Genomic DNA, 288,358 nt, shown 5'->3' with positions numbered 1-288,358 from the left:
TTCTAGAAGGTTCCATAAAGTATCTAGATAATTCCATGAAGATAGTACAAGGTATTGTGAATATAATGTTCCACAAAGTTTCTCAAAAATTTCAAGAAATTTCTAGAAAATTCTACGGAATTTATATAAGTTTTTATAAATTTACTAGAACGTTCTATGAAGATTCTAAAAGTTTTCATTAAGTTTCAAGATGGTTCTATGTCCTTTCTAGAAAATGACAAACCAATTTCATATAAAAGCATTCTAATAAAATGTCGACTTTTAAGAGTGTTGACTTCATAAATTCCGGTCAAATAAATTATTATCGACAAAAGATTGAACTTTTGACTAATTTTCAATCATAACACATTTTGACATTTGCAATATGAATATTCTTTACTTATTTCTGGTCAAGTAAGAAATACCAACCTAAAAGGCGCGCGCTTGCGCGCGCAGTCTACGTCTAGTATATATATATATCTCCTTCCTTTGATCGCCTTCACGAGCACAAGAACTCTTGCAACGACCATGAAATTTTAACGTTGCGTTGTACATATAAATTTTGTTAAAATTTCATGATTTGTTCCTGAGTGAATATATAGCCTTTACATTATAAATTCTTGTAACGTATTGGTAACATAGAAACCCTGTATGTATTTATCATATGCATAGTATAGGCCTTATACACACAAAAAACATTCAAAATTTGAAAACGACGCACATTCGGTTAGGTAGAACACCTTTCATTATTCGCAATTTATGTTTTACAACATATTGTATTAAATCTCTAATCATAACACAGGCGAAGTCCCCCTTTTTTTAATTTCTCATAATTTTATTTTGAATACCGATTGCCAACGCATGCGCAATAATGCGTATGAAAATCTAATATTAATATTATTAATATTATTACAGTTTTAAGCGAATGGAAATTACATGTATATTGTGTAAAATAAAAATTTATGTAAAAAAAATAATTATACATATAAAGCAATAGTTCATAATAAATCATCAACTTTGCGAGTTGATTATATAGAAAATCTATATATATATTCTTCCTCTCTCCTTTTTTTATATATATAGTTTGTGTTTTAACTAAAATAATGGACAAGTGATAAAATTTTATTTTGTCAGAATAACGTTATTGTTCCAATTTTACATTAATCTTAAGAGTTCGCGCTTTGTTCTTCTTACTTATTACTTATTCTAACTTGTAATCCTGGCTTAGTTTTAAGATTACCATGATACGGGCTTGGATTCATGATTAATACATACGTCACAGTGGTAGTGCTTTCTGACTCTGACACCGCAGTTCAGTTTGTTTCTGTGCGTTAAGTGCTTCGTTCCGCTCCGCGTTTCTTACAATTCTGATTCTTCGAGGTGAGTACAGAATTAATAGTAATGTATAATATTAATAATAGTAATAGAAGAGAATGATGAACGCAACGGAATCTTGAGGAACAAGAGAATATTTAAACTTTTAAAGAGAATGAAAGACGAAAAACAAAAAGAGGCAGAAGCGGTACAGGAGGAGATTAATAAAAATTCGTTTATTGAAACTTTGCGAAGAGCAAGGAAGCCCTCTGTCCTTGAATGGATTCAGCAAAATAAATTGGAATATGCGTTGAATGAATTAACGCATTTGAGGGAAAGCCCTCCCTCCACATCAAAGGGGTAAGAAATAAAAACATATACATACACATACTTATATTTATTTTTGAAGATTTCATTTAAGGGGTTTCCTAAATTTTTTTGCCCTAAAATAGAAGGTTTTTAAAAGATCGTGTACTCATAAGTTTTAAAATATAATTGATCAAAAGTTTTTACATGTTACTATATACGTCAAGAACTATTTAAAAAAAAATTGCGATCTTAAAAAATATTATTATGCTCCTTCTACAGAGGTCGCTATGTACACTGGTCAAAATCAAAGCCCTTTACGGTAACCACTGTAGCTCATCGCAGAATCATCTAAAATAAAAAAATCAAACGTGATTTTAAAGTTTAAGACCTAATACAGGTCCTAAACCTCGAGATATTAAAAAAAATAAAAAAATGGCAAGCTTTGGAACCCAAAAAACTGAAAAAATACCATTTTTTGACAATCAATCACTCACAGAAACATGATTATTGAATATTTTAAATATATTAGAGGTTTAGGACCTGCAAAAACTTCCACTGAATCGAATGCAACTTGAATTTTTGCAATCGGTCAAACGGTTTTTGAGTTCTACTGGTTACCATTTTTAAATATAGTGTTTTGAGAAAAAAGCGTTTAAAGTTTTGATATCAAAAGGTTATAATTAGTCAAGCAGAAGTAACTAAATCAGCTTGAAAATTCTTACTCAGGGGTTTTTGGGGTCGCTGATTACGAATATGATGTCAGATTTTAAAAATTCAAAATGGCGGATCCAATATGGCGGACATGAAAGTTAAAAATCAATTGCATTTACTCGAAACTTGGTACTCGGGGGTTTTTGGGGTCGCTGATTACGAATATGATGTCAGAATATTGGATCCATCATTTTGAAATTTGAAAAATGGACACCGGATTCGTAATCAGCGACCCCATAAACCCCCGAGTAGGACATTTCGAGCCAATCTAAACACTTTTTAAAAAACTTGTCAGCCATATTGGATCCGCCATTTTGAATTTTTAAAATCTGACATTAAATTCGTAATCAGAGACCCCAATAACCCCCCGAGTAACGAATTTCAAGCAAATCCATTTGCTCGGTTTATCGTGGACACGAAAGGGTTAATTATACGATCTGTAGACGCATATATATATATATATATATATATATATATATGTATTTTGTTAAATAACTTAAGATTATGAGCGAATTACGATCTAATGATTTAACCACACATTCTTAACATACTTTCCTATCAAAAAATGAAGAAAAAAAAATTTGATTTTTTTGACCAAAAAAATTTAGGAAACCCCTTAAATTATTGAAAATAATTAATTTATGGAAAGTTTAGTTTTTTTTTTTTTTATAAAAAATCGTATAATCCGAGGCTTGTTATTCAGCTGTTTCTCAAACTAATATATGTATGTAATTTAGGTTTTATTTTATAAGCAAAAATTAATAATCTAATAATGCAATTAAAGTCTAAATGAGAAACAAAATTAAAATCAAAATTTAACTTTACTCAATATAGTTAGTCAACAATTAATAATAATTTTGTTAGACTGTGAGTCGGAAAAGAGGAAAAACTCCTCCCTTTTCCTTTCTATGTATGTATGTGTGCGTAACATTCTGAGTTCATTCACGCGATGTTGCCTTTCTTGAGCACCGTAAAGAGTCAAATTTCTAAGCTGGACGGAGGTTAGATAAGCATCCTTCGAAGAATTTTTTCTTAATGCGCTCTGTTGCCAAATCAGCATCGTGATTTTATGTTGAACTTAATATTTATATACTTAAAATAGCATATCCTTGAAATAGCCTATATATATATATATATATTTTTTTTATTTAGCATGTTTAAACACTTATTTCTATACATAAGCGCGAAGTTAGTAACCGACAGTCATAAACAAAGAAAAGGGGATTAGCTTTAATTTCAGTATTTTAAACGTGTTTTAAATCCAGAGACTTTTTTGTTCAATAGTGATTTCTTTTTTTTTTATATGTGAACCCGTGGAGAAGTTTCTCTAGGCTTCCTTATCGAAAACTAAAATTTGGTAAGTTTCTGATAGGGAAAAACGCAGAACCCCGGCTAGGCCCCGACGCCTCCGGTGACGTCACCACCCTTCCCAAAAATTAGTTTTAATGTTTAATAGTGAGAAAAATAACAAGTACCCCACGACTAACTTCCATTCAACTTTCAAATTTTTTTTTTTTTGATTAATCATAATTTCAGGTTATATTACTATATAATTAAACTGTAAAAGAAAATTTGTAGTTTATATAATTCGTTAGAAAATATAATGAATTTAAATTATTAAGAATGTGAAAATAATTTTAAATAAGTAGCAATCAATTCGAAGATATTAAAATTAAAAACGTCTTATTTAATGGTAAAATCTCTTTGAACTTTCAGAAATTATTTTGTATGATGTTTTTGTAAAAAAAAAATTATTTTATTAAACGTTAATATATTACCAAATAGGGTATAAATGCTCCAGTCATTGACACTTTCTCAGAAATAAAGTAAGATTTTAATACGTCGGCGAAGTTCCTGTTTGACATTTGCGCTTTTGTTTTTCGAAACTGTTAATTTTCGTATTTTGTCATAATAGTGTTGTGTTATAAATCGAAAGATCAAAATGGAAAAGAGACTCGAAGATTTACTAAATGATTTAAATCTGGGTGGATATATTGAATGGAGGTATAAATACAGAAAATATAACCTCTCGATGAATCTTCATTTTTTTACTAATTTTCTTAAATATTTGCGTCGAACTTGTTTGATATTTGCAACTGGCTATAGCATTTTTTATTATTATTGTAATTAAATCTAATGTATTGATGCTCAGCAAAAAGCAAGAAATTTTTTTTTCAAACATGTTTAATTAAAAACCAATATTTCATTCTTTATTCCAGGAATCTATTATAATTTACCTTTTTTGAATGTAAATAATTAAACCTTATTAAATATTTATTATATTATTCAAATTTAAAAAAATTATTGGTTCTCTTGACATTAATAACACTAGGAAATTTTTTTTTTTTTTTTGAGGTTTTGATATCAACATTTAATTCAATGTGTCAAAACTGTACTTTATTATCAATACATAAGCATTATTGTCTAATAATTTATTCAAAACCTGTGTATTACGGTTATTTTCAACTTGTCAGAATATTAGAATATTATTCTTCCTTTAAGAGGATTTTTTCGATAGGAAAATCCTTTTAAATTAAGATTATTACTTTTGACACCAAAATTAAGAGGAAAATATGCATTACATTTAGAGGAATCCTTTAGAATGAAGATTACTTTTTCAAGGTGCAATTTTTTCTACTATTTATAATAAACAATACAACCTCAAATCACCATCCAATAAAATGATAGTAAGCTGAAAGTAATCGAAAGACGGTCGCAGGGCTCCCGCAGGATTCCCATCATTGGGTACTATGAATCATTCTTATAAAAATCAAGCGTCACAAGAAACCCCCTGGCCCAACCAGAAATCCGCACCCCTCCACACCAGAATCATACAAGTAATAGGGAAATATTACAAGGCCCTTACGATTTCCCTATTTAAGTTTCTCCTCGGGAAATTGATTAATTGTATTACAATCAATCAATGATCGATCTTCCCTTTTAATAAAATAATGATATCAATCATATTTCTTCCGTAGTGTTTAGCCATCTAAAATTTTGTATTAACTATGTAATTTTATGAGCATCCCACGTGAAACCGAATGGCCCACCGCCGAACCCCCACACCACGTCTGATCTGACACGGTGTTCTAGAAGCCAAGATAGGTTTCACAAAAATGCGAATAAAAACGGTTTGTGTAGCGTGCTTTGTACATATTTATAGGTTAAAAATCCATTTTAAATAAAGTCCTACCTGTTCCCGTTTTGGAGAAATCCATTAAAAACGTTTTTTTCACAAAATATTGTAGGGTATTATTTTAATCCTAAAATGGAGTGAAATAAGATACAACTCTTTTACCCGCCGTGGATAATAATAATCCATCGAAAGATTAAAATTTAAGTTAGGATGAAAAATAATTGAAATATTTATATATAAATTTTGGTATTATTTTAATCTGCAACGTTTTTTAATACCTTTTAGTTTACTGTGTTTTTTGATAAGGAATAAAATTCTTATAAGAAAGAAAGACAAATTGTAGGAAAATTATATTTATATATTTATATTCTCACATAATATTTTTTAAAATTTTTATATATAATCTTTTTATGTTTTTCTTCTTCTTTCTTCTTGAACTTATAGGTTTCAAACCTTCGTTTTAGGTCTGCAAAAAATATATACTTTGTAATATTAAACAATTATTAATACAATTATTCTGTAGAAATACAATTCGCATTTAAGCAAACAAACTGTCAACACATTATTTATCAGTGAGATTGACATGCCCAGAAAATAAAAATCTATTCAATATTTTTGAATCGGTCGGAGGCTGAGTTGAATCCGCATTTTTAAAAGGAAATCTCATATTGACTCCGATTCAAATCATTTACATTTTTCAAACTTGTCATCATCATTACCTGTTAGTTGAGACACAGTGATATGTATCTTTTCAATTTTAAAAGCATTAAGCAAATCTTACTCTCCAGTGTATAATTTATTTACAAAGCTCGTTTATTAAAAATTATTAAATTTTGTGCGGAATATGACAACAAAAACCTGAAATTTTTCGATCCGATTCAAAATTATCAAAATGTTACATTCCGATTGAAAACATTAATAACACAGGTCCACAAAATAAATTCGATGAAAGGTTACTTTCACTAAACCTGGTGTATTATATGTTTTTAGGGTCACTGATCACGAATCTGAAGTCCGTTCTGCTCCATCACGTCAGGATTTTTCCTAACCTCAAAAAACATGTTGGATTTTACGTTGCAGACAACATTTTGTAAATATTGACGTATTTACCTCAATCTTGGTGTATAGGGGTTTTTTGGGTCGCTGATTACGAATTTGAAGGCAGATTTTCAAAATACAAAATGGCGGATCCAATATGGCGGCCGGATTTTTAAAAAAATTGCATTTTTACAAAACTTGGTATCTAGGGGTTTTTTAGGTCGCTGATTACGATTTTGAAGTCTGATTTTCAAAGTCAATAAATATAACACACGGTGAGAAAAAAAGGCTACGATAACCGGAGACCCAAAAGTAGTAACTGCCTAAGTGACTCAAGTAATAGCATTAAAGTCAACACAACTGAGGTCCCAAGTAGTTGTTGCCTGGCAAACACAAGATCTATTAAAAGCCTGGTTAAAACTCAGATGATAAGATAGGAAATGCTTAAATTAAGCTAGGAAATTCAAACATTTCATACCTTATCATCTGAGTTTTAACCAGGCTTTTAATAGATCTTGCGTTTGACAGGCAAAAACTACTTGGCATCCAAGTTGTATTGACTTTAATGCTATTACTTGAGTCACTCAGGCAGTTCCCAGTAAAAAAGGATTTTTTGAGATAGCAGTTCGGACAATTGAGCAAGCCGTTTACTCAATTGTCTAAAATGCATTCGGACAATTGGAGTGTTTGTTCAATTGTCCAATGCATTATGCCCAATCATCCGTAATATTTCTCGTGTCTAAAAAGCTGCTAAAATAATATGAAAACTATTGAAACATTGAAAAACGGTAGAAAATGTATAATTCTTGATATATACAGAAAAAGAAAGTATAAAAATACCTCGATCGAGGAAAAGGAAAGAGTTTTCCGAAAAATCACTTTTTAACTGACAGTATACTGCTGTACTTGACATTTTATGGGTAAAGAAGAGAAGATTATGATAATGAGTGACACTTCATTATCGACTCTCAATATTTGTCGAATGGTAAAATATAATGATATTTCTATTCATTCTTAAATTATATATATATATATATATATATATATTTTATTTCTAACAATTTTTAAAATTGTATCTATTTGACGTATAATTACAATATATATTATAATACATAATATAAATAATATTAATATAATATTATTAATTAATAATAATATATAACTATTATATTAAGTTAACAAATTTCGAAAAACGACACCGACCCCGCCCGTGACCTCGACACCGTCCTTGAAAAATCTATTTTCCATTATTTTCAAATAAATCAAAATACTTTGCATATATGCTTTTAGAAAATCTTACAAACTATTTTTATGTAACATCTTTTTTCAATTTTAACCCGAAAAAGGGTAATTTTTCAATTTTAACCCAAAAAAGGGTTATTTTGCAATTTTTTAAGAATTTTTTGATTTTTTCAATTTTTTATTATTATTTTTTATTATTTATTGTTGTTTTTTCAATTTTTAGTTAGTAACCTATAATATTGTGTCTAATTTTAAGTGTCATTAAAATCAAATGTTTTTAACTTAATAATTTTATCATTTCTTAATTTAAAACGAAACATCTTCTATTATATTAAGTTAACAAATTTCGAAAAACAACACCGACCCCGTGGCCTCGACACCGTCCTTGAAAAATCTATTTTCAATTATTTTCAAATTGTTAGGGTTAGAATTTGATGGGAAAATGTTTTAGGTTTTTATTGGAAATCAATCATAAACACAAAAAAATAGCTTTTCTTATTACAAATTCCGGTAGGCCAACAACATGCCCTTCGGACAAATTTAATTATAAAGGTAGTGGATTCCTCCTACTACCATTCTATTATTCAGAATGTCGTTTGAGATTCGTATTCTTATTGTACTCTTAATTTGATTAATCAGAAAAAAAGGAAATATGAGAATGGTTCAAATATAGAAATCACAATTTAAACTTCAAAGAAAAACATGTATTTTATAAAATAGAATCAAATGTTTTTAGTACATGTATCAAAATAATGTATTGAATAGTGTGAATGTCTGTGTAGTGTAAATATAATGCATTAGAACTCACCAAAATCAAATCAATAATATTTAAATCAATAGTCCTCAATAATCAATCAATATTCCAGTATTCAAGAATCCTCAATTCAATAATCAATAGTCCTCAATAATCAATCAATATTCCAATATTCAAGAATCCTCAATTCAATAATCAATAACTCAACAAATCGATATTCCACAAATGACAAATCAATATTCAATATTTCAATCTTTAATAATCCTCAATTCAATAATCAATAGTCCTCAATAATAAATCAATATTCCATTATTCAATAAATGACAAATCAGTATCCAAAAGATCAACAAAATAATAAACCAATATTCAATAATCACAAAATCAATACTTCAATGCTTCAATAAATCAATCCAACTAAAAGAATTTCTCCACTTAGAGAATTCTTTTACAATACACTTTTTGATCAACCCCAAACTCCGGGTTGTAACACCGTCTCCACTTGAGACCTCAAACTCTCCAAACCTCTACCTTAACTCAACTGCCCGTAATTTACAATTACAATTGGTTTTATTAATTGATGAAAGAGTGGGAAAAATATAATGAAATTGTCTGTCGCTAAGTCGCTTCTTGCAACCTTGCAATTTTGGGGTAGTGGCGTGATCCACCTTCGATGAGCCACTCCTTGTATTGAGCAATTATGTTGCTCAATTGTATATTGATTTGTGAAATGATGGAACTTTATTTACGAAACTTTGTTAAAATGAACTCTTTTATTCTATATTGAGGTTCTTTACCTTTTATTTCTTAATATTCTCGATATTTATTTAACAATGCTAAAATGAGAACAGCTACTTGTTTCTTAATTTATTTATAAATTAATTTGAAAAATTGTGTTTGTGTTGTATGTTTGTGTTTTATATTATTTATAATTCCATCTGTAATTTATTATAAGTAGAAAAAGAATTTAAATCACTATGTGATTTAAATCTTACAATAATTAATTGAATTTAGGTATCTTTTATTTAAAATTGAAAATTTTAAAAAGTTACGAAATTCGTTCGTAACACAAATAAATCAAAATACTTTGCATATATGCTTTTAGAAAATCTTACAAACTATTTTTATGTAACATCTTTTTTCAATTTTAACCCGAAAAAGGGTTATTTTGCAATTTTATCCCGAAAAACGGTTATTTTGCAATTTTTTAAGAATTTTTTGATTTTTCAGTTTTTTATTATTATTTTTTATTATTTATTGTTGTTTTTTAAATTTTTAGTTAGTAACCTATAATATTGTGCCTAATTTTAAGTCTCATTAAAATCAAATGTTTTTAACTTAATAATTTTAACATTTCTTAATTTAAAACGAAACATCTTCTATTATATTAAGTTAACAAATTTCGAAAAACAACACCGACCCCGTGACCTCGACACTGTCCTTGAAAAATCTATTTTCAATTATTTTCAAATAAATCAAAATACTTTGCATATATGTTTTAGAAAATCTTACAAACTATTTTTATGTAACATCTTTTTTCAATTTTAACCCGAAAAAGGGTTATTTTTCAATTTTAACCCGAAAAAGGGTTATTTTGCAATTTTATCCCGAAAAAGGGTTATTTTGCAATTTTTTAAGAATTTTTTGATTTTTTCAATTTTTTATTATTATTTTTTATTATTTATTGTTGTTTTTTCAATTTTTAGTTAGTAACCTATAATATTGTGTCTAATTTTAGGTGTCATTAAAATCAAATGTTTTTAACTTAATAATTTTAACATTTCTTAATTTAAAACGAAACATCTTCTATTATATTAAGTTAACAAATTTCTAAAAACGACACCGACCCCGTGACCTCGACACCGTCCTTGAAAAATCTATTTTCAATTATTTTCAAATAAATCAAAATACTTTGCATATATGCTTTTAGAAAATCCTACAAACTATTTTTATGTAACTTCTTTTTTCAATTTTAAGATAAATTTTATACAATATTAATAAGATATTATTTTAAAACATAAATTATAAATATAATATACATAAACTATACATTTTCTACCGTTTTTTCAATGTTTCAATAGTTTTCATATTATTTTTGCAGCTTTTTAGACACGAGAAATATTGCGGATGATTGGGCATAATGCATTGGACAATTGAACAAACACTCCAATTGTCTGAATGCATTTTAGACAATTGAGCAAACGGCTTGCTCAATTGTCCAAACTGCTATCTCAAAAAATCCTTTTTTACTGGGTCACTACTTGGGTGTCCGGTTATCGTAGCTTTTTTTTCTCTCCGTGCATGAGTTCAAGATATGCTTTAGTTTGCAATTACCTACATTCAGCCGTACCCAGGAACAATGACGTGGACGTAGCAGACTTCTGTTCCCTTCGGGGTGCTTGTTTATGGTGAGTCTCCTTGCCTCTCACTATTCTTAAAAGGAGATTGACTGGGGTCGTAAGTGGAGAATTAGCTAATAAAAATGTCCAAATTTTTTAAGTCTACTACGTCCACGTTGTTGTTCCTGTGTACGGCTGAATGTAGGTAATTGCAAACTAAAGCATATCTTGAACTCATGTTATATCTATTGATTTTGAAAATCAGACTTTAAAATCGTAATCAGCGACCTAATAAACCCCTAGATACCAAGTTTTGTAAAAATGCAATTTTTTAAAAACCGGCCGCCATATTGGATCCGCCATTTTGTATTTTGAAAATCTGGCTTCAAATTCGTAATCAGTGACCCCAAAAACCCCTAGATACCAAGATTGAGGTAAATCCGTCATTATTTACAAAATGTTGTCTGTAACGTAAAATCCAACATGTTTTTTGAGGTGAGGAAAAAATCCTGACGTGATGGAGCAAAACGGACTTCAGATTCGTGATCAGCGACCCCAAAAACATATAATACACCAGGTTTGGTCAAAGTAACCTTTCATCGAATTTATTTTGTGGACCTGTGTAATGAATCCACATTCTTAAAATATCTGATTCACTAAAAGGTGCATTTAATAAGCTTTTATTCCTGGGTGGCAACCATCTAATTAAATTTAATAGAATTTTCAAGGATTTAAAATTGAGAATTTTGAAAGTTTTGTAATTAAAATTTTTAGAAGATTTCACTAAAATTTATTAGAAAATGCGGACAAAATACAATAATTTAAAAAAGAATTTTAAATGAAAAATGGTTTCAGATAGTTGAATTTTCAAGGAATATTATTAAAATAGTTTAAATAATTGAAATTTTAAATAATAATTTAATTTAAGTTCATTTTTGATTGAAAATTAGGATAATTAATTTTGAATAGAAATTTTAGAAAATAATTGAGTTTTATTTTATTTTAAATTGAAATTTCGGGTAATAATTGAATTTTAGTTTATTTTTAATTGAGAAAACAAAATTTTTTTTTTTTTAATTCAATTTTATTGTGATATATATATTTTTTTAATTATAGACAATTGTTAAATTTCATAAAATTTTAATTGAAAAAGTAATTTTGATATAATTGAATTTGTGATGTATTTCAAAATTATTAAAATAATTAATTTAGTGAAGAATCATTTTAGTTCAATTTTTTTTATATAATTGAATTGAAGAAGACCTGAAAAAGATCTTCATTTTATACAAAAAAAATGTATTTTAAGGTATCACATCGGCACTAATCGGAGTCAAAAGTTTGTAGCTCGCATTACTACTTCCCGCACTATACTTTTGCCCTCAACTCCCTATACTCTCAGCCCATACTGTACCTACTTCTACAAATACACTCGTACACGTATACCCCACACTAGCAGCGATTGGAAGGAGTAGGAGGTTTGACAACGTCGCTATAAGTCTCGCTTTGACTACTGTGGACTACTGTCTCTCTCTAACTAATGTTACCATCCTGCGATGTTGCCACATCAAAGTGGCGGGTGTGCTATATATTGCAAATGACGTCATGAAATAGAATTTTTAATTTATAATTACAAATAAACGGCACGGTAAATTATAAATTTCTTTGTATATTTTAGTTCCAAATTTATTCGTGAATTCAACATTAGTTTTTGAAAAAAATTTATAGAAAACTTCTGATGATATTTATGAAAATGTACTTCTCCCCCATACATTAGTCCCGTCTCCCATGCAAAATAAGCAACTTTGATTGCTAATATCTGTGGTTTCGTACGGCGAAAATTCTTCATATTTTGCAAATTTGTCAAGAATGATAATAAGAACATATGGTAAAATTTTCAAGAAAATCTATAGAAAACGGTTTTACCGATGTGATACCTTAAATAAAAAAAAATATATCCTCTTTTACTTGTTCATAATATAACTTTAGTATTATAAAATAATTTATTTCTATACTTAATATAAAATTTTTTTTTTTAATAATTTTCTTTTTATAATATTCTAAACCAATCCTATGAAAATTTCCTTCTAATTAGATTATGTGCATAGAAGAGGGAAAATAAATTGTTTTGTATTTTATGATTATGCTGTTTTTTTTTAGATTTATGATCAATTTTGGGGAATGGAGGCCTGTTCCTCCCCGGACCGTAGTTGGCGAATTTTGGCCTTATTTCCGGAGTTTGGCTTTCGGGGTCGAAAGAGCTAGCTCCATGACCTCCTGGTTTCAGAAGTATTTTTGGGACGAGAGCGAGAGGAATTACCTTGCCCGTGGATTTTGGGCTCCAGTAAGTATCTGATAAATTATGACTAAAAAAAAAAATAAAATTCTGAAAATTTATTTATTTTTTTAGCAATCCTTTCGCAATCCAGTATACGTCGGGGACTATTTGTCGGCACTGAAATTGGTTGAGGGAGGAATTTCGGAGGGTCTGGCTCCGTTAGTTTGGTAAGACAAATGTTTTTTTTTTATTTTTTTATATATCATTTTTTTTAGTCTTTTAAGGGACCTGCCCGAGATCCCTCCGAAAGTAGGGTTTCAACCCTTAAAAGAAGGATTCAAACTAACTTTTCTCCAATGCCACGACTGGATGGCGCCAGGACAGCCACGGACAAGAGGCTGGTGGAAAGTGGTGAGACGATTCTCTTTCTCTTTTCTCGCCCACAATTTATACTTATAACTGCAGTATTTTTAGAAATATGTCCTTACAAAATAAAAATTACATCTATAATAGAATAATAAAAAAAATTGATTTCATAAAACATAATTGTAACTTGATTGCGAATATTTCAAAACTAATTGTTTAAATTGTTTGAAATTATTAAAAACTGTTTAAATTCTCTTTTTCTTTTTTTTAGAGGTTAAATGTTAACAACAAATTTGCCTGGGCGGATGTTCCGGAGCTAACAGTAGCTCAAAATGGCAACGGCGAGGACAACGCCCAGCAAGACGTGGAGGAAGAGTGGTAGGGAAAGTTTGGCTCTTTCCAATTTATTAAATCCATTCTTTCTTCAAAAGAAACTTTCCTTCTCTCTTTTTTTTATGTGTGTAGAAAAAAAAATAAACTGTATTAACCATGTCAAATTGCAATTAATTGTGATTGATTTATTTATGATATCGGAACAATTCGCAGTTTCAGAGTCAGAAAGCCCTCAGTGCGTCACTTTTTTTAATTGTGTATGCCTTGCTCGATTACTTTAATTTCAATCTTTCCGTGATTTTGTCGTTGAAACAATTGACTGATTCCAGATGGTACGCACTTCACTGGATTGTCATCGTTCCTTGGTTGTAGTCGGCGAGGTTCCAACTGTGTTGGAACCTCGCCTGTGTTCTTCTTTTTACCTTCCTTCGCTTTCATTTTTCTTTGGCCTCCGAATGTGGAAAATGGGGTGGATTGTGCATTTGGGGTCCTTAACGGTCCTGGGGTGAATAGTTGAGATTGTTTCAAGTACATTTGATCCCTTTCGGAGTTTTCAAACATTTCAGGGTCATCTCTGAAACGAACAACACTTCTTCTTGTAGAAATAGGAGATTGTTTTGCTGTTTCTGTCGTAACGATGGTAGGATCAGGTTGACCTTTTTTTAATTGTTCCCCAGTACGACTGCGGTTAAAACTTTCTAAGAATTGTTTTACTCTTTCAGGAAGTTCATCATCAATTTCGGTCGCTGGTTCGAGGCTTTTTAGATACTCCAGATGTTCTTGATCCTCCTCTCCATCCGAAACATATTGCCTTCGAGGATCATGATTCAATCCTTCATAATCCCAAAGTAGGGTATCGTTGGTTTGATCAGTGGGTTTGATGTTGACGAGAGTTTCGTCAAATTTTTTAATTGAATCATTCACTTCTTGAATCAATTTAGTAGTTTCATCCTGTTCTTGGTTAAGGTCCTTTCGCAATTTCTTGCTAACGGGGTTTTCATCTTCATATGGGTCATGATGTTGCTGTTCATTAGGATCCTCATCACTGCTTTCAGGACGACGCTGACCTTCAATGATAATCTGTTCTGGCGGTGGTTCCTCAGGTAATTCGGGTTCGGAAGATGACGAGTCTGGTCCTGGTTCCATTAGGGTTCCTTCACGAGCCAATTGGTCAACTTCCTTATTTCCAGCAATACCATTATGACCGGAGACATGCTCCCAAACGACATCAAGGGGTCCTAGAGCGCTCGTATACCTTTTGATTTTTTACAGACTTATTTTCTGTGGTCTTCCAATCGTTTTGCTGCCATTTTGGTACCCATTCCTTTATACTTTGCACTAAGTATCGGGAATCAGTTTTTATCCTTAGTTTTTGAATGCCTGCCTTTCTTGCTTGACGGGCCGCGACAGCAGCTGCTTCAATTTCCGAAGCATTATTGGCTTGTCGACCATTGTATCTCCGAGAAATATTAAGGCTGCTCGCACAAGAAAAGACGGAGCAGTGTGCAGGATGTGTTTCAAATGAGATAGAAAAGGACAGGAATATCGTTCTTTCCTTTTCTAACTCATTTGAAACACATCCTGTACACTGCTCCGTCTTTTCTTGTGCGAGCGCCCTTAGGGAGTGATTCGGTCCGAACCAGACTCCAATCCTGGCCCTGGGACTTAAACCTCCGTTTTCGCAACATGCTCCATCCACATAAACATCAGTGTATGGATCAGGATTTTCATAGGTCCAAGAAACCGGTTTTTTAGTTGAGTCATCATTTGGTTTTTGGATAGGATTCTTTATTGACGTAAGACTAGGTGGAAAAAGAGGAAAGGTGCTGTGCTCCTTCTGAAACAAGGGTGGATCGGACTCTTCCTTCGTCGCTGCAAATGACGTTGGGCAATACCACTCTCATCAGCATCGGTAAGAGTCAGTCCTGGGGGTGGCGTATAAGCCTCACTATCGTTTGGATCCTTAGCAATTGTTGATCCCTTGGGTCTCCCTCGGGGTCTAGGGGTATGAGTCCTTTTATGAAGTCCCGCTGAAGTAGAGGGTTGTGGCGTATCCTTGGAGTTAATTTTGGGGCACTCAGGGTTCACTTGCGCATTATCTTCACTGCGTTTAGCGGAGGAGCGCGTTGTAATCATAAAAGTACGACATAGTATGGACTGTTTACCTGCTACATTCTCGTCCGAATTGGGAACGAATTCTTTCTTTTCCAATTGAGCTCCCGAATCGGACAAGGATGAATCGGACCAGTTAGATTCGGAATCAGTTCCCTGTTTCCTTTTATTTTCATCGAAAGAATTGTTTGATAACGCTTCAACAATCCTATTTATTTTTCCTGGTTTGTATTCAAACCTATATTGATAATTCTGGAGTCGAATTCTCCATCTTTGAATCCGAGGCCCTGGATCATCAATATAAGTCATCCAATGAATCGGTTCAAAATCACAGGCTAAAATAAATTCACGACCGTATAAGTATGGTTTAAAATGTTCTGTAGCATATAATATCCCGATACACTCTTTTTCGGGCTTGGGATATTTTCGTTCGTTTTCGTTTAACACTTTAGAATAATATGCAACCGGCATATCAATTCCATCTCTTTCTTGGGTCAGCATTGCACCAATGGCATTTTCCGAAGCGTCACACGTTAATTTGAATATCGCACTAAAGTCTGGATATTTGAGAATTGGGTCGCGATAGAGATATTTTCTCAAGCGAGAAAAACTTTGCTTTTGAGGTTTTTCCCATTTCCATGGGGCATCCTTTTTTAAAAGTTCAGTCAAGGGCTTAGCCCATTTCGCATAATTTCTTATAAAACGCCTGTAGTAACCTGAAAGTCCTAAAAAGCTTTTGATGTCTCTAGGGGTGGTTGGTTTTGGAAAGTTTTTAATTGCAATGATTTTGTTAGGGTTGGGTTTCACTCCGTTTTCACTAATAATGTGACCTAAATATGCCACCTCTGTTTTTAGGAATTCACATTTGTCTGGTTGGAGTTTTAGGTTCGCGTCTCGTAACCGGTTAAAAAGACGCCTGGCCCGTTTATCGTGCTCTTCCAAAGTATCTGAATATATTATAATATCATCCAAATAAACGAAAGCTTCAGTGTCAAGCATTGTATTTAGAACGCCGTTAAGAAGTCTTTGGAATGTGGGAGGAGCGTTTTTAATACCCATAGGCATTCTGCAATACTCAAAATGTCCGTTGCGCGATGAGAATGCAGTCTTATGTGTATCGTCTGGGTGTGTTTCAACTTGGTGAAAACCACTCGCGAGGTCGAAAACCGTGAAATATCGGGCGGTCCCTAGTCTGTCAAAAATTGAAATAATATTTGGCAGGGGAAAAGAGTCGCCCTGGATTGCCTCATTAAGGGCACGATAATCCACAACCACCCTCCACTTTTTCTTGCCTGAGGCGTCCAATTTTTTTGGTACAATTAAAAGAGGTGCATTGTAGGGTGTATTAGAATGGGCAATGATACCACTGTCAAACTGTTTTTTTAGTTGGGTGTCAATCTGCTCTAGGGCTTCGTTAGGGGACCGGTATTATTTTCTGCGAATGACTTTGTCGTTAATGGTTGGGATTCGATGTTGAATAAGTGGGGTGCACGTAAGCATCTCTCCATTTAGATGGAAGACATCGGCATAATCTTCCGCCCATTTAGACACGACTTTCCTCTCTTCTGGGGTTAAATGAGATAAATGAAGCGCATTTTTTACTCTTATAACCCTTTCAGAATATGCTTGGTTCGGGTCAACATTTAGATCCTCAGTCTCAGAATCTGTAAGTTCCTCTCCGGGGAATTTACAAAAATCGAACGGGATTAATTCCTGAGGATTAATCCTTATGTCAATGTCATTTTCAGTGGTGTTAATAGCCATAGCATGGCCTCGCCCAAATATAACCCTTCGGGGGTTTCGAGTCGGGGAAGGTATCCCTCTTTCAAATTTAAATTGGTAACGTCAATCGAGACAGGAGTTCTAGTTCTAGACTTTATCCGAAAGGTTCTGGCAAAAGGCTTGATTTCCGGCTTCAATGCTTCTTTAGCCTTCAGTGACTCCTTGTCCACAAATGGAATAGGGGTCACTGGATTGGATACAGTTACGAGAGCATTGTGCCTGAAAGAAATCTGCGCCTGCTCCTGTCGCAAATAAGGTCTTCCTAAGATTCCATGAGTAGAAATAGGAAAACTGTTTCTTACTACATGGAATTCGACGGGAATATTCCATATAGTAAGCTCGATCATTCCCAGTGTTTTAACAACATGGTGAGTTATTCCCGTAATTTCAACATACTTACTTCTATCAATTGTGAGTTCGGGTTTTAACTCACAGGTTTTTATAAGGTTAGTATCCGATCCTGGATCTACAAGAAACTTGATCCTTTCGTTTCGGAATTCGGGAGCCTTTAAATTTACTACTGGGGAGTCTTCGGCCTCGATTCCTGCTCTAAGGACCCTACTGTATTCTCTGCAAATTGAACGCTTTTTTGACGCTGCGGAGTCGGACTCGCAGCCGCGTCCAAGCGACGAGTCGACGGAAAGTTTAAATTTCCATGTTGGACATTTGAACTTCTTTGTGGTCCAGGGGATAATGATCGAGGAGGGGTTGCGGCCGAATTGTAGCCTTGATTTTGTCTTTGATAAATTATTGGCTGTTGGAATGTTGGTACCTGCTGCGTAGGAGGTGATGGGTATGCCACAGATTACATAGGGGGTGGAAAGGATGTCGGGGCCTGAAGCTGTGGCATCATGGATCTATAAAATGTAGCGAGTTGTTCCGGAGTAAACCATAGCGTATCATCGGTTTTCTCTCTATTTGACCTATTCGGAGTAGTATCCCTATCGCTACTTGATCTATTCCTTTCTACAAGGATTTCTTTACTTACTTGCCTTGAATATGGGCTGCATTATTATATCGCTTTCTGATGTTCGGCGATTACGTTCGTCTTGGCCTATTTCCCTGAACTTTTTATTATATTTTGTTTCGAGGGCATATTTTGCTCCACTAAGTAATCCTTGCAAGCGATCATAATAATTACCCACTGTTTCCGACTGTTTTAAGCGAAGAGTTATGATACTTTCGAAGTACCACTGATATTTCTTAGTTGGGGCAAAACGTTTCTTCAAATGTTCAATTAATTCTGAAACGCGGTTAAAACATTTGTCCCTACAGCTCTCGCGAGCTGCGCCCTTCAGTTTACTAAAAACAGCCTTAACAAACGCGGGTTCGGTAGCTTCCGTAATAAAAACTGCACCATTTTGTACATCCTGAATGAATTCTTTTAACGGAGGATTTCTTCCGTCAAAAATAGGGATGTGATAGGTGCTCTGTTGAAGGGTCAAGCACTCGAGTACCGAGGTCATGGCTGCACTAGTATCATGATTAATTGCCTGTTGTTGTAGGGAAATGTTGGGATTGTAACCGCCCTTTGGATAAAAGGCGGCATCATTCGGGTTTTGATCATCATTCTCGTGGTCAGACATTCTGCACGTATATTACTTGGTTTTCACAAACGAAAAAAATTATAATAAATAAATATATATATATTTAGCTGTTTGAATGAAATTAACGACAATTGTTGCTTATATAATTGTGACTTGGCAGATTTTGGGTACGAATATTGTCGCCACAGCGGGAAATTCCTGCGCTTGCTTCAGTGAAAAAGAATTTTTTCTTTAACATATGATCTTTTCGTAACTGATGCAAAATCTATTGTTTTGTTTTGTAAAGCAGTTTACAGTTGGTTTTAAAAAGGGAGATTCCGGTTCTGTAGTAAATTCGCTAAAGTTCATCGGTATTCTGCTAGCTGATATAGTTTTCTTGTTAAGGTTTCCGTAACTGATGCAAAATCTATTGTTTTGTTTTTTAAACCAGTTTACAGTTGGTGTTAAAAAAGGAGATTCCGGTTCTGTAGTTATTTCATAAATTTTTATTATTGATCGCATCGCTACTCAAGTTTCAAATTTTGCATTTTAAGCTCTAACTCTAGGATGGATAAATTCAGTTCAGTAGCCCTTTCGGTTTCTTCGCCAATTAGCCGGAAGTAAAAATCTAATTTTGTTCCTAATGCCCTTAAACGGGATTCAAGGAAAAGGTTGCACCTTCTTAAAATAATGCCTTCGTATATAAGACATGCTAAATATCTACGTAATTCTAATAAGAATTCTTTTGAGTTATTAAAAGAAATCTCCTTCCACTAAGGAGCCATTGACATTCATTTTCTTTAGTGATAGTTTTTTAAATTCGGCAACAAGGTCATCTATACTAGTTTGATGGTTATTAATTCTTTTTTCGAATTCCTGAATTTTCTCCGCGAAATACGCATTCGAGTCCGCAAGAGTGGCTAACCAGAGGGACAAAAACTTTGCTCTTTTCTCCAATCTTTCAGTTTGGCATCGCAAAGCTGAATGATGAAAGCCTAGTTGGTTATAAAATTCCTCTACGTTTTCCACCCTCTCGGTAATCTCCTCCCATTGATCTTGAGAAAAACGCGTGGGAATTTTAGTAAATCGGGGAAACATTGATCTTACCGAATTAAAGAATATGACGCAAAAAAAATTGTTTTTCTTTTTCTATTTTGTAATCTTGAGACTGTTCTTAGGGGGTACAGATACGATTTGAGCAGCCGAAATAAACGTAAGGGTAATACTTTTCAACTCCTGTTGAGTCAATGGTTCGAGGTCTGAGATTGGAATTTTATATTTTTTTTTACTGTAACTAACAATATAATACAAATCCAACATAACGAACAACTTGTTGTTAATCGCGATTTCCAATACTATATGGTCGGGGTTGTCTCTGGTTTCTAATTCTTCTCAAATTTCTTCGTCTGATAGCCTCTTCGATAGGAATCACTCCTGGAGGTGGAGGAATCACTTCAGTAAAAATTGGGGGCTGAAACCCAGAGATGGGAACAATATCAGGAATTGGTTTTCGATAGCACATTCAGGGAAACTATTTTTAGTCAATAATCATAACGTCACTGTCATAGTTAATCTTAGTGTCTGAGTCACTGTGGGGTTCTGAACAAAATATATAAAAAATTTTTTTTTTTTTTTATTTTCAGAATTACTGATGTTAACCATTAAAGTCCCAAATCAATTGCGCTTTTTACTCTAAAAATACCTGGGGTTACCAAGCAACTCTCTGAGTGAAAGGGATGCACGACGTGGAAACACAATTCGGTGTTTTCGAACTGTAAGTAAACAACGCCCAAAATCTTGGCGTAATTGTTGTTAATGCAATTTCCAGTAGGGTGACCAAGAATAGGACAGTTATGTTTCAATTCAGTCTTGCAAATGTAGTTATTTTTGACATTATAGTTAACGGGGATGATTGTCACTTCGTGTTGCAAATTTTCTGAGGATATTGTAATCGTTACATCAGAGTCGTCGTCAATTGGAATCGTCATGTTTACAATTTTGTCATCTTAATGGAACGTAAAAAAAAAGAAATTAACTAGTGCATCAAGTGCTTCGAAAACTTAAAAAAAGGAAGATCAACAGTTTCTATGCTTCTAACGAGGAGAACCGATTCTGATGTTCGCGTTACAATATCTACTGAATTCACTTGATTACACCTTGCGAGTAGTCTTGTTAACTTTCCTTGAATCGGGGAGTAATTTGGTTCAGGCAAAACGTCCTGGTTTAATACTGAGGTAGTTTTTATTATAGGTGTGGTCTTGCAATCAAAATTTATCGCTTTAGTGTCAGTGTGATCTGTAATTGGACATTGTTGTTCCTTGACGAGTGTAACATTACTTTTGGTTACAGGGTTATTCTGTTTTTTAGATCGTTGATTTCTACCCTTCCTTCGTGTTCTATGTCCCCTCTTGTGAAAATTATTCGACATAATATGTTAACATTATGGCAACAATTTCACATTCGAGACCTTATGGGTGGAATTCTAATGATTAGAAAGTGAGAATCGAGTTTTTGAGATGGGTTTTCAGGGAATGACTACTCTTCACCACAATATTAAACTAATCTCAGATCATAAAAATCATAGAATGTCCTTATACCAGAGTTTATAAATTAGGCCTCCCTTTTTTTTAGAAAGAGATAGAGAGGTGGAAGATGAAATTGTGTATAGGAAGAGCAGAAAACTCTTTTCAAACTGGTACTAAAACGAGGATCGAATGTCGTGGTGAATTTTCGGAGAAATGGCTACCAATGAGCGAATCACGGAGCGCTGTCTACCAGTACTCTCCACCACGAATCCAAGTGAATATTATTTTATTAAAATTCACAAAGCGCTTTCAGTACCAGAGTAAAAAAAATAAAATAAGAAAGAAAAAAAAATAACTTTTATTTTCCTTTTAAAAGAAAGCGGATGCGTATGTATGACAGAAAACCATCTCATGCCAGTAGCAAGTAAGAGTCGAATCTCGCAGTGAATTTTCTGAGAAATGGCTACCAATGAGCGAATCACGGAGCGCTGTCTATCAGTACTCTTCACCAGGATATCGGAATGAATTTTATTTTAATTAAAATTCATAACACGTTCTCACTACCAGAATTAAAGATCAGTTTTCCAATTAAGAGATTGGGTGGGTGTTAATTGTATTTGATATGTGAAGTCAAAATTCAGTTGCAAAAATTTGAAGCACTAAAATGAGTGATAGCGATAGGGTGGCTAGCTGTCACGCAGGACAGATCCCACCGCTGCGACGGCACCATAGCGCGTCATGCACACTTTTTCAAAACTCCAATATTTTCAAAACTTTATAATGAATCGAATTGCAATTTTGCAAAAAACTTACTTACTTATAGATAAACAAATGTCTCACGGGAAGTACTTTCAATTTTTAATTTCCCCGCAGACTTTTTGTTCGCGAAAGTAAGAAAACGATAATACCGACAAGTCTTCATTTACAATAACAAATTGATAAACAATTGATGATTTTTAACATTGTTATTACCCAAATACGTTTGTCTTACAAATTACAAGAAGATTCATTAATGCCGTTAAGGGTAACATTGTCATTTTCAAATCTATATAACTATGACAAAAGTTAATGGATTTTAATTTATCTATAATGAATTTTAATGCATTTTTCACGTACTTTTCAAAAATGTATACAAAATTAAAAAAAAATTGTTGACCCCTTTTTTTCAAAATCAACCCTTATTTTCGATTTTCACCCCTTCGGGAATTTTTTTTTTTTTTTTTTTCATTGGAAAGCTGAGGTTTTTTCCCATGTGCTATGTAAATACGAAAGTGGGACAACAATAATTTTGTGAGAAACATAATATTAAATTAGGCGGTGCCTACCTAAATCCTCAAAGATGATCTCCAGGTATACCCCTTATCGGCACCGCCTAATTTAATATTCTGTTTCTCACAAAATTATTGTTGTCCCATTTTCGTATTTACATAGCTCATGGGAAAAAACCTCAGCTTTCCAATGAAAATAAAAAAAAAAAATACCTGAAGGGGTGAAAATCGAAAAATAAGGGTTGATTTTGAAAAAAGGGGTCAAAAAATTTTTTTTTTATATTTCGTATACATTTTTGAAAAGTACGTGAAAAATGCATTAAAATTCATTATAGATAAATTAAAATCCATAAACTTTTGTCATAGTTATACGGATTTGAAAATGACAATGTTACCCTTAACGTCAAAACTTCAACCCCCTCTACTTTCTACAAATACTTTTTTAATGAGTTTATATTTTAGGGATTTATTACTATCATATAGGAGAACAATTTACCAAAGTATAAAGCCAATCCCAGAACATTGACTTTTTGGGCTGGGGCGATTGAAAAAGAATCTCTCATATATATGATTAATTTGAAAATATGAAATCATATAGGATTTCATGTAGATTCTGAAATATCCATCTAAGATTTCACATGGAATTAAATAAAGGAAACAATATAGGATTTCATATAGAAATTTTCAGTTTGCAGACGGCAGTTTATAAAAATTAAACATTATTTAATTATTAAAAAAAGAAAAAAATGTGTGCTTTGTAATACATTTTCCCAGTTAGTGTCTCAGCCTATATAGTATTCCACAGTGTTCTTTAACGGCCAACAATTTAACAAAAATGTCAAAGAAAACTGCTAGTGCCATCTTTTTCTGTGTGTTTCATACTTTAACCCTTTCGTTCCCATGGGACATATATGTCCCACCTACAAAAACCTCAATAACTCAGAAAAAAATTAATATTTCTAAGTCTGCTTTGAGGCATTTTCTTCAGGAGGAATAGTGCTTTCAAAATTTCTAGACCAGATGATGTCTAAAAATTTATATTGTTTAAAAAAATATATAAATAATTATTAAAAATGACCAATTTTTAAAATCGTTCAGATTCGCCTGAAATCTGTTATTCGGGGGTTTTCGGGGTCGCTGATTACGAATCCAATGTTATTTTTTCAAAATTCAAAATGGCGGATCCAATATGGCGGACGACTTTTGGAAAATCTAATGCAATTCGCTTGAAACTCGTTACTCGTGGGTTTTTGGGGTCGCTAATTACGAATCCGGTGTTAGTTTTCAAAAATTTAAAATGGCGGATCCAATATGGCGGACGATTTTTGGAAAATCTAATGCAATTCGCTTGCAACTCGTTAGTCGAAGGTTTTTGGGTTCGCTGATTACGAATCCGGTGTAAGTTTTCAAAAATTCAAAATGGCGGATATAATATGGCGGACGCCTTTTGGAAAATCTAATGCAATTCGCCTGAAACTCGTTACTCGGGGGTTTTTGGAGTCGCTGATTACGAATCCGGTGTTAGTTATCAAAAATTCAAAATGTCCGATCCAATATGGCGGACAAATTTTTGAAATTGTTAGATTCGCCTGAAATTTGTTACCCGGAGGTTTTCGGGTCGCTGATTACGAATCTGAAGGCAGATTTTTAAAATTTTTATAATTCAAAATGGCGGATTCAACATGGCATAAAAAATTTAAAAAATTGAGCCAATTCGTTACAATCTTGCTTCTCAAGGTTTTTTGGGATTACTAATTATGAATCTGGAGTCAGATTTTTGAAATTTCTGAAAATTCACAGATGGATCCAATATGGTGGACGAATTTAAAAAAAAACCCAAAAACCCTCGAGAAGCGAGTTTGAAACGAATTTGGTCAATTTTTTAAATTTTATCCGCTATTTTGATTTATAAAAATTTTAAAAATCTGCCTTCAGATTCGTAATCAGCGACCCCGAAAACCTCCGAGTAACAAATTTCAGGCGAATCTAACAATTTCAAAAATTTGTCCGACATATTGGATCCGCCATTTTGAATTTTTGAAAACTAACACCGGATTCGTAATCAGCGACCCCAAAAACCCCCAAGTAACGAGTTACAAGCGAATTGCATTGGATTTTCCAAAAGTCGTCCGCGATGTTGGATCCGCCATTTTGAATTTTTGAAAACTAACACCGGATTCGTCATCAGCGACCCCAAAAACCCCCGAGTAGCCATTTTCGAGCGGATTTAATCACTTTTAAAAAAATTGTCCGCCATGTTGTATCCGACATTTTGAATTTGAAAAATTTGAAAAATCTGACCTCAAATTCGTCATCAGCGACCCGAAAAACTGTAAGAACAATTTCACTTATCTTTTTTGAAGTTCTGAGATTATCTTGGGAACGAAAGGGTTAAAAATCATTTTTGACCGAAATCCTACCTGTCCGCGTTTTTAAGATAATTAAAAAACAGTTTTAACAGTTTTAACACTTTTTAAATGAATTTAATGATTCATTTTTTAATTTTGTAATGAAACTTGATATACTAATGTATTTTGGTGCGCTGATTACGAAAATGATAGTAAAAATTGGAGCAAATTTGATTATCATAGTGAAACCCATAAAAAATACCATGAAAACTAATGTGACATAAAATGTGTTTTTTTATGCCTACAGCTTTTGTCTAAAACATTTTTCGAAATTTTGCGTTTTTTCTTTTAAAATTAGTTTACTATTTGTAGAATATAATCTTACATTAGTAATCTATAATTTTATGTATGAATGTCTTTAGTCCTTCTTATGAAAAGAGTTGTAGATATGCAAATGAGATGAGAAAAGTAAAAACCTTACCTGTTTTTCTATAAAGAGAGCGAGAAGAAAAAGCGTTTTCGAAGCAAGAAGGATAAACTTATTTTAACAGTTACATATTTTTTGAATCAAATTAAAATATATTAAAATAGAACAATTCATGATTTTAAACTAAAAGTCTAATGTTTTCTATAGAAACATTTTAAGTAGTTATGATGAAAGTAGAATTTATTTTATCAAAGAAACATTATTTGATTTCAAATAAGTGTACTCATTAATTAAATAAAAAAGTTGTTTTAAAAAATAGTGTTTTTAATTTGTATAAAAGTATATTTGAAACAATACAAATTACTTTCGATTCAATAGCACATGCTGTTGTTATAATAAACGGCATATTCACATACTTTCAAATACAGATGCTATAAAATTGACAGTATACTTAGGCTGCAGTCCCATGGCAGCGTTTTGCGTTGCGTTTTGTCACTAGACCATGAGTGTAAAAGAGATGCAGATATATGTTTGCTATGTTTACACTCAGGGTCTAGTGACAAAACGCAACGCAAAACGCTGCCATGGGACTGCAGCCTTAGTTGAACCATAGAACCATTTATTGAATTATGTGGAATTATACATTTCTGTATTAAAATGCATTCTGTAACCAGAAATCACATTTCTACGATTCATTTTAATATAAATTAGATTTTTTAAAAATTTATTTTCGTTAGATTATTAATTTTTAATTAATAAATAATATTTAAGAATTCAGTTAATTTCAATAATAACCTTTTTCGAGCCTTTACTTTTTCAATAATGTCTTACAATATTATTTTGACGATTTTTTTTAAGTATTTTGTTCATTTAAAAAACTATAATTCAAAAATTTAGATGAAAAACTTTTTAAATTAGTCTGCCATTTGCTTCAGCCCATAAGATCGCTTGAACACAAGAAAATTTAGCCTACACCGTAGAAGGAAATTTTTTTTTCCTTTTACAAATGTACTGTGTTAGGTTTTCGAAATATGTGACACAAGTGTTATAAAATCCGACTCTATGTTAAGAATTCGAAATGTGTGTGATGTGTGAAAATGTATAAAAAAGAGTAAATTTGAAGATATGTTCTTGATATGAATATCAGGAAACTTGAATTATTTGATAAATAATTTTTTCAAAAAAATTAATTATTATTAGCACAATACTATTGACTTAAGAGCATTTGAACCTTCGTGACGTCACAAATCATGACGCATGACACGCAAACTTCTCAGGTATGTGAAAAGCACAATTTTGAATATTTTTTAAAAAAACCTTTTGGAAAATGTTCAGAATAACATAGACTCTGTCTGTTATGTGCGGAAAATTCGAAATTTTGCGTTTAAAACGTTTTTTAAACAATGTTAAGGTCACAAATCATGGCGCATGACACGCAAACTTCTCAGGTATGTGAAAAACACAATTTTGAATATTTTTTAAAAAAACCTTTTGGAAAATGTTCAGAGAAACATAGACTATGTCTGTTATGTGCGAAAAATTCCAAATTTTGCGTATAAAACGTTTTTTAAACAATGTTTAAGTTGGTTGTCACAAGTAAGGAAAAATACACGAATTGCTTATATGTAGGCATTGTTTAAAAAACGTTTTAAACTCAAAATTTTGAATTTTTCGCACATAACAGACATAGTCTCTGTTTCTCTGAACATTTTCCAAAAGGTTTTTTTAAAAAATATTCAAAATTGTGTTTTTCACATACCTGAGAAGTTTGCGTGTCATGCGCCATGATTTGTGACCTTAACATTGTTTAAAAAACGTTTTAAACGCAAAATTTTGAATTTTCCGCACATAACAGACAGAATCTATGTTATTCTGAACATTTTCCAAAAGGTTTTTTTAAAAAATATTCAAAATTGTGCTTTTCACATACCTGAGAAGTTTGCGTGTCATGCGCCATGATTTGTGACGTCACGAAGGTTCAAATGCTCTTAAAGTAAAATTGGAATTAACTATAATAATGTTCGCATTCATTCAGTCAGTCATTCATTCCGTCCGCACCCGTGCTGTGTTTTCGGTGACAGAGAGAAGAACAAGTTATGGAGAGAGAAAGATATATAGGTGATTCTACAAACGAAGGACGAAAATGAAGAAAATATGTACACAACATTTTTTTCTCATTTAAGGTCTGAAAAGTACTTTAACTTCAAGTTAATGACACTAAAAAAGATATCTGAAAGTGTCCAGACAAAATATTAAAAATTACAAAAGTTATGGTTGTTTATATACAATTTATCCAAGAAATTAAGATCGTGTATAGAAAATTCACAATAACACAAAAAATAATGAATGGATTGTTACATCCCGAGCGAAAGGCGAGGTTGAATTTAATTTTAATTAATAAAATCAATTTTAAAATTTTGGAGGAATGGTAGGCTGATTAAGTCAAGTTGGTAAAGCTTGACCATTTATTTTTATGTGAGAACGTTTGTTCCTATCGATCCTACGGGGGTCGTCTTTTAATTTATTTTACTATTAAATAATTGCCTTGACACTTATCGTTGTTAATTTAAATATGAATTTAGGTATATGAGAATCTCAATGAAGAATTTTATTGATATAAATGTTGTATAATTTATTAATATAAATGAATCAAATCAAAATGTTACAATAATGTTTTATGTTAAAAGATGTTGTTACAAGAATTGTGAATTTTAAAATATAGTACTTACAATTACCTCTGTTTAGAGGGCAGAAACAAATATAAATTGACAAGTTGGCACTTGTCCTTGACGCTGTGAGTTTTTACAACTCCTGAAAAGGAACGGTTGAGACTTCCTCACAGTTTTTTAGTTCGTAAACTCCGAAATGCACACACGTCACGTTTGCAAAATCGTTAAATTGAGAATACACTAATACGACGATTAACAATAAAATTTAATAAATGACAAGCTTACAAATCTGGCGATGATGATTACTTGCTCTAATACCGAACAACGAGTAAACATATACTGTTCGAGATGCAAGAGTTACAGTCGTAATAATTTTAAAGTAACCGAAGGGTCAAACTCACGATGGTAATTTCACGTTATGAAACGAACTATGAAATGATTCCGGAGCAAATGACAAATGACAATGCATTTGCATGGGTTTTTATACTAGAAAATCATCCTCAGTGGGAGTAAATAAGTTCAAAGATCACCCCATCTCCAAGCTTGACTCTTAGATCTTTCATAGAATTAAGACAATTCTCAGAACTTAGATGGACACCTGCATCCTGTATCGCATATCGCAAGTATCGCTATTACATCGTCTACAAGCATCTTCCAATAGTACTACGCTCGAAAACTGTGCTTGCGCCTTTCTAAACGCATACATGAGTCATAAGTCCACTCGTTGCTAGAGAGTATTGTGCGTAGTAGTGTCAAATGGCATAGGTATAATTTCTAGGAATTGCCTACCAACAGGCTTTCGATATTCAAGTCAAAGGTTAGCCTATGCTATTTGATACAAGTGAGAACATTGCATAGAATTTTATACTTTATGCAGCTGCAAAAACAATTCCTAAGAATTAGCCAAAGAATTGCACGGAAATCATATTAGGAAAGTTTTTATATTGAGCATTATTCATACTTTTGAATAATAGCGTTTTGTAATCTTAAAATATTGAAAATATGAGGTTTGTTATTTTGATAATAATAGGTAATTGAATTTTATATAATATTGCAAAAAGAAATAATTAATTTTGAAGAATTAGGGCGAAAACTAGTATAGATAGTTTTCGCTCTTGTTCAACAACCACACGCGAATCCTCAGCATATCCCTTCTGTAGCGGAAGGTCACCTTCGGTGATGCATCTACGCGCCATATCTATACTCACATACCCATGCCTGTACGCACTATATCTATATACATTGTTTGCTCGCGTCGAATCATAGCATGCAGGCAGAGATATGCATATATATAGACATAGACACATGTAATGATATATATGAGTCAATGCTTCAATATAATATTAGAAATAATTATAATTTTAGATTATCAATTTTGAAAGATTGAGAGTAAAGCTTTGTTTACTATTATTTTTACTACTTATTATATGCCTATATAAATGAAATATATTTTAATATATTTTTAAAAATTTTGTTACTGGGATGTAACAGGATTTATACAAAATTTATTACTTGCGGGTTTTCTGGGTCGCTGATTACGAATCCGAGGTCAGTTTTTCAAAATTCAAAATGGCGGATCCAATATGGCGGAATTTTTTTTTTAAAATCGTTTGGATTTGCTTGAAACTCTCTACTCGAGGGTTTTTGGGATCGCTGAAAATGAATCCGGAGTCAGTTTTTCAAAATTCAATATGGCGGATGCAACATGGCGGACATATATTTAAAATGTGGTGGATCATGGGATTCTTGTCGCAAAGCTAAGGGACCTGGGATTTCCTGATAATCTGTTGAAATTTATTAGAAGTTACTTAAATAACAGATATCAATATGTGCGTCTTAATGATGCCTTTTCTAATCCTTTCTTATCAACTTCTGGTGTTCCTCAGGGATCTAACTTGGGACCGCTTTTGTTTATTTTATATGTCAATAACATGAAATCTATTTTTAAAAACAGTTATTTTCTTTTGTACGCAGATGATTTAAAATTATATAAAGTAATAAAAACAGATAATGATTATGCTGATTTACAATCAGATTTGAACAATCTTAAAACATGGTGTTCTGAAAATAACATGTCTCTTAATATTAAAAAGTGCTCGGTGATATCTTTCTCAAGGAAAAAAAGTACACTTATTTACCTGTACTCATTTGGTGAAGATGTAATACCGAGGGTGACTCAAGTTTGTGACCTGGGTGTTACTATTGACAGTACACTATCATTTAATTCTCATATTTCTGATGTTATTAGCAGAGCGCTTAGGTCGCTTGGCTTTGTGACAAGAAATGCATCCTTGTTTCGAAATGAGCGTACTCTTAAAATCTTGTTTTTTGCTTTCGTCATGAGTATATTGCAGTATGCGTCAGTTATTTGGGTGCCATACTATGCATATTTGTTAATAAGATTGGAGCGTGTTCAGAATCGGTTTCTTCGGTTTGCGGCAAGACAATTGGGTATACCTTTCAATTTTTTTGAACATAATTATGATGAACTACGAAATCGTTTGAATTTGCCCAAAATTGTCACTAGATTTTTATATTCAGATTTAATTTTTTTGTACAAGTTGTTAAACAATTTCACGAATTGCTTAGTACTTTTATCATTGATTAAATTCATTGTACCTACGAAATCATCTAGATATCTTTCACTTTTTTATGTGCAGTATCACAGAACGAATTATGCGAAAAATTCTCTGATTGCAAGAATAAGCAGAGAGGCTAATACTAGTTCTGGTACGCTTGATTTTTTTGATGCCTCACTGACAAGGTTTATCTCTAGTCTGAGACAATTGTTATACAGCCAGGCCTAGCGTTAAGTATATTACCTTAATTGGTCATTTGTAACTAGGCTTTGTATGCCATTATTATTAAGTACTTCTGTACGAAAGGGTTTATTTGTAACCCGTTTATGTTTAAATAAATAAATAAATAAATAAATAAAATCACTGAAAACTACTTACTTCAGACGAATATATTAAATTTTTTCAAAAATTGTCGGCCATATTGGATTCGCCATTTTGAATATTGAAAAACAGACCTCTGATTCGTAATCAGCGACCCCGAAAACCCCCAAGTACTTATTTTCAGACAAATATATTAAGTTTTTTCAAAAGTCGTCCGCCATTTTGAATTTTGAAAAACTGACGTCCGATTCGTAATCAGCGACCCTGAAAACCCCCAAGTAAAGAATTTTACAAGGATCAATAAAAGGTATCGGTTTAAGGGGAGGCACTACCCCCAATTTTGACTTACTTTAATTTCCTTTTATGAAACGAGTAAATATGCAAATTAGGTAAAGGGAGACAGTTTATTGATATTTGTTTTGAAAAGAAGAAGAAAACAATACTCTTACCTGAAGGAAGACAATGTTCATTTGGGACATGAGACATTCAGGACAATATCATTTTAGGACCTTGACAGATCCAGACATAGACAATTAGGGACATTAGAAATTTGGGACAATGACAATTTGGGACATTGGGAGTTCGGGACATTGGCACTTTGGGACATTAACATTTTTGGACATTATCAATTAAGCACACAAAAAGTATTTTTCTTTTATTTGCTTAAATTTCAAAATAACGATTTTCTAAAACAATTAAATGTTTTATACGTTTATGTCAACTACTCTACATTACCCCCACAGCACCGAAAATTTCCTGAAAATTTCCTAAAGATTTATTTGCAAACTTCGGAAACTTTAATTGCAAAGTTTAGAGAAAATTGTATAAAGATTTAAATGTCCAAAATGAATAAATGTTTGGCGTAAAACTTGACGGAAGATTTAAATTAAATTTTCCAGAAATTTTCGACGCGAAAATTGAGTGAAGATTTAAATTAAAGTTTCGTGAAATGTTTGGCGTAAAAGTTGACTAAAAATTTAAATTAAATATTTATTAAAAATTTATACCGAAAGTTGAGTGAAAATGTAATTTAAATATTCAGTCAATTTTTGTGATGAACATTTCCTAAAAATTTAAATTAAATTTTCAGAAAAGGTTGGACGAAAATATTTGTAAAAAATACAAAAATAATATTTAAGAAGTATTAATATTAATATTAATAATAATAATAATAATACATAGATAGATAGATAGATAGATAGATAAATAGATAAATAGGTAGATAGATCTTTATTATTATTATTATTATCATTATCAATAAAAAAAATTTACTATCTGGGATTAAAAATAAAATAAATAATATACAAACATTGTTGCTCTGCTTTGATTCACATTGAATCAAGCACTGCATGCTTGTTGAGCAAGAACTTTTGAAAACAAATTATGGGGTGCTGGGGATTGAACCTACATTCGCCGCGCGCTAGCTAAAGACCCTAACCACTATACTACAGATATCTGGCTGAAAAAAAAAATCTTCCACACACTCTACAACTTTATATTATCAACTTTTGAGTCAATAAGTAGGATCACTTGTCTATCAGTAAGTTGTAGAGTGTGTGGAAGATTTTTTTTTTCAGACAGATATCTGTTTTTTTTCTGTAGTGTAGTGGTTAGGGTCTTTAGCTAGCGCGCGGCGAATGTAGGTTCAATCCCCAGCACCTCATAATTTGTTTTCAAAAGTTCTTGCTCAACAAGCATGCAGTGCTTGATTCAATGTGAATCAAAGCAGAGCAACAATGTTTGTATATTATTTATTTTATTTTTAATCCCAGATAGTAAATTTTTTTATTGATAATAATAATAATAATAAAGATCTATCTATCTATCTATCTATTATTATTATTAATATTAATAATAATTTTAATACTTCTTAAATATTATTTTTGTATTTTTTACAAATATTTTCGTACAACCTTTTCTGAAAATTTAATTTAAATTTTTAGGAAATGTTCGTCACAAAAATTGACTGAATATTTAAATTACATTTTCACTCAACTTTCGGTATAAATTTTTAATAAATATTTAATTTAAATCTTCCGTCAAGTTTTACGCCAAACATTTATTCATTTTGGACATTTAAATCTTTATACAATTTTCTCTAAACTTTGCAATTAAAGTTTCCGAAGTTTGCAAATAAGTCTTTAGGAAATTTTCAGGAAATTTTCGGTGCTGTAGGGGTATTTATTAACAATAGTAAGTTGTTAATTTTTTCATTACTCAGGAACTAAAATTAAATAAGCAGCCAACTTCTGCACGTTTTCTACCTACTTAATTGTCAAATAACAATTCTTTAAATTGACAAACAAAAAGCTGTCGTCTTGCAAGAAGAAAAATGTTAATAAATTTAAATAAAGAAAAATTTATTAACAAATAAATTTTTTGTCCGATTCTACACAATTTTCTTACAAATCGAATATCGGATAGAATTGCAGTCGACTTTAAGAGTCATGAAAATTATAAATTACATTCTTTTTAAACAAGAAATGAAGTGGAAAACAGCTTCATAAATACAATGGGAATTAAGAACTTTTATTACAATAACAAATAGAATAATAAAAGTGTTATGAAAGACAAAAATAGTCCGTTTTTCATTTAATAAGTCATATTTTCATTTTTATTACAAGTCATTGTATATACAATGACGTCATTGTTACACTTAGACGTTTCGGAATCTCACACGTATTCCATTCTCAATAATCTGTAAATTAATATATAATTATCATCTCACTGACATTTTTAACTGTTACATCGTTTCTATACTTTCCAACTTATACTTATACTTACATGGACATTTAACTAAAAAACTTAAAATGAAAAAACTTTGCCACATTAGGCGCTCATGCGCCTAACATCAAGAAACATAACATCAAGAAACTTAAATTAATTTGGAAGGATTCCCAAAAATTAACCTCAAATTTTGTTATCATCTTCGCCATGACGTTCTTTGCGGACATCAGGAAGAATTTCGGATTTTCCACGGTCAAACTTATGAAATCTTGGATATTTTGCAGGAAGAAAATGGAAATAGCCAGAAACAAGTTAAGATTCTTATTAAGGTGCAGATTGAATCGCATGTTACCTGGTCATCTAATTAATGAACTTAATCATAACCAATTCTTCATTAATTCGGAGTTTAATGGTAGAATAATTGAGATTGTGTTTAAACTTAAAATTAGAATTTTGAATTTAGAAATTAAAGATACTATAAAGCAAATAAATAATCTCAGAAATTTAGTTAATTTGAATGAATATAAATTGTTCGATTGTTTAGACGGTATTACATCAAATAAGTTTTTTAATCATCAATATAAATTTTTCGATTGTTTCATTAAAAATATTATCAACAAATCAGTCAGTAAATTCAATTGGTTGAAACAAAAATATTATGATTTCGATAAAAAACACAAAATTGATCCAAAATGGGTAATAAACACGTCGGAGACTGAGATACCAAATGATGTCATGTATTTTCTAAGTCTAGGACAAAAATTTAACACGCTTGATTATAACAGCGACTATGTTATAGAAAAAACTTTATCCAATATGGAAAGTAGTATTTATAAGATGGACCAAACTAAAAGAGATGAACTTAGGTCAGATGTTATCTTCGAGTTACAAAAATTTGTGAATAATGACAAGAGAAACAAACACGAAAATAATAAGTTTATAGAGTATAAAAATAAAACAAAACAATTTTTATCAATAAATAAAGAGTTGATTGTAACGAAAGCGGACAAAGGGAATGCGACGGTAATTTTAACTAAAGATTCGTATTATGAAAAGTGTCAAAGTCTTTTAAATGATGCTTCAACATATAAGCTGTTGAATAAAGATCCAACGTCATCCATTGAAAGTAAATTGGAAGATTTGATTAAAAGAATTAAAAAGAAAAATATCTTATCTGATAACACAGTTAAATGTTTAAAGTCAGACACGGGTGTGGCTCCTAAATTCTACATATTACCGAAAATTCATAAAACGAATATGCCTGGTCGACCGATCACATCTTTTATCAACTCACCTTTATATAATGTCTCAAAGTTTGTGAGTATACCTTTAGGTAAAGTTATAGGTAAAACTGAATCATATATAAAAGATTCTTGGCACCTTGTTAAATTTCTTAAGAATATCAGCATTCCTGATGATCATGTGTTTGTTTCGCTTGATATTAAAGCTATGTATACGAATATTCCTTCCTCCATGGTGATCGATTCTATTAATAACAGATGGCAAAAAATTAAATTGTTCACTAAATTGGATCAGAATGATTTTATTTCTTTAGTTAAATTTTGTCTTAATAATTCATACTGTTGTTGTAATAATAAATTTTATTCTCAAATACATGGGACACCCATGGGATCCCCATTGTCACCATCCATTGCAAATTTGGTAATGGAGGACTTTGAGGATGAAGTATTGAAAAATTTAAGTTTTAAACCGGTATTCTATAAACGGTATGTGGATGACTGTTTAGCTTTGATTCCGAAAAGTAGAGTAGAATATTTTCTGAACAAATTTAATAAATATAATGAACGAATTCAGTTTACATTGGAGGTGGGAGTGATAACAATTAACTTTTTGGATGTGACAATTATAAATGAAAATCAAAAAATTATAACGAACTGGTATAGAAAGCCTACATGGTCCGGAAGATACATGAATTTTCTCTCAAACTCTCACATAAATTACAAAATAAGTATCATTAATACGTTGGTAGACAGGGGTATCAAATTGTCTGAAAAGCGGTTTCATAATGATAATCTAACTCTCATTATGAACACACTTAAAGATAATAATTATCCAGAGGAATTTATAACACGACACATTAAACGTAGGATTTTTAAATTAAACAATAGTGAACGAAATAATCAAGGTAATAATGTTGAACCGTTTGATAATGGTAATATTATAGTTTTTCCATATACGCATGACACTTATAATAAATTTAGTAGAATATGCAATATTTATAATTTAAAAGCTATTTTTCAGTCAAATAATAATAATCATGATATCTTCCGTAACATGAAGGATTCAACTCCTATACTTCAGAGATCTGGTTTAATCTATAAAATTCGATGTAAAGACTGTAACGTAGTCTACCTTGGTCAGACAAAGAGAAAGTTAAAAAGAAGAATATATGAACACAAATATTCATGTTCAAAAGATACGAACGTTTCAGCTCTTGTCCATCATTCTCATAGCAATGATCACGTTTTTGATTTTGAAAATGTAAAAATAGTAAGTTCCGAGCATAACTGGTTAAAACGTAATTTTCTTGAAATGTATCATATTGTTAAAAACAAAAACTCGATAAACTTTAGAAGGGATACGGAGAAATTAAATAATAATTATAAAAACTTTATTCTTAATGTTAGCAGATGTAAATAATGTAAACAGATAATTTGAACAAATCTTGAAAAAAATTTATATTTTTAACACGTAACGCCATCTACTAAGAAGATTACGTAAATGCCCTCTGTGATCGGACAAGTTAGTCATAACCTGTCATTGAGTTGTTCTCACTCCGAAAACAATATTGTCTACAATTGTTTACGATTGTTGATACTGTCGATTTAATTCTTAATCAATTATGCTTAACATCGCGTATAATCGGTGTGTACGTGGAACAAAAATATATGAACATCATGTCAATGGTAGAAAGATTGACAAGAAAATACATGATGCAAGTAAATGCATGAGCGCCTAATGTGGCAAAGTTTTTTCATTTTAAGTTTTTTAGTTAAATGTCCATGTAAGTATAAGTATAAGTTGGAAAGTATAGAAACGATGTAACAGTTAAAAATGTCAGTGAGATGATAATTATATATTAATTTACAGATTATTGAGAATGGAATACGTGTGAGATTCCGAAACGTCTAAGTGTAACAATGACGTCATTGTATATACAATGACTTGTAATAAAAATGAAAATATGACTTATTAAATGAAAAACGGACTATTTTTGTCTTTCATAACACTTTTATTAGTATAAAAAACATAAGTCGAAACGAAAAATAACATCAAGAAACTTAAAATAACAAATAGACTTTAGTAGCTTTCATTAGAATGACAAATAGACCTTTGGCAGCATTCAAGTCGGACACATTCCTAAAACGATTACCGGATAGAAATTTATTTGACTTAGAAGCCTAGGAAATTGTTGAAACTATTTTAGACGTTAAAATTGACTTAAAATTATTTGAGTAATAATTTGCAAATGATTAAGAATTAGTTTATTTAGTTATAAATTGATTACTGGTTTAATTAGTGAGATTTATCTCAAAAGCAATTTAAAGTAAAACATAAGTCGACCTACAAACTTCTAAAAATGTTTAAGTAAATTTGTTGATCTAGAAATCTACTAAAATAATATCTACAACAATTTACAAATTAATAATTTTTAATAATTAACAAATAGATGTAGGTCGCATTTGAGTCATAATTTTTTCCAAAGCGATTATCAGATAGAAAATCGGTCGTCTTGCGAGCCACTGCAATTGTCAATTGCTTCTAACCCTGAAATTTAATAAAACAAGTATGAATACAAATTTGAGAATAAATAATTTAATTGATTAAGAAGATTATTTTTGTACATTGAGTTTTTTCCAAAGCAATTATCAAACAAAAAAGCTGTCGACTTACACGCAAAGAAAATGGCGGTACATTTCTTCTGAGTCAAAATTGACTAAAAAAGCTTTCAGTAACAATTTTCAAAGAAATAAGAATTTATTACTTAATAAGTTTCTTTTTTTTCTAATTAAAGTTAGATTTATTTTAAAGCGATTACATATTACATAAAAATTAGGCGACCTGAGGCCTCTACAATTGTTAAGTAAATTGTTCATGAACCGAAAATTTACTAAAGAAAAAATCTTAAGAAGAATTTGCAAATTAATAATTTTTATCAATTGAAGAGTAGATGTTTGGTGGCAGTCGAGTCAAACTTCTTCTTAAACGGATTACCGAACGAAAAATCAAATACATTAAAGCCTAAAAATTTGATTATTATTTATTATTATTATTATTATTACTTATTATTCCTTATTAGTTAGTTACCACTATATGGCTTTAGGTTCGTGTTGTATTGCCGACTTTTCAAATTACACTTCATTGAAATTAATGACAGGGTCTGTGTGACCCAGTATGTGCTCCGAGGGTTAAATAAATTCTTTTTGGTTCTTCTTAAGTTATCATTTTCTGTGCATATTTTGTTTATTATAGTATTTCTTTTTTTAAATTCCAAAAAATAGATTAAATAAATTAAAATAATATTTTCAAAAAAAAATTTTTATCTTTGAAGCCCGATTAAATTAGTTAAGGTCAAATTAAATCAAAAGAAATCACATTAAAACAAATTAAATGAATATGAAATAAAATAAATTCAGTAAAACGAAATTAAATTGAATGAAATAAAAATAAATTGAATGAAATCAAATGAGATAACAAAGTAAAGCTAAATAAAATAAAATCAAAATGAATCAAATCAAATTAAATCAAGTAATTTAAAATAAGAAATGAAATAAAAATAATTTTAATAATATCAAGTAAGATGAAAATAAAAGAAATTTAAATAAAATTAAGGATAGGTATTAAAATAAAAAGCAATAAATTAAAATTAATTTTAAAAAAATGAAATAAAACCAAGTAAAATAAAATTTACATGATCAGAAATAAAACGAAAGAAATCAAAATAAAATAAATGTAATAATAAATGAATAAATATCATTTACGTTTACTATTTCCGGCAATAAATATGGACCTATGATGTATTCTCCAATCATTCCGGCCCAAATATTTAATTTAAATCTTTTTTGCATCCTTCCCTCTCGATAAACGTACGTATTTTCCTCGCTGTACTGATGCATATTGTGAACGTTAAATATTCCTTCTCTTGTGAAGAGAGACTCATCAGTCCACAAGATGAGAGGCACAACTTCTTTGTTTCCTATAATCCATCTGGAAAACTTTCTTCTCGGCGAATAATCGGTATTCTAACTTTGTTGCACCTTTGTAAAATGAAAAGGGTGCAAATCATTCTTTCTTGTAATCCGATTAACAATTGTCTTCGGTACGTTAATCTCGCGCGAAATTTGTTGACAGCTTGTGTTTGGGTTTCGGTGAACTCTGGCTAGAACTCTATATTCCCGAATGAAATTTCGCCGCTCATTATGATCATGCCCCTCTAATGGACGATGTTTAACCGATCCCGTTTCGCGAAAGCGTTGATCTAATCGTAAAAAAGTATTGAAAGAGGGTAATCTTCGGCCTTCTGCCGCATATCTCTCAGCGTATCTTTGTGCCGCTAATCGTGCGTTTCTCCCGTTTTCGCAAAAAATGACGTACATCTCAATGTACTCATCTACGGTGTAGATCATATTTACTCACTGTAATAATTAATAGCACTTTTAAAATGCAAAAACTTCAATTAATTTCTACAGTTCACTTCACGATGTTACCTCCACTGCGATTCACAAGACTGTTTTTAACTTTTCTTCCACTTTTCTTTAAATGACTTAGTTCAGTAAACTTAGTGTTTATGTTTACATTTTGATGCATTGAATTTACGACGTATCACGATGTGTTGTGCTCTACTGCTCTAAATAATCAGATAATTTTGACTTAGTTCAGAAATTCAAATTTTTGAAGTTTATATCGAATGCTTTACTTTATTTATTAATAATTAAATTTTGCTAATAATTTTTTCTTCCTTCGAGACAAATACCAAATAAGTCTCCAAAGTATAGTCGTTTTCTACCCTACAACATTCTTTGAAAATTTTGACTTTTTGTAAAAAATTAATTTTTTGCGGTTTATCTCGACTGCTTTTCATTTATTAATTAACAATTTAATTGTTAATAATTTATTTTTTACTCGGAGGCAAATACTAACAATAAGTAAATCCAGGAGTTAATTTTTAATTTGATAACAAATTGAAGTTTTTGTAATTTATGTCAACTCCTTTACATTATTTATTAACAAATACACTGTTAATATTTTGACAATGTTAATTCTTAAACAAACTATGAATTAAAAAAAATTCAATCGGTGTAGAAAAATATGATAATGCGGGTTATTTGTCTCCAAGGAAGAAAAAAATTATTAACAATGAAATTGTTAATTAATAATGAACCTCATTTGACACAAATTTCAAGAAATTGATTTTGTTCTGAAATTAAAAATTATCTCAGAATCAAGAAGGTTAAAAGACGACCATTCTTCGGACAATTACTTAGTATTTGTCTCGAAGAAAGAAAAATTAACTAACAATTTAATTATTAATTAATAAATTAAAGCATTTGATATAAAGTTCAAAAACTTAAATTTCCGTCTTGAAATTCTGTAGTCAAAATTGTCTAAAAATTTAGGGCAGTGGAGCACAACATATCGTGATACGTCGTGAATTCGATACTTCAAAATGTCAACATCAACACTCAGTTCAATGAACTACGTCCATCAAAGAAAAGTAAACTGTAGAAACTTATTGAAGTTTTAAAAATTTTCAAGTGCACTTGATTATCAAATTAGATATATCATGATCTGCGATAATGCGGCAGAAGGCCGAAGATTACCCTTTATCAATACTTTTTTGCGATTGGACCAAAGGTTAAATTAGACCTTTAGGAGTGGGTTAATTTTCGCCCATTAGAGCGAAATCGAAAAACTATTTAAATGAAATATTTGATCCCAGATGATTGGAGAATACTGATCCATATGCCGCAAACAGTAAACGTAAGTCTTCATTTATTATTATTAAATTTCTTTAATTTGATTTCATTTTAATTTATTTAATTTTACTTAAATTAATGTAATTTTTATTTTACTTCATGTTATGTGATATTATTTGACAAACCAACAAACCAAATTTGGTAATTAGTCTTTAATTTTTGCATTAGGCATTTTACCTTGTGACGTCAAAGGCTGATGACCTCGAAGCCTAGAGGGACAACAAACGAAAAAAGCAATAAAGAACTGTCAAACAAGTGATTTTGAGGTTAAGTTTTTGAAGTTTTCAACGTTACCAACTGTAGATGGACTATAGTAAAATTATTTGTTGTCCCTCCAGGCTTCCAGCTGATCGGGCAGCCGCATATTTGAAAGTGAAATGCATGGAGAATAGACTACAGGAGACCAAAGTGCCGTACATGTACTTCAGTAAAAGCGAACCTTTTTGCATCGGAAGCACACGGTCTAATGAGCGGACTTCTCGCTTGGAGCGCACGCATCGGTCGTGAAAATAATGTGAAAATGTGTCTGGCAATATACTTAAGGGTGTAATTTTATGGATAAGATTTCTCGTGTTTTTCACGTGCATTCCATATAAGATGTTTATTTGACTTGAACAATTTCATAATTTTACTTTCTGTTTATTATTTAATTTATAAGTTTTCAATTGTTATCATATTCCAAATATTCAAGGGCTTATTTTTTTTATCGTAACATAATAACTGTTGTTATGATTTTAATGTATTTATTCAATTACAATTTATAAAACTTGACAATTTATTATTGACAACACGTGGCAAAACTTTTTTTTAGGTTAACCCATGAGAATAATTCTCCATGAGGTGAACCATCAGATTTTCACGACCGTTTGAAACACACTCTAGCGGGATGTTCACGAAACGTAAACTTCCGACGAAAAAATGCTTGCCTCCAGATACATTACTTTGGTCTGCTGTAGTCTATTCTCCATGGTGAAATGCATAATTCTCAGAAATGTTCCATTATCAGAAGACTGTTAATTTGATTTCATTACCTGCATTGTTATGAAAATAGACTTCTGTCTATTTTATTTTTTAATAATAAATTATCAATAAATAATATTAATGGGGGTGTCCAGAAAGACTTGAGAAAAAAATGCCCTTATTTTTCATTTTCCTTTTCTGAATTATTCAATTTTAAAATTTGTTTAGAAAATAAATTTCTTATTGATTGGAAAGTTTTAAAAATTTCAGAATTGTTTTTTAACTATAAAAAAACAATTGATAAAATTTGATTGTGAAATATTTCAAAATTTTGCCGCAGGCAGCCGGGAGACTTCTTAAAAATGAATTACACTTCTTTCTCTGAGGCTGAGCAAAAACCTCTTACTCTTCTTCCGAAGAACGAACGGGAAGCAGAATGAGTTGCTCAAAAGAATTCTCGCAGCATTTGCGTTCTTCACCCCAGAGATGGTACGAAACGCAATGCTACTATTTACACTATCGCAACACCATCAGCCTGCCCAATATTTCGTTGACCATCGTGGACGATAATTTTAGTACAGAAGTTTAAAAGTTTAATAAGTGTCAATTTCGTTTTTTTTATAAAGCAGCGACCAAAAATCTATTTTCTTAATTAAATTATTTGTTTATTGCGAATTGTTACTAAGATGTTGTATTAAGTTTTTAGTTTAGGAAAATTCTAAAACTCTTTTATGCTTCCAAAAGTAGGCAGCTTGTCCGTTGGATAATGGATATGGAAAAATACTCAAATATAAAAATATTTTTCTTCATTTCTTTATGGAATTATGAATCAGAGATTTATGGACAATAAATAATTTTCTTTCTGTTTTAGTTAATTTCAATTCTAAAAGAAATATCATTAAAAATTTTTTATGACAGCAATTCGACAAAATTTCTTTCTGATAATAATTTTTGTATGAAGAAGTTTAAATTTAATGTGAACAATAATGTTTTTGATAATTAATTACAGTTATTAATTCTAAAATTTTCATTCGGAATTATTCTAGTAAATTTCTGGATACTTAACAATTCTATTGTTTTACAAGTCGACTTCTATTTAATCCGATAATTGTTTTGGAAAAACTCCAAAATGATTACATCTAATAATTAATTTGTTAATTTAAAAAAATAATTTATTCGCAAGTTGTTTCCAAAATGTTTTTCATAAAACTTGGGTTCATAAACAATTTAATTTACAACTTCAGTAGCTCGAAAAAGGTGCTGGTTTTTTGTTTGATAATCGCTTTGAATAAAAGTTTGACTCGAATGCCGCCATAAATAATTAAAAATTATTATTTCTTTGGGAAATATTACAAAATTGTTTTTAAATGAATTTGCAGTTTAGGAAAATTAAAAACTTTTTCCCCCTGGAAGCCGAAAACTTTTTTGTCCGAAAGTAGCAATGGAAAAAAATTTGAATTTAATATGAACTGCCAACGTTCTGAATTATCAATGTCCCTAATCGTAATCTTCCCAAATTGCTGAAGTCTCTAATTTTCATTGTCCCGAAATGGCAATGTCCTGAGCTGACACAGCCTTGAGTCGTGAACGTCCCAAATCGTCAATGTCTCGAATCGCCAACGTCCCGAATGGTGAATGTCCTAAAGTACCAATATCCCGAATTGCTAATGTCCCGATTTGTTAATGTCCCAAAGTGTCAATATTCCGAATTGACAATGTCCCAAAGTGCCAATGTCCCGAATTTATAATTTTTCTAAAGTGCCAATGTCCTAAATTGTCAATGTCCCGAAATGCCATTGTCATAAATTGTCATGGCCCGAATTGTAAACGTCCCTAATTGTAATTGTCCCGTAGTGACATTGTCCCTAATTGAACATGTTACGAATTGTTATTGTGCCGAACTCCCAATGTCCCAAATTTCTAATGTCCCTAATTGCCTATGTCTGCATCTGTCAAGGTCCTAAAATGATATTGTCCTGAATCTCTAATGTCCCAAATCGTCAATGTCTCAAATCTCCAACATCCCGTATGGTAAATGTCCCAAAGTACCAATATCCCGAATATTCAATGTCCCGAATTGCTAGTGTCCCGATTTGTTAATGTCCCAAAGCGTCAATATTCCGAATTGATAATGTCCAAAAATGTTAATGTCCCAAAGTGCCAATGTCCCGAACTTCTAATTTCCCGAACTCTCAATGTCCCAAATTGTCATTGTCCCAAATTCCTAATGTCCCTAATTGTCTATGTCTGGATCTGTCAAGGTCCTAAAATGATATTGTCCTGAATGTCTAATGTCCCAAATGAACATTGTCCCGAATTAGCATTGTTTCAAACGATAGCGTGGTATAAATTTTTTCCATGATTACTTTCGGGACAACGAGAATTTGGGACATTGTCATGTCGGGACAATGGCAATTGCGACAGTTTCATACGTCTCTATTGTTCGGTGAGAATAAAGTGCAACGCTCTGTTCAACTGCGAGGCACCAGTATTGCCACGCCCACTGGGTGGCGCACAGCAGTCTGGCGCGTCTGATTGAGCGGTTTTGCTTATTGAATAACTCAAAAACTACAAAAAATTTTTAAAAACTGTTCAGGACTTTTTTTCTTAATATTTTATTTTCTATCTATTTCTGAAATATGTTCGCGCTCGACCGGGACACCCTGTATATAGATATATAGGAAGAGAAACGAAGGTCTGCTTGACTACCTGATCTATTGTTCGAAGGGTTTCTTTCAAACAGTGGGCAGTCTATTGTACGCGCATATATATATATTCATATGCCTGAGTATACATGTGTATGTACTTTGTGTATATGTGTGAGTATACATGTGTATCTACTTTGTGTATATGTGGAGTATACATGTGTATGTACTTTGAGTATATGTGTGAGTATACATGTGTATCTACTTTGTGTATATGTGTAAGTAAATGTGAAATTGTTAATAATAATATATAACATAAGCATAAGTAATAGTTGGTTTTAATTAAAAATAAAAAAATTTGCCTGAATGGTGTCGGTCGGTCGGTCGGTCGGACTTTGTTTTAATATAATAAAGGATTACCATTGTGACTTAATTTTATTTATGAGAATGAAAATGAAATTTAAATTGTGTTTTTTACAGGTCCCTAGAGATCTCCACAGGCAATTAGAGAACCACGCGCGTTATTTGAAGAAAAATTCATTGACATTCCAACCAACTCTAACATTCGTTGGGCCAACAAATTCTGCCATTTCTGCGTGCTACGTTCAAATCAATAATGTCAGGTATTAATTTCGCAGCTCAATTAAAGCGCAAGATACATGTCTCAAAGCATTTTTTGTCTTAGATATATCGTATCCGATAAAATGTCAATCAGTGTACCCTATTGAAAATTCCTGTGAAGGAACACACATAGGATCCTATTTCGAGTTCCATCGTAAGTTCTTTCGTATGTTCATATGTGGTTTACCACACAGGATATTTTACAAAAGGATCCTGTAAGGAACTTGTGTGTGAACTATCATGGTTTCCCACATGTTGAAAATAATTAGAACAGGGAATCACACGATTTTTTCTGTGTAAGATCATGTCCAAATTCTTTTATAGACAACTTTTGATGTAAGATCCTACGTAGGATCCGAGAGATGATCTTGAGTGTGTTTCTTCACGGGATCCTTTTTACGAAATGTTGTATAAAAGTGTACGTACATTTTTGTTGATGAATAATGAGTGTTCTTACGTGGTATCCTTTAAAGTCTCTTTTACAAGTTCGTACGTACCTTGCTCTTGGTAAGTAGTGTGTGTTCCTACATGATATCCTTAGAAGTTTCCATCACTAGTTCGTACTTACAGTACTCTTTATTAGTGTGTTATTATGTTGTATCCTTTGAAGTTTCTTTGACAAGTTTCTATGTACCTTGCTCTTAGTAAGTAACAACCTACGTAGAAACTTTTAAAGTTTCCTTAACGAGTTCGTTCCTACATCGTTACTAGTATATATTCCTACGTGTGAACTTGTAAAAGAAACTTTAAAGGATACTATGTAGGAACACTCATTATTTATCAACAAAAAGGTACGTACAAATTTGTAAATAATCTTATTAAGGTTACCATGCAGGAACTTATTTAGGAACATTTTAAGGGTACCGTGAAGGAACACTTTTATACAACATTAAGTAAAAAGGATCCCGTGAAGAAACACACGCAGGATCATCTCTCGGATCCTACGTAGGATATTGCATTAAAAGTTGTTTATACAAGAACTTGTACATGATCTTACACAGAAAAAATTGTAAGATCCCCTGTTGTAATCATTTTCAACATGGTCAACGTAAAATGTGTGGTAAACCACATATGAACATACGAGAGAACTTACGAAGGACCTCGAAATAGGATCCTATGTGTGTTCCTTCACAGGATTTTCTCGAGTCACAAGTGATAAGTTCCCTAAACCGTCTCAGCTCGAAACAGAAAAAATTCAAAACAATAATGTATCGTTGCAATGAGTGCGGAGCAGATATTCCGACTGCTCAAGGTCTCCCGGCTAAAAAAACTTGTACAAAAAGAGGTACAAGTTCATTCTTGTACATTTTCTTGTACATGTTTAAGTTATGTTCTTAAACAAGTTCAGCATCCGGAAATGAGACATGTTCTTGTACCAGGACTTGTACAAGATCCTAGACAATAAAATGTACATGTTCTTGTACATATTTTATTGTGCAGGTTTCATGTACATTTTCCTGAACCAGATGTAGAACATGTTCTTGTACATGTTCATTTATGTTTTTTAAATTAAAAATTAATAACTTTAAAGGATGAGCAGTAGTTTTCTTAAGCCTTTACAGCTGCGCAATAATGTTTAGCACACGGAGAGAAATTTCTCCCTAATTACGTATGAAAACTACTTACTCATTTAGTAAAACAACTATTGCGACTTTAATAGCATAAAATTTATACCAATGCCACTCTTGGACATACTAAAATAGTTTTGCTTGTTCCCGAGAGATAAAGTGTCGTTTATTCTTCTATATTCGTATAAGTGTTATGTGAATATAGTTGGACATAAGGACATTAATATATCCGCACTCTTGGACATACTAAAATAGTTTTGGTTGTTCCCGAGAGATAAAGTGTCGATTATTCTTCTATATTCGTATAAATGTTATGTGAATATAGTTGGACATAAGGACATTAATATATCCGCACTCTTGGACATACTAAAATAGTTTTGGTTGTTCCGGAGAGATAAAGTCGTTTATTCTTCTATATTCGTATAATTGTTATGTGAATGTTGTTCTTCATCCTGTCATGCGAATTTCGTTCAAGGCACATACTAATATAGCGTCAAACGTCGAGCGATTATTTGACAACTAATTGGAATAATCGCTCGACGTTGACGCTATATTGGTATGTGCCTTGAACGAATCTCGCACGGCAGAGCGGGGAACTATGTTCACTTGTCATTCGTGCAATATAGACAGAAAATTGCTACTAACAACGTTAATACCAGTGATCTTTTAACGCATGGCAATTTTTGGAACTATTATAGTATAACTTTAAGCGTTTTCGTTAAGAAAACGGACATACGAAAATCATTAGTATAGTATTGGTACTTTTAAAGTGAAAAATTTCTCTCCGTGCATGCATAAGTGAAGAGTCTTAATAATTATAACTTATTAAAATTTCAAATTTATTTCAAAAACATTTTTAAACAAATTTTCTTGTACAAGAACACAAACGTGTTCATGTAAACGTACTTGTAATAATTTATTTTCTAGAAATACATAATAATAATAACAATAATAACAATAATAATATAACAACAAAAATAATTTATATAATATATTCAGATTTTTTTCAAAAATGAGGAGGACCCATAAGCCCTACATTTGGGCCATTTTGGATATTGATTTAAATGTATTTTTTTACAAAGAAGAAATATATTTTGATTATTTAATGTGAAACGGGAATTTTGAAAATCCGACTTCAGGTTCGTAATCAGTGACCCTAAAAAACCTCCGAGTAACAAGTTTCAAGTAAATCCAACAATTTTTTACAAAACTTGTCCGCCAAAAACCCTTCGTTTCAAAGGGTTAATATGACTAAAATTCCCCCGTTTCACCTTAAATCATTAAAAATATACTTCTTCTTTGTAAAAAAATACATTTCAATCATTTAAATAAATATCCTAAATGGCCTGAATATAGGGCTTATGGGCCCTCCTCCTTTATCTTGAAATTAAAGAGTTTCGTTGAAATTAATAATGTGTGTGCTTTATCAATAAGAAAACTGCTTGAGGTAGTTTCAGAAACTTATTTCTAAGTTTCACGTACTGTGAAAATGTCTTTGTTAGCTCTAAAAGGCAGTTGGAAGAGAATGTTTAAGAATGTTTCCAGCAGAATCCTCAGCAACAAGAATTAGAGCTGTTATCATGTTGTGTGAAGAAGGCGGTACTAAAGCTTCCAATGGAGGATGAGGTCCATGAAACTGCCTAGATGACACCACCATTCCACCAGAAAATTCTCGCAGTTCTATAACTCTGATTCCATGATGGGAAAAAACCAGGTTTCTGAAACAGATCATTAACATCTTCACTCTTTACTTATGCTAAATTATCCACATTTTTGTGCTCCTTTACGGAATTCTCACAGTCCTACAGTTATTCTATAATTGCACGTGTCATTGCTGCTTAGACACACTGAATTTTAATTATAATTTTTGATCAAATAGAGATTTTGAAAGAACTCAAATCTGATGGACAAAATCCCTCGAATTTCATATTAACAATGCATTGTGAAATAAATAATAGTATTAGCCACTATTTTAATAATCGGCCATTAACTACTTTTATTATGTTTGTTACATACTATCTTCTTTAAAAGTATTATCAATTATTTAGTGCAATTTTATTATAAATGAACTGACCTGTTTGCGTCAAATTTAATATCATTATGATCTCGATGAAAGATCTTTCCATTGTAATTATTGAACCATTGATGATAGGCCAACAAAGTAGCACAAGAATTTCCCCAAAAAGTTCTATCAGGCTGAGAACCAAGAGGATCAAAATTATTTTGAAGAACAGTCTTAAAAAAAGACCTATTTAGTTCAGGACTTGCTGGAGCAGATTGCCTTCCTGGAATCGAACTCGGGAAGTTGCTTTGAGAAGATGGAGAAATTGAAGGCCTTGAACAATTTTCTGAATGTAAACGTCCTCTTTCTGAACTAGCAAGTAAGCTGGCTTGATCCTTAATTGTCACTGTGACACTAAGTTGTCGGCTAAGAGAGACAGTTGTGTGCTGAGGATCTCGTCTTGTAGAATTACGATTAGTTTTGTTCATTGCTGCTCCTACGAAGAATTGATCGATGTTGTCGAACCCTCGACCCATAATTCCTTCTCGAGTGTGTCCGAGGTCAAAAGTGTGACCCAATTCGTGAAGAACAGATCCCAAAGTTGTCGCCAGACATCCTCCATATGTACCTCTATAGTTACTATCATCCATTAGATGTTCCGCATCAATTATTCTTGAATCCAGAAACCTAGGTAACACCTGAAATTAAGAAATCGCAGTATTTTAAACATTTAATATAGGTATATAAATAATTCTAACATTAGAGTTTACCATAGATTCATCAAAAGTTAAAATATGGGTCATTATTCCTGAACTACACCTCACAAAAAAATACTTGATTATAGGTTTTTTAAACTTTTGCTGCTCATACGTAAATAATCAGATTATTGTGTTAACAGAAAAAAAGGATTGACGTAAAGGGCCATACGTTAATTACGTAAAGTTTTTAAAAGCCAGTTTTAAACGCTCCCTCCCCTATGTAACAATTCGTAACACTACAGTAAATCCCCCTCCCCCCGGCATTCTACGTAATTATTGTATTAAATTTGTACCTATTATCTTATTAAAATAATAATGGTTTCTTATATACATACACGCGATGTTTATTAGAGAGGTCCAAAAAATTTTTTTTTAATTTTTCCAAGTCTTGCCCTTTTAAATTCTTTCACATGGTAAAAAAATTTTCATAATTTTTTCAGATTTTTTAAACAATTTTTAGTACGGAAATCCGTAATTTTCTGAAGAACATATATTTAATCGGATGTTTGGAATTAATAGCATTTCAGCATTGCGTTAAATAATGTTTCAAGAACTGCTTTTTCAGATACTGCAATAAAAATTGAAATAGCTTTAAGGAAAAAAAGATATAGCTACTTTCAGACAAGAAAATGATATTTTTTAAACATTGATCGTATATGATTTTTTTGTAGTTTTACAGTATCAGGATATGTACGAACGCTTTCAATATCGCTTCGATACGTAAAAATACCTCGAAATAACTACTCGGGGCTTTTCGATTTCGCTGATTGTAAAACTGGTCCAACATTTTTAAAATAAAAATGGCGGATCTAACATGGCGTAACTTGTATCATGTGAGTAATAATTAAATTCACTTTATTAAATTTTGATGTAATGGCTTACATCATAAAAAACTGCCAAGGACATCCAAAACCTCCGATTAGTTATTTCTGGGTATTTTTACGTACTGAAATATGCTGTGGTTTTTGTAATCAAATCAATTATTAAACAAAAAATTCAACATCTTTTATTATATTCTCTGATCAACACTATAACATCATTACAATTTTTAAGTATTTTTTTATACTTTTAGTTTGACACGTTAGGTCTGATATTTTCAATTTTTAAAATCGGTGAGCATATTTGCAATCAGCGACATCGAAACGCACCAAGTAATTATTTTTGAAAATTTTTACTTATTTTTTTATACTTTTGGTTAGCCATGTTATATCCGCATTTTTTAATTTGGTTACTGTGTTGTGAGCTTTACCGTAAACGATCTCAAAAATGATGAAATTGATAATATAATTATTAAAATCAATAAGTTTTATGCATTTTAAGATGATTATTGTTGAATAATTATAAAATTTTTATGTTTTTATTAATTTCAATATATTGCAGTTAATTGTCAACATTTGTTGATAAAATCAGTAAAGCCGCACTTTTTAGCAGGTAGGTGGCAGCACTCTTATTTTCTTTTCTTTAAATTTTTTCTATATTTTTTTTATCAAAAGCAAAATTATTTGTTCAACGGAAATATTAGTAAAAAAAATGTATTATTTTATTTAAAAAAATTAATATTTTAATAAAAAAAATATTATTGTTAAACAAAAATTTGAAAAAAATTAATTTTAAACGTAAATAATTGTAAAAAAAATGTATTATTTCATCAAAAAAATTGATTTATTAATCAAAAAAATTGGTGAAAATTTATTTTTTTTATTTAAAATATTGGTGACAAACATTTATTTTTATCAAAAGAAAATATTTTATTTATAATAAAATATTAATAATATATTCTGCGTATAAGAAATTTACATTTCGTTGTAGGAAGTTTCCGCTATATTTATAATGTGTATTTAATATTACAATTTTTTACTCATTTAAAACAAAGGATCTCAACAATAGGCAAATAATAACAAATAATAACAACAGGCACAATAATAAAAAAACATATATTTTTGATAATTGAATCGTCGTGTGCAATACATAGTTCGGTCATTCTGTCTTTATTTTGAGGATTTAATTTGATCTTATTAAAATAAAAGTCTCGGTATCCCTTAAATCTTGGGCAATCAAACAAAATATGTTCCAGAGTTTCCCTCTCATTCATATTGCATAGAGAACAGATCAAATTCTGGTCACAGCTATAAAGTTTTCCCTTATATGTAAATCTGACAAAATGTCTTGATGTTAGTCTTAATTGTGCGAATATCTTTGTTGAGAAGAACTTGCGGTGCCTAAGTAAATAAAAAGACGTTTTATCTTCTAGTGTTCTACTTATCCGGTGTACTTTTGATTCAGATCTATTATATCTAAGCACGTCAGTAAACCTTAAATATCGTTCATATCTTTCTAACGCTAGATCGAAGCTCTCCGACCACACTTCAGACGAGAGGGTTGCTCATAAATTTCTCATGTTGATATTATCAAGAAATACATTCAATTGAACAGCCCAATTATACTCGGTAGCAGGCTCGGGATTTCTCATTAGTTTAATTTGTCTTGTGAGGCAGATTCTTGGCAAGCGGGATTCATTCATTTTCAATATTTTAATTACATAAAGATATGCAAATTTAAAAATTTTTAATTCTCAACAGACTGGGCCCAACTCGAGTTTTAGCGCTGCGTTAAAAGTACATTTTGGAAGAGACAATAACTGTTTAAGTGAGCTGTATGTGTAGCTTCTATTTTGTCAATATATCTTAAACCCCATATATGCACTGTATATAAAAAGGTTGTTGTAGAAATACTATCATAAAGTTTACAATGTGCTGGCCAAAAATCTGCCTTACCGACACTCACAACCCTCTTTACAACACCAAGAGCTTGATTAGCCTTTAAAATCGCATTCTCTGTTGCCAATCTGCCTATAGCAGAACTACAAAATTCTACACCTAAATAATTATATTTTTTAACAATTCTGAGTGGATTTCTATTGATTTTAATTTTTTTAATTTTAATTCATTTAAATTACAGTATTTCTCAATTTCTTTTATTATTTTACCCAATCCAGACGCCGTATTTGACAAAGCAACCGCATCGTCAGCATACAGTTGTAAGGGTAAGTCAACCTGACCATTCAAATTCAATCCCTCACAACCCGCGTCCCTGAGATTTTTTTCGAAATCTAAGCTAAACAGAATAAACAGCAAGGGACTAAGAATCTCGCCCTGCAATACTCCTTCCGTCACTTCAATTGGAACCGAGGTTTCCCCTCCAACCCTAACTTTAAAAGATGCATTATCATATATGGCTTTAATAATTCTTATTAGATTGGCACTCACCACCGTACTGAATAATTTTTGCCATAATATGTTATGAGAAACTGAATCAAAAGCTCGGCGAAAGTCTATAAATAACGCAAATGCCGACGCATTCTTTATCCGTAATCAAAAGTGAAGAGCTGATTGCAGAGCGTAAACACAGTCAGTCCAACTTCTTTTTGCTCTAAAGCCATTTTGTGTCTCCAGGAGGAGTGAATTTTTCTCAGCCCAGTCCGTGAGTCTTGTAGCAATTATTTGAGTGAATATTTTCGTAATATTATTGCAAAGCGCTATTCCGCTATAATTATGAGGATCTGACCTTTCTCCCTTTTTATGAATTAATGTAATTATTGAATGAGACCAAGATTTAGGAACTTCCCCTGTTACAAGGACATTATTAAAAAACTACTAGACAAACAACAACCAAGACTCTGGTAAATTTTTATAAAATTCTGTGCTAATATTATCCATCCCTGGAGCTTTACCCTCCTTACTTCTTTTAAGCGCAGCTTTCAATTCCACAAATGAGATATCTCCATCCAGCTCAGGGTCGCCCACAACAAAAAACATAACATCAGTATTCACTCTTTCTGAATAAACAGTGGCATAAAACTTTTCCGTTTCCTAAATTGATATTTGGTTCGCAATATACTCCCCCGTCCCTCGGCATGTTTTTACAGCTGCCCAAAAATTCTTCGCATTTTTTACAATTAAAAATTTTCCTTTAATACTTTGTTCGTATTCAATTCTTTTTTTTAGCCAACAATAATTTATATTTTTTTTTAATTGTACATAAAGAAATTCCGCCTATTGTATCATATCCTGAATTCTTCCACTCCACAGCCACTCTATTAACTTCAGTCCTTAACTCATACAATTCCTTATTATGTTATATATATATATATTATATTATATATTCGTCTCTTTTACCTGAATCCCACTTAAATCGATCAACATACTTATTTGTGGAGATGGCAGCAGCAATGTCATACCGAGGATCTATTTGCTACCTACCTGCTAAAAAGCGCGGCTCTATTGATTTTATCGACAAATGTTGACAATCAACTGCAATATATTGAGATTAATAAAAACATAAAAATTTTATAATTGTTCAACAATAATCTTCTTAAAATGCATAAAACTTATTGATTTTAATAATTATATTATCAATTTCATCATTTTCATAAATAGATAAAATATCAATTTCGATCTCGTGATCCACGAATGCTCCGCCAATTTCGTGGAGCATTCGCATCATACAATCCGCCAGGGATCCTTTTTTTCCTTAAAGCTGTTTAAATTTTTATTGCAGAATCTGAAAGAGCAGCTATTAAATTTTTTTACTTTCCGTACTTTGTGCGACAATATGAACCTCTAAAAATTGTTTGAAAAATCTGAAAAAATTATGAAAATTTTTTTACCTTGTAAAAGAAATTAAAAAGGTAAGACCTTTGGAAAAATTAAAAAAAAAATTTTTGGACCACCTTAATATTTATTTACTTTTGCTTCCTCGTGGAGGATGATTTGTAGGTCTTATTTATTTATAAAATTTTTAAACATAGTCGAAACAAATTTTTTTCTAGATAGAAATATGTTATATGAGATCCTGATCAATTATCCGGATGTATGTGTCTGTGGATCCCTTGTTTGTAAACACGATAACTCGAAAAGGTTTCACCGAATTTGGATAAAAATTACTAGGTATATTTATCATATTAATATCTTAAAATAGACACAAAGATTTTAAAAAGTACCTTAAACAAATATTTATCGTCTTTTTTTCAAAAATTTGTTTTTAATCAAAAAATTTATAACTGTAAAAGTTAAGGGGAGAAACTGGTGTAAATGCACGTTTTTTCAAGATTTTCTTACAAAAAAGTAGTAAAGTTTATTGAATTGAAATAAAGCATACCTTAAAGTGTACAATGTAAGCTATGTAAAATAATTTTTTAAATTAAAAATATTGCAAAATAGGATATTTAACAATCTAAAAAAAAATTGTTTAAAAAAAGCTGCTTGTCGTGCAATAACCATTTACTTTAAAAATATTTCTGATAAGTTGCATGAATATCAGTTAAAAATTGTCTGAGCTGCATTGCTCGGCACGCGAAAAACACGTTTTGAGAAAAACGAGTTTAAAGTTTTCGTTACAAAAAAGTAATTTTTTAACTATTGTCATGAAGACGAATGTATGTATTCAAAAATAACTATTGCACTAAAATCAAGATTTACTATCACTTGCTTATGGTGCTTGCTAATATAATTGAATACCCGGATCAAATAACTCGACCGACGCTCGGACAAACGCTCTATTACCAGTCAAGTAGCAGTGACAGCCTGTGGACGGCTCACTGCTACCCGACTACCATTAGAGCGTGCGTCCGAGCGTAAGTCGAGTTATTTGATCCGGGTATTCAATTAATAAAATTTTATTGACAAAAACCGAAAGAGTAGAGGGATCTTGTTTCCATAGTTAACTACATTTGGTAGCATCTGAAGTGCTAAACTTATGTATACTATAGACATTCATACATCTAATTATAGATTAGTAATGTAGGATCATATTCTACAGATAGTAAACTAATTTTTAAAGCAAAAAAAAAAATTGTAAAAATTTTTTTTACCCTAGTTTCTCCCCTTAATTAAAACAACTTTTTATTTTGTTTATTAAATTATTTCTATAATATACACATAAAAATACGTGAAGATGAATAAATTTAAATCCTTATAGATAAATTTTTTTCATTATTGGGAGAAAATTCATGATTTTTTCTAAAATTATCAGTTTTTTATTGACAACATCAGGACCATCAACTCCAATCGTCATCGCTATATGTTTTTTGTAATCTACACTAGGGTGGACCAAAAAATTATTTGTTTGATTTTTCCAAGTCTTACCCGCTTAATTTCTTTTACATGGTAAACAAAAGGTTTCCTAATTTTTTCAGATTTTTTAAACAAATTTCTAGAGGAAATTTTCAAATTTCTAGATATATTGTCGCATAAGTACGGAAATCCATTATTTTCTGAAGAAAATATATTTAGTCCGATGTTTGGTGTTAAAAGCATTTTAGCATTACAAAAAATAATGTTTCAAGAGCTGCTCTTTCAGATTCTGCAATACAAATTGAAATATCTTTAAAGAAAAAGAAATATAGCTACTTTCTGAAAAAAGGAAATTTTTTTAAACATTGTCCGTCGTAAATGATTTTTTTGTGGTTTTACAGTAACAGAATTTGTATGAACGCTATTAATATCGCTTCCGCAAGGCCTGAGCTATAGAAAGTGAGTAGTGTTGCAAGGCGGGTTCTGGCTCACTTAACGACCGTGGCCGACCGGCCAATTCAAACCCGCTTAACGGGAAATTTGAATTTTCAAAAATATACTTTAAAGTTTCTTGGTGTTTTTCTTTACCGGCCGAGTTAGTTTTAGCTGCCTCCAACAGATCGCGCCACTTTCGATTACAGACCAATTCAAACCCGCTTAGCGGGAAATAATATTAAAAATTTTATGTTCAAGTGACTTGGTGTTCTACACTACCGACCGAGTTAGTTTGGGCTGTCACCTCTAGAAGGCGCCACTTTCGAATACCGATAAATTGAAAATCACTTGTCGGGAAATTTGAATTTTTTAAAAATTAATTTAAAATCAATTGGCTACCAGCATCACTGCTTTCTGTTTACAGGTCTAGCACAGTACTTCCACAGCATTTAAGCTTTTAATTTCAGCTTTCTTTTATTCTAGGTTCTCTCTTTTATTTCGGATTTTGTTTAACCTTTATTATTTTTATTTCAGCTGTACAAATATTTTAGTTGTAGTTTGAAATTTTTTCAGGTGGTGGGTATTTTGGTTTTAGTTTTATGTTTTTTTCTTTTCAAGTGGTGGTTTTTTTATTTTATTTTAGGTATTTTTTTAGATTTATCTTTCAAGATGCCCAAATGTAAGGTGGTGAGAAAATCTCGGCAACCGCATTCGAATGGCAAAATAAGTGTCAAGGGTATAAAAATATTTTTAGAAATTTTTTGCGAAGATCAGATGTACATACTTCCCAAAGATCTAGATGTTTGAATTTAGATCAAAAATTGGAATACTTGCGTTGCAATTTTGATGCTCTAATGAAACGTGGTGCGGGTGTGCAAGTGACTAATGCTAGAATTCCAGGAGAAGCACTCTAACTGGAAACTTGATTTAATTCATAGGTTAGAGGTTGACATTAAAAAATTTATTCCTTTGCGCGCAAGTTCCTACATTAACTTACCATCTTCTATTAATAAAAAGCATGCTTGTGTTAATATTTAAAATAGTGATATCCAATGCTTTAAATGGGCAATTTTATCTGCTTTACATCATGTCGAAAAGAACGCGGAACGAGTTTCAAAGTATAAACCATATGAAGGTGAACTTATTCTCACAGAAATTGAGTTTCCTGTTGCATTCAAAGATATTTCAAAATTTGAGTCTCAAAACATTAAAATTTCAGTTAATTTCTGTGGTTTGTCGAAAAAGAAAGAAAATTTCAGTGTCTATCCTCTACATCTTACATCACAAAAGAGAGTAGATCATATTAATCGTTTATGCATTGAAGATCATTACAGTAATGAAAGTCTTAGCGCAGAAGAGGAAGATGATCTACCAATCATATCTTTTAACTACCACTATGTCTGAATAAAAGATCTATCCATATTGATTGAAGCGCAGCTGTCAAAGAAGAAAAATAAAAAGTTTCCCTATTGAAAAAAAACACGTATAATTATACGTATAATAATACGTATAATTATACGTATAATTGTACGTATAATAATACGTATAATTATACATATAATTGTACGTATAATTATACGTATTATTATACGTATAATTATACGTATTATTATACGTACAATTATACGTATAATAAGACATACGAATTTGAAACAAGAATTATACGTATAATTATACGTATAATAATACGTATAATTAATTATACTTATAATAATACGTATAATAATACGTATAATTATACGTATTATTATACGTATAATTATAATTCTATTAAAAATAGAATAATAGAATAGAATAGATTAATTAGTAGCAAAATTGCGCTGAAAATTTTTAGAAATTTTAAAATGCAAATTAAATTTCACGAAAAAAATATCGTCGAATGTCAATTCAAGCAGTCACCCATCCAAGTACTAACCGCGTCCAACGTTGCTTAACTTCCGTGATCTGATGAGAACTTGTTCCTTCGCCTTGGTGTTTCCGCTGTCTTGTCTTGATTAATAACTTTGTCGTATAAGTATTGTATCGCACCTAACCTCACTTTTAGTGATACTTATACGACAAAGTTATTAATCAAGACAAGACAGCGGAAACACCAAGGCGAAGGAACAAGTTCTCATCAGATCACGGAAGTTAAGCAACGTTGGACGCGGTTAGTACTTGGATGGGTGACTGCTTGAATTGACATTCGACGATATTTTTTTTCGTGAAATTTAATTTGCATTTTAAAATTTCTAAAAATTTTCAGCGCAATTTTGCTACTAATTAATCTATTCTATTCTATTATTCTATTTTTAATAGAATTATAATTATACGTATAATAATACGTATAATTATACGTATTATTATACGTATTATTATAAGTATAATTAATTATACGTATTATTATACGTATAATTATACGTATAATTCTTGTTTCAAATTCGTATGTCTTATTATACGTATAATTGTACGTATAATAATACGTATAATTATACGTATAATAATACGTATAATTATACGTACAATTATACGTATAATTATACGTATTATTATACGTACAATTATACGTATAATTATACGTATTATTATACGTATAATTATACGTGTTTTTTTTCAATAGGGTTATTTGTGATCGTTGTCTTAATTATTTTAGAGACAAATTGCAGCTTACAGACCACGAGGAAAAGTGCAGAAAATTAAATGATACAAGGATAAGATTACTGCAACCAGGTAAAAATACTGTTAAAATTGCAATGTTAGGTATGGGTACAAAAGGTCCAAACCAAAAGGTTCAAAACTATGAAGATCAAAAAAGACAAAAGTCCAAACAAAAAAAAAGAATAATTACATTCAGTTGTCATTACTTTGATATGAAGTTGTTTCAGGAATAACCTACATTTCATAAAATTGTTAGTTTTTAGTTTTCTCCTTTGTAAACGTCAAATATTCAAAATTTTTAGTTAATATTTATATAAAATGGCTAGTGCGAGTCAAGATTTAGAAGCTGAAGTCATACTGGTAGGGAAAGTTCGATTTCTACACGTCGATGGATTTATATATACGAAGCATTCGAATGGTGTTATAGGGAAAATTTATTGGTGATGCAGAAGGAAACTTGAGTGCAGAGTGAGAGCAACTACAATTAATGCCGGACATAAATTGGAGCTTTTGTCTGTTGGAGATGCCAATTCGCATGATCACGCGCCCGATCCAGAAGAAGTAGAAGCTCTCAGACAGAGAGCAAATTTAAAAAGGGCTGCCGTTGAACATCCTGAATGTCCCCCTGCGAGAATCTTAAGAGTATTCCAAGATTTATCACCTTCTGTCTTAGCGAAACTTCCCGATCGAGTGAATGCAGCAAAGCAAATTTCAGCGGGAGCGATTGAAAGAAATGCCGTCTAACCCTCAATGTGCGCAAGAGCTGAAAGAGTTACCCGATAAGTATAAAATAACTAAGTTTGGCGAGAATTTTTTGTTATATGATTCGTATGAAGACGAACAATATAATTTAACTTGTGGGAGAATTATTGTATTTGCGACTCGAGAAAATTTAAGAAACCTTTTTAAAAGTGCAACATGGTTTGTAGATGGAACTTTCAAGGTCGTTCCATCTATATTTTTTCAACTGTTTGCAATCATGGGTACAGTAAAACAAATTTCTCGAGGTGTTGAACGTGATATAGCCCTTCCTTTTGTATACGCTCTGTGGAAAGCAAACAAGAAGATGCATACTCGAAAGTATTCCAAATCATAAAGTCTAAAGCACAAGATTTCGGACTTCAAATTCGGCAGCCGCAAACAATAATGTCCGACTTTGAACTCGGGATCATAAATGCAGCACAAACTAATATTGTCAATGTTATCCATTTATGCTTATTTCACCTGTGCCAAAGTGTTTATCGTAGAATTCAATCTGAGGGGTTACAGGAAATGTACAATAATAAAAATGATCCAAGTAATCGAGAAGCAACACGCAGCATGTGCGCTCTAGCATTCGTACCACCGGAAGGTGTGCCTGCTGTTTTTCATTTGTTTTTGGATGATGTGCCAGAGGAGTTTGTACCAGTAGCAGAATACTTCGAGGTTAAAAATTAAATTTGAAATTAATAAAATATTTAAATTTAATATACTATTAAATTTTACTATTCCACACATGATTTTCCTTAGGTTACGTATATTCGTGGAAAAGCTGCGAGAGGAAGAAGAAAAGCAGTGTCAGTTCGATATGCCCCTATTCTGTGGAATCAGCATCAAGCTGTCATTCAAAGAATTGCCAGAACTAATAATGCTTCAGAGGGCTGGCATAATCGGTTTCAAGTTGTTGTTGGTCGATACCATCCCAGCCTCTATGCTTTTTTAAATGAATTGCAGCAAGAACAAGGCGATACAGAATGCATGATTAACCAGCTAAATCTGGGACAAAAAATACGAACACTACCTACATCTAATTTTCAAAGTATTGAGGAAAACGTTTTTAGTATTGTGGCACAATATCAACAATATTTCGACGACATTGAGAACTAGAATATATAAAAGCACTTGGGCATCATTTACATTTATAAACAATTTACACCTTTATCAAACATGCATTTCAATAAAATTATATACTTTGGGTAATTTGTACTTTTGGACTTTTTGTACTATTGGGCTTTTGAATCTTTAAAGTTTTGGGCCTTCCGTCTTAGACCTTTTGGTTTGGATCTTTTGTACCCCAATCGCTATGTTAATTACCATAAAGGAGTTTTCCCTATGAGTACATTGACTCAACGGAAAAACTCGACGAAACTCAATTACCGCCAAAAGAAAAATTTTATAGCACTTTGAATAATATTTCAGATAATGATTATGTACATGCGCAAGATGTGTGAACTGAATTTAACTGTCAAAGTGTTGGTGATTATGTGTATTTGTACATGCAAACCGATGTATTATTGTATTGTATCGTTTTCTATCTCCAACTTTAAATTTTTGTCTTCTCAGCGGAATTCTTCTTAGTTTACGGATTCGTTGTAGTAGTTCTCATGTATCTTCTACGGTGACATCTTTAGGTTTCATACCAATCGTACAATGTTTTTTATTATTTTACTTTGATATAAGAATTGGTAAAAGATTAAGGGGAGATTACAGTGATTTTTTTGTTAAAAAATCGAAATGATTTTTTTTCATTTTTGGTTAGTATAACTATTTAAGATCACAGAAAAATTAGTCTAAAGTATTTCCAAGGTCTAGAACTGATATAAATTGAGTAGAAAACATGCAACAACTTACCGAGCACGCGAACGCACGCACGCGTTTATACCGGTAGCGTAGCAGTAAATAGCCCAGAGGCACTCACTGCTACTTGACTGGTATTAGATTAATTGAAAATGATCTTTTAGAAGCGAAAGAAGGATCTATGTATAGAGTTGGTATCGACGATTAAGTAAGAATTACTTTTTTGTTTAATTTCTACTTAAAAAACTTTAACCCCCTTTTTTTACGAAACTGCATATTTTCAACTTTGTCACACTCTCATTTTGAAAGTATTCAACCTACTAACTTTAAATTTGGACAGTATGTTCCTTGCATGTGTAGTTTTCGTGTAAACTAGGATTTTTAAAATCCATTAATATTTTTGAAAGTTTTAAACATTTTAAGTTGCAAAATTGTTGTCAAAAAATGAAAAAAGTCTGCCAATCTTTTTTTTCAATAAATATTTCTCATTCTAGTTTAGGCGATAGCGAAAATAGTACAGATTAAAAAAAATTTTGGTTCTCTTATTTTAGATTAATTTTTCCAGAGAAAAAGTGTAAGAAATTTTTAAAATGTACCACTTTCGGCAGCAATTTTTTATTATATTGTTTAAGAAAAAGGAAAAACAAAAATTGTTTTCGATTATCTAAAATGTATATTTTATCATAAAAAAATTGTAACTAATAAATTTTTTGTAACTACAAAAAAAATCTTTGAAAAAACCTTAAAATCACCGTATTCTTCCTTTAATTGATTTGAAATTCGTTGTAAGTTGAATTCAATTGATGCTTTTAAATTACTGTAAGTCGAATAGAGTGTAATATTGAATTGTTGCATGAAACTCTGAAATTCAGAGTTATAAAATTCTTTGCCTCTATTATAGTAGGGGAGCCCAATGTGTTTTTTGGGATTTACTCGAGCGCGGCAGATGAACACAGGGGGAGATACCTTGCATATTGTTAAGTACCTCTTCCAAGTATTAACTCTTTTTATCAAGACGTGCGACTAGGAGAGCTCATCAGATTAGTAAAAAAAAATCGATCGTCGGAAATATTGAAGCGCGTCAGATTAAGGGAAGGTGGGTTAATTACTAGCTAAAAAATGTACATTTAAAAAATCTGACGATTTGAGCGTAACGTAAGGGAGTGGGAGGGTTATAAATTTGAAAAAAAAAACGTTGACTTGACATTCTCGAGCGCGGTTAAATTTTTTTTTAATTTGAAGGAAATAACATAAGAATCACGAATAAAATATAATCTGACGATTTCCAGAAGCCGAAGTAATGAAAATCGTCTATGGAGATTAAAGCGCGCATCTCGAGTACAACACGCATTCCCCACTCCGTGCCTCATCTTCCGTTTCATTTTTTTCCTATTTCTGACTCTCTCGCACCATCTCGATTTCTGACACTGCTCTCCGGCGCCAAGACACTTTTACAGCTGATCACAAAACAGCTGTCAGATTAACAATATTCCTCAAAATAATCGTCAGATTTTCGGCTATCATGACTGCAGCATCAAGCTGCACCATCAGTATAAAAATCTGACACGCTCGAGTATTTCAAGATGGCGATTTTTTTGCATTTTCAACAATTCGCTACGAGCATGCGTCACTTCCGAAACGTCAGTTTTTTGAATGGGAGCATTTTTAAGGTTCATTTAACATCTTCCGTAAATATCTGACGCGCTCGAAGAAAAATTTTTTTTTTTACTTTGTATCCATCCGGAGAGCCAACACCACCACGCAAACCGTCAGATGAACATACCTCTGGTATCAGAGTCACGTTGGAGTATCTAAACTACTAATATCTGACACGCTCGAGTATTTCCATGTAATTGTTTTTTTTACATTTTTAAAAATTTAAAGACGCTTCCCCCACCACTAAAAAGGAAAACTTTATAGAACCTTTTATTTTCCTTATTATCTAAACTACAAAATATCTTCGTCCCCACGACGCTCGAGTAAATCCCCATTTAGCATCATGGGCTCCCCTACTATTAGTATGCAAATTTTTTGGAATACGACCTTGTTTTAATATTAATTTCATGGCTAAAGAAATAACTTTTCCATTTTTACTTTTTACAGGTACAGCCCAGGCATCTTTGAAAAATATGTTTATTACTGTATCATGTATTTGAAACCTTTATTGGAATAGGAGTAAGGTAATTTTTTTACCAAATCTGCTTGCCGGGTTTCATCTATGCCACGCATTTGAACTTTTCGACGAGTATAATTCCGTCTTGCTTGTTTATGCCAGTTCAGTTACAACCGTTAACTTTTTATCATTCATCATTTGGAGTAATAGCAGTTTCCTTGATAATAATATCCTTTTGTGATTCAATTTGATTTAGTTTTTCGTTAACTCTATCTAGAACAACTTGTATCAAAATATTCAAATCATCAATGGCTGATCTTAATGAAGATGTAATTTGGAGGACAGTTTTTATCTCTTTTCGGATAATTTGTTGTACAAGTCTAAAATTCACTACATCATGCAGTTCTTCAGCGTCTTAAACGTTGCAAAGTCTTGTTTTGAATATTATAGTCGCCACTTGATGTAACATTAAATCCAATACCAGGAGGACCAGGTAGTTCACGACTTGCGACAGGTCGTGTTAAAGAATATACGAACACATCAATGCTCATTGTAATACTAAGCAATTTTTCTTTATGTTCTCTCTTATATATAATTCAAGCTTCACGAAGTTCTTCCATAATTGATATAATCTCATTATTATGACTTGGATTACCAGCTTGATGTGATGCTATGAGTAGTCGTAAACGGTCAACAATTTCATTTGGATCATCGTAATAGAAGTAGTCTGGATTAAATTGTCTTTTTGCAATCATAAATTGTGGTAATATATTTTTATGATTCTTTAAAGAACCATCATTACTTTTCTTTCGTGTACTTTTCATAAGTTTTGCAATAATATCAGTGTACTTGGAAGTCCTACTTATGTTGACATATTCACTTGGACTATAATTTTTTTATGTGCAATTGTAGCAATGAGAATTTCTTTATAGTTTGAAAAATCATGTGAACTTATTAAAGCTTCTTTTGGTTTCTGTTTAAATAATAGTTCAAGTACCCCAGCAGTTTTTAAATAATTTTTCTTTACAACAAACTTAATATTTGAAGCTTCAAATTTAATAGGTCTATCTCCAATAATAAAAGAACCGTTAGAAAGTTTACGTACTCCATAAACCATATCTAAAAACAGTTTTCTATTTTTATCTAACATAAAAATAAATTTATTTGTAATTTTTTCATAATCTTCTTTTCTTCTTTTTCAAAGTTATTGCTCTTATCAAGTAAAGCTGAATTCAGTAGAGTTTTATCAAATTTTTCATCATCTTTAACAGTAGTTGAAAAAGATAAATCATTATCATCTTTCTTGAATTTTTCAATTTTAAGATTTTTGAAAAGGAGTTTCAGTTACATTTACTAATTTTTGAAGAGGTGCAACTATTGGTTGCAGAGTTTCTTTTAAAAATGTCTCTGAAGCTTGTTTATGCATTTTAAGTAATCGATGTTTTCCTCTAAAAGCATCACTTGCTTTTTCTATTTGACGGAGTGTTTCTTACTCCATTCAATACATGTTTTCGTCTCAATAACATAGACTATACTAATCTAAAATTAAATAAAGTCCTTATATTTATATTGTAATAAAGCAATCATATCCCTTCCTATATCTTCCCTCATTAAAACTCTTATCTTTATTAATAACGACAAATCCATATTTATCAGATTTCCAACATTCTGAACATAAATGACGAAATTGTGTATAAGATATGTCTGCATTTACTTGATCTTCGTAGACATGTTTTAAATTTTTCTCATCTTGTCTGAAAAGCACCAGTAAATTTACATTATCTCGGACTAGATGTTTTGGAAACGAGCATACGTTTGACACAAGTAGAAACTGTCAACATTTACATTTCTACCCATACAAAAGAAAGCTCTAACATTGTCTTGCTTATCACAAGCAATATCATGAAAGATGAATATTGAGTTTGGTTTAGCATCTTTCGGTGATACTACTTCTTCAAGAGAAGAGCGTTTGTTTTACCACAATTTGAGGGATTATAAAAGACAGCTTGGATGCTGTCTGAAAACACACCAAAGTGATAAAAAACATCTTTGTCGGGGTAGAGAAGTAATTAACCGTATTATAAAAAGTTTACCTTTTGAATTACAATTACCTGGATACCAATTCTGTGGACCTGGTACAAAGTTGACAAAAAGATTAGCACGTGGTGATAAAGATGTTAACCCATTAGACGCTACATGTAAAGAACATGATATAGCATATTCGCAAAATCGAGAAAACAATAAAGCAAGAAATGTTTCAGACCAAGAGGTAGCTGAAAAGGCGTGGCAACGTGTTACAGTTAAGGATTCAAGTATCAGTGAAAAGGCAGCAGCTTTAGCGTTATCTGAAACGATGAAAGCTAAATCAACCTTAGGTATGGGAATGAAAAATTATTCAATTAAGAAGAAAAGAAAAACCATGTGCAAGAAAAATCAACTAGCATTACGAAGAGTTGTTGATGCTGCTAGAAAAAGTATGTTGCCAAGTCATAATTCTGGAGAATCAATTCAAGCTGTTTTGACTGGTGCAAAAGATGCAATAAAAAATGCTAGGTGTCAATTATGTAATTTGATTTGATTCTGACGTCAAAGTTAAATTTAATTCGAGAAATTCATTTGCTGATTTGATTTTGACGTCGAAATAAATTTTAATTTGACGTCAAAATCGAATCCAAACATGAATTTTTCGAATTAAATTTGACTTTGACGTCAATATAAATTTGAATTTGACGTCAGAATGAATTTGACTGACATCAGAATCACATCAAATTACATAATCGACACCCTGGTGGTAGATTAAAAATTTTATCACTGCGAATTCTACCTGTACCTTCTAAAGTTGGTGGTATTTTAACACTAATTCCAATTTTTGCTGGAATTGTTAGTGCTTTGGGAGCTCTTGCTGGTGGAGCTTCAGGTATAGTGAAAGCTGTAAACAAGGCAAAAGCAGCTAAAGAAAAGCTTGCTAAAGCTCAACGACATAAAGTAATGGAAGCAATATCGCTGCAAAATGGATTACATCTCAAACCCTACCGACAAATACTTGGTCTACATATTAAACCCTACATTCAGGGGAAAGAATTAAAAAAGACGAAGAGACAAACATCAAGGAAGAAAAAAAACTTGCATTGAATGTACTTCACCGTTCTCTAACTGATTTTGATCTGTTGAAATATGCTAAAACTATGAAAATATCTCATTTTCGTGGAGATTTTATGCGAAATGAACTACTTTTTAAAGGTCCTTATCGATATGAGTCAGGAATTATTAACTTAGATAATAAAGAAGACCGAGGAACACATTAGGTAGCATATAAAAAATGTAATAATGAAATAATGTATTTTGACAGGTTTGGCAACCTTCCTTCACCAACAGATCTAATCACATACTTAATTGATGGTAGCTTAATGAAATATAATCATGAAATATATCAAAATTATGATACTTATGTGTGTTGCCATTTATGTTTAAAATTTTTATGTAAACAACTTAATGTTAAGAGTAGCAAGTAGAGTATAAGAACATGTAACTTTTGTAATCTAGTAGTATATAAACGGACAGTATCATAAGTGATTGGTATACTTTAACACTAACCGGAAACACTTTAGTTCTTGAAGCTTAATATTTTCCACCAATTGAACTTAATCTAAATAAAAATTATGTACTAGGTCTTGTTGAATTACTGACTTTTAATTCTATTCCCAATATTGATGAAGGTAACAATAAATTTTACATTGGTAATCATATATTTGATATTCCAACTGGAAGATATGAAATGACAGATATTGAAAAATGTATTAAAAATTCAATAAAACTTGGAACTGTTATTAGTATAAAACCTAATAACAATACATTACGCAGTTTAGTTGAATCAAATTTACCAATTGATTTTAAACATAAATATTCAATTGGTAAATTATTGGGATTTACACCCTAAAAATTATTACCTAATCAAACACACATCTCTGATTTACCTGTAGCCATTCTCAAGGTAAATTCAGTCAGAGTTGTGTGTAGCATTATATCTGAAGCGTATATAAATGATCGAAAGGCCAACACCATCCATGAAGTCGTCCATAGCGTTCCATCAGGACGGTGATTTGTTTAATTTTCGAGAAGAAACTATAACTATCTGATTGCACAGAAAGTCAATGTAATGGGAATTGTATATAATAAAAAAGTTGGCGAAAACTATAAAAGTCAGCCAACATGCCAAAGACAAATCAGTTAAAATTTGTCTCACAAGGAGTTAACACCTCAGAATCGCCAGTTCCTGAAAAAACTAGGTCTTAAAGTTATACCTTAAGGAAAATTATAATTAATTATAATTATAATTATAATTATAAGAAAATTATTATGAACGCTAAACATGAACTTATTTTAACAAGAGCACGTAATGACACTAATGCTATATTTCAAACAGGACAAGGAGCAGATAAAGAGTTTAAAATAAACAAAAAACATACCTGTCATTTTGATCATTGTAACATTGCAAATGTTAAACTCTTTTTAAATTCTCAAATCTATCCTTATGGAAATTTAAATCTAATCTTTGATCCAAATCAGTATGCTCTGCTTTTTGAAATGCATGCTAATTTTCAAACTTCTTACTATGGAAAAGACTCAGAACCTATTTTAACAAGGGCTATTTTTAAACGACTATTTTCTCTAATTGTTATTGATTATTCAAAACGAAATGAGTTTCTTAAACAGACACCATAAGATGTACGTCTAGAATTTGAATCAGGAAATAATATGCCGGCTGAGACCACAGCATATTGCCTCATTATTCATGACTGCTTTGTACAATATAAATCAATCAGCGGCGTCGTCAAGAAGTGGCTACAGAGGAGTCGGGGTATGATTGGGTTTAAATGCAGTAGTTTTCAGCCAAAAATTCATTTCTGTTTCATCATGGAGTTCATTGTAGACGTCCAAGGTTTCAATGACCCTACAACGATTTTATTTTCAAAGAGTTGACAATACTTCCTCTTCAACCAGATGCTCAACTACTTGTCTACCTATTTGAATCACCTAGTACGTGGAATTCATTGCCAGGACGCTATAAAAGTGAAAATCGCTGGTTAACATACAATTACCATGAAATTGATTGGACAGCTGGAGACGTCTCTTACGATGAACTTCGTCCCTTTCTACAAGACGTACTTCGAGGTGCTAGTGTCATCTATGTTAAAGGTTTAGAAAAGAAGACATGCACTGAAAAAAAAAATTATTTGATTCAAATACTTCAAATTATTTTAAAAATATTTAATTGGTTCAAATACTTTTTATTTGGAAAAAATGAAAAAAATTTGGTTCAATTAAATAATTAATTGTATTGAATAAATGAATTTATTTAATAAAAATAATGAGTTACTTGAAACTATTCATTCATTTATTTCACTTAAATATTTCGTTTATTTGATACAAATAAAAAGTATTTGACGCAATAAATTTATGTAATTGATTCAAATAAACTGAATTATTTAATACAAATAACACTGGGTTACAAAGAAATGGTCAAGTCGTGTTTATTTAAAATTTTCTGTGTTTATTGAAAGTTTAGGTGTCACTGAACAAGAATATACCCAAAAAAAAATTTTTCATTCGGTCAGTTCCGTAAAAAACGAGATTAAAGTGTCAAAAAATCGCTTTTTTAGCACTTTTTAAAGCGTTGTAAAACGAAAACGCAAAAAGATAAAAACCTTCACGAGGGCTTGAATGAAAGCTTAAACCTTCAACTTTGAGTCCCAAAACTGAAAAGTGCATGATAATTGCGCAGAAAATTTATTTAACATGAAATAACTATCTCAAATAGTCAAAATAGTTGGGATAGAGAGCACTTGTTAAAAATCGATTTTCATTACCGAATTAGTGACATCCGACATCCAAGTTTATGAAAATGCTTCAGCAGGTTTTCAACAAGATCCGCATAATTTTTACTTTTTTTATTTCCGAGAAAATTCTCCACTACCAGTCTAAAAGCTTGACAAGCATTTTTCTCTTTTGCTGTCATTACTTCTTCCAGCTTCGTCGACTTTAACATTTGTCGAACTTGAGGTCCTGTAAATACACCTGCTTTTATTTTAGCATCTGATAGCTTGGGAAACATTGCTCTTATCGCAAGGAATGCTTTTGATGTGCTACTTAGAGCCTTGACGTATTGCTTGATTAGACCCAATTTTATATGTAAAGGTGGCAATAAAATTTTCAGAACTTCTATAAGTGGATCATGAATGACATTGTAGCGTCCAGGAGTCAGGTGTGGTCTTGCTGGCCAGTCTCGTTTGATGAAATGTTGTGAATCAGCCCTACTATCCCAAAGACACAGGAAGCAAGAATCTTTGTGTAACCCCCTTGTAATCCAAGTAAAAATCCCAACATTTTAAAATCACCGCACACATCCCACTGGTATTTTTCGTAATTTATTTTCTTCAGCAAAAGTTTGACGTTCTGATAGTATTCTTTTAAGTGGACTGAGTGTGCCACAGGAATTGAAGGATACTTATTTCCATTATGCAGTAACACTGCTTTGATACTTTGTGAAGAACTATCGATAAATAACCTCCAGTCATCAGTCACATGTGAAATTCCAATTATTTCAAAAAGCCCGTCAACATTAGAACAAAAGCATAACTTTTCATGCCTTTCAAAAAATTCTGCAAAATCTTCATGTCTTTGCCTGTAGGTAGTAATTTTGCAATCATTTTCCAAAAGATTCCACTCTTTAAGTCTGGAAGCCAAAAGTTCTGCATTTGATTTAGTCAAGTTCAAATCTCGAATCAAATCATCCAGTTCTTTTTGATTTGGAAAATGTGGTTGCTTACTTGACTCATCTTTATCATCCATGTTATCATCAAAAAAGCAATCGTCATCATCATTTCCTAATAATACTGAATAGCATGCTTCAGTGACACTGTAGAAAAAAGTTTAATAATTTTAGTTATTTCAGGAATCACTTTTTAGTTATTTGCAATCTCTTAGATTAAATTCAGAAGCTATATAGCTGTTTTCACGTGGAAAAATAAAATATGCTTGGTCCGGGATAAAAGTAGGGATTTTTAAATAGATATATATTTGCGTCTGCGCAGAACTTGTAAACTAAGATCAACCAATCATAAATCTCCTTTTTATTTTTTTATTCCTCCTCGTGAAAACAGCTTTTCGTCCTAGAATGCAAAAAAAACCTTTCCCTCAGAATTGTGTAAATTAGGAACCGAATTAAATTATTATGTATTTTACATTTTAATGTAAGTTACGAAGTTACCTATTTTTACATTGCTCATCTTTTTCTACGAGCATTTCAGTTTGAGGACGATTAGGAACAGGAAGTATATCGCTATGTGGTATAGGAGAGGTTACTGAAGAAATATTTGGATAAACTACATCACTGTGACGATCATTTTTTTTGCATAAAAATTTGAAATGTCGACTAAACAGAAGTAGCAATCATCCTCATGATTGGTCGGCTCTCTCCACATTGTGGGAATTGCAAAAGGCATTGCTCTTCTAGAACCTCGCAGCCATCCTTCTAAAGTTGATCGACAACTACCACAACAAACATGAGGAGCCCAAGGTTTATCTTGAGAACTTATGGAAAATCCAAAATAAGCTTTATATGCTTCTAAAAACTTGGTTCCAACAACTATTTGATGCTTCTTCTGCTGCTTTTTAATCAAATGACCACAAACATAACAAAATAAATCTGGAGATAGTTTGCAGGGCATTTCTACTGACTTATATTATCATAAAAAGTATCTTTTCACTCGCAATATATCAATTATAATAACAATTTCTTAGGCTTCAAATGACTTTTTACGAAGACTAAATAACGTTAACAGTATGTTAAAAGACAGTCATTTGTCAGCGCAAACTTCAAAGAATTAATTGTAGATGTGTAAAATTTTATAAGTGTTATGAAATTAATGAAACATAACGCAGTAAATAAAACAAGTTGTAAATTCAGATATTCATTACATGAATATTTTACTTCCTCTTTACGATGTAAGATCAATTTATTGATTAATTCTTAATGCAATGAATAAGATTTTATTATACAGTAACATAATTTTGAATAAATAAACAAATTTTAGTAAAAAAGTGAATTTTTCAGTTTTAATTGTGATTAATATTATTAAATTTCAATAAAATGTATACTTTATATACACCAATCGATTCGTCTTGATGTAAAGAATAAGATTTTTTAGTCGATTTTATACAATGATTAAGATTTAACTGTGCAGTTACAAAATTTTGAATAAAGAATTGAATTTTTAATAAAAATGCAAATTTTTCGGATTTAATTGTAATTAATTTTCTCACTTATAATATAATTTATAATTTGTATAGACCAATCGATTCGTCTTAGTGCAAAAAATAAGATTTTATCATATATTCGCTTTAATATATATAAAAAAATTTTTTTTTGAATAAAATGAATTTTTTGATAAAAGTCAAAAAAAAAATTTTTTTCAACTTTTTCATAAATCCTCTCGACAATTTTGAGATATTAATATGATATACATACCCAGCAATTTTTAGGCAAATTCGTTAATACCTCTTCGAGTTATCGTGTTCACAAAAAAGTGATCCACACACACACACATACATCCGGACAATTCATCAGGTACTCATATTTGACATTTATAAATAGAAATAAATTTGTTTGAAGCATTTTTAAAAATTTCAAAAATTAAAGGACTACAAAGCTTCCTCCACGAGGAAGCAAAAACACTAAATTTATTAATAACAAAATTTTTGAAACGCTAAATGCGACTACAATTGTATCAAAAATAAATTAAAAGGGATGATAAGAAAGATTCTTAACTAAAAACATATTAGGGTCAGCCGGGGTAAATCCGAACGGGGGGTAAATCCGAACGCTAATTATTTCAGCTTAATTAAAATTTATAAAAATAAGTTTGATATGAGAATTTTTACCTCAGATCCTCTTCAAGAGATTCTAAGTATTATCCCATTTTTCGTTTGTTAATTAGCAACAGCATAAACAAAAATAACGAGTATTGCAAAAAAGATTGAAAATCAAAGATGACACTCTTTCAGTATTTTGTCTCGTATTTGAAGAAAAAGAAGCTAAAAATTTATTTTATTATTTATAATTGTTTGTTATGAATACTAGAACAGAAACTATTTTTGATTTTTGCCTTCTGTAAAATTTTATTAATAATATCAGACCGTTCGTATTTACCTAGGAAAATTGGAAAACCGGGGTAAATCCGAACGGTATTTTCAATAATTTTTTTTTACATCAGAGCCACACAAAATTGTTTTTATTTCATTACACTATTATTTTAACATTATAAAAGTACATAGAAAAAAGTTTTTCTTTCTATACGTATCCTCGTTAGTAATTAATAAGCAGAAACTTAATCTCTGTTCTCTCGAAGGAGTGTTTCAATTTTTTTGCCAAATGGTTTGTTGAAAAAAGTTTTTCAGGATCTTAATAAAATTTGGTATTCTACGGTTTTTGGGGTCGCTAATTACCAATTTGAAGTCAGTTTTTCAAAATTCAAAATGGCGGACGAGAATTAAAAAATTCATTGGATTCTCTCGAAAATTGTTACTCGGGGTTTTCAGGGTCGCTGATTACGAATTTGGAGTTAGCAAATTTGATCATTTTTAAAAATAAGTTTTAGGAAAGTCCGCCATTTTGAATTTAAAAAATTTAACTTTTATTTTTAGGGTTCCGTACTCGGTTCGGAACCCTATTAATACCGGTTTTTTTGAAATCGTGTACCCCCCCCTAGCGGCCACACAAATTTATCTGGAGGGCTGAAAATTGGTACACATATGTATTTTTGCGTGTAGATTACAGGAAAAATATAGCGAACTTGATTGGAATTGATTAACATAGCGTTGTCAAGGAAAAACCATGAATTTTTACGAAAAATGCCTAAAAATGACTATGTACCCCCCCCCCTAGCGGCCACATCTTTTGACATAAAGAGCTCAAATTTGGTACACTTACGTATTTTTACGTGAAAATTACAGGAAAAATATAGCGAACTTGATTCTGATCAATTTACATAGCGTTGTCAAGGAAAAATCAAAAATTTCGAAAAAAATGATTTATTCTCCCTAGCGCACACAATATTCTACCCAGACAGTTCATATTTAGTATACAAATGTATTTTTATGGGAAAAATACAGGGGAAAAAAAGCGGTCACGATTAGAGTTGATGATTAACTTTTCATCAAGTTTTTCAAGAAAAAATGACAATTTTAGGAAAAAAATGTATTTTTCCACCAAAAACGAACAAAATTTTATTTAAAGGAAATTAAATTTACATATTTTAACGTAATTTTACGTGTAGATTACAAAAAAAATATAGCGTGCATGATTGGAGTTGATTATCATAGCGTTGTCAAGGAAAAACCATGAATTTTTACGAAAAATACCTAAAAATGACTATGTACCCCCCCCTAGCAGCCACATCTTTTGACATAAAGAGCTCAAATTTGGTACACTTACTTATTTTTACGTGAAAATTACAGGAAAAATATAGCGAACTTGATTCCGATCAATTTACATAGCGTTGTCAAGGAAAAATAAAAAATTTCGAAAAATATGATTTATTCTCCCTAGCGCACACAATATTCAACCCAAATTGTTCACATTTGCTGTAAAACTGTATTTTTGCGTGAAAAATACAGGGAAAAAATGTAAGCGCGATTGGAGTTGATGATCAATTTTTATCAAATTTTTGAAAAAAAATGATAAATTTAATAAAAAAATGTATTTTTCCGCAAAAAACGAAAAAAATCGGACAAGTGCGAGTTCCACTCGCACTGAAATCGAGGGTTCCGTACTCGAAGCGAACTTATTTGGTATAAAAACAAATGTTTAAAAAATATGTGTTGTGTATTAAATAATATATGTGATACAAAAATGAACAATTTTTAAAAAAAAATTTAAGAAAATTGTTCCTCTTTTGGTATAAAAACAAAAAAAAATTTTTAATTTGTTTTGTATTTCAAATAATATAAGTGATACAAAAAGGAACAATTTTGTAAAATTTAAGAAAATTGTTCCTCTTCGTATCACTTATATTATTTGAAATACAAAACAAATTTAAATTTTTTTTTTTGTTTTTATACCAAAGGAGGAACAATTTTCTTAATTTTTTTTTTTAAATTGTTCATTTTTGTATCACATATATTATTTAATACACAACACATATTTTTTAAACATTTGTTTTTATACCAAATAAGTTCGCTTCGAGTACGGAACCCTCGATTTCAGTGCGAGTGTAACTCGCACTTGTCCGATTTTTTATTGTATTTACATTCAATCACTCCAAAATTCTTTCTGTACCAAGTTTTGCAAAAATCCGTTATGATTTGATAAAGTTATTGAAGGTTTTAATTGTGTAATGCATTTTAATTTTTAACCTGTTTGATTTTTGTATTTATATATGATGCATTATTACATAATAGGTTTATTATCGTATTTTTTTGAGTTTTTATATAAGTTTAACAATTGCAATACTTTAAATTTATTTTCCCTAAGATTTTTCTGAAATACAGTGGCGTTCGTATTTACCCCGGTATTTTAGGAAAGTTGCAAAGTATCGAGGTAAATACGAACGCTAAGTTTCCTGCGATTGTAATTTATCAAAAAGTTTTGCTACCCCAAAAAATTGTTTTATGGAAGTAAAGTAACAACTTCATGCACCAGATTATCGGAAGTATTTTTTTTTAAAGAAAAAACTTATGTTATTGTTGAAACTTACTAAAAGCGTTCGGATTTACCCCGATTGACCCTAACAAATTATTTTATTATTAAGTTTTGACTCACATATGACAAAAAAAGTTAAGTTATTTTCACAACATTATTATTTACAAAAATAATGCTCTTTTTTATATTTTCAGGACCCCCAAAAAACATTTAAAAACCAAGTTTTATGAAAATTAAATAAAAATTTGTATCCGACATTTTTTATTCTTTAAAATAAACTTCAAATTCGTAATCAGCGTCACCAAAAAACCCCGAGGAAAAAACTGCGAAAGAATTCACTCCATTTTTGAAATTTTTGAACGCCATTTTTAATCCGCCATTTTGAATTTTTTAAATCCAACTTTCGAAACGTCAATAGAAACGTTAAAAACTTCCAAGTAACAAGTTCCAAATAAATTCGGTTATGAAAATCGATTTTTAACAAGTGCTCTCTATCCCAGCTATTTTGACTATTTGAGATATTCATTTCACGTTATATAAATTTTCTGCGCAATTATCATTCACTTTTCAGTTTTGGGACTCAAAGTTGAAGGTTTAAGCTTTCATTCAAGCCCTCGTGAAGATTTTTATTTTGTTGTGTTTTCATTTTACAACGCTTCAAAAAGTGCTAAAAAGGCGATTTTTTGACACTTTAATCTCGTTTTCTACGGAACTGACCGAATGGAAAAATTTTTTTTGGGTATATTCTTGATCAGTGACACATAAACTTTCAATAAACACAAAAAATTTTAAATAAACACGACTTGACCATTTTTTTGTAACCCAGTGTAATTCGTTATTTAATGCTAATACACTATTTTATCAAGACAAATAAAAAAATATTTCAATTAATTAAATATTTATTTGAAACGGTAATAATGATTTACTTCAAACAATTAATTTATTTATTTCACTTAAATATTTTATTTGTTTGATTAATATAAAAAGTATTTGATACAATAAATTTATTATATTGATTCTCATCACCTAAATTATTTGATACTATTCATTTATTTATATACTATATATTATGCAGTATTGAATGGAATAATTTTCATAATTGATTGAAATAATTATATATTAGGTTTGAATATTCAATTTATTTGATTTGAATACTTAGTATTTGATTCAAATAACTATTTATTTGATGTGATAAAATAAAATACTTAGGTTTAGTAAATGTGTATTTGGTTCAAATACATATTTATTGGATAATAGACAAGTAAATGATGTATTTGGATCCAATACTTTTTATTTAATTCAAATAAATTTTTTTTTCAGTGTAGCTACAAAAATATTTAGTAAATGTACAAAATTTAGAAGATTTTGTATGTGCATTGTTGAAAAAAATTTAAACTGATGTGTTAACATGTACGTAACATATTCTTTATGATGATAATTGTGCTATAAAAATTGTAAAAATTCTTCGCGATTGGTTCTTGGATCCTCTAAACAAATATATATGTGCTATTGTTAAAGAAAGTGATAATGAAGTTGATTCTACGTTTACTAATTTAAAATCTTTTTATGATAATTGTGAATATATTTAATAAGTTTTTTTTTTAAATAAATAATATCTTTGAATTTAAATAAATTTAAATAAATCTCGATTGTAAATAGGTGATGAAATCAGCATTCACTTTTACAATGATTCTCGGTCCATATTTGGTTTGCACCTAAAAAAGACAAAACCTAAAAGAGAAAAGAGCTGGAAGAGAGAAATTCACCTGAAACGCTTGGACCTGAAAGAAAGAATGACTGTGGTGGCTGGCGTGCTGTATTCTATACCAGCGATCCCCACTACGACGCCCCCCACTACTCAAGCGACGCGCGCAACCGGGCAGACCTTCCTCTGCGCGCTCCGCTGAAGACATGGGAGGAGTCCCAGGCTGAGCTCACACCGATGAGGTGAGAGACGGAACTTTGCACATGAACCCGGCTCGGGCTGCGGGATAGACGCAGCCAGCAAAGGGGATCCCTTTCGATGTACTAACTTTAATTTTTAAAAAATTCAAATTTCCCGCCAAGTGATTTTGAATTCTAATCTAATTCCGAAAAGTGCACGAGTGACCCATGCTTACAGTGAACGGTGACGAATTGTGTAAGGTGAATAATACTATTTTTTGTTAAATTCTAGTTTTTTTTAAATTTTGACTTTTTTCATCCAATAATTTTTTTTTAGTTCTGATGTTTTTTTTATATAATTTTTATTTATTTATTATTATTTTTTATGAAATGACGTTTTTTAAGAAAATTTTTTTAACATTAATAAAGATTTATAAATAATACAATGTCAATTTATTCTTTTATTTATAAAGATTGTCAGTATTTTTTCCCTTAAACTACCACTCTTAAGCTTTACTCTCCGGTTGAAATTTTTTAAAAAGTTGATATTAAAAGTTATAATAGACATTGTGATTTAGAGAAAATCAGTATTATTGAACAATAACAATTATTTTTGAAATTAATTGATATAATGGTAAAACAGATTCAATTTATCAAAAATTAATCTTCTCCTTTGATTTGATTTATGTTATTCTTTACTGTATAAACTTATACTGAACTTTAACCATTATAGCGCCTACCTAGATTTAGTTAATATTTTATATTTTGTATTGTTACTTACGTAACTATTAGAATTTAGGAGTACTTTTGTACGAAAGGGCATGTCCCGTTAATAAATGAAATTGAAATAATTTTTTGAAAAAAAATTTTTTTTCGTGTTTTTGTTTGTTTAAACAAAACAATTATTTAAACAAATAAACATTTTAGCAATATAATGATTTGTCCCTATGATAGGTGGTCACTTTTTCTAAAAAATATTTTCTAATCCTTTTTTTCTAAAAAAAGCGTTTTCTAATGAAGTCCGTTTTCTAAAAAAAAATTTTCTGACAAAGTTTGATTTCTAAAAAAAAATTTTCTAACAAGTTCTGTTTTCTAAAATTTATTTTAACTTTTTACTTTCTGTTTAAAATGTAAATATAATAATTTATTAAAAATGTATATTGTGACCAATAGATCGTAGATATGTTATTATGTCATTGTCAACGTGGTCATCATGCGTCGATACAATAGTGTGGAGTCTTTCGTTTAGCCTCTCTTGCTTGGAAGAAAAACTTTTTCTAATTTTCTGACCCAATTCCAACTGCCTTAGCATACTTTCGGTATCTGCCTGCTCTTTTTGTAGTTCTCTTAGAAACGCGTACATACTTGGATGCTTTTGACCAATGATAACTTGCAATCGATTGTGCCAACCCTCGGATATGTTGTTGGTTCGAGCTGTATTGTCCAAAACCGCATTATATTGACACCATAATTGTGGATGATATCGGGCAGGAACTGCTCTTCTTCTTCCTCTTGTTTGTCTACCACGAACATACGTTACTCGAAATAATCAGCAATTGGTAAGAGGTCTTCTAGTAATTCGTCAATCAAAGTGTCGAAATGATTTCCAATTTCATGAGGAGGTACAAAAGCCAACGCTGTTAGCATGTGACACCCAATTTTGATGTTTCTGTCCTCTTCATTCATGTAAGCCCGTTGGAGGCCTTTGGCTTGCACATGCCTATAAACGCTTTGGCATAAATGAAAGAAGCAGCAACAAACTCGATCCTCACCAACTGCCATTTTTGCTGCATTTATTAATCCCACTTCGAAGTCAGTCATAACTAGGGACGGCAGATTGATTTTAATATTCAACTCTCTTGCTTTTTTTAATATAACTTCGAAAATTTTTTCATACACAATTTGTTGTTTATTTTCTAGTAATGCATAAACCAACGGTAATGCTATGGTCATATCTCACTGTTTCATAGAACCTAAAATAGCAAACAGTTGGAAGAATATTGTTGGTGCTGATTTAAAAGTTCCATCGACATTGCGCGGGGGGTGCTTCCGGTTGTTCCGATGCTAACCTCTTCAAATTATTCTCTACTTTCAAAGCATTTGGTTTTTCCAAATTAGGAGCATGTTCATGTATAGATTTTTCCGGTCCTTTATGAACTATTATTTTGCTGCCAGAGCTTGTTGTTATAGCGCGAGCACTGCATTTTCCTAAGTTTCTACACTTCCAATACGATCTACCCTTAGCTTCTCGTTGAAAATAATATATAAAACCATTAATGTGTAAGAAATTTCCTTTTCTGCTAGCAATACGCTCCACAACCATTTTTTTTAAATTTAAATTTGCGAACTTGAAATTTAGATTAAAAACGTTGATCTATAACCCCCAAATTTTTTACTTAAAACAAAAACAACTTATCGCACTTCTCCGAAGTTGCTTCCGAAAAACAAAACATGATTTGACTTTCAACTTGAACAATTTTATTAACATTTCAAAATAAAATTTTTTAGAAATTCACCATCATTAGAAAAAAATTTTTTAGAAATTAGACTTTATTAGAAAAAAATTTTTTTAGAAATTAGACTTTATTAGAAAAATTTTTTTTAGAAATTAGACTTTATTAGAAAAATAAGTTTTAGAAAAAAAAAATTAGAAAACTTGTTTTAGAAAAACTGTACAGTCAACGTAGGTCTAAAACCACCTTACAGTCTACGGGTTAAGCAAAAATACCAAGAATAATTTTTGTCTTAGAATTACTTGTACTTTCATTAAACATTTTTTTAAATTTGTTTAAACAAATGCAACAAATTTTTTTTAATTTGGCCCCTCTAACTTCTACAATTTTGGACCTAGTGAGATAAAAATTGGTACAAATAGGTAGGATTACGTGCAGATTAGAAAAAATATAGCCAACCCGATTGATTGTCTCGAATACAACTTATGAAAGAAATTATTTTTTTTAATTCCAAAAATTGACCCTTATCAGCCTTAACTTCTTCAATTTTGGAACTAGGGAAACACATTATACAGGTTTATTTTTACGTGTAGATTACAGTTTGACTGACAATGAGTAATGGCATGAGCCGAACATTCATGGTATCCCAAAAAAATGTGTCCGTTTTTTTAGAATGTGTTATGAAAATGAAAGATTGGAAAATAATAGGTTGGGAAATGTAAAATATTTGAAAATAATCTACACGTAAATATAAATAAATAATATATATATATATATATATATATATATATATATATATAATAATAATCTTTATAAAGATTTTTTCGAAAATCATTAGTTTTTCTATTACAACCTTATGATTTTTAACTTCAATCATGCTCCCTATAACTTTCCTATAACTTTCCTATAACTTTCACGTAAAAATACATATGTTCACCAAATTTTAGCACTTAATGTCAAAAACTGTGGCCGCTAGAGAAGTGGACATTTTTAGGCATTTTGCGAAAAAAAAATTGTGGCTTTTTCTTGACCATAATCTCCAAATAGGTTTGCTGTAATTTTTCTATAATTTACACGTAAAAATAAATGTTTTCTAAATTTTAGCTCTCTATATCAACAATTATGACCACTAGGAAGGGGACAGGATTGCCTAGACGGACAAGGCGCAACCATAAGCGTTCAGTCACGGTTCACTTTGTGAACGTAACCCTAAAATAATATTTTGTTAACATCCAAGAATGCAGTTAAAATAAAAAAGGGGAAATTTTTGTTGAAATTTCATAAAAAAACACTTTAAACAGAATGACAAGAGAAAGAAATATTGTTTAGAAAATCTAGATATAGCATTTATGGCTGTGAAAAATGGTGTTGAGAGCGAGCACAGTGAGAGCTGCAAACGCCAACATCAACAATTGACTGCCTTTGAACAACTGTTACTTACGATATTTTTTAACAGGTGTGTAAATATAAAATCGGAATTTGCACATAGATGGCAGTAGCTATAAATTTAATTACCAACAAATCGCGTTAGTGGGTCCATTTCATTGTTTTAACATGTGACAAAGATTTCCAAACCCTAACAATAAAAGTTTTACATAACAGTACAGTTTTTAATTGTGTTGAACATGTAAAATTCTGTTCCTGAAAAGTACCATATGCGTACAGCTTTGACGATTTTGTCGATTTTGACATTAGTGACGAAAAACGTGGAAGACCACCGAAAACGTTTGAAGATCGCAAATTGCAAGCATTGTTGGATGAGAATGACGCCCAAACGCAACAAGAACTGGCAGACCAATTTAATGTGACACTAGAAGCCGTCTTTATACGTTTGAAAGCCTTAGGAAAGATTCAGAAGTTGGGAAAATGGGTTTCACACGAATTAAATGAAAGACAGCAAGAAAACCGAAAAACCATTTGCGAAACACTACTTAATAGGTACAAAAGAAAGTCATTTCTGCATCGAGTTGTGACAGGCGATAAAAAGTGAATATGTTTCGAGAATCCTAAGCGTAAAAAGTCCTGGGTAAATCCAGGTGAACCATCGATATCAACTGCACGGCCAAATCGTTTTGGACGAAAGACAATGCTCTGTGTTTGGTGGGATCAGAAGGGCGTGATATATCACGAGTTGTTAAAACCAGGCGAAAGTGTTAATGTTGAGCAGTACCGAAAACAAATGATAAGCTTGAATCAAGCTTTACGTGAAAAACGACCAGAATACCACAATAGGCAGCATAAAGTAATTTTACTGCATGACAATGCACCAGCACACAAATCAAAAAAGGTGAAGGAAAAAATTGAGGAGTTTAATTGGGAAATTCTTTCCCATGCGGCTTACTCACCAGACTTGGCTCCGTCTGATTATCATTTATTTTCATCGATGGGACACGCACTTGCAAAGCAACGCTTCACTTCGTACGAAAGTGTAGGAAAATGGCTTGATGATTGGTTTGCCTCAAAAGAGGAACAGTATTTTTGGCGTGGCATCCATAACTTGCCAGATAGATTGGAAACATGTATAGCTAGCAAGAGACAATACTTCACATAAGATATTTTATGTTATAATCGAGTAATAAACTTGTATTTTCTATTAAAAAATTCCGGTTTTATTTTTACACACCTGGTATTCAAAAGGCACAAACGTCGTGCTGTTAGGTTACCATTTTCAGACGGACAATAAATGATTGGCTATACATCCGGACGTCAGGTATCTAAAAGTGCTATGTTTGTGCCTGAGAGTTAAAAAAATTATTTCTTAACAAATATTTACCTGCGCCATACAAGTGGGCCACGTATGGAGACAAGCAGAACCAAATAGTGCTAGTCCGCCTCCTCCAAGAGCTGCGTGTCCTTGAGTTCTAGCAAGAGTATCTTTGTGTGTCCTTGGATTTGGAGCACCTTGATATCTCGTACATGAGAGAAAGACTAAGTACTTTCGATCTTTTGAAGCTAAAGGACCAGTCATCAGTTCTCGTCCAATAACTTCCCAAAGTTCTCTCTGAGACATTTGTCGAGCTTTATCAACGTGTAATGTACTTTGCATCACTAAACACTCTGGACCATCGAGGTCTCTTTCTAATTGAAATGTTTTTCTTTCGTAGCCAGCTTCTTTTAACTTTTCAGCTGTTAAGCATTGAAGAAGACGCGATCCAAAACCAATTCTTGTTGCAGCACTTTCTGGGGAACGGTCTTCTTCTCTGGGTCCCTAAAAGAACAAATTAAAAGTCTAACTAGTTTTAAAAACCTATTTTGTAAAAAAAGATAGTTTATTTTAATTAGTTTTTAAATATGTAATTTTTAAAATAGTTAGAATATATGCCAAAATTTGTAATAAAACTGCTCAAATTTAAATCGCAAATCACAAACAAAGAAAATGTTTTTTCACTAAACAAAAAAATGTGTCTCTTTATTTATACTAAAAAACAGTTTAAGGTTAGACTTGTTCAATTATTTAAAATCAGGGACCTCACGAAATCAAAATAAAATTCAAAAATACTTTTATTTTGATTCTGATCAGGATATCGGAATCAGAAGTAAAGTTTAGTTTAGTTTAGTTTTAGTAAAGTTTAGTTTCGTCCACTTTTATTTGTTGTACACTTATTTTCGATGTTTCTGAATCCTTGAAAATCCATGTCCTTAAAGAACATATAGAAGAGAGTTTAGAAACAATAGAAAACGGCAATGGCTTAGGCTATTGGTCTGAACATGCAGGAGAAGCGATTCATCACCATTTCATGGAAATTTGGGAACGATTCAAAATGAACAACATTGGAGATAAAAGATACGCGACACAACTTCATAAGGCAGTTGTAGAATTGTCCTCGTTAAATTTGTAAGACATTGATGGACCATTACAAAATTTGTAAAAATGGCATGTGAAAAATGGTATGTGTGAAAAAATGAACTTTTGTTGAATTTGTAAAATTAAATGTTTGTGAAAAGATATTAAATTTAAAAAAACATTTTTAAATAATTGATTTTTCATTTGTAAACAAAGTTTTCTATCATGTTTTCTGTTTTCATGCTAATACTAATTTTCCACTCGAAATTCATAATACAGTAAAAAAATATTTCCTCTTAATTGTTTTTTCTTTTTTATAACTGACAGGTAAGTAGAACCTTGTACAGCGTTTATAAACTAGAAAAGTTTGCAAGTAATAGATATTTGCTAACATTTTTTGCGTTCAAACGTAAAAAATCAGGTTTTTCAAGATTTTGCTTTGGGATAATTACATAAATTCGTTTTATTTGAATATAGGACCTGGGGCAATTTCGCAGTTTGAAAATTTGGAAAATATAAGCCCAATCCTACAAGTTTTCGTTGTCCGAAGTTGGATCCATTTTTGTATAACTTTACGGCGCTTGAGGAGGGATGTGGCCCCCCAATGACGTGAAAAAATTTCTTTACGGTCATTTTCTCCCGACTGAATATTGGTCAGATGATAGTTTACATCATAACTTAAAAAAATAAAAAAGTCAGCTTGGTCAGTGAACGGTGCGCTTCAAGAGCCGCGCATAGCAGTCATAGTTTACTTATAGAAGTTAGTTGACAAAATTCCCCTCTGAAAAATAGCAGATAATGATGTCTATATAATAAAGTATATAATACATCATGTGTAATAATATAATCAATCAACAAACATTACAGGAATTATTTTATGATAAACATAACGCCTCCAAAGTTGTTTGAAATCCACCTCCTTGTATGCGCAGGAGGTTGTAATTTGATTTTTCTATTTTAAAACAATCATTCTTAATTCTTTATTATATATTGTTACCTCTCAAAATAGAGAAATAACTAACGATATAATATTTTATTTATGGACGCCTGGTGATTTAGTGAATTCCTGTTTTTATTTACAGAGCAGAAGGATCTGAGCTAAGGGTACATGGGTGAGGAAGGAGTATACGGTACCATAATATCAGCGCCTACCCTATACCAGGGCTGTTCTATGACGCGGTGTCCCATTTCATTGATTGGTTTCATTGGTTCGGTTTTGCACGTCTGGCAAGTCGGACAGAGTTTGACGACGTCGCGGTAGTAACCTGGCCAATAATATCTTAGTGAAACCCGGTGGAAGGTACGTTCCACACCTCGATGTCCTGCCTGAGGCTCGTCATGAGCCTCGGTTAAGACTTTAGGGTGGAGATCCCGAGGAAGAACTAGTTTCCATGAGGTTAGTTCCTCTACTGTGAAATCTAATAGTTTTTTTAGGGATGTGGTGGTATAGAAGATCATCTTCTACCTTCCAGTTAGGGAAGGCTTGGGGATTGCGTAAAACATCTTCCTTTCTTTTAAAATACCACTCATCCAATGTATCGACAATCGTGGCGACGGGATCCAAGTTTTCGGTGTCTTGGTCCAAACGAGAGAGAAAATCGGGGACGACATTAAGCGTGCCTTTACGGTATTGGACATCGATGTTGTATTTCGAGAGCCCAACTTGCCAATCGGCTGGTCGGTTCTTTGAGTGATTTCAATCATTTCAGGCTGTGGTGATCAGTCACAACTATGAAATGGTCGCCTTCCAGGTATGCTCTGAACCTTTCGATTGCCCATTTTACGGAAAGGCATTCACGTTCTGTTGCCGAATAGTTACGCCCGGCTTCAGTTAGTGTGTAACTCGCATACGCAATTATGCGTTCCCTCCCCTACTGGATTTGTGCCAAGACCGCAACTAAGCCCGTTCCACAGGCGTCGGTTTGTAGGGTGAATGGCTGCGAGAAGTCTGGACACGCTACTACCGATGCAGTTGTCAAAGCTTCTTTGATAGCCTTGAAAGCTATGTCTTGGCTTTCTTCCCAACGCCATTTTTCAGCGCACCTAAGAAGTAGTGTTAGGGTTTCCGCGAGAGTTGATAGTTTTGGAATGAAGCCCCTGTACCACAAGGCGAAGCCTAAGAACCTACGAAGTTGACGAATGTTTTCAAGAGCGGGGTATTCTAAAACTGGGGCCAGTTTGGCTGGATCCTGATCTGATGGGGTAAAACGGATCTCGAATTCGGATTCTGCGACCCAAAAAACATAAAGTAGGCATAGTCAGACCACCAGATCAAAACTTTTATTTTGTGTGGGGGGGGGGTGTGTTATTGCGAGGGAGCGCCTAACAAATTTGACTCTGCTTGGTGGGTGACCGTTCACATCTATAACATGTTCTACTAGGTGAGTTCGACCATGTTTTTGGGGTTTTGAGGCATAGAGTTTCAAAAATTCCTCTACAGCGTCGATTTGCTCACTAGTGAGTTCTTTAAGAGCAGAACAGCCTTCACTATTGGACCTATCGGGGGTAGAAAGGAGTTCTGTTATTGGAGCGATAAATTCAATGTCCGGTATTATTTTGACTGTATTTGTACTCCCCTCTAACAGTAATTTAAAAATATGACTGGCATTGATGCCGAGGATACATTCGTAATTAAAGTCTTTGACGATAATAAAAGGAACCTTTTTTGTGACTGAACTTATCTCGCAGGGTAAACTGACTTGGCCTAAAGTTTTCTCTGATGCGCCGTTTGGGAAAACTATAGCTTTTATTTTACAGCTTTCTAAGTTTGAATCTAGGTTATGCATTAGTTTCGCGCTAGTATCGCTGAGAAGTGAAAGAGAAGATCCTGTATCTATTAAAGCATTAAATTTCTTGTTTCCAATTTTAATTTTGACAAAAAGACGTTCGTTGAAGTTATCTATTTTTAGGGCCAAGCAATCTTGGCTTGATTCTGGCTGAGATTCGAAATTGGGTTCTCTCCTCCCTTTCACAGTACTCTGCAAATTTAAAATCAATGTTTTTCGTTTGGGCGGATGTCGAAGGGTGTAGATCGTCTGAAGGAGGTAAGAGTTCAGTGATGTCCTTGCTCACTGAGCTCTTTTTTCGTTTCCCGTCTTTTTTCTGGATTTGCAAAGTGGTGTTGGACATTCTGGTGTTTTTACACCGAGTTAAGTAATCTTTTATTTTCTCTTTTGAACCTTGTGTCCTAGTTCGTATTTGGTCACGTATTCTATAATCAAAATTGTCCTCGCCGAATCTTGAGCGAAAAGCCAATTTAAATTCTGACCATGAGTACCATAGGTGGCCTAGATCTCGACAATTTCTATACCAAATCAAAGCAACGTCGGTCAGTAGAAGGGGTAGGGCGTTAATTATATCGCTTTCTGAAAGTGGCGAGAAGACTTTACATTCGTCTATTTTAGTTAAAAAATTTTCTGCGCTCACGTTATTCGTACCGTCAAATTTAATGTCCCATTGTTTCACTATGTTTAAAAATGAAACGACACCCTGTATATTGCTTTCGTCTTGGATTTTCCAACTCAACAAACTTTCTATTTTTATTGACCTTTTGTTCATGGTCTGTAAAATTTTGAGGGCCATTTGGGCTGTTTACCTGCTGGGAATGATGGGTCGGTGCCTTGGCTCGTTTATTATTTCCTATTACATAAAATTTCCCTCTACCAGCACAAAATCCCTTGAATTTCCTCCCTCCTTTTTTTCTCCCCTTCTTCGCTAAGTTTATCTAGCCAGAGAGTTATTACTTAACAAGCCATCGGTGCAAAAGGACGACTTTTGAAGGGGACATCAGGGTTTATTCTTCTTTTGGTCTGGACCTTAAACGGGAAATCCTGTACACAGCGTCGTTGAACGTGTCGAAAGTTCCAACAAATTGTCAACCAAATCTGACCATGGGATCTTGTTCTTGATGGTCCTAGATTTGATAATCAATTTGAATTAAAATCGTATCTGCCAGTGTATGTATGAGGAACATCGATGTGGAGCCGTCTAGTGCTCATGTCGCTTGGTTTAGAGGCCAGTTTATAAAGTTGATGTGACTGTACGTTATGATTCACAAAAGAATTAGAAGTCGCTGATAAAAGCGATTGGCTAACGCTGGTTGTCACGGTTGACGTATTGGTTGTACCCGTTGCTGCACTTGTGGTAGTAGGGGTATAACAGCAATCGTGATGAGCGCTAGAATGTTGTCGAGAGGTCAATGAGAGATTATTTAACTTGATGATGTCATTGATCGGATCGTTGTCGCGAACATCTTCGGGATGATAGGAATCGTTAAAGTCCCAAGGGATGTTCTGTTCTCCCTCGCGACTGTGCAAAAATCTGATGATTCCATCGCGGAGGATTGGTAAATCACCGGTAGGATTTACGTAAAATTCGAGGGCTAAGTGACAAATATCCGTTTCGGACAGCGTAAATATCCAAGTTATTCTGTCCTTGATGTTCAACATTTTGATAATTTATTTTTTAATTGGAAAGTTTTAACAAAACAAATGTAAAATTCAATTAATGAATTTAAAAAAAAATCCGATTTGCTAGTGTTAAATTTATTTTTTTTAACGAAAAATTCCAATTTAATTAGTGCATTTTAGAAAAAAAACTAATTTGTAAAAATTTTATAAATTTCATGAGTGGATTTGCGAAAAAAAACCAATTGGTTTCTATTGATAAAAACATTAACAAAAAAAATTTCATTCAATTAATGGATTTGACCAAAAAAAATTTTGTTTTTTTTTAATTACTGGATTTGACAAAAAAAATCCAATTTGTTTTCATAAAAAAAATTCCAATATGAAATTTAGTTAGTGGATTTGAAAAGAAAAATCCAATTTCAAGAATTAAATTCACGAATTAAATACGTCGTTCATTTGACAGCTGAGTTACTAAATGAAACTATAGTGTAAGTAAAACATGGGAATTCTGACACTCCTTGTAATCCGACAACGTCCTAGCTAGAAGTATTTGTTGACACTTAAATCAAAGGTTCTGTTTTGGTTCAGTCAGAAAATTTTCGTGTACATTTCTGTTGTGATTACTTTAATTTTTAGAAAACATGTCGTAATTAAACGGTAAAAGAAAGCATCGTACACTTTCACTAAAAAATAAACATGAAATTTTAGTTCGTCTAGATCGGGGTGAATCTGCTGTAAAATTAGCGAACGAATTAATTGTTGGTAGGGCAACAATATATGATATTAAAAATTCTTCGGATAAAATAAATAAGTTCGTATCAAGCGCGTTCAGTGGCCCTGGTAAACGAAAAACTCTAAAATGCAGAGAATCCTGCTGTTGAAGAAGCGCTATATTTGTGGTTTCTTCAAGAAAGAGGACGGCATACACCTATATCTGGTGAAATGTTGTCCGCGAAAGCATAATTTTTTTACTCAGAAATCACGGATAAAAATGATTTTTGTGCAAGTAAAGGTTGGCTTCATCGTTTCAAAAGTCAGTACGGAATTCGGCTAATGTGAAAAACTTTCAAACGATAACAGTAGTGTTGAACCTTTTCAGAAAAGGTTTTTGGAAAAAGTAAAAGATTTGTGTCCTTCACAAGTGTATTATGCCGATGAGTCAGAGTTGTTATGGCGTATGTTGCCGAACAAAACTTTTGTATCACGACAAGAAACTTCAGTTTCTGGACGAAAAGTTAACAAAGAAAGCGTAACATTTTTACCTTGCTCAAACGCCTCTGGACTTCATCGTTTGAAGGTGGTCGTTATAGGAAAGTCACAAAAACCAAGGGCTTTCAAGAATGTAGATGTTCCAGTCAATTGGTGAATTTTTATAAATTTCGACCGCCATATTGGATCCCCGAGATACCAGGTTTCATAAAAAATTACACTACCGTCCGAAATTGTGCGAACTCTGCTTTTTCAACAACTATAAAACTTTGCAAATCTTCAAAAATATTAAAACTAAAATTTTGTCCTCTTTATTTTATTAAAGTTAATAAAATTCTGAAAGAAATGACACCTTGACAAAGAGAATATGTTAATTTTTCAATTAGATATCTAAGAAAAACCCAATTTTCAATGTTTTTACTATTTTTTTATTTCTTTGTCAAAAATTAATATTTTTAAACGTTCTTAGGCTCATTGAAATCGTATTTTGTTATGCAATTCAAATTATATAAAACAATTCATGTACACATTCTTCCCTAGCGTATGCAAACCGTGAAAGTTGGCTCATAAAATGTCAAAAAATTTAAATTTAATTCTACAATAAAATATAATGTTTAAAAATCAAGTAAATATATCATTCTAAACTTCTCTGATTTATGTAAGTAAATTTAAGATTTATACATTTTACTGATCATTTTTTTTCATATAAATATTAATCACAATTTTTTGACATTTTATGAGCCAACTTTCACGGTTTGCATACGCTAGGGAAGAATGTGTACATGAATTGTTTTATATAATTTGAATTGCATAACAAAATACGATTTTAATGAGCCTAAGAACGTTTAAAAATATTAATTTTTGACAAAGAAATAAAAAAAATAGTAAAAACATTGAAAATTGGGTTTTTCTTAGATATCTAATTGAAAAATTAACATATTCTCTTTGTCAAGGTGTCATTTCTTTCAAAATTTTATTAACTTTAATAAAATAAAGAGGAAAAAATTTTAGTTTTAATATTTTTGAAGATTTAAACAGTTTTATAGTTGTTGAAAAAGCAGAGTTCGCACAATTTCGGACGGTAGTGTATTAATTTGTACAAGATTTCCTATCACCTTTCATTTAAGGGCTGTTTTTACCCCTAAAAGCAAAAAGTGACCTGATCTAGCAAAACGGCAAGACACGGGTATCTTTTTTTTGGTCCTAGTTTCTGAAAATCATTGATTTTTTCATGTGTGAAAAAAAGTTGAATTTTGTCGGACGGTGTTATATGAATTTTGGGGAAAACCCGAAAATCGTAGTTGTGAAGGGAAATGCTTTTGTTGACTGAACGAGAGGGAGATCCCTCTTCTTAGATAATAGACAGGTGGTCTCTGCTTTATGGGGAATACAGAGCGCTGGTACCTATGCTGCGCTGAGTATTGATTTTTTTCTGACCTACGACAAGTGGTTGAAGAATGTCCTTTTACATTACAATTTTGACATACTACTATATCTGCACTAGCAAATGTAATTTTTGCATTATTTGGCCTACAAGAATTTTATTTTCTAAGCTCTACAACCGCATTTCATTTTCGTTCTAGCTCTAATGCTTTATTTGTTGTTTCTTTTAAAGTTATGCAATCTGGAATTCGAATTTCTAATTCTGGACGTAGTCCTCGACGAAAACAGGATATTATATCTACTTCTAAAGTTTCTAACATCGTTTTGGATAATTTACCGTCGTTACACGATAATCTGTATGAGTCAAAAATTTCATCCGATAATTCTTTTACTTAGAATTTTGGTTTGTGTTTATTAATGTAAGTAAAAATAAATAATAAAGGAATTTCTAATTTTGTTGGTTCAAGGATATTTTTCTCTCTCATGTATATTTTTAAAAGAAAAAAATAAATTTTTAATTTCTCTTTCTTGATCACAGCAGATGATGCATTAAAAAAATTTATTTTGGTAATGCATCGATTTTAATATTATTAGTTTAAACTCTCTTCTTGTTTACAACGAACGATAAACCAAAAATTATATTTTTAGTACACAGATTTTAAATTTATATTCTCTTTCCTGTTCACAACGGCCGATGCATCAAAAATTGTATTGCGTCTGTTACTTCTCAAAATAGAGAAATAACTAACGAAATAATATTTTATTTTATTTATGGCCGCTCGGTGATTCAGTGAATTCCTGTTTCATTTACAGAGCAGAAGGCTCTGTGCTAAGGGTACATGGAAAAAAGTGAATGGTGATTTTTAATGACAAAGTTACAAATTTATTTAGATAAACATTCAAAGTTATAAAAATTGATCTTTGAGAAAGAGTATCCTGGAGCAACCATTCTTGTAATAAGGGAAGTCAGCATTCCACTGCAACAAGGAATGTAAAGGTTACTACAAAATTTTTATAAGGAGCTAGGAAGGATTTAAATAAACAGTATTACGACTTACCTTGAAAATTTAGATGTAAGATGTATGAAAAAATACCACTGCTGTGTCCTAATTATGATAGGAACGTCTGGTACCAGATATAGTTTAAGAGCTTACAGGAAGGTTGACGGGCCTTGGTGATGACCACCGGTCAGGAGTTCAGTTGACCGTAATGAAACCCAAATAATTAAATTCTTCCGAAAAAGAAAGAAAAGATGATTTCCAAATATTATGGGAAGTCATCCCTATTGAAAAACCCCATATAGGATCCGACAGAATTTCCCAGGAAAAAAAAACTATATAAAATCTTTGAATGTTATAGGAATTTTTATAGGATCCCATATAAATTCGTTTAGGAAAGTGAAACAGGATTTAATGTAGGAAATGACATAGGAGTTATCGTATATAAACTTCTATGTGAAAAATCATGTGAATTCCAATGTGATTTCCTATAAATTTTCTCTCACATTATCTTATGTCAATTCCCCATGTCAATTCTCATTTACATTCCTTATAAATTTCCTATGAAATTTCCTGTATAAAAACATACAAAAATTCATAATAACCTTAATTAAAAAAATTTTATGTAAAATTCCATATTGTATCCTAGGTGTAATCTTATTTTATTTAAATATATAGATAAAAAATTCCTTAGAAAAATACCATGTCGAATCTCATATGAAAACCTGTGTCAACATATGATTATGATTATGAGTTAGAGTCTCAGCTTTTATAGTATTCAATACTGATCTCAACCATTATCATTATCTGTCGGCGTAAATGTGAAACTATATTGAGATTACCCATATAATTTCCTATGTATATGTAGGAAATTATATGGAAAATTATATAGGAAACTAGCAACTTTGTCGTCCGCAAGCGGCCGACTACGTTGCTAGTGTGCATTAACCATATCTATGAGAAATTTTAATATAGATGTAGATCATATTGCCTTATAATTTCCTATATAATTTTCCATGCAATTTTCTATATAATTTCCTATATATATACATAGGAAGTTATATGGGAATTTATATAGCAAATTATATGGGAAATTATATGGGTAATCTCAATATAGATGTAGATCATTAAAATTCCACATTTACGCTGCCAGATGGTGATAATATTTTTTCTCTCACAGATGAGATCAGACTTGAATACTATAAAAGCTGAGACTCTAACTCAGAAGGTGTATTGCAAATCACAAATTTTTTTCTTTGCAGATGAATTGCAGTAATATTATTTGATTTTTAATTAAATAATTTTTTAATTTTTAAAAACTGCCGGAAACGTATAATTATATTTTTAAATAGTAAGCAAAATTTGTCATGTAAGGCTTGTAAGCTTGGATTCAAGAAAAAGACTATTATTAATGTACCAAAGAATAACGGAATTTTTTTACCATTTTAATCGTGTTGAAACCGAAATAATAAGAGAATGTTTTAGATTCAAATAAATTTTCAATAATTATTTCATATTAATTTAAATTTCTATAGTAATAAATATAGAAAAGTGTTATTTTATTCTGAATATACTGTTTAACCTTTTCATTAAATAATTTAAATGTTTCAATAAATAAATTTATTATTGATTCATATCGCATTCTCTAAATTTTAAAATACAAACTTGCTATATATATCTGTCGCATTTTATTGGTAAATAATATTTGATATTAATCTTAGTAACTAAAGCAAAAATTGCCTTTTTTAAAAGAAACAATTGCTTCGCGTGTATTACTTTTGTACTTTGCCTAAGAAAAAAGCATATTCTTCTTATTTTTTTTCAGTGTACTGTGACGTGACAATATGAATGGAGCATAAAATAATATATATAATAAAACATCATATTTTATTTAATTTATTAATTCAAAATAAATTTAGCGTATATATGTTTAGATAGAATATATTCTTTTAAAGGTAATTTGTCCTGAAATAAATTTTATAAGCATATAATATATATTTTCATTTGCAAGATCTGAAATACGTTAAAATTTATGAATGTCGAAATCACTAAAAACATAATTTTTTTACATGTTCAGATGGTCAGCTGACGCATAATCCACCATGCTACACCCAGCTGACGTTTTTATTTCTTTGAGTTACAATGTAAACTATCATCTGACCAATTTTTAGTTAGAAGGAAATGACTAAAAAAAATTGTTTATGTCATTGGGGTTTCCTCAATCCACCGCCAATAGGGCAGCTGACAATCACGGGGCTTCATGACACAATTGCCCCAATTATTTCACAAACTATCGGTTGGGAGGAAATTGGTCCCGAAAATCTTTCGCCGGCTCCCGGACTATTATATGCCTTTTCAGTTTATCGCTGATCGAGCGTACTCAAATTATTCCAAAATTAATTTTTGCAACTTAAAAATGGATAACAAATGACTTTGAGGTCATGTTGTAAGAAAGGTGATTTTTAAAGGATTATAGTTAAAACATTAACACGGTAGTCCTCGAATAATTTCAAACCTCGACTTTCTTTTCGGGGATGATAAGGAACTGTTTCACGATCATTTTGCAAGAAAAATTAAAATCGAAGAGCACTTTTTTTTCTTCCTAATAAGAACATGTAAAACAGTTTTGTACTAAACATCAAAAAGGGGCACTTTTTTTAATTGCGATTTTTCGATTAAAAAATTTTTTTTTGAAATCGTTTTTTACTCTCTATTTACTTAATGTATTATTAAAATTGTTTTCTTAGGAGCATATATTACAGAAACGAAAGAAAACTATAAAAATTTCTTTTGAAAAACATTATATTTATTAATTAAAAATTATTTAAATAGATAAACGAAACATTTTTAACAAGCTTAATCGTTTTAAATGTCTTGCGAGTTATATTCACACACTGCACGTAGTAATTTTTTAATAAAATCAGGATTTTTTCGCGAAACTTTGTATTTATTCCATGTCATCGAAAAGTCATAATGAACAGCTTCCATTGCTTGTTCACTAAAAAAACCTATCCCTTTTTGATGTTTAGTACAAAACTGTTTTACATGGAAAAATACTGCATGTACTTTTAGTGTAATTGAAATTGTTTAAAGTTAGATAATTATCTTTAAATTTGTCAATATATAGAGTAAATTTTGTATCTAAATTTACTGTGAAACAGGATTTGACTATCATATTAAAACTTTCAAAAGCATCAACATATTAGTCTAGGCTCCTTATTAAATTGTGTGCCAAAAATCATACTAGACTTCTGATAACGGATTCATGAAGTGTGGGAAAAGGTAGATAATATGGATTGGGGTAAAAAATTGCCAAAAAAAAGTTCCAATCCAAAACTTCCATAAAAAATTTTCCAAAGTTCAAAATTCCAAAGTATATTTTTCCAAAGTACAAAAGTTCAAAAATATAAAAATTCCAAAACAGAAAAGTTCCAAAAAAAGATATTAAAAGAATCTCGTTAAAAATGCAGATGGTAGCTGATGGCTTTTAAGTATCCTAGAATGTCGTTATCGTCAACATATTTTTGGTAAGTGTGAACAATATTAAATATCCTATCTTCCTGAATTTGCCTTCGTTTATCACGTGATTTTTTAATTTTTTGGCCAATTGAAAGTTGCCTCAGCATCGTATCCGTGTCCGATTGTTCCTTTTGCAGCTCAGTGAAAAATGCATACAAGCTCGGATGACCACGCCCAGTAACCACTCTGAAGTGATTATGACAACCTTCAGATGCATTATTTGTTCGTGAAATATTATGAAGAACAGCTTTGTAACTGCTCCAAATTTTTGGCGGGTAGCGTACACTTACAGCTCGTCTTCTTCCTCGAACTAGTTGACCGCGAACTTATGTAATCTTTAAAGTACAATTGTATATAAGTTTGAATAAGTTAAGTTTATTTTTTATTAAAATATATTTTAAAAAATATACCTCAAAATAATCAGCTACAGAGTAAAAGTCTTCCGGAATGTGATCAATTAGAACATCGAAGTATTCAGGTACTGTATCTGACGGAACAAACGCTAAGGCACACATCATCTGTGTAGCCTCTTTTATGCTTCGATCATTCTCATTATTGTATTTTTTTTGTAGTCCCTCATTCTATACTCGTTTAAATACGCTTTGACACAAGTGAAATAAGCAACAGCGCACGATGTCTCCAAAAGTAGCTTTTGCAGCATTATTAATGACCAATTCAAAATCAGACATTAAAATTTGTGGCAGAATGAAGTGAATTTTAAATTTTTCAATCAATTCTTGGGTAACTTGAAAAACTTTTAGATACGCTTCCTGTTCTTTACTTTCGAGAAGAGCGTATGCGAAGGGAAGAACCACAGTTTCTTGAACCCCTTTCTTTACTCGAATTACGGATCCCATAATAACAAATAATTGATAAAAAATTACCGGAGAAGTTTTAAAAGTGCCATCTACGTACCATATTTAAGATTTGGCAAGAGTCTTCAAATTGTCTTTACTACCAAAGGTAAGAATTCGGCCACAACCTAAATTATAATCTTTATCTTGAAAGGAATCATATTGTAAAAATGTGTCTCCTCCCTTGGTTTTCGTATATTTGTCTGGAATTTCTCCTAGATCTTCTATATCTTGAGGGTTAGATGGCATGTCTTTTAAGCGTTCGCGTTGTATGGATTTCTTCATATTTTGTCGATCAGGAAGTTCTGCCAAAACTGCTGATGGCATATCATGTAAGCGATTACGTACGACTTGAACCTGCGGCACTTCCGGATGTTCTGCAGCGTCGTTTTTTATATCGGCGATAACATTTAACGCAGAAACTTTTTCGCGATTCGGAGCATGATCAGGGTGATCTTCAGGCTTGCAGTCTTTGCGTACCGTTATCGTGTTTCCGCAAATGATTGTTACTGCTCGTAGCAAGTTAAAAAATATTAATTTGTTTAGTTGCAAATGAATTTGAACCATTAAAATCGTCACTTGTTTAATTGTTAATTAACTCTGAAAATAATAGATAAATAATTGTAATACTTTGTGAAAGTATGCCACTTATGACCCTTAATAATCATACAAAATTTGGCCCCAAAAAAATAAGTAGTTTTTTGCAAAATTCCATTTATTTATTAAAAATATGGTTTTTTGCAACGGAATTTGTTCATTACTGGCAGAATGAAAATCAATTTTTTTGGTCTGATTTTATTCAGGAAGAGACAATCTATCATTTATGCATTGCGGTTAATTATTTATTTACTAAAAAGCGCTCTAAGGGAGAGGGGTATTTTATGCTTATAAAAAAATTCCAAATAACAATTACAAATTAAAGTTTGACAATTTGACGTAAAAGACATTTGATTAGTAAATTTTTTTGCAAATTTAAAAAAAAGAAAGTACAAGATCTTGTACAGGGATTTTCAGTAGGGTTAGGATCGCTGAATTTGAATAAGTATTATAAATCATTTAAAAAATTTTGTTCGACATTTATAAATTTCTTAAATCTAATGTCAAATTCAGATTCTGCGATCCAAAATACTATAGAGTACTTATGGAAATTGAAATGAAATTTGATTTAGTACGTTTTTCTAAGGTGCTTGTATACAGAGTTTATGATCGAAATACTAAAAGTTAATTTTTTTAAAAACGGCCCGATGGATTATTATAATTTTTGTTAGAAAATACTCAGGGAGATCTTTGGTGTTGGAATCCACAGAAAAATCCCATTTTGCAAGACTTTTTTTTAAAAGTTGTTCAAGCCCACCGTGGTACTATAAATATAATATACTAAAATAATAAAGTATAAAATATAAAAAATATTAAAGTACTAATATAAGCTTTACAAAAAAAATTTTTTTTTTTAAATATAACAAAATGGCAGCGTTACATGCGTTTAAAGGTGCATCACAGTTGCGTCACAAATCTCAACTAAAATTAAAAATCAAAATTTTTACTGTTAAAATACGCAAGTACGCTTTGCTTGACGAAGATAAAACTAACCTTTTTTTTATTAAATTTTGGACCATTTTAAAAAAAATCACTTTTTTACAAACAATGTTCAAAAACAATTGTTAAAAAATTATTTTAAAAAAAGAAGGTCGTCATGAAATAGCCAGTAAGATAAAGAAAAAAAAAGAAAAACATGTTTCAAGAAAAACGTGTATAAAGTTTTCAATGCATAAAAGTAGTGTTTTAACGTCCTTGAAGACGTTATGTATTCGAAAATAACAATTGCATGAAAACCAAGATTTACTATCACTTGCTTATGGTGCTTGCTAATGACAATTAATAAAATTATATTGACAAGAAACCGTAAGAATAGAGGGATCTCGTGCTCGTAGTTAACTGCATTTAGTTGCATCTGTAGTGCTAAACTTATGTTTACTATCGACATTCATACATCTAATTATATAGTAATATAGGATCATATTTTAAAGATAGGAAACTAATTTTTAAAGCAAAAAAAAATATTTTTTACACGAGTTTCTCCCCTTAAATTGAATTGAGTTCTGATATTTTGAAAATCTTTTACGGAAAATAAGGTTTCCTTTGGCTTTTTTGGATTGTTGATCATAACTTTGATGGGATTTCCTCCTTTTGGCTGCAATAACTTTGTTGAGTTAGAATCACCTTTTTCTTTAAGAACATTTTTTTATAAAGCTAGATGTTAATTTTTCTTTTGTTTTCAATTCAAAAGAATTTGTAATACTCTGTACATTTTCTACAATTTTTGATGCTTTACAAACATGTATCTTACCTTTCTGAATAACAGAAAAATAATTAGAACAGCCCAGTCGAAAATCCTACGCTATGTTAAGCTGAACAAAAAGTTGTTTTGAAGTATTGAGATAACCATTAGAGAATTGTGAGACAGTAGATAACTAGCTATAGAAAACTTTCAGGAAGCCTGTTATGGCCGATTTTTCGCTTTTACGGAAAGCTTGAAAATAACAAATTTTGTACGTTTTAAACAAAGCATTCAAGTAGCTTTGACAGAGTTATCAAAGAGTTGCAGGATTTTGCATATATAAAAAGAAAGCGTTCAGGTGGCGAAAATTAAATGAAGCGTCATGGATGTTTCAGGAAACAGCGGATAAATGACAATGATCAAAAATTAAATTTAACCTTTCTTTCCATCTTTATTTATCTCGTAAAAATATTGTTGTCAACCAAAATTTGTAAATAAAAATACGCTGTTAAATTCATTTTCATAAATTATGAAATTCTAAAAGAATAAAGAATATATTATTTATAAAAAATATTAATAAATATCAAGTATAAAAATAATAATGTTTTTTTTAAATATTAAATATTTTGTCTTTTTTTTAAGAAATTGTATTCATTATTCAATATAAAAAGTTTTCACCGTGTTCGTATTCCTAACCCCAAATTTTGCTCAAGTTATATATAATTTTTTTCGTATATAATTTAAGTGTTTAAAAATAAACGTTTTCTTTGAAAAATAATTTTTATATAATATATAAAGAATAATTATTAATTGTATAAAACGGATTTACAAATTACTATATAGAATTTTTATGATTTTTCGATATAGTTTAATTTAATGAAATTATTCTAGTTTTCAGAAAGTGTAAAAAAGGTAATTAAATTACATATTAATTTGCAACTTGTGAAAAGCAAATAGAATTGCTTTCTTACACATTAAACCAGGCATTAGGAAAGCATTCACCAAGCAAACTGGTAGACCTTTTGCTAGAAGCTGTCCACAGATATTCAACAAGCTGTAGAAAAAGCTTCCCGTTAAGAAGTCAGAAAGCAAATATCACAGAATTTTAGGTCTAATGTATAAATAGTTGCCATGAAGCTTTTGAAACCTTCATAACAGTTACCTGAAGGCCATGTGAACCCTTCCCAGATAACAAAATGCCTGCATAATAGCAGGCCGTGTGCCGGACCTCAGTCCGATTGATCGGACTAACGTGCCGGCACATAAGCAGCGCAATGTACGCGCCATTGCTGGCGATATCGCCCGCCCGCGGTCCGATCCATTAAAGTACAGAAAATGTTTTTTACTAAAATGAAAATTGAAACTGCGTCTATGTAGATACGTTTAATGATTATTTAAACAATTTCAGTAAAAAAATTACACGTGCTAATTAACATTTTGAAAATGTGTTCTGGTAATTTTTTTTATCAGATAATCAACCATCTCATTGATTAAATAGCTAAAAAAAGAGTGTTCAAAAATATTTCGTTAGTAAAAAATGAGCTGTTTTCGGAATTTAATCACGGATATGCATATATTTAATTCAGTATGATTATTTACAATACTTATCTTAAAGTTAAATTATCTCACGCACACAAGGGGAATCGAAACCGCGACCGAACGCAAACTAAACCTAATGCCTAACCAACTGATCTATCAACGCACTTCCTTTTATTTACAAGAATTCTGTCCTAAAAATGAACTATAAAATACTTTTATTTAAAATTATTGTTTTTCAAAATTTCATTTATTCAAATATTCATCTTAGAATTAATTATTTTTATTATAAATAGATCAAACATTTTGAATATTATTATATAGATTGTAATAATTTTCAAGATATTCTATGATTATTTTTTGTGTTATTAAGAATATTCGTATAATCGCATGATTGTTAAATGCAATATATATTATATTCATTAAAATAATAAATTTTTCACTAATGATTAATTATATTTACGAATTCATCAAACTTAAGTAGCAAACAAGTTAAAAAAGAAATTCTAAAATTATTCTTGTAAATTATATCGATGGCCCCTAAATGAAAACACGTTTTTCGCGAGTGCAGATAGAAAACACACTATTAAATAAAACAAATAGAAAAAATCTTATTCAAAATGACAGTTGTTTGAAGGCTATGTTACAATTTTAATTAATGGTTATTTTTAAAGTATGAATGATACATTAAAATTTAAATTAATTTAAACGTTTATATTGTGTCAAACTAACGTTGTATCCTTAAATTACTTTATTTAGACATTTGATATTGGCTTAAAATAAAAACATAGCAAAAGTTAAGAAAATTAGGATACAAAATTTTCAGATGAGTTTTCTATTTTTTTTCGTAAATAAGGGTGTTTTTTGTTTGCTCTCGCGAATAACGTGTTTTCATTTAGGAGCCATCGATATAAATTCTCAATGTAACATTAATGAATGATTAATCTATCTTTATTTTATTAATTCATTAATTTATTTCTTTGTTAAAGTAAGACAAAATAAATATTTCGAAGTCAAACTTATTACCTTTATTAAAAGTTTTCATAGTTTTTTTAAATTTATTCCATCCAATTTTCAATTTATTATTCAATTAATTCAATTCGTTTCATGAATTTTTATTTGTTTAATATTTAGTACAATTTTTAAAAAACTTTTCAGTTAATCGTTTAATTTTTTTAAGGATTTTCTTTTTTTCCCACACATCACATTATATTTCATAAACATTTCATGAATATTTCATTGAAAGATTTGAAATATTTCAATGCAAGGTTCATGAAATGTTGATGAAAACAGGAAAATGTCCGCCTATAAGAAATATTGCCGTGAAATTTTGCTGAAATATTACACATTAAGACTCCTGCAATATTACAAATGAAGACTCTGCAATATTCAGAAAATCCCAGTCGAAAATCCTACGCTATGTTAAGCTGAACAAAAAGTTGTTTTGAAGTATTGAGATAACCATTAGAGAATTGTGAGACAGTAGATAACTAGCTATAGAAAACTTTCAGGAAGCCTGTTATGGCCGATTTTTCGCTTCCACGGAAAGCTTGAAAATAACAAATTTTGTACGTTTTAAACAAAGCATTCAAGTAGCTTTGAGAGAGTTATCAAAGAGTTGCAGGATTTTGCATATATAAAAAGAAAGCGTTCAGGTGGCGAAAATGAAATGAAGCGTCATGGATGTTTCAGGAAACAGCGGAAAAATGACAATGATCAAAAATTAAATTTAACCTTTCTTTCCATCTTTATTTGTCTCGTAAAAATATTATGTATTAGATTATTATATTTAAATATTGAAGAATTAAAGAAAAATTATTTACGTCAGACTCGGTATTTAAACAGTAAATATTTTAAATAAATAAATATTTTAATAAATAATTAAAATATTTTGTAAATTTTTAACTTTTAGTACATTGTTGTCAACCAAAATTTGTAACTAAAAATACGCTGTTAAATTCATTTTCATAAATTATGAAATTCTAAAAGAATAAAGAATATATTATTTATAAAAAATATTCATAAATATCAAGTATAAAAATAATAATCTTTTTTTTTAAATGTTAAATATTTTGTCTTTTTTTTAAGAAATTGTATTCATTATTCAATATAAAAGGTTTTTACCATGTTCGTATTCCTAACCCCAAATTTTGCTCAAGTTATATATAATTTTTTTCGTATATTTAAAAATAAACGTTTTCTTTGAAAAATAATTTTTATATAATATATAAAGAATAATTATTAATTGTATAAAACGGATTTACAAATTACTATAGAATTTTTATGATTTTTCGATTTAGTTTAATTTAATGAAATTATTCTAGTTTTCAGGAAGTGTAAAAAAGGTAATTAAATTACATATTAATTTGCAACTTGTGAAAAGCAAATAGAATTGCTTTCTTTCACATTAAACCAGGCATTAGGAAAGCATTCACCAAGCAAACTGGTAGACCTTTTGCGAGAAGCTGTCCACAGATATTCAACAAGCTGTAGAAAAAGCTTCCCGTTAAGAAGTCAGAACGCAAATATCACAGAGTTTTAGGTCTAATGTATAAATAGTTGCCATGAAGCTTTTGAAACCTTCATAACAGTTACCTGAAGGCCATGTGAACCCTTCAGGGAAACTTACGATTTTCGACTGGGATATTTCAAAGAAAGTTAGAAACTTTTTTAAAATACGAAATCAATCGTTATTTTCTAACATGTTCAACACCTTAGGATCCTTAGCATCATTTAAGTTGGAATTTTTCTATAATATTTTAATGAAATATTTCAGCAAAATTATACGGTAATATTACTTATAGGCGGACATTTCCCTAATTTCAGCAATATTTCAAGGACTTTACATTGGAATATTTCAAAATTTCAATGAAATATTTCAGAAATATTTAGAAAATATCATGTGCTGTGTGTGTTTATACGTTATTTTCTCATTTTGTTGTTAAGTTCCTTTATAATTTTTTATCATTCTTTGCTCATTTAATAAATTTTATGGTTTTTCATAATTTTTTCATTTCTTAGAAATGTTGTCCCTTCTCTAAACTGAATAACTTTTTCCTTATATTTTTTTTTAATAGATTCTAGTCAGTTTTTTTTGCATTTTTTCCTGTATTTTTACAAATTTCCCAATCGTTCCTATATTTCAATAGTTTTTCGTTCTGTTATAACATTTTCTTTAATTTTTTAAAAATATTTCTGCAAATCATTTCAATTTTTTTTAATTTTCAGATTCTTTTTATATTCGTTTATAAATTCTTCTATTTTCTTACAACATTGTATTTTATACAATTTTTAACATTTCATAATTTTTTTAAAATTTAAAGCTGTTTAGTTTTTGTTTTGGGAATTTTTAAATATTTTAAGCTTTTTTCGTTCTTTAAAGCTTTTTTCTTACATTTTTTAAACTCCTTCATTTTATGAATAATCTCCTTAACTTTCTTATATTTTAAGAATTTTCTTCTCTTAACATTTCTATAGTGTGTTTTACAAAACTTAAGTTATTAGGATTTTTATACTTATTAAACTGCTTAATTTATTAAAAATTTGTTGGCTTATATTTTTCTCATCTTTTTGATAATTTACTTTACTTTTTAAATTTTTTATTCATGATTTTTTAGATATTTTAAAAAGTATTCTACATTTTTAAAAATTTGTGAATTATTTTTTAATAAATCTTGTTATTTTCTCTTATCCCTAGATTTATTCTTTTATTTATATTTTTATATATTTTGAACCATAAAAAAAATTATTGCAAACTTGTTTTGCTTATCACTCCAAAAAAATAAAATATCAATAAAAATTAATTTATTTATAAATTATTTAATTTTATTAGTGAAAGTAATACTTTTTTTAATTATAATGAAGATTCAAAAACAGAAATTTAAACAAGCCTATTGGCAGATATATCCTGGACAAAAGATCCGGATAATATGTCAGGAATATTGCGAGCACGATGCTGGCACAGTCGGTCTTGTCATAAAGTAGGTGGCACAAAAGGTGCGTTACAGCAGGGACACGGTCTGCCGCTCGTTGTGCCTGTAACGTGCCAGACACGTTTGTTATCTGGGTTCAGGGAAACTTACGATTTTCGACTGGGAGAGTTTCGTAATTTCATATTTTATCGATTTAACTATCAGATCTGCCTATCAGATTTTGTATCAGATTTGCGTTCAGTCCCAAACACATTTTTTGGTATAACTTTTTCCATTCCATTTAATCTTGTTAACTCACAGAAGTAACAATCACAGCTAACAGATTCATTTAATCTTGTTTCATTTTTTTATCGAAATTGTGAAAAGTTTATTTGCAAAATTCAATTCTTATAAATATCAGAATACAGATTTAATTTGCACGAAGGACACACTACTCTTGGAATACACTCATTTTGTTCATCATAACTTTCAAATAATTTAATAATTTTTAGCCTTGAAGCTGATTGTATATTAATTATTGTCTTATTTTTTCTACAATACAACAAACAAATAATATAACGGTTTTCTTCATATGTGCGAGCATGATTCTTAATAATTTTTGGTTTGCTGTGCAGCATGATGCTCAAGTCAGTAACACTTGGTAAACTAATAAAGTAAATTAATATTTTCAAATATGTTATTTGACATTTTTTAGGTTTGGTTTATTAACGATGTACTGAATAATACGTCATCGTAATGTCATGTTAAAGTATAAACAATTTGAATTTAGATTTAAATTGCACTAAAAATTACAAGGTTAATAATTCACATACATTTTCTATAGCAAAAAACAATAAAAAATACTTTTTAAATGAAAGGTACATAATTTTCTTAATTCTGTATAATATATGTTCCTAAGACAACAATTTTAATAACATATTGAACAAATAGAGAGTAAAAAACAATTTAAAAAAAAAATTTTAATCGAAAAAATCGCAATTAAAAAAAAGTGTTCACTTTTCGATTTTAATTTTTCTTGCAAAATGATCATGAAACAGTCCCTTATCATCCCTAAAAAGAAAATCAGAGGTAGAAGAAAGTTGAGGTTAAAATTATTCGAGGATCACCGTGTTAAGCTTTAAATTAAGCCCAAGTGGAAGGTTCTACGACCTTTTGATTCAGTGTTAGAAGTACTTAGATTTCGCCAAAAACGCGATTTCTAGACACTTTAAACCCATTTTGTCAGAACAAGAATCAATTTCAGCATCTGAGTTTTCTTCTACATTTTCACTGCCTAAGAATATTGAGTGGATGATAAAAAAAATAAATTTTTTTCTATAGTCTATACTCTATATATAGAATATGGGGGAGATGTATGCAGGTTGAGACAGTTAGATATTATTTGACTAGTTAGTTACGGTTCGACGGAAGGGTGAATAGTAAAAATTGTCGGAAACGTCTGATTTTTTTTGTAAATGGTAGTTTGAGGTGCCAGGAAGTCAGTATAATAGTTTTAAAACTCGAAAACAAATGCTCTACCCGTTAAAACAGCATAAAATCAGTAAAAGTGAAGAAATCGAGTTTTTTATGAAAAAAAATACATGGTACCCAGATAACAAACGTGTCTCGCACGCCACACAGTGGGAAAAAAATGACCCTCTGTGGACAAAAATCTACCGACAACACAAATCTTAATCGATTTTAATATTTTTTTTTTTAAATACTCGGAGAGGTTTTTCCTGTAACGCACAACTGCGATAAATTTGATTTATTTCAAACTAACCTTAAAAATGATACCTATATATAAAATTACGTTATTAGGATGGTTTAAGAAATAAAAAAATGATTAATTTTGATATAGCAGAGAGTATTGTGAACCCTTTTTGATCACTGAATGCGAATTTGACATTAAAATTGCAAAATTTTAAAATTCAAAATGGCGGGTGCAATATGGCAGGCAATGTTTTATAAAAGTCACCAAATTCACTCGAAAGTTGTTATTCAGGGGTTTTTAAGGTCGCTGGTTACGAATCTGAAGTCTGATTTCAAAAATTCAAAATTGCGGATCCAATATGGCGGATTAAAAAATTAAAAACTCATTGAATTTGCATGAAAGTTGTTACTTGGAGGTTTTTAGGGTCGCTGATTACGAATCTGAAGTCAAATTTAAAAAATTCAAAATGGCGGATCCAATATGGCGATCAAATTTTTAAAAAGTTATTAATTTTTAGGGTTTCGTTGCCCATGGCCGAAAGCCTTATAGTTTCACTTTGGCGTCCGTCTGTCCGTAGTATATTTTGGGGCACCACAGCTCCCAAAATAAAATTTTAGGGCACAGATCGCAAATTAAAATTTTGGGGCCCCACAGATCCCAAATTCAAATTTTGTGGCCCCACAGATCCCAAATTAAACTTTTAGGGCACCACAGATCCCAAATTCGAATTTTGAGCAAACATAGCTTCCAAATTCGAATTTTGGGGCACCACAGATCCCAAATTCAAATTTTGGAGCCCCACAGATCCCAAATCTCCATTTACTGAATGGACATTACATGAATGGACATTACATGTCCCATTAGTTAACATGCCCCTACAATTGACATGTCCCAGTTGTTGACCTGTCTCAGTAATTGACATGTCCCAATAGTTGACATGTCCCAGTAGTTGACATGTCTCTATAGTTGACAAAATTCAAAATTTGGGGCACCATAGCTCCCAAATTCAAATTTTGGGACCCCACAGATCCCAAATCTCCATTTACTGAATGGACATTTTCCCGAATGGGCATTACATGAATGGACATTACATGTCCCATTAGTTAACATGCCCCTACAATTGACATATCCCAGTAGTTGACCTATCTCAGTAATTGACATGTCCCAATAGTTGACATGTCCATATAGTTGACATGTCCCTATAGTTGACATGTCCCAGTAGTTGATATGTCCCTATAGTTGACATGTCTCTATAGTTGACATGTCCAAGAGTTGACATGTCTTAATAGTGGACATTATCGAATGGACATTTTACCTAATGTTTTAGGTAAATTTATAAAATAAACTTTATTATTTATTTTTAAATTATTTATTTTTGATTTTTTTGAATTAAAATTTAAAACGCCACGAAACCCTAGATGTAGGCGCAATTGCGCTTAGTTCTTTTCCTATTTTTTATTTTATATCCGCTATTTTGAATTTTGACAATTTAACATCAGATTCGTCATCAGCGACCCCGAAAACCCCCGAGTAACAAGTTTTAAGCAAATCTAGTGAATTTCAAATTTTTTTTGGTCGCCATATTGGATCCACCATTTTGAATTTTGGAAATGTGACATCGGATTCGTAATCAGCGACCCAAAAAACCCCCGTGTAACAACTTTTAAGCAAATCCAATTAGTTTTTGATTTTCTTATCCGCCATATTGGATCCGCCATTTTGAATTTTTGAAATTTGACTTCAGATTCGTAACCAGCGACCTTAAAAACCCCTGAATAACAACTTTCGAGTGAATTTGGTGACTTTTATAAAACATTGCCTGCCATATTGCACCCGCCATTTTGAATTTTAAAATTTTGCAATTTTAATGTCAAATTCGCATTCAGTGATCAAAAAGGGTTCACAATACTCTCTGCTATATCAAAATTAATCATTTTTTTATTTCTTAAACCATCCTAATAACGTAATTTTATATATAGGTATCATTTTTAAGGTTAGTTTGAAATAAATCAAATTTATCGCAGTTGTGCGTTACAGGAAAAACGTCTCCGAGTATTTAGAAAAAATAAATATTAAAATCGGTTAAGATTTGTTTTGTCGGTAGATTTTTGTCCACAGAGGGTCATTTTTTTCCCACTGTGCGCCAGCCCGGCACGTTATATGCGCCAGACCGCGTGTCTGCTGGAACGCAGCGATTTTACCAGCTAACATTTCGGAGCTCAAGAAAGCTTGAAATGTGCCAGAGTTTACACTTCCACATAATCTAAACCGAATGCCTGCTCTGGTCTGACAATCGTCTAGATTTTATTGATTTTAATTTTCCAAATAAAATAAAAAACATTTAATCTTTTTCAATTCTTCAACCCGAATTCGGAACCAATTCTCATTAATTCTTTTCAATTCGTGAAGTTAAGAATCAACCTTTAATTCATCGAATTTCTTGCACGTAAATAGACTGCAGCACTAATTAATTCTTTTAAATTCGTACGTTGAAAATCTTAATCAAATGTCTTTGAATCTTTTACAACGAATTTAAAAATTCTTCACGACACTTATATTCTAATAAATACGTTATAACTAACTAAATTATTTAATTTTTGTACTAAAAGAATAGTATCAAATATATGTATACAACAAATAAAGTTTAGGTATTTTAGAATAATCCTTAGTTATAAATATATTTTTTTTAATTAAAAAAACAATTATTTAAAAATTTAAAGAACGGTGCTGAAAAATGACCAAAATTTGCCCATGCGGGAATTATGAAAAACGAGTAGTTTCCCATAGTTTAAACCCTGCTGAATCCGAAAATGATAATTAGAATCTTGCAAACCTGAGGGAAAGGGATGAAAAACTACCCCTAAATAAGCAATTCCAATAATTCACGACAATTAAAATGCAGTCAAGTAACATCTAAAAAATAAACCAAAATCGCTTAAAACTTGTTACTCGGGGGTTTTCTGGGTCGCTGATTACGAATATGATGTTAGTTTTTGAAAATTCAAAATGGCGGATCCAGTATGGCGGACGACTTTTTTAAAAAATCTTGAGAATCGCCTGAAACTTGTTACTCGGGGGTTTTCGAGATCGCTGATTACGAAAATGATGTTAGTTTTTGAAAATTCAAAATGGCGGATCCAATATGGCGGATAAAAATTTTAAAAATCCACACAATTTGCTTAAAACTTGTTACTTGGGGGTTTTCGGGGTCGCTGATTACGAATATGATGTTAGTTTTTGAAAATTCAAAATGGCGGATACAATATGGCGGACGAAAATTTTAAAAATCCATAAAATTTGCTTAATACTTGTTACTCGGGGGTTTTCGGGGTCGCTGATTACGAATATGATGTTAGTTTTTGAAAATTCAAATTGGCGGATCCAGTATGGCAGACGACTTTTTTAAAAAATCATGAGAATCGCCTGAAACTTGTTACTCGGGGGTTTTCGGGGTCGATGATTACGAATATGATGTTACTTTTTCAAAAATTGGAAATGGCGGTTCCGATACGGTTGGACAGTTTTCTATGAACCGTCGTATTCGCTTGAAACCACTAATATTTACTATTTGAATTGTTCTAGACATCACTTACTGTTTATTTATACGTATACCCAAGAATCACGTAATATAACCTCAATATCAAGGTAATATTACACGTGAGATTCGTAATATAACGCTGTAATATTACAGTGATCTTAAAATGTCCGCCTCAAGGTAATATTACCGGTAATGTTACTGTAATATTACGCGCTAATATTAAGGTAATATTACAGTAATATTGCAGTAATATTATACCGTAATATTAAGGTAAGAGAATATTACAGTAATATTATGGGAATATTTCTTTACGAAAAAAATCTACCCATCCAGGGAATCGAACCCCGAACTCAAAGCACACGAGTCCAGAGTTTTACCAACAAGCCAAATTGACTTATAATATATTTACGTTTTTTATGCTTTATGAATAACTCAAATTAGTCTCACAGGTGTCTGGAAAGTAAAAAAGTTTGCCTACGATGCCAAGAAAAATCATTGTTACCTGGTGGTTCCTTAGCACCCCCTGAAACGAGAAAACTTAACCCAAAAATCATAGCTGTTCATTTAGAGAAGTTTCACCTCTTTCAAGGGGTGATTTTAAAATATTTCCAAAAAAATTGTTTTTTAAGGGTCAGAAATAAGTTTTAAATTATGTTAATAATTTTTATTTATGTCAATGTGTTTGTAGGACCTCATTTTCTAGATACAAGCCATTAATATTTTTTTTATTAAAAAACCTAGAATTCGTAACTTTTATTTTATATAGGTGACGATTTTTAATAATTTAATTAACAGTGAATTTTAATTTTTTGGAAAGTTAAAAATGTGTATTTTCAATACAAAAAATATTGAAATGTCCTTTTTTGTTATTTTCGAGATATTAATTAATGAATTATTTAATGTTAATAAAAAATGCAATATTTTATAAACAAATAATGTTATCGTAATTTAGCGTTACCAATTGAAAGCTAACGTAATTCCGCATCCAACGAGACTAATATGAACTATTTTGAATTAGAGGGATTTTTATCAACAATTGCAATGTTGTTATGCGATTATTTATTAACAATCCACTAACCCAAAATTCTTCATATAGGGCTCGTTGGATGCGGAATTACGGTAGCTTTCAATTGGTAACGTCAGAATTACGATGACTTTATTTGTATATAAAATATTTTATCTTTTGTTAACGTTAAATAATTAATATCTCGAAAATAACAAACAAGGATATCTCAATATTTTTTGTAGTAAAAATACACATTTTTAACTTTTCAAAAAAATCAAAATTCACTGATTAAATTTTTCAAAAAATCCAACTCCTTCCGTCTCCTACAGGCAGTTTTTGAGAAAACCTAACAACACTTCGTGGTGGAATTTCGTCCTATAGATATAAATTCATTAACACGATTTATTTATTTACTAATTAAATCATCCAAAATCGTCACCTACATAAAAGAAAAGTTACGAATTCGAGTTCTTTTCTATTAAAAAATTTTTTAATCACTTGTACCTAGAAAATGAGATCTTTCAAACACACCCACATAAATAAAAATCATTAACATAATTTAAAACTTATCTCTGACCCTTAGAAAACAAATTTTTTGAAAAAATTTCGAAACTTCTCTAAATAAACAGCTACGATTTTCGGGTTAAGTTTTCTCGTTTCAGGAGGGGCTAAGGAACCACTAGGTAACAATGATTTTTCTTGGCATCGTAGGCAAACTTTTTTTTCTTTCCAAACACCTGTGGTCTGTAATATTATTGTAATATTACCGTTAATATTACTGTAATATTACCGTTAATATTACAGTAATATTCCCAGTAATATTACCTTGAGGCGGACATTTTAAGATCACTGTAAGATTACTGTAATATTACAGCGTTATATTACGAATCTTACGTGTAATATTACCTTGATATTGAGGTTATATTACGTGCTTCTTGGGTATACGTATAAATAAACAGTAAGTGATGTCTAGAACAATTCAAATAGTAAATATTAGTGGTTTCAAGCGAATACGACGGTTCATAGAAAACTGTCCAACCGTATCGGAACCGCCATTTCCAATTTTTGAAAAAGTAACATCATATTCGTAATCAGCGACCCCGAAAACCCCCGAGTAACAAGTTTCAGGCGATTCTCAAGATTTTTTAAAAAAGTCGTCTGCCATACTGGATCCGCCAATTTGAATTTTCAAAAACTAACATCATATTCGTAATCAGCGACCCCGAAAACCCCCGAGTAACAAATTTTAAGCGATTTTGGTTTATTTTTTAGATGTTACTTGACTGCATTTTAATTGTCGTGAATTATTGGAATTGCTTATTTAGGGGTAGTTTTTCATCCCTTTCCCTCAGGTTTGCAAGATTCTAATTATCATTTTCGGATTCAGCAGGGTTTAAACTATGGGAAACTACTCGTTTTTCATAATTCCCGCATGGGCAAATTTTGGTCATTTTTCAACACCGTTCTTTAAATTATTTATGTTTAGTTTAATACGTATTTATCTTATATATTAAGGTGTTTCGTGAATAAAAATCATTTTTTGACAGAAGTATAATTTTATTAAAAATGTAAATTTTTTTATCTTAATATAGTTAAAATTCTTTCACAAAATAAAGTAAGACACATTCGTAAAACTATACTTTTTGAATTTCTCTTTTATTAATAATGCCTGACACTATAGGTCTGTTAATTTTTAGCTGCTACTATAGAAAATTATTTTTGTACTTGAATATATTTCTAAAAAATTATAATTCGAATGTGATCCAATATGGATCTACAATTATTTTATGACATAATTATTGATATTTTGGAAACTGAAGTGGGTTATGTGAGAAATACATCGATGACTTACTCTTATCCCCATTGGTACACCAAGGAGATTATTTATCAAATTAAATTGAAAAATAAGTTCAGGAAAAAGTATAAGATTTCTGGTAATGCGTATTATCTTGAGGCTTACAAATATTACAGGATAAATATTAAAAGCCTAATTCACAAACAACATAAATTATATCTTAAAAAAATTGAATGTGATGTTATCAGCAATCCAAACTTTATATGGGCTCATGTAAACAGATCTAAGAAAACATTTAGAATTCCGGCTATTGTTTATTATAATGATCTAGAGATAACTAACCCGCAGTAAATTATTGATGCATTTACCACGTTGTTTATGAATGTTTATTATTGGTGATATTCCGTTGTCATATTTTTCGTCTACCCTTTCACTAAATCAACATGGTTTTGTACCTTGTCGTTCGACAACTACAAACTTATTAATTTTTTAAAATAAAATAGAGACTTTCCTTTAATATAATCAACAAGTTGATGTTGTTTTTACAGACATTTCTAAACCGTTTGACAGTGTTAGTCACGAAAACATCCTTAATGATTTAAAAGATCTTGGTGTACCAGATAAGATAGTTAAACTTATGTACTCATACCTAAGTGATAGAGTTATGATAGCCAATTATAATGAATAATCATCCTTTGAATTTGTACCAACCTCTGGAGTCCCACAAGGGTCCAACCTTGGACCTATGTTATTTGTCATTTATATAAACAAACTAGAATTAATATTGAGAAATGAAATTTTGTTTTACGATGACGATGCTAAATTGTTTAAACCTGTTAATTGTATTAAGGATTGTGAGGACCTACAGAGAGATTCTGATGGTTTCTGTGATTAGTATAATAATGACTCTCTTGACGTTAATTTCAATAAATGTAAGGTGATGACTTTTACTAGAAGAAAGGAGAAAATTGTCTTTCAATATAAAATTAGTAACATTTCTCTTGACAGAGGTTATGTAATTAATGATTTGGGAGTACATTTTACATCTAATCTTAATGTAGATCCGGATTTTAGCCTTTTTTATCATTTAAGATGCTTTAATACCTCCTTTACTAGATATTTATGACACATTTAAATAATTATTTACTAAATTGTATTAGCTTTGCGTATAGAATTTTCTAATGTAGTAGAAATTTTCTATAAGCAAAGTCCACCAAATTTCGGGCTCAATTACTTTAGCTAGCCATAAATATATCTAACATATAGTTAGGTAACAAAATTACCTTTTTTTAATTTTTCATAGTGGAGGACGGTTTAAATTTGTCAAAAAATGGCAGAAAAGTTTATTTTTATTGGTTTAAATTTCACTGGTGATTATGGTAAAATTTCTAACCCACATAGCACGACTGCTTGCTGTGAGGTTACTGTAAGGATATCTGTAGGGTTTGGATGGTTACCATGTAAGCCTACAGGAAACTTGAGGTCATCTTAAAACTTCCGCCATTACAATAAGCTTACACAGTAAAGCTAAGGTAAGCTTACACAGTAGGGTGGTGGTAAGTTTACATGATAAGGTTGTGGTAAGCTTACACGGTAAGGTTGTTGTAAGCTTCCCGTAAGGTTACTGTAAACGTAGAGTAATATGAAAATATATTAAAAATAATTGTATTATAAATTTTTTTTTATTTTTTTTTATTTGGTAAAGTACTTCATGAACCCTAATAGGGTTTGTTAAATAAAATTTACTGCGCAGCCTATTGTGCCTTAGAAAACTACTGCGCATAAAATCACATTCAAATTATAAAAATCTACTCATTAGAAAAATTTGGACGTTAAAGGGTTATTACACATGGAATGTCAAAATCACGTTGTTGAAGAAATCTTAATTACTTTGCAATGAATTAAAAAGCCCATTTATTTGAAAAATTACGTATAGTAAAAACATTACATTAAATAAATATACCTGAAAATAGCCATCGTGAGAAGAACAAATTACATAAACTGGAGTAACTCTCAATCTAGTTGTCCTCGATTCATGAATTAATGTAAATTTTGTTTTTATTACTCCAGCTTCCAACTCTAATTCGTTAACTCCTCTTGTTAGTTCTACAAGAACACGAAATTCTCCATTTCTAATTGGCCATTCTGTGTTCGTACTTTTACGTCCTCGAATCATAATAGAAGAGCATGAAACAGGCACATAGCCTCTAATTAAAACAAGGCTGTAGAAAACAGTTTCACCTTCGACAAAATTTTTGACCATGATTTCTTGATTATCGTTTTTTCTTAAGCATCGACCGTAGTAATTATGGTGTCGATAGTTATCCATTAATAAAGAGTCTGCTAAGACCTGTAGATAAAAAAATTAATAGTTTATTACTTTTAAAATATTGTGTAAATATTAATAGGACTTTCAATTAGATAAATAGTTCCATAGTCTTTTGACCAGAAATTAATAATAATAGGGAAAATGCGCTGGATGTGGGCACTTATACGTAATTTTGAACAGCAAGTAGATGTTGCTGATCTGAGTGCGGTCAAATGTGTATGTTGACAGTACACTGTTTTTGTATTAATACCGAAGCGAAACACAAATTTTCTTAGAAGCAGTGAGCATAATGACAATATCTTGAAAAAAATGAAGACTAATGTGATTTTCTACTTTTTTCCAAGTATGTTAAAAGTGAGTGAAATTTCTTTTGTGCAGTGTTTACATTATACTTTATGATTTAATTTCGAATTTGACCAAAATATCAGTACTCCATAAATTGTTGGATTCTCCATGGGTGCCAACAAACCGGGTACAATTTCTTTTCATTAAAAATGGTGACTTCATTAAATTTTTAATAAAATCTTCCTAGTTGAAGGAATTAATTTAGTTCCATTTTGGACAATTACATAAGGACTCTATACTCTGTTTCAGGAGAGATCGATATTTTTGAGGATGAATTTGTGCCCTTTACGCGCAGAAAACTAAAAAGGAGGCGTGTATTATTTTTTGATTTAGCAAATAAGCTTTCTCTTTAAATTTTTTTAAAATTTAATTGATTTTAGTCATAGGAAAAGCAACACATGTTACAATCGTTTTCATATAATTAGCTAAATTATTTTTAAAAAAATCTAGGAAGCGCCTTTTTCATTTAAAAGTACATCCTTTTACAACAAGATGAACAGAAAAATATCGATCTCTCCTGGAACAGAGTATAGATTGCCACTGATATGCACATGTCTCATAATATGCTATTAAATTTACTCTATTTAGCTTGTACAAGATATTGTACAAAAAATATACATAGGTCGACTTTCTTTGAAACCATATTTATTTTAAGAATGTTCATTTATACTTTATTAATATCTTTGAATCAATTTCTTAAGAAAAATTTAAATTAAAGAACTTAACTTTAATTGCATTACGTGATTAACACACTTAAATACGAAAAGAAAAATCAATTATAATAAAAATGTTTTAATAAAATAAAATTCAAGTGTCGCATGTTAAATTTTGCTTCGCCAAAAAAAATTGTAAAAACGGTTAGGACCAAAGTTTCTCGTAAAAATTTATTTTAAAAAATTCAAAATGGCGGTCCAATTTTTAAAAAAATTTAACATTCTCTTGAAAATAGTTACTCGGGGGTTTTTGGGGTCGCTGATGACAAATCTGATGATATTTTTTCAAAATTCAATATGGCGGAACCAATATGGTGAACATATTTTTTCAAATTTGACGTATTTGCTTGAAACCCGTTATTCAGGGGTTTTCAAGGTCGCTGATTACTAATCTAATATTAGTAAATTGTATTGATTTTTAATTTTTCTGTCCGCCATATTTGATCCGGCATTTAAAATTCTGAAAAATTAACATCAGATTTCAAATCAGGGACCCCGGAAACCCCCGTGTTTAGAATTATATTTAGTTTAACTTTAAGTGATCTTTAATTACATGAATGAAAATTTGGTTGCCTAAATTTATGGACTTTGTTGGTCCCAATTTCGTATTGAATCAGTCTATCGCTCACTGCGAATGTTGTCGCATACCATCTGAAAGAGATCATTTTTTTTAGTGTAAAACATTATTTATTTAATTTTTTGAAATATTTGTTAATTTTTAATTAACAATTAAACTCTGGATTTTATTGTCGTATAGTTTTGAAGTGCTATAAAATTCTATTCAAATCGATAATTGTCGTCATCAAAATGTGTTGATGTTTTTTCTTCGCTTAACATCAACACAGGTGTCCAAATATATGTGGATTCTTCGGTATATCATACTGTGCCTGTGTGTTATTACTTCTCGACTCGCACACCAGTATTCTCTGTGTACACCGCTAAAGGATGACAATTTGACGCTTATACTACTGTGGAGCCGCTTGACTACTGCTAATTGCTTTCACTCTCACTAATAGCCTGTCTGCACACACATCCATACAAGCAATACCACATCCGAGTGATAGACTGAAAATGATCTTCTACTACATCAAGGAGTACATTGAATTAATTTGAACACTCTACGCTTCAGTATCTACGATCATTACACCGGTTGAGATTCTTTTTACTATTATGTGAGTTCGTTCCATACCTTCGACTTGTCAGTTTTGTTTATTTTTTGACATATATGTAATGCGTATCATGGATTCTAAATTTAAATTTTTCAAATTTAATATTTCGAATTTTATATATTACATTTATTTGCGTGAAAGAATGAAGAACTTAATTTTCTAAATTTAAAATGAACATGAATTTATTTAAATTTTAAATTAGTTCGCGAATTAAGGTTTATGGAGACTCTTTTCAGATAATTTATTTTCTTTAAATTTTTTATGAAATTTTGCATTATCGGTTTGGAATATTATTGTAAGAGAGTGCGCCATATGCCTTTTATAATTTAATGATAAACTTATTAAAATATCCTTTATATTTTCAGTATATTATTAATATTGTGTTGCTGCTTCTTTTTTGAAATTAAATAAGTTTTACCAAATTTTTTTTCTAAGTTAGACCTTATTTACTGATAAAATGGCACCTCCTTCTGTAAATAGTCTTATTGCATCTCAAGTTAAAATTGTCGAATATTTTCAGAATGACTATCTGTCGGTAACTGAAGAACAGTATCTAACACAAAAGGGTATTTTTGTCAATAAATTAAAATCCTATCTGCCAGCTTCAACTCCTGGTACTTCGAATAATGAAGGTCCCAATTAGAATTCAGGAACCCCATTTGAAACTCAGATTTGGCACCACCTTTCTCGTATTGACATTCCTAAATTTTCAGGTGACTATCAAGTGTGGGCTAATTTTAGAGATTTGTTTAGATCCATGAGAATCCTTCTCTCATGGATACATTGAACGTATTCATTACCTCAAAAACGCTTTAATAGGTGACGAAGCATTGCTTTTACAGAATATTATTCCTACCGCTGATAATTTCGCCCGCGCTTGGGAAAGTCTAACAGAACAGTATCAAAACTTACGAATTTTTGTAAATGTTCAAATAGCTACCCTTTGTAAATTAAAATCTATGACAAAGAAATCGGTAAGTGAATTAAAGGCTCTTTTTAAACGGTACCAATGTCGCAATTGGCAACTTTAAGATCCTAAATCCTGCAGTTGATCAATGGGAGGACTGGTTGGTTTATATCACATCAAACTCTTATTTATGACCCGAACAAAGTAAAAGCTAGAACAACCGCCTCTACATCTCAAGGTAATATGGATACGTCTTCACATCCGGAATCAGAACCTTCTAAAAGCTTGGTTACTGGACACATTATTGACACTTCGGTAACCAAACATACTCCTATGCTCCTAGGCACTGCTATGGTTCGAATCTCATCAAAGGTTGAAGTTTCTACCCTAGCTAGATCCATGCGCAGAATGCAACTTCATCTCAGAATCTCTTACTCAACGTTTAAAGCTACCTAGAAAATCTTCCAATTTAAGCATTTCAGGGATAGGAGCAACTCCGTCTGGAAATTCGAAAGGTTCTGTAGTTTTTGTAGTTTCGCCTTGACAGTTTAGTTCGTCCTTTAAACTTCAAGTTACTGCGCTAGTACTAACGCGGTTGACAGAATATCTTCCACCCACCTATCCTCTTTCAGATAGTTGGCATCAACTCAGTGATTTTAAATTGGATGATCCGAACTTGAATTTATGACAACCTATTGAGTTATTGCTTGGATGTAAAGCTTACGCCATTATGTTACGTCCAGGACTTAAAACTGGCTCTCACACTCCGATTATTGCTCAACAGACAGAATCCGTCTACTGAAACTACAATCCCGACCCACACTGCCGTTAGCCTGCCTTGTATAGTTCAAAACAAGCTGCCTCAGCTACTTTAACAATTCTGGGAACAAGAGGGAGTTGCGCAATCATCCAAGCCTTTCTCAACAGACGAAAAACAAGACTTTAAGCTTTACGTACCCTGAATGGCATGGAGCGTAGGTTTGAAAAGTATCTTTCGCTATTTAAGGATTACAATAAGTTTTTAGTTGCGTATTTTGATCTTAAGCATATAGAGCGAGTCCCTAACATTTCCGATGACAAAACGTGCCACTACTTTCCACATCATGGCGAAGTTTAAGAGAGCAGCACAAATTGCGTGTAGTGTTTAATGGTTCTCAACGTTCTTCCACAGGAGTTTCATTGAATGAACTCCTACATACAGGACAAAAACTCCAAACCGATATGTCAGAAATACTTCTTCGTTGGCGTATCTTTCGAATTGTTTTCTCGGCGGACATTGAAAAAATGTTTCGCCAAATTCTAATACACCTCGATGACAGGGATTTTCAAAGGATTCTATGGAGAACATCCCCTATGGACATTCCCCACACGTTCAAACTCTTAACAGTCACTTACGGGTTGGCAAGTTCACTGTACTTGGCCATTCGCGTTCTCAAACAGATCGTTAGAGACAAAGCTGTCCGCCTCCCGAAAGCAGCCGCATCGCTATTAGAAAAAATTTACGTCGACGATCACTTTAACGGTTCTGACGACATGGATACTGCACTCCCACTGTGCAAAGTTACAGAACAGTTGTGTAACTGTTCTATAACAAAAAAGAACAAGTTATAGAACTGGTGAGGAACAGTTTAGTAATAATGTCGTCCCCATGGAGGCACAAAACAGTAACAGGATCTGTAACAATTCTAGAATGTTCTAGATCATTGTTCTAGAACGAATATGTAACAAAATAAATTTTTTAAAATTTTAATTCTATAACAATTCTGTAACCGATCTGTAACAAGATTCTAGAGTTATAGAACTTTTTTTGTTTCAGTTTAATAAAAGTAAAATTGAGATTTGTAATTTGTAGTTTATTTCATTACAATTTCCCTGACTTAAAAAAAGTAACCGTGCCCAAATAGCACAGTATGTCACATAAATATCATTGAAATAATTTTTGGAACATTCCTGTGATATATTATGGAGATCAAAATGTCCACTTCATGATGATATCTCAGTGATATTAGGAGTATTCTCCCAGTGATATTAAGGGAATATTTCACGGAAATGATTTTTATAGTTTTCTATTTTTAACAGTCTTGAGCCACTCTAGTAGTATTACAATTATAAAGCATCTGTTTGTTATATATTTATTTCAGAACAAATAGAGAACATATCTAAAATACAGTAATAGATCTATTATGTTACATTTTTGTAACACTGTTCTAGAACAAATGTTACAACTTCTTTATAGATCAGAGGCAGAACAGGTCTAGAACACAGTTCCAGAAGTGTTCTATAACAAAATCGTAACACTTGTTCTAGGACAGTTACCTAACGTGCACACTGGTCTTGAACTGCAAAAGGAGTACATTGATCTCCTCATGGCGGGCGGACTTCCGCCCCGAAAATGGACCTCCCAATGATTTATTCCTATTGGAACATCTCCCTCCGGAATGGGTAGAAACTTCACAAACACTAAGCTGGAAATCTGGTGAAGAGTATGTTCTGTTAGGATTATATTGGTGACCAGAATCTGATACCTTTGTCTTTTTGTTCTGATTTACCTGAAACGAATACTAAACGCAAAGTACTTTTAAGTATCTTAAGACAAGTATGATCCTTTAGGTTGGTTGGCACCCTTGACAATAGTTTACAAGATATTCATGAGAACCCTGTGGGAAAAAAATATCGATTGGGATTCGACTTTACCTAATGATCTTCTTAAAAAATGGATTGAAATGTACAACTCTCTAAAACAAATACATATCATTGAAATTCCAATGCGGCTTATAATTTCAAGAGATGTGACGTTCTTTGAAATCCATGGTTTTTCAGACGCTTCCATGTCTGCTTACTCAGCTGTCGTTTATGCTAAAGTGTGTTCCTGTACTCGTGATATGACAAGACTTGAGCTTTGTGGAGCTCAACTCTTAGTCCGCTTGACAAATCATGTTTATAAGGCTCTTCGTTTGAGTGACCTACCAATTCACTTATGGTGTGATAGCACAAATGTGTTGTATGGGATTCGAGCATAACCTTCTACGTGGAAAATCTTTGTAGCTAATAGAGTGAGCTACATTAAAACTGACTTACCAACAGCTACCTGGCATCATATTGAAGGTGTTGAGAATCCAGCTGATTGTGCGACCCGCGGTCTATCCCCAGAACTACTAAAACAACATGATCTTTGGCGGTTCGGACCCCCACGTCGTACTGTTTCGAAAGAACCCTGGAGTAAAGATCAGCATAATCTAGAACCAACCGAACTATTAGAGCAGAAAATTGTCATGCATCAAGCGCCAACTCCAGATAAAAAAGGTGGAAGTTTGGGACCTATTCTCTCCCTACGCATCCTCATTCTTAAATCTACTTCGTGTTACTGCTTTGGGTTGACCCTGGCTTCTACTCCTTCCAAGATATCGAAATGCAATCTTCGCGAACGAAGAACGACTTCCGGAAATCCTCACACCGATAGAAATCAATAATGCACGACTCTTCTGGATTAGTACGGTTCAGAAAACGGCATATCATTCTGAAGTAGCAAATTTGTCAAGTCTAGAGCGCACTCTTCCGAAGAAAAGTTCATTATTCTCTCTAAATCCATTTCTCGATGAGAATAACAAGTTGCGTGTTGGAGGAAGACTCAAGCATTCCGTTCTTGATCCTGCTAAAAAATACCCTTTAATTGTACCTCGAAAATCACCTATCACAGACCTAATTATTGAACATTGGCATGGACGAATATTCCATGGAGGCACTCAGTTAACCTTAGTTAAAGCAGCGGTCAAGTCTGTTAAACACCATGTTAGTTGAGAAATTAGTCAGTATTCGTTTTCGTCTTAAGAGATAATTAACGATGTGTTAAACTTAGAACAAAATTAAACTTTAAATTAATAGTGTATTGTGTGAGTGATCTGAAAAGTGAAGTTTGTAAAATTTATTATTAATAAATTTTTTTATTGAGTAAACAATTTCTGTGATTTTTTATGATGATTTACCGAGGCTCATAAGGTTTCGTGAGCTTATCTCCAATAATTAAAATTCATTTACTTTTTCAATTCAAGTGTAAAAAGTAGCGATCCTAAAAAAATATCCTGATCCCAAACAAATTGGCGATCTTGCCAGAATATCTCAGTGCACATCGTGACAGAAAATTAAAGGATTCATCATCCAATGTAAATCATCGCGTCGTCTCGACATTTTGAACCTAAAAGTTCAAAATTTCAGCCATTTTGGAAACCAGGCAAGTAACGTAGCCCTTCGTGACGTCATCTCGATTACTCACACACCATTCATCAAAATCTAGACGAAGACAGACTATTCTCATGTCAAAAAGTTCTTAGACGAATTATTGAAAACATCATCCATACGTTTTCACGCATCAGCTGTTCAAGCTAAAACTTAATCACAACAGTAACCATGGCTTCATCAGATGAAGTTAAACCCACAAACACCTTGGAGAGCCTACTCAAGGATCAAAACGTCGATAAGGAATCACTCAATAGATGTATGAATCACATCGAGACACTAAATCCAGATTCTCGTTTAGGACCTATTTTGAAAAATCGTGCCAAGCATTTATTCATGTGTTGGTCAAGCTTTATTGCAAGACATTATCAAATTCACCAAGTAGCAACCAATGAGGAAGTAAAAATTCGTTCGTACTTCACAAAAAAATCTTTGAATATACTGAGGCAAGATATCTTGCCATCAGTGATCTTCTTTCTGTGTGGATGTCAGCCGTGAGCCCAAGGCCACCAGCGCAACCAGCTGTTCCAGGAGCATCAACGAAACACTCCAACGTCAAGTTACCACCAATAAGTATACCTAAGTTTTTTGATAAGTTCACCGATTATGTTACATTTCGCGACAGTTTTAAATCTCTTATCATATCGAAGCGAACATTAAGCGATTTAGAAAAATTACATTATTTAAAAATTTCAACGGAAGGCAATGCTCACGAATTAATTTGTAACGTACCATTAGTGGCAACTAATTTTCAAATTGCATGGGATTTGCTTCGAACTCGATATTCAAATACCAGAGCTTCTGTAAACGCGCATTTAAATGATATTTTTTCAATTGAACCAATTAAAAAGGAATCCGCATCAAGTTTGTTAAATATGCGTAATGTTTTAAAGCGAAATTTAGCCGCGCTTACTAATTTAAATCGTCGAGTTAATGATTACGCGGATGTTTTGATAAATAGATTAGTTGAAAGACTTGACAATAATACTCAACGTGATTGGCAATTACACTTAGCACAAACCACAAATTGTCCAACTTATGATGATTTTGACAATTTTATGTTAACTCGAATTCGCGCATTAGAAGCACTTCATCCCGGTGAGTCTATTGTCAAGCCGAATCAAACTCAAAACAAACAAGCTAACAATCAATCGAAAGGAAATTCTACACGAAATAATAAATCAATTGTAGCAAATTCGTATGTTGTTTCCGATAAAAAATTACAATCTTCAATTTGTAATGATAACAACAAAATATACAAATACCCTTCATTGCAAAATATGTCGAGTTTAGATCGGTACAATAAAATTAAATCTCTTCACTTATGTATTAATTGTTTAGCAACAGGTCACAAAATTCAAGAATGTGTTAGTAAACATACCTGCCATGAATGCAAAATGAAACATTACACTATGCTGCATCGCGATCATTTAAAGCAAACAAAAATTGAATCAGAACAAGATAAAAATTTACCGTCAACTTCCGCTCAAGCAGAGACAAAAAACGTTCAATCTCTTTTTTAACAACCGGAATTCTTAAAGAAAAACGAGTTATGCTAGCTACAGTCAGATTATGCGTTATGTCAAATTCAAATAGAAAATTAGTAGTGCGAGCTCTGCTTGATCAAGGATCGACTTGGTCTTTTATTTCAAATAAAGCAGCCAGTTTGTTGAATGTAAAAAAAATCGAGTATCAGCGACGCTGTCAGGTTTAAGCGGTACCTCTGCCGGCACAGCTACATCAGTAGTAGTCAACTACATCAGTAGTCGAACTTAACCTTTGCTCTATTTACCGCGAAACTCTTATGTTTACAACTCAAGCATTAGTCATACCATGAATTACAACGTACGCTCCTGAGAGAAATATTTCGCTTGAGAAGTGGCTTCACTTAAAAAATATTCAATTTTCAGACGATTTAACTAGTGATGAGGAAATACACATGCTCATTGGATATTACTAAAATGTATTGGCAGATTCTTATTGATCCGATTCAAAGAAACTATCAACGCATATTATGGAGATCTTCTCCTGTTTTTCCAATTTCTGAATACCAATTAGCCACTGTTACTTATGGTAGAAGATCCGCCCATATCTCGTATTAAGTGTAATGAGGCAAATTGTATCTGATGAAGAGTCGGATTTTCAACTCGCATCCTTCGTTCTTTTGTTTGACACTTTTATTGACGATTTTTTATTTGGAGTTTACGTCAAAGAAACTGCGAAACTAACGCGGGAAGAAGTATCATTATTAAAAAGGGCTCAATTGGAGGCACGAAAATGGGCAAGTAATGATTCATCTTTAATTTCAGATGTTGATCCATCAAACTACGATCTTGCTTGGGGGTCTTCAGACTCACAAAAGCTGTCTATGAAAGTTCTCGGAATTGCCTGGAGAGTTGATACAGATATTTTCCATTTTACCGTAAACATTGAAGTCCCAAAAACATTAACTCATCGTCAAACTTTATCGCTATTAGCTCAATTTTTCGATCCCGTCAAGTGGTCATCGTGGGTAAAATTCTTATGAAAAGAACATGGATAAGCCAAACAAATTGGGATAAACCATTGCCCACTCCACTTCAAAATGAATGGTTAAATTATTTTTTATCTTTAAATGAACTTTCAAAAATTTAAATTCCTCGCTGGAATCATCACGACTCTAACAGTTCAAGTTCTGAACTTCATGGATTTGTTGATGCATCAGATCTTGTTTATGGTGCAGTCATTTATTTAAGGACAGTAATAGAAACAGGAGAAATTTTCGTTTCAATAATCACAAGCAAAACAAAAGTATGTCCTATAAAAAAGCTTTCAATTCCAAGGTTAGAGTTGCAAGCAGCAGTTCTTCTCGCTCGACTCTTCACTTCTTTAAAAGGGGCTAGAGCCTTTACTGAAATTCCTGTCCAGTGCTGGACAGATTCAAAGGTCGTTTTGGCCTGGTTGAGGAAGCAGGCATCTGCGTGGAAGCTGTTTGTTGCTAATAGAGTATCAGAAGTGCAGACACTTCTGCCCTCACAGAAATGGAAACATGTTCCAACAGACAGTAATCCCGCCGCCCGCCGCCTACCTTATGCTGGAATAGACCTAGCTGGTTAATAAATCAACCTCATCAATGGCCAAGTCAAATCTCGCCCTCTGAAGAGAAATCATCCGTTGAAGCAAAATGAGTTGTTCATCTCATAACTGACTCAAAAAATCACCCTTTGTATAACCTAACAATAAAGTTCTCATCTTGGGAAAAAACTGTTGTAGTAGTAGCATACATCATAAAATTTGTTCATCTCTTTATGAAAACTATGAATGAAAAAAATTCTTCTTTGAAATAAGATTCGTGATTTAATTAAAAATTGCCAGTCTCAAGTCGAGAGTGAATCAGTTAAAAAACTAATTGCAGGGGATTTGTCACAAGGAAAAGTTGTTTTGTACAAATTAATACAAACTCAATTTTTTTCTCCTGTGATTAGATCCCTAAATAAAAAAAATGCGTTTCTGCTAAAATCAAATGGCATTCTCTGAATCCGTTTCTTGATGAAAGGCGTAATTCGTGTCGGTGGTCGATTAAAAAATTCAAGTCTATCTTTCGAATCCAAACATCCAGTTATTTTGAAAAAACATCCATTAGTTACATCTTTGATAATATACATCCATAATAAATGTTTACACGGCCAGATGAAACTTACCCTAAGTACCCTTCGACAACAAGTGTGGATAATAATAAATAATAATAAATCAACTTTAGCAAATTTACCCCGATCACGTGTAATAAAACCAGAGAGAGTATTGGGTTGGATTACGCTGGACCACTCCAGGTACGTTTGACCAGTGGTCGAGGTCACAAATCACTACCTTGTTATATTGCTCTTTTTATCTGTCTATCCTATACGTTTAGAACTTGTATAAGATTATTCGTCAGATTCCTTTATAGCAGCTTACAAACGATTCTGCGCAAGACGCAGCATCCCCACCTATCCCTATTCGGATCGAGAAACAAACTTTCAAGGAGCATCTCGAATTTTGAATGAAGATTTTGCACGGATTGAGATTGGATCAGAAATTCAAACTCTATTAGCTAAGGACAATGTAACGTGGCGACGACGATATTATTCGAGATGTTAAAGTAAAAACTGTTAAATATCTGAATATATTCGACCTATTACAGAATTAGTTTTGTTACCAATTAATCAAAATGATAATAAAATTGATAATTGATTCGAAAGAAATGTTGATTCAATTGTGAAAACCTCTGCAAATTTATATAAATTAAAAACATTTCTCTCCTTTTTGTTGATAAATGTCATTATATATTAGTTGCTAAGTATGCAAGAATGCATGTTAATAGTATGATTTCACACCTATTTAAATAGTTATTTCAAGGCGGGCGGTTTGTATAAGAAAAGGATTGATTTCCATTTGTGGATCGTGTCATTTCCCGAAATTTATCGAATAAAACCGAGGTAAAATTGTTCAATGTCATGCGCTAATTTAGTTGAGAAATTAACCAGTACTCATTTTCGTCTTGACAGATAATTAACAATATGTTAAAACTTAGAACAAAATTAAACTTTGGATTAATTACTGTGTGAATGATGTGAAAAGTGAAGTTTGTAAAATTTATTACTAATAAATTTTTTTATTGAGTAAACATTTTTTGTGATTTTTTATGATGATGTGCCGAGGCTCATGAGGTTTCGTGAGCTTATCTGGAATAATTTAAATTATTTTATTTTTCAATTCAAGTGTAAAAATGGCCATCCTAAAAAAATATCCCGATCCCAAACAAGAAGATTTTAACTACCGATCCTTATCCCTCTCTTTTGGAGGATAATATCAATAGATCGATTCGATGGATCCTAGTACAAAAAATGAACCAAGATTTTTGGCACCTTTGGTCGCAGAAATATTTGCATTCTCTGCAAACCTTGCGAAAATGGCAACGGCCGGAACCATCAGTCGGGATTGGTGATCTAGCTGTCCTAAAAAATGAGGTTTTGCCTCCCTCAAAGGGGCCACTATGTAGAGTTATTGACATCCATTCGCCCGATGATGGATTGGTACGTGTTGTCACGGGTAGATCAGCAGCCTCGACTTGTAAACGACCTATTACGAAATTATGTTTGCTACCATCTCAGGATAATACTTATTGGCCACTTGTTGAGTGAAGTGGGTCTAACTTAGTATATTAATGTTACCAAAAGTAAGTTATTTACATTCAAATCATTATTTTTTCTTCTCTTTCGCATATAGACGCAATGTCGAACTGCTCAATTTTAGAGTAACTTTATTAGAGAATATTTAAGTTTGTTAATCTTCGTAAATTTCGTTTTACCTTTTTTTCATAAAACGAGGCGGGCGGAATGTTTAGAATTATATTTAGTTTACCTTTAATTGATCTTTAATTACATGAATGAAAATTCGGTTGCCTAGATTTAGGGAATTTGTTCATCTTAATTTCGAATTGAATCAGTCTATCGCTCACTGCGAATGCCGTCGCATGACGTTTCGATAATTCGCAAATTCGTCATTTTGAATAAATTGCGGTTTACAAATGATGTAAAAATTTTCTATTTTGAACATTTATTAATAAACATTATTTATGTATTGAACATTTATTAAGTAACGATTTTCAAGCGAATCCGAACGATTATTTAGAAATTCGTCCGCTATATTGGATCCGCCATTTTGAATTTTTCAAATCTGACGTCTGATTTGTAATCAGCGACCCCAAAAAACCTAAGAATACCCAGTAATTTTCTATTATATTAAGTTAACAAATTTCCGAAAGCGACACCGTGACCTCGACACCGTCCTTAGAAAATCTATTTTCATTTATTTTCAAAAAAATCAAAATAATTTTCCATATGCTTTTAGAAAATCTTAGATACTTTTTTTATAAGTCTAAAACAATTAGGGACTTAGAAAAAAATCGTTGATTTTTTTAGTTACTCCCTTTGATTTATTAATTTTTTATTATTATTTCTTTAACTTATCATAAGTTTATAATATGTTGTTTTTTTATGGTTGAATAAAAACAAAAATTTAATTCTATATTTTTTATTTATTTTTAATACCTAATTCTCATTTACAATTATGTACAGTTATAATATGTTTTAACTTATTCATCGCATCCATTCTGCAATTATTGTAAGTTTTTTTATTTCTTATTAATTTTTAAATTAAAATTTTATAATTTAGTTTTCTATGAGTGATGTTATTAATAAATTATTATTTTTTTTTTTTATTTTTTTTATATGACGCAGCCGTTACTATTCAGCGCAGCCAGTTTACAATTTTTGTTATTGCTAGATCATATTTTTTATATTTTCTTCTTTTAATTATGCTTTTTACTCCTCTTATAGGCGATATGATCAGTATAATATTAATTATATATATTTTTCTTATGACGCAGGCGTTACTATTCAGCGCAGCCAGTCTACAATTTTTGTTATTGCTAGATCATATTTTATATATTTTCTTCTTTTAAATGTGTTTTTTTCTCCTCTTATAGGCGATATAATCAGTATAATATTAATTATATATTTTTTTCTTATAGCGCAGCCGTTACTATTCAGCGCAGACAGTTTACAATTTTTGTTATTGCTTGATCATATTTTATATACTTTTGTTAATGAGGGAGTATATTTTACATATTTTCTTCTTTTAAATGTTTTTTTTTCTCCTTGTATATGCGATATGATCAGTCTAATATTAATTATATATTTTTTTATGGCGCTGCCGTTACTGTTCAGCGCAGCCATTTCCAATCCAATGATATAATTTATTTATAAAGTAGAGTTATTAGATTTCCTCGTAGTCAAATTTTTTAATAACATGTATTAAATATTATTGTAATTTTTTTCGCTATGTGTAATACTTGAATTTTTATTTAATAATACTTTAAGTTTAGATTATTAAGTTACTCTTCATAAAGCAACATATAATTGTCCGTGACTAAAAACATGTGATGGAAGGTATATGCCTACTTTTTGGAAAGATTGGCCTTGAGATTTGTTTATTGTTAAAGCACATCCAAGCCTTATTGAAAATTGCTTTCTTAACATTTGAAATGGTATTTCTTCGTTAGACGGTGACAATGTAATTCGTGGCAAAATTACAATCTCATTTTTATAATTTCCCGTTAGTATTTGTCATGAATAGAAAAGCTACCCATTTTTATAACTTTTAGTCTTATTCCATTACAATGACCTCTTTCTAAATTAGTATTCCTTAAAAGTATCACAATTGCACCAATCTTTAATATTAATTTGCGAGGAGAAAGTTCATTTAGGTAAGATCACTCAGCGGCGTCATATTTGAAAAAACAAAAATGGTACATGAGACATTTTTTTGCAATTTTTAGCCGCCAAAAATAATTTTTTTGATCAACACCCTTCCAAGATACCAGAACGCCGCAAGCTTACTGGAAACTCAGTGGTCAACTCTGATAAATTCATTTAATTCAAAATTACAATTGGACCATATTTTTTTGCTTTCAAATGACACCCCAGTTGATTTTATAAAATTAAAAATGGCTGATCTAATATGGCGGAATTTTCTTTAAGTCTATCAAATTCATTAAAAATTGTTACTCTGGGGTTTTTGGGGTCGCTGAATACGAATCTGCTGTCACTTTTCAAAAATTTTAAAAAGCGGAACCAAAATAGAAAATAAATTTTTCAGAACGTCTAGATTTGATAACAAAAAATTACTCGGGGAATTATAGGTTCGCTAATTACGAGTTTGTTTGGGTAATAATAAGCGACGCTCCAAATTCCTGACGAACAAATTTCAAGCAAAATCTGTTAAACAGGAAAAAGCCGCCATCTTTCTAAACTACTTCGAAATTACTTTGAAATTTTTGCTTATTTCGGTTTTAAATTTTATATTATTTTCTTACAAACTTAGAAAATTGTTTGATTATTTGGTTCTCTGATTTTTAATTTAAAACTATTTTTTAACAACTTACAAAAATTTTAGATTTTTTTGCTCTTTGTTTTTTAATTTTAAAGTATTTTCTTAACAACTTAGAAACATTTTGGATTTTTTTGCTCTTCTGTTTTTAACTTTAAAGTATTTTTTTTATTTCAAAATGTTTCTAAGTTATTAAGAAAATACTTTAAAATTAAAAACTGAAGAGCAAAAAAATCTAAAATGGCTAAAAATTGCAAAAAAGAGCAAAAAAAATGTCCCATGTACCATTTTTGATTTTTCGAATATGGCGCCGCTGAGTGATCTCACCTCACTTCTTATTGTTTATGCCGAGATTGGAAGGAGTAGTATCATCAAAGGTAAATAACCCTCCTTAAATAAATTACTACATAATAATAATTATCAAAATTGTATCTACACTGAAAAACTTTTCGGCGCGCTGCAAACCAACGTAGATGGCAGCTGCGTTCCCGCTTCTCGGTTCGACATCTTGCTCTCGAGAGCACACTGCGCGCCCACGAAAGCAGACAGCAAGCTCGGTTTCGCTGCCTGTCAGCGATCTTGAATTGATAGACCACATCCCGCCACATAGGGCATTGCAGTGTACTGGTGTTATTCCTGGTTGTTGATAATTAATATCTTTATTAATACATTTAAATTTTTAAGAGTAAAAGTTAATCATTCATTAAATATTTTTTATTAATTGCAATTAAAGTTTTAAAAGTAAATTTTTTTCTGAAAAGGCTTGTTAAAATTTTGAACTGCTAAAAATTTAGTTCAAAAATGATAATTAAATAATTTTTACAACATTTTTTTTCTTAATAATATATTGTTTAAAGCAAAAAATTTGTTTCTTTTTGTAAATATGCTTTAAATTTTTGCTCATAAACTTTTTTTCATTTATCATTCGTTTTATGATGTTTTTATTTTTTAAACAACTTTTATAAACAAATACACTCTACGGCTATTTGTAGTCAGAGATTAATCGTATTTTTCACGATTAATGTTATATCAAAGCCGCTTAATATTTCAAAAAAATTTTTTGCAATTAGCTTCATCATTTTTATAAAAAAATTTCATAAACAATTACATTTTATTAAAAGTTACCCGCATCAACTATGATTTATTTAACAATAGCAAAGTAATAATTAACATTAACATTAATTAAACATTGAAAAAGGAGAAAAAAGAATTTCTGAATTTGGTTTATAATTGTGGTATTGAAATCAATTTGAACCAACTTTTGTCATTTCGTGCAACCATGGTTCGCATCAATCTCAAAATGTGGGCAGGACAGCTTCTTGTCTCTGTGGGCTAGCTGCCAGCTCTCGAATGCTGACAACGAGCCCGAGAACCGGTGCTCAGTGTTACTTCAGGCAAGAGAAAGTAGCGCGACGACCACTGAGGTGGCAGTGCACCGAAAAGTCTTTCGGTGTAGTAAAAAAATTCTATAAGACTAAAAGGAACCCCGAATTTCTCGAATGTGTCGACAACACCACGATTATGTATATCAACCAGCTAACCAAGTACAAAGAACTCATATTGCGTCTCTGACTTAAAATGCAGTTTGTTGGTAAAATAAAAGACTCTTAAGATTTCATATGGAAAACTTTGGTTGCAACACCTTGTTTCGCAACTCTAACCAAAGCTTATCCTACTTCATGAAGTGAAGTTAATGACCTCAAATAAGTTCTGTAAAACAGCAGAGATTGACAAGTGTTTTGAGAAATACATTTCATCATTGGATATTTTAAATCATCAAAATTTCCCCTCCAAGGACCTCGATTTTGTGTATAAAAATCAATTCATTCTCTGACAATTTGCTTCTTTGCGACAGATAAGTCCCTGTATACGAGTTATCGCAATGTCGATCGTCCGCGTGATTCGACCGTACCTAAAGGCTGTCACAGGCAGCTGTTCTCGGGCAGACGTAAAATTACCGAAACCATTTTCAAGGACTAAATGTTAAATAAAAACCCTTTGTGTGTATTTTCGTTTCTATTGGCGATTCAAACAGCTACACTAGCGCCACAGTTGAACTAACTTAGGCGTGACTCGCTCTGAAGCACTCCATGTGTTTTAAATTATTTTTTTTTATTTAACGCTTAAAAATTATTTTACAAACGCAATAAAAATATCAGAATAATTAAATAATTTGAAATAAACTGTCACAAGAGAGACTGCTTTAGAGCGAGTCACGCCTAAGTTAGTTCAACTGTGGCGCTAGTGTAGCTGTTTGAATCGCCAATAGCGTCTTGATCTCACTGACGTTCGGAAGCTGAGAACCACTGAGGTCGTAAGTTGTCCGCCATATTGGATCCGCTGTTTTAAATTTTGAAAATCTAATATCATATTCGTAATCAGCGACCCCAAAAACCCCCCGAGTATGCAATTTCAAGCAAATTGAATCGATTTTTTAGAGTAGACAAATATTATATAAAAATATATATATATAAAATGCTTCAAAATGTTCCCAAAACTTTAAACGCGTTTTTCTCGAAACAAGATTTTTCAAATTGGTGGGCATCGTAGCGTCTAAATTATTTTGATCAATCAACATCGGGTTTGCGGCTAATTAAAGGTAACTAAATTCTACTGGGGTTATACCCAGTTTTACCCTACCGAAAGAGTGGTACTGGAATGGTACTGAATTGGACTTGGCTTGAGTTCCACTTCAGTACCACTACCTGATAACCCATAAGAAAACATTTTTAAAGTACTTTAACAATAGTTTTAAAGGTATATAAGATCAACAAACTGTCTCTCACGATATACGTGTAAAACAGCAAAAAAAAACATAATAGTTTGTAGAAAATTTCTGTTAAGTTTGGAAATTATATTGCAATCCCTCCTTGAACAATAGATCCCTAGGTCCTTTGTTGAAGGATTAAAAATTTAACCCGAGTTTTATTGCTTAAAAAATTTGTAATTTTAATAACTCAACTTTAAAAAATATATATTCAGATTCGTTAATATTTCCAGATTATGAATATCTAAAATTTATCATAAAATAATTACATTTAAAAAAGTTATAATTTATCTCGTATACCTTAAGTTTGATAAAAAAATGGACATCATTTTTGAATTTAGCTGACAAAGGAAATATCATATGCATAATAATGTATGAAAATAATATAAATCCATGAAAAACAAATATAATATTGAAATAAATATAAAGTTTTAGTTTAAACATATTGAAAAAGCTAGTCGCTTTTTACTTTTATGAGGGTATTAACGGTAACTCGACCCTTTTCGCAGGTAAATTTCCCAGTTCCATTTCAGTACCAAAATGCACCAAATTAGTACTGAGTTGATACTGAGATCTCAGTTCCAATTTCCCAGTACCAATCCAGTACCACCCTTCCGGTAGGGTATACAATTGTTAACAATAAAAAATTTTTACAAGAGGTCAAACATGAAAAAATAAAGCAAAAAACGCAGTGTTTTAAAAAAGTGGACGCCATTTTGTCATTTGTTTAACTTTTTAACTATTTTATAGGTAATCTTTTCTTTAGGGTGTCATCTTTCAAAAAGTTTTGAGTTTTTGTTTTAGACTTAAAATTGCGCATTGCAGAATGCCCACCGTTTTCCTTATTTAAAAAAACATTGTTTACATTGTTTTTCTTATCAAAAAAAGGAACCAAGTATTTCCTGGTTTCTGGGTCAATTTTGGCTAATTTCTACAGAGAAATTAAGCTGACTTAACAAAGATGAAAAACCAGGAATTCTCAAAATGTCTGTTAGGTGTCAAGGTCACTTTTGGTTACCCTATTGAAAAAAAACACGTATAATTATACGTATAATAATATGTATAATAATATGTATAATAATACGTATAATTATATGTATTATTATATGTATTATTATACGTATAATTATACGTATTATTATACGTATAATTATACGTATAATAAGACATACGAATTTGAAACAAGAATTATACGTATAATTATACGTATAATAATACGTATAATTAATTATACGTATAATAATACGTATAATTATACGTATTATTATACGTATTATTATACGTATAATTATAATTCTATTAAAAATAGAATAATAGAATAGAATAATAATAGAATAATTAGTAGCAAAATTGCGCTGAAAATTTTTAGAAATTTTAAAATGCAAATTAAATTTCACGAAAAAAAATATCGTCGAATGTCAATTCAAGCAGTCACCCATCCAAGTACTAACCGCGTCCAACGTTGCTTAACTTCCGTGATCTGATGAGAACTTGTTCTTTCGCCTTGGTGTTTCCGCTGTCTTGTCTTGATTAATAACTTTGTCGTATAAGTATTGTATCGCACCTCACTTTTAGTGATACTTATACGACAAAGTTATTAATCAAGACAAGACAGCGGAAACACCAAGGCGAAGGAACAAGTTCTCATCAGATCACGGAAGTTAAGCAACGTTGGACGCGGTTAGTACTTGGATGGGTGACTGCTTGAATTGACATTAGACGATATTTTTTTTCGTGAAATTTAATTTGCATTTTAAAATTTCTAAAAATTTTCAGCGCAATTTTGCTACTAATTATTCTATTATTATTCTATTCTATTATTCTATTTTTAATAGAATTATAATTATACGTATAATAATACGTATAATAATACGTATAATTATACGTATTATTATACGTATAATTAATTATACGTATTATTATACGTATAATTATACGTATAATTCTTGTTTCAAATTCGTATGTCTTATTATACGTATAATTATACGTATAATTATGCGTATAATTATACGTATAATAATACGTATAATTACACGTATAATAATACGTATTATTATACGTACAATTATACGTGTTTTTTTTCAATAGGGTAATTTCGACAGGAATTTTGACAACTAACAATTATTGAAAACCCGGAGTTCTCACCATGACTGACCAGTGTCTAGGTCAATTTTGGTCAATTTCTACGACGAAATTAACCCAAGTTAACAAAGATAGAAAACCAGAGGGTCGATAATGTAATTTGATTTCCAGGTTTTCTAATTTTTATTTCTATTTCCACTTCTACTTTTTTGTATTCATTGACACTTTCACTTCCACTATTTCTAATTTTCATTCCCACTTCCATTTCGATTTCTATTCTTTCTGATTTCCATTCACACAACCATGTCGACTTTTTTAAATTATATTGGATGGAAATTAAAAAAATGGAAATGGAAGTAGAAGTGAAAATAAGAATAAGGTGTAATGAAAATAAAAAAAGTTTAAGTGGAAGTGGGAATGAGTATTAGAATATGTGGAAGTGAAAGTGGCAATGAATATAAAAAAATGAAAGTGGAAATGGGAATGAAAATTAGAAAACCTGGAAGCGAGAATGGAAATCTAATTACATACACAACCGTCAGAAATTGTACGACCTCTACTTTTTCGTCGACTATAAAGTGATTTAAATCTACAAAAATATTAAAACTAAAATTTTTTCCTTTTTATTTTATAAAAGCAAATATATAAATTTTTCAATTAGATATCTAAGAAAAATCCAATTTTATTTTTTTTTACTATTTTTTTCTCTGGTAAAAATTAATATTATTAATTTATACTTAAAGACTTTTTTGAAATTTAATCATTTTTAGTACACCTGTAATTACACATGTACTTTATAATTTGAAACTAAATTACATGTGTAAAAACTTATAAAGTATTTGAGAAACATTAAAGTATAAAATACACGTGTAAAAGTTAAAAAAATATTTTAGAAATGTCAAAGTATAAATTACACGTGAAATTTTCTGAAAAATATCTTTCAAATTAAAGTACAAATTTGTTTTGAATTTTGTGCATTAAGAAGGGTTCTGTGTAATAAGAACAAAAAATATTTAACTCATTTCATACTAAGGGTTTAAACAAAACATCATAATGTCGTTATTACTAAATTTGGCGATTTTATAACTCTGATTTGCTAGATAAACAATTCTGAATGTTAACGTTGTTAAAATGATTTGTTAACCTGAAAATGCTAAATTTGTCCTCTAACAGTCACAGTTTGTACATATACTGCCATTATCGCAGTTCACACCAGTTGACGGTAGTTTAGTATGTTTAAGGTATATTTAGTATGTCAGTCGCGAGAATATTAATTATTTTTCTTAAATATAAAAAGTAAATTATTTTTCAATATGGATCTTCAAAAATAAATTTTAGTGAGAAATTTTGCGTTTAAAACGACATTTTCAGGTGTAAAAATTTATAAAATATTCGAGAAACATCAAAGTATAAAGTACATGTGTAAAAATTTATACAATATTTTAGAAATGTCAAAGTATAAATTACACGTACCAAAAATCATGAAATTTTAAAAAAGTTTTAAAGTATAAATTACACGTGTAAAATTTATAAAGTATTCCAGAAACATCAAAGTATAAAATACACGTGTAAAAGTTGAAAAAATATTTGAGAAATGTCAAAGTATAAAATACACGTGTCACTTTTACATGTGTAAAAGTTTATAAAATATTCGAGAAACATCAAAGTATAAATTACACGTGTAATTACATGTGGCCAAATCTACACGTTTAAATACACGTGTAATTTTTTCTATGGCTGTCAGTATGGCAACCTTATTTTTCTCCGTGTATAGGTGCACCTACCGCCTGCTAGCTTCAGGTACAGTACTTTTCACATACGCAATAATTTCAAAAGGTTTGCCTACACTCTATGTTGTTCTTGAGCCATGGCTTATTGAACTACCGGAATGTGGAAACGGAATGTCATTAAAAGGAGGTTATATTATTTCAAAAAGTTTAATTTTTAATTGACGAATTTATGACGATGTTAATTATTAATGTGAATGTATTTCTGTATAAAGTAAATTAAGTGCCTTTAGTATAAAAAAATTAAAAAATTTAAAATTGAATTTCAAACCCTGAAACTGAAGAGTTTATAACAACAGACGTTTTTGAATTTTCAGCCTCATGATTTTCGTTAAACTTTATTTAAAACATTATATTTGAATTATAATCAAAGTAAATAATAATTAAAAATATTTAACGAGGTAAGTAAAAAACATTTAAAGATTTATACATTACCGTCGGAAATTGTCGGTACGACTAACGTACGAGGAGTGGACATTCGGCGCTGACTTTAAAGCAGGATTCTGCTTCTGAATGTATATCAAGAAATTTTTTTTCTATTTTTTGTATTTATAACACCGAAAAGATTTCAAGCAAAAATTATGCAATTTTCGTACTATCGTACTAATGTTTTTGAGTTCCGGCATAATCTAGAATAATGTATGGAAAAATTTGACAATTTTACTACATAATCTTTAAGATTATTATTATTATTATCTTTAATTTGCATTTTTGAAACTTGAAAAATGTTTTGTGGTTCCGGAAATATGTTAAAAAAGGTCCGAGCATGTTTTTCTACAAATCAGCCGTCGATCATCATTTTTTGCCGCCTCGCTGCTGGCTTGTAGAAAAACATTCTCGAACATTTTTTAACATATTTCAGGAACTACAAAACATTTTATAAGTTTTGAAAATTAAAATCAATTTATTTAATGCAAGAGTTGAAATGTTTTTAAATTTCTAGTGTGCATATCAAACTTTATTAAAAATTAAATTTTTCTACTTATTCAGTTTTATTTTCATGTTTTTCAGAATTAAATTTAAAAAAAAAATGCAATGACCTGCCCCAGAATAATTAAGAAATACTAAAAATATCAGGAGATATTGGATCGCGTTTCGAGACTCTATTTCTTCATACAAGAAACAAGTTGGCTAAGAGTTGCACATGGAAAGTATCAATCTTATGTCAAAGCAAGCATCGGATTAAACGACTTTTTTTTAATTTTTCGAAATTATGACTTTTTCGACTTATTTTAATAAAATGCGACTTTTCGACTTTTTTACAAAATTTTTTGAACAAAATACGACTTTTTTAGTATACAATGCAGATTTTCTTAAAATCTTCTTTATTTCAATTATATAACTAGTTTTTAATTAAAATTTTTCTCTCAATTTATTATTTTTAATAATTTTATGACATTCTTCACAAATTCAATTTTTCTTAAGATATTTTTTAATTAAAAATTTTACGAAATTCAACAATTGTTTACAATTTAAAAAATATCAAATAAAACCACCAAAAATTTCAATTTAAATCCTTTTAAAATTTAATTTTTTTAAATTTTACAATCTAAAACTTTCTGAAATTTAATAATTTTAATAATAACTCTTCCAAAATTCAATTATTTTCAATGATTTTTATAATATTCTTCGAAAATTCAATTTTTTGAAAATATTTTTCAATAAGATAATTTTAAAGTTCAATTTTTGTCTTTAATTTTTAATAAATTCTTTAGCAAAAGAAATCATCTAAAAAATTCTAATTCAAAATCATTTGAATTCAATTAATTTGAAAAACTTTAATTCAAAACTTTCTAAAATTTAATATTCAACAATAATTGCTATATTTTCTAAGTTACTATATAAAAATAAAATTGTAAAATATTTTTATCGTATTTATTATAAATGTAGTTTTAATACAATAATTATTATAATTGTAAAAATGATTTTAAAGGAAACAACAAAAATTTTAGTATGATAAATTAATAACTGGTAGAATAACCTTGGCTGTATATAACACTTCGTAAACGTCGAGGCATGGAGTAAATACAGTTAGCTACAATCTGTGTCCTTTGTCTTAAATCATTCCAAGACTGGTGGACATGGTTGTTTAATACTTGTCTTATGTGATCTTCACCTGCTCGCTATCTTTGCAACATATAACCCCATACATTTTCTATTTCATTTAAATCTGGGGATTTTACTGTATGTGGCATTAAAGTAATCTCCGGATGGCATTCATACCACTGGTTTGTTATATGCGCAGTGTGGACTGAACTATTGTCCTGGATTACTTTATACTCTTCTTCATCGGTAAGTAAGCGACAAACATTCGGATGAAAATGGTTTTTAAGTAGGTAGACGTAATCATTCGCATTCATTCGTCCATTCACTTGTATTACTTCACTAACGCCAACTGCAGTAATGAAACCCCAAAACATGCAGCTAATTCGACCACTGTGATGTATTGGAGCTACAAAGTAAGGATCTAATCTTCCACCTCTTGGCCTTTTGACAAATAAACGGCCATCTTCTGACGAAGAGAATGATTTTTCGTCCATACAAATGACGTTCATACAAAATTCTTCCGGTTCAAGAAAATACTGCAAAGTGTATCCAATCCTCTCCTCCCGTTGCTTAAAGGGGATGTTTTCCTTCCTGGTCTGCAAGATCGGATTCCGAATTCCAATAGGCGTCTTCTAATTGTTATCGGTGATATATTTGGGAGTACCTCGTTTCGAATTGCCTCAAAAGAAGCGAACGGATTTTCATTGACCACAAAATTTCTAATGGATTCGTCCTCCTCAGCCGTCGATACTCTGTGTCTTCGATTTCCTAATCGATGATCTGATAAGGCAACACATCCACCTAGTTGAAATGCTCTCACCCAATGTTTCACTGTTTTAATTGAGCATTCAGCTTCGAGAGCGTCACAATTTTGCATCGCATTGGCACTGAAAAAAATTTGAAAATTTGACTTTTGAAATATTTTATCTATTCATTTAGTCTTTCTAAGGTAAATTAACAGATTTTTACATTTAATTATTGATTGGCTTGTAAATTTATTTTTTAAAAACATAATTTTGTAATCTGTACAATTCTTTTCCCATTCAAAAATTTTGTTTTTTTTATTCTTTGAATAAAATTTGTTTTTATGAACAATTTAAAAAAAAAACGATAAATTAATAATTTACGCAAGAAGTATTCTGCAATATTTAGTCAATATTTGGTAATATTTATTACAATGTTAAATAATAAATTACCCTGGCGGATTAGGTAAACCGAGATGTAACCGAATTGGGTTACGATTCAATTACGTTTCGGTTACTTGTGAAAAATTGTCGTTAATCGATGAAATATGTTGTAAATAACTATTAGGAATGGTTAATAGACATTTAGAGGTCTTATTTATACAATAATAACAATAAATTAAGATATAATTACTCAATAATAAGTGTTTTAAGTGTACAATGCATACAGTTGTTGAGTTACCATATATGCATATTACCATCAGCGAAAGCTGTGATACGCGCTTTAAACAGTAGATGGCGTTGAAAATTACTTTGTGAATGAATTTCTAAAATTAAACTTGAGAGTGTCAAATGTGTAAGTGAATATAAGTTTTAAAAAAATTGATCGATTAATTAAAACAACTTTTTTCATTAAATATAAAAAAAATTTCTCAATAAAAATTTTTTTTTCCTCAATGACATGAGAAAAATTAATTGTGACACAAAGAAATCTGTTTTTCTCTAAAAAAAATTGGTTTCTTAATAATAATTTTTTTTTCACAATAAAATGAAAAGATTAATTTTTACACAAACAAATTATTTTCTAAATAAAAAATTTTTATTTTTTCAATGAAATGAGAAAAAGTAATTGTGACACAAACGAAATTTTTTTCCTCAATAAAATAAGAAATATTAATTTAAAAAAAAAATTTTTTCTGAATAAAAAAATTTCTTTTTTCAATGAAAGGAGAAAGATTAATTTTGACAGAAAAAAAAGTTTTTTTCATTAAAAAAATTTTTGTTCCTAATAAAATTTTTTTTTATTTGTACAAATGAAAAAAGTTGTTTTAATAAATAGATCTATTTTTTTAAAACTTATATTCACTTACACATTTGACACTCAAGGGTTTAATTTTAGAAATTCATTCACAAATATGGGAACAACTATGTTGTTACCCATAAGCGTAGCTTGGAAGCCACTAGTCCTTTCGTCCCGGTCCCCACTACTGGACTCATCAGTAAGGCTACGTAGTGGGAAACCTGCCTTATACGACCATGGGGAAGTGAGAGTTGGATCGTGTATATATGCTACACGCCAAGCAACAAAGTAATCTTCAACGCCAACTAGTGTTTAACGCGCGTATCACAGCTGCCGCTGATGGTAATATACATATGAGGCAAAATTCCTGAAATGTGTAACGAACAAGATCGTTTTTAATTATTTTGGTTTACAATTGTTATTGTCGGTGGTTTTATTATTATTCTCATATAATAATATTATTCAAATCAAATAAGATTGCGCGCGTAAAAACGTAGGTGGCGCTCGATTTTCTAGCAGCCGACAAAAGCACGTTTCTGATTTTGCCGGAGGAAATAATTAGATGAGAGCGAACTATAACGCTATACGCAACTCGCGCGATTATTACGCGTACTTTGTATTTCATATTAATAACATTGTTATAAAGTAATAAATTAAGTGTGTTTTGATAAAATCAGCGCTTATTTCTTTATTAATCACCAGAATAATATTTTATCAAAACTTTGGAAATTGTGGAAACATTGGAATAAACTCGACGCTGGTGAGTCTTTTTGTTTATCCCTTCTGCTTGTTGTTCATTCATTGTTGGACCTCGCTTATGCACGTAACCAGTGTCATCAACGCAATCAAGGCAATGCAGGTAAGAGTGGAAATCTCGTTCCCATGTGCACCCAGTACGAGGCGTACCCACGCATAAATCATCTTTCGATTTTTTTTAAAGTTTAATAATAAAACCTCGCGACTAGGGTTTGTCACATTATGGCGCCCAACGTTATATTTTCTTATGATCGAATTGAATTCTAATTCTAAATTAGAATATTAGTTTGATCTTAAATAAATAAAATTTTTTTTTCTTTTCGCGCCTTCTTTGAAAAATAATAATTTTTTTTTCTCATTAGAAACGCGAGTTTTTAAAGTGTATCACGTGTACAAATAATACACCAGCAAAGCACTTTTCGAACGAGATTTTCATTCACCTCAAATTGCTTTTCCAAAAAAAAAATAATAAGCTCGCTCTCTCTCACAAATTTACTGCTTTTTTTTGTAATATATGCTTTAAATATTACAAAGATATATAACGATATTCAATTATAATAAAATATTCTTTTAATACAATTTAACACCGCTTTTACGCATAAATAGCTTGCTTTTGTACATTTTCGCTATTGACTTTTTGCGCATGCAAATACGCTTTTTGCACGAATTATTTTAAAATTAAAATAATAACAACCATAGAAAAAAAATATATATGTATAAAAATGATCAAAAATCAATTTTTCTCATTACTGTTGCCACATTCGTTTTACCACGAGGAAACACGTAATCTCCAACACGGCTCGCGCAAATTGTAAACACAGCTGTGTTTACAACACAATTCTTGTCCCTTACCAGCTTTAAACTGAAATAAAGCAAAGTATAACAAAAAAAATAATATCAAAACTTTTGCCTTTCTTTCCACAACGAAGAAAATAAAATTTAATTCCATTTATTAATTTTAAATAATTTTCTTCCAGCTCGTTTTTGACAATTACTCATCGGTTGTCGTCTTGACAAAAAAAATAAAGGCATTACGGGTTTTTAAATGATTAGGCGCTTGATTAATTAATTAAACCAAAATAATTAATTAATTGAACCAAAATAATTAATTAATTAAACAAAAATAATTAATTAATTAAACCTAAATAATTGATTAATTAAACCAAAATAATTAATTAATTCAAACTAATTGATTATCATTTGAACGATTAATTAATTAAAAATTTGTTCTCTTCAAAAAATTTTTTTTTTTTTTTTTTTTTTTTTTCTTCTCATTATCTTCTAATTTTATTAAAATAAAAATTCGCTTTTATTAGTAAAACCATTTAATTCAAAATGGGTAAAGGTAATAGGGACAAAAACCAAAACAAAAACTTAGAGGGACAAGAAACCAACACAAGCCCAGAAATTCTGGACCAACAAAACGCTTTCCTAGCGCGTAATACGTTGGTACATTCTCCCCCTAACATTCAACAACAAAGAGCGTCGGCAAGCGCTCAAGCGCAAAACGATCCCCTAGAGAATCAAGCCTCTTCTTAGAACGCGCCTCCTAAGACGCCAGACCATGAGAACACGCTAACCGCTTCCGACCCTGAAAATAGTGACAATAGTGACAGCGCAGAAAAAATTTTAGAACGACATACCACGTCCGGAACTAAAATAAAAATTAAAATACCATCGCGACATACGCGAAAAACAAAAAAAACCCCAATCACTAAGTCACAAGCTAATAAAGCTCTTTATCATTTTCAATCTGAAATGAACAAATTTAAAAATGACATACAAACAATGTTCTCTGAACATCTCGTAGAATCGCGCCGTCAGACACGTGAATTATTTTCAGAATCGCGCCGCGAATTTATTTCATTTAAAAAACAAAATTCCAAAGAATTAGAATCGATTCAAAGAAATAATCAAGAAATGATAAATGCCCTTCGCAGTGAAACGAATAAAGCAATAGAGGCGCTTGCGCACAAAGTCTCGGAACAGCAAACGAGACAAGCACAATCGACTTGGCACGATTCTCGGTGGGCCTTCGACACCGTAGGGGAACATATACCGCCCCCCACTTGTCATCCCCCCACCCTAACCACAACCACAGTCACTACGTCGACTTTGGGTAACCCAGTCACCAGTAACATAGGAATAGAACCTAATTATCTTTTTCCTCCACTGAACTACAATACCCCTTCCGCGCCAGGACCCCCACCATCAAAAGTACTTTTTAATTCAAACCCCACGTACTTAGGGCATAATTCGACTTTTTCAAATTTCCAAAACCATAATTCAACGGTCCAACAACCGCCCCCTATCGCGCCACCCCTTCCGGCTCCCAGAAATCAAATCAATAACGTCACAAATTTGCACAAGATCGTAAAATCTTGGGAATTAAAATTTCCAGGCAAATTAGACGCGCATGATTTTATTGATGAATTCGAGCGTAAATTGAATGCGAGCGCCATCAACCCCGACGATGCTCTAGCAACAATGTCCCAGGTATTGTCGGATACTGCCTACACATGGTTCACATCATTCCGCACTACCTGGCACACATGGGCTGAATTTGCGGCCAAATTTCGAAAATCATTTGGCGATTCTAACGATGATCAAAAGATCACTAACAAAATTCAGCACGCTATACAATCCGAAAATGAATCGGGAATCGAGTTTATCGTCCGGATGGCAGCGCTTTACAATAAACTCCAAACAAAAATACCGGAAACAAGTCAACTTGACAAAATATATTCGGCTCTTCTTTCCGAACTACTTGTCCACTTTGACCGCGATAGCTTCACGGATTATGACGGTTTAATAGAAAAAGTGCGAAAATACGAGGAAAAAGTCGCGACAATGCAATCAACTAACAAAATTCGCGATCTTCAAAAGAAAAACCGTAATACGCGCGGGAAAAATCAGCTCAACGCGATCGAAAATTCATCGCTTCAAGCTGATGAAAACTCGGAAACCGCGCCACAAGCGGATCAAAAAAATGAAAATCCTCCGAAACAACCGAAAAATGACAAAAAGCAGGCAAAAGCAAATCCACAAATAAATTTAAATAAAGCAGAAATTTATAATCACCAAATAAATAAATTACAACAAAAATTAACGGATATGAATTTACCAGTCGGTCAATCCAAATCTAACACCGAAAAGAGGAGTAAGAAATCAACATCCTCTTCTCGGTCTAAAAATTCGCGCCGCCGATCTTCTTCGGAGTCTTCCAGCTCCTCTCGCTCTACTCGATCGCAGAAGGGGGGGGAGAGACGCAGATCGTCTACGCGCAAAAACCGGGATAGCGATACTAAGCCACATAAAAATGATAGCAAGGACGGTAATCGTGGCGGAAAGCAATACAACAACCGCGGTAGAAATTGTGGAAATGGTTGGAATAATCGTGGTCGTGGTTATCATCACAACTATAATTATCACCAGCAAAATCCCAATTTCGCACAACATTGTCAACCAGACTGCCAGTGCAATGCCCACGCGCCGCCAACTTTTCCAGACGCGCATGCGCCTTCGCACCCACAAACGCAGCACTGGCCCAACTACAACCGTGAGTTTCCCCCTTGCGGACACAATGTATCCAACTCATACCCGGCAAAAAACGAGAAGGATGCCAGGAGAGATTAAATCTCCCTGGCAAACCTCCAGAAAATAAAATACCGATAAATAATTTTTCAAACATCAACAATACCAAACTAGTCGATATTCATGCCATTCCGAGTTGCAGTCACTCCGCAAATGAGTCAACGTGCATTCCCCAAAATGCATTAGCGCATAATCAAGCGCATGCCAGTGGGAATTACACTAGTGACTCAGAAAGTGAGTATGACGAAGCACTCTATTCCGAATCTGAGACGGAGTACACAGACTCTAGCGAGGAGCTTCCCTCCACCGACTCGCGATCGGTAGGACAAAGCATATCCTCGCTCCTGTCAACGCCCTCGAGGAAACCAGCCATTGGCTTATTGGCACTAGCTGGGAAACTCAAGCGCATAGTACGCAAAGGGCCCGCATCGCCCTTACCGTCGCAAGAAAAGAATTCCATTATTACTTCGGTTAAAATAGGAAATAGAGAATATGCAGGCCTTATAGACACTGGTAGTGACAGGACTTTCATGTCTGGCGAATTATTCGATGAAATCAAACAATTCGCGATTGACAATCCTGTCTATGATGCGATAACACGCGCCGGCGTACAACTCGCGCAACGCGATCATGTGGCCGCGCCTCGTTACACCATCAAATTTGACTTTGGGATCAACGACTGTCATGGCGATTTCTGGTTCACAGTCCTAGACGGACTAACCACGCCCATAATTTTAGGCATGGACTTTATAACCAGTTGGAAAGTCATTATAGACGCCAACAAAGGTTATTGGTCCATGGAAGGATCAAGTATCCAACGCCCTTTGAGTCGCGCCTATAATGCGCATCACTCCCTAAACTGTACACAGTTAATTGACCTTTCACCTGAGCAAAGAAAAATTCTTGACGAATTCATTGATAGGAAACTATCAGGCTTTGCAACTGGTACCGGTGTCACAAATTTGACTACCCATGTCATTGAGCTGATAGATCCAACTCCATTTAAACTAAAACCCTATCGGCGAAGCGCAGAAGCAAGTAAAATTATTAACGATCAGGTCGATAAATATTTGGAGAAAGAGTTCATAGTAAAAAGCAATGGCCGTTTCGCGAGCCCAGTAGTTTTAACTTACCGCAAGGATGGTAGGCCGCGAGTATGCATGGATTATAGAAAGCTAAATAAAAACACAAAAAAATCAGCGTATCCATTACCGCGCATGGATACTATTCTCGACGCCTTATCAGAAGCTCATGTTATCAGTACAATAGACTTGACAGATGCGTACCACCACATCCCGATAGACCCGAAGTCGCGCGAATATACCGCCTTCGTTATACCCGGGCGTGGCCAATTCGAGTGGGTCCGGATGCCATTTGGCCTTACAAATGCGCCGGCCACCTTCCAAGCCTTGACTGATGGATTAAAAGATAAATTTATCGAACATGTTCGTAAGAACAATTTACCTGAGTGCTATATCGATCAAGTACATGCGTATTTCGATGATTGGATTGTCATTTCCAAGACCTTTGAGGAGCACATCCTGCTTTTAGATATCATCTTCAATATCTTACAGGAAGCTGGTTTATCGATAAATCGAGATAAATCTCATTTCGCTAAACCATCCGTTGAATATCTCGGTTTTATCCTTGATAAAGATGGACTCAAGCCCAATCCCAAGCGCATTGAACCGATCCTTGAACGTTCAAGTCCTCGTAATCGCAAAGAGTTGCGCCAGTTCAATGGTTCAGTGAACTGGTACCATCGACATTTGCGTAATATTGCGCGAGTACAAGGGCCGCTTAACAAATTAGCGAGCCCTAAAGTGCCTTGGTCTTGAACAGGTGAACATGAAACTGCATTTCAGGATGTTAAAAAATTATTGAAAGATGCCTTAACCTTAAACGCGCCGCGACCTAAATTGCCATTCTTTTTATACACGGATGCGAGCGATACTGGAATCGGCGCTGTCTTGACGCAAAAAGATGGAGATAAGGAATATCTCATTACGTGCTTAAGCAGACCTTTGCGAGGTGCCGAGTTAAATTACACTACCACCGAAAAGGAATGCTTAGCCGTAATCTTTGCAGTCAAGAAACTTCGGTGCTTTCTCGAAGCTACCGAGTTCACAGTCATGACTGATCACTCCAGCTTGATATGGCTGCAAGGCATAAAAGACCCGCGTGGCAGACTTGCGCGATGGGCATTAGAGTTGTCAGCAAACCAAGTGAAAATTGAACACCGTAAAGGTACAACGAACGAGGCCGCTGACACTCTATCGCGCCTCTACGAGAGTGTCTCGGAAGACACGCCCCTATCACAGCTAAGTCACACCCGTAGCCAATCCTGGTACGACGAGTTAGTAAATCGAGTACAGCGGGCTCCCACGCGTTACGAAAGATATAAGCTCGATGATAATTCCGAACTTTACTATTACAAACCAAATCAACTGAAAGAAACCATAGGCGACAATAACGCGTGGAAAAAGGTTTTGAAAGAAAATGAAATTCTACCAACAATTACGAAATATCACGATTCCTCCCAATCAGCGCATCAGGGAATTCAAAAGACGTACTTGTCAATTTTTAATCACTATTATTGGCCCGGAATGCGCGAAGATATTAAGCGGTACATTAACGAGTGTGAGATTTGTCTCAGGTGCAAACCTGACAATTCCCCTCCACAAGGTTTAATGTTTCCGCGCAAATTCATCGAACCCTGGGATACGGTATCGCTAGATATTATAGGACCATTACCGCGTTCCAAATCAGGAAAATGTTACGTCTTAGTATGCGAGGACACTTATACGCACTATATCGAATGCTTTACATTATCGAAAGCCGACGGTCCAAAAATTGTCAAATCATTGAACACCTTGATTAATAAATGGGGAACTCCCAGAGCGTTTATCACGGATAACGGAACAGAGTTCGTAAACCGTACCATTTCAAAATTTATAATGGAAATCGGCTCGGAACAACGAACAACTCCGGTATATCACCCACAGTCCAATCCTGTAGAGCGCGTTAATCGAAACTTAAAAATGATGATAGCCAGTCTCCTTGGAGAAGACCAGCGCGACTGGGACACGTTACTCGAAGAAATACAATTCGCGTATAATACCACTGTCCATTCTTCGTTAGGCGTAACCCCGGCCTTTTTAAACTTTGCTCGTGAACCAAGACGTACCGGTAAACAACCTCATGACATCGATGTCATAGCGATGACCGATGGGACCGCTGAAAATTGGCTGGAGCGTATAAAGCGTATCGATACTCTTCGCGCTAAAGTCGAAAACTTAATGATTAAGGCTGTTAAGAGACAGAGTAAAACTTATAATAAAAACCGTAAAAATGTTATCCCTTTCGAGATTGGAGATTATGTGTTTTACCCCAATAACACTTTATCAAATGCCGCGCGTGGTTATAGTTCCAAACTAGCGCCACGTTACAAAGGACCGGCTACAATTACCGAAAAGGTATCTCCTATGGTTGTTATTATTAGTGATACGCATGGAAAGAAGCTTGGTAAATATCACGTAAATGATTTAAAAATGGCTAGGAAAAATCTCAGATAGCGAAATATCCTGTAAAATCGTTTTAGGTTAGATATCATCATGAGCAGTTCCGAAGGCAGTACTTCAACACCCAACGAGGGTTTACCAAGCGCAACACTGACGTATCTTACGTCCAGCATAGATGACCTCTTCGACGCCAACATCGATATCAATGCTGGAATCAAACCATCCGGTTTGACTATCCTCGCCAAGGCCGATGTGGAGAGCCTCATCAAGTCGCGTAACGCCATGCCTGCTCAGTTGAGGGAAGAACGCGTGACCACGCATTCACTACGCATGGGCTCCACCCAATCCCTATCTTCGTCAACAGAACCAAGTTTTAGACAGGTAGAGAAATTGTACGATTCATTGCTGACGGTCACCAATGAAAAGTCGTCGTTGACAGACCAATTGGCCAAAACCAAAGAAGAATTGCGTCACTGCAAACAACAAGTGGACAAATTACAAACGAAAGGAGAAAAGCTCCAAGACAAATATGAAGCGCTACAAGAGGATTACGATTACGCGGCCTACGATGCAAAGCTGGCCAAACGATACAAAGATCTATTCCGAGAAACTTTGTCAGATGTTTATCGCGCAGTAGCAGAATTACGTGAACCGCAACTACGCCCAAGGGCTGAACAAGGATGCCTGAACTGCGGGACTCCAGGCCATAGTTACAGGTCGTGCACGAAGCCCTATTCTGGTAACTTCTGCCAAAAGTGCGCACATCCCGATTTTTCGACAAGCGAATGTCCTTGGCCTCATTTCGTAAATGGACCACCTGGGATACCAGAGCACCTCAGATGCAAGAGATGCTGGGGACCACTCAACGCTCCAGATCCGAACTGCATTGAGTGCCGTAGAAGAATGATGGCCGACAATCTACAAGTGCGCCATACCCTTGCCTTGCGCCTTGAGCAGCAATCTTCGTCATCCACTGCCAAAAAAGCAATAGGCCCACCTGGAAGTAGCAGGACACGATCAATTCCTCCACAAACCCCCAAGTGGTTGGAGGATTACAACGCGCAACTGAATCAAACGCATCTGAGTTCGAGACAAACTATTGTTACCCGGCTGACTACGCTCTCCACAAAGCCCTTAATGAGGACAAGGAGGAACCGATTAACGATGGTGACGAAAATCCGGCCGTCCACAATCAGGAATCGACCCATACCCCGCAAGAATAGTGCGTCTCAATGTCCAAACAACTAAAAGTTGTTAATTGCGCCGTTGCGCATTGATCTGTGTGTTTTCTTTTTTTCTAAATAAATAAATAATTTCTTTCCTCTCGCGCCGTTGCGCGTTATATATAATACATTGTTTTCTTTTTTTGGTTACTATAAATGCGCCGTCGCGTATTAACATTATTATATTTTTAGTTATTTCATTGCGCCGTTGTGCGCCAATAGTATTATATTTTTGTTTGTGTTTCACATACGCGGTAATACGCCATCAAAGACTGAGGTTATCGCATTATTCCAAATGTTAAGAATAAACCTCGTAATATATTATAGTACATTAAATAACACGTTTGTAATTGGTCTATCGACGCAGCGCAACTACCTCATCTAAATGAGACTGATTAATGTAGTTAATAAACGAAGAATGATAATTAAATTCTTAACTGTTATTCGTTCATTCATAATTACCATATCATAGAGAGCATATGCGAGATCCAATAATTTTTACATATTATATTCTTTTAAAACTAAATGAGATAAAAAGTTCCTTTTCAATATTGAATTTCACTTAGAATAAATGATGCCAAAGAGGCAAGCTAATAGCAAGCAGATTCACTCCTTTGAGAGGGATAATCAACTAGACGTAAGAAAGTAAAATGAAGGAATGTTTATTATTGAAAAACAACCGATAACAACAATTTAGAAGGGGGGAATTGTAACGAACAAGATCGTTTTTAATTATTTTGGTTTACAATTGTTATTGTCGGTGGTTTTATTATTATTCTCATATAATAATATTATTCAAATCAAATAAGATTGCGCGCGTAAAAACGTAGGTGGCGCTCGATTTTCTAGCAGCCGACAAAAGCACGTTTCTGATTTTGCCGGAGGAAATAATTAGATGAGAGCGAACTATAACGCTATACGCAACTCGCGCGATTATTACGCGTACTTTGTATTTCATATTAATAACATTGTTATAAAGTAATAAATTAAGTGTGTTTTGATAAAATCAGCGCTTATTTCTTTATTAATCACCAGAATAATATTTTATCAAAACTTTGGAAATTGTGGAAACATTGGAATAAACTCGACACTGGTGAGTCTTTTTGTTTATCCCTTCTGCTTGTTGTTCATTCATTGTTGGACCTCGCTTATGCACGTAACCAGTGTCATCAACGCAATCAAGGCAATGCAGGTAAGAGTGGAAATCTCGTTCCCATGTGCACCCAGTACGAGGCGTACCCACGCATAAATCATCTTTCGATTTTTTTTAAAGTTTAATAATAAAACCTCGCGACTAGGGTTTGTCACAAATGTCCGAACAAAAAATTAAAAGTTCTTGAATTTAATCCATACTTTTCTAAAATGTTGTTATTGTTGGTGAAAGTCTAAAAATGAATTATTATTGAATTTAATAAAATAGTTTTTGAATTACAACGTTTTTAATTTTTGACTTTTGAAAAAAAAAAATTTTTTTAATGTACAATATTTATAAGTAGAATGCATAAAAGTTAACATATATATAATGATTTTTAAAGCTTTTTTGACGGGCTACACGCTGTTAATAAATTTTTTTTTTAAATAACATTTGACCTTGAAATACAAGGTCAAAATGTTAATTTACGTTTATCTCAAAATCGGATTTTTTAAAATTATTTTTAACTATCTCAATGGAAAGCTTGACTAATTTCCATACAAAACATGTAATTTTCAGAGTGGGATCTTTTAAAGTTTTTGAGATATTAATTAATTAATTAATTAATGTTTATAACAAATGAAATATTTTACAAACGAATAAAGTTACCGTAATTCTTAAGTTAGCAATTAAAACTTAACGTAATTCCGCATCCAACGAGCCCTATATGAAGTATTTTGGATAAGTAGATTGTTAATAAACAATTAGTTTACATTGCAATTGTTTATTAACAATCTACTTATCCAAAATACTTCATATAGGGCTTGTTGGATGCGGAATTACCTTAACTTATAATTGGTAAGTTCAGAATTACCATAACTTTATTTGTTTGTAAAATATTTTATTTTTTACTAACAACAAGCATCCAAAAGCCCTATATGAAGTATTTTTGTTCAATTTTAGTTAAATAACAATAAAAAATGAAATATCTTACAAACAAATAAAGTTATCGTAAATCTAAACTAACAAATTGAAAGTTAAGCTAATTCCGCATCCAACGAGCCCTATATGAAGTATTTTGGATAAGTAGATTGTTAATAAACAATTGCAATGTTAACTAATTGTTTATTAACAATCTACTTATCCAAAATACTTCATATAGGGCTCGTTGGATGCAGAATTTTAAAAAATCCGATTTTGAGATAAACGTAAATTAACATTTTGACCTTAAATTTCAAGGTCAAATGTTATTTAAAAAAAAAAATTTATTTACAGCGTGTAGCTCGTCAAAAAAGCTTTAAAAATCATTATATATATGTTAACTTTTATGCATTCTACTTATAAATATTGTACATTGAAAAAAATTTTTTTTTTCAAAAGTCAAAAATTAAAAACGTAATTCAAAAACTATTTTATTAAATTCATTAATAATTGATTTTTAGACTTTCACCAACAATAACAACATTTTAGAAAAGTATGGATTAAATTCGAGAACTTTTAATTTTTTGTTCGGACATTTCAGGAATTTTGCCTCATATATGGTAACTCAACAACTGTATGCACTGTACACTTAAAACACTTATTATGAAGTAATTATATTTTAATTTATTCTTATTATTGCATAAATAAGCACTCTAAATGTCTATTAACCATTCCTAATAGTTATTTACAACATATTTAGTCGCTAACGACAATATTTTACAAGGAACCGAATCGTAACCCAATTCGGTTACAACTCGGTTTACCCAATCCGCCAGGGTACACAATCAACAGAATTAAATTGATTTTTGAAATTAAAATAATTTAGTATTGAATAAGCAAACATTTTTATAATAATTAATAGATATGGTAAATTTCACGTGAAATTTACCTATGACATTTTAAATTTAGATAAATTTAGTTTTCTTCGTTCTTTGTAAACTTTTTATTCTGAAAAAAATACAAAAAAAATTTTTTTAAACAAATTATTTAAACAAAAAGGATCATCAGACCCACTCTAAAACTGTTTGAAAAATATTCTTAGTATTTTCAGGTATACAAAAATTTAAAAAATCGGGCCCGAAGTTAAAAAAAATTAAAATGTTTATAAAAAATCGTTATTTTTAATATAAAAATTTTGAAAGTTAATAAAAATCTACAACTTTTTTTTCTCTTGTCAAAAATTCCCAATTTCAATACTTTTAGATTCATCGAAATTAGGTCTACATTGGTTTACACAAAATGTCATATGTAAATTTCAGGTGGAATCGCACATATATGTATAAGATTTCAAAAATTTCAGAAAAAAAACTTATGCTCAAATCAGTTTTCACACTGTTTGGTAATACGTATGTGCATATTTTTGATTTATTAGTAACTGCAGAAAATAAAAAAATTATATTTACCAGATAAATTTGCAAACCGGTGTCGTTCTTCCATTTTGAAAGATAATTAATTTAATTGCTTAATAAACAATTTAATCTTTCTTGATCACTTTAACAATTATTATAATGTGCAAATTCTAAACATGATAAAGAAAAAACTGTTTACATTGTTTCCTTGGTAACGGAAAAATTAATAATTTCTGCTGTAATTTCAAAACTAAAAAATTCTACGGTTATAGATTTTAAATATATTTCTATAAAATTGCATAGCTCCATATAAAATTTTTTCATAGATTTTCAGATTCTTACGACAAAAAAAATTAAGTACTCTAATTTTTCTAAAAGGTAAACAGAAGTGATGAAAATTATCCCACTTACAATGAAAATAAAATGGAAAAATGTTAAAACTTTCAACCTATTTTGTTTGAAAGAATAAAGTGTTTTCAATTGTTTTAGGATATAGATTTCCAAATAGATAAATGTTTGTCAGTAAAGCTGCTAAAATTTCTTGGATTATTTGATAAAAATAACAAATTCTATAAAAAAAATGCAGGAGGCAAGATTACAAAGTTTTAGTGCCTAAGACACCTAGAAATGTAGCAAATAAATAAATAAGGTCTTAAAAATTCTTAATAGATATATTTTATAACATAATTTAACATATATATATATATTATATATAATTTTCGTAGAGACAGAAATGACTAACTACTTTTAATAGATATTAATTTATTAATTATTAATTTATTATTAATTTTTTTAAAATAATTTGACGAAATAACTGATGAGGATGCTTCATTTTTATTCAATTTCATAAAATAATATGTTCCGGGAACTGAAACAATGGTAATTACACAGGCACACAAAAAAAGTTGTCTGTTTCTTGAACTAGACATACCATTTTTATAGTATATTAGTCTATAATATGAAGTCAGAATTACTCCATCACCCTCTGATTTTTTTAAATCGGAAAAAACACACCCTTAATCGTCAAATGCAAACTTAGGAGATAAAAAAATTAAATAACAGATTTTTTATTAAACAGAACCTTACACCAACGTATTTTTGCACCACTAACACAAAAATAAAATCAGAACTGATCCAGCACCCTCAAATTTTTTTAAAACGAAAAAACCCACACTTAATCATACAAATTCAAACTTCAAAGAAATATTATGAATATAATCATTGTTTCAATTTGCTAAGTGAACCATTGGAATAGTTAAACCATGTACAATGTTTTAACTATTCCAATGGTAAAGACTTGACAAAAAAATGGGATAGAATGAGTATTGTGTATAAGTTCAATTGTAATAATTGCCCTGCTACTTATATAGGTGAGTCTAAACGGACTTTAAAAAAAGAATTAATGAACATAAAAATAATAAAAATTCCGATTCTGTTGTAAACAAACATCAAGCTGATTATAATCCTTCTTTCAATTTCGAGGATGGAAAAATTATAGATTACGAATTTTCTTATAGAAAAAGATTGATTTCAGAAATGATCCATATTAAAAGCAACGAATTTACTATTAATAAGAAAGAAGATGTACAATTCCTTAGCAATACTTATTTTCCTTTACTTAGCAAATTGAAACAATGATTATATTCCTAATATTTCTATGAAGGTTCATTGACCCATTATTCTGTATATAATGTGAAAATTGTCACCGTTAGACTCAGTTTGACTAATCACTCACAATAATCATGTTCGTGATTTATAATTTAAACATTTACAATTTTTTTTTTAATATTTTACTCCTTTGATGAAATGTTGGTGCAATTTCTTTTAAATAGGTAGATATTATTTTTTAAAAAGAAAAATGAATTTTTTTTGAATTTTTTGGTTTATTCCGTATGTATTGAATTTGTTTAGATTATAATAAAGTGACCTGAGGATGGTGGCGAACTGTGCCTCCGAAACGTTGTCATTACATATGTGAATGTGTTTCATTCACCTGTCTTCCAAAAATTGATTTAAAATAATACAATATATATACATATGGAAGAATTAAATATATAATTTTTATTAAAAATCTGTTATTTATTTTTTTATCCCCTAAGTTTGAATTTGTCCGGTTAAAGGTCGTTTTTCAATTTAAAAAAAAATCAGAGGGTGTTGGAGCAATTCTGACTTCATATTCGTTTTCAGCGTGCCAAAATACTATAGGAATAGTATGTCTAGTTCAAGAAACAGACAACTTTTTTTGTGTGCGTGTGTTATGAAATTGGTATTGATTTATTGCACAAAACATTTTTTTACAAAGTAAAATAAATTTGTGGACCACAAAATTACATGATAATCCGAGGGGCTGTTCACTCTCGAATACCCGATTTGTAAGGTAGAGAATATATTAGGTATCTTCCGAATATTCATCAATTAACATAAGAAAATGTAAATTTCTTGATTCTGACTATATTGTATTTTAATTAGAGATTACCGACGATTATTGAAAAGGACGTTCGAATTTGTCGAATACTATGCGAATCCAAACGAATCTCGTCGATTCCAGTAAAATTCTAAATCATGCAGTAAGAATTGTTGCGAGTCACGAATGGTTACGGAGACATACGAGCGAATTCGGCGGCGAATTATACAATTAATCTATTTTTCTTGCAATCTTACTCTTGCAAGTAATTACTTCAAATAAAATGAAAGCACTATTTCCCTTAATTTCAAAATAGGAATTACAAAAATGACTAGCAATCCTTAAAAATCTTTAATGAATTCTCAAATATTGTTCAATTGGATTTTCAGTGAACAGCCCCTCCTGATAATCAAAAATATTTAAATTTTTATAAAAGAAATGAATTTTTTAATACAAAAGAGATTTAGATCGAAATTACTTGAGAGGTTACTTAAAATGAAAAAATGGTTTTGTTCATTAAATGCAGTGTAGAATTTTTATTTTTTATCCGATTGTGCTCTACTTGGGCTCAAAATTTTCATAATTAAATAGACTATTGATAAAAAATTTAAAACATTAACTTTTTTTGTTTGGATTAGAAAAAATTAGCAGAAGTTAGACAAGTTTCTTAAAATCATCAAATTTGCATGAAATTTAAATTTTGATCAACTATAATCAGATAACAAACGAGTCTGGCACGTTACAGGCACAACGAGCGGCGGACCGTGTCCCTGCTGTAACGCACCTTTTGTGCCACCTACTTTATGACAAGACCGACTGTGCCAGCATCGTGCTCGTAATATTCCTGACATATTATCCGGATCTTTTGTCCAGGATATATCTGCCAATAGGCTTGTTTAAATTTCTGTTTTTGAATCTTCATTATAAATAAAAAAAGTATTACTTTCACTAATAAAATTAAATAATTTATAAATAAATTAATTTTTATTGATATTTTATTTTTTTGGAGTGATAAGCAAAACAAGTTTGCAATAATTTTTTTTATGGTTCAAAATATATAAAAATATAAATAAAAGAATAAATCTAGGGATAAGAGAAAATAACAAGATTTATTAAAAAATAATTCACAAATTTTTAAAAATGTAGAATACTTTTTAAAATATCTAAAAAATCATGAATAAAAAATTTAAAAAGTAAAGTAAATTATCAAAAAGATGAGAAAAATATAAGCCAACAAATTTTTAATAAATTAAGCAGTTTAATAAGTATAAAAATCCTAATAACTTAAGTTTTGTAAAACACACTATAGAAATGTTAAGAAAAGAAAATTCTTAAAATATAAGAAAGTTAAGGAGATTATTCATAAAATGGAGGAGTTTAAAAAATGTAAGAACAAAGCTTTAAAGAACAAAAAAAGCTTAAAATATTTAAAAATTCCCAAAACAAAAACTAAACAGCTTTAAATTTTAAAAAAATTATGAAATGTTAAAAATTGTATAAAATAAAATGTTGTAAGAAAATAGAAGAATTTATAAACGAATATAAAAAGAATCTGAAAATTAAAAAAAATTGAAATGATTTACAGAAATATTTTTAAAAAATTAAAGAAAATGTTATAACAGAACGAAAAACTATTGAAATATAGGAACGATTGGGAAATTTGTAAAAATACAGGAAAAAATGCAAAAAAAACTGACTAGAATCTATTAAAAAAAAATATAAGGAAAAAGTTATTCAGTTTAGAGAAGGGACAACATTTCTAAGAAATGAAAAAATTATGAAAAACTATAAAATTTATTAAATGAGCAAAGAATGATAAAAAATTATAAAGGAACTTAACAACAAAATGAGAAAATAACGTATAAACACACACAGCACATGATATTTTCTAAATATTTCTGAAATATTTCATTGAAATTTTAAAATATTCCAATGTAAAGTCCTTGAAATATTGCTGAAATTAGGGAAATGTCCGCCTATAAGTAATATTACCGTATAATTTTGCTGAAATATTTCATTAAAATATTATAGAAAAATTCCAACTTAAATGATGCTAAGGATCCTAAGGTGTTGAACATGTTAGAAAATAACGATTGATTTCGTATTTTAAAAAAGTTTCTAACTTTCTTTGAAATATTTTCTGAATATTGCAGAGTCTTCATTTGTAATATTGCAGGAGTCTTAATGTGTAATATTTCAGCAAAATTTCACGGCAATATTTCTTATAGGCGGACATTTTCCTGTTTTCATCAACATTTCATGAACCTTGCATTGAAATATTTCAAATCTTTCAATGAAATATTCATGAAATGTTTATGAAATATAATGTGATGTGTGGGAAAAAAAGAAAATCCTTAAAAAAATTAAACGATTAACTGAAAAGTTTTTTAAAAATTGTACTAAATATTAAACAAATAAAAATTCATGAAACGAATTGAATTAATTGAATAATAAATTGAAAATTGGATGGAATAAATTTAAAAAAACTATGAAAACTTTTAATAAAGGTAATAAGTTTGACTTCGAAATATTTATTTTGTCTTACTTTAACAAAGAAATAAATTAATGAATTAATAAAATAAAGATAGATTTAATTATTAATGTTACATTGAGAATTTATATCGATGGCTCCTAAATGAAAACACGTTATTCGCGAGAGCAAACAAAAAACACCCTTATTTACGAAAAAAAATAGAAAACTCATCTGAAAATTTTGTATCCTAATTTTCTTAACTTTTGCTATGTTTTTATTTTAAGCCAATATCAAATGTCTAAATAAAGTAATTTAAGGATACAACGTTAGTTTGACACAATATAAACGTTTAAATTAATTTAAATTTTAATGTATCATTCATACTTTAAAAGTAACCATTAATTAAAATTGTAACATAGCCTTCAAACAACTGTCATTTTGAATAAGATGTTTTCTATTTGTTTTATTTAATAGTGTGTTTTCTATCTGCACTCGCGAAAAATGTGTTTTCATTTAGGGGCCATCGATATAATTTACAAGAATAATTTTAGAATTTCTTTTGTAACTTGTTTGCTACTTAAGTTTGATGAATTCGTAAATATAATTAATCATTAGTGAAAAATTTATTATTTTAATGAATATAATATATATTGCATTTAACAATCATGCGATTATACGAATATTCTTAATAACACAAAAAATAATCATAGAATATCTTGAAAATTATTACAATCTATATAATAATATTCAAAATGTTTGATCTATTTATAATAAAAATAATTAATTCTAAGAAGAATATTTGAATAAATGAAATTTTGAAAAACAATAATTTTAAATAAAAGTATTTTATAGTTCATTTTTAGGACAGAATTCTTGTAAATAAAAGCAAGTGCGTTGATAGATCAGTTGGTTAGGCATTAGGTTTAGTTTGCGTTCGGTCGCGGTTTCGATTCCCCTTGTGTGCGTGAGATAATTTAACTTTAAGATAAGTATTGTAAATAATCATACTGAATTAAATATATGCATATCCGTGATTAAATTCCGAAAACAGCTCATTTTTTACTAACGAAATATTTTTGAACACTCTTTTTTTAGCTATTTAATCAATGAGATGGTTGATTATCTGATAAAAAAAATTACCAGAACACATTTTCAAAATGTTAATCAGCACGTGTAATTTTTTTACTGAAATTGTTTAAATAATCATTAAACGTATCTACATAGACGCAGTTTCAATTTTTATTTTAGTAAAAAACATTTTCTGTACTTTAATGGATCGGACCGCGGGCGGGCGATATCGCCAGCAATGGCGCGTACATTGCGCTGCTTATGTGCCGGCACGTTAGTCCGATCAATCGGACTGAGGTCCGGCACACGGCCTGCTATTATGCAGGCATTTTGTTATCTGGGATAAGTCTAAATTTTCATTGGATTTTATTCTACGACCGTCGGTTTGAAAGAAATTTAATTTCCTTTCCATTGGTATATTATTTATTACATTACGACTAGATGATTTTTCTACAGGTGCATTTAAGTGAGGTCACACCTCGAAAATGTTTTTTTAGATTCAGCAAAACTGCACGAAGAAAAAATATCCAAAATATGTTTTTCTTACTTAAAAAACAATATTAATCGAAAAAAATGTTGCATTCGATTGTCAAAAAAAAGGTTTAAATTTGTAAACCTGCATATTAAATTAAATTCCTCAGTTAAAAAGCAGAAATGTAAAATTTTTTAATAATTGAGGGTGCGCATGCAAGAACGGACGAGGCGCTCGGACTGAACCCCCACCACAACGAGATAACGTAAAAATTATCTGAAAAATAAAATATCTCAAAAGAGAAAAAGAAATATATTAACGTGTAGAGAATTACATAACGCACAAGTTCTTTTAATATTATTTTCCTTAATTTTCAGCAGTTTTTGCAAAAAAAATTAAAAACTGCAAAATTGTGATAACCTGAAATAATTTTTATAAATAAAATTTTTTGTTCCTTCATACCTAAATAAATTTTGAATTAAGGAAACCGTTGGTTTCAACAAAATTAAAAAAAATTTACTCGTTTATATTATTTTTTAATATAAAATACATCATGTTTGGTTTTGGGCTTTTATTATTTCGTGAAGAAAATGTTCAATAGGTTATAATAATCGATTGACTATAAGCTAATTTCATTATTTAATTGAAATTCTATCGGCTTTTACTCAAAGGGTTACTTTCCAAGCAACGAATGCTCGAATAAAAATGTTTATAATTTTTACAGTTTTTAACAGAACGATCTGAAACTTCAGAAAAAACTTCTCCATATCATAAGGAACACAACTTTACCGCTTGAAGTTTTTCAGGTAAATCTTTCTTGCATACTTTTTTCTTCACGAAATAATAAAAGCCCAAAACCAAACATGATGTACTTTATATTAAAAAATAATATAAACGAGTAAATTTTTTTTAATTTTGTTGAAACCAACGGTTTCCTTAACACAAAATTTATTTAGGTATGAAGGAACAAAAAATTTTATTTATAAAAAACGGAGATACAGTGATATATGTTTCAAAATGTTATTGATTTCAGGTTATCACAATTTGCAGTTTTTAATTTTTTTTGCAAAAACTGCTGAATATTAAGGAAAATAATATTAAAAGAACTTGTGAGTTATGTAATTCTCTACACGTTAATATATTTCTTTTTCTCTTTTGAGACCCTCAATTATTAAATATTTTAACAAAATTTTATTTTTTAATAAAGTTGAAATATTATTTGACTTAGTGTATAAAAAATGATTTAACATTGACATTGTTCAAAATAAAATACTGTCAGTGTAAAAAAGTATTTTTTAGATAAATACTAAAAACTAAAATGTTGACAATATTGTATTTCATAATTAAAAATCATATGACTTATATTATTTAGACTATTATTTATCATCGAAAGTTTAATTTGGAAAATGCGAAAATAGAGTTTATACAGTTACTAGATATTTTCTACCTACTCATCTATTAAACGTCAAATAATTGATAATTATTATAGAAAGAATAAATCCTCTTTCCTCTAACAAGGAACTAATTTTAGAAATAAATGACAGTCATTTATGAGAATTTTAATTAGTTAATAAGATTTTTGTCTGTCAGTACAAAAACTATTAATATAATGGATTTAAAGCTTTTAAAGTTGATAGTAAACGAAGTGGAAAAATATTCGTTTTTTTTTTTTTTTTTATTTATTTATTTAAGGTCGCTGTTGAACAGCTAGGGTCTTAAGCGACCGCAATGATACAATAATTGTTAAATATAGCTTTATACAATAGTCTAAGTATTGTTTAAATTTTTTTGAACATAGCTATTTCTTTTAAAAAGTTAATAATAAGGTTTGTTTCGTTTGAATTGTTTAGAATTGATTTTAAACTTTTTCTTTGTAGGTTTCTTGATCTCTCTGGTTGGTAGCCTGGGCATTCTTGTAAGATATGAAAGACGGTTAGTTCATTCCCACATTTGGTACATAATCTAGGGTCTTCCTTGGTAATGAGATGAATATGACTAAAATTAGCATGGCCAATTCGTAGTCTAGTGATGCAGCATTCCAGTTGTCGATTTGAAGATGACGGAGTTTTTTCGAATATGTTGGATCGTATATAGTGGAGTTTTGTGTCAAGTTGTTGCCATTGTTGATTCCATTTTAATTGTATTTCAAGTTTTATCCATTTTTTCATTTCACTTAGTGAAACTGGTATAGGTTGTATTAGTGTTGAATTGATTGCGTAATATTCGTTTTTGTATGATCGTAAAAGCGTGAATTATAAAAATGCAAAAGGTAAACAGCACTATCTTGATGCATTCACACAAATTGCAGCAGAAATTATCAACAGAAAACTATTTTTACATAACAGGTAATAAATATTATTATTAATTAATATTTTAAAATAAATAAAATAAATATTTACAGCAAAAATTGTTGAAAAATTATGGTTGGCAGGCAAAATTAAGTATTTTAATATTTTTTTGAAGCCAAAATGGAAGTGAAGTAAGGAGAAGGAACAATTTTTAAAAATATTCTCCTTTTACAAAGAATATTTCAAACAAAGTGAGAAGAAGAAGTTATTAATTACGACAGTATTTTCTGATATTTTTCGCTTTTCTAAAATATTTTTAATTTTTCTGAGAATTGCAAATTTTGCAGGTTTTGTTGACACAATAAAAACAATAAATTATATTCAGTCATAACTCTATTAGAATCCACAAACCATTTTACAAGCTCTGTTTTAAAAATATGTAATATGTATTGCATTTCAGTAGAAGACACTTTCTTTAAACGGCCCGTTAAATAATAATCATTTGCGATTTTTCACCTTAGTTTATATCTCATAAGAAAGAGGCATTGCTTAAATATGTGCATTAATTATTCTATCCTTAAATTATATTGGATGACATGTTTTTATAGAATAAGTAATTATGTAATATATTTTAATTAAATTAATCAATATATATAAATAAATAATAAATATGAAACAAGTTGTAAATTTAGATGTTCATTACATGAACATTTTGCCTTCTCTTTACGATCAGCAAAAAAATTTGCTTCCTCGTGGAGAAAGCAAAATTTTATTGCCAAGATGTGAATTTTTGATTTTTTAACTTTCATTAATTCTTTAAATTTACCTCAAATGTATACTTTATATATATCGTTCGATTCGTCTTGACGTAAGGAATACAATTATTTCATATATAAACTTCAATTTAAAAAATCACAAAATTTTATAGCCAAAATGTGAATTTTTGATTTTTTAACTTTCATTAATTCTTTAAATTTACCTCAAATGTATACTTTATATATATCGATAGATTCGTTTTAACGCAAGGAATACGATTTTATTATATATAACCTTAAATTTTTCTATTTAAAAATTTTTTCGATTAAAAAAAATTTTTGGAATAAAGACCATAAAATTTTTTTTTTTGAGTATTTTTCAAAATCCTTTGGTCAGATTTGAGATATTAATATGATAAATGAGCCTACCAAATTTTATCTAAATCCATTAAAACCTGTTAAAGTTATCTTCTAAACAAAAAAGGGATCCACACACACACATACATACATCCGGACAATTGATCAGGATCTCATATAACATGTTTCTATAAAGAAAAAAATTTGTTTCCGCTACTTTGAAAAGTTTTATAAACGAAAGGACTACAAAGCTTCCTCCACTAGGAAGCAAAATTAAAATAAAATAGGGTCAGTCGGGGTAAATCCGAACGGGGGGTAAATCCGAACGCTAATTATTTCAGCTTAAGGGGGGAACACCAGTTGTAACTCAAAAAATAATGCTTTTTTCAAGAATATTTTCCAAAAGAACAATGAATCTTTTTAAAGAATACTATTTATTAGTTAAAAGTACATGTAAAAAGCTGTAATTTAAAAGAAAAAAAAAATTTTTTTAACAAAAACTTTTGGAGATATGAGCCATTGAAGTGGCGTCTTAAGAAAAAAGGCGAATTGCGGTGACCAGCATTCTGCAAGTATACTTCGTCTGAAATACAAAAATGAAATTGATTTACATTTATTATAAGATTATCTAGTTCGTGATCGAAGGATTTAAAAAAAAAAAAAAATTTGACAAAATGGCGACCTGTCAAAGTCAAAAGTATGATTTTCGTTAAAAAAATACGGTCGATTTTCAGCTATATAAAAAAAAGTTTTGATTAAAAAAAAAATCCTTCGATCACGAACTAGACTTATATGTGTAAATGAAGCACACTAAATTTTAAATAAATCGGTTTAATGGTATTCGAGTAATCGTGGTCACCGACTTGGAAAATGTCATTTTGAGAAAAACGCATTAAAAGTTTCAACTTACTTTTTTTTGTTCAGAAGAAATTTTGTTTCTAAGTTACAAAGAGTCATCGATTCCTGGACCATATAATAACTCTTCCGCAGTGGTTGCCGTTTCTAAATCATAGGAAAAGGCCATCTGTCGTTAGGGTCAGGTATGGCTGGCCACCTTGTATGAAGCCACGGGACGCGCCGCTGCAGTGTTCTGTATATCTCATTTATTTTTCACCGGATCAACTTTGAAATTTACAGACACATTTCTAAATATGTATACTTTAAGAAAATGCACCAAAAAAAAAATCGATATTTCGAAAGTTACAACTGGTGTTCCCCCCTTAATTAAAATTTTTAAAAATAAGTTCGATATGAGAATTTTTACCTCAGATCCTCTTGAAGAGATTCTAAGTATTATCCCATTTTTTGTTTGTTAATTAGCAACAGCATAAACAAAGATAACGAGTATTGCAAAAAAGATTGAAAATCAAAGATGACACTCTTTCAGTATTTTGTCTCGTATTTGAAGAAAAAGAAGCTAAAAATTCATTTTATTATTTATAATTGTTTGTTATGAATACTAGAACAGAAACTATATTTGATTTTTGCCTTCTGTAAAATTTTATTAATAATATCAGACCGTTCGTATTTACCCAAAAAAATTGGAAAACTGGGGTAAATCCGAACGGTATTTTTAATAATTTTTTTTTACTTCAAAGCCACACAAAATTGTTTTTATTTCATTACACTATTATTTTAACATTATAAAAGTACATAGAAAAAAGTTTTTCTTTCTATACGTATCCTCGTTAGTAATTAATAAGCAGAAACTTAATCTCTGTTCTCTCGAAGGAGTGTTTCAATTTTTTTGCCAAATGGTTTGTTGAAAAAAGTTTTTCAGGATCTTAATAAAATTTGGTATTCTACGGTTTTTGGGGTCGCTAATTACCAATGTGAAGTCAGTTTTTCAAAATTCAAAATGGCGGACGAGAATTAAAAAATTCATTGGATTCGCTCGAAAATTGTTACTCGGGGGGTTTCAGGGTTAGCAAATTTGATCATTTTTAAAAATAAGTTTTAGGAAAGTACGCCATTTTGAATTTAAAAAATTTGACTTTTATTTTTGTATTTACATTCAATCACTCCAAAATACTTTCTGTACCAAGTTTTGCAAAAATCCGTTATGATTTGATAAAGTTATTGAAGGTTTTAATTGTGTAATGCATTTTAATTTTTAACCTGTTTGATTTTTGTATTTATATATGATGCATTATTACATAATAGGTTTATTATCGTATTTTTTTTGAGTTTTTATATAAGTTTAACAATTGCAATACTTTAAATTTATTTTCCCTAAGATTTTTCTGAAATACAGTGGCGTTCGTATTTACCCCCATATTTTAGGAAAGTTGCAAAGTATCGAGGTAAATACGAACGCTAAGTTTCCTGCGATTGTAATTTATCAAAAAATTTTTCTACCCCATAAAATTGTTCTATGGAAGTAAAGTAACAACTTCATGCACCAGAATACCGGAAGTATTTTTTTTTTAAAGAAAAAACTTATGTTATTGTTGAAACTTACTAAAAGCGTTCGGATTTACCCCAGTTGACCCTATTATATTTACAATTTGACTAATTTATTACTAATTCATAATTAATCTACTTGAAGAATATTATTTAAAAAATAAATAATTGTAATATATGTTCTGAGAGTATCTTAACTATTTTATTATTTATTAATACAAAAAAATTCAAGTTAACGAGAAATCAGCTTATAACAGAAGAATTTCTCTTGATAAAAGCTTTTAATAAATTCAAAAATTAAATATAAAATAAAACTTTAAGTGATATGTTAGAAAAATTAAAATTATAAATATCATTTAGACACATTTACATATATTTATGTCTGTTAGATGTGTTTAGTAAAAAAACAAAGGAAAAGCGTCAAACATACAAATTTTGCAAATTATTATTTCGTAAGTTAGACGTTTGAGAATTTTATACATAGAACCATTTAAATTCTAGGTAAATATATAAATGGTTTTTTATATTTATTAAACAAATTTTTATCACATTAACTTTTTTAAGTTTTCAATAACAAAATTAATTTTGAAAATTATTTATTAAATCATTCATTGAAATTATCAATAAATTATAACCCCAAAAGATTAGCAAAATTTTTTTCAATATACACACACAAATATTTTAGAATTTTATTCATTTTCTAATTTTTGTTTTTTAAACATTTTTCTCTTATATTCTAATTTTTGGGAGCAGTTATTTTTAGGATAATTTAAGTTTAAAATTAAAATTTAAGTGTAAATCTGAATGTCTCTTTAAAACTAAAGTCTACTATTTCAATTAATAGTGTAATAAAAGAAATGATTTGCATTATTAAATAATAGTTTTTTAAAATGCAAAAAATTTTTTTTGATTTTTCCTAGTCAACAAATTTTTATAGAATTTTAATGGAATACTTTTACAAAATTAATACATGAATAATTGTAGCAAATATTCTAGTAAAATAGTACATTTATAATCAAATTTAAAGGATCTATAAAATTTTAAAAAAATTAAAAGTTTTACATGTCTATAAAATGTTTCCAATATTAAAATTTTTTTCAATTTTTTATTAAATAAATCAAAAAATAAAAAAAAATAGTTTTTTACAAACATGTATAGAAAACAAAAATTTTCTTTGAAAAAAGAAAAGTTTTCAGTTTCTGTACATGTAAAAATATTGTTTTAAATTTCGAAAATTTTCAAATATAAAATTGCATATTTACAATTTATTGAATTAAACGTTAAAGTTCAACTACTATCTATTAATGTTTCAATTTCCTAGAACATTTTTTACAATTGACGTCAAAAATTTGTAGAATTATTTTATTTAAATTCTATAGAATGTTATGTAGAATGATTCCAATGAAAATCTATCAAATCATTCAAGATAAATACTAGAAACCTTTTTGGCCAAAATGGATAATCAGGATGTAACAAAGTTTCTGCTGATGATGCAGGTCAATTTTTGAAAATTTTTTGAGAAATTAAAATCATATGAAAAATGAATTATCTGGCTGTCACGAAGTTTCTTCTGTTGGTCCAGGTGATATTTGGTCCATTTTTCCGAAAAATTAAACTCAGTTATTGTCAAAATTGGATCATAAGGTTCTCACAAAGTTTCTACTGATATTTAAAGCTAATTTTAGTCCAATTTAGAAAAATTTAAATCACGTAAAAAGAATCATCAGGTTCTCACGATAATTTTGCAATATTCTCTGGATATTCGAGATACTGTTAAGTTCTATTAAGCCGTACGTAGGATATCCTAAATATCAGGATTCTGTTAGGATTTTCTCTTTATTCTTTTGTACTTTTCAGTGATTTCAAGGATGAGCATAAAGAACCCCGAAGATTTTCGCGATGATCATGTCGAGAAAGTTGTGCAATTTTCAACATTTTTTGATCCAGAAGTAATCAATAATTACTTGATGGAAAACAGCAGCGCCCTAGCGGATGGGTTCAACGCGATTTGAACGGAATAGCGTTGAAACACCGTTGGGAACACAACGGTCACTAAAAATGTTATTTAAAAAATAAAATATGATAAAGTATTTATTGGTATTTGTAGAAAAAGTGTTCATGAGTAATTTAGGACCTTATTTGTATCAATTTAATACGAAATAAGTGAAATAAAAGATAAAATATGGAGCACTGTTATATCAGGGTTTTCTGTCAAATTTTTATATAATTCAATGAAAAGTGTTTTAGATATGATTTTTTAATAATAAAAAAGCAGTGAAAAAGTATTAATTTATTATTTTAAAGCATTTGAAAGGGTAATAAATAGTGAAAATTAATGTGTTTATTGTGTACTATTTGTGTGTATAGGACAACGTTTATCGACAGCAAGTTACAGGTTACATCTGTGAACGCTAGATGGCAGCACAGTAAACAATTAATAAGACTTTGACAAAAAAATATTTAACCCACTGAACGTCGATGATGCATCTAGACACAAATAAAAAGAATGCTAAAGGCTTATTGAATATTCTTAAAAAATGTTACTAGGGGGTTTTCAAATTTGATATCAGATTTCCAAAATTCAAAATACCAAATAAAATATAACGAATAGAAAAAAATTAAAACATAATCAAATTCTCCATCAGCTTGTTACTCGGGGGTTTTTGGGTTCGCTGATTACGAATATATAATAACAAATTCGATTATTGTTTAGTTGTTTAGATCCGCTATTTTGACTTTTGGAAATCTGTTATTATATTCGTAATCAGCGACCCAAAACACCTCCGAGTAACGTACTTCCAGAGAATTTGTTTTAACAAGATTAATTTTTTTTGTTTCGACATTTTGAATTTTCAAAATTTGTTATTATATTCGTAATCAGCGAACCTAAAAACCCCCGAGTAGCAATCTGATGGAGAATTTGATTATGTTTTAATTTTTTTCTATATTGTTATATTTTATTTTGTATTTTGAATTTTGGAAATGTGTTATCAAATTTGTAATTAGCGAGCCCGAAAACCCCCTAGTAACATTTTTTAAGAATATTCAATAAGTCTTTAGCATTTTTTATTATGTGTGTCTAGATGCATCATCGACGTTCAGTGGGTTAAATATTTTTTTGTCAAAGTCTTATTAATTGTTTACTGTGCTGCCATCTAGCGTTCACCGATGTAACCTGTAACTTGCTGTCGATAAACGTTGTCCTATACACACAAATAGTACACAATAAACACATTAATTTTCACTATTTATTACCCTTTCAAATGCTTTAAAATAATAAATTAATACTTTTTCACTGCTTTTTTATTATTAAAAAATCATATCTAAAACACTTTTCATTGAATTATATAAAAATTTGACAGAAAACCCTGATATAACAGTGCTCCATATTTTATCTTTTATTTCACTTATTTCGTATTAAATTGATACAAATAAGGTCCTAAATTACTCATGAACACTTTTTCTACAAATACCAATAAATACTTTATCATATTTTATTTTTTAAATAACATTTTTAGTGACCGTTGTGTTCGCAACGGTGTTTCAACGCTATTCCGTTCAAATCGCGTTGAACCCATCTGCTAGGGGCGACATTGATGACGATTACAACTTTATAACATTAGGAATTTATTTTGCAATTAAACGTGACCTTTCTTTAGCTTGTATTCAAACACTGCTTCAAACTTTTTGTGGTAATTTGGGCATATGTGTCAATGGATATACTTTGCTACACACAATGATTTTGTGTAAAAAAACGTTTGATTTTATTAAAGGTGCAATAGAATGCGGTCTTTTCATTGATGGATTTTGTGAGCCCACAAATGACAGAGTTATCACAATAATATGCGTTTAAGTAACGAAAATAGGGAAGAAACATTTCAAAATTTAGAAAAATTATCTGGATTTTATAGAATATCTATTAAGCATTGATGTAGAACTAAGCATTAATGATATGATTGTTACAGAGAAACAAAATTATAAGGATTAGTTAGTGTTGGAATTTGCAATTCGCGCCAATTCAAAAGTGTTTCATTTGACATTGACTAGACGGCGCATTAATCGCCCTTTTTACATTTTTATCTCTCTGTTTTAATTCTTTACTGTTCGTTCTTGATTCGTCATATTTTTACGCGTCTCAATTCACTCCTCAAGTATTTTACGTGTATATTTAATTGTGTCTAATTAAAAGTCCAATTAGTGAATATATCGTCTTATCATTCGTCAATCCACTCTTGCTCTAATAGGTTATGGGCCCAGAGTACCGTATTGACTCATATTTTCAATTTAATTCGATAGACGCGTCCGAATCAAAATCCGCCATTTTTTTTACACACACGCTTCGTCACAAAACCTGACCGGTCGTGAATTAAGTGAAATCAGATGCACTTATCAAAATTCCTCAAAAATAAAAAACAATCTCGAATAATCCTTTTTTTTTGCCGTGAGTGGAAATAGTCGCGAAATCGGATAACACGCGCGACCATCCCCATTAGCAAAATTCGGAAAGAAAACGTCTGAGGTAAAACGTGATAGTGAAGTGCTTTTACGATTGCTCAACCGACTAGCTCGATACGCATAGAACCCCTTTCTAAAGACAATTACGAGACCTGGAAAATCCAAGTCGAAGCCCTCCTTACGAAAAGTGGAACTTGGTCTCATGTTTCGGGCGATAAGGTCAAACCGGTAGTCGCGGGCGAAGGTGAGGCTCTCGCTGCAGCACAGGCAGCACTTGAGAAGTGGACCCTCGAAGATAAGCTCGCCAAATCGGATCTCATCCTCTCGATCAGCACGTCGCAGCTTAAACACATACGAAACTGTGAAACATCGCGTGACGTGTGGACCAAGTTGGAATCCATTCATGCATCTCAAGGACCCACTCGGAAAGCAACACTGCTGGAACAACTCCTGTCGCAAAAAATGCGAGAGGGAGATGACGTGCAAGACTACTTATCGCGGTTCATGTCAACGGTGGACAACCTACAACAAATGAATGTCGATATAAACGGTGACCTACTTACCATAATGTTATTGCACAGTTTACCCAGCAGTTATGACAATTTCTGTGTTGCCATAAAATCGCACGACACCCTCCCCAACGTCGAGAAATTGATGGGAAAAATAATGGAAGAAAGCTTCGCTAGAGAGCACAAATTTGATGATACCGGCGGCGCGATGTATGCAAACCAACGACGTTCCAACTCTGGGAATCAATCGAAGTGGCACGCCGACCAAAAATCTCAAAACAGTGCTTCAGATCAACGAGGGAAAACCAAATGTGATTTCTGCGGAAAAACAAATCATCGAACGTCGAAATGTTTTAAAAAGAAACGATCTGAAAATCAAAAAGCCAACGCAGTCGATGATGCTTTCATCACAATTGAAAATTCGAAATGTCACGAAAATTCAACATTCAGTGCCGCGATCAGTGATAAATGGTGCCTTGACAGTGGATCAACGTCACACATTTGCAAGGATCTCCATCTCTTCACAGATTCCCACAACGTTAAAAGTGGCGTGAAACTCGCGAGTGATGCCGTGGCAGAAGTGACCGCGAAAGGCAGTGTTCGTATCATCGCTTCAAATGGCGATCAAAACAGATCGTTTACGCTTAAAGATACCCTTTTTGTGCCCAAACTACGTACAAATCTTTTGTCAGTCTCCAAGATCGTGGACAAAGACCACAGTGTCACTTTTACTAAAACGCGCGCTTACATAAAAGACGGAAACGGTACCACGAAATTCCCAGCGGATCGCGAAGGTGATCTTTTTCTAGTGAAAGTCGAACCGGATGTCATAAACGCCGCGGTCAGTGCAAAAAGTGACGAAATGGAGTGGCATATTCGTTTAGGTCACTTAAATCGCAAAGACTTGAATTTGATGATGCAAAAAGAAGCAGTTACGGGTTTAAAATTCAAGACCGACGTTCCTTTCCCCTCGTGTGACACCTGCGCGGCCGGAAAAATCACCGCTACACCTTTTCCCAAAGGATCACAAGGGACATCCAGATTGCTCGAAATAGTTCACACCGACTTATGCGGCCCCATGAGAACAGAATCCAAAGGTGGAGCTCGCTATCTCCTCACCTTCACAGACGACTACAGTCGTTGGACCGAGATTTATCTGCTTCGCCGCAAATCGGAAGTGACTGAAAAATTCATCGAATATAAAAATTATGTCGAGACACACACTGGATTAAAAATCAAAACTCTCCAATCCGACAATGGAAAAGAGTTTGTCAACTCGGGAATGGACCGAATATTGAAAGACTCAGGAATTCGAAACCGGCTGACTGCTCCTTACACCCCACAACAGAACGGAATTGCGGAGCGCAAAAACCGGACACTCATAGAACCGGCACGCTGCTTACTGATCGATTCCGGTTTGCCAGACTCGTTTTGGGGGGAAGCAGTCTCAGCAACATGTTACATCAAAAATAGATGTATCACCAAGCCATTAGGTCTCCAAACACCGTTCGAAAAATGGACAGGCAAACGTCCCGATGTTCGACACCTGAGGAAATTCGGAACAAGAACATTCGTTCTCGACAAATCGATCAATCGAGACAAATTGAAACCACGTGGCATCGAAGGAGTTCTCGTCGGCTACTCAAGTTTAGCCAAGGCCTACAGAGTATGGGTGACTGCAGAGATGAAAATTCGAATCACACGCGACGTACGTTTCATGGACGAGTTTCCAACCGATTCAATCCAGAAGGATCCACCCACACGTGACGTGGAATTCATCTTTGACCAGCAACAAAATTCGGAGTTCGACAACAGGATCAATCAAGCGCCAATTGTGCCCAATCCCCTTCCAATCGTGGAAAATCCACCCGAAATTCCAAACGAAGGAAAACGTGGAAAAGGAAGACCGAAAAAGGTAAAAACCGGAAAGCCAGGACGTCCAAGGATGGAATACAACGTGGTCAACACACGCGATCGATCCGATGAAGCTGAACACAACGAAGAGGCTCAAGATGACAACGTCGAGACAGATGATCTTTCCGAGAATGAAGAGAACGGTGAGCCAGATCAATCCAGTGAAGACGATTTCCTCGGCTGGGAAAGTGCTGAACTGGCTATGAGTGCCTGCGAAGTTTCCATGGAGCATGCTCTTTCAGGACCCGATAGCGAAGAATGGGAAGACGCCATCTACACGGAGATGAAGAGTTTGATCACGAACGACACATTTGACCTTGTGGACAGACCATCTACCGAAAAAGTGATTAAGTGCCGCACTGTTCTTCGAAATAAATGTGGACCTGATGGGGAACTAGAGAAAAGGAAAGCACGTATCGTGGCAAAGGGTTTCGCTCAACAACCCGGAATCCATTTTTTCGAAACCTTTGCTCCTGTCGCCAGACTTAGCTCACTCCGATTGCTGATAGCAATAGCAGCCAAGTTCAATCTTCGTATAAAGCAGCTGGATATCGAGACGGCTTACTTGAACGGTAAAATGGACACCGTCGTGCACATGGAGCAACCAAAGCTTCTGGAAAAGATGCTTCGACGGATGGCCTCGGAAGAAACAGATCCAGAACTCACGCAACGAGCCAACAGCATGCTGAACGATCTGAAAGGAACGCCAAAGGTCTGCAAGCTCAAAAGAGACATTTATGGACTGCGTCAGGCTGGGCGGCAATGGTATGCAACTCTGGATTCAGTTCTGAGAAAAATGGGTCTACAACCGTGCAACGCCGATCCCTGTGTCTACACCGATAAGGAGAAATTGACCTACGTCCTGGTGTATGTCGACGATTTCCTCATCATCTCGAATAACCAAAAAAGAGAAAATCAGATCAAAAGGATGCTCTCCCAGGAATTTAAAGTCAAGGATCTTGGCGTGGCTCGCTATTGTTTGGGATTGGAAATATCTCAAGACAAGAATTGTATCACTCTCTCACAAACCGGATACGTCAAGGAAATCCTTAAGAAATTCGGAATGAGCAACTGCAAGCCCGCCAGTACTCCAATCGCTCCAGGATTAAAATTGACCAATGACCTTGATGATCGCGAGGACAACGATATTTTTCCCTAGAGAGAATTAATCGGAGCCCTCATGTACGCTGCATTAGGAACGAGACCAGATATCGCCCACGCGGTAAGTGTACTCGGTCAATTTAGCAACGATCCGAAACGTCAACATTGGACTGCCGCGAAACGCGTATTGCGATATCTTCAAGGAACAGCGAATTTTGGACTCAAGTACAAAAAGGATGACAAGGATTTGATCAGCTTCGTCGACGCTGACTGGGGTAATTGTGTCATGGACAGGCGCTCCTTCACAGGATCAGTCATCGTCTTCAGTGGAGCAGCGATATCATGGGAGTCGCGCAAACAGAGAACCGTCGCACTGTCCTCCACAGAGGCCGAATACATGGCCATCACCGATGCCGCCAAAGAACCGATTCACATCACCAGTTTTCTTCGAGATTTACATCTTCCGAACTTCGCGAAAGTCAAGATGTATAACGACAACCAAGGAGCCGGGAAGCTTGCCGAAAACCCAGTCTATCACTCGAGATCCAAACATATAGACATAAAGCACCATTTTATTCGTCAGGCTTTGAGGGAACACCCGATCGAGCTAACCTACCTCCCCACAGAGAAGATGGTTGCAGATGCCTTGACAAAAGGCGTACCAAAGTCGAAACTCGTCGAATGTTTCAACGGATTCGGATTAGTGTCAAAATGAATTAATTGGGACTGCTAATTGAGGGGGTGTGTTGGAATTTGCAATTCGCGCCAATTCAAAAGTGTTTCATTTGACATTGACTAGACGGCGAATTAATCGCCCTTTTTACATTTTTATCTCTCTGTTTTAATTCTTTACTGTTCGTTCTTGATTCGTCATATTTTTACGCGTCTCAATTCACTCCTCAAGTATTTTACGTGTATATTTAATTGTGTCTAATTAAAAGTCCAATTAGTGAATACATCGTCTTATCATTCGTCAATCCACTCTTGCTCTAATAGTTAGAAAGTATTTTATATGTTTACTTTGATTTAAAACGTTTCTGAACATGAATTCGAAGCATCGTAAATATTTATGATAACCTTTTTTTTGGCAAATTTATTCCCTTTATTATCGCCTTCCAAATCTCAATAATAACAATTTTACAACTTGACAAATCTTCTTAAATTTGAGTTTCTCACGTTCCATTTTGTTGAAGGGATTAGAGAAAAAATTGTAAAACTTATGAAAACGTTCGCACTTTATAATTATTGTTATCCGGTCTTCGTAAAATAACATCAGGTCTATGAGTTTAAAGGGATGTAAATTCCAATTTACCTGAGTACGTTTACTCCTACCTAACCTACCTCAATATCCCTTCCCCATGACAAAAATACACCTCCTCTAAATACCAAATTTGAACCGTCCTCTTTTACCCCTACCAGTTTTCCTCATTTTTTCCACAAGTTTCCACATTCAAGCAAAAATTCGAATCAGATAGCTTTTCAACCTCTCTAAGTAAAGAACTATATTTTTCTCTCCGTTCGGCAAATATAACCAATGTTAATGGCACGCGTTTTATTGTATACGATCAACAATGAACTTTAAATACATTATAAGTATGTGAAGGAATTTTTCGTTTCATTTCAAAAAATATACCCAAGCATGCTTCATCATTAACAATGATTAATTTAGCATTTTTGTGGTATAAATATAATGATATATCTAAACATCGTTTGAAGAAGCAATTGGAAAATATGAAAGATAATCGTGAGTTTTTTAAATTCCTTGTATTTAAATTAGAAATTTTTGGAAGAAAAATTATTCTCGAAGGAAGCAGATACGACATTCATTCCCTATTGAATTTGAACGATAGACAACTTGCAAAAAAATTTGGAAGACGAAAATTTTAAAGACGCAGTAAATTTGAAGCTTTTAAATCTTCATCAGTTTGAATGACTTTTGTCATACAAATTTAACAACGCAATCAGTTTAACTTATCCAATAAGTAGAGCGATTTTAAGTTTTGAAAAATTCACATGTCTCAACTATGATTGCATTTGTCAAATTCTTGATTATATACCAGTACAAGATTTGGAAAATTTAAATAATGCTCTTCTTGTTGAGTAGATACAGGTAAATGTTTAACCTCTAGAGGGCCGGGGTGGCCACTATAGTGGCTAAAGACATAATTTTTTTTAAATATCATAAAACATGTAGCTCTAAGGATTTTCAGTTACTGAGACCGATTTCAAATTAACAATTATAAAATTCAAAATGGCGGACAACCATTCATAGTATAATAACCAAAGTATGATAAAAGTGATTACCTTCATTTCAAAGTTTCTGCAACTAATTTAGAAATTTGTAATATGTTTAGAAGGCATAGGAAATATTCTTAGATACACTCCATGTAAATTTATAGCGTTTATGGTTACAACCATACATTGTAGAATAACCAAAGTATGATAAAAGTAATTATATTTTATTTAGAATGATTCGAAGCGTTTTAGAAATTTATATAGGTATAGAATAAAAAGGAAAAATTCTAAGATACATTCCAAGAGACTCTATGGTTTTTATGGTTACAACCATACACCGTACAATAGTCCAAGTATGATACATATAATTATATTCGAATTACAATGATCCGAAGTGCTTTAGAATTCTTTTGTAGGTACAGAATGCAAAAAAAATATTCTCAGATACACTCCAACGAAATCTATGGTGTTTATGGTTGCAACCATACATAGTACAATAACCAAAGTATGATACAAATAATTATTTTCGTTTTAGAGTGCTTCCAAGCGCTTTAGAACATTTTTATAGGTACAGAATGCACAGCAAATATTTTTAGATTCATTGGATGTAAATCTATGGTGTTTATGGTTACAACCATACATTGTACAATAGACAAAGGAATACACAAATAATTATTTTTGATTTAGAGTGATTCCAAGCGCTTTAGAACATTTTTATAGGTACAGAATGCACAGCAAATATTTTTAGATTCATTGGATGTAAATCTATGGTGTTTATGGTTACAACCATACACCGTACAATAGTCAAAGTGTGATAAAAGTGATCACTTGCAATTTAGACTGATTCTACGTACTATCGAATTTTTTATAGGCACACAATAAACAGGAAATAATCTCAGATACATTCCAAACTAATCTATGGTGTTTATGGTTGCAACCATACATTGTACAATAGTCCAACTATGATGCATATGATTTTATTAGAATTACAATGATTCTAAGTGCTTTAGAATTCTTTTGTAGGTACAGAATGCATAAAAAATATTCTCAGATACACTCCAACGAAATCTTTAAGGTTACAACCATACATAGTACAATAGACATAGGATTATACAAATAATTATTTTCGATTTAGAGTGATTCCAAATCCTTTAGAATTTTTAAAATATGTGGGGAATGCGTAGAGATTATTCTCAGATATTTTTTGCGTGTATATATTGTGCTGATGGTGGCAACCATGTTTTTTACAATAACCCAATTATGATACAACTGAATCTTTTCGATTTAGAATAATGCCAAGTTCTTCAGAATATTTTTTTAGGATCAGAATGAAGTGGAAATAGTTTTAGAAACGTTTCAATCGAATGAATGTTGTTTATGGTAACAACCATACATTGTACAATAGCTCAATTATGAAACAAGTGATTCTTTTCGATTTAGAGTGACTCTAGGTGATTAGAATTTTATATATGCCTCGATAGCATTGGAAATATTCTTAGATACGTCTGAAGGGAATCAAAGTTGTATATGGTACTTCTGTTTGGTAGTATTAGGCTTTTGGTCCCTCTTATATTTATGTGGAACCGTTTTGTTTCTGAAATGTGTTTTATTATTTTTATCTTACAAAAGTTGTTGTATCTTGAATCGTGTAAGTTTGATAATCGCAAGCTTTAGGAAATCTAATGACAGAAGTTTTGAAATTATTGGCATATACTTGATGGCGGACGAATTTCTGAAATGTTGATCATATTTTTCAGAATCTCATAACTTTCCTTTGGCATTACCCGGGACTAACGACGTGGACGACGGAGTAACGCATAATGCAGTTTTACAAGTTGAACAGTTATATTTAGTTCTTCGTTTAATTTTTCTAATAGAGCACAAATAGCAGCGTCGATTAGTATCACCTAAAGCAGGAAAATGACGTCCTATCAGTCGAGAGTGTCCAGAAAGTCGAGGTATGGTGACGTTGCGATTTGTTTCCAGAATTGATCTAACAATTTGCAATCGAAATTCTGGAAATGACATGTAGGGATTATTCATTTTATACAAAGCATGAGCAGCAGTGAGTGACAAATCCATCAAATGAAAGGCTACCTTGCGGTACCATTTCATTGTCTTTCGGATAGATTCTGTCAATGCCAACTGCCTGTCAATGTTGTCAATGCCACCCATATTCTTATTGTAATTAACAACGCAACTTGGTTTTACAATATCTTCGTTGGTACGATAGTTTTTTTCCCAGTCGCACAGAAATGAAGTTCGTTAACTGTGGTAATCATGTAGACTTCTTTTTTGTCTATCCATTTGATGAAAAGCCAGCTAAGAGTATGGGCAGCCTCTACTTCACCCCGATTTAGTTTTTTTTGCAATTTGGGTAAACCTTTTCGATTTGCCTTGACCGTTCCGCAGAGTCCCGTATCGCGATTGTGCAAGAATTCTGCCAACATAGGGGATGAATACCAGTTGTCTACATACACAACATGGCCTTTATGAAAATACGGTTTCAAGAAATGAGCAACAATGTCACCAGTAACTTTTATAAACACAGTTGATAAACATCGTACGTAAAATTTATACAGTTTTACTAAAAAAAAATTAAAAAACACTTGAAATGCTGCACTCCTAGACATTCAACTGTTTTACTACAAGAACTGTACATAGACAGTTGAGAAACGGAGTTCTTAGATATTCAACTGCTTTACTAGCTGTAAGTAAAATACTGTTGAAAACCTCTCCAGCAGTATGTGAATTGTTTTTTTCTATGAAAACTTAATTGTTTGCTGATTTGCTTTTGTACTTTTTTAAAATTCTAGACAACTCTTCCTCGTTATACAATTGTGTACAATTATTGTTGAATTATTTGATATTTATTTTTATCACAAGTTGAAGTATGGAGGAGCGGGGGAATTGGAGCAGTGGTGAATCTGAACCAGAAGAAATAGATGCTGCTAATTTTGACATAACGGATTTGAATTTCGAAGATCCCGATTATTGGTCTGCTTTAGATGTTTTTCATGATACTCATTTCTATCCATCTATCAAAGATTTTATTGGGACATCAAAAATTTCAGATAACATTACTTTGACAGGTAATAACCCGGTTGATTACTTTGAGTGGTTTTTTGATAAACCTTTGCTTCAAGAGATAGTAACAGAAACAAATCGTTATGAAACTCAAAATCCTGAATGCCATCGTACCAAAATGAAAGATTGGACACCTCTGACAGTGGAGGAATTACGAAAATTTTTTGCCCTCACAATTTTAATGGGACACGTTCGAAAAGGAAACCTTAAAGATTATTGGAGTATTGATACTTTAATATCAACTCCAATATTCAGAGAAGTGATGACCAGAAATCGATTTTTACAAATTTTGAAATATTTACATTTTCAAAATAATGAAGATGTCTCAGACCATCCTCTAAAAAAAGTGAAACCACTTGTGGATTATCTTCAAGGTAAGTTTGCAAATACAATCATTCCGGGAAAAAATTTGTGTATTTAATCATTTATTAATTTATTTTTATTTAAAAATTATTAAAAAAATACAACAAAAAAACAAACAAAAAAAATAAAAAAAAAATATGGGACTACATAACTTTCTACGTCCACGTCGTTAGTCCCGGGTAATGCCAAAGGAAAGTTATGAGATTCTGAAAAATATGATCAACATTTCAGAAATTCGTCCGCCATCAAGTATATGCTAATAATTTCAAAACATCTGTCATTAGATTTCCTAAAGCTTGCGATTATCAAACTTACACGATTCAAGATACAACAACTTTTGTAAGATAAAAATAATAAAACACATTTCAGAAACAAAACGGTTCCACATAAATATAAGAGGGACCAAAAGCCTAATACTATCAAACAGAAGTACCATATACAACTTTGATTCCCTTCAGACGTATCTAAGAATATTTCCAATGCTATCGAGGCATATATAAAATTCTAATCACCTAGAGTCACTCTAAATCGAAAAGAATCACTTGTTTCATAATTGAGCTATTGTACAATGTATGGTTGTTACCATAAACAACATTCATTCGATTGAAACGTTTCTAAAACTATTTCCACTTCATTCTGATCCTAAAAAAATATTCTGAAGAACTTGGCATTATTCTAAATCGAAAAGATTCAGTTGTATCATAATTGGGTTATTGTAAAAAACATGGTTGCCACCATCAGCACAATATATACACGCAAAAAATATCTGAGAATAATCTCTACGCATTCCCCACATATTTTAAAAATTCTAAAGGATTTGGAATCACTCTAAATCGAAAATAATTATTTGTATAATCCTATGTCTATTGTACTATGTATGGTTGTAACCTTAAAGATTTCGTTGGAGTGTATCTGAGAATATTTTTTATGCATTCTGTACCTACAAAAGAATTCTAAAGCACTTAGAATCATTGTAATTCTAATAAAATCATATGCATCATAGTTGGACTATTGTACAATGTATGGTTGCAACCATAAACACCATAGATTAGTTTGGAATGTATCTGAGATTATTTCCTGTTTATTGTGTGCCTATAAAAAATTCGATAGTACGTAGAATCAGTCTAAATTGCAAGTGATCACTTTTATCACACTTTGACTATTGTACGGTGTATGGTTGTAACCATAAACACCATAGATTTACATCCAATGAATCTAAAAATATTTGCTGTGCATTCTGTACCTATAAAAATGTTCTAAAGCGCTTGGAATCACTCTAAATCAAAAATAATTATTTGTGTATTCCTTTGTCTATTGTACAATGTATGGTTGTAACCATAAACACCATAGATTTCGTTGGAGAGTATCTGAGAATATTTTTTATGCATTCTGTACCTACAAAAGAATTCTAAAGCACTTAGAATTATTGTAATTCGAATATTATCATTTGTATCATATTTGGACTATGGTACAATGTATAGTTGCAACCATAAACACCATAGATTAGTTTGGAATGTATCTGAGTTTATTTCCTGTTTATTTTGTAACTGTGAAAAAACTCTATAATAATTGGAATCAGTCTAAATTGAAAATGATCACTTGTATCACAATTGGACTATTGTACGGTGTATGGTTGTAACCATAAACACCATAGATTTACATCCAATGAATCTAAAAATATTTGCTGTGCATTCTGTACCTATAAAAATGTTCTAAAGCGCTTGGAAGCACTCTAAAACGAAAATAATTATTTGTATCATATTTTGGTTATTGTACTATGTATGGTTGCAACCATAAACACCATAGATTTCGTTGGAGTGTATCTGAGAATATTTGTTTTGCATTCTGTACCTACAAAAGAATTCTAAAGCGCTTGGAATCACTCTAAATCGAAAATAATCACTTGTATTACAGTCTACTTTCAGAATTACCCTTGGCGGCCGGGGTGGCCACTATAGTGGCCAGGTCCGGTGTCAGGTTTTTTCTACCTTATATTGACTTCATAAGTAGTCAAATTTTCAGTTTATAACATGGTGATTTTCAATTAATTAATTCAATTCAATTAATTTTTAAATATTTAGAAAAAATAAAAAATTAATAATATCAATTAAAGTATATTTTTTTTCTAATCAGGAGTTTAAATTTATTATTATTATGTGCGTTTTTTAGATAAATTGATAAAAATGAAAAATTCAGATATTTTCTATTATAAAAACTTAATTTATTTAAGAGAGCATCAGAAAGAAATATTTGCATATTGTTTTCAAAAAACTATAATTGAGGGTTCACATACAATAAGGGGACGCGCAGTATTTTCGTTAGCCCCTCGCGTATCCCCTTATTGCATGTCAACCCTCAATTTTTACTTTTATATTCATTTTATTTTTAGAATTAACTTTTTTAAACTAAAGAAAATAAACAAAATAAAATGCTCAAAGTAACTAACAAACTAAAGGAAAAATAAAATTTTAAATATTTGTAACAAATTGACTCAATAAACACTTTTAAATTCTTTTTCCAAAAAATGTAAGATACGGTCGAGATAACTATGACATAATGTTGATACATTTTCCATGTCAAGATTTTCGCCAATTTGTTTCAGATGTGAGAAAAAATATCTCAAAAAGCGTTCTATTTTTTTCTAAAATTCTTAGCAACGGAGATATATGTTGCAAAGATGGCGAGCAGGTGAAGATCGCATAAGACAAATATTAAAAAACCATATTCACTAGTCTTGGAATGATTTAAGACAAAGGACACAGATTGTAGCTAATCGATTTTTTTTGCACGTAAGACCCCTTTTCACTGTCCAGGTCACATATTATATATTTATATATACAATTTTGACAAGAATTAATAAAAATTTCTATATAGGAAAAAGTTATTTAAAAAAATCAAAAAAATGATTTAATCTATAGATTTCAGTAAAATATGAACTTTATATAGATTAATCGATTCATTTTAATGCAAGAAGTAAGTTTTTTTACCAAACAAAATAAAATGTTCAATTAAAAAATTTTGTTGAAAAAAAATTTTCAAATTAAAAAAGAAAGATGTATATATTTGGAAATTTTTGTGTCAGATTATAGGTATTAATGACTGCAATAAGCATACAAAATTTCAGGACAATCCATCAAAATGTTTCTGAGATAATTTGATCACAATATTTTGTGACATACATACCCATTCACACACATACATCTGGACATTTGATCAGAACTTCAAATATATTAATTCTAGTTGAGAGAATGAATATAATGACATAACCTTCTTTCGAAAAGTTGAACATTGTCAAGAATGCAAAGCTTCCTCATGAGGAAGCAATAGAAAAAATTGGCAGGGACTCACAAGTAACACTACCCAAGTGCCAATCGCCGATTGACTTGAGTCTTTGCGGATTTTTTAGAGGAGCTAAAAATATTTGATACGTACATTTTTATATCGGCAATGAAGATGTTTTAATGGTTGAAAACAGGGGTTGAAAAGTCATATTTTGAATGGCAAAATATACATATCATGATCATTAAAGAAAGTTTATTTAAAATCATTATTTCATTATTTAAAAAATGTTTGACACTTCTTTCTTGATTTCCTAAAAGATACTGCTCGGTAGAAATTACAGTTATAAACCTTTTTGAATGGGGTGAGTGAAACCTTTAACCCTTTAAGAACCAAATATACAAAATTTTTGCATGATTTCACAACCAATTTTTCAAAGTGATTTGAATCGCTTGAAACTTGTTACTCTGAGGTTTTCGGGGTCGCTGATTACGAATTCGATGTCAGTTATTCAAAATGGCGGATCCAATATGGCGGAAGACATTTTGAAAATCAACTGCAATTTGATTGAAACTTGTTACTCGGGGGTTTTCGGGGTCGCTGATTACGAATTCGATTAAAAATTGGAAAATTGAAAATGTCGGATTTAATATGGTGGGCGAAAAATAGGGAAAGGGGTGATTAAAATTTCGTAACGAAACTCATGTACAATAGATAAAAATAAATTATCTGTGAATTTTTAAGGTTCCTAATTAGGATTCTAAAACCAATTTTCTCAATTGCAAAATATTCGTAATCAGCGACCCCGACAACCCCCGAGTAACAAGTTTCAATCAAATTGCAGTTGATTTTCAAAATGTCTTCCGCCATATTGGATTCGCCATTTTGAATTTTGAAAAACTGACATCGAATTCGTAATCAGCAACCCCGAAAACCCCCGAGTAACAAGTTTCAATCAAATTGCAGTTGATTTTCAAAATGTCTTCCGCCATATTAGATCCGCCATTTTGAATTTTGAAAAACTGACATCGAATTCGTAATCAGTGACCCCGAAAACACCTGAGTAACAAGTTTTAAGCGATTCAAATCACTTTGAAAAATTGGTTGTGAAATCATGCAAAAATTTTGTATATTTGGTTCTTAAAGGGTTAAAGGTTTTACTCACCCCATTCAAAAAGGTTTATAACTGTAATTTCTACCGAGCAGTATCTTTTAGGAAATCAAGAAAGAAGTGTCAAACATTTTTTAAATAATGAAATAATGATTTTAATTAAACTTTCTTTAATGATCATGATATGTATATTTTGCCACTCAAAATATGACTTTTCAACCCCTGTTTTCAACCCTTACAACATCGTCATTGCCGATATAAAAATGTACGTATCAAATATTTTTAGCTCCTCTAAAAAATCCGCAAAGACTCAAGTCAATCGGCGATTGGCACTTTGGTAGTGTTACTTGTCAGTTCAACCTTTTCCGATTCTTCAAAGACCGATTTTACATGGTGGATTATACAAATGAATACTCTAAACGCAATCTTACTCTCACCTGACGGACTCTACACAGAGTTACTGTATAATATAATAAGTAAAAAGGGGTTAGATATTTGATTCTTCACAGACTGACTCTACACAGCAAAAATCTACAAAACTAAATAAATTACAAAGTCAGAATCCTACGCGAACTGACTCTACGCAGAGAAACTCTCCAAAGCTTGATACAATTTTTTTACTCTCTACTGACCGATTCTACATGAATGGATTCTTCGATCTTAAATAAAAACTTGAAATTTTATTTCAATTTCTTATCTCTCCACACATTGACTCTACATGAGTAAACTCTCCAAAACTTATTCCATTTTTTTACTCTCCACTGACTGATTCTACACGAAAGGATTCTCCAATCTTCAATAAAAACTAAAAATTTTGTATACATTTTTTATCTCTTCAAACATCGACTCTACACGAGTAAACTCTCCAAAACCCATTTCAATTTTTTTTTACTCTCCACTGACTGATTCTACATGAAAGGATTCTCCAATCATCAATAAAAACTTGAAGTTTTAGTTCCTCTTTTTATAACTCCATAAATCGACTCTAAACGAGTAAACTATCCAAAATTTATTTCAATTTTTTTTATTCTCCACTGACTGATTCTATACGAAAGGATTCTCCAATCTTGAATAAAAACGAAAATTTTTTGATATATTTTTTATCTCTTCAAACATCGATTCTAGACGAATAAACTCTCCAAAACCTATTTCAATTTTTTTTTTATCTCCACTGAGTGATTGTACACGAAAGGATTCGCCAATCTTGAGAATTAAGTTTTGGAGAGCTTACTCGTGTAGAGTCGATTTCTGGAGCGATAAAAAGAGGAACTAAAACTTTAAGATTTTATTAAAGATTGGCCAATCCTTACGTGTAGAATCAGTCAGTGGAGAGTAAAAAAAATTAAATTAGATTTTGGAGAGTTTATTCGTGTAGAATCGATGTTTGAAGAGATAAGAAAAGGATCAAAAAATTTTCGTTTTATTCAATATTGGAGAATCCTTTCGTGTAGAATCAGTCAGTGAAGAGTTTAAAAAAAAAGTTGAAATAAATTTTGGAGAGTTTACTCGTGTAGAGTCGATTTATGGAGTGAATAAAAGTGGAACTAAAACTTAAAGTTTTTATTCAATATTGGAGAATCCTTTCGTGTACAACCAGTCAGTGGAGAGTAAAAAAAATTGAAATAAATTTTGGAGAGTTTACTCGTGTAGAGTCGATTTATGGAGAGATAAAAAATGGAACTAGAACTTCAAGTTTTTATTGATGATTGGAGAATCCTTTCATGTAGAATCAGTCAGTAGAGAGTAAAAAAAAATTGAAATGGGTTTTGGAGAGTTTACTCGTGTAGAGTCGATGTTTGAAGAGATAAAAAATGAATCAAAAATTTTTAGTTTTTATTGAAGATTGGAGAATTCTTTCGTGTAGAATCAGTCAGTGATGAGTAAAAAAAATTGAAATAAATTTTGGAAGGTTTACTCGTGTAGAGTCGATGTTTGAAGAGATAAAAAATGAATCAAAAAATTTTCGTTTTTATTCAAGATTGGAGAATCCTTTCGTGTAGAATCAGTCAGTGGAGAGTAAAAAAATGGAATAAGTTTTGGAGAGTTTACTCATGTAGAGTCAATGTGTGGAGAGATAAGAAATTGAAATAAAATTTCAAGTTTTTATTTAAGATCGAAGAATCCATTCATGTAGAATCGGTCAGTAGAGAGTAAAAAAATTGTATCAAGCTTTGGAGAATTTCTCTGCGTAGAGTCAGTTCGCGTAGGATTCTAACTTTGTAATTTATTTAGTTTTGTAGATTTTTGCTGTGTAGAGTCAGTCTGTGAAGAATCAAATATCTAACCCCTTTTTACTTATTATATTATACAGTAACTCTGTGTAGAGTCCGTCAGGTGAGAGTAAGATTGCGTTTAGAGTATTCATTTGTATAATCCACCATGTAAAATCGGTCTTTGAAGAATCGGAAAAGGTTGAACTGAGTCCCTGCCGAAAAAATTATTGTTTAATATCTAGGTTATTACGAAGCTTAGGTCGTGAAGAATTACTGAACAATTATTAAAAAAAAATTTCACTAATACAATAAAAAACGTGAATATAACACCTGTTTTCAGAACTAGACAAAATAATAAAAAGGTTTATATTTCATACATTTTTTTCAACTGAGTTATTGCTTTTATTTACATTGTACTTGAGTCCTGGAAATAAACGAAGCGCATTAATCAAGGTCCTGGAATTCATCGATGCATATATATCTATATTCTAATAAAAATATTCTGAATTTCAAACTCCAATAATAGTAGTATTTTCTGTTGCTTTCAATCATAAACATCATAATTAAAAATTAGTGACTTGCAAGTTTTAAAGGGCGTTTGTTTATATGAAAAATATATTATTTTCTGAAGTCCTGGAACTTAACGATATATGTAATTTGTGTCCTGGAAATTAACGAAGCGTATTAATAAAGGTCCTGGAACTGATCGATTCATATATCTATATTCTAATAAAAATATTCTGAATTTCAGACTCCAGTACTAGCAGTATTTTTAACTCAACAATCCATTATGAATTGTTAAGTTTAAAGATTTAGTTTAAGGCGCTTTGTTAAGTTCCAGTATTTAAATTTACATATGTTATTAAGTTCCACGACTTACGAAAAAGACATATATTTTTCATATAAGCAAACGCCGTTTAAAATTTGGAAGTCACTAATTTTTAATTCTAATGCTTACGATTGAAAGCAGCAGAAAATACTGCTACTACTGGAGTCTGAAAATCAGAATATTTTTGTTAGAATATATATATATATATATATATATATATATATATAAATCAATGAGTTCCGGGACCTTTATTAATGCCTTTCGTTAACTTCCAGGACTCACATTACACATATCGTGAAGTTCCAGGACTTAAGGAATTAATATATTTTACATATAAAGAAACGCCATATAAAACTTGGAAGTCACTAATTTTTAATTATGGGTTTACGTTTGAAAGCAACAAAAAATACTGCTATTAATACTGCATTAATAAATATAATCTGACACAAGCAATTCCAAATATATTCCCTTTTTTTTTAATTTCAAAATTTTTTTCATTGTAAATTTAATTTTGTAAGGTAAAAAAACTTACTTCTTGTATTAAAATGAATCGATTAACTTATATAAAGTTCATATTTTACTGAAATCTGCAGATTAAATCATTTTTTTGATTTTTTGAAAAAAAGTAGTTTTTGTATTTTTAGAAATAACTTTTTCTTAAATAGGAATTTTTATTAATTTTTGTCAAAATTGTATATATAAATATATAATGTATATAAAGTTTAAATTTTACCAATAATAATTGTAAAATTGATAGCTATTGCTTCCTCACAGAGGAAGCATTGTAATACTGAAATTTTTCGAACTTGATTTTTTGATGTATCTTTATGTTTTTTAACCTCAGGAATCCAAAAATCACCTTTTAAAAAACGTCGTTCCGTGTGTGTGTGTGTGTATAAACACTCCATTTTTTTAAATATCTCGAATACTATAAGAGCTAAAGGGATAAATTTGTTTTTTAATTGTAGGTCTCACTGGCGGACAAATATTGAGAATATTGAGCTATATTAATAAAGATTAACTGTTATTTTTTTGCATTTTAAAATTTTTGAAAAATCGTTTTTTGCCCATAACTTTAAAAAAATGTTAAGACACGTAAGAATATTTTTCTTTAGTTTTGTAGAGTTTTTCAAGACGCATCTTTTGACCTTTTAGCGAATATCCTACTGTTATTTTATACAGAGTTATTGACATTTAGAAATTGAAAATTTTTGAAAAACCTGCCTTTTTTGCCTTATTTATTAAAAAATATTTATGTATTTTTAAAATCATTACGAACAACTTGGAGAATATTTTAAAACGAATCAATTGACCTATTATTGAATATTTTATTGTGAAATATTACGAAGTTATTGATGTTAAAAATATATCTTTGCAAATACCCAAAAATACAATTTAACACCTTCTTAAAATTATAATAATGCCAAATAAGTTACCATAATTTGATCACAAAAAATCTCCATGGGAAAGCAAAGTGTTCATTTTATGAACATAAAGAGTTCATACTTTAACTTAACAGTGGTTTTTTAGTTGTAATCCTTCTTTTCAAATTGAATATGTATAAGTGTATTATGATGTGCTCCCCATAAATTCGTCAATTCGCTAAAGAAAACATTAAATCAATAAAAAATGACTTTATGCATGATTAGGAAATCTCTATTACAATTATTGAAAATTGAATTCACTCTAATATTTGTCATTTTTGACTTGATGAATATTATTCTGAATATTAATAACAAATTTTCAAAAATTGTGTTCATAAGAAGAAAAAAGCTCTACACTGAAAGAAAATTCATACTACTAAGTATTAAACTCATATTAGAGTTTAATATAAATGTTACAATTTAGGGAAAAAGTGCACCTATACTGATTACTATTACAGTTTTTATGAAAATATATAATGAATTTAAGAGTAACTATTATTTTAAGAAATAAGAATTAGTATATTTATTTTAAAAATTAGTATTTTCTTTATGAATTCACAGAATACGAAATATTATAATAAATAATTTCACAAAATAGTAAGAAAAATAACATATATCCGTATACTTATTTCACATTTTGTAAAACTTTATATTAAAAGTCACGGATTTTCCCGAGAGACTACGAATTTAACCGAAGTTCTGTCTGTTTGCGGCTTCGTGTCCTACTCGAACTTCTACGACTTGATCCGATTTTCGAAAGTGTTGTTAACCAGCAGAACGTACCTATCAACTGTCAACACACGTGTTTCAAATGTTGATAGTGCCACAGAAAACATTTATAATTATTAAATTTATTATTATTTTTATTAATTTTTATTTTTTGATGTCATCTTTACAATTATTTAATTTTTATTTGCAATAAAAATTTTTATGACAATCATAATTTTTAATCTGAAAAAAAAGAAAAATCTATATAAACAATTAATAATAAAAATGAACCCAGCGTAACCTCTATAAAATTACACCATTGGCACTAGTAAACTATTTTTTATTATTAAGTTATTATAAGTAAACTTCTTTCTCGCAAGTGGTAAAAATATTCAGTAGTTAGTATATAAGAAAACGATATATGCCGACCCCCAGCGAAATTTATCGTTATGCGTATAGAATTGTAAGTGTAGGTTTCGTTGCGATCGTGTAATGTCTATGTATAAGCGAAATGAACGTGCGTGTTCATTAGTATGTGTATTAACCTGTATCGTAAGTGTGAATGTGTTGTTCCTAGTCTCACTCCTCGTCCTCCCGAGAATTAACGGAAACGTCCGACAGTTTCCGCTTTTTTTCCCTTTTCTTCCGACATTCTGAATTTTTCGTATAAAGTTTAACAAATATTAGAACGCTACATTCCATATAATGCAACAACTCTATGAGAATTTAATATAATATTTTCAAATATTGGTAATCTTTTTACGTTCTTTCTACAATAATTATTAATATTTGAAAAAAGATTTTAAGTTGGAACTTTAATATAAAGTATATTGAATTTTAATAAAAAGTACACTTTTCCCTAAATTCTAAAAGAATATATTAAAATGTAATACGCATTTTGTTATTTTTTCCTATGAAATTTCTTTCAGTGTATAAATAAATTTAAAGCAAACTCTGCGATAAATCAGAAAGTCAAAATTAATTTAAAGGTTTACGAGATAAAGAATATTACTGTTACTGTATTCTGAAATATAGAATGTTTTTATTAGTACATATATTGTTAAGTTCCGGTACATAAGAGAACGATATATTTTTTATAAAAACAAATGCACTTTAAAATCTATAAGGCACTAATTATTTTTTATTTTTATGTTTACTACAAAATGTCTCATATTTAATAAATTTGAGTAATGTATGAAGACACCTGTAAGCAGCCAAATAGTCATTGTGATTTTAAGTTTCTGAATCATTTATCATTACCTTATACGTATATAAAAATTTTCAATATTTTGAGAAAATTTTCTTCTTTAATGGTATTTTATAAGCGACAAATACGCGAATAAGAAAATTATGCTACATTCATTAAAAAATTTAAAGTATAAGTGAAACTTTCATTGTAGAGTCAAAATTATAAAAAAACGTGATTACTCAATTGCAGTAGAGTAGCATCGACAGAAGTGGGCCACTAGCTATTTTTGTTTTCACAATTGTCATATCTGTCAACCGAATTTTTTTTCTAATAATTATTGACAGGAACTGGATTTTCAGTAGACATTCAAGTGTGCAAACGCACATTTGTGTTCTCCAACAATTAGTGCAAAAAAATACATACTTTTTTCTTTTTTTTCCTTGAGAAAGATATTCATTGAATTTAATCGGGTAAGTATCCTTTTTCATATTAATGGACCTAAGCTTAAAAAGTGTAAAAAGATTAAAGCATATTGTCTCGTGGCATTCTCGCCACGTTATTTCGCGTAAAATTATGCTTGCGGACAGAAGTGGGCCACAGCATTGACGTACTGTTTCGACAATTAGTGTTTTTGTATAAACTAAGGAAGCAGTTTTTTACAATTAATTTCAATGTTTTACTGATTATGCCACTAAAAAAAGATAAATGGATATCTATCAACTTCGATAAATTGCTTGGTGCTGTAAAACAACTAAAAATCAAGAAAATTTCGGAACGCGATGCTTGTGTTACTGTCGGTATACTGCCGTCCAAAGTAAAAATATACGTCCGTGCATTTGAAATATACAGCCCGGACGTATCTTTTTACTTTAGACGGCAGTATAAGCCGATCAAGTTTTCAACGACCATTTATTGGAAAAATTAATCATTTAACATAACAATCATAATTCTTGATACTTTTACTTATTTTAGATGAAAAATTTGGGTGGCCCACTTCTGTTCACAAAATCGTGAAATCGCGAATTTCTCTTTTTTATATAATGATGTAAAACAATATGTTAAAATTTTTAATTTTATGCTTGCAGGGGGTCGATTACGTAACTTTCTCACATCCCACTTCCCATCTTTCACATCCCACTTCCCATATTTCACACCCTACTTCCCACTTCCCATCTTTCACATCCCACTTCCCATATTTCACACCCCAGTTCCCACATCCCATATTTCACATCTCACTTCTCACTTCCCATATTTCATATCCCACTTCCCATATTTCACATCCCCCTTCTCACTTCCCATTTTTCATATCCCACTTCCCATCTTTCACATACCACATCATACTTCCCACATCCCATATTTCACATTCCACATCTCACTTCCCACATTTGTGGTATGTGAAAGATGCGTAGTGAGATGTGAGAAGTGGGATGTAAAATGTGGAAAGTGGCACATGTGATTTATGGCAAGTGGGATATGGGAAGTGGGATGTGAAATATGGGAAGTGAGATGTGGGATGTGAAATGTGGGAAGTGAGATGTAGGAAGTGCGATGTGAGATGTGGGATATGGGAAGTGGAATGTAAAATGTGGGAAGTGGGATGTAAAATGTGGGAAGTGAGATGTGGGAAGTGGGAAAGTTACGTAATCGACCCCCAGAACGTTAGGTAATCCCTTTCTCTACAAACAGACACAAAAAATTTTCAAAATTTTAATTTTTTTAACATTCTTTACCCTAAAATTCAAAGTGTGGCACACTTCTGTCAGTACTACTCTACTATTTATGCTTCAGATTTATATAATTTTTTATAGAAAACTACTATATCTTTTACTTCTATGCATTAGAGTATATCATCATATTAATAGTTGAGTTCCATGACCTGATTTAAGGCGCTTTGTTAATTTCCAGGACTCAAATTTACATTTACTATTAACTTCCAGAAGTTAAGAAAATGAAACTTTATAAAAAATTTATGAATTTATTATTTATGATAATTAAAATTTTTTTTAAGTATAAACGTATAAATTGATAATTTTCTGATAACTGAACTGATTGTAAGAAGCATCATTTTTTATAACCCCGTTTAGAAATATCCCTACTTTAGTTCTATTTTAATTAAGGCTTTCTCATGGCCCTTACCAGTTTTTCCATAAGTCATTTCAAGGCAATGTAATGACCCTAGTCAGTTTGTCCACAAGTATGGTATTCCCTAGAGTGACTCCGTCTTGCCATGGTTTTATGGCATAACCTCAAAATAAAAAGTAATTTTTAACACCAAATAAAATTATAATAGAATTAAATTTTCATGCAAAAAGTTTCATTAAGTAATAATTATTTAATAATAATATTTATAAATTTTAAATTATTTAAATAACAATTAATTTATTAAATTACTTAAAATTATTAATTCATTAAAATTATTAATTTAAATAATTAAAATTATTAATTTTTTAAAATATTAAAGAAAAATTAATGAAGTTAACTTTTTTAAAAAATTTAACACAATTTTCAATATAATATTTTTAATCTAAGAATTTTATCAGCAACTCAAAACAAATAAGTGATTTTTTCATTACAAAAACTAAAATTTATTTTTTTTACTATATTATCTATATTTTTTTAGATTTTTTTTTAGATAATAAGAAAAATTACGTTCATAAATTTTAATCCCAGTTAGCGTTAAATATTTTTTTTTTGAAATTTATGTAAGCGATTGCGTGAAATAATAATAGGTAGGGGTAAATATAAGGTCTCCAATAATAAATAATGTGTTAATTGTATAATTAATTCCACATTCAATTTTTTTAGTGTTGGTGTTAATACTTATTTAAAGTTGGGTCGACTTTGGGATCATCATTTGTCAGTCTAGAATTGTGCATTCTTCTGATTATATCAGTATACATATAAGTTACTGTTGTTTACTGATTCAATCAATTACTTTTCACAACTGATTAAGCATACATTAAGTGCACTTTTCACTAATAAATCAGTAAGATTTTACTGTTTGAATATTTGTGTCACAAAATATAGGGTAATTTCAAGGAAAACTCTCATGGCCCTGGCAAGTTCATCCCTAAGTAGGGCAAATCCATGCAAAATCGTTGCAAGCCATTACTAGTCCCTTGCCAGTTTGTCATTTCAGGCCTTTGCCAGAATTCAGACAAACTGGGAATGGCCTTGAGAGGCCCAGCCCATAATTTCTCAGATCTTGAGTTTTCCTTACAGTTTATAATCAAAATTTTTAATGTTTGCGCAGTAGTTTTTTATGGATTATATAGCTGCGCAGTTGTTTTTCGTATGTATGAACAAAAAGTGTTTATGACTAATATTAAAAATTTCGATAAATTTTGCAAAAATAAAAAAAATTAATACAAGTTCATGTACATGAACTTGCTCACGATCTTGAACAAGTACACGAGCATAGACTCGAGAACTTGATTTCTTTAGTTTCCGTGTATAAACATATGTATGTACTTCTACAAGATCGTTGTTCCAATTATTTTTACATGTTCACTTGCTGTTCCTGTATATGCAACCTAGTGAATGAATATGTGCAAGATCGGGGCACGATCATGCACAAGATCGTTAGATCTATACTCAATATTAAAAGATAGGTATTTGAATCGATGACTTCCAGGACCTGGTTTGAAAAATTTCGTTAAGTTCCAAGACAAAAATGTACACATATTATTAAGATCTTGAATATAAAATATTATATGCTTTTACTGTATGCAAATTCACTTTAAATCAAGGAGAAACAAATAGGACTAGCTATAGTGTTGCATACTGTTGAGTTCAATTTGTTTGAAGTCGTTTTTAAGGTCCTGGATCTAGCTTTTACAAAAAAAATGTTTCTTTTGTTTGTAAATGTTAGTTTACACTGAGATATTATTATATATTGTGTTTAAAAGAATTCTAAGAACTATTTATTGATTAATTAAAAAATGTAAGCTCTGAGTAATTTGCTTTTTTTAATTTCTAATATTTACGTAAATTTCTGAAAGTAGAAGCTTGTAAAACTTATATTAACAATATTTCCATAAATTTCCAAAGTCCTGGAATTAAACATTACATATTAAAAAGTAAAATCTATTTTAATTAAGTATATATATTTTATTTAAAAGCCAACTTTATACTCTTTTCTTTTTAATGATCCTATTTTTCACTTTTTACAATGTTACATAATTGATTTTACGAATATTAAAGAAATAATTGTGCTTTATTATTTAAGTCCTGAAAGTTAACACTACATACAAAAATGATAATAATTTATCCAATTTTTGAGATAAATGAAAAAAAATTATTTTGTACGCTTCAGAATGCTTTAGACTATTCATTTATAGAGAAAAAAGTTAGGGTTATAAAAATGTATAATATCCAATAATTTAAAATATTTTAAAATTTCACAAACAATTTTTATTTAAATAATTTCTTGCGATTGCTTAATTTAAACTGTGGGGCATTAAACACTGGGACAGGCAAAAATTTAAGTTTATGAAACGTGGATTTTGGCAACACTGATTATAAGTTGTGTCAGCTATACGCATGCGCATTTATACTTACACAGCGACTAAAAATGGGATTTTTTATGCTAAAAAACAATTAAAAATTTATAATTAATAATTATTACAATTATTGTTCGACAACATTTAAAAAGTAACGCTTAGTGAGAGAACGACTATTGAAATTTTTCTCCAAATTGTTTTTAGGTTATGATCAAATTATGACGCATGATCAGCAGTACTGTAAACGTGAAAAAAAATAATATCAATTTTTATATGAAACTTGACATCGTCTTATAAAAATGTAAAATATTATTAAATTATAAGTGTTTTGCATCATTTGTTAACGTTATTTAATGCAATATATATATATATATAACAGTGTCCCACTGTTTGTCACTCTCCCCTATATATATATATATATATATATATATATATGTTACGGTTAAAGTGCGAAATTGGTGAATGTGCACATTAACCGGTCAATGTGCACATTGACCAAATTGGGCATCAGTAGGTAGGTGATTGTGAGAATAGCATACGAATTTCTTTGTTTTGTGCACTTTAACCGGTAAATGTACACATTCACCAAATCATTTTGGTTAAAGTGAAAAATAAATATTATAGTATTGATGTTTTGCTACTTTAACCGGTAAATGTACACATTCACCCAAATCGTTTTGATTAAAATAAATTTTGCTGCGTACGAAAAATATATTTATTTATTTTTGCAGGGGCGACTTTCATGAAATTTTGTTTAATTTGACATTTTTTTTGCTATTTTTAAAGTATAAAGTATTTTAGAAAATATTGAATTTTGAATAATATATAGATTTTTTGGGATTAAAAAATTTTAACTTTAAATATAGCTATGTAGGAAGAAAATATTTATTTATTTTTGCAATTAATATATTTATTTACATTTGAACTTCTATTTATATTTGTCTTCCTACTTCTGTTTATAATTTTCATTTTCATTTATTATAATTCTATTCCTTTAATACAATTTATATTTAATATTATCTTATCAATTTATTAATAATAATATTCATTCCATTTTCACATTTTATATGCATAAAAAAATTATTTAACAAATCACTCATTTCAAATTTTCACATTTACCAACCAAGGCTGGTCAATGTGTACAATCACCAATTTACTTGGTAAATGTACATAATATCTTCCCCAAATGGCCGATTTCTCACTTTTACCAAAATGCCCGGTGAATGTACACATTGACCGGTTAATGTGCACATTCACCGGACTTCGCACTTTAACCGTAACATATATATATATATATATATATGAAAAAGGCAATTTTTCAAAGTTTTTTAATTTTATAATATGAATAACTCCAGATATAATAACTGTAGAATGTATAATAAAAGTAGAATTTAATTTCGAATAGACATGGTATTCACAGAATTCATTAAAGTTAAAAACTTGTTAATTAAAAGTAACATATAACACTTTAAATATCTTTTACTTACCTCGTTAAATATTTTTAATTATTATTTTACTTTGATTATAATTCAAATATAATGTTTTAAATAAAGTTTAACGAAAATCATAAGGCTAAAAATTTAAAAACGTCTGTTGTTATAAACTCCTCAGTTTCAGGGTTTGAAATTTAATTTTAAAATGTTTTATTTTTTTTTATACTAAAGGCACTTAATTTAATTTACACAGAAATACATACACATTAATAATTAACATAAACATAAATTCGTCAATTAAAAATTAAACTTTTTGAAATAACTAGCAAAATATGCGCGCTATAGGGAGCATATTTTATGAATGAGAAAGAAGAGCAGTATATTGGGATCTGTAGTACTTGTATGAAAGCTGCTTTCTTATTGAGGAGCTTGATTTTATACTAGTCATAGTCATTTCTTAATTTGGTAGACATTTTACCTTTTGATGTAATGATGTTAGTAACGTCGATCTTTGGATCAAGATCAAACATACTCATTGGTATTGGGGTAAGATTAACATTTGTGTATATTAGAGTAAAAAAATCAGACAAGTTCGAGTTACACTCGCATTAAAACCGAGGGTTCCGTACCCCTAAACCTAAAATGTGTGGCGTTAAAAGTGTCAAGGCCGATGGAAAAATTCCAATTTTGCTTAATTTATCCAGTAAATGTTGAAGGATAATTAATCATTTTTCCTGGTTTAACATTCTCTTCTTTTGATTTATTATTAATAAAATACATTAGTCCACGAATATATTTTAAACGCTCGCCCTCTACTTTCGACCAGACATCAACTACATATTGCTGAGTTAATTTTCCTAATGCTACACATGGATTAAATGCTCCTCTATATGAAAGACGAAACATGTAATATTGTAAGGCAGTAATATTGCGAATGCCTTGAGTTTATTTTATGTTTATAGTCCATCCCTGTTCACCTGAAGGAAACATTAAAGGATAAGTCATAGGGTCAACATTCGCACTAAGGCTGGAAATTGAAATACTTTTAGAATCTTTAGGATGTATACATATATCGCGTTCAATAGGAGGTTCACCATCTTCGCTAACAAATACAATTGCTACTTCATTGCAAGATAGAACATTAAACTTGTTTTGATCTAATAACCTGTCGCGTTTAATCCATATTTCAATATTTCTTACAGACTTATTTGATGATTTAGCTTGTTCTTTTTCTTTAATCTCAAAATCTCGCATCATTTTAAATGCTTTAGCATATGGATTAATCTCTCTAAGTAAAATATCAATTTCCGATAATAATTTCATCAAACATTTTTTATTATATTCGTTATTTAATCTTTCTTTTACAGCTGCATTTGAATCAATTATATACAATAGACCATATTTATGACTATCGTCATCATTTGGATGAAGAGAGTATGTACAATGATATACTTGTCCATGAATGCGAAAAACATACGGATCTTTTCGTTTTGGAACTTCTAATTTAGCTCCCATGCTAGCAAAAGTAAATGAACTGTTATACGAACCAATATTTTCTCTGTAATTTTTACCCACTCAGATACAGTCACATAATAAATTGGTTAAATACTCAGAATAAGGAGTTAAGTCATTTAACTTTACTTTCCCTTCGTGACAACAACTATTAAAATTATTATCGGAAGACCTTTCACACATAAAGTTTAACGATTTACAAAACTTACATTCGACATTCAACAAACCCAAATAATTTTTAGAAATATTTTTTTCATCAAATTCATCTAAAGACATAATGGCAGTTTCTAATGTTTCTAACTTTTTAGTATTCTTTTTTTATATTTTATTGGTTAAATATTTTTCTTGACACTCTTTTTTATTATCCTCCGTTTCCAATAAAAATTTAATATTCGTACATAATAACATTCCTGTTGCTCTTTTTTTAACCTCTGATTCTGTCAAAATTTGTACATTTTTACGCATTAAATCATTTTCTAGACACTACTTTTTTTCGTTTTTTGTTTCTAAACGCAATTTTTTATTCTTACTTTCTAAATTCCTTCGTTGGCGCTCTTTTTTCCACTTTCTGTTTCTGTTATAATTTTATCATATTTTCGCTTTAATTCGTTTTCTAGACGCTGCTTTTTTCAATTTCTGTTTCTAATAATTTTTTTTATATAGAAAATTTCTGTTTCTTATCGATTACGTTTTCTCTGCCCATCTGTTAAAGATTAATTTTGAAAATTAGAAATTTATTCAATATCAATCAAAGATTGATATTTTCTAAAACTCTAAAATAACTTGCTACTTTAACATACGTTGCCCTTCGGACAAATTATATTGTAATAGGTAGTGGATCCCTTCCTTACCTCACTATTATTCAGTGAGTTGGTTGAGATCCCATATTAATCAGAACAATTGGTTAGGAATATTTGAAATAAAAGATCAAACAAATATTTAATTAATTGTATATAAATATATATTGTGTAACAACCCAAATAGTACAATATTACAGTATTCTGTATTCTAATACAATTTACGTGTGAATGAATGTATGTGTAAGAATGTTGTGTGTGTATTATGTTAAGAGTCTCTGAACTCTTACGTATATTTACCTCTGGAATTCCTCAGAATGATATCCTTCAAAATAATCGACGTATCTCAATTTAAATATAAAATTAATTCTTCAATTTATTATAGCTATATTATATTCTCTTTTTCTCAAACAATTATTACAACAATCTCAAACTCAGTATAAGCTATAAACTTTATTTCTCATTTACTATTTAAGTTTCAATCTCAATTTCAAAACTAAGTGATTCTCAAAAACTCATTTGTATATCCTTTAAATCAAATTCAAAATTAAATTCTCTTTTTCAAAACTACAATTATTCACTCTTTACAATACTCAAAATTTAATACTCTTTAAATAATCTCACTTTAAAAATCACAACTCGAATTAAAACTCAGTAATAAACTCAAAACGGAAACAACCTCGAAACTAGAGGTTTGTTTCAAAAAGTCTCTTAACTCAGAGACTCAAACTCCAACTCAAAACTCTCAAACCCCAAGCTCCACACTGAGCTCTCTCTCAATCTCCCAAACAATTACTCCTCAACACTAAACAACCCTGGTCTAAGGGGTTGTTTCACCTGTCTCACTCGGAGACCACACTTAGAAGACCTCGATCTTCGTGTGTCAACTGATTTTATTAAGTTGACTTTTGGTGGGGAAAAGTATATTTTATTTAACAAATTTATTGATGTCAATGTTTTTATTCCAACCTTTGCAATATTGGGGTAGTGTTCCAGTTCAGTTTGAATGGACATACCTTGGTTGCAGCAATCTTTATTGCGCCATCCTTTGTTTCTTGAATTAAATTAGGTCACTTAGTTTCTCAATTTTATCATGAATTTTAAATAGGGCTTCTTTAAAATTTAGGTTATTAATATTTAATATATAACACAGGCCTGCGAAATTTGAACTTTTTTCAGTTACAAGAACCTGTGGTACTAATTCTCGTAGGTTTTTGCGCGCTGAACACGAATCTGATGTTCAAAATGGCCCATCACGTCAGGATTTTGAGTAATTCAAGGTCAAATGTCCCGAAAATGGCTATTTTGGACACTTTTGGGAATTTTTTCTGGGAAAAAAAAATTTTTTCTTTAATTTTCGAAAGCGCTATCATATAGTGCGTACTCTCAGCTTCAAAACTCATTTTTGAAAATTAATTTACGATTATTTTTAAAGAAGTTATGAACATTTAAATGTATGACCTTGAGTCATTTTTTAAGACTATTAACCCTTAAACGCCCGACTTTTTTTGTAGAAATGCGATTTTCGTCATGCTCTGTATTCAAGGGTTTTTGAGGTCGCTGATTACGAATCCGAAGTCGGTTTTTAAAAATTCAAAATGGCGGATCCAATATGGCGGACAACTTTTTTAAAAAAACAATTAATTCGTCTGAAAATCGTTACTCGGGGGTTTTTGGGGTCGCTGATTACGAATCCGAAGTCGGTTTTTAAAAATTCAAAATGGCGGATCCAATTTCTTCAGTGGTGGAGGAATGAGAGCTTTGAAGCAGAATATGAGCCAATGAAGGTAGTAAGTCGTTTGCGCAGTAGACCAAATTATGTTTCACGTTGCTTTTATTGGTTAAATAATAATAAATTCGCCTTGCTTTCATTGTTTAAGACACGTTCATACCTTACCTTTATTGGTTGGGAACTCTTCTTACCTAGCCTTCATTGGTTGGGTCCGATGATAGTTTTTCAAGATTCGAAATGGCAGATCCAAGATTATGGACAAAAACCAAAATACAGACACAGCCATAAAAATGACTACTAGGAGATTTTTCAATTTAGAAAACTATCATCGGATTTTTACTTAGCGACCCCAAAAACCTCTAAGAGGTAATTTTTATAAATTTACCTCAGTTTTTTAAAGAAGTTGTCCGCCATATTGGATCCGCCAATTTGAATTTTTAAAAACCGACTTCGGATTCGTAATCATCGACCCCAAAAACCCCCGAGTAACGATTTTCAGACGAATTAATTGTTTTTTTAAAAAAGTTGTCCGCCATATTGGATCCGCCATTTTGAATTTTTAAAAACCGACTTCGGATTCGTAATCAGCGACCTCAAAAACCCTTGAATACAGAGCATGACGAAAATCGCATTTCTACAAAAAAAGTCGGGCGTTTAAGGGTTAATAGTCTTAAAAAATGACTCAAGGTCATACATTTAAATGTTCATAACTTCTTTAAAAATAATCGTAAATTAATTTTCAAAAATGACTTTTGAAGCTGAGAGTACGCACTATATGATAGCGCTTTCGAAAATTAAAGAAAAAATTTTTTTTTCCCAGAAAAAATTCCCAAAAGTGTCCAAAATAGACAAAATGGCCCAACACGTCAGGATTTTGAGTAATTCAAGGTCAAATGTCCCAAAAATGTCTATTTTGGACACTTTTGGGAATTTTTTCTGGGAAAAAAAAATTTTTTCTTTAATTTTCGAAAGCGCTATCATATAGTGCGTACTCTCAGCTTCAAAAGTCATTTTTGAAAATTAATTTACGATTATTTTTAAAGAAGTTATGAACATTTAAATGTATGACCTTGAGTCATTTTTTAAGACTATTAACCCTTAAACGCCCGACTTTTTTTGTAGAAATGCGATTTTCGTCATGCTCTGTATTCAAGGGTTTTTGAGGTCGCTGATTACGAATCCGAAGTCGGTTTTTAAAAATTCAAAATGGCGGATCCAATATGGCGGACAACTTTTTTAAAAAAACAATTAATTCGTCTGAAAATCGTTACTCGGGGGTTTTTGGGGTCGATGATTACGAATCCGAAGTCGGTTTTTAAAAATTCAAAATGGCGGATCCAATATGGCGGACAACTTCTTTAAAAAACTGAGGTAAATTTATAAAAATTACCTCTTAGAGGTTTTTGGGGTCGCTAAGTAAAAATCCGATGATAGTTTTCTAAATTGAAAAATCTCCTAGTAGTCATTTTTATGGCTGTGTCTGTATTTTGGTTTTTGTCCATAATCTTGGATCTGCCATTTCGAATCTTGAAAAACTATCATCGGACCCAACCAATGAAGGCTAGGTAAGAAGAGTTCCCAACCAATAAAGGTAAGGTATGAACGTGTCTTAAACAATGAAAGCAAGGCGAATTTATTATTATTTAACCAATAAAAGCAACGTGAAACATAATTTGGTCTACTGCGCAAACGACTTACTACCTTCATTGGCTCATATTCTGCTTCAAAGCTCTCATTCCTCCACCACTGAAGAAATTGGATCCGCCATTTTGAATTTTTAAAAACCGACTTCGGATTCGTAATCAGCGACCCCAAAAACCCCCGAGTAACGATTTTCAGACGAATTAATTGTTTTTTTAAAAAAGTTGTCCGCCATATTGGATCCGCCATTTTGAATTTTTAAAAACCGACTTCGGATTCGTAATCAGCGACCTCAAAAACCCTTGAATACAGAGCATGACGAAAATCGCATTTCTACAAAAAAAGTCGGGCGTTTAAGGGTTAATAGTCTTAAAAAATGACTCAAGGTCATACATTTAAATGTTCATAACTTCTTTAAAAATAATCGTAAATTAATTTTCAAAAATGAGTTTTGAAGCTGAGAGTACGCACTATATGATAGCGCTTTCGAAAATTAAAGAAAAAATTTTTTTTTCCCAGAAAAAATTCCCAAAAGTGTCCAAAATAGCCATTTTCGGGACATTTGACCTTGAATTACTCAAAATCCTGACGTGATGGGCCATTTTGAACATCAGATTCGTGTTCAGCGCGCAAAAACCTACGAGAATTAGTACCACAGGTTCTTGTAACTGAAAAAAGTTCAAATTTCGCAGGCCTGTGTAATTTATTAATAAGAAGTTACGAAATTCATACGTAACACCATCCTTTTCTTGTCTTTCTATTTTTTGTTCTATTGTTTCCTGAAATCTAGCCTTTTTTTTCTTTCTTTATCTTTTAAAGAATAAGGTCTTTTTTGTTTATTTTCTATGTACAGTGGAAATTTTAAATCTAATTTCTCCCTTGATTTAGGAAAAATTCGGATTTTTACATTTTAATTCTTCGCTGAGGATAATAGAAAGTCGCTTTCAATCGTTTTCAATAATTAAGTTTCTAGTTTCAGACGTTATTTTTACAGGAAAAGAAAATAAAGAATTCTTTTCAAACATTAAGCTTAAATGCTGCCTCATTCAGCTGTGAACCGAATCAAGAGTATTCGGCATTATATCAAAATACCTATAAAGATGTTGCAAATGCTATTGCAAATACTCCACAATCAACACCATTCGGTTGTTGATGAACTTTTGCAAAAACTACGGTTGGTTTAAAAGGATATAATCTTTCTAAATATTTTATTTGATCCTCATTTAAACAACCTTTATTAAGACTATCATAAATATAAAGTCTTAATCCATCTTAACACCGTCCGACAAAATTAAACTTTTTTTTCACTTAAGAAAAAATCAATGATTTTCAGAAACTAGGACCAAAAAAAAGATACCCGTGTCTGGCCGTTTTGCTAGATCAGGTCATTTTTTGCTTTTAGGGGTAAAAACAATCCTTAAATGAAAAGTGATAGGAAATCTTGTACAAATTAATAAGTTTTTATGAATCCTGGTATCTCAGGGTTTTCAGGGTCGCTGATTACGAATCTGATGTCAGATTTCCAAAATTCAAAATGGCGGATCCAATATGGCGGTCGAAATTTATAAAAATTCACCAATTCATTTGAAAGTTGTTACTTAGGGGTTTTTGGGGTCGCTGATTACGAATATGATGTCAGATTTTCAAAATTCAAAATGGCGGATTCAATATGGCGGTCGAAATTTATAAAAGTTGATCAAATTCACTTAAAACTTGTTAATTGAAGGTTTTTGGGGTCGCTGATAACGAATATGATGTCAGATTTTGAAAATTCAAAATGGCGGATCCAATATGGCGGTCGGAATTTATAAATATTAATTATTTTTTATAAAACTTGGTATCTAGGGGTTTTTAAGGTCGCTGAGTACGAATCTGAAGTCAGATTTTTATAATTGAAAATGGCAGATTCAATATGGCGTTTCAAATTTATAAAAGTTCGCCGAATTCACTTAAAACTTGTTACTTGAAGGTTTTTGGGATTGCTGATTACAAATTTGATGTCGGGTTTTCAAAATTCAAAATGGCGGATCCAATATGGTGGTCGAATTTTAAAAATGTTATTAATTTTTTATAAAACTTCGTATCTCTGGGTTTTTGGGGTTGCTGAGTACGCATCTGAAGGTAGATTTTTAAAATTCAAAATAGATCTAATAATGTAGAAGATTAGAAAACAATATATAAAAAATAAAAATTTCCACATATGTGTTTTTTGTATATTGGACACTTTTTTAATGACAAAACAGGCTTTGTAGTAAGTAAGAATATTTTTATTAGATAACAGTAATAAGCTCAAGTAAGATGAATTTAAAGATGTGAAGTGATTGTTTAAAACTGCTGTGCAAAGTAAAAAAGTCTACAATTGTCATTTGTTTTATGTACTATTTTCCGTTACTATGCAACTGAAAACGAACATATAAACAATTGTCATTTGTTTTAACTTTGTCCAATAAACAAAAAACACATATGTGGAAATTTTTATTTTTTATATATTGTTTTCTAGTCTTCTACATTATGAGATCTATTTTGAATTTTAAAAATCTACCTTCAGATGCGTACTCAGCGACCCCAAGAACCCAGAGATACGAAGTTTTATAAAAAATTAATAACATTTATAAATTTCGATCAGCATATTGGATCCGCCATTTTGAATTTTGAAAACCCGACATCAAAATTGTAATCAGCTACTGCAAAAACCTTCAAGTAACAAGTTTCAAGTGAATTCGACGAACTTTTATAAATTTGAAACGCCATATTGAATCTGCCATTTTGAATTTTAAAAATCTGACTTCTGATTCGTACTCAGCGACCTTAAAAACCCCTAGATACCAAGTTTTTAAAAAAAATTAATATTTATAAATTTCGACCGCCATATTGGATCCGCCATTTTGAATTTTGAAAATCTGACATCAGATTCGTAATCAGCGACCCTGAAAACCTTGAGATACTAGGATTTATAAAAAATTATTGATTTGTACAAGATTTCCTATCACTTTTCATTTAAGGGTTGTTTTTACCCCTAAAAGCAAAAAATGACCTGATCTAGCAAAACGGCCAGACACGGGTATCTTTTTTTTGGTCCTAGTTTCTGAAGATCATTGATTTTTTCGTGTGTGAAAAAAAAGTTGAATTTTGTCAGACGGTGTTATGATGGATTAAGACTTTATATTTATGATAGTCTTAATAAAGGTTGTTTAAATGAGGATCAAATAAAATATTTAGAAAGATTATACACTGAAAAAAAAAGTTAAATGAATCAAGTTAATGCATTTACTTCAGGTACTTTACTTGAAACAAGACGATATTTTCTTATTGGAAGAAATTGGAATGAGATTGGTTATATTCGAATAAAGGAAAAATTGGAAATTGGTTTGGTTATATTCGAATAAAGGAAAAATTGGAAATTGGTTTGGTTATATTCGAATAAAGGAAAAATTGGAAATTGGTTTGGTTATATTGGAAAAAAGGCAAAATTGGAAATTCGTTGGTTATATTGGAATAAAGGGAAAATTAGAAATTGGTTTGGTTATACTGGAAAAAAGGCAAAATTGGAAATTGGTTTGGTTATATTCGAATAAAGGAAAAATTGGAAATTGGTTTGGTTATATTCGAATAAAGGAAAAATTGGAAATTGGTTTGGTTATATTGGAAAAAAGGCAAAATTGGAAATTCGTTGGTTATATTGGAATAAAGGGAAAATTAGAAATTGGTTTGGTTATACTGGAAAAAAGGCAAAATTGGAAATTGGTTTGGTTATACTGGAAAAAAGGCAAAATTGGAAATTGGTTTGGTTATACTGGAAAAAAGGCAAAATTGGAAATTGGTTTAGTTATATTGGATTAAAGGCAAAATTGGAAATTGATTTGGTTATATTGGAATAAAGGAAAAATTGGAAATTGGTTTGGTTATATTGGAAAAAAGGCAAAATTGGAAATTGGTTTGGTTATACTGGAAAAAAGATAAAATTGGAAATTGGTTTGGTTATATTGGATTAAAGGCAAAATTGGAAATTGATTTGGTCATTTTTTAATAAAGGCAAAATTGGAAATTGGTTGGTTTATATTGGATTAAAGGAAAAATTGGAAATTGATTTGGTCATATCGGAATAAAGGCAACATTGGAAATTGATCTTCTAAATTTCAATTTCGTTATATCTGTAAATTTTATAAATAAAAAAAGCAATGACAAACAAAGGAGAAATTGTTAATTTGAGTGATAATGATTTAAGTATTGTAATTACTGAAGGACAAATGTTAAATAATGATCATATGTATGAATTTCAAAAGTTATTGGGAAGAGAATCAAATTTATTTTATAATATGCAAAATACTTTTTTTTACAAGCACTTGATATGATATATCCAATCGAGATAAATAAGCAGCACATTCAATTACTTTTTAGTGGTTCTCATAAATGTGGTCATTGGATTTGTACTTACTATAATGGAAAAAGCCTTTACATTTTTGATAGTCTTAACAAAAAATGTTTAAATGAATATCAGAAAAAATTTTTAATTAGATTATATCCTTTTAAACTACCAGTAATTTTCACAATTGTTGATCAACAACCAGAAAATAGTCTTGCTTGTGGAATATATGCAATAGCATTCGCAACATCGCTATATTTTAATATTATGCCCCATTCTGTCAATTACTATTATTGTAATATGAGAAATCATTTAATGTTAATGTTCAAAAACAATCATTTAAGGAATTTTCCATCTGTTCAAGTTCTTAATAGTAGATCTTGCAGAGTTGAATATGACTGGAATTGTCTTTTAACAGAAAAAGATAAACAACTACAGTGTGGAGAATCTTGCCCGATAATTATGAAAAAGATAAATGAAGCAAATATTGCATCAACAACACTAAAAAAAAGTAGAGCTGAAATTCAAAAAAATTATCGTGAGAGGCAAAAATTAAAACGTAAAATTGATAATTTTAATTGTTTATATAAAGGAGACTGTTCGACAAAAGAAAAACTTCATGCCATATCCAAAAAAGAAGAAAATATTGCATCAACAACAGTTAAAAAAAGTAGAGCTGAGATTCAAAAAAGTTATCGTGAGAGGCAAAACTTAAAACGTAAAAAAGATACATCAAATTATTTAGATGAAGGAGACTCTTCAACAAAAAATAAACTCCATGTCGAATATGAAAAAAAACAACTTCAGTATGATACAAATTCTTCTCATGTAAACTTAAAGAAAATTAATAAAGAAAGAGAAATAAAAAATTGTCAAATAACACAATTAAAATCTAAATTAAATATTCGGCCAAATGAGTTACAGAAAGTAAATGATGTAAATTCTAATTTGATTCTTTCTACTCCATCAATATCAAATGCAGATTTAAATGATAATCATGATAATCATGATAGGTTCAGTAGAATATCCCAATGAATTAAGGCTTTTGCTAGAAGGTATTCATAAGAAATCTGGCCATTTTAAAAAAAAATATAAGATTGTATAATAATTCATTTTCTTTTGCATCTTTGAATGCTAATGTAATTAACTTTAATGGCAGGAGAAGGGGACCATTCTGTTACAAAATTCAAGGTCAAATTTACTATCAAATTAATAGCGCTTTATATCCGGATAAAGGTGAAGATCCATATTTTGGTCAATTATTTATTTATGATCCTGAAGAAGCAATTTGTTACAGAAAAAAAAGTAATTATATTTTGGATGAAGAAGTCTTAAAAACTATAGAAAATATTATGCGAAATTCTAATGTATACACAAAATCTTTTATGATGATGTCAGAAGTAATTAAAATGGAAGCTGAATTAGTAAGAAAAAGAAATGAAGATATTCCTGAATTACAATTATTATTTACGTTGAAGAAAGGTTTAGATAAAAAAAAGATACAATTTTCAAAGTTTTAATGAAGTTCCTGCAATTTTTAATACAAACTCAGAAGGAGAAATACCAGAATCCTATGTAACGGTTTATAATAAATCTACAAAGGAATTAAAATTAGTAAGCAATTTGGATCGCAGTGTTGAACCTTGGATTTATCCTATATTTTACCCACTTGGAAATAAAGGTTATAATATTAATATGATTCGTAGTGATAGTGATTATAGAAGAAGAAACCTTACTATTTCTAGGTCTGCCTATGTGAAATACAAAATCGCAATAAGAGATAAGGAATTTAATTAATTCTTATATGGCGGGCGGTTGTTTCAACAATGGGTAGTTGATAATTATGTAAAAATAGAAAAAGATAGATTAAGATTTTGTGCAAATAATCAAGCTCAATTGAGAAGTGAAACATATAAAGGACTGATTGATTATTTACATAATCGTGAGTTAGAAAATGATGTACACGTTGGAAAAATGCTTATATTGCCTTCTACTTTTATAGGATCTCCTCGCAATATGATGCAACAATATCAAGATTCCATGGCTATTGTTGCTCGTCATGGTAAACCGGATTTATTTATTACAATGACATGTAATCCAAATTGGAAAGAGATAAAGGAAAATCTATTACCCACCAAACTGCTGCTGATAGACCTGATATAGTAACTAGGGTTTTTGCATTAAAAGTGAAACATCTGCTAAAAGTTATTGTTGATAATAAATTATTTGGAGAGGTAAAGTCTTATGTTTATGTTATTGAATTTCAAAAGCGAGGATTGCCACACATTTATTTGTTAGTTATATTGAAAGAAAATTCTAAAATATTGACGGTTGAAAGTATTGATCGTTATATTTCTGCAGAAATTCCTGATGAAAATATTAATCCTACCTTAGATAAAATAATAATGCAAAATAACATTCACGGACCTTGTGGAGATTGGTGTTTGATTGATGGAAAATGTTCAAAAATTTTTCCAAAACCATACCAAAATGAAACTACAATTGAAGAAAATTGCTATGTTCACTGTCGTCGAAGAAATAATAATAGAACGTATGAACGACCAAATGGATTTGTTGTTGATAATTCTAATGTTGTTCCGTATTGTCCTAAGCTATCAGAAATATTTAATTGTCATATAAATGTGGAAATAGTTTCGAGTATCAAATCTGTTAAATATTTATAAAAATATATTTTCAAGGGGCATGCTGCTGCATCCATTGTTATCACAAATGCGAATGGTGAGGTAACTGTGAATCACAATGAAATAAATCATTATGAAGAAAATAGATATGTTGGTCCTGTTGAGGCAGTTTGGAGAATTCTAAGTAAACCTTTAGGAAAAAAGAGTCATAGTATTAATCGTTTACCCATACATTTACCAAATGAACGGAATGTTATTATTCGAGAAGGAAAAGATAGTAACGTTGTTTCTTTTGATTTGAAGAAAAATACAAAATTACTGGATTACTTTAAACTTAACCAACGTGATAGTAATGCTCATCAGTATTACTATTCAGAAATACCAGAACATTATACGTGGATAACAAAATCTGTTGAATGGAAACAAAGAATTCGTAAGGAAAAAGTATTGGGAAGAATGTATTCAGTTAATCCCTCTCACATGGAATTATTTCACCTGAGATTATTGTTGCTTACAGTAAAAGGAGCAACTTCTTTTGAAAGTTTAAGAACAGTTAATGGAGTCGTGCTTGAATCTTTTACATCTGCTTGTTTGGCATTAGGACTTGTGGAAGATGATACTGAGTGGATTAGAACAATAGAAGAAGCTACTTTATGGATGATGCCTCATTCACTTCGCCAATTATTTGTAAGAATTTTAATTCATTGTCATCCTGTTCACCCGGATAAACTTTGGGAACAATTTAAGAGGCATCTGTCAGAAGATTTTTCAAAAATTAACAATATTGAGGCTGAAAATATGGCTTATAGAAATATAAAATCACTGTTACTTAATGAAGGATACAATTTAACTGACTTTCAAGGATTATTAGACATAGAAGATGAAAATCGTTCTATACAAGTTGACGATATAAATATGTTAGAACATATTAAGATAGGAGAACAAAATTATGATACATTAAATGTAAAACAGAAAGTTGTAGTTGACTATATACTTCAAGTCATAAAAGATTCTTCTTTAAATGGTTCTAAATGCTTATATGTCAATGGTTGTGGAGGATCTGGAAAAACTTTTTTATACATTACACTATGGCATTTATTAAGAAGCAAATGAGTGAATGTTTGTAACATGGCATTTACGGGTATAGCTGTCACTTTGCTTCCTAACGGGAAAACTGTTCATAAAGTTTTAGGATTACCTGTTCCACTGTATAGTGATTCAACTTCAAACATTAAAGTTCAGTCAAAAGAGGGACTCTTTTTAAAAAATATAGATGTTTTTATTTGGGATGAAGCACCAATGGCTCCAAAATATGCCCTAGAAATTATGGATTATCTATTAAGAGATATAATGAAATCAAATGTTGCTTTTGGTGGTAAAATTGTAATTCTAGGAGGAGATTTTAGACAAACTTTGCCAATTAAAGAACGAGGCACTAGATCAGAAATCGTAAATTTATCCATAAAGAACAGTAAACTATGGAAACATTTCAAAAAAATACACTTTAACAGAAAATATGAGAGCCTTACCACAGGAGACGGAATTTGTAGATTTTCTACTTAAAGTGGGCAATGGTGAATTAAATGATGTAGATGATAATGTTAAATTACCAGAACATATTATTCAACATGGAAATGTAGATATTGCTGAAGAAATGTATGGTCATTTGATACAACAGAATAAATTTAGAGAGTTGGCAGTGTCTGCAATTTTAGCACCTAGAAACGTTGACGTTGATGATATTAATAAGAGAGTGGTGCGTCACTTAGACAGTAATGGGGAAACAATGTATAAAAGTATTGATTCTACTGAAAATTGTGATAATGGAAGTTTTGCGGAAGTCTTGTTACCAGAATATTTAAATACTCTCTCTCCGCCTGCTTTACCACCACATGAATTACATTTGAGAATTAATTCAGTTGTAATGCTTATTAGAAACCTTAGTATTAATGAAGGTTTATGTAATGGAACAAGGTTAATTATTTTAGATTTATCATATAAAGTTATTAAATGTCAAATATTGACTGGAGATAAGAGTGGAAATATTGTTTTTTTACATAGAGTAACTCTATATTGTGAAAATTTATATCCATTTACTTTTAAAAGAAGACAATTTCCTATAAAATTGGCTTTCGCAAAGTCATTGCGAAAGTCATTCATCAATAAATCTCAAGGGCAAACATTCAACAGAATATCCATTGATTTGAGAAGAGATGTCTTCAATCACGGTCAGATGTATGTTGCATTATCAAGAGTTAAATCATTTGATTCTGTAAAAATATATTTAGGAGATAATAGAAGTAATAAATATATAAAAAATTATGTATATAGTGAAATGTTTGAATAATTTTAATTCAGTTTAGTGTAATATATCTTTATGTATTTATGGTTTTTAATATACAACATTACATTAAAGGGTACGACATTTTTTCAAAATTGAAAAATATTATAATTAAATGGACACAAGCGAATAAGTGGAACAAATTTTTATTTTCGTTTATTGAATCTTTTGTTTTCAAAATTCATAGAACTGGATGTTTAGAATTAGAAGAAATATACTTGAACATTTTTGATGATAAATAATAGAAATTGTTGAAATGTTTCATTATTAAAATGTCAAACGTTGTTTGTTTAAAATGATACCTTAATATAACCAAAATTAGAACACAAACATTTATTTTTTTATAAATTTCAAATGTTTAAGGAATACTGCTTTAATAAATATTAAAATCCTATATAAAACGAGTTTAATTTTTCGGGTTTTTAATATTATAATAATAATGTTCTTTGAAAGTTATAATTTATTTTTTATAGACATTTTCAATTATGAATATATCAAATAAATATCAACCCAAGAAAACGTAGAAATGCATTGCAGTAACAGCAGAGCAATTTTTTTGAAATTATATTACAAAAAGAAAATTCTAAAAATTTAATTCTAACATTACAATAATGTTAGAAGCTCTTTAATTTTCAAATAATTCTATTTTAAATAATAAAAACAAGGGCGCGCGTAGCGCGCAAGTATTAGTGACTAGTTAAACATTAATCAATCCAAGTGTTTAATATACTTGAAGCATTTTCATATTATATTGTTTCAAGAATTACAATAATATTATATTATCTTAAATGAAATAATTTATTTTTTCAGTTGAAATAGTGATATAATCTTGAATGAAATCATTTTTTTGTTTCCTTGAAAATATTTTTTATTTAATCCCTATTGAAAAAAAACACGTATAATTATACGTATAATAATACGTATAATTATACGTATAATTGTACGTATAATTATACGTTTAATTGTACGTATAATTATACGTATAATTATACGTATTATTATACGTATAATTATACGTATAATTATACGTATTATTATACGTATAATTATACGTATTATTATACGTATAATTATAATTCTATTAAAAATAGAATAATAGAATAGAATAGATTAATTAGTAGCAAAATTGCGCTGAAAATTTTTAGAAATTTTAAAATGCAAATTAAATTTCACGAAAAAAAATATCGTCGAATGTCAATTCAAGCAGTCACCCATCCAAGTACTAACCGCGTCCAACGTTGCTTAACTTCTGTGATCTGATGAGAACTTGTTCCTTCGCCTTGGTGTTTCCGCTGTCTTGTCTTGATTAATAACTTTGTCGTATAAGTATCACTAAAAGTGAGGTTAGGTGCGATACAATACTTATACGACAAAGTTATTAATCAAGACAAGACAGCGGAAACACCAAGGCGAAGGAACAAGTTCTCATCAGATCACGGAAGTTAAGCAACGTTGGACGCGGTTAGTACTTGGATGGGTGACTGCTTGAATTGACATTCGACGATATTTTTTTTCGTGAAATTTAATTTGCATTTTAAAATTTCTAAAAATTTTCAGCGCAATTTTGCTACTAATTAATCTATTCTATTCTATTATTCTAGTTTTAATAGAATTATAATTATACGTATAATAATACGTATAATAATACGTATAATTATACGTATTATTATACGTATTATTATACGTATAATTAATTATACGTATTATTATACGTATAATTATACGTATAATTCTTGTTTCAAATTCGTATGTCTTATTATACGTATAATTATACATATAATTATACATATAATTATACGTATAATAATACGTATAATTATACGTATTATTATACGTACAATTATACGTGTTTTTTTTCAATAGGGATTCAACGCTAATATAGTCTTGAGTCAAGAAAATGCGAATATTAATATGAGTAAATACTTGTTTTAACTTGATTAACGCATAGTTCTTGAATTAAGAATTTAGTATTTGGCAGATGTAAATATGTTATTATCGCAACCCAATATTTTATTTTCCTGAAGTACCAAAAAGTATTTGTTAAAGACGGATGTTAATTAACAAAAGAAAAATAAAATAGATAACTTGACGAGAAATAATAAATATTTTAGAAAAATACTAATTTTTATTACTTAACAATTCCGCTTATTTGGAAAGCGTAATTGCTCTTCGCTACACAAGATAGAAAAAGGTAGTGGACTACCTCTCAGTAAATTATCAATTCAATAAACCCGGATAGACGGTATTTCAGAGAAAATGTTTAAAAGAAATATGAGACAAAGTAATTCAATGTGAAAAATAAATAAATAGAGACAAATTAAATTAACACTCAATTTATTACAAATTATTCTCAAGGTATTTGTTTTATACATGCAAAGAAAGTTTATTACAAAATTCAATAATTAAGCTACTTGACTTACGTCAAGTCTCACAAATATCAACAAGATAGATTCAAAACACAAGAAACTGTTTTATTAAAGACAATGATTTAAAGAGACTCACCAGAATTATAATCGTTACAGAAAAGTATCTTATTACTCGTTCTTTGTCACTTGATATTTAGGTATGCGGAAGTCTTCTCTTCTTTATTTAGTTATAATGAATTTCTCAATTTATTTTTATATATTTTCAAGACACTTGTATTTAGTATTATTTAACACAGATCAACCCTTACTTGGGGATTAATTAATAACTTCAACCACTTTTTGTGGGACTTCAATAATATAATCATCCGCCTTTTTGCGGGAATCAACACTACATCCGCCTTTGCGGGAAATGATACTCAACACTTGAACGAATACTGATCATTCGATCACTACTGGCCGAAAGACCGACTATTTAAACTCTCTTAAACAATGAGTTTGGTGACAATGATCACTCCCGATTCATGTAGAAGGAGAGTTGATTTTGCAACTGACTTCTCCTTATTTTCATGCAATTTCAACAACATTGCATTTTTAACTGGGGCAGTGATACATTCAATCACCTACTCTACTTATAATTTTCATTAATATTACTTAATCTTCAAAAGGGATTAAGTAACTGTCATATATTGAAGACCCACATTTAAATGTTACAATAAGAATTTAGATCATGTTATTATTTGTAACTTATTTCAATTTAACAATTCATTATATCTAAAGTATATGAAAAGACCTTTGGCATAATTATTAAATGATTTCGAAATAATAATTAAAATATTCACAATGAGAATAATAATGTGTTTTGTGTTTTATAATATAATAATTTGAAAGATAATATTAATAAATAATGATTAAAAAAAATTATAAAGTGACGGAAAATCCGTCTCTAACAGTATTCAATCAAGAATATTAGGTTATTAAGCAAAATAATAAAATATTGTCTGAAGAATTTTCATTTCTTGAATCAAATAGTTTTATTCATTTGCTTTGAATTAATTTTTTACTTAATACAAATCCCGTATTATTGATCCAAGAAAATATTACTCTCCAAATGGATGTGAAACTTAAATAGGAGTTTTTGAAAACCATCAATTGAGTCAGAATGGCATAGTGGTCTACGTTACTGCCTTTGGTGCGCGCAACTCGGGTTCAGTTCCCTCGGACCGTGAAAAATTTTCATTTAAGGTATACTTGTTTTAGTTGTGTTAAGTATTAATTAAATATAAATATGTATGTAAAATAAACATTATTTAAATAAATAATAAAAAATATGAATGTTAATAATAAATAAAAATGTTTGACTTAAGAATTAGACATGATGGGATAAGGAAGGGGTAAATTCAAGTAAATATTTACTTGTATTGGAAAAATATTTTTTTGGTTCAACTCCATAAGTTTTCTCAAGTCAAGAAAATATTTTCTTGAGTTAATATATATATGATCTTGACTTAATATATTTTACATTTCTTAGAAGTCAATAAATCTTGTCAATCTTGTCTTACTTGATCCAATATTGCAAAGATTTGAATGAATCAAATGAAACAATTGATTTGACTACATATATTCTCAGAACAAGAAAATATTTTCTTCCTTTAATGTATTTTACATTTGTTACAAGTTGATTAATATATTGCTCGAATTCCATATTTTCTTGGATCAAGAATATATGCTCTCGTCCCAAATATACTATCTCAAGACAATCGTTTACTTGAACCAATGCCGTAATTGACTTGTCCCTATTCAATTCCACGGTTTACTTGAAGCAAGTAAAATTTTCTTGATTCAATACTATTTTTTTCAGTGTATCCCTTTAAACCAACCGTACTTTTTGCAAAAGTTCATCAACAACCGAATGGTGTTGATTGTGGAATATTTGCAATAGCATTTGCAACATCTTTATATTTTAATATAATGCCGAATACTCTTGATTACGTTCACAGCAGAATGAGGCAGCATTTAAGCTTAATGTTTAAAAAGAATTCTTTATTTTCTTTTCCTGTTAAAATAACGTCTGAAACTAGAAACTTAATTATTGAAAACGATTGGAAGCGACTTTCTATTATCCACAGCGAAGAATTAAAATGCAAAAATCCGAATTTTTCCCTTTTTCCTAAATCAAGGGAGCAATTAGATTTAAAATTTCCACTGTACATAGAAAATAAACAAAAAAGACCTTATTCTTTAAAAGATAAAGAAAGAAAAAAAGGCTAGGTTTCAGGAAACAATAGAACAAAAAATAGAAAGACAAGAAAAGGATGGGCAGAGAAAACGTAATCGATAAGAAACAGAAATTTACTATATAAAAAAAATTATTAGAAACAGAAATTGAAAAAAGCAGCGTCTAGAAAACGATTTAAAGCGAAAATATGATAAAATTATAACAGAAACAGAAAGTGGAAAAAAGAGCGCCAACGAAGGAATTTAGAAAGTAAGAATAAAAAATTGCGTTTAGAAACAAAAATCGAAAAAAAGCAGCGTCTAGAAAATGATTTAAAGCGTAAAAATGTACAAATTTTGACAGAATCAGAGATTAAAGAAAAGAGCGCCAACACAAGAATGTAAGTATGTACGAATATTAAATTTTTATTGGAAACGGAGGATAATAAAAAAGAGCGTCAAGAAAAAGATTTAACCAATAAAATATATAAAAAGAATACTAAAAAGTTAGAAACATTAGAAACTGCGACCCCGAAAACCCATATAACGTCAATTTTGTTAAATATAATTATTTTTTAGAAACTTTGACTATTGCATTAACGTAGCGGTGCCAACAACCGGCACTCTTCCCTTATTATTTTTGGCTGGGATTTGGAAAACTATACATATTATTCCAACAGATGTAAATTGAATAATATGCATAAGTTTAATTTTTGATATACTTCCGAAGTAGGGGTACCTCCGATTTTAATAAAACTTGGTATACTAACGTATTTTGGTGCGCTGATTACGAAAATGATAGTGAAAATTGGTGCAAATTGGATTATCATGGTAAAAAACATAAAAAACACCATAAAATCATGGTTTTTTGCGATTATCCCGTAAAAAACGCAAAATTTCGAAAAAAGTTTTGGATAAAAGTTGTAGATCTCAAAAAAAAACACACATTTTATGTTTTATGAATTTTTTACCAAACGTCATTATTTTTCGAGAAAAATCCAAAAACGATCAAAAACACAACAAAGTTATGGAAAAATAGTAACTAGAGAGGAATTTGGTAGTTGTAAGTATACTAACGTATTTAGGAGCGCTGATTACGAAAATAAATATGGCGAAATCGTGGCGAGAGGGGGTGGATATGGCCGAAAGTATTTAGCAGGAATTGTGGGGTGGAGTCTACAGCAGCGGTAAACGCAAAATAGTAAACACGGCCTTCGGCCGCGTAAGGTAATGCTCGCTTTTCTTTTAAAACAATCTTGGCGAGAGGGGGTGGATATGGCCGAAAGTATTTTGCGGAATTCGTTGGATCCTGAGTAATGGTGAATATGATACTATATACGAGTCAACTAATACCCCCTCTGGCCACGATTTCGCCATGATAATCAAATTTGCGCCAATTTTCACTATTAAATTTGGTAATCAGCGCTCCAAAATACGTTAGTATACTTACAACTACCAAATTCCTCTCTAGTTACTATTTTTCCATCATTTTGTTGCGTTTTTGATCGTTTTTTGGATTTTTCTCGAAAAATAATGACGTTTGGTAAAAAATGCATAAAACATAAAATGTGTGTTTTCTTAGATCTACAACTTTTGTCTAAAACTTTTTTCGAAATTTTTTGTTTTTTACGAGATAATCGCAAAAAACCATGATTTTATGGTGTTTTTTATGGTTTTTACCATGATAATCAAATTTGCGCCAATTTTCACTATCATTTTCGTAATCAGAGCACCAAAATACGTTAGTATACCATGTTTCATTAAGATCGGAGGTACCCCTACTTCGGAAGTACACCCTTAATTTTTTATCATTTATTAATGTATTTTAAAGATTTTTTTGACTCCACGTGTAGTATATATAGTGTGAAATGTCACCTTCTTATTTCAGTTTTTAATTTGCTTCTTGTTAGTACTAATTAATAAAAACATTTTATCAATAAATTACCTTTGTTAAAGTATAAATAAAGAAAATATCATTTTAGGGGTAGTTTACCCCCTTAAAATTTTGTTTATTAAAAACGTTAAGACATGTAAATTTTATTTTGATCTTGTGGTCAACATATATTTTTTGGAGCGAATTAATAAATATTTGTATGGTTTAATTCAGTTTTTAAATCTTTCAGGGGGTGGTTTACCCCCTGAACATTTTCCGATTGGTGTCGGAAAATTACACTACCGTCGGAAATTGTTGGTACGACTAACGTGGACACACCTATCTTTAACGAAGAAAAAGTTGGTCCCTGATGCCGAAAAAAAACTCATATATTTTGAATCTCTGGACACTAAATAAACAAAATTTCAAAGATTCAAAATCGTAACCGATCCTCCTGCATGACTTTTTATGTATTTATTGTTTTTTATGCATTATAATGAAAAATTGCTTCATTACGATGTGCAGATCAGTTGAAATTACTAGTGCAATTTTTTTATACTTATTAAATGTAAAAATAATAATAATAATAATACATAACTATAATTTTTGGGAATAAAAGTTGGACGATCAATATTGTAATTATAAATTCGCACTGTCAACAAAAATAATAAGAGAGTATTTTCCCTAGAACACCGCAGATGCAAACATTAGATTATCCAAATTTTCTATCACTTCTTATTCTTATTAATATACGCAACATTAGTTACTGCTATTGGAATTTGTATTTGTATCGTGTAAGAAAATAAATGATAACAAGTTGGCTAAAAGTAGTTCAAAGTTTTGTAGATGTAGTTGATTTATTTTTAATCTATTTAAAAATGACTTATTACTACAAGTTAAATCACGCCTGTTGTCATAATTGTAATATAAAAAAATTTGTGCATTGTGTGGTAGAAAAATTGTTTGCAAAGACGGTAATTTAGAAACTTTTTTTATCACAGAAAACCAAGAAAAGCTGATCAAAACTTATGAGAATAGAAATTTTTCTTTAAATAATTTAAAATTTTGTATCGAGCATGTGTGTAAATTGTCAAAAAATATTATCTGAACTTATCAACGGCAATTCTATCGTTGGCAATTTTAAATTACTTAAAGAAAAACTTTTATTCATAAAAGTTTGGAAGATCTTTTTATGACTTTCTGTGAAGAAGAAAGTTTTTAAATTACCGTCTTTGCAAACAATTTTTTTACCACATAAGGTACAAACTTTCTATTTTAATCATGACAAAACGCGTGAATAAAAATAAATCAACTATATCTACAAAACTTTGAACTAATTTTAGCCAACTTGTTATCATTTATTTTCTTACACGATACAAATACAAATTCCAATAGCAGTAACTAATGTTGCGTATATTAATAAGAATAAGAAGTGATAGAAAATTTGGATAATCCAATGTTTGCATCTGCGGTGTTCTAGGGAAAATACTCTCTTATTATTTTTGTTGACAGTGCGAATTTATAATTACAATATTGATCGTCTAACTTTTATTCCCAAAAATTATAGTTATGTATTATTATTATTATTATTTTTACATTTAATAAGTATAAAAAAGTTGCACTAGTAATTTCAACTGATCTGCACATCGTAATGAAGCAATTTTTCATTATAATGCATAAAAAAACAATAAATACATAAAAAGTCATGCAGGAGGATCGGTTACGATTTTGAATCTTTGAAATTTTGTTTATTTAGTGTCCAGAGATTCAAAATATATAAGAGTTTTTTTTCGGCATCGGGGACCAACTTTTTCTTCATTTAAGACAGGTGTGTGGAAGGAGTGGAAATTCGGTGCTGACTTTAATGCAAGATATTTTAAGTTAAAAAAGATAGAGACTTCTACCTTAGATGGTTGGAAAGTTGATAAAATTCTGCTTCTCAATGTATATCAAGAAAATTTTTTTGTATTTATAACACCGAAAAGATTTCAAAATAAAATTATGCAATTTTCGTACTTTCGTATTAATGTTTTTGATTTCCGGCATAATCTAGAGTAATGTATGGAAAAATTTGACAATTTGACAACATAATATTTAAGATCTCAGCTTTAATTGGCATTTTGTACATTTTACAGGTATAACGGTTGCAAAAAGTAACTCACTTCTTTTGACTTATAAAAGCTTCTAGCGGGTAATTTTGCCCGGAAAGAGGAGTTTTGACCCAGAGAGCTTTTGCTTAGAATCACTTGAACATCACTGTTACGAAGTTTCAACCAATTTGACAGAAAGGGATTTTTAATGTATTTTGTGCTGAATGATGAAGTAGACGAATTATTTTTTTGGTAGTCTTCTTTCGTTTTTTTCCACGGAAAAAATTAATTCAGTATATTTTACAAAACTGTGACGGAGTAGCGGATACAGCTCTTTACGAAACTGAGTTTTGTAAAATGTGATGGATATTTTCGGATAAACTACAGAACTTTCGTTGTTTATGCTGAATATTTCTGGAGTTTATCCTGAATATTTCGTGACATTTTACAACACTCAGTTTCGTAAAGAGCTGTATCCGCTACTCCGTGATAGTTCTGTAAAATCTACTGAATTCATTTTTTCCGTGTCTGATTGTCCTTCTTTTAAAATTTCTTTTTTTATTATTTACGATGTCACTGAATTTTTTTCAGGAACTCTTTTCTCTCTTTTTTTACTAAGTGACTTTAATTTCGAATATTGTGTCAGATATCTTTTTTTGTGTAATGAGCTGAATGAGTGGGTAGAATCAAATATTGTTATGAGTTGACGAGTGCAGCATAGTATAAAATACACATTTTTAGCTTTCAAAAAAATAAATGAATAAATAAAAAATAGTACCAAACTTAAAAAAAGTCAAAACCATTTTTAATTTAAAAAATGGGTCTAATATCGAATTTTTTGAAATTTCCTATTCTTGTTGTATCATGGACAGGAATAGCAACTTTTGGATAAAATAACGATAATCTCAAAATATGCTTTTGAAGTACTAAATAGATTATTAAAAGATTTATCCCGTGTGGAAAAAGCCACGATCTTGCCCTCAAGAGTTCGGGGCCCCCGGCGGGGGCCCATGAGGGCTGATCCATATGGCGAATCCATGAGGGGCAACGTAGGGGCCCCGCATGGATCGCCCTCATGATCGATTAGCAAAATTTTCTAAGTCCAAAAATCAAATATTTTTTTATCACCAAAAAATTAATGTTTATAATGATTCAGAACAAAGAAAAACGCGTTTTTAATAAAAATATATTTACACTTTTTTGAAAATAACACTCACACTTATGGCAAAATAGATGAGAGCCATCGTAGGGGCCCGCATGGATCGCCCTCATGATCGAAAACGCGTTTTTAATAAAAATATATTTACACTTTTTTTGAACATTCACCTGAGATGATTCATGATAATAATCATAAAGCATATAATTAATTATATTTTATAAATTGCATTTGATTGGAAAATATAATTTAATATCTTAACTTTAACTAAATGATGTTAAGCACTTTTCTTTGTTAGGTATTTTTTAAGTTTAAATAGCATCAAGAAGTTAGCATTCGTTTTGCAGTAGCGTGCGTAGCGTAGTTGGTAAAGCGTTAGACTCATAGTCCGTAGGTCGTAGGTTCGATTCCCCCCATGCGTTAGATTTATTTATTTCTCAGGTTTGCGTTTAATCATTAATTCTATGTATGAATTAATTGAAAAATGAAAATATCCGTTAATAGTATGCATAAATTACATATTTTTTAATTTTTTAATTAATTAATTTATTATTACTTTTAATTATATCCGACAGTTAATTAATTAGAACGTTAATTAATAAATTCAATTTGAGTAAGAATTTAATTTAAAATTGAATAATTATTAAATAAATATGTTATTTATTCATAACTTAAGCTTATTTATTATTAATTAACTTTTATTATTAATATTATTAATTAAAAAACATTATGGCAAACTTGAGGGCAAGATGAGGGCAAGATGAGGGCAAACGTGAGGGCCCATAAGGGCGCCCGTAGGGGCGCCCTCATCGATGAGCATGTCGTTTCCATGAGGGGCCCCTATGGATCATCCATATGCGCCCCTCATGGCATGAGGGCGATCCATAAGGGCCCCCACTGGGGGCCCACATCACTTTTCCACACGGGATGTGATAAAAATAAAAATTTTGGAAACAAAATATTGATTGTTTCTGGAGATTTTAAACAAACATTACTAATAGTTAAACATGGAGGTAGAACGCAGACTGTAAATAACTGTGTTAAAAAAAGTAAATTGTGGTCAAATTTTGAATGTTTAACATTAACTGAAAATCTTAGATTATCAAATATTAATATAAATTTTAACAAATGGTTGTTACATGAAGGAAATGGAGAATTTAATAATATATATGGGGCGAGGGGGAATTTACTCAGGTAATAATGCGTTATTACAGTGCTGTAATAACGCAAAAAACTCTGTAATATCTCTGTAATAATGTGTAATACTCTGTAATAATGTGTAATACTTAGTAATAAGGCTAATATGAGGTGTAATACCGGTAGTCAAGTGTACACGTTTTTAACTAGTAAATTCCCCCTCGATATGGGGTAAAATTCCTGTAGCTTAATAAGTAAAAAAAAAGTTCATCGGATCGGGCTGCAACCTGCACATAGTTTGGCCCTAGGGTTAAGTACTGTAACAACAAAGTATTGTTAGGTTTTTTTCGAAAACTATCGGAGTGGGAGGAGGTTGCAATTTTTTGAAAAATTTAAACAGTGAATTTTTAAAAAATTGTAAATTTTAAACAGAAAGAAGAGAAAAAATTTGTTTTCTATGTTTTCGAAAGGTTTTTTTCTGCTCTTTCGAACGCTACGGTGGTCAGGAAGCCTGAAAAATTAAAAAAAAAGATCTAACTTATAAAAAAGACAAAAAAAATTTTGAAAAAAAGGGTCCAAATTTTAAAATTAAAAAAAAATGTCTTTCACTAATCGAAAGAGCACAAAAAAAACATTTGGAAAACATAAATGTCAAAATTTTTTTTATTTACTTATATAATATTTACAATTTTTAGTTAATTAATAGTGACGTATTTTGAGTGCTATAAGCGGAAAAAAATAAAAAATAATCGAGCAAAAAAAAATTTGGCATTTTTTTCGAATACACATGTATGTAAGGCATGTGATTTAAAATTTTAAAGGGAAACTGTAAATAATTTATAAAAGAAAACGAAAAATTTTGTTTTGGTGTCGGTCGGTGTCGGTATAGGTAAGGGTGGAAAAATGAAAATCTCCATAATATAACTTGTTTTGGTGTCGGTCGGTGTCGGTATAGGTAAGGGTAAGGAAAAATGAAAATCTCCATAACTTTTTAAAAAATTAAAATTTTTGGCTTAGATTTGAAATAGTGGGGTATTTAGAGTGATATTAGCAAAAAAAATAATGCAAAAAAATGCAAAAAGGTTTTTTTGAAAAAAATCGTGCAAATAAAAACTCAGATTGTGGGATCCGGATTGTAGCATCCGGATTGTGGGATACGGATTGTGGGATCCGGAAAAAATTATGTAATTGACCCCCTGAGAAGATAAAAATTGGTCCCAGAAGTCAATAAAGCTTATTTTAATTAACTCCAGTTGCTATGGCTTTATTGTGTCAGGAAAAAATTTACATCTAAAGATAAACTGTGCGTTTTATTAGTACCAAAATTATTTTGTTTTGACGATTTTTTAAATAATATGTTTAAAAACATTATTTAGTAGTTACTCAAGACGTTAATTGCAAATCAAATGTATATTTAGTTATGTAACTTTCTTTATTATTATTTTTTAAGCTGACGTTATCAAAGATTTCTATGTAAGCTAAAATTAAAGCTTATAACTTACTTTTTAAGACTAATATGCTCATATTAGTCTTAAAGAGTAAAGTATAATTTTAATTTAAGCTTATATAGAAACTCTATCACGTCAGCTTAAAAAAATACTAAAATCCTCAAAAACACAATTTTTGGAGACTTTACCCCCGCTCCCCAGATAGTACGTAAGCTTGCCGCAAGCTTCAAATGTCTTAATTAACTCAAGCTTGCATGGTAAGCTTGCCGAAAGATTGCAGTGTAAGGTTACTGCAAGATTGCACAGTAAGATTATCGCAAGATTGCTCAGTAAGCTTGCACGGTAAGCTTGTCGCAAGGTTGGTGCAAGGTTGACAAATAACCTTGTTAATCAGCACATAAAGTTGCAATGGAAACTTCTGTGCTGATTGGGGAAGGTTATTGGCAACCTTGCACCAACCTTGCCACAAGCTTACCGTGCAAGCTTGTGATAATCTTATTATGCAATCTTTCAGTAACCTTACACTGCAATCTTTCGGTAAGCTTACCATGCAATCTTTCGATAATCTTACTGTGCAATCTTGCAGTAACCTTACACTACAAATTTTCGGCAAGCTTATCATACAATCTTGGGTTAGGTGGGACATTTGAAGCTTGCGGCAAGCTTACGTACTGTCCGGGTTTACTGAAAATCCTGACATGATACGCAATTTTTGAACCATGGATCGTGTTTAGCATAAAAAATACATTGGAAACCACTCTGATATGTTAAAAAAATCCTTGTAGACCTGTGTAACTTGTGCGTTTTACTGGTACCGAAGTTATTTTTTATTGACGATTTTTTAAGTAATAAGTTTAAAAACATAATTTAATAGTTACTCGAGACTTTAATTGCTAATCAAGTGTAAATTTTTCAAAATGACAAATCCAATATGGCGGAAAATTTTTTAAAAGTCATTTTAATGTACTCGAATCTTGTCATCTTCGGGTCTATGAGGCCTTTAAATAAGAATGGCTTCTAAACACAAATTTAGTATTATAGATTACATATTCAATTTAAAAATTTGTTAATAGCTTTCGTGGACAAAGAAAACTTTAATTATTTATTCTTTTACGACGTCTACTTATTTAAATATTGAAAATAATGAAAATAAAATATGCTTAATTTTTAAAAAAGTAGTAATAGAGAAAGTTACGTAACTAAATATACATTTGATTTGCAATGTCTTGAGTAACTACTAAATAATGTTTTTAAACTAATTTTTTAAAAAATCGTTAATACAGAATAACTTCGGTACCAATAAAACGCACAGGTTAGGTTTAGAGGTTAATTTAATTATTGCCCATATAAAAGAATTAAAAGTTCTTTATGTACGCAACAAAGCCATAGTAACTGGAGTTAAGGGGAGTTTCTCATGAAAAAGGCGAAAAGTGAACATTTTTTTTTGCAATAATTTTTATTTTTTTAAATATCGGTCTAAATCTTTTTACATATTAAAATTAAAGTATTTTTAAAGAAATCATTTGTTTTCATTTAAATTATTGAATTAAACGTTCGTTATAGTGTGGTGAAGTTGACTTAAAAATAGAAAAGCGTTTTGCGGTGGACACGATTCCGACATTTTAAATCAGTGGAAATTAAAAATCAAAAAGATTCTTAAAATATACATATGCGGTGACTTTCTAAACTAGGGGTTTTACTGAAAACCAAAAAGTAATAAAATAGCGGGCTTTTGAATCGAAAATTCGAAAAAACGACGTTTTTTCGTACTTAAATCTAGCGGGGGGTGGAGGGGGGGTTACCAATTCAGTTCATCCTATTTCAGAAACTGCGCAAAGGTGTGCCAAACAATATGCAAAAAGATTTAAGGCAATTTTTTTTCGTTTTTTCTGAAGCGTGTCTACCGTAAAAAAACATGATTTTGAGAAAAACACGTTTAAGGCCATGATAGCGCTATACGTTACAGTGGTTGCGCCACCCACTATAACTGATCTATATCGAAAACTATCACTCAGATCGACTTAAAATTTTAGGAGGGCATTTTTGACATATTAAGGAGTAAAATACAAAAAAATTAAAATTGATTTTTTCATAAGAAACCCCCCTTAATTAAAATAAGATTTATTGACTTTTTAGACCAATTTTTACACTTAAATTTCAAATTTTTTCTTTTCAGTTTTGTAATAACCTTCAAATTATATTTATCTATTTCTTTTACACAACGTCCACATTTGGTGATATTATGATAGTAAATTTGTTAAAGGTCTGAATATTTTTGCTTCGGTTTTGCTTATTTAACAGATCAATAATGGTAAAAATCCATTTTTCATGAAAAACGGTCTAGAACGACCTATAAATATTAATAAAAATAATTTTTAAAGAATACGTATCTCTTTTTTTCCCTAAGGAACAATATTTTGAGGTAGCGTTACAGAAATTTAAATATCGGTTTTTTAAATACACCCTACCAATACGCTACAGGAATTTTACCCCAGGTATATATCCAAAAATAACTGAATCATGGGACTAAATATCCATGTGGTAGATGTAGTATTAAGAAAATATTAAAAATATTTTTTTATATCTAATAATAAATAAATAAATAAAATAAGTAAATAATAATTCATATTTTAGTAAGAATAAAAAATCCCAGTAGAGAAATCTAATAATATTAAAAGTAAGCAATTGTAAAGAAATATTTCACTTTTTTGTTGTTAAGAAAGTAGAGTAATTCACTCGAAAAAGGTTGATTTTAAATGATTCTACATTAAATCTACGATAAAGTGTTTTTTCCCCTACAAAATATATGTAAAAATTCATGGGCTTTGAGACACTATTAAATATTTATTAAAATCAAAATGAAAAAATACATATCTTGTTTTCAATTTAGAGCAAAATTCTGACCGGGAATGATATAAATTTTAAAATTTTTAAAATAAGGACCAATCTTCCTATTGATGTAAAAATAAATGTCATATTTGTTTAAACAATTAATAAATATATATTTATATAAATATAAATATTATATTATTGTATGAAATTTGAATAAGGCTTTTCAAAATGAAATAAAGGACAGTTATTGCAGGCTGCCGTAAATATATTTATTATAAAAATATATAAATCTTTTATAAATATTATATTGCAATAATTAAAGCGACAAGAAACATTTGACAATAATTGTTCTTTCTTTACGATAAGAATCATCGAGAAACATTTTGCAATAATTATTTAAACATATTTATTCATATTAACGAATTAAGCGACGCAAAAAACGTTTTGCAATTATTTTTCTGAAATAATCCAAAACAATTTTCATTCATTTAGTAATTCAAACACTTTAATCAATTAATTGTTGAATTAATCATTAAATAAAATTATAACACTTCTCAATTTAAATAATTGTTATTATAATTTGCGTTTTACAGAATATTAACAAATACTTTGTTAAATACTTATATTAATAAATTATACTAAGAAATCGATTTTTTTATGAATCATATTTTTATTCAATTAACACATTCTCTGTGAGGAGAAAAATCTTAAATGTGGGTGCAAAATGTTAAAAAACTTTTTTACTATCAACATTTTTGAAACTGTGTGAACTTCGGTTTTTAAGGTCGCTGATTACGAATCTGATGTTAGTTTTTCAAAATTCAAAATGGCGGATCCAATATGACGGACATATTTTTCTGAATTCGACGGAATTGCTTGAAACACCTTACTCGGGGGTTTTTGGGGTCGCTGATTACGAACCTGATGTAAGTTTTTCAAAATTCAAAAAGGCGGATCCAATATGGCGAACATATTTTTCTAAATTCGGTTTCTCTGTCCAATCAAAACAAATAACTTTTAATGAATTTTAAAAATGTATTAGTTTTAAATTTTACAAAAGTGTAGTATATAATAATGAAACTATTTTATGGAAAAATGGATTTATGTAAAATACAGAAAAAAATATACATTGGATCAGCCATTTTGAATTTTGAAAAACTAACATCATATTCGAATTTAGCGACCCCGAAAACCTTTGAGTAAGAAGTTTTAAGTAAATTCTAATGATTTTTAATTTTCCTTTCCGACATATTGAATCCGCCATTTTTAATTTTAAAAAACTAACATTAGATTCAAATTCAGCGGTTCCAAAAACTCCCAAGTAACAAGTTTCAAGCAAATACGATCAATTTTTAATTTTTTTGTCTGACATATTGAATCCGCCATTTCGAATTTTGAAAAACTTTTATCAGATTTGAATTCAGCGACCTTCAATACTCTCGAGTAACAAGTTTCATCTGAAACTGAGTTCATATTCCTAATCAGTAACCCAAAAAACAACCCCAGTGACGAGTTGCAAGTGAATTTCAAAATAGTATAATGTTATTTATCAATAAAAAAATAATAGTAATAAATAATAAAATTTTTTTAAATAAGCATATTGAATTGTTATATTTATTATTTTATTAGGTACTATTTATTAAAAGTGGTATTTAATTTTTTTAAATTATTAATTTATAAATAAAATAATAATTATTAATATGAATAAAATAGATAATATCAATATATTATATATATTGAAAAATATATTGCTTTATAAAATTTATAAACTTTATAAAATTCTGTAGTTACTACACTGAGAAAAAAATACTGTTGAATCAAATAGTTCAATGCTATTGAATTTCCCGTTATTGATTCAATAACAATTTTATTGATTGAAAAGTATATTACATAAAATGAAAAAACGAAACTATTTAAATCAAAAGTATGGTAATGTAAAATTAATGCCATTGTGTAAATTGATGCTATAGTTAATCTATTTATATCAACAGAATAATTTATTAATTCTTTGACAATTTTTATTTGAAGCATCTAAAAGGTAAATTTGAAGAAAATGTGTATAAGTTTGAATCATACGAAAAATTGTTTACTTCAAAGAAGCGAGCTCTTGCAAACGAAAGCATATGCTTTCGTTTCAATGAATGGTGTTATTGCGGGCTGCCTATAGCAGATGCTATAAAAATCGTGACACTATGCATTTGAGACATTGATACCCAACTTATTAAAACATTCTTAACTATTGTCATCAAAATAATGACATGACTTATTATTTCAATTATCTAAACTTTTAATTTATTAATCGTGTACTTTTGTTGTAATAAATGGCGTCATTGCGGGCAATCTGTATAATAGATTTTTAAATGTAACTATAAAAAGATTTTTTTCCCTTTTTATAAAATTTTATTTATATATAATATAAAGTTTATAAATAAAAATTTATATATTCATAAAAATTTTATTTTTTGATTAAGTTAAAAATTTTAAAAACCCATATGATATGTTTATAATTATAAAAAAATTTATTTTACTATTTTATAATTTTTCGTATTTTTTCGAAACATAAAATTTAAAAATATTTAATTATCAATTAAATTATATTAATATTAATAATAATATTCTTTTATCTACTTAATATGAAAAAATCTTGAGGACGAAATTTGACTGTAAAGTAATCGTTGAACGCTATGAAGCTACTGTTTCACGTTGGACTTCGGTGGTTCTAGTCAATCACGAAAGTTAAGCAACGTTGATCGCGGTTAGTACTTTGATGGGTGACCACTACGGAATACCAAGTTTTTTCAGGCTTCAAAAAAAATATATATATGTGTGGGAGTGTGTGTGTGTATGGAAGGGTAAATTCTTTCGATTTAAATATATATAGATGTGTTGTATATGTGAGAGTGCGAAATAAAAAAAAATATATATATAGAAGTGTGAACATGAGGACTAATTATAATATATAAAAAATTTGTAAGCTTAGATTAGTTTTTTTGATTTATCGTTGTTTTCATTTAACCTCATAAGAGGATTGAGTTTATAGTATATGCTATAGATTCTATAGCATATGCTTTAAATTTAAAAACTTTTTCCATTGACTCAAAAGCATATACACTACCGTCCGAAATTGTGCGAACTCTGCTTTTTTAACAACTATAAAACTGTTCAAATCTTCAAAAATATTAAAACTAAAATTTTTTCCTCTTTATTTTATTAAAGCTAATAAAATTCTGAAAGAAATGACACCTTGACAAAGAGAATATGTTAATTTTTCAATTAGATATCTAAGAAAAACCCAATTTTCAATGTTTTTACTATTTTTTTTATTTCTCTGGCAAAAATTAATATTTTTAAACGTTCTTAGGCTCATTGAAATCGTATTTTGTTATGCAATTCAAATTATATAAAACAATTCATGTACACATTCTTCCCTAGCGTATGCAAACCGTGAAAGTTGGCTCATAAAATGTCAAAAAATTTAAATTTAATTCTACAATAAAATATAATGTTTAAAAATCAAGTAAATATATCATTCTAAACTTCTCTGATTTATGTAAGTAAATTTAAGATTTATACATTTTACTGATCATTTTTTGTCATATAAATATTAATCACAATTTTTTGACATTTTATGAGCCAACTTTCACGGTTTGCCTACGCTAGGGAAGAATGTGTACATGAATTGTTTTATATAATTTGAATTGCATAACAAAATACGATTTCAATGAGCCTAAGAACGTTTGAAAATATTAATTTTTGCCAGAGAAATTAAAAAAATAGTAAAAACGTTGAAAATTGGGTTTTTCTTAGATATCTAATTGAAAAATTAACATATTCTCTTTGTCAAGGTGTCATTTCTTTCAGACTTTTATTAGCTTTAATAAAATAAAGAGGAAAAAATTTTAGTTTTAATATTTTTGAAGATTTGAACAGTTTTATAGTTGTTGAAAAAGCAGAGTTCGCACAATTTCGGACGGTAGTGTACTATGGATTTTAAAGCATATGCTTTTAAATTCGAAAGCATATACTTTTGAATTTAAAAACTTATTTCTTTGATTCAAAAGAATATTCTGTTGACTCAATAAACATACCTTTACATTAACATAGTTTTCTGTCAATTTAAGAAATATGCTTATGTTTCAATGACAGTGACACTATCGAATCATTAAAATCGGTGCTTTCAAAACAATGACATATACGTTAGGCAGCCCGGTATGACACTATTCATAGAATCAAATCCATATGTCATTGATTCAACAGCATTTTTTTCTCAGTGTAGGTCCTTTAAATCACGGAGTTAATTTTTTTAGCCTTCGTTTCGCGAACCACCTAGTAACTACACTGCTTCAACAGCACTCTGTAGTTACCACCCACACAGCACATTAAATTTCCTAAACATTTCATGAATATTTCATTTCAAAATTTGAAATGTTTCAATGCCAGGCTCATGAAATGTTGATGTAAAAAGGAAAATGTCCGTCTATAAGAAATATATATATATATATATATATATATATATATATTTAGGAAATATTTCAAATAAAGTTAGAAACTTTTTAAAATATGAAATCAATCGTTATTTTCTAACATGTTCCAACACCTTAGGATCCTAGAAAATTAAAAACTACTGCGCAGCTGTACAGGCTATAGAAACTAAGATCGACCAGTGCGCATCATTTAAGTTGGAATTTTTCTATAATATTTTAATGAAATATTTTAGCAAAATTACACAGCAATATTTCTTATAGGTGGACATTTCCCTAATTTCACCAATATTTTAAGGACTTCGCATTGGAATATATATATTTCGCGCGAAGAAGGCTCGAAAAATGAGCTGCGTGTTTTCAGAAATGTAGTTACTGTGTAGTTGTTAGGTCCTTCGAATCACGACCCTCAAAATACGTCACAACGCCTAATATATATCACCACTTAACTACGAGTTAACCCAGTTTCTCGAATTATCACTCGATAATCTTTGTAGTAACTGGTAAAATTGCGTAATTATGCAAAAATTATTATTAATTAGGTTAACAATTTTTAAAAATGTTTTGCATTTAAAGATGCATCTTTATTCTACGATTCCAACGATATAAAAAACTCATTTTTCAATTTTTTTGCAGTTATATGCATTAAATATATCATAATTAATCAGTAAACATTTAATAAATAATAAATTAATGTAAAAATTCTTCATTATCAATTAATAAATAATAATTAAATCGTTAATTAAAAATAAATAATAATTTGTAAATAAGAATGTTAATAAATGATAAATTCTTCTTTAAATTATATCATAATATTTCTTAAAGTTGTAAAAAAAGTATAGTATAGTATTAACCTGATTAATAATTATGGCAACCTGATAAGGAAATTTTAGGGTCCTTATAAGGCTAGATGAAAAAATTTATTAATAAGACAACCTTATAGGGACTTTTCTAACGCCAGTTTTAATTGTAAGCCTGGTTACCGCAGTTTCTACACGGGTTATTGTATAAATTATATTAAAATATTTTTAAAATAAAATTATCAAAATAAAATATAAAAAGTAAGTAGTAAATGCGAATTAAAAAAATTATTGGAGGGAAACAAGGCTCAGGCTATATGGAATGCGTGAAAATCATTCAAGTAGTAACAGCACGTCTAAGTGAGACTCTGCGCATCAATATATAGTGATATTCCATTCACTTGCAATATATAGTCGATAGAAGTATTAAGTTTCTGTACGCATGTGAGAATATTGAACTACTATTGAAATAAAAACTTACATTTATAAGATATTTTTATTATTTATCATTGTAAATAAAGGTTATACGAATAATGCTTACCATTATGAATATAATTGAAACTGTCCAGTGTTTTTATTGTAAGTACAGAAAGAACAATTAGGCTAGACCAGACGACTCCATTCATGCCGCGAGGGAGACTGTCGCGCTTACCAAATACATGGCAAACCTGGGTACTATAATTTATCTTTAAAACCTAGCAGCGCAGACACTCGCGCACCCGCATTCGCTATTACCACTTTAAGAAATTTTTTCTTTTCGTCACTTTACGTTATTACAAACAATTTAAAGCGGAAGTGACACTCTTCGTGCATGAGAGGGGTCTGCAATCGACTATTATCAGGGGCAGCGAAACCGTTTATTTCTTCTTTTCTTGCTCATTTAAAGATTTTAATTAATTAATTATTTTTATCCATTAATGTCCATTTATCTTTGATTAAGAAAGAAGAAATGCGTTATTGCTGTTGCTGTTCTTAAAATTTTTAACTAAAATTCTTCTCCAAATTAATGATTTTTAATAATTTCAAAGAAATTCTTCAAAAATTCAGTTATCTTAAACTATCTTTCAATTAAAAATTTTATGTAATTCAATACTTGTTCCAAATTTAAAAAAATCATCAATTAAAATTACCAAAAATTTCAATTCAATATCACTTGAAATAGAATTATTTTCAAAAATTTTAATTTAGAATCTTACACTGAAAAATTCCGAGAAATTCGACTACCATTTTGTAGTTGACTAGTAGTTAAAATAACTACTTTTTTAATTAATCTATTCATGTTTATGAAGTTAATGTAACTATTTTTAAGAAGTTAATAAGTAATAGTTGATTTTACAAAAATATATAGTTAAAGTACAACTTCATGTCGGTAATAAAATTAACTTTCTTAACGTAGTAAGAACAACTGTAATTGTAGTCAACTCAAAATTTCAAGAGTAGTAAATAACACTACTATTCACCAGTTATATGAAAAGTAGTAAAAGGAATTATTTTCTTTAATTTATATAACTGCTTTTTGAGTAGCAAATTTTTTATTAATTTCTATGATTTCATAGGCATCAATAAAATTCTTGTTGTAGAATTAACAAGTCAATTAGTAGACAAGCGATATATTCCTCGCTCGCTACCGCTCGCTCGGTTGAAGTTATACTTTTTTTCTTTAAGTGTTGTAGTTTATTCATATGTCTATTTATTTTTTGTTTTTGTCACGGTGGTACCTAAAAATTTTAAATTTTGAGTTTTGTTTTATTGTGGTAAAATCTACTTCTTGTAAATTTTAATACAATACTGTGATAATAAAACTCAATTGTCAGCATAATGGAACGGATTCGGGCCTTATTCTTGAAATATCATGTTTGCACATATTATTGTTATTAAAAATGTCTAAAATAAAAAGTCATCACCAATAAAATATTTGCATATATTCTAACATTATTTTTACGGGTATTCATAATGAAATATAACATTGAAAAATGAAAATTATCTCCACATGGTTAATTGAAAATATATGATTTTAGTACTGTAAATATTACAAGCGTGTTGGTGAACATTGGAACTGCGTTCGGTATGTTGCAGCAATGTTCCCAGTTTAAAATTGCAAAAAATTAACAAATGAGAATGTTGCGAGTGCGTTACCGAACATTGCAGCAACGTTCTGAACGCATTGAACGTTGCGGCAATGTTCCCAAAGCAAAATTGTAGAAGTTAGTGAATGGGAATGTTGCGAGTACGTTAACGAACATTGCGGCGGCGCAATAAAAAAATATGGAACGTTCATATAAAAGAGCATCGCGGAAGTCAATTAATGGCAGTACAACTCTCATTCGCGCGTCACCTCTGAAATTTTTCAGAGGCATAAAAACAATTTTGAGACGCCGGGACTAAGCCCGTCCGTAAGTCGGATTTTCAATTTTTGCAATCCACTACATAGATAGTGATTAAAATTGGACGGACGAAAAGTTAAAGTGAATACTTCACGCCGACGAAGTCCAACGGAAGTCGTCTTTAATAAAAATCCAATAATTTGAATAAAATCAAATTATTGAATTTTTGTCTTTTTGACCGGCCAGTCCGCACGTGTGGTGCCTGCGCTGTTTAAATTCGGTGGACCCGTAAGTGCATTCTCGTGCGCTACCACTTGACATTTTCGCGCTTTGATAAGTGTGTGCATTTTTCCGCCCGTCGGATAGAAGCTCGACGCCTCCCCCTCGTTAGCTTGCGACGGTATCATAAGCAGTAGAGTAAGTTTTTAAATATGTATCGTTCCTTCTTACCTTACTGTATTATTTTAAATTTCAAAGTTGAGATTTTTTTTGAAAAAAAAAATTTATTAAAGGGTCTTTATTGTTTTATTGTGTTTTATCCCTTAAATTTATTCACTAATAACGTAACTTGGCAGTTTCTTTTAAAATAGGATACACGATCCCATAAAGTAAACGGAATTTTTTTTTAATTTCGGCAGCTTGGTGCCTCCAGGACATAAAAGATAATAATTTTTATAATTAATATTTTTTGGTTCGTAACAGTTTTAAACTATTATTTCATTATAAATTATAGTAATTCAATTTTTTCAATTTTCAAATTACTTTTTAAAAAAATTTCATTGAATGAACTAAAACAAATTTATTATGTCTGTTGACATAGATTCTGATTTTATTCTACAATATTTATTGTAAATTGTTTCTCTCTTTTTAATTGATACTAAATGCTATGTAAAGAAATGCCTTACCACTTTTCCTAACGAATACCCTACTTTTTAATATTATATGGTATTCAAATTTGTAAATATAAATAATAAGTACTATTAATTAAATATATAATCAAACTGATCTTCGTATTTATCAAAGCCAAAACGAATGTTAAATCATTTTAGCGATCTCCGTAATCAATCATTTGAAAATCTAAACACGTTAGATCTTCGGAAATTGATTAAGTGCATTTGTGTAAGATTGGGAGTACATGAGATTCTTTATTCTTTGGTTTTTAGAAAAATTGTCAAGAATTAAAAATTTAAAATTCAAATTTTATAAACATATTTAAAAAAAATTTATGGTGTTGCTGTTAATAAAAAATTATAATACAATGTAATGAATATAAACATAAAACATCAATTCAAAAAACTAGATTTATTGATTCATTATATCAAAAAAGGTATATCAAATTTTAAATTATTATTGTTAAATAATAATTAAATTCTTAAATCATAACAAAGTGTTATTTATAACAAAGTCATTTACGACGCCATAATTACAGTCATGTATAAAATTATTAAAAAATTTTTCATTTTCCATTTCCATTTTTTAATATTATATAATAAAGGAACTCCAGCAGCATCCCCTCAATATCCCTTGAATATAACCTTGGAATATTCCCATGATTTCCAAAGAAAACCAAAAAAATATATATCTAAGTAATATTGAGGGAATATTCCAGTGATATAGATGAAATATTCCACGGTTATATTAAATTAATTTTTTTTTAGTCTTCCTGATTATTTAAATAACAATTTATAACACAATTCCATGATTTCAACACTTTAAAAAAGTGGTTCATTTCATGACCATTTAGCTTCCTCATCCTGATTAACAGCACTTATATTATTAGATATAAAAAATTAAAAAATTTAATTTTCTGTGAAAAATAATGCCAGCAATTCAATTTTGACAAGAATCAATTAAAATTTCTACATAGAAAAAAGTTATTTAAAAAAATACAAAAACCGAATATGTTAAAGATTCAAAAAAATAATTTAATTTGAAGACTTTAGTATAATATGAACTTCATATACACTGTAAAAAATTTCGGAATATTTTCCAATAAAATAGTAGGATATTTTTCCGAAAGTAGGTGGAAAATACGGTTTTCCGAATTTTTAATAGGAAATATATCCGAAAAAGGGAGGAATAATACTAATTCCACAGAAAAACGGAAATTTATCTAGAATATTTGGAAAAATTTCCGAAAATGATGGATTTTTTTCCAATGTAAGTAGGAAGTACTTCCGATAAAATTGGGAAAAATGCTTTTTCCAGATAAGACTGGAAATTATTTATCACCATATGGAAAAATTTCCGAAAATGATGGATTTTTTTCCAATGTAAGTGGGCAATATTTCCAAAGAAAGTAGGAAAAAGCATTTTTCTCAATTTTATCGGAAGTACTTCCTAGTTACATTGGAAAAAAATCCATCATTTTCGGAAATTTTTCCATACAGTGATAAATAATTTCCAGTCTTATGGAAAAAGCATTTTTCCTACTTTCTTTGGAAATATTGCCCACTTACATTGGAAAAAAATCCATCATTTTCGGAAATTTTTCCATATGGTGATAAATAATTTCCAGTCTTATCTGGAAAAAGCATTTTTCCCAATTTTATCGGAAGTACTTCCTACTTACATTGGAAAAAAATCCATCTTTTTCGGAAATTTTTCCATACAGCTTATGGAAAAAGCATTTTTCCACATAAGACTGGAAAATAATTATCACCATATGGAAAAATTTCTGAAAATGATGGATTTTTTTCGAATTTAAGTAGGAAGTACTTCCGATAAAATTGGAAATAATGCTTTTTCTACATAAGACTGGAATTTATTTATCACTATGTGGAGAAATTTCCGAAAATGTTGGATTTTTTTCCAATGTAAGTAGGAAGTACTTCCGATAAAATTGGGAAAAATGCTTTTCCACATAAAATGTGAAATTATTTCTATTCTTTATATTTTTTAAGTGTTAAAAATATTCTGGAAAAGGAGGAAACATTATTTTTCTGCTGCACAAAAAATTATTTTTCAGCTTTGCGAAGTAATTCCGAAAATAATGTTTCAATATTTATCGGAAATATTTCCAAAGAAAGGCAAAAAAATGTTTTTTGGATTGCAAATTGTAAATTTTTTTTCTCTTTGTAAATTTACTTATTTCACTATGATTTGTATAGATTTGTTTTATTGTATGACCATAAATAACCATTGCAAAAAATATAAGTTTCGAAAAAGATTTCTTGTATGTACCTATCATAAAATTTTATTGCTAAAAAAACATACGATGGTTGAAAGATTCTTTTTCGATTTGAAAGGTTTGTCACATCTGGTTTGTCTTAGGACGACCAGCTACAAGGGTTTCTTATTACCAGAAAGCCTATTTTATGAGTTTTTCGGGTTTCGTTTTTTTCTTATAGATTTATTTAGACGAAAAGTTTTCAAAATTTTTCGTATTGAAATATACAGATGAAATGTTTGAAAATTTTTCACATTTTCGACGACATTTCCTCAGAGAGGACTTTCAGGCATCAGTTGCTCTTCAGCATTCGCAAGAGATTAACTACATATAACTAGTGAGAAAAATTTTTTTTACGCCTATAATAGTGAAAGTTACTTTTTTGTGAAGTGAAAAATTTGATTTAATAATATTCAAGGAGTTCATTAAAAGGTAAATAATAATTAATACTTTTATAACAATAATTTTTTAGTATTCATAAAAAAATGCACTGAGAAAAATGATCTATTAAACTTTTAACTATTATTTTCAAATCAAGTCCTTTAATGGTTAAAAGAATTATAGTTTTATTGTCAAAGGAATTTTTTGAATTTGAAAGTTTTAGACGTTTATGAATGAAACAAAATATGTTTAATAAGCAAAGGAATTATTTTGTATTTCAAATAAAATCCTTTTGTCTAAAAAGGATTGACATTTCACTTAAATTGACGACGTAAATCAAATCGGTCAAATCCAATGATTTTTAAAAATATAAACTTAATAATTTATCCATGTTTGGAATTATATTGATCCTTTATTGTTAATTAGTTCAGTTGTAATATTAGATTGGCGTGAGGATCAAATAAACGCCACTCGGCCTCACGCCAATCTAATATTACAACTGAACTAACTTAATAATTTATTTTGTTAAAATAATGTAATTGTTCTAAATAAAATATTTTTTTCAATTTTTCAAAAATTGAAATTACATTTCATGAAAACTTTATAACGATAATTTTTTACTTTTTTATCAGTTTTCTTATTTTTATAAATTTTTTTTTTGAAAAAAACGTATAAAAACTTGTCAGTGAAAAATAAAAGATATGAGAAAGGTTATAATTTTAATTTTTCGAAAATTTCGAGTTTTATTAAAAACAAATTTTTCATTAAATAATAATAATAATTAATAATTTTGGTTATTCAATTTAATTTTATTTAAAATTAATAAATAATAAAAATAAGTCAATTAATAACTAATAATACTCAAAATATTTTTAAAAATAATTAATAATCTATTAATTTTTTTCCAAAATGCTTCTTTTTAATAGTAAAATAATTTCTTTTAATAAATAAAGGACAAAATTTAAAGGTGTGTAAATGTTGAAAATCATTTATAATAAATATATATATATTTATATTTTATTTATATATATGTTACGGTTAAAGTGCGAAGTCCGGTGAATGTGCACATTAACCGGTCAATGTGTACATTCACCGGGCATTTTGGTAAAAGTGAGAAATCGGACATTTGGGGAAGATATTATGTACATTTACCAAGTAAATTGGTGATTGTACACATTGACCAGCCTTGGTTGGTAAATGTGAAAATTTGAAATGAGTGATTTGTTAAATAATTTTTTTATGCATATAAAATGTGAAAATGGAATGAATATTATTATTAATAAATTGATAAGATAATATTAAATATAAATTGTATTAAAGGAATAGAATTATAATAAATGAAAATGAAAATTATAAACAGAAGTAGGAAGACAAATATAAATAGAAGTTCAAATGAGGGGCTGATAGTAAAAATGGTTTAAAATAACATTGGGAGCAAAAGTGGGATAAGTGACTTGGGAGCAAAAACGGGTTAAAATGATTCGTGTAATTTATTGATAAATTCATTATATTATCGATTAAAAAATATTAACAATAGGAAAAAATGCATATTTTATTATAATTAATATCTTTTAATCGATAATATAATGAATTTATCAATAAATTACACGAATCATTTTAACCCGTTTTTGCTCCCAAGTCACTTATCCCACTTTTGCTCCCAATGTTATTTTAAATCATTTTTACTATCAGCCTCTCAAATGTAAATAAATATATTAATTGCAAAAATAAATAAATATATTCTTCCTACATAGCTATATTTAAAGTTAAAATTTTTTAATCCCAAAAAATATATATATTATTCAAAATTCAATATTTTCTAAAATACTTTATACTTTAAAAATAGCAAAAAAAATGTCAAATTAAACAAAATTTCATGAAAGTCGCCCCTGCAAAAATAAATAAATATATTCTTCCTACATAGCTATATTTAAAGTTAAAATTTTTTAATCCCAAAAAATATATATATTATTCAAAATTCAATATTTTCTAAAATACTTTATACTTTAAAAATAGCAAAAAAAATGTCAAATTAAACAAAATTTCATGAAAGTCGCCCCTGCAAAAATAAATAAATATATTTTTCGTACGCAGCAAAATTTATTTTAATCAAAACGATTTGGGTGAATGTGTACATTTACCGGTTAAAGTAGCAAAACATCAATACTATAATATTTATTTTTCACTTTAACCAAAATGATTTGGTGAATGTGTACATTTACCGGTTAAAGTGCACAAAACAAAGAAATTCGTATGCTATTCTCACAATCACCTACCTACTGATGCCCAATTTGGTCAATGTGCACATTGACCGGTTAATGTGCACATTCACCAATTTCGCACTTTAACCGTAACATATATAAAATTTATAATATAAATTTGACCGATTTTTCATGTTACATAATTTTTTTTAACCGAAATTCGAGCAACAACATAGAACATATTGCAAAGTTAAGATCTGTTAAAACTTATAGAAAAGCATTGGCAAATGTATGTGACTTGAAATGTGTATGTAATGAATGAGTGAAAAGAATAAAACCATGACCACCTAGCGGGCTAAATCTTGGACCCAGAGCCCAACAAAAATTAAATCTGCTCTGATTTACGACACTGCGACTCACTTTTCAATATATGTATATACAAATACAAAAGGCGACGGATGTTTATCTAAAGATAAGATTTTCTTTATATTTGAGTCTTTATTCGACAATCTTAATACTTAATTATATTTACGTACATAAGTTCACTAGTAAAAATTATGCAACTACTTCTTTTTTGTAAAATTATATGTGTATGTCCGCAAGAAAAGGTACCACTTTGTCGATTACAATAAGAGCGATATTTGCATTAATGTTCACGCAAAAATAATCCTTATTGTAATCGACAAAGTGGTACCTTTTCATTTGGACGTCCACATATAATGATGTAAAATTAATATAATTTTTTTTATTTTTAAAAAATGAAAAAACATTTTTTTAACATGCCAGTACACTGAACGAAAATATATATTAAATTTTAATAAGTTGTTAAAATTGAAATGTAATATACATTTTCTTTCAATGTATCTGCCAGTCCTGATCCTGGAATAATTGCTCTTTTCTCAGGTTTTCTCTCCTTTTCTATTCGAGGGTAGTGGGGGTCTTTCTTAATACAGACACACATAACTGGTATTAAGGAATAAAAAAATTGAAAAAAATTTGTAGTAGATATATAATAGTTGAACTCTATAAAATATTTGAATTGGCCATCTCTCCCGCATGGCCAACTCCCCCGGACTTACCCTATTATTATTTATTATTCTTTATATTTATAATTTTTTATGTATTTTTATTTTGTATATTATTAATTTTTAATTATTATAACATATTTTAGTGAGAAAACAAGAATTGTTAAATTTGAAAAAATTATATCCTAAGTATTTTATTCGCAATAATTAACGAATTTTTACGGTTCTGACGATAAATAATTTGATAATAAAATATGAGTATGTTAAATAACTAATTTTTATAATAAAAATAATGTGCATTAAAATAATATATATTTGATTTCGAATCAGTTATTATAAGTAAATAAGTAGCATATAACTCGAAGTCAAATATTTCATCTTATTTTTTGTTCACAAATAATTAAAAATGGAAAGAGTGAAAAACTAAACCACGTTATATTATATATTTATAAAATGCAGCCTTAAAATGCATTTGCTGATTATAATGATTTTAAATAAAATTTATAGGAAAAATAAATACTATATTCGCATAAAAGGGAAAAATTTCTTTATACTTATCGAAAATCGTGTTGAAATAAAAAATTTAAAAATCGAATTTTTATTTTCTATCTTCTGATATGTATAAGTAAACTGAGAAAAACGCGTTCGAATTTGATACTTTCAAGAAACATGTGGACATATTCGATTTAGCTTTCATCCGAATCTTATAATTTATTTTAAAATAAATGTTTTTTAACATGATTAAACCTAGAAGGGACCGATAGTTCACTAATTTCGCTTTTTTATATTAGAGACCTGAGAAAGGGGGCATATATTTATATTGCTCTACAATGGAAAAATGTGCGTAAGTAACATTGTCGCTTAGGTTGATTTTGTCATGTTCGAGACATAGAAATTTCGACTTAAGCAACAATGTCACTTACGAATGTTTTTCTTCATTTTTGTTAGTGAATTTTAGGGAGAAACATTAAAAGTTTAATTATAATCATTGTCTTAGTTGCCTTTGTATTTGGGAGAATCTTTTAAAAGTGACATTTTATATATATATCAATCAGTTTTATGAAACCTACTCTTCAATAATTATTAACTATTTTCATAATGAAAATTCAATTGAATTTATACTTATGATTTACATTTCTTTGTAAGGAAAATGCCCCTTTTATGGAACACTTTTTTTATACTTCAAGTTTTATGTTATTTTTTTGTATATAATAACATGTTAATTAAAATTTCTCAATAACCACTCGATTGACCAACTTTTGTAGATTCTAAAAACACTTTTTAAATTTAATTTCGATTCTTTTTCTTTTTTTATTGAGGAAAATTCTAAAACTTTTTTATGTACGTATTATGGAACCCTATTTTCAGCCTTGTACCAGTGTTCCATAATGAATGCCCCTATTATGGAGCACTTAATTTGATTTTAATCTTAAGTATTTATTCAAAGTTATCAACAATTTTAGTTGGCAGGTGTAAAAAATATAAAATCAAAATGTATTTAAATATCTATTATGAAAGAAAAATGACGTTTATTAATAGAAAAAAAATTGTATGAAGTATTTGTAATAATTTTATAAATTAAAGTTCTACAAAGCTTCCTCCGGGAGGAAGCAAAATTTATATTTTATAATTATTTGTCATGTAACTGTGTTGATTGTGCAAATTAATATAAAACCTTTCATTGATAATTTTTTTTAACTACCGAAAAGCATTATTTTTTCAAATTTCTGAGATTTTTCTCATTGTTCCATAATGGGGACAAGTTTTCGATATGTTCCATAATAGGGGCAATAACCTTATAAATATATTTTTTTGTAGAATTAAATGTAATGTAATGTCATTCTTTATTTATTTTAACAGTTAAAATGTTTAAATGCTGGTTATGTGAAGATTTTCAAATGCCAGTTTTGAAAAAGTACTTGGAACATCAGAAACTATGTCATCAAAACATAAAAGGATACATATGCGGTTGGGAAAATTGTAAAAATGTATCAAAAACAGAGCAATGTCTAAAAATGCATATACTTAGAAAGCACAATCTTAAAAATTCTTGTAATACATATGAAAATTTACCACAAAATTTTGGAAACGAAGATGCTACCTTCATTTGTACTTTTCCATTATGTTTGAAGAAGTACATTAACTACCAATCTTTTTTAAAACATTTAAAGAGTCATTTAAGAAGAAATGAAAGCGTAAAGTGTCCAAGTTGTGAAAAAGTATATAAAAAAATTAGTTCATTTACTTCTCATTTAACAAGATACCATAAATTAGTGTCAGTTGAAGCTAATGATAATGAGGAAACAAGTACAATATTTGAAGTGGGTAATGAATCTGAAGTTATTGATTATTTTAGAAATAATATTGAAAATAATCTTCAAAGTATTAACCAAGAGAAAAATCTAGAGTCAACAGAAAAAATAAAAGATATTTATTTAATGAATATGGCTCAAATCTACTTAAAATTAGAAGCTGAATTTCTAGTGCCCTCTTCGACAATTCAATATCTCATTGATGCTACAGTTAATACTAGTAATTTACGAATGGACATGGTAAAATATAAATTAAAAAGCGAACTTCCTACAATAGGAATTACTGCTCTTGAAGTAGATAAAATTCTTGAAGATGGTTTACAAGAAGATCCATTTCCTTCATCGTATTCGCTTTTAAATTCAAAATATAAAAGACAAAAATTTTACAAAGAACGATTTGCGTATGTTTGTCCTCAACAAATATCGCTAGGAGAAATAAATGGAAAAGAACGTCATTTTCATTATATTCCCATTCTTGATACTTTAAAAGCAATGTTCAAAGACAAATCATTGGAAATTAATCTGGATCTTCCAAGAAGAGAGGATTCGGATATTTTTAAGGATTTTACTGACGGAGATAGTTTTAGGCAAAACTCTTTTTTTACTGAAAACCCAAGTTCCCTTAGATTGATATTATATCAGGACAGCTTTGAAATAGTTAATCCCATTGGAGCAGCGCGTGTAAAACATAAATTATTAGCTGTTTATTTATGCCTAGGAAATTTACCAGATTATATTCGAACACACATAAATACTATTCAACTTGTTGCTCTTTGTACTGAAAAATATTTTTCTCATGAGAAAGTGTATGGAAGGATCGTCAAGGACTTGCTTATACTCGAAAAATTTGGGATTGAAATTTTAGATAATATTAATATTAAAGGCTCAGTTTCATTTATAGCAACTGATAATTTAGGAGGGCACGGTTTAGGAGGATTTATAGAAAATTTCAGTAGGGCACAATATATTTGCAGATACTGTCTTATGACTCGGAATGAATTTTGCTCCTGCTTGAATAATAAAAATATTTCATTTGAATCACAGGACTTTGAAGCCGAGAATGAAATTTGTGATGACAATCATATTAACTCCGAAGCTGGAGGTTACAGTTCAAGCCAAGAAAAAGACGATGAAGAAGAAAATGAGGATGAAGAAGAAAATATAGAAGATGGAAATGAACAAGAAGAAGAAGAAGAAATGGAAGAAGATAATAAACAAGATGAAAATGAACAAGAAGAAGAAATAGAAGATAATGAACAAGAAGAAGATAATGAAGAAGAAGATAATGAAGAAGAAGAAGTTAATGAACAAGATGAAGATAATGAACAAGATGAAAGTGAACAAGAAGAAGAAGAAAAAGAAGATGCGCAAAGTGTTGATTACATTCCAATTACATGTAAAAAAAGAACTGTTGACTCATATAACAAATCGTTAAAGAAGATTAACAAGAAAATAAAACATTATGAAGGTGTTAAATTTGACAGCGTTTTCAATAAATTAAAAGGGTTTCACGTTTGTAATCCTGGATTACCACCCTGTTTTGGTCACGATTTGCTTGAAGGAGTGGTAGCATTTGATTTCATGCTAATGATATTGTATTTTGTTAAAAAAAGATGGTTTTCTGTTTCTTTATTAAATAAAAGAATAGAAAGCTTCAAATACTGTACTCATGATCAAAGAGATAAGCCAACTAAAATAAATGAAAAAGGAAATAAAGTACTTGGTGGTGCTTGGCAAGTGCTTGTTTTTCTTCGATTATTTCCTTTACTTATTATAAATAAAATTGATCCCAATGACGAAGTTTGGATTTGTCTTTTAAAATTGACAGAAATTGTGGAAATAGTATGTGCACTAGAAATTCATAAAACCTATCTAATCTACCTACAATCCATAATTAATGAATATATTTACATGAGAAGAAAATTGTTTCCCAAAGTTAAACTGCGACCAAAACATCATTATTTAACCCATTATCCAGAACTGATATACCAATTTGGTCCTTTAATTAAAGTATTTACACTCAGATTTGAAAGTAAACATACTTTTTTTAAAAGAGCGATGAGAACTTTAAAATGTTTCAAAAATGTGACTTTAACATTATCTGAAAAGCATGAACTTCTTCAAAGTATGCTTCGTTCAGGTGTGGGGCTAAGATTTGAACTAAATCTCTCAAACGAAGTTGAATTTTTTTCTCAACGTTACTCAAAAGGAATTCAAGTAGCTATAAATAATGTGAATTTGGAAGGAAAATTTACAGAAGCATCTGCTGCCATATTTAGGGGAAACCATTATAAAAAAGGAGATGTCATTGTAATACGTCAAACAGCTTATCAGTACGAAGTTCAAATGGGAAGGATAATAATTATATTATGCAATGGAGAAGATTGTTTATATTTTGTCGTAGAAATGGTGGAAACAACATTTTTGCCGAATTTAAGATTATACGAACTTGGAACTAATATTTCGTATGAATGTGTTTCCATTAAAAATTTATTAAGTTATAATCCTCTTCATGTTTACACTCAAGATACTATTTCATATGTTAAATTGAAACATGGATTAATATCTAGTCCTTTGTGCTAGTATATGCATTTCCTTATAATCTCACTTCTTATACATTATTAAATTAAAGTCATTTTTATGTATTTATGTATAAAATTAATTACCAACCGCTGTGCAATGTACATATGTATTCCTTTCAATTATATAATTAACCAAAGAGGAAATACTGTAAATATTTTTGGTAATTTCATTTTTTATGTACAAACATTTTAATTTAATTTTTTCAAAACTAATTTCATATATTTCATTTTTTACAGTTAACATTCGAATATGGCTTCTCGTTTATTTAAAATTACTACTGCCAACCGAAAAGAAAAATGTTTGGCTAGTGGAAGTGACTTGCAGGAATTAATAAATGATGCCTGTGATAATTTTGATATTGACTTCAATCCATCTTGCAAGGTTTGCTTTTTTAATCCACTTTATTTATTAAAACATGTCTAAGTTATATATTTCATAGATTTTGTACAAAAAATTTAATTTTATTTCATACAAATAGATTGTACTTGAAGAAGATGGTACATCAATTAAAAAGTTTGAGCTTCTGGAGAAATTGTCTACTTTGTATCCAAACTCACCATTATTACTAATGTTATTAGTAGGAAACGAAACATGGCAAAAAAAATCTGTTGAAAGAGACTTGAATTCAACCTCACCATTAGTATTAGGTATTTTTAAAAAATCTAAAATCAAAAGCTACTTTAAATACTTTCAGTACTTGCATTTTCTTTCATAAAAAATCTTTTTTTTAAGAACAAGATGTTCCGAGTACCAGCAGAAGCTCACAAAACCTTGTTCTACCCTGGGACGAAATCATTCCATATGGAATGAAAAATGAATCATCGCAGTCTATTTCTTATAAGTTGGAGCTAATAAGAAAATTAGGAGATTATCAATTTCACATTTTAAAAGATACTTCCTTTGGGACCTGTAAAAAATTAGCCGAGATAGTAGTAAATAAGTATCCGAAGGTATTTGGCTATCAAACTTGGACTGATACCACGGTTTCTTGCACAGGGATTTCCCAATTACAGGTTCGACTTTATGATCGGATTAGAAAATTAGCTCCCAGTAGAAAGCGCAAACATACCACTGATACCGATGAAACATCCCTTACTTATTTAAGTATCACAAGGTATGGAAATGATCAGGACACGTACGGATGCGTGGCCTTTGAGCCGGCTTTGCCTGAAGGAGAAACAAAAGAAGATCAAATGTGCAAAAAAACTGTATTGCTTGAATCCTTTAATTTACAAAAAATTATCCCCATTGAAGAAGAAATCCGCCTTTTAGCAGAAACTTATCCTTCTCAAAGGGCATGTATAAATAAAAGAGAAATTCTTAGTCTATCATTAAGCGACATTTTAAAAGAACATTGGCCTCATTTATATAAGAAGACTTACTTCTTGGCACATTGCTCCACATTGATTGGGAAAAATGTTCTAAATGTGTGGGAAGAAAACACGACTAAAAAAAATTGTATCATCCATGACTATTTTCTCTCCTACGTTCTCAAACATAAAAAATCAAAGTATGTTCCAGAAAAAGTAAAAGAATTACAAAGAATTTTGAGTGCAATTAGGATAAATTGTGAAAATTTAAAAAGTGATCTTCCCAAGGCATTAGCGTTCATTGAATTATTACCAAAATTCTTCAATGAATCTAATTTGTACCAACTGATTGTAAGTTATAAAAGATTAACTTATATCGAAAAACATATTTTTATATAATAGTTTTTAATTAATTTTGTTAATTTTACTTAAAAAATAATATAAAAATTGTTTTTTAATAATTTTTTTAAAATTAAAATTCTTTTCATGGCAGTATTTTTTCGTAATGCTTATATATGCGTTAATCGCTGAGATACGAAGTGGACTTTGGAAAGCATCAAATTTCTAAACAAAACTGCAAGCCAACTAAAAAACACATGTTCAAGTATTTCCAAGTAAAAGCAGTTGTATATGGGACCTTTGTCGCCAAGCTTTAATGATTTCATTTCAATTCAGTTCTCTTTCGACTTTTAGCAAGTCAACATTACTGAAAATTTTTACATCTTTAAAGACAAAGTTCGTGTAAAGTTTCTAAAAAAGTAAAAATTTTCATTTAAATCGAATATTTTTTGAGTAAATTTTCTTGTAATTTGCTTTGGGTAGTTTCTTCTTATTTTATTTATGGGTATTTAAATACGTGAATTAAACGTAATGTGGAACTTTTTTAAAATAGTGAATTTATACAATGAATTGAAATTATTTCAAGTAAAAACTCAGTGTTTATTTCGTACAAATTTATTGTTAGTTCTATTTTTATCTAATTAATTATCAAATTTAATATCTTTTAACATATTTTGTAAATTTTAGGACACAAATGCATCTGATGAGGAGATTACAAATAATGATTCGAGTCGACCCATCCTAGTTATAAAAGGTAATATATACAGTAAACTGTAAAATAAACTTTTGACATATTTTGTTAATTATTTTACAATGACTATATCAAATTATCTGTTATATTGAAAATAAATATATTTTTCGATTTTGATTACAGGAATGTCTATATACGATGAAAACTGCATTGGAAATATTGTGGTGGATAAAACGATTTTAATTAAGACCGACAGTATTTTGGAAGGCATATTACTTTTTTGTCTTAGCCACTATATGTATGGCTACAATTATGCTGAGGACAAATCTTCTTCCTTGGAGTTTTTTCAAAGGTAAAGTATCAATTATTTTATAAAATTATTTATTTTTATATCTTTACGTGTATGCGCTTTTAATATTTTTAAAGTGTTTGTACTATTTACAAGAAAAAAAAATTAAGAAAAAATTGAACTTTTAAAAATATTGTCTATGAGAAATATAAGAATAAGTATAAGAATATATATTTTGTTACAGGATGTTGCTGAATATTAATCCTCAAACTGGACATAAAAGAGGAAGGAAAAATAAAACCAAAAAAATTGTAGAAGATTCAAAAGTTATGACTTTAATCTCAAATATTGTAAATTATAATTCATAAGTCTGCGATTTGATGAAATGTTTAAGTTTAATAATTTTAGCTTCAAATTACAAAATATACAATATTTTCAATAAATATTTTTTAAAGTAACAAAATTTTACTAAAATTCTTTAAGAAAATATTTTTTCTACAATACCTTCTTTCAATTAAAAATCGACGTGTTATTTTTTTAATTAAATCAGCGATATATGGAATATAAAACAATTTAGAATTAATTCTTATTGAAAATTGTGAAAAATATTTGAATAATCCTTTTCAAAATATAAAAAATTTACATTTAATCCGAGATAATGTGGATTTAAAATTGGTAAAAATATCCAACAAAGTTGGAAAAAAATTTCTATAGAGCAGGTACTATTTCCGTTTACTTCGGAAAAAGATGACAAATGTGGAAAAACAGCCAACTTTATGGTTATATATATATATATATATATATATATATATAAGTATAGTATAGAAGGTGGAAACGCAAAAAAAAGATCAACATCAACGTATTTTCATTCTTAAATTTCTACCACATATTTACAATCTTATTATAATAGAAATTAAAAATATAATGTCCCTTTAAATTTTGACAATACTATTTTACAATATCACCCACATTCTATTATTTACAATGCAAAAGAAATAATATTTCTTTTGTATTGGAAATAATAGAATGTGGGTGATATTTCCCTAAACATTTATGTTTTTATTAATCAACCACATGTTTGAACTCATTTGCTTCTCACAATCGATGTATCACGTAAATTTAATTTAATAAGAATAAGAAATTATATAATATAATAGAAATCCTCGAACTGAGAGCTTATGAATGCTTTAACTGGCACACACGATTGTAATACACACGTGGCGTTACATTTTTCTATACCCTAGGCCTCAATATCTGTTACAATAATAATTATATTAAACTGCAGGTTGTAAAAAGTGCGTGGGTGCTGAACAATTTGCAAAAAGACGAAAACCAAATTTTATTAACTGCTCTTTCTTTACCTCTGTTGCCACCAGAGATGATATTAAATGGCTGCCAATATCTTCAAGAGTTAGCAACAAAGAAAAAAGAAAAAAAAGAAGAATCATTTGTCGCTCAAATGTTTAAAATTTTTGCACCAATTTTAGCTGTTGCCAGTGTCACCAACTCAATTAATTCCCGGTTTAATTCAATTCCCACTACATGTAGGAAAACAGTAGAAAAGTTATTTTCAAAAAATCCTGGGGAATTGTTTGGTAACTATCACTTCTTTGTTACTACATATTAAGAAAATTTTTGCCATTATTTACACTACTGATTAGAAAGAAACAAAACGTTCATGAATGATACGATTTTTTAAAAAAAAATCTTTATTATTTATAATTTAAATATAATACACATATAATATGGCGAACGTTTTTTTTTAAATGTAGTTCGATTTGCTTTAAAGTTGTTACTTGGGGGTCAAAGAGTTTGCTAATGACGAATCCAAAATTAGGGGCTATTCAAGTATTACATAAATATATTTTCAAGGGTTTTGGACCCCGCTCCCCCAAATAAGCATATTGCAATGGAAAAAATAAGAATTTTGTATGGTACGTAAGCAACTAAGGAACCCCTCCCCCCCTTAGATACTTACTTAATACTTCAATGATCCCTCAGTTTATTAATTTTATTTTTTTTTAAATGATCGAATTTGCTTCAAACTTGTTACGTGGGGTTTGCTTGGTCAGCTAATTGACAAGTGTGCTTTACGCTTTCTTTTAACGGAGAAATTTACTTCATAGGGGTGTAATGAAATAAACGTACGCAATGAAATTCTATTCAGAGTTTCACATTCTTTAGAAACAAAATTTCATATTGTTTTATATTTGTATTTTTTATGAAAATAATTACACGTTAAAACACACTAATTTAGAAGTAATTTCAATTTTTATAAAATATTATTATTTTTTCTTTGCAATTATAATTACTTTCTTTTCAATTTTAGCTAAAATAAAAAAATTCGTTGATTCCGAAAGCGGCATAGGAAGATCTTTTAGCGTGGAAGTAGCGAAAAAATCTCAAGATGTTTGGCACAAAATCCTTAACACAACCGCTAAGTAATTTATTACATTTTTTACATTAATTTACTAAATTAAAAAATTTATAGAATATATAAATTAAATAATTAAAACTAATAATAAAGCAGGTTGTGTTTATGACATTTAGTTAATGAAAGAAGCATAATGGAAGTTGCTTTTAGCTTATATCAAAATTTTCCTATTAATTCTCGAAAGAAAGAAGTTCACTAAACTTAGTCAATAAAAATTCATTAGAATATAAAATTAGGGATAGAATTGGACGTAACAAATTATAGTGAACAAGAAAGCTTTTAGAAGGTCAAGAACATTAGTAGCATAAACTGAGTAAAGGCAGTGTTGCTAATTTAAGTAAAAGAAAATATAGTAATATCTGGTAAAACATTAAGGAAAGAAATTATAATTCTAATACTCTTCCTTAATGGAAGCCTTATATCAAACAGAAAAATATTTTACATTAAATCGAGTCATGGAACACAAAAAGAACGTCCATTTAACGGTTTTGTTGAAACATAAACAATCATACTACTCCAAGACAAGTAATAAAGTTTGATCGGCTGATTGTTTAACACTTTGCGAATTAAAAAATATTTAATGTGAATGAGTTAAAAGTTCGATTTTGGGTTAAAAGTTTCTACTGATTCATGAAACCAATAAGATGAATGAATTCTTTTTGTCTTTTGGATAAATACTGATGCAGTAAAAGACTTCCTTTCTATGATGCAGTTCGCTTAATCAGCGTTGACATATCCCTTCAGATGCTTGTCCTTCTTTTGCTAAGTGAGTTTCAGGTTAAATGGTACCTTTGAGGTACTTTATAACACGTTTTTTGTCATCGTCATTGGAGTTGATTAACAATTTGCTTTCTAGAGCCAAGAAAGTGGACGACGGCTTACTAGAATTCATTCCAAACTTCTGAAGAACATAACGGATGAATCCTGCCTAAGAAAGACTTATTTCGTCAAAGATTCGATCGATAAGTTTATCATCGATGTAAATTTTTACATGTTTGTAAACTTTTTTTCTCCTTAAAGGTCTTTTAACATGGATTCCCCTCCATGTAAAAATTCGGTTCCTTTTTCACTTTGATGATCTTCTGAAGCATTTCATCCAAGAAATTTGTCGTTTTCATTTAGAAATCAATGTCAATCTTCACATTTAAATACGCGGTGGTAACTTTAATATGAAAAATATTAAAATCTATTTTTGTATCAAGGCGACTGTTGATTTTGTACATATTAATTTCAAATTTTTTTAGATTCATTTCGAAATAGGATTTTTTACCAGATGAAATCAGGATTATTGTAAACTAATACCAGATTTTCCACAAGATTTCAAGTTATTATGAACACATGGTGGATTCAATTTTTTGATAGTATTTAATCCGAATTCTTATGTACTGTTTTACATAATACAAATTAATGCGAGCTAATTGAGGATTTATTTCATGTCAATTTAAGACTATTCCGCACTGATCTCTGATTTAACTTTTTATACAGACTGATTGCTAACTAATACGGATCATTTTCGGATTGTTCACTATTTTTCATGTGTCGTCACTTTGCTACTTATAGTTAAAAACTTCATTCCTTTATCTGACGGAAAATATTTTATCTTCTGAGAGCTTCACGTTTCAACAAAATACTTAGCCACACATACTAATAAAGCTATTATTTTTACCATTCTATCAAGATCTTTAACGACTGCGTGTTCAGCTGTAAATAAGGCATTACCTTTTTTTCAACGATTTTTGCAGCAGAGAGGAGGTATGTCTGCAAGTCAGGAACGTAAAGCAAATCTCCTAATTTAGTTTTTTAACTTTAATTACTGCCAGAGATTGACATGGTAAAACTCTCAGAACCGTAGCAAAGGTGTGATGTGTAACTGCTATATCCATGCACCATTGATTTGTATTTTCATTTTGGTCTGTCCTTCGTGCTATTTTGTCAAATATGTGATCTACTAAATAGGCATCATCCTTGATGAGGCATTTCGGTTATTTACATTTTTTATTTTTAAACAATCCACTGCTTTAGGACCATTTTTCTTTCAATAACTCCATTTATAGTTTACGCGTGAACTTGGAGATTTTTCACCCTTACAATTTATTTTACTTTTTTAAAGGTATCTAGCGTTAGTAAAATTCTATAAAAATGGGAATTGTACATGAATTACAAAAGTAAATTATATCTTTCCAGACTTACATTCAGTGAGTGCATCGTAATATTACAAAACGAGAGTAAAAAATTTACGACAATTAGTAGATGTAAGTTTCCAATAATTTCATTAATAAAACAGTACTTAGGCAAAACCATTATATTTCAATCAAAGTCTTTGCAGCTTAAATTTATAAAAACTTAATACTTCTCAAAAATTTGTATGCATAATAAAAGAAACATTTAATAAATTATTTTTGCAACGACTTTAGTAAAAATATATCTGTCTGTTATCCAAGTATATAGTAATGCTCAAACATATTAACATACATTTTACATATTAATGTAAGTTATTATCATATATTTATTCTATATTTAGCTATACGTGCAGCCAAAAAAGAATATGAAATCGATGTTACAATTCTTCCGTATTTGACTGCCTGCACAGACCATACAGGTACCTATTAATAATATACATCTTAATAAATTAAATTTATTCAATATATTTTTTAAAAATATGTTTAATAATTATTATTTCTATTTCAAAATGAAATAAATTCCATCTTACTAATTAAAATACAAAAAGAATAAAAATTTCTGAATTGGGTAAAACAATGCAAAAATAATGTTTTATATTACAAAAAATGAATTTAATAATTAAATTTTTGAAAAATGTTTATGTACTATTCAGTACCGTAAGGTGAAGTGTCCTAAGAGTACGCACTTAATTTTCTTTTTGGAATTACTTTTAACTAGATAAAAAAATTTACTTTTAAATTACTTTTGAAGAGAATCAACATTTATCAATAAATAAAGGAAAAAATAATTTTTAAAATTACTAGTTTTCTTATATTAACAATTTATGTATATTAAATATATTATTTTTTTATTTAGTCACATAAATAACAAATAATTGAAACCTTCCTAAGAGTACGCTGGTTATAACCTACCAATTTACTATTAATTTCACAGGCCTGCGAAATTTGAACTTTTTTCAGTTACAAGAACCTGTGGTACTAATTCTCGTAGGTTTTTGCGCGCTGAACACGAATCTGGTGTTCAAAATGGCCCATCACGTCAGGATTTTGAGTAATTCAAGGTCAAATGTCCCGAAAATGGCTATTTTGGACACTTTTGGGAATTTTTTCTGGGAAAAAAAAATTTTTTCTTTAATTTTCGAAAGCGCTATCATATAGTGCGTACTCTCAGCTTCAAAACTCATTTTTGAAAATTAATTTACGATTATTTTTAAAGAAGTTATGAACATTTAAATGTATGACCTTGAGTCATTTTTTAAGACTATTAACCCTTAAACGCCCGACTTTTTTTGTAGAAATGCGATTTTCGTCATGCTCTGTATTCAAGGGTTTTTGAGGTCGCTGATTACGAATCCGAAGTCGGTTTTTAAAAATTCAAAATGGCGGATCCAATATGGCGGACAACTTTTTTAAAAAAACAATTAATTCGTCTGAAAATCGTTACTCGGGGGTTTTTGGGGTCGCTGATTACGAATCCGAAGTCGGTTTTTAAAAATTCAAAATGGCGGATCCAATTTCTTCAGTGGTGGAGGAATGAGAGCTTTGAAGCAGAATATGAGCCAATGAAGGTAGTAAGTCGTTTGCGCAGTAGACCAAATTATGTTTCACGTTGCTTTTATTGGTTAAATAATAATAAATTCGCCTTGCTTTCATTGTTTAAGACACGTTCATACCTTACCTTTATTGGTTGGGAACTCTTCTTACCTAGCCTTCATTGGTTGGGTCCGATGATAGTTTTTCAAGATTCGAAATGGCAGATCCAAGATTATGGACAAAAACCAAAATACAGACACAGCCATAAAAATGACTACTAGGAGATTTTTCAATTTAGAAAACTATCATCGGATTTTTACTTAGCGACCCCAAAAACCTCTAAGAGGTAATTTTTATAAATTTACCTCAGTTTTTTAAAGAAGTTGTCCGCCATATTGGATCCGCCATTTTGAATTTTTAAAAACCGACTTCGGATTCGTAATCATCGACCCCAAAAACCCCCGAGTAACGATTTTCAGACGAATTAATTGTTTTTTTAAAAAAGTTGTCCGCCATATTGGATCCGCCATTTTGAATTTTTAAAAACCGACTTCGGATTCGTAATCAGCGACCTCAAAAACCCTTGAATACAGAGCATGACGAAAATCGCATTTCTACAAAAAAAGTCGGGCGTTTAAGGGTTAATAGTCTTAAAAAATGACTCAAGGTCATACATTTAAATGTTCATAACTTCTTTAAAAATAATCGTAAATTAATTTTCAAAAATGACTTTTGAAGCTGAGAGTACGCACTATATGATAGCGCTTTCGAAAATTAAAGAAAAAATTTTTTTTTCCCAGAAAAAATTCCCAAAAGTGTCCAAAATAGACATTTTCGGGACATTTGACCTTGAATTACTCAAAATCCTGACGTGTTGGGCCATTTTGGACATCAGATTCGTGTTCAGCGCGCAAAAACCTACGAGAATTAGTACCACAGGTTCTTGTAACTAAATCTCGCAGGCCTGTGTTTTTAATAAATTGTCAATTTTTGTATATCAAATAATTATTTTCTTCGTTATTAACATTAATTACAGTTAAATCGATCATCTTTTCAAAAGTACGGTGAATACTCTTAAAAAATTATTACTGCGTACTCTTTGTCAGTACAGAGAAAAATAAAAAAATAATTAAAAAAAAGTATCTAACTGTAAAAAATCAAGTTCAGAATTATTTTATTATATTAAACGGGCTTTATTTATACGTTTAATATATACTTCTTCATGTTTATAACATGAAGAAACTCATAAATCACTTAATTTCAGGAATAAAAAAATTACAATGACACGCGTTTTCTAACCTTCAATATAAAAATTAAGTAATATAAAACTTCCAAAAAATGTGGTTATAAACTACGACAGAATTTAATTCACAGTACCTGATAGAACCTTTTTATACAGTAAATAGATGTTAATATTGCTAATAAACTGATATATGGTGCGATATTTGATGGTGCGTACTCTGAGGCAATGCCTACTCTTAGGGTATCTTACCCTAATCATATCTTTTGAAGAAAATTTTTAACAAAAAAAGTTTTAAAACTTAAACATTGTTCTTTAATTTTGACCAAGTTAAGCAATTTTTTCTTGTTTTACTGAACTTTTATTAAATAGCCTTTATTTATTTATACATTTTACTTTATACATTTCTTTTTAAAGAGATAATATTTTAGGAATTAGTTACTAATATTAAAAGCAACAATTTATCAAAGTTATAAAACAATCTAATAATTTTTATTTTTTTTATAATCAATTTATACATTTTTCCTGATATGCATATTACAATATGTTATTAACATGAAAATTTAAGATTAGTAGTAATTGCGCAATGTTGATGAATTATGAGAATTTTATTAATTTATTAAATGAGAACTTTTTTATGTCAAAAAGTATCCGAGTATGAAGTTGAAACGCCAAAGAGGGCAACAAAAGACCAGACAGATGCTAAGAAACGTAAGGAAAATAAAAAAAGTAATGACTTGACCAAAGTCGATAAAGTTTTTGATTTGGAGGAATATGGCGATGAAGATAAGGATGAGGAAGAAAGTTCAAGCGGTAATTTAGAAAAATAATCTGACATACAGTTAATAAAAAATGTAGTCACATTTTGTTAACTCTTGATGGAAAAATCCGGGATATACGTAAATAAAATAAATAAATTACAAGCTGAATAGGAAATATTTATTGTAAAAATAGAATTATTAAAAGACACAAATATGACTCAGCAACGTGCCCGCAAAACTTCTGCAAGCATATTTTCAGACGACAGGTGTTGTAGAATAATTTGACCAGATTTCACCGTTTCTCATACGAAATAATGACGTATGTCTATATGCTTTGTTCCAACATGATAGATAGGACCTAACCTAACTAACCAACTAGTGAGTCTCTTTCTCTTCGATAAAAGATTCCAAAATTTTCAGTCCCTTTTAAGTCGCGAAGAACTCTTTTCTCGGCACTCCAATGATTTTTATTAAAACAATCAACAAATTGTCCTAACACACTAACTGTGTGGACCAAATCCGGACGTGTCACCCTGTGGTGACAAATAAAGAAGACAACCTACCAATTCAGGATATGGAGGTTTTTCTCCATCTGAGTCGCTTCACGGTTCTCTTTTGACAAGTTCTGTCTGAACTTCCAGAGGAGTTGACGAGAGATTACAATCTTGCATTCCGAATCTTTAAAATATTTCGGTGATTCTTTGATTAATTATTATTCCATTTTCTTTTCGAATAAAATCCATTCCTAAACATCTGTAGAAATTTTTAATATCTTTCACTTCGAATGATGACAAAAGTTCTAATTCAAATTTAGAAATTTTTTTCACATTTTTAATCATCACAAAAAAATCATCAAATGTAAACCACAATGATTAATGATTCTTTTCCGGTATTTCTCACGTACACACACAGATCAGCTTTTGCCGGTAAAATTCTCTGTTATTTGAATCATTGTGTTTCTCTTGCAGACCATCTCCTTGAATTTTTCTATATACAGACTTGCATGAGTGGTAAAAACAACTAGAATGAGGTGTTAATGGAAAAATTTGGGAAAAAGATTTATCGAGAAAATGGTAGTCGGGAAAAACAGACGGGAACGCTCGCTGTTTCCATTAACGTTTTATTTCGACCTTCAGAAACGCCATTCTATTCTGCTTTTTACGGCGGTCAGTTCTTTCGAAATTTCATGGCGTTATAATAATTCATTAAAACTTTTATTTTTATATTCATTGCCGTTATCTTTCCCGTTTTAATTGTCTCTTTAAGCGTTTTTACGTTTAAATGTCCCATCTTGAAATACCATCCTCTAAGAAATTCTTTTCATGTGCTGAAATCACATAAGTAAATAAGTAAAATATTTCCACCACTGTCCACTATTTCGGCTTCATTTTTGTCAAAAATCACACTGTGACCACTGTCAGTCACTTTCCCAACCGAAATCAGATTTGTAAGCAAATCCGGTACGTACAAAGTATTTTCAAATTTTACATACTTTTTCGTATTTCCCGCTTCTAGTGATGTTAACACATTTCTCTTTACTGTTACACTAGTTAGCGCATTATTAGCAAAATGTAATTTTCCTTGAGTTAAGTCTCGGTCAATGACAGAAAAGGATTTCATATCCTTACACATGTGACGTATTTTGCACGATGTTCAAGTTATATTTAAAGCATTTTATTTAAAAATATTTCTTTGGAGTGTCATCTTTTTCACTTTTCCAATTTCTGTTCTCACTGTTTTGACCCCCTCGATTTTCCAATTTTTTAACTATTATCGCACTTGGAACAAATTTCTTACTTGCATTTCTTCGAGCATCGAATTCCATTTCGATTTTTATTCTCAACGTTTCGAGAGATTGCAAATCAGCAAGCGAAGAAATCGCACAAAGAAAATTTTTATAACTTTTAGGCAAACTGCGCAGAAGCATTACCGCGAGTAATTATTTGTTATTTTCAATATCCAGTTCTGACAACCTATCTACAGTGTCGAAGAAGAATTTTGAATATTCCCCTACTGTTAATTCTCATATGAGATGCATGTTTATGGTTTCATATATGAGATTCTATACTAAATCTTATAAGAACGTCACATAAGAAGAATCGCTTCAGTGTCCATACAGGATTCCATATAGGATCCCATATGGAGTTGCAATTTGAAAAATAAAATTTGTGAATATCTCAAAAACGGTAAGAGATACGCAAAATCGGACAAAATTTTGAGTTCATTTTATATAAAGCAAAAATATTTTGTGTTTAAAACCTAAAATAAGTTTAATATTTTTTAAAAAAAATAACTACTACATATTCCTATGTGGGATCCTATGTGAGATCTCATATAGAATTCTATATGGAAATTCATGAGATTTTTCTCATGAGTTTCCATATAGGATTCTCGTAGGTTCTCATGTATCTCATATGAGAAACCATAAGTGACCTTATACGGAAATTTAGAATAGGGTCCCGAACATCGTCTTTTTTTCCTTCTTAATGATAGAACGTCCAACAGCCTTCCGGCAGGATGAAAAAGACTCACGTGAGTCCCTCCGAAATCGCTTTATAAAATTAACATGGATTCAGATAATCCAAAAGTAAAATATATCGTTGGAAAGGTAAAAACACAAGCTTTTAGCGCATGTAAACATAAAATTTGTAAATTAAAATCCCTAGGCTAGGGAATTCAAAGAAAAAGGATGTTTTTATAGGGTTATTTTGACGAATCCAAAAAAATATTTAAACTGAATTTTTTTTAAAATAAACAATCACATTTTATTCTTTGAAGGCTTCAGAAGAAAATGAGAGTAGTTAGACCGAAAAATATTGGTTTTTGTAGATTTTACAGTGAATTTACGAAAAACTGTTTTTTTGGCTTGTAGCAAACATGCAAAGTTTGAAGGCTTCGAAACAGGGTTTAATATTATTTTTTTTTTAAAGTCTAACGCATGAATTTTTTTGTTTTTACGTCTACTTTAATAAGAAAGGGTGACAGAAAAAAATTTTGAGTTCCCTTTTTACCACCCTCATATATATAGGGCCATCCAAAAAAGCCTTGGACGCGCTTGGACGTTCTATCATTAAAGACATTAATTGATTCAATAACGCTGATTTTCTTAAAGGAACCTTGGATTTATAAATCTCTTCAAGTTTCGTCGAAATTTCTCTTGTGATGCTGCAATTTTTTATTTGCAAGATCTCACAAGAACTCATTGACAAAGTTATATCTGATTGAGCTACAAAATCTTTCTTCACCCGTATCTTTCCGCTGCTTGCTGTGTTGTATCGTCACCTTCTGTCACCTCAGGTTTTACTTTGCTTCCATCGGCATAACCTCATGAGCTATTTTTTATAAGAATCGCTCGCATTTGAATTCGCTATGTCTCCTAATTCATGTTATTTAACACTTCAAACTTTATACCGGCCGCTTTCATTTCTCGACCACGTTTTTACAAACCACGCTGACCTTAAAAGTACAGTTTTCACAAGATTTAAACTTTACACTTTTTTTAACATGCTAGTCTTTCTCTTACTTTAAGTTGTATTATAATTATTATATAAAACATTCTACGATGCACATTTAAAAACACGAACTTTATAAAATTTTCTTCAACAGATAATTATTTATTGCTATATGAGCCGGAAAGGCGTTTTTCACGCTCAGGTAAAATATTAACTTTATTTTAAAATAATTACAGACAAACAATTATGCACTCAATATTATTTCTTATTTATATTTTTAAACTATAATTTTTCAGATAATTCAGAGTTAAATGAGAGAGAAAATTCGGCAGAAAAAGGAGTTTCAAAATATTTCAATCCTGGTAATTTACATTTTATGTACTCTATTGTATCTAAAAATAACACCAGCCATGACTTTTTATTGAAGCTTTAGAATATACTTATATATATGATAGGTTTTCATCACTGAAAACGAATCTGACCTCAAAAATTTCCCATCATGTTAACATTATGAGAAATATAAGAAAAGTAGGCGCATAAAGTCTTCATTGCAGGGTTTCGTGGCCTGCTAAGTTAACGTTTACTACCATGGTAACGGTTTCTATGGTAACTGTTACCATGACAACTATTAAAGTGTACGACGGACGGACAGACGCCAAAGCTAAACTATAAGGCTTTTAGGCCTGAGTCAAGAAACCCTAAAAACATACTTAAATATTCAAAAGAGAAAATGTCAATTTCCCTACTTAATAATTAATATTTCACGATATTGTACAATAAACAATCTTTAAAATATACTGCTAAATTAAAAACAGTTAAAAAAATTATCAAATTAACTTTATTAATGAAAATTCATTTACAGATCCGTTAAATAAAATTGCTCAACCGAATAAGCATTCTCACTCTCGCTCCCAGTCACCTAAACGTCAACGTTCACGGTCTAATCCTCAATACTCTCCAAGTCCACATAAAAGTTCTCCATTGTTATCAGCACCATCTCCAAAACCTGACCATTCTCGAATGCACTCTCCAGTAATCAGGCGCCATCCAGGTACACAACCTCTTAATTAACCCATTTTATTCACAAAGAAACAGTTCGATAATAAATTTTTGTATTTAAATTTTTTTTATTTATTTCGCATTTAATAACAATTTTACTATTTAAAAAAAGTATCGACGTAAATGTAATTGTTTGGACTAACCATTCCTTCGAAAATAAACACATTTAACAAAGTATTATTTAATATTCAATATTTTAATTGAACAAAAGAGTTAATTTTTTCCCTGCCAAATACTACTAATATAACTATTCAATAAAGAAAAATTTATTATATATTCTTAACTTTTAATTAAATACTTTTATCTTTAGGATTTTGTAACACTAATATTCCTTGAAAAATACTGATAAATTCAAAAGTTTTATGAATAAAATTGTCAAAATGAATTTATTAATTAAACTTTTTTTTAGATTCGATAAAAGTAATTGATAATTCGAAACAACTTTCCCAACCTCGATCCAACTCACCTAAACGTCGTCGTCCACGGTCTAATCATCAATCCTCTCCAAGTCCACGTAACAATTCACCATCATTATCGATATCATCTCAAAAATCTGACCATTCTCGAATGCACTCTCCAGTAATCAGGCACAATCCAGGTACACAACCTCTTAATTAACCCATTTTATTCACAAACAAACAGTTCGATAATAAATTCTATTTATAAATTCTTGTGTTAAAACTTTTTTTATTTATTTCGAATTTAATAATAATTTTACTATTTTAAAAAAGTATCGACCCAAATGTAATTTTTTGGACTAACCATTCCTTCGAAAATAAACACATTTAACAAAGTATTATTTAATATTCAATATTTTAATTGAACAAAAGAGTTAATTTTTTCCCTGCCGAATACTACTAACATAACTATACAATAATGAAAAATTTATTATATATTCTTAACTTTTAATTAAATACTTTTATCTTTAGGATTTTGTACCACTAATATTCCTTGAAAAATACTGATAAATTCAAAAGTTTTATAAATAAAATTGTCAAAATAAAATTATTAATTAAACTTTTTTTTAGATTCGATAAAAGTAATTGACAAATCGAAACAACTTTCCCGGCCTCGATCCACCTCACCTAAACGTCGTCGTCCACGGTCTAATCATCAATCCTCTCCAAGTCCACGTAACAATTCACCATCATTATCGATATCATCTCAAAAATCTGAACATTCTCGAATGCACTCTCCAGTAATCAGGCACAATCAAGGTACACAACATCTTAATTAACCCATTTTATTCACAAAGAAAACAGTTTGATAATAAATTCTATTTATAAATTCTCGTGTTTAAATTTTTTTATTTATTTCGAATTTAATAACAATTTTACTATTTTGAAAAAGTATCGACGCAAATGTAATTTTTTGGACTAACCATTCTTGCGAAAATAAACACTTTTAACAAAGTATTATTTAATGTTCAATATTTTAATTAAACAAAATAATTTTTTCCGTGACAAATACTACTAATATAACTATTCAATAAAGAAAAATTTTTTATTGTAAATTTACTAATTTAATCTTTGGGATTTTGTAACACTAATATTTCTTGAAAAATACTGATAAATTCAAAAGTTTTATAAATAAAATTGTCAGAATAAATTTATTAATTAATGATTTTTTTTAGATACAATGAAAGCAATTGACAAATTGAAACAACTTTCCCGACCTTGTTCCAAGTCACCTAAACGTCGTCGTCCACGGTCTAATCCTCAATCCTCTCCAAGTCCTCGTAACAGTTCACCATCATTATCGATATCATCTCAAAAACCTGACCATTCTCGAATACACTCTCCAGTAATCAGGCATTATCCAGGTACACAACCTCTTAATTAACCCATTTTATTCACAAAGATCAGTTCCATAATAAATTCTTGTATTTAAATTTTTTTTATTTATTTCGAATTTAACAACAATTTTACTATTTAAGAAAAGTATCGACGTAAATGTAATTTTTTGGACTAACCATTCCTTCGAAAATAAACACATTTAACAAAGTATTATTTAATATTCAATATTTTAATTAAACAAAAGAGTTAATTTTTTCCCTGCCAAATACTACTATAATAACTATTCAATAAAGAAAAATTTTTTATATGTTCTTAACTGTTAATTAAATACTTTTCTCTTTGGGGTTTTGTAACACTAATATTCCTTGAAAAATACTGATAAATTCAAAAGTTTTATAAATAAAATTGTCCAAATAAATTTATTAATTAATCTTTTTTTTAGATTCGATAAAAGTAATTGACAAATCGAAACAACTTTCCCGACCTCGATCCAACTCACCTAAACGTCGTCGTCCACGGTCTAATCATCAATCCTCTCCAAGTCCACGTAACAATTCACCATCATTATCGATATCATCTCAAAAATCTGACCATTCTCGAATGCACTCTCCAGTAATCAGGCACAATCCAGGTACACAACCTCTTAATTAACCCATTTTATTCACAAAGAAAACAGTTTGATAATAAATTCTATTTATAAATTCTCGTGTTTAAATTTTTTTTATTTATTTCGAATTTAATAACAATTTTATTATTTTGAAAAAGTATCGACGCAAATGTAATTTTTTGGACTAACCATTCTTGCGAAAATAAACACTTTTAACAAAGTATTATTTAATGTTCAATATTTTAATTAAACAAAATAATTTTTTCCGTGACAAATACTACTAATATAACTATTCAATAAAGAAAAATTTATTATATATTCTTAACTTTTAATTAAATACTTTTATCTTTAGGATTTTGTAACACTTATATTCCTTGAAAAATACTGATAAATTCAAAAGTTTTATAAATAAAATTGTCAAAATAAATTTATTAATTAAACTTTTTTTTAGATTCGATAAAAGTAATAGAGAAATCGAAACATTTTTCCCGCTCTCGTTCCAAGACACCTAACCGTCATCGTCCACGGTCTAATCCTCAATACTCTCCAAGTCCACGTAAAAGTTCTCCATCGTTATCGGTACCATCTCTAAAACCTGACCATTCTCGAATACACGCTCCATTAATCAGGCACCATCAAGGTACACAACCTCATAATTAATTTTTTTCATTCACAAAGAAAACAGTTTGATAATAAATTCTATTTATAAATTCTTGTGTTTAAATTTTTTTTATTTATTTCGAATTTAATAACAATTTTACTATTTTGAAAAGGTATCGACGCAAATGTAATTTTTTGGACTAACCATTGTTGCGAAAATAAACACTTTTAACAAAGTATTATTTAATGTTCAATATTTTAATTAAACAAAATAATTTTTTCCGTGACAAATACTAGTATTATAACTCTTTAATTCAAAAAATTTTTTATTGTAAATTTACTAATTTAATCTTTGGGATTTTGTAACACTAATATTTCTTGAAAAATACTGATAAATTCAAAAGTTTTATAAATAAAATTGTCAGAATAAATTTATTAATTAATGATTTTTTTTAGATACAATGAAAGCAATTAAGAAATTGAAACAACTTTCCCGATCTTGTTCCAAGTCACCTAAACGTCGTCGTCCACTGTCTAATCCTCAATCCTCTCCAAGTCCTCGTAACAGTTCACCATCATTATCGATATCATCTCAAAAACCTGACCATTCTCGAATACACTCTCCAGTAATCAGGCACCAGCCAGGTACACAACCTCTTAATTAACCCATTTTATTCACAAAGATCAGTTCCATAATAAATTCTTGTATTTAAATTTTTTTTATTTATTTCGAATTTAACAACAATTTTACTATTTAAGAAAAGTATCGACGTAAATGTAATTTTTTGGACTAACCATTCCTTCGAAAATAAACACATTTAACAAAGTATTATTTAATATTCAATATTTTAATTAAACAAAAGAGTTAATTTTTTCCCTGCCAAATACTACTATAATAACTATTCAATAAAGAAAAATTTTTTATATGTTCTTAACTGTTAATTAAATACTTTTCTCTTTAGGGTTTTGTAACACTAATATTCCTTGAAAAATACTGATAAATTCAAAAGTTTTATAAATAAAATTGTCCAAATAAATTTATTAATTAATCTTTTTTTTAGATTCGATAAAAGTAATTGACAAATCGAAACAACTTTCCCGACCTTGTTCCAAGTCACCTAAACGTCGTCGTCCACGGTCTAATCCTTATTCCTCTCCAAGTCCACGTAACAGTTCACCATCATTATCGATATCATCTCCAAAACCTGACCATTCCGGAATACACGCTCCAGTAATCAGGCACAATCCAGGTACACAACCTCTTAATTAACCCATTTTATTCACAAAGAAAACAGTTTGATAATAAATTCTATTTATAAATTCTCGTGTTTAAATTTTTTTTATTTATTTCGAATTTAATAACAATTTTACTATTTTGAAAAAGTATCGACGCAAATGTAATTTTTTGGACTAACCATTCTTGCGAAAATAAACACTTTTAACAAAGTATTATTTAATGTTCAATATTTTAATTAAACAAAATAATTTTTTCCGTGACAAATACTAGTATTATAACTCTTTAATTCAAAAAATTTTTTATTGTAAATTTACTAATTTAATCTTTGGGATTTTGTAACACTAATATTTCTTGAAAAATACTGATAAATTTAAAAGTTTTATAAATAAAATTGTTAAATTAAATTTATTAATTAAATATTTTTTTTAGATACGATAAAACTAGTTGACAAATGGAAACAACTTTCGCGCTCTCCTTCAAAGACACCTAAACGTTATCGTTCTCGTTCTAATATCCGTTCCTCTCTTAGTCCACGTAAACGTTTTCCATCGTTATCGACAGTACCTGCAAGGCCTTACCATTCAGGCACCCGCTATTCAAAATTGAGACACCATCCAGGTATATAATTCCTTAATAAATCTATTTTGATCATAAAGAAAAATGTTTTTTAAAAAATCCTATTTAAAAATTTTTGTATCTAAACAGATTTTACAAAATGTTCTTTAAAGTTTTTTATTTTAATTGAACAAAACATTATTTTTCTTGCAAAATATTACCAATGTAACTCTTCAATAAAAAAAAATTATATATATTATATATATTTTTTATTAAACATTTAGTACTTTTAACTTTGGGAGTTTGTAACACTAATATTCCTTGAAACATACTGAATTCAAAATTTTTTGAAAATTTATCAAAATAAATTTAATAATGAAAGATTTTTTTTAGATACGACGAAAGTAATTAACAAATCGAAACAACTTTCCCGCTTTCGTTCCAAGACACCTAAACGTTCACGGTCTAAACCTCGATCCTCTCTAAGTCCACGTCAACGTTCTCCATATCTAAAGCCTCACCATTCTCGCACACGCTCTCCACTAATGGGACTTTATTCAGGTATATGACCCTTATGAAATCCATGTAAATCAGAAAGGAAACAATTTGATAAAAAAAATCCTTTTTATAAATACATGTATCTTGAAAAATCTTTTTATTTCAAATCTAATAACTTATTAACAAATCTAATAATTTAAAAAGTTATCAACGATAATGTTTTTTGGCCTAACCTTTCTTTAGATGATAAACGCATTTTACAAAATATTCACGAAAGTCCATTATTTTAATTGAACAAAACATTTTTTCATTGTAAAATATTACCAATGTAACTCTTCAATCAAAAAAAATTGTATTATATATGTTTTATTGAAAATTTAAATCTTTTAACTTAGAGATTCTGTAACACTAATATTCCTTGAAAAATACTGATAAATTCAAAAGTTTTATAAATAAAATTGTCAAAATAAATTTATTAATTAATGATTTTTTTTAGATACGATAAAAACAATTGACAAATCGAAACAACTTTCCCGACCTCGTTCCAAGTCACCTAAACGTCGTCGATCTCGGTCTGATTCTCGATCCTCTCCTGGTCCACGACAACGTTCTTCACCGTTAGTCCCACCACCTCCAAAACCTCACCATTCTCGCTCTTCATCTAATGCACAATTACATCATGGTAAATAACCTCTTAATAACAAAACTCGATTTATATAATTTAATTAAAATTGATTTTTTTATGTCGCTCTAAATCACAACAACGTAAATATTCTCGCTTTACTCCACAGAAAATTAAAAGGCATTAAAATAAGCTGCAACGCTTATTATTTTAATTCAATTTTGCTTTATTTTAATCCATTTTGGTATTAAAATAAGCAAAATTGGATTAAAATAATAAGCGTTGCAGCTTATTTTAATACCATATAATTTTCTGTGTCCTCGATCCAATTCAGGTACACAGCAATGTTCTTTTTGTGGCTCCCGATCAAATTCAAAAGATCAACAAAGTGGCGTTTCTAAAAAAATAAAAACAAAATCTGTTGGAGTTCAGACAGGTAACAGAATTTGTATTTCTTGCCTTGTTATTATAAAACATTACTTTTGCAATAATAATGCCATTAATTTTTACGTAACTTTGAATCTTATCCTTTTTTTCTCAATCTCAAAAATACAAAATAGTTATTACTGCGAATTTACAATGACCGAAATTTTAAGACATCGAAAGCACTGACTTTCTAAAGCACCTAATTATCAAAACATTAAATCTTCAAAAGATCGACATTTCTATACAGAGAACTATTTTTGTTACAAAATTTGTTGTCATAACGTGAAAATCTTTCAATAATATTCAATAAAATTCTCTTTTAAGTATGGAGAGAATGAAAATCATTTTAAAAAAACATTAATAAAACACTGCAACAATTTGTTAGTATATTAGATTTATTTATTAAAAAAATGTCTCTCTATAATTTAAATTTCTTTTATTAATAATTTAATTAATTATAAATAACGCTAGACGACGTTCAATTAACAATTCTAATTTCATTTTTATATGAAATTTATCATTTAAGTCATACCTTAGAATAGTGGGAAAACCCCTCTACATTTGAAATTTCCCTTTATTAATTAATGGCGTAGCGACATTTTTCTTTCTATCGATTTTTTCGATATTCGATAATTTAGAGATTCAGTATATTAAAATTTCGATGTTCGATATTTCGCACAACCAGTAGGGGAGGATGGGGCAAGGATAGTTAGGTAAGATATTTTTGGATCTAGCCGTGAAATTTAAACTGGCATCGGAAAAAGAATAGTATCGTTCGAAAGCCCGTTTATTTACCTACAATTTTGCTATACATTGTTTTCTTGTAGATTGCAATGCCTTCGAGATAATATTGGAAAAGTAAAAAAAAAAATTTTAACTATCATTGCCCCACTAGTGGGGCAAAGATAGTTGAAAATTTGTTTTTACTAAGATAATACAAAAAATCATGAAATTTGATTTTCCATTGTTTCAAGGTATCGAATTATATTTGTCAAGACTTAACAATTAAAATTATTGTTCTAATTAAATCGAATCATGTTTAATACAACTTAGCAGTTAAGGATGATCATTTTTATCAAAAAAACATGTTTTTTGTGAATTTTTTGAAAAACAAAAAAATTATTAAATCGCGATCCATAAAAAGCAATTAGCATTTCGTTTGCAATTAAAAAATTTTGTTAGCCAGACATTACCTTGTCATAAGTATTACAACAAGGCACTAACTAGTTTTGCCCCGTGAGCGCTTTTTTCGAATTATCACAAATTTTTAGTACAAAAAAAAATTTTTTTTAAAAAACGAATATGATATTCGTTTTTAGCACAAAATTTTACACCAGAAAACATTTACGCAACGAAATATATTTAATAAATTATATCCGCAAAAATAAGATTGAATAATAAAAATAAGGTGAAAATATTTTAGCAAAACTGAGATTTAACACAAATGGGCACGTAGCTTCTACAAATAGTGTCCCCGCAAGCTCAAATTTTTACTGTCGTCTTTTGGTGTTAAGACGAGTGTACATGATAAATGACCCGTTTTTTTGACGAGCTGTTTCTGTATTAGAGCCACTAACTATCCTTGCCCCACCCTCCCCTACTTAGGGGATATGGTACATTGTAAATTCGACATTTCGAATATTCTGTGTTTTAAAGATTGAAGAAATATCATAAATTTCATACCTTTTCAAATTCATGGGCAAATCTCTCATCCTTTAACTTGACATAACCTTGTATCTTTCAATGCATTGTTGATATAATTATAGTTCGATACTGTTAAAATAATTGAAGATACTATTACTGATTTCAAAAAAATGAATATCTACAGTAGAGTGAGGTAAGATCACCACTTTTTCAATTTTCGTACTGTATCTCCGATCTCAAGCCGATAAAGACAAAAACTAAAAAAGGTTTGAAAGATAGACCTTTTAGCTACATTTTACTCTCTTGACGCAAGTTCCGGTCTCTTCATTATTTTGAGCTACAGTCATTCTACGTTACCCTTGTAAGTGGTGATTTTGACACAAGTATTGGGACGAGATCACCACTTATCAAAATAATTAAAAATCATTATAAAACATCAAATAAATAAAAATTATCACTATTTTATAACACTACATTTGTTTTAGAAAATAAAATCTTTTATAATTAACCATTAAAACTTTTTTACAGTTTTCAGAGATTGTCGCTTTAATTAGACAATTTGACTAAATCGAAATTGCATTTGGGCTTTCTCGCCACAAAATTATATAAAACAAAATCTTTCATAAACATTAATTGAAAAATGAATAAAGATAATATTAATATCGTGCTGGTGAACTCGTCTCAACTGTTTATATTAAGAGAAAAACAAAATAACATTTTTATAACACCTTGCGTCAAAAACTCGACTAAATCGCTGTCTTTTACACACAGTGTGCTTAAAAGGAAGGGAAATCGTAATTTTACGCACACTTTCCCCTTCCATCACAGCAATTTAGTCGAGTTTTTGACGCAAAATGTTATAAAAAATTATGTATGTGACATGGGCGCAAATAGGGGAGTATCGACTCGCGTGATTGTCGCACTCGCTTCGCTTGTGCGTCAAACTCACACAATTCTCGACTCCCCTACTTTTGCGCCCTTGTCACATAAATAACTATCAAAACACTTAAAAAATCGCAAAATAAACCACACCATCACATTCAGAAGACTCAAATTAATACAAAATAATTACGTTAAATTATTTTTGATGAAATTTTTCTCAAAATAAAATCGCAAAAATTTAAAAAAATTTGTGAAATAAACTTCGATTTTAGTAATGAAATACTACAATAATAATAATAATTTAATTAAATTTATAAATAAAATGACTAAATAGAATTATTCATGAAAAATTTATTTTAGATCCAATAGTGAGAAATCGAATCACAGACAGGTCATCATCATATAATAGAATTCGAAGGAGAGTATTAAGAGAGTTAAGTCACAGACGTTCTCGTTCACGATCACGTTCCAGTCACAACCGTCATCAACGTCATTAATCTTATAAAAATGATCTTTTTCAAAAATTTTATCAAATTAAATTGTTTTGACAATTGTTGAATAATTTTCAAACAATGTCCTTTAAATAAATTATTTAATAAGTTCTTTCAGTTTTAAGTTATTTTAATGCTATATTATACTTTATTAATTAGATTTTATAAAAGAACCGTTCTCAGGAAAAATGGCTTAAGTCGATTTTAGACATTTTGTGAAAACTTAAATTTAATTCGTTATTATCGGTATTTTCTATTCTTCTATAAAGATTTACTACCAGTCGACAAATTTTCACAGTAAAAACAAAGATTTATGTATTAATATCAATTTAAAAAGTAAACAAAAAACACTTGTTTAATAAGATGGAAAAGTTGTTCACCAGGAACTCATATTTAGTGAAAAATGTAACGTATTTCAAAAAACTTTTGTTTATAGTCAGAAATATCTAGTTGACTATATACGTAACAAATAATTTTTTGTTACTTTCTTAGTCTTTATGTAAATTTTATAAATATAAAAAAACTTTTAATTGAAATAAAAAAGATTTTAGAAAACACTATGAACCGTTTGCTCGAAAAACGTCTTAAGTCGACTTAACTCATATTTCAAAAAATTGTTTCCATCGTAATTATCATACAATGTAGAATAATCAATAAAAATTATTAATTTACTAAACATTTTAAAGCTTTAATTCGAATTTAAAACAACACTTACTGTTGCTGCATAATAAGCATCATTATGTAGCAGTAACGAAGTGCATCCCGATATGACATTCCGCCGGCGCGTAGATAAAAATTCAAATGAAAATTTTAAAATGATTAGTAAATCAACAATTCCAATTCATACTTTATATGATAAACAATACAATTAAAGGTGGTTCCACAACAACCTGCTTTATGTTTTGCTTTGCATTTGACTTACTGTGATAAGTCAAAAAGGTGCGCGCACAACATATTTTCCAGTTGTCCAAAATAAACAAATTATTAATAAATTAAAGACAACTTAATTACAAATTGATTGATAAATTCATACATAATAATTACAAATTATTTAAATTTAATTAAAATAAAAAATTATATAGTAATTTATTTATTTTCGGCAACTGGAAACTGTTGCTCAGACCGTTTGACACAATAAAATAATAATTTTGAATTTCATAATAGTAGTGATAGTAAAACTAGCTTGCACTTTCTACCGAATAAAAAACATCTATGAAATAAAGGTTAATAAAGTTTTGTAGATAAATTTGTTACTTTTTTTAAGCAACAAGCTTGCTGGAAACTTTCTGCAAAGTTGCCCCTTTGTCAAGTAAAATTTTAGCAAATTTATGCAACTTGCAAACTTTAATTTGCAACAAAACTGCTGTTTAAATTTAAAAATGGTTACGAGAATCTCTAATACATATAAGATACATTATCATAACTCTGAAACTATATATTATCCTATCTTTGTATAATACTTTTAAAAAATTGAAAATATTCTTAACATTAAAAATTACTATAATGATATTTCTCTCGTATATAAACTTATAATACTTATTTTGGACCCTAATCACTTACAAAAAGCAAACTTTCCTTTATTATAGATTATCTTATTGTCATTGCCAAAACAAATTTCCTGTTCTTCAACAGATGTTTTTTATTTCACCATACTTTAATCTACGCTTTTCAGATAAATTCAAAAAGATCAAGTAATGATGACGGATAATAATTTCCTGTTGTTCGAAAGATGTTTATCTTTTCACCATTTTTTAACTAGAAGTATCAGGTCATTCCAAAAAGAATAAGTGATGAAGAGCAAGACTATTTTCCTGTTGTTCAACAGATGTTTCTCTTTTCACCATATTATAACTGAAAGTGTCAGGTAATTCCACAAAAAATAAGTGATGAAGTGAAAGACAAATTTCCTGTTGTTTAACAGATGTTCTTCATTTTACCATTTTTTTATCTGGAAGTGTCAGGCCATTCCAGAAAGAATAAGTGATGCAGTGCAAGACAAATTTCCTGTTGTTCAACAGATGTTTTTTATTTCACCATATATTTAACTGGAAGTGGCAGACAATTCCACACAGAATAAGTGATAAAGTGCAAAACAAATTTCCTGTTGTTCAACAGATGTTTATCTTTTCACCATATTATAACTGGAAGTGTCAGGCAATTCCAGAAAGAATAAGTAATGAAGTGCAAGACAAATTTCCTGTTGTTCAACAGATGTTTTTCATTTTCCCATACTTTAATGTACGCATTTCAGGTAAATTCAAAAAGAACAAGTGATGATGACGGATAATATTTTCCTGTTGTTCAACAGATGTTTATCTTTTCACCACATTATAACTTGGAAGTGTCAGGCAATTCCAGAAAGAATAAGTGATGAAGTGAAAGACAAATTCCTGTTGTTTAACAGATGTTCTTTATTTTACCATATATTTAACTGGAAGTGGCAGACAATTCCACATAGAATAAGTGATAAAGTGCAAAACAAATTTCCTGTTGTTCAACAGATGATTATCTTTTCACCATATTATAACTGGAAGTGTCAGGCCATTCCAGAAAGAATAAGTGATGAAGTGAAAGACAAATTTCCTGTTGTTCAACAGATGTTCTTCATTTTACCATTTTTTTATCAGGAAGTGTCAGGAAATTCCAGAAAGAATAAGTGATGAAGTGCAAGACAAATTTCCTGTTGTTCAACAGATGTTTATCTTTTCACCACATTATAACGTGTAAGTGTCAGGCCATTCCAGAAAGAATGAGTGATGAAGTGAAAGACTAATTTCCTTTTTGTTCAACAGATGTTTATCTTTTCATCACATTATACCTGGAAATGTCAGGCCATTCCAGAAAGAATAAGTGATAAAGTGCAAGACTATTTTCCTGTTGTTCAACAGATGTTTTTCTTTTCACCATATTATAACTGGAAGTGTCAGATAATTGCACAAAAAAGAAGTAATGAAGTGAAAGACAAATTTCCTGTTGTTCAACAGATGTTCTTCATTTTACCATTTTTTTATCAGGAAGTGTCAGGCCATTTCAGAAAGAATAAGTGATGAAGTGAAAGACAAATTTCCTGTTGTTTAACAGATGTTTCTTTTTTCACCACATTAGAACGTAAAAGTGTCAGGCAATTCCTGAAAGAATAAGTGATGAAGTGCAAGACAAATTTCCTGTTGTTCAACAGATGTTTTTCTTTTCACCATATTATAACTGGAAGTGTCAGATAATTGCACAAAAAAGAAGTAATGAAGTGAAAGACAAATTTCCTGTTGTTCAACAGATGTTCTTCATTTTACCATTTTTTTATCAGGAAGTGTCAGGCCATTTCAGAAAGAATAAGTGATGAAGTGAAAGACAAATTTCCTGTTGTTTAACAGATGTTTCTTTTTTCACCACATTAGAACGTAAAAGTGTCAGGCAATTCCAGAAAGAATAAGTGATGCAGTGCAAGACAAATTTCCTGTTGTTCAACAGATGTTTTTTATTTCACCATATATTTAACTGGAAGTGGCAGACAATTCCACACAGAATAAGTGATAAAGTGCAAAACAAATTTCCTGTTGTTCAACAGATGTTTATCTTTTCACCATATTATAACTGGAAGTGTCAGGCAATTCCAGAAAGAATAAGTAATGAAGTGCAAGACAAATTTCCTGTTGTTCAACAGATGTTTTTCATTTTCCCATACTTTAATGTACGCATTTCAGGTAAATTCAAAAAGAACAAGTGATGATGACGGATAATATTTTCCTGTTGTTCAACAGATGTTTATCTTTTCACCACATTATAACTTGGAAGTGTCAGGCAATTCCAGAAAGAATAAGTGATGAAGTGAAAGACAAATTCCTGTTGTTTAACAGATGTTCTTTATTTTACCATATATTTAACTGGAAGTGGCAGACAATTCCACATAGAATAAGTGATAAAGTGCAAAACAAATTTCCTGTTGTTCAACAGATGATTATCTTTTCACCATATTATAACTGGAAGTGTCAGGCCATTCCAGAAAGAATAAGTGATGAAGTGAAAGACAAATTTCCTGTTGTTCAACAGATGTTCTTCATTTTACCATTTTTTTATCAGGAAGTGTCAGGAAATTCCAGAAAGAATAAGTGATGAAGTGCAAGACAAATTTCCTGTTGTTCAACAGATGTTTATCTTTTCACCACATTATAACGTGTAAGTGTCAGGCCATTCCAGAAAGAATGAGTGATGAAGTGAAAGACTAATTTCCTTTTTGTTCAACAGATGTTTATCTTTTCATCACATTATACCTGGAAATGTCAGGCCATTCCAGAAAGAATAAGTGATAAAGTGCAAGACTATTTTCCTGTTGTTCAACAGATGTTTTTCTTTTCACCATATTATAACTGGAAGTGTCAGATAATTGCACAAAAAAGAAGTAATGAAGTGAAAGACAAATTTCCTGTTGTTCAACAGATGTTCTTCATTTTACCATTTTTTTATCAGGAAGTGTCAGGCCATTTCAGAAAGAATAAGTGATGAAGTGAAAGACAAATTTCCTGTTGTTTAACAGATGTTTCTTTTTTCACCACATTAGAACGTAAAAGTGTCAGGCAATTCCTGAAAGAATAAGTGATGAAGTGCAAGACAAATTTCCTGTTGTTCAACAGATGTTTTTCATTTTACCATACTTTAATCTACGCATTTCGGATCAAGTCAAAGAGAACAAGTGATGATGACTGATAATAATTTCCTGTTGTTCAACAGATGTTTATTTTTTCACCACATTATAACTTGGAAGTGTCAGGCAATTCCTGAAAGAATAAGTGATGGAGTGCAAGACAAATTTCCTGTTGTGCAACAGATGTTTTTCATTTTACCATACTTTAATCTACGCATTTCGGATCAAGTCAAAGAGAACAAGTGATGATGACTGATAATAATTTCCTGTTGTTCAACAGATGTTTATCTTTTCACCACATTATAACGTGGAAATGTCTGGCAATTCCAGAAAGAATAAGTGATGAAGTACAAGACAAATTTCCGGTTGTTCAACAAATGTTTTTTATTTCATTATACTTTTAACTCGAAAAGTCAGACATTTCCCCAATGAAAATGGGATGATGTGAGATACTATTATCCTGATGTTTAACAGGTGTTTATCTTTTCACCACATTATAACTTGGAAGTGTCAGGCAATTCCAGAAAGAATAAGTGATGGAGTGCAAGACAAATTTCCTGTTGTTCAACAGATGTTTTTCTTTTCACCATATTATAACTGGAAGTGTCAGGCAATTCCAGAAAGAATAAGTGATGAGGTGCAAGGCAAATTTCCTGTTGTTCAACAGATGTTTTTTATTTCATCATACTTTAATCTACGCTTTGCAGATAAATTCAAAAAGAATAAGTGATGAAGTGCAAGATAAATTTCCTGTTGTTCAACAGATGGTTATCTTTTCACCATTTTTTAACTAGAAGTATCAGGTCATTCCAGAAAGAATAAGTGATGAAGAGCAAGACTATTTTCCTGTTGTTCAACAGATGTTCTTCATTTTACCATTTTTTTATCTGGAAGTGTCAGGCCATTCCAGAAAGAATAAGTAATGCAGTGCAAGACAAATTTCCTGTTGTTTAACAGATGTTCTTCATTTTACCATTTTTTTATCTGGAAGTGTCAGGCAATTCCAGAAAGAATAAGTGATGAAGTGCAAGACAAATTTCCTGTTGTTTAACAGATGTTTATCTTTTCACCACATTATAACGTGTAAGTGTCAGGCCACTCCAGAAAGAATGAGTGATGAAGTGAAAGACTAATTTCTTTTTGTTCAACAGATGTTTATCTTTTCATCACATTATACCTGGAAATGTCAGGCCATTCTAGAAAGAATAAGTGATAAAGTGCAAGACTATTTTCCTGTTGTTCAACAGATGTTTTTCATTTCACCATATTATAACTGGAAGTGTCAGATAATTGCACAAAAAAGAAGTGATGAAGTGAAAGACAAATTTCCTGTTGTTCAACAGATGTTCTTCATTTTACAATTTTTTTATCAGGAAGTGTCAGGCCATTCCAGAAAGAATAAGTGATGAAGTGAAAGACAAATTTCCTGTTGTTTAACAGATGTTTATTTTTTCACCACATTATAACGTAAAAGTGTCAGGCAATTCCTGAAATAATAAGTGATGAAGTGCAAGACAAATTTCCTGTTGTTCAACAGATGTTTTTCATTTTACCATACTTTAATCTACGCATTTCGGATCAAGTCAAAGAGAACAAGTGATGATGACTGATAATAATTTCCTGTTGTTCAACAGATGTTTATCTTTTCACCACATTATAACGTGGAAGTGTCTGGCAATTCCAGAAAGAATAAGTGATGAAGTACAAGACAAATTTCCTGTTGTTTAACAGATGTTTTTTAAATTACCATTTTTTTATCAGGATGTGTCATGCCATTCCAGAAAGAATAAGTGATGAAGTGCAAGACAAAATTCCTGTTGTTCAACAGATGTTCTTCATTTTACCATTTTTTTATCAGGAAGTGTCAGGCCATTCCAGAAAGAATAAGTGATGAAGTGAAAGACAAATTTCCTGTTGTTCAACAGATGTTTTTTATTTCACCATACTTTTAACACGAAAAGTCAGACAATTCCAAACAGAATAAGTGATAAAGTGCAAAACAAATTTCCTACTGTTCAACAGATGTTTATCTTTTCACCATATTATAACTGAAAGTGTCAGGCAATTTCAAAAAGAATAAGTGATGAAGTGAAAGACAAATTTCCTGTTCTATAACAGATGTTCTTCATTTTACCATTTTTTTATCACGAAGTGTCAGGCCATTTCAGATAGAATAAGTGATGAAGTGCAAGACAAATTTCCTGTTGTTCAACAGATGTTTATCTTTTCACCACATTATAACTTGGAAGTGTCAGGCAATTCCAGAAAGAATAAGTGATGAAGTGAAAGACAAATTACCTGTTGTTTAACAGATGTTCTTCATTTTACCATTTTTTTTTCAGGAAGTGTCAGGCCACTCCAGATAGAATAAGTGATGAAATGCAAAACAAATTTCCTGTTGTTCAACAGATGTTTATCTTTTCACCTTATTATAACTGGAAGTGTCAGGTAATTCCAGAAAGAATAAGTGATGAGGTGCAAGGCAAATTTCCTGTTGTTCAACAGATGTTTTTTATTTCATCATACTTTAATCCACGCTTTTCAGATAAATTCAAAAAGAATAAGTGATGAAGTGCAAGATAAATTTCCTGTTGTTCAACAGATGTTTATCTTTTCACCACATTATACCTGGAAATGTCAGGCAATTCCAGAAAGAATAAGTGATGAAGTGCAAGACAAATTTCCTACTGTTCAACATATGTTTTTCATTTCACCATATTATAACTGGAAGTGTCAGGTAATTCCAGAAAGAATAAGTGATGAGGTGGAAGGCAAATTTCCTGTTGTTCAACAGATGTTCTTCATTTTACCATTTTTTTCTCAGGAAGTGTCAGGCCACTCCAGATAGAATAAGTGATGAAATGCAAAACAAATTTCCTGTTGTTCAACAGATGTTTATCTTTTCACCATATTATAACTGGAAGTGTCAGGTAATTCCAGAAAGAATAAGTGATGAGGTGCAAGGCAAATTTCCTGTTGTTCAACAGATGTTTTTTATTTCATCATACTTTAATCCACGCTTTTCAGATAAATTCAAAAAGAATAAGTGATGAAGTGCAAGATAAATTTCCTGTTGTTCAACAGATGTTTATCTTTTCACCACATTATAACTTGGAAGTGTCAGGCAATTCCAGAAAGAATAAGTGATGAAGTGAAAGACAAATTCCTGTTGTTTAACAGATGTTCTTTATTTTACCATTTTTTTATCTGGAAGTGTCAGGCCACTCCAGATAGAATAAGTGATGAAATGCAAGACAAATTTCTTGTTGTTCAACAGATGTTTATCTTTTCACCATATTATAACTGGAAGTGTCAGGCAATTCCAGAAAGAATAAGTGATGAAGTGAAAGACAAATTACCTGTTGTTTAACAGATGTTCTTCATTTTACCATTTTTTTTCAGGAAGTGTCAGGCAATTCCAGAAAGAATAAGTGATGAAGTGAAAGACAAATTACCTGTTGTTTAACAGATGTTCTTCATTTTACCATTTTTTTTTCAGGAAGTGTCAGGCCACTCCAGATAGAATAAGTGATGAAATGCAAAACAAATTTCCTGTTGTTCAACAGATGTTTATCTTTTCACCTTATTATAACTGGAAGTGTCAGGTAATTCCAGAAAGAATAAGTGATGAGGTGCAAGGCAAATTTCCTGTTGTTCAACAGATGTTTTTTATTTCATCATACTTTAATCCACGCTTTTCAGATAAATTCAAAAAGAATAAGTGATGAAGTGCAAGATAAATTTCCTGTTGTTCAACAGATGTTTATCTTTTCACCACATTATACCTGGAAATGTCAGGCAATTCCAGAAAGAATAAGTGATGAAGTGCAAGACAAATTTCCTACTGTTCAACAGATGTTTTTCATTTCACCATATTATAACTGGAAGTGTCAGGTAATTCCAGAAAGAATAAGTGATGAGGTGGAAGGCAAATTTCCTGTTGTTCAACAGATGTTCTTCATTTTACCATTTTTTTCTCAGGAAGTGTCAGGCCACTCCAGATAGAATAAGTGATGAAATGCAAAACAAATTTCCTGTTGTTTAACAGATGTTTATCTTTTCACCATATTATAACTGGAAGTGTCAGGTAATTCCAGAAAGAATAAGTGATGAGGTGCAAGGCAAATTTCCTGTTGTTCAACAGATGTTTTTTATTTCATCATACTTTAATCCACGCTTTTCAGATAAATTCAAAAAGAATAAGTGATGAAGTGCAAGATAAATTTCCTGTTGTTCAACAGATGTTTATCTTTTCACCACATTATAACTTGGAAGTGTCAGGCAATTCCAGAAAGAATAAGTGATGAAGTGAAAGACAAATTCCTGTTGTTTAACAGATGTTCTTTATTTTACCATTTTTTTATCTGGAAGTGTCAGGCCACTCCAGATAGAATAAGTGATGAAATGCAAGACAAATTTCTTGTTGTTCAACAGATGTTTATCTTTTCACCATATTATAACTGGAAGTGTCAGGCAATTCCAGAAAGAATAAGTGATGAAGTGAAAGACAAATTACCTGTTGTTTAACAGATGTTCTTCATTTTACCATTTTTTTTCAGGAAGTGTCAGGCAATTCCAGAAAGAATAAGTGATGAAGTTCAAGACAAATTTCCTGTTGATCAACAGATGTTCTTCATTCTACCATTTTTTTATCAGGAAGTGTCAGGCAATTCCAGAAAGAATAAGTGATGAAGTGCAAGACAAATTTCCTGTTGTTTAACAGATGTTCTTCATTTTACCATTTTTTTATCTGGAAGTGTCAGGCAATTCCAGAAAGAATAAGTGATGAAGTGCAAGACTATTTTCCTGTTGTTCAACAGATGTTTTTCTTTTCACCATATTATAACTGGAAGTGTCAGATAATTGCACAAAAAAGAAGTGATGAAGTGAAAGACAAATTTCCTGTTGTTCAACAGATGTTCTTCATTTTACCATTTTTTTATCAGGAAGTGTCAGGCCATTCCAGAAAGAATAAGTGATGAAGTGAATGACAAATTTCCTGTTGTCTAACAGATGTTCTTCATTTTACCATTTTTTTCAGGAAGTGTCAGGTAATTCCAGAAAGAATAAGTTATGAAGTGCAAGACAAATTTCCTGTTGTTCAACAGATGTTTTTCGCTTTATCATACTGTAATATACTTATTTCCGATAAATTCAAAAAGAACAAGTGATGATGACGGATAATAATTTCCTGTTGTTCAACAGATGTTTATATTTTCACCACATTATAACGTGGAAGTGTCAGGCAATTCCAGAAAGAATAAGTGATGAAGTACAAGACAAATTTCCGGTTGTTCAACAAATGTTTTTTATTTCATTATACTTTTAACACGAAAAGTCAGACATTTCCCCAATAAAAATGGGATGATGTGAGATACTACTTTCCTGATGTTTAACAGGTGTTTATCTTTTCACCATTTTTTTAACTGGAAGTGTCAAGTCATTCCCGAAAGAATAAGTGATGAAGTGAAAGACAAATTTTCTGTTGTATAACAGATGTTCTTTATTTTACCATTTTTCTAACAAGAAGTTTCAGGCCATTCCAGAAAGAATAAGTGATGAGGTGCAAGGCAAATTTCCTGTTGTTCAACAGATGTTTTTTATTTCATCATACTTTAATCCACGCTTTTCAGATAAATTCAAAAAGAATAAGTGATGAAGTGCAAGATAAATTTCCTGTTGTTCAACAGATGTTTATCTTTTCACCACATTATACCTGGAAATGTCAGGCAATTCCAGAAAGAATAAGTGATGAAGTGCAAGACAAATTTCCTACTGTTCAACAGATGTTTTTCATTTCACCATTTTTTTCTCAGGAAGTGTCAGGCCACTCCAGATAGAATAAGTGATGAAATGCAAAACAAATTTCCTGTTGTTCAACAGATGTTTATCTTTTCACCATATTATAACTGGAAGTGTCAGGTAATTCCAGAAAGAATAAGTGATGAGGTGCAAGGCAAATTTCCTGTTGTTCAACAGATGTTTTTTATTTCATCATACTTTAATCCACGCTTTTCAGATAAATTCAAAAAGAATAAGTGATGAAGTGCAAGATAAATTTCCTGTTGTTCAACAGATGTTTATCTTTTCACCACATTATAACTTGGAAGTGTCAGGCAATTCCAGAAAGAATAAGTGATGAAGTGAAAGACAAATTCCTGTTGTTTAACAGATGTTCTTTATTTTACCATTTTTTTATCTGGAAGTGTCAGGCCACTCCAGATAGAATAAGTGATGAAATGCAAGACAAATTTCTTGTTGTTCAACAGATGTTTATCTTTTCACCATATTATAACTGGAAGTGTCAGGCAATTCCAGAAAGAATAAGTGATGAAGTGAAAGACAAATTACCTGTTGTTTAACAGATGTTCTTCATTTTACCATTTTTTTTCAGGAAGTGTCAGGCAATTCCAGAAAGAATAAGTGATGAAGTTCAAGACAAATTTCCTGTTGATCAACAGATGTTCTTCATTCTACCATTTTTTTATCAGGAAGTGTCAGGCAATTCCAGAAAGAATAAGTGATGAAGTGCAAGACAAATTTCCTGTTGTTTAACAGATGTTCTTCATTTTACCATTTTTTTATCTGGAAGTGTCAGGCAATTCCAGAAAGAATAAGTGATGAAGTGCAAGACTATTTTCCTGTTGTTCAACAGATGTTTTTCTTTTCACCATATTATAACTGGAAGTGTCAGATAATTGCACAAAAAAGAAGTGATGAAGTGAAAGACAAATTTCCTGTTGTTCAACAGATGTTCTTCATTTTACCATTTTTTTATCAGGAAGTGTCAGGCCATTCCAGAAAGAATAAGTGATGAAGTGAATGACAAATTTCCTGTTGTCTAACAGATGTTCTTCATTTTACCATTTTTTTCAGGAAGTGTCAGGTAATTCCAGAAAGAATAAGTTATGAAGTGCAAGACAAATTTCCTGTTGTTCAACAGATGTTTTTCGCTTTATCATACTGTAATCTACTTATTTCCGATAAATTCAAAAAGAACAAGTGATGATGACGGATAATAATTTCCTGTTGTTCAACAGATGTTTATATTTTCACCACATTATAACGTGGAAGTGTCAGGCAATTCCAGAAAGAATAAGTGATGAAGTACAAGACAAATTTCCGGTTGTTCAACAAATGTTTTTTATTTCATTATACTTTTAACACGAAAAGTCAGACATTTCCCCAATAAAAATGGGATGATGTGAGATACTACTTTCCTGATGTTTAACAGGTGTTTATCTTTTCACCATTTTTTTAACTGGAAGTGTCAAGTCATTCCCGAAAGAATAAGTGATGAAGTGAAAGACAAATTTTCTGTTGTATAACAGATGTTCTTTATTTTACCATTTTTCTAACAAGAAGTTTCAGGCCATTCCAGAAAGAATAAGTGATGAAGTGAAAGACAAATTTCCTGTTGTTTATCAGATGTTCATTTTTTCATCATATTATAACTGTAAGTGTCAGGCAATTACAGAAAGAATAAGTGATGAGGTGCATGCAAATTTCCTGGTGTTTAACAGATGTTCTTTATTTTACCATTTTTTTATCTGGAAGTGTCAGGCCATTCCAGAAAGAATAAGTGATGAAGTGCAAGACAAATTTCCTGTTGTTCAACAGATGTCTTTCATTTTCCCATACTTTAATCTACGCATTTCAGGTAAATTCAATAAGAACAAGTGATGATGACGGATAATATATTCCTGTTGTTCAACAGATGTTTATCTTTTCACCACATTATAACTTGGAAGTGTCAGGCCATTCCAGAAAGAATAAGTGATGAAGTGCAAGACAAATTTCCTGTTGTTCAACAGATGTTTTTCATTTTACCATACTTTAATCTACGCATTTCGGATCAAGTCAAAGAGAACAAGTGATGATGACTGATAATAATTTCCTGTTGTTCAACTGATGTTTTTTATATTACCATACTTTTAACACGAAGAGTCAGACATATCCCCAATGAAAATGAGATGAGTTGGGATACTATTTTTCTGTTGTTCAACAGATGTTTATCTTTTTACCATATTATAAATGAAAGTGTCATGCAATTCCAGATGGAATAAGTGATGAAATGCAAAACAAATTTCCTGTTGTTCAACAGATGTTTATCTTTTCACCATATTATAACTGGAAGTGTCAGGCAATTCCAGAAAGAATAAGTGATGAAGTGAAAGACTAATTACCTGTTGTTTAACAGATGTTCTTCATTTTACCATTTTTTTTCAGGAAGTGTCAGGCCACTCCAGATAGAATAAGTGATGAAATGCAAAACAAATTTCCTGTTGTTCAACAGATGTTTATCTTTTCACCATATTATAACTGGAAGTGTCAGGTAATTCCAGAAAGAATAAGTGATGCGGTGCAAGGCAAATTTCCTGTTGTTCAACAGGTGTTTTTTATTTCATCATACTTTAATCCACGCTTTTCAGATAAATTCAAAAAGAATAAGTGATGAAGTGCAAGATAAATTTCCTGTTGTTCAACAGATGTTTATCTTTTCACCACATTATAACTTGGAAGTGTCAGGCAATTCCAGAAAGAATAAGTGATGAAGTGAAAGACAAATTCCGGTTGTTTAACAGATGTTCTTTATTTTACCATTTTTTTATCTGGAAGTGTCAGGCCACTCCAGATTAAATAAGTGATGAAATGCAAAACAAATTTCCTGTTGTTCAACAGATGTTTATCTTTTCACCATATTATAACTGGAAGTGTCAGGCAATTCCAGAAAGAATAAGTGATGAAGTTCAAGACAAATTTCCTGTTGATCAACGGAAGTTTTTCACTTTATCATACTTTAATCTACTTATTTCAGATAAATTCAAAAAGAACAAGTGATGATAACGGATAATAATTTCCTGTTATTCAACAGATGTTTATCTTTTCACGACATTATAACGTGGAAGTGTCAGGCAATTCCTGAAAGAATAAGTGATGGAGTGCAAGACAAATTTCCTGTTGTTCAACAGATATTTTTCATTTTACCATACTTTAATCTACGCATTTCGGATCAAGTGAAAGAGAACAAGTGATGATGACTGATAATAATTTCCTGTTGTTCAACAGATGTTTATCTTTTCACCACATTATAACGTGGAAGTGTCATATAATTGCACAAAAAAGAAGTGATGAAGTGAAAGACAAATTTCCTGTTGTTCAACAGATGTTCTTCATTTTACCATTTTTTTATCAGGAAGTGTCAGGCCATTCCAGAAAGAATAAGTGATGAAGTGAAAGACAAATTTCCTGTTGTTTAACAGATGTTTATTTTTTCACCACATTATAACGTAAAAGTGTCAGGCAATTCCTGAAAGAATAAGTGATGGAGTGCAAGACAAATTTCCTGTTGTTCAACAGATGTTTTTCATTTTCCCATACTTTTAACACGAAAAGTCAGACAATTCCAAACAGAATAAGTGATAAAGTGCAAAACAAATTTCCTACTGTTCAACAGATGTTTATCTTTTCACCATATTATAACTGAAAGTGTCAGGCAATTTCAAAAAGAATAAGTGATGAAGTGAAAGACAAATTTCCTGTTCTATAACAGATGTTCTCCTTTTTGCCATTTTTTTATCACGAAGTGTCAGGCCATTTCAGATAGAATAAGTGATGAAGTGCAAAACAAATTTCCTGTTGTTCAACAGATGTTTATCTTTTCACCATATTATAACTGGAAGTGTCAGGTAATTCCAGAAAGAATAAGTGATGAGGTGCAAGGAAATTTCCTGTTGTTCAACAGATGTTTTTTATTTCATCATACTTTAATCCACGCTTTTCAGATAAATTCAAAAAGAATAAGTGATGAAGTGCAAGATAAATTTCCTGTTGTTCAACAGATGTTTATCTTTTCACCACATTATACCTGGAAATGTCAGGCAATTCCAGAAAGAATAAGTGATGAAGTGCAAGACAAATTTCCTACTGTTCAACAGATGTTTTTTATTTCATCATACTTTAATCCACGCTTTTCAGATAAATTCAAAAAGAATAAGTGATGAAGTGCAAGACAAATTCCTGTTGTTTAACAGATGTTCTTTATTTTACCATTTTTTTATCTGGAAGTTGCAGGCCACTCCAGATAAAATAAGTGATGAAATGCAAAACAAATTTCCTGTTGTTCAACAGATGTTTATCTTTTCACCATATTATAACTGGAAGTGTCAGGCAATTCCAGAAAGAATAAGTGATGAAGTGAAAGACTAATTACCTGTTGTTTAACAGATGTTCTTCATTTTACCATTTTTTTTTCAGGAAGTGTCAGGCCACTCCAGATAGAATAAGTGATGAAATGCAAAACAAATTTTCTGTTGTTCAACAGATGTTTTTTATTTCATCATACTTTAATCCACGCTTTTCAGATAAATTCAAAAAGAATAAGTGATGAAGTGCAAGATAAATTTCCTGTTGTTCAACAGATGTTTATCTTTTCACCACATTATAAATGGAAATGTCAGGCAATTCCAGAAAGAATAAGTGATGAAGTGCAAGACAAATTTCCTACTGTTCAACAGATGTTTTTCATTTCACCATATTATAACTGGAAGTGTCAGGTAATTCCAGAAAGAATAAGTGATGAAGTGAAAGACAAATTTCCTGTTGTTCAACAGATGTTCTTTATTTTACCATTTTTTTATCTGGAAGTGTCAGGCAATTCCAGAAAGAATAAGTAATGAGGTGCAAGACAAATTTCCTGTTGTTCAACAGATGTCTTTCATTTTCCCATACTTTAATCTACGCATTTCAGGAAAATTCAAAAAGAACAAGTAATGATGACGGATAATATTTTCCTGTTGTTCAACAGATGTTTATCTTTTCACCACATTATAACTTGGAAGTGTCAGGCCATTCCAGAAAGAATGAGTGATGAAGTGAAAGACTAATTTCCTGTTGTTCAACAGATGTTTATCTTTTCAACACATTATACATGGAAATGTCAGGCAATTCCAGAAAGAATAAGTGATGAAGTGCAAGACAAATTTCCTGTTGTTCAACAGATGTCTTTCATTTTCCCATACTTTAATCTACGCATTTCAGGTAAATTCAATAAGAACAAGTGATGATGACGGATAATATATTCCTGTTGTTCAACAGATGTTTATCTTTTCACCACTTTATAACTTGGAAGTGTCAGGCCATTCCAGAAAGAATAAGTGATGAAGTGCAAGACAAATTTCCTGTTGTTCAACAGATGTTTTTCATTTTACCATACTTTAATCTACGCATTTCGGATCAAGTCAAAGAGAACAAGTGATGATGACTGATAATAATTACCTGTTGTTCAACAGATGTTTATCTTTTCACCACATTATAACGTGGAAGTGTCAGGCAATTCCAGAAAGAATAAGTGATGAAGTACAAGACAAATTTCCGGTTGTTCAACAAATGTTTTTTATTTCGTTATACTTTTAACACGAAAAGTCAGACATTTCCCCAATAAAAATGGGATGATGTGAGATACTACTTTCCTGATGTTTAACAGGTGTTTATCTTTTCACTATTTTTTTAACTGGAAGTGTCAAGTCATTCCCGAAAGAATAAGTGATGAAGTGAAAGACAAATTTTCTGTTGTATAACAGATGTTCTTTATTTTACCATTTTTCTAACAGGAAGTGTCAGGCAATTCCAGAAAGAATAAGTAATGAGGTGCAAGACAAATTTCCTGTTGTTCAACAGATGTCTTTCATTTTCCCATACTTTAATCTACGCATTTCAGGAAAATTCAAAAAGAACAAGTAATGATGACGGATAATATTTTCCTGTTGTTCAACAGATGTTTATCTTTTCACCACATTATAACTTGGAAGTGTCAGGCCATTCCAGAAAGAATGAGTGATGAAGTGAAAGACTAATTTCCTGTTGTTCAACAGATGTTTATCTTTTCAACACATTATACCTGGAAATGTCAGGCAATTCCAGAAAGAATAAGTGATGAAGTGCAAGACAAATTTCCTGTTGTTCAACAGATGTCTTTCATTTTCCCATACTTTAATCTACGCATTTCAGGTAAATTCAATAAGAACAAGTGATGATGACGGATAATATATTCCTGTTGTTCAACAGATGTTTATCTTTTCACCACATTATAACTTGGAAGTGTCAGGCCATTCCAGAAAGAATAAGTGATGAAGTGCAAGACAAATTTCCTGTTGTTCAACAGATGTTTTTCATTTTACCATACTTTAATCTACGCATTTCGGATCAAGTCAAAGAGAACAAGTGATGATGACTGATAATAATTACCTGTTGTTCAACAGATGTTTATCTTTTCACCACATTATAACGTGGAAGTGTCAGGCAATTCCAGAAAGAATAAGTGATGAAGTACAAGACAAATTTCCGGTTGTATAACAGATGTTCTTTATTTTACCATTTTTCTAACAGGAAGTGTCAGGCCATTCCAGAAAGAATAAGTAATGAGGTGCAAGACAAATTTCCTGTTGTTCAACAGATGTCTTTCATTTTCCCATACTTTAATCTACGCATTTCAGGTAAATTCAATAAGAACAAGTAATGATGACGGATAATATTTTCCTGTTGTTCAACAGATGTTTATCTTTTCACCACATTATAACTTGGAAGTGTCAGGCCATTCCAGAAAGAATGAGTGATGAAGTGAAAGACTAATTTCCTGTTGTTCAACAGATGTTTTTCATTTTACCATACTTTAATCTACGCATTTCGGATCAAGTCAAAGAGAACAAGTGATGATGACTGATAATAATTTCCTGTTGTTCAACTGATGTTTTTTATATTACCATACTTTTAACACGAAGAGTCAGACATATCCCCAATAAAAATGAGATGAGTTGGGATACTATTTTTCTGTTGTTCAACAGATGTTTATCTTTTTACCATATTATAAATGAAAGTGTCATGCAATTCCAGATGGAATAAGTGATGAAGTGCAAGACATATTTCCTGTTGTTTAACAGATTTTTTATCTTTTCACCATATTATAACTGGAAGTGTCAGGTAATTTCAGAAAGAATAAGTGATGAAGTGCAAGACAAATTTCCTGTTGTTCAACAGATGTTTTTCATTTTACCATACTTTAATCTACGCATTTCGGATCAAGTCAAAGAGAACAAGTGATGATGACAGATAATATTTTCCTGTTGTTCAACAGATGTTTATCTTTTCACCATATTTTTATCTAGAAATGTGAAGCATATCCAGAAAGAATATGTGATGAAGAGCAAGTTTAATTTCCTGGTGTTCAACAGATGTTTATCTTTTCACCATATTATAACTGGAAGTGTCAGGCAATTCCAGAAAGAATAACTAATAAAATGCAGGACAAATTTTCTGTTGTTCAACAGATATTTTCTTTACACCAAGCTCTTAGTTTTTAATGTCAGACAATCACATATAGAATAAGTGTTGACTAGGAAAACTTTTTTGCTGTTGATCAACAGCTTCTTTTCTTTTTATTTTAACTTAATTTACAATTGTCTGATAATTTTGCAAAGTTTAAGTGATAATGTGCTGGAATTATTTTCTGCTGTTTAACAGTTATTTTTCTATACATCGTACTTTTTTTAAAATTAACAGACAATTGTTTTATTTTTTAACCCTTTATACATAAAAATTAACAAATTCTTTAGCGTTATTCTTTTTTATAAGATTTAATGTAATTTGATTACCTTTTTAGGAAGATAACATTTAATTGTACTGACACAAGAAGCACGGTATTGAAATTTGTAAATTATTACGTAAACCCCCTCTCCCTTTTAACTCAAACCTTTAATCCGTTTGACCAAAAAGGTAAATAGATTATATTTATTAAACTCTTCATTTCAAATGTTTATTATATCTTTTTAACTTTTGAAACTGAGTGTACTTAATAGATAAAAGTGAACTTAAAAAATTTTTTCTTTACTAATTTCTTTTTGTAAAATATAACAAAATTATTTTTTATGATGTAAAATATAACAACTGCAAAATTTGAAAATCTTATTTAAATTTTGAAAGTGTTATATTCTACAAATTTTTTTTTTGGTTAATGTTAAATTTTATTCTTAAAAATAAAATAACAAAAAAAAATTTTTGTATAATATAACAAATGTAAGAAAAAAATCATCCCGTAATAATACTGACTCACTTTAAAATGACGTATCTTAGAACTGGTAATTTTTTTTAATAATAAAGTTTTATCGTTTAAAGCACCACAAAGTATGGTTAGGGACAAGTAGAAATTGTTGAAAATCGTGCATTGAAAATTAAATAATTATTTATTTATTTAATAAATTAATGTGAAACCTGTTGGAAATGATTGCTCGTATCAAGTATTGATTTTTCCAACAAAAACCAGGTAAAATTTCATTGGAATTAACAAAATATACGCGAGGGACATAATAGTTAAAAGTTCCAGAGATTTTCCCTTAACATTTTAGCAGTTTTCTTAAAAAAGAATCCACTTTTTTTATTTAAGTTATTAAAAAAATTTTAGATCCTGACTAAAATTGCGGGTGTTTTCATTGAAAATTTTTCACTACAAAGAGCTCAACATTCCCTCGAGCTCGATGAAAGATTGCGACACATTATTCTGGGCTACTGGAAACCCAGTGATTACAAGCTTTTGGCTAATGCCAGGCCACCTGAAGGCGTTTCAATAGAGGAAATGATTCTAATAAGAGACAGACATGCCTATGAGATACTCAGTACGTATTTTTAACTTCTATTTTGGTGAGAGTTGGGTAATATTGCCTTTATCAGGTACATTGTTGTTGCGGAATATGTTATACATTAAATATCAGTTTTTTAATTTTTATAACTCGCTCCTGGTTATGACGGTCCCCTTGTAAATCATTGAAAACTTAATTTATCATTTAAAATAATAT

The 288,358-nt window shown here is 30.5% G+C and overlaps 1 protein-coding gene across 2 annotated transcripts; it reads right to left on the bottom strand.

Moving 5' to 3' along the window:
- Positions 1–47,806: 47,806 nt before the first annotated feature.
- On the bottom strand, positions 47,807–230,899 carry LOC127276994 (uncharacterized). 2 transcript variants are annotated; one of them, XM_051297770.1, is made up of 6 exons: positions 230,774–230,899; positions 137,632–138,583; positions 113,374–113,760; positions 82,250–82,684; positions 48,944–49,569; positions 47,807–48,587 (listed from the first exon to the last, which is right to left on the bottom strand). In XM_051297770.1, exons 3-6 carry the CDS (start codon positions 113,737–113,739, stop codon positions 48,374–48,376), a joined length of 1,641 nt encoding a protein of 546 aa, XP_051153727.1. In that variant the 5' UTR covers positions 113,740–113,760; positions 137,632–138,583; positions 230,774–230,899; the 3' UTR covers positions 47,807–48,373. The 2 variants fall into 2 exon arrangements, with proteins under 2 accessions (XP_051153727.1, XP_051153726.1); XM_051297769.1 differs by lacking the exon at positions 137,632–138,583 and having other exon boundaries at positions 47,810–48,587.
- Positions 230,900–288,358: the final 57,459 nt, after the last annotated feature.

This window comes from Leptopilina boulardi, unplaced genomic scaffold, assembly GCF_019393585.1.
Source record: "Leptopilina boulardi isolate dan_hultmark-lab unplaced genomic scaffold, ZJU_Lbou_2.1 LbouV2_162, whole genome shotgun sequence".
In the NCBI taxonomy this organism is placed as follows: Eukaryota; Metazoa; Arthropoda; class Insecta; order Hymenoptera; family Figitidae; genus Leptopilina; species Leptopilina boulardi.
The sequence above is the reverse complement of the archived record's forward strand: the minus strand, read 5'-3'. Positions and strand labels throughout refer to the sequence as shown.

Bases quoted from the DNA above. Each gene is read 5' to 3' on its own strand.
- LOC127276994 (XM_051297769.1), bottom strand. The intron at 49,570-82,249 runs GTAAATATTTGT...TCTTAATTTCAG, and splicing joins GGCCCACTTGTATGGCGCAG to GTGTTACCTAGGTTTCTGGA. The intron at 48,588-48,943 runs GTCAGTTCATTT...GATCTGTTTCAG, and splicing joins ATTAAATTTGACGCAAACAG to AAACCTGGTTTTTTCCCATC.